Source organism: Strongylocentrotus purpuratus, unplaced genomic scaffold (assembly GCF_000002235.5).
Source record: "Strongylocentrotus purpuratus isolate Spur 01 unplaced genomic scaffold, Spur_5.0 spur5_scaffold_3, whole genome shotgun sequence".
NCBI lineage: Eukaryota > Metazoa > Echinodermata > Echinoidea > Camarodonta > Strongylocentrotidae > Strongylocentrotus > Strongylocentrotus purpuratus.
Window position 1 is genome coordinate 30,437,925 of NW_022145609.1, and position 288,358 is coordinate 30,726,282.

A 288,358-nucleotide genomic window follows, 5' to 3' on the forward strand; every position below is an offset into this window, starting at 1 on the left:
TATGTATGCACGAACAATACATGTAAAATCACACAATACACATCTGTAATCTACTTCAAATGATCATTGTGATGGGGTAATTGCAAGAGTTAGTATATGTGGTAAATTTGGTTGCCAGATTCTAATAATGATTATTGATTATCAGTTGATTGATAATCATCTGAAAAATCAACTGGTAAATCAACTGGTAAATCAACTGGTCTCAGTTAGCGTTGTTTCAATTTCCATATTAAAAACCAGTTGAATCTACTGGTTTCAACTGGTACCAGTTGACTTACTGGTTTTAACTGGTACCAGTTGCCTACTGGTTTCAACTGGAAATTCAACTGGTAAATCAACTGGTAATTGAACTGGTAAATCAACTGGTATTTCAACTGGTAAATCAACTGGTCTCAGTTAGCGTTGTTTCAATTTCCATATTAAAAACCAGTTGAATCTACTGGTTTCAACTGGTACCAGTTGACTTACTGGTTTTAACTGGTACCAGTTGCCTACTGGTTTCAACTGGAATTCCGACCTGGGTTGTCATCGCCTGAAACCAAAAAGGTGACCATTTGCTTTATAGTCCACATCGGAAACATTTCCCTTCTTCCGTCATTTTAGAGCAACAAATCATCAATTAACAGCTAGCAAACGGTGTACGATACGTACAGTGGATGCAATACTTACGTACGTACGTATACGCAACGTATAAGAAAGTGCGTTGCACTGTGTAGGTAGTACTTCTATCTACACAGTGCAACGAAATTTTCTTCTCCCATCAATGATGGACGAACTATCCTTTAATTCATATCATCATATATCCAACACTTGTAAGAAGTTCATACTAATGGTCTACATCAATTTGAAAGGGAAAAACTAATTAAGCTTCTAGGTATTCTTGAGTTCTCTTAATAAAAGAAAATAAGATATCGGATTCAAACTAAACTTTCTCTGAATGCTCATATTAAAGTTAACAAGTGATATCGTTTAAGTAGATGTTGAAAGAAATGTATAACAGCTGAGTGAACAAAGCAAGATCAGAAAATCGAGAAATCGAGTAAGTCGTCCAGACTGTGTGTTTAGCAATAACATACACGTACATGGTTTCAGTGCAAATGATTTCCAGCAAGTTTTTTATATTTTTTAAATTTTTTAATGGCACATTTTGCTAATGTAAACCACACATTTATCTCATGATAAACAGTTCATAACTAATAATATTTAAAGAGAAGGTTGAGTTCTGGGAAGAGGTGAAAAATAATTTGTGAGCGTTGTCATTGCATTATGCAAGTGTGGAAGAACATGATCAGATACAAAAAGAGTTCACTGAAAAGCATGGCTCTTCAAATGCCTTAATATTCTAAGTATGGCATGTAACATCATAAAAATCGGGACAAATTTTGACGCCACATGCTGGTGTAGTCCCATATATACATCTTTCTGTGTACAATGCTTGTAACTTTACCAAGACTGGGGCAAATTTCTTATTATTTTGATGATTCCAGAATCTGCAGTACATACCAATACTTATCAACCTTTTCTGATCGATTCCTAAACGTTTCTTTCACAATGCAATCGCATGACCAGAAATCAACTTCATCTTTAAGCTATAGTCTTTCTGGAAAAATTACATCGCCAGAACTCAAGGTCATCCTTGAGTCACATCAAACCATACCAGAACGCAAGGTCACCTTTGAGTCACACCTAACCATACCAGAACTCAAGGTCACCTTTGAGTCGCACCAAACCATACCAAAACTCAAGGTCACCTTTGAGCCGCACCAAACCATACCAAAACTCAAGGTCTCCTTTGAGCCGCACCAAAACCAAAAACCAGAACTCAAGGTAACATTTGAGTCGCACCAAACCATAACAGAACTCAAGGTCACCTTTGAGTCGCACCAAACCATACCAAAACTCAAGGTCACCTTTGAGCCGCACCAAAACCATACCAGAACTCAAGGTCACCTTTGAGTCGCACCAAACCATAACAGAACTCTAGGTCATCTTTGAGTCGCACTAAACTATACCAGAACTCAAGGTCAGCTTTGAGTCGCACCAAACCATACCAAAACTCAAGGTCACCTTTGAGCCGCACCAAAACCATACCAGAACTCAAGGTCACCTTTGAGTCGCACCAAACCATAACAGAACTCAAGGTCACCTTTGAGTCGCACCAAACTATACCAGAACTCAAGGTCACCCTAGAGTCGCATCAAACCATACCAGAACTTAAGGTCACCTTTGAGTCACACCAAACCATCTGCGCCAAAGTCATGGTATGCAAACAGGTGAGGGACAAGGCTATTGAAATTGCTTCGAAAATCTTTGCGATCGTTTTTATCTGTATTTTCTTTTGTTTCAAGATTAGGGATAGCCACATGAAATCATGCTGTGGATATCTTTGTGTGTCCTCCTGATGATGAATCAACATGGAGTAGCTGTTTTCTGATGGTGTAGGTACATTGTAAAAAAGAATTTGTTCATTGGTAATTTTTACGTATTTTTCCATGTAGAATTTACTTGAAAACATTAGTTTTGCCACTTACGCACTAAATTAAGTCTTGCTAACTCAAACTTTCAATTTAGTAGAACAAACGTGGAATATTTAAGTTAAATCAAATACATAAGAACTTTAAGTAATTTCAGCTTGTATTAATTCAGTAATTTTAACTCAAAATCAGAAATTATACGTATTACTCAAACAATTTATGTTGATTATTCTTATCTTTTTAAAGTAAGGACCGATGCAGTGCGTAAAAGAAATATTTACATAATTTATGAATATTCATTAAGACCAAATTAAACTCTTTTTTAAATAAAACAATTCTTTTTTTGTGGTTGAATGAAAATTTAAGGACTTTAAAACATTTACTAATTCATTTAACACGGCTACGCAAAGACAAGCCAATTTTTAATTGTTACCCAGTTCAAAACAAATCAAAACTTGATATTTCAGGAAATTGTCAACCAATTTTCCTTTTAAGATGCTACGATCAAGTATATATAAAATTTGGAGCCTTTCAATATGTATCGAATTGAAGCGTATGTAATAGTTTGTGATGGTGGTAGATATATGTATACGGTTAAATCTTAAAAAGAAGTAGTGTTAGTGATTAGTGATTAATCTTAAATAGAAGTAGTGAATGATTAGTGGATGTTACTAGTTAGATTAGATGGGTACCAAATCGTGCAATATGTAATCCTATCATAGCTTTTTTTTTAATTATCTAAAATGACTACAGTACTAAAATTATTTACGTTAATGTAACTCGATTTAACTGAATAAAAATTTATTCAGCAAAATAAGTAAATTCTACTTAAGATGCCGTAGGTAATATTTACTTAATAGAAATAAGGCAATTCTTTTCCTCAATTTTATTGAGTTATTTCGACTATTATTTTTTTTTACAGTGTATGGAAGGCCGTTGGTGACTTTATTCACATGCCCCAGACGTATGCAAAGTTCTACAGAATTTGATGTTGGCTGCAAAAGGGACATAGTATCTTTAAATCATGCTGTGGATATCCTTGTGTGTCCGCCTGATGAGTCAACATGGATTAGCTGTTTGCTGATGGTGTAGGGTACATTCTCATACGTGATATTTCCATTTCCACCTGCCGATATCAGTCCGCTATGATTCTCGACCTGGAGGTAAGAAGAAAGAGAGATAGAGGAGAGAGATCGAGAAAGAGAGAGAGAGAGAGATTAGACATAAAATTGATCGAAATTCTAGTGGCTCGTAACTGAATATATGAAAACTGGTCTTCTTTTGCTAAAAATCTTGTTTTAGTTTTCTTGTACCCTTTCCTAACTCGCCTGATTTTCATCGGATGCATCCGGACGCATCCGATGAAACGGCCAGTATGAAAGCAACAGAGGAGAAAAAGGCGATCAAAACAGCGATTAAAATGGTCAAAGGTCGCAGTCATACGCGCGCTTTATCGTAACCAGCTGTGTTTGTTGATTCATGGTTGAACATGCTGCATGCTAGCTAGATGGAGTGCGGGCTTAATAATAACGCAATAATTCTTCACTTCCGGCAAGGGCCCGCCACAGCGAGTGAATTTCACCGGCAGTATGAAAGCGACAGGGGGGAAATTATTACTGCGGTTTCACCTTTGTTTACATAAGGAAAATTCAATCGGTATTTTCATCGGTGTGACTCCGATAGAAGCGAGTTTGAAAGCAGTATAAGTATGATTTGGAAAAGATCTATAATATACTCTTTCTTCTAGGGATAGAATTTCTCCCAGGAAGCATTACATTTATTTATTTTTAAATTGAGAATTATTGTGCATAAAGAAGGGAAGTACCTCTGCGGGAGTTTGGATGACTCCTATCAGTCGTGCAAGATCTTCAAACATGGGCACAGTGCTCTCTTCAGGTGCCTTTGTGGTAGTTTGGATGACTTCTATCGGTCGTACGTGAAATTCAAACGAGCTAGATTCAACGAAAGAGAATGGGCTCTCTTCGGGTGGTTCGATCAGGGAACTCCAAGAAGGACTAGCTTCATAAATCTATTATGAAAGGGCAGCGGAAGATAAAGTGTATACCGGTACGAAGAAAGTACACTGAATGAATTGTTACTTTTACTCGTTTAGACCTGTTTCGACTGTTTATTCTACAACAAAATTTTTAACTATAAGCTAAGAAAGATAACCAACTGTCTTTTTCAAGACTATACCAACATTCCTTTTCAGGACTATGAACCCTCAAGAAAGATCACCGAGAGTCCTTTTCTCGACTCCTTATAATCATCCCTCTCTCTCACACATGGTGCACCCGCAAGCCTACTGTATATATAACAAAATCTTTGTTGATAATAAGCATTAGACTATATGAAACACAACGTATTGCCTATATTTTTTTCAAAAAACCGTGTTGTACTTCATCAAACTGTAATATCCAAATAGAACCATCCTGTCAAAATTCAGATGTGCAAATCACCGTATACGTATTGTTACAATAATATACTCTCTCTTCTAGGGGATATAATATTTGAGGGAGATTACCTCTGCGGTAGTTTGGATGACTTCTATTGGTGGTACATGAGATTCAAACGAAGAGTCAACGAAAGAGAATGCGCTCTCTTCGGGTGCCTTTGCGGTAGTTTGGATGACCTCTGACCTGGGTATTGAGCTATCAGTATCGGAGGAGAATATGCTCTGTCCAGGCTGTGGTACAAGTGAACTCAAAGAAGGACTATCTTCATAGATCTGCTGTGAAAGAATAGCGGAAGATAAAGTGTATTCAAGGAAAATTACACTGAATGAATTTTTACTTTTATTCCACATCGAAATCTTTTTGGATAATAATCATTAAATAATGAAACATTTCGTATTGTTTATAGAATTGTAAAAAAAAAAGTACTTATCTTGACTCATAACAATATAAAACCATCCTGTCTTAATTCAGATGTGAAAATCACCGACTACCAATAATGTTACGGGCAGATACTACAGAATTGAACAGCAGAATAGAACCTGTAATCTTTGCTGCCAGAAAAATTATAGGAGATGAATTTCATGATCTTTTCGAAAGCCCGTTAATGGAAACTTTAAGACAACAAATTATCAAGCCCTAATCACAGAATACGATCTACCAAACACAAACATTTAAACATGAGTAAATAAAAAAAAAAAAAAAAAAAAAAAAAGAACAACACGGTTTTCGGATTCGGCTATTGTTTTACTAAAAGAAAGATGACGCGTTTGGATCTGACGCGGGGATCGCATCCCTCTCCTGTTGTAGGAAGATTTACCTGTGGAACAGGAACGATTGGTTGTTCATTCTCTGTGGTAGTCGACACTTCATTTAAGCTGCTAAAACTATGACCTTGGTCACCACCCTCGCTATTCCAACTATCCACCACTTCTGGGCCAGACCTTGGGCTCTCAACTTCCACTGAGCCGAACGAGGACCATTGGCTGTCTTCTGGGATTACTACCTCTGGGATGGCTGCGGTGGTTGGGATGTAACTTGACAAAAACGAGTCAAAATCCTGTTTTGATTGTGAAGCAGGAGAGAAAAGTGAAAAACCGTTTTTGTTTTTTGTTTTGTCCAACGGCGGGAGGGGGGGGGGCGTAGTGAGAGCCTTTTTTTTCTTTTTTCAACACCCCCCGCCCCTTGAGCAAAACAAAGGTTAAAATTGTGGTTACCATCTTTTTGTTATCTTTTTTTTTGCCAGGGGTGGGGGCCCGTCTTTTTTATTTTTAAGGTAAAATTGTGGTTACCATCTTTAAAAAAAAAAAAGGTGGGTTGGGGAATGCAAGTCCGCAGGAAACACGATACCGAGCTTACTTACAGCCGAAATTGAATTGTGTTAAAGGAATCGTATTTTGAAAGAAACTGACTTGGATTGAGTTGGAATTGTAATTTATTAACAAACTAATGACCATAGTTAAACACAAATATCTGATAGCGCAACCCATTTTGGCATATTATGGAATAGAGTGTAATACATTCTTTAGGGACTTCAAGTTTGAGAGATTTTTTCCCCTACAAAATGGCTACTAAATATAGCAACCTTTATTACCTATACACACAGCTGGCCCCCTAAAAAATACTTCCTTGTTTAAGAAAATTCTCCTTTGATGATATAAATGGACTTTGTAGTATCTCATTGCACGCTCATATCATGAAATCGGTTCTAGGACGCCTACCCCCTGGACATCCACCCCCGGATAACCATCCCATTCAACTACCCCCTAGGGCAACTACCCCCTTGGGCAACCACCCTCTTGGACGACTACCCCTGGGACAACTACCCCCGGACAACTAACCCTCAGTAAACTACCCCTAGGACAACTACCCCCTAGGACAACTAACCCCCGGGCAACTACCCCCGGACAACGGGATCTCAGCAAAGTGTATTTATGCGGCCCGTTACCCGGGGCAACGGGCATCTTTTAAAAACCTATTAACCGGTAGGCGGGCATGGCTGAAATCACGACTCCAATTTCGACCAATCAGATGGCTAGATTTCTAAAGAGAGGTATATAGGGGATAATCAGTAATGTCAAAATGTGTAATTGCCCCGGCCTCCCCCCCCCCCCACCTACTAATCCCTCTAGAATGGGACGAAAGTCGATCTTACCCCAATTTGACGTGGACATGAGGCTGGGACCCGGCACCGGATCGTTTTCGATGATGGCCCAATGCAGTGTCTACCTCTCCTGGCAGGGGCCGGGTTGTCGCAGGTTCTGATCTGATTTCGAGTACTATATCCACATGTAGAGGAGCAGGGGGTAGAATCTCTCCACGCACTCCAGCCGCCGTGAACTGATGACAAAACCCGGAAACTAAAGGATCACTGGATTACTTAATTGATTTATTTATTTACTTCTAATCTTTTGTCCGGGTAGCCCATTCACCAACAACCAGGGGCGGCGATCCCGGGAGGGAGAACAAGAGGACACACACCCCCCTCAATGTTTTTAGAAGGGGATCGTCCCCCCCCCCCCGGAAAATTTGAAAAAGTGCTCCAATAAAATGTATAGGCTATGGAGGGCCCAAGAGTGCAGCGTTTAGACGAATCAAAAGGCAAAAATCTTCTAGCTCGATAGCTACGCTCCCTCGCAAAATATTCTTGAATACGAGTAAAATATTGTTTAAGAAATAAAGTGTGAAAAGAGTATATTGCTTGTTTTTATACTATAGTTTTGCAAAGGAATGTAATTTTTTAATACAAGAAAACTTCAAAAACCTATGAGGGGTAGCAACTTCCGTCACTTTCACCCCTCTCGTTTACTATGCTCCCTCGCACTGGCGTATTAATGGGGGAGGGGGCTTCGGGGGTAGTTGCCTCCCAAATAAAGTTAAAACGTGGTTTATTTAAAATTCGATACCAGTGATTTAACAAAATGTTGCTTTAATGGCATAGTTTTTGCCTGAGCTTTCGAGGCTCTGCCCTCTGGACCCTACCTGGTTGCTCATCTGACCGTAATGAAATGCCTAAAACACCTGAGATTTATGGGTCCCCGCCCCTTGACCCCCGACGGGGCTTTGCCCCTGTACCCCATGCCAATTTTCGCTCGCTTTGCTCTACACTATCGTAAATGCCCCCCCCCCTCACCACTTTAAAACCGTTCCGCGGGCCCTGCATGTAACATATAAGAGTGGGGGTGATGCAAATTCTTTTTCTGCCTCCCCCCCCCCCCCCCCCAAAAAAAAAGTTTTTGCTCATTACGCCACTTTTCTGGTCCCTCGCTTTTCGTCCCCCCGGAAATGAAAAGAAATCGCCGCCCCTGTCAACAAGACAGTGTAAGAGCACTATTTTTTTAATTTAATTTTTTTTTTTTTTTTTGGGGGGGGGGGGTTTAATTTTGTTAGGATATATTCAACGGCGACTCAGCCAACCGGTGAATAAGCAGGAGAAGAAACACTTTTTTTTCTCGAGCGATCTTTAAAAAAAAAAAGGAAAAAAAAATTGTTTTGGCCAGGGAGGGGGGGGGGGTCAGGCCCGTCAGGCCCCCTCCCACCCCCCCCCCCCCCCCGTCGATCCGCGCCTGGTCCACACTGTGGTCAGTGGCAGACAAAATCATAGAGTATGAACATCGGATCACAGTCTCACAGTGTTTTAGGGCTATGTGAACACACTATGTAAAAACAATCATAATATACCGTGTGTCACATTGTGATAGATTGTGGATATAGAGACAAAATAGAGAGAGCAACGAAAGTCTCTAAGAAACGTTTATTTGAAATACTTTCACATTGTTCGAAAGACTGTGGTATAGGCTCTTGACTCTCATAAAGGTCCTGGGGTCGATCCTCGTTCTTCGGTGCTTACACCCCTTGGATAGACCTATAAGGTGTTTTCCCTACATAATTGTCCCACTCTGCCCAAGTGTGAAAGGGTACCTGGCAATGCTCGGGCCCACATAAAGAACAGTGATAAGTGGCTACCATGAGTAAATATTAAAGACGTAATTCCCCTATAATTAATTTGTTACTTTGAATTGTGCAGTATGTCAGTACATGATGACAATTGTGACAAGCTAAATGGAGTCGCATGCACTTACATACATACTAAGCGTTGTAGCATAAGATATTGCTCATTACGCTTTACATCAATAATGGCAAACCGACAATAATGAACAGAATTTAGTTAGATTTTTTAAAAATCAGTCAAGAAAGGAGTGTGTCTTTAAATTTGTTTCTTACCAGAAGCGAGACTTGTTGCGCTGACAAGGAGAACACCTACAACACTCAAAGAGACTTTAGTCCTCTCCATTTTCACCATCGTGTCAGTCTAGCTTGTGAGAAATTAATTTATAAACTGATAAAACTATTAAAGCGTCTAACGTCAACCAATGAATGAGCCTCTCATCACCTCTGATTCTCCCTCTCTCTCTCTCTCTCTCTCTCTCTCTCTCTCTCTCACACCGGCCCACACACACTCTCAATAAACTTCCGTAAAATGTTGACGGAAATAGACGATGGGTCAATGATTTTTTTCCAATCAATACAACTAAAAAAAACCCGCATAGCCAGCTCATTACCAGTGATGGAACCAGGAAATGACATTTGGGGGGGGGGGGGGGGGGGTGGTGAGAAGCGCATGCCCCTAGTCAAAATACAATCCCTCCCCCATCCAACCTGATGACACATATCAGATTTTATTGTTGTTTAATAGAGATTTTCACACCTTATTTCAGTCTTGAAGATATCAATAGCCTTTTTCCTTACAGAGATTATGTCAGAGATTTTGGGGAACCACTCGTGTGCCCCTTCCTCGTTCAAAATGAAATATCGGATGCAAAATAAAAGTTCAAGAGGGGTTGTTGTGAAACGTGAAGTTATTATCCTCTTTCAAATTTATATTTTGAAGCTATTGGCTGTTATGAATCGCTACATAACCATATAAGGAGACTTTTCTGTAATTTTGTTCTTGTTACTCCAAGGTCTCATACCCCCCTCCCCCTTACATACAAACACACACACGCGCGCGAAAATATGATTACATAAATAGCATTTATAGTTAAAAAAAAATAAAACATAACTGCCGTTGTTATATGCTTATAGCATAGACAGGGGGGTGGGGTCATCCCCTCGGGCACCATGACCCCCTAGCCACGTCGCTGGTCACACAGCAAGACATTTTCAGTTTTGACTTCCTCATGCCATAATTTATTTAAAATTCCCCTGCCAGAAAAATCAAACTTAAAACTGACAATTGTTATATATGGTTTAGAGTGGCAGTGCGCCCTCTTGTGTTATGTACTGACTTGACAACCAGAATGAAGATTACTAGAATAAAGCACTAACCAGTTGAAGTTGTAAACTTTAAACAGACTTTATTGCCTATTATGTAGAGTCAAACAAAAGCTTAAAACATGGTGTCAGAAGTGTAGTGACCATGGACTCATTCCTGAAATCGGCGTACAGCCAGGAAGAATAATTTACAGGGTCGAACTGTTCACGTTCCGAGCAAGTTTGCAGCAACCGAGTACACGCGAAGTCGTCGTACAGTGGACAGATTAGCGAATGGTTCGTAGCATAGCATCCATAAACGCGACGTCGTTGAGCAGCGGTGAATATGACTTATGAACATTGTCGCAATAGACTTGACTCGTCAGTCGATGTAATGTGAACTATCAATAATAATTACGATGTTTAGTTATTTTGGTTGTTTTACGTGTGCATTGTTTGGAATGAAATGGTGTGGATTTATGGAAAGAGTGCATTAATATCAGAATTAATACTCGATAAGTCCAATCAGTCTGGTTCATTCAGTGGGTTTAGCAGTATAGTTTACTCCGTATTAGAATTTGCTGATTTGTTACTGTAAGTGTAATTGTATAGGCGGTAGAGATAACCATGTCTAACACTGAGGCAGTACAAGATCCTCCCCAGAGGGGAAGTGAAGAGTCAGAAGGAGTAAATGAAACTGGGACTAACCAGGGTCAGGACTTGAGTGATAACAATACTGATAATGATAGTGTTAGGACCAGAAATAGGCCGGGCAGTACAAGTAGAACAAATGTGCCACTCCCAAGACCTCTTTCGGTAAAAGGGGATATGAAGAAAAACTGGGGTATTTTCACCCAGATGTGGGACAGTTATGAGGTCATAACTGGGTTAGAACACGAAAGTAATAAAATTCGTGTGGCACATTTCATAACGGCACTAGGAACTGATGCATTGGAGATTCAACAAGGCCTCCCTTTCAGAAATGAGGAGGAAAGAAAGAGTTATAAATGCATAAGAAAACTCTGGTCTGAATATTGTGTCGGGCAAACAAACATTACTTTTGAAAGATATCAGTTCAATAAGTGTGTTCAGAATACTGATGAGTCAGTTGAGAATTATTATGTGAGGTTAAGGTCTCTTGCAAGTACTTGTGAGTTTGGTACTCTAACTGATGACCTCATCAGAGATCGAATCGTTCTAGGGATTAGAGACGATAATACAAGAAAACGTCTTTTGCAAGAGCCAAATCTTACTCTGTCTAGTTGTTTGGATATCTGCAGAGCTATGGAGTCGTCCAAAGCTCAGAGCAAAGCCATGCAGGAACCAGTATCTGCCTATGCAGTGTCCCATAAACCAAAGGTTTGGAAGCATAGTGGGGGTAAGGGCAAGAAGCTAGCTCCTAAATTGATTAATTGTGGTTTCTGTGGTAAGCAGCATGAAAAAGACAAATCAAAATGCCCAGCTTATGGCCAAAAGTGTAAGCTGTGCAAAAGAGAAAATCATTTCGCTGTGAAATGTAGACAGAATAAGAACAAGGCTCACAGAGTAGAGACAATTGAAGAGGATGAAGATTCTGAACAAGAGTGTGTATATGTTTCTCTGATAGGCACAGATGAAGCATTTCAGGTATCTGCTGATAGTAAGAGTCCAAATTATCAGAAAAAGATCATTGCAAAGTTTAGAATCAATGACGAAGACGAGATTGGTATGCAGGTTGATTGTGGAGCGACATGTAATGTTATCCATCTAGAAGATGTTCCATCTGGGACAGAGTTAACTAGTACAAATCAGGTTCTGATTGTGTATGGTCAAGGAACAGTACCAGTTGCAGGGAAATGCAAGTTGCATCTTAGGAATGTAAAGAATAACAAGAGGTACTTAGTTCCATTTGTTGTTGTGAAGGGCGAAGTCACAAGACCACTGTTGGGAGCTAGTACAGGCCAGCAGATGAAGTTGATCAAAGTACAGTATGAAAACATTGAAGTTGTTCATGCAGTAGCTAATGATGATATTCTGATCCCATACAAGGATGTATTTAAAGGGTTGGGTAACATGCCAGGAGTAGTTCATTTGACCTTAGAGGCTGAGGCAAAGCCAGTAGTGATGCCCCCTAGAAGGGTTCCTCTTTCAATTAAAGAAGATTTGAAAGAAGAGTTGTGTAGGCTTGAAAAGCTGCAGGTGATTGAGAAGGTAGAAGATCCTAGTGATTGGGTATCTAGTCTTGTAGTAGCTAGGAAACCAAGTGGTAAATTGAGAGTATGCATCGATCCACAACATCTTAATAGGTCGTTGAAGCGTGAGCATTACCCATTGTCAACGATTGATGATGTCCTACCACAGTTAGCGAATGTGAAAGTTTTCAGCAAGGCCGACTTAAAGGAAGGTTTTCTACAGTGTAAGTTGGACGCAGAATCATCCAAGCTTACAACATTTCAGACACCTTGGGGTAGATATAGGTTTCTTCGCTTACCCTTTGGTCTATCACCTTCGCCTGAGCTCTTTCAGAAGCGCCTAGATCAGTGCCTTGAAGGCCTACCAGGAGTATTCGTCATAGCAGATGACATTCTCATAACTGGACAGGGTGAGACACATGCAGAGGCCTGCATAGACCATGATCGTAACATGACTAGTTTCCTTCGCCGATGTCGCGAGCGAGACATCAAGCTGAATTCTAGCAAGCTTGAGTACAAATGTAAGGAGGTGCAGTTCATTGGTCACCGACTGACCAAGGAAGGTGTTCGGCCCGATCCTAGCAAAGTCGCAGCTCTCGTTGACATGCCACAGCCAGTAGATATACCTGGAATCCAGCGATTTGTGGGAATGGTTCAATACTTAGCAAAGTTCTTGCCATCATTGTCGGGGCTCAGTGAACCGTTACGTAGGTTGACCCACAAGGACACTCCCTGGAACTGGGGAGAAGAACAGTCTAGAGCGTTCATCGCGATCAAAGGACTTGTTACAGAAGCACCGGTTCTCCGATACTTTGATCAGCAGTTGCCGGTAGAGGGTCAAGGTGATGCCTCACAAAAGGGCCTGGGTTTCGTGTTGACTCAGAATGACCAACCGGTGACATACTCAAGTAGAGCGTTGACTGAGGCCGAAACTAGATATTCTCAGATCGAGAAGGAACTTCTTGCGCAAGTTTTCGGACTTGAACGAAACCATCAGTACGTGTACGGTAGAAAGGTGATCCTTTGGACAGACCACAAACCGCTAGTGACAATAACGCGTAAACCGTTGGCTTCTACACCAAAGAGACTGCAAAGATTACTATTGCGAATGCAACAGTACAATGTAGAGATCTTCTACAAGCCGGGTAGAGAGATGTACCTAGCAGACACCCTGTCGCGAGCATACTTACCGAACTCCGAGCAATCGCCGATAGAGAAAGAAGTTGAAAGCATTCACATGCTTGAGGACATAGCGGTGTCGCAGAAGACGTTAGCGCTCATCAGGATTGAAACGCAACAGGATGAAAGCCTACAAGCGGTAAAGGGACTGATCCTTGAGGGGTGGCCCGAAGACAAGTCTCGTCTGCCACCTGGGACTTCTCCATACTTTGACATCCGTGATGAACTAACGTATGATGAGGGTATAATCTTCCGCGGACAGCGTTGTGTAATTCCTGTCAAAGTGAGACCTCGTGTGAAACAGCGACTTCATAGCGCACACACAGGAATACAGGCCACACTCGCAAGGGCCAGAGAATGTGTATTTTGGCCAGGGATGACAAGCGATCTTACAGACTATCTCTCACACTGTGAAGTCTGTGCAACCTTTGCTCCGAAGCAAAGAAGTGAACCTCTGATCAATCATGACTTGCCGAAACGTCCGTGGCAGAAACTCGGTATAGACTTATTCGAGTTGAACAACAAGAACTATGTTTGTGTTGTGGACTATTTTTCAGACTACTTCGAAGTTCTTCCTCTGCCACACAAGAAAGATACCAGAGCAGTCGTCAGGCGACTAAAGAGCATTTTCGCATGTCACGGTATCCCAGAAACCATTATGTCGGACAATGGTCCCCCATTTAACTCTCAAGATTTCGCGACCTTCATGCAGGAGTATGAGATTGAGCACATCACGAGTTCCCCATATTATCCCAAGAGCAATGGGAAAGCGGAGAGTGCCGTCAAGATTGCGAAGGGTCTCTTACGTAAGACAACTGAAGCTCAAGAAGATTTTCAGCTAGCTCTTCTAAATTGGCGTAACACACCCACAGCAGGACTTGATAGCTCGCCAGCTCAACGCCTGTATGGTCGTCGCACTCGCACTCTTGTACCAACCGCGTCCAAGCTTCTGATTCCACGCACACAAAATAGAGTTGTCGCAAAGAAAGCGGAAAAGCAGAAGAAGCAAAAGCAGTACTACGATAAGAGCACGAAAGAGCTACCACCATTGAAACGCGGAGATATTGTTCGTGTTCAGCCGCAGTCTAACGCACAGAGTAAGCGATGGCACAAAGCGAGAGTAGAGAAACAAGTTGATTCCAGATCATATCTAGTCAGGTCAGAGAATGGCAATATAGTTCGACGAAACAGGAAGCACTTGCGCACATGTAGTAGCACATTCAGTGACCAGTCAGATATATTCTCCACGCCTACTAGTGTAACTCGCGAACAACCAGAGCCATCAACATCCGAAGCGAAGCGTAGCGACACAAATTCACCAGATCACGTAGCGAAGTCTCCTCGTCGCGAAGCAAATAATGATATTCGCGAACCCCAGCTCGCTGAAGAGACTCAAGAACCACCAAGACCAGCTCGCCGTAGTACCAGAGCTCGCCATCCACCAGCTTATATGAAAGATTTTGTTGTTTATCATTAAATAAACATTATGTGTAACTACTTTATATAGATGTAGACAGACAACTATATATTTGTTTCATTAAGAGAAAGTTAATTGTTTATACAGGAAAGTCACCTGTTAATTAACAAGAAAGAAAGTAAGTATGTTGTTTATATTGATTGGTTGATGTTGTTTAGACAAATCAAAACAAAAGTATTTGATTTTGGATCTATTTGAAATTTGATGAAGATGATACATAATCTAAGCCAGTGTTCCAAAGGACTAATCGAGAGAAAACAGAATTTAAGCTCATATGTATTGTCTCAAAAGAACAACAAAACCACTCAAGTGTAATTATGCATCCATGCTGAAGTTGATTTATTATGATACTATTTCTATAAACACAGATATTTCCAGAGGATTTATAATTAGATTTATGTGTACTGACATGGGCATTCATACATGCATTTCAGGCCGACAAACTAATATACAGGTATTAACTTCTTAAAGAAGGAAGGATGTTATATATGGTTTAGAGTGGCAGTGCGCCCTCTTGTGTTATGTACTGACTTGACTACCAGAATGAAGATTACTAGAATAAAGCACTAACCAGTTGAAGTTGTAAACTTTAAACAGACTTTATTGCCTATTATGTAGAGTCAAACAAAAGCTTAAAACAACAATATCCTTGAGAAAGGTTTCTGAGATCGAACCTGGCATCTCTAAAATAAAATTTCAAGGGGGAAATCCCCAAGTAGAAAATTCATTTGAAAATACAGGAAACAGTTAGTCTTCTGCTGAGAGCCAGACGGGCGTCTATATAGCCCTTAATACTCTGACTGGCATTCAATGAGATTCTGGCTCACGTATATGTCGCGGTAAATCTCCTCGGTTTATATATATAGATACTGCGGTGAACATAATAATATTATAGCCTTTGGGTCCCCTTTCGGTGCTACACTTATATTGTCAAGTCTGACACAGCTATAGAGCAAACAGTGATCTGAGAGCAGCATGGCAGTGGGATTACATTATAGTTTAATGAAAGTTCATATACTCGTTCATAGGATCATACAGACTCGCGAGAAATCAACTCATGTGAGGACCAGGTGCGCCGGAAGTAGTTTGGGATGGGGGGGGGGGGGGCTCGAGCCCAGCCACTTTGCAGACCATGACATAAAGGCTTCTAAATAAGCGTATTTTTCGCCCGACTGTCATTTGGGAATTTCTTATTTTCCAACAAACGCATAAAAAGGTAAGACTTACAAAAAATGGAGAAAAAATACCGGAAAATCATGTCACAACAGCAACATTTGTAAATCACTGGTATCGAATAAGAAATACACCCCCCCCCCATCAGTACGCCAGTGTTCAGGGGCTCATGTCTTCTCACCCCTATAACAACAACAAAAAACAGACACGCTTTCCAATTCTCGCATAAAAATGTCCACGATATGCGCGTATCGCTATTATAAAGACCTCCTTTGATAAATACTGTATAGGTGGCATGCGCAATGTTTAAACAAATTTAATTCCTGTGAACTTTCCTTTCCTTTGAAAGGAATTGTATATGTGATTTAATTCAGGTTTTTATTATAGTTTTGTTCTTTTGGGATAAAAATGCAAACCATGTTTACTCCTTTACTGCTTTTTTTTTTGGAGGGGGGGGGGGGGCGTTTTTTTCGGGGTAAAAATGCGTGTTGCCCCCCCCCCCCCCCCCACTTCCGGCGCCTATGGATCGGATCACAGTCTCACAGTGTTTTATGGCTATGTGAACACCCTATGTAAAAACATCATAATATACCGTGTGGCACATTGTGGTAAATTGTGGATATAGAGAAAAAATAAAGAGAGCAACGAAAGTCTCTAGAAGCGTTTATTTGAAATACTTTCACATTGTTCGGAATCACTCACTAGCAAAGAACTTTGTTGGAGGACTGTGGTATAGGCTCTTGGCTGATTGGCTCTCATACAAGAGGTCCTGGGTTCAATCCTCGTTTTTCGGTGCTTACACTCCTTGGATAGGCCTATAAGGTGTTTTGCCCAAATATTGTCCCACTCTGCCCAAGTGTGAAAGGGTACCTGGCAATGTTCGGGCCCACACGAAGAGCAATGATAAGTGGCTACCATGAGTAAACGTTAAAAACGTAATTCCCCTATAATTATTTTTTACTTTAAATTGTTCTTAATTGTATGTCAGTATAATGACAATTATGACAAGCTCAATGGAGTCGCATGCTCTTATACACTAAGTCTTGTAGCGCATAATCCATTAAGATATTGCTCACCACGCATTACATCAATACGTAATATAGGCCTTTAATGGCAAATCGACAATAATGAACAAATAGTTAGATTTAAAAAAAAATCAGTCAAGGAAGGAGTGTGTCTTTAGATTTGTTGCTTACCAGAAGCGAGACTTGTTGCGGAGACAAGGAGAACACCTACAACACTCAAAGAGACTTTACTCCTCTCCATTATTACCATCGTGTCAGTCTAGCTTGTGAGGAATTAATTTATAAACTGATAAAACTATTAAAGCGTCTAACGTCAACCAATGAATGAGCCTCTCATCACCTCTGATTCTCCCTCTCTCTCTCTCTCTCTCTCTCTCTCTCTCTCTCTCTCTTGCTCTCTCTCTCTTTCTCTCTCTCTCTCTCTCTCCCCTCTCTCTCTGTCACCCACACACACTCTCAATAAACTTCCGTAAAATGTTGACGGAAATCGACCTGAGATGGGTCAATGATTTTTTTCCAAGCAATACAACCAAAAAAACCACGTATAGCCAGCTCATTACCAGTGGTTGAACCAGGAAGTGACATTTTTTTTTTGGGGGGGGGGTGGTGAGAAGCGCATGCCCCTAGTCAAAATACATTCCCTCCCCCATCCAACCTGATGACACATATCAGATTTTGTTGTTGTTTATTAGAGATTTTCACACCTTATTTCAGTCTTGAAGATATCAATAGCCTTTTTCCTTACAGAGATTATGTCAGAGATTTTGGGGAACCACTCGTGTGCCCCTTCCTCGTTCAAAATAAAATATCGGATGCAAAATAACAAGTCAAGAGGGGTTGCTGTGAAACGTGAAGTTATTATCCTCTTTCAAATTTATATTTTGAAGCTATTGGCTGTTATGAATAGCTACTTGACCATAATATAACGTTACTTTTCGGTAATTTTGTCCTTGTTACTCCAAGGTCTCACAACCCCTCCCCCCCCCCCCCCCTACATACAAACACACACACACGCACGCGAAAATATGATTACATAAATAGCATTTATAGTATAACAAAAAACATAACTGTCGTTGTTATATGCTTATAGCATAGGCAGGGGGCGTCACCCCCTCGGGCACCATGACCCCTAGCCACGCCCCTGCTCACACAGCAAGACATTTTCAGTTTTGACTTCCTTATGCAATAATATATTTAAAATTCCCCTGCCAGATAAAATGACTTAAAAACAATATCCGTGAGAAACAGGCACGTAGCCAGAGTTTGATGTCGGGGGGGGGGGGCACATATATGTAATCGATAGAGGTAAAAAAAGGGGTCCAAAAAAGTTCAACCGATCTTGAAAATTTAGGGAGGGGCATGTGCCCCCCCCCCCCCCCCCGTGGCTACCTACCTGGTGAGAAATGCCTCTGAGAATCTGGCATCTATCAAATAAAATTTCAAGAGGATATCCCCAAGTAGAAAATTTATTTAAGAATACAGGGAACAGTTAATTAATCTGTGGAGAGCCATACGTTGCTAGGTGTCTAGCCCATATACTCTGACGTGGCAGTAAATGCCCTTCCGGCTCTCTTATAATTATGTCGAGGTAAATCTCCTCGGTTTAATGCGACTGCGGTGCACTATAGCCTTAGGGTGCAAATATACTTGTCAAGTTTGACAAAACTATGGGGCAAACCTTGATCTAAGAGCAGCATGGCAGTAGGATTACATACACAGTTTAATTAAAGTCTATATACTTGTTCATACGATCATGAAGACTTACGAGAATTCAACTCAAGGACGATTTCACTTATAGAAACTAGGTCCGGATTGCATAATATGCAATTGTAAAATCGATAAATCAAGTAAGTAGTCTAGACTGTGTGTTAAGCAATACATACATGTACATGGTTTCAGTGAAAAGGATTTCCAACAAGTTTTAGTAGTACATTTTGCGACATGTAAATCACATATTTATCTAATGACAAACAGTTCATAACTAGCTTAAGCTATAATCTTTCTTGAATGATTCCATCGCCAGAACTCAAGGTCACCTTTGAGTCACACCAAACCATACCAGGACTCAAGGTCACCTTTGAGTCGCACCAAACCATACCAGAACTTAAGGTCACCTTTGAGTCGCACCAAACCATACCAGAACTTAAGGTCACCTTTGAGTCGCACCAAACCATACCAGAACTCAAGGTCATCTTTGAGTCGCACCAAACCACCCCAGAACTCAAGGTCAACTTTGAGTCGCACCAAACCATTTGCAGCAAAGTCATGGAATGCAAACTGTTTCCTTTTCACAGAGTTGAAATGGTCACAAGTGTTATGTTACCTTCTTTGACTTTCTATGTTCATGTAATCAGCTCCTTTTTCATCTTTTAAGAGCCAGAAGGGCATTGATTCATATAATGATGTACTGTAATTCTGAGTTATTCCCCTTCATGCTCTAAACATACAGTTAACAACTAAATTGTACATAACCTTTAGCAAGTTTTGTAAGTATTCAAGTTTGGGAAAAATTGATTTGGCCTGATTTATGTTTCTTGATATTTTATTGTGACATATTAAAGCTTACATCTGGTAGCAATGTATTCCTTGAAACGCAGAGCGCGTGGCAGCTGCTCTGCTAAAGCCAGGGTAATTATGCTGCATTATTGTGGAGCGCTTAGAGACTTCTGATAAAGTAAGTGTTAGGCGCTATATAAGCACATATTACAATTATATCATTATTATCTAAAAGTATTTAACTTATTCAACCTGTCAACCAGTGTATCAGTACCTCACAAATCTCTTCCACATTCCTCACCCTTCTCCCTATATACAGTTATCAATCTCTTATCCACCCCTCCACTCTCTCTCTCTCTCTCTCTCTCTCTCTCTCCCTCTCTCCCCTCTCTCTCTCTCCCCCTCTCTCTCCCCTCTCTCTCTCCCCTCTCTCTCTCCCAATCTCTTCCCATTCCTCAGACTCACCATCTGCTCCTCTTTTTCTTTCCCCCGTCTGACCTTTCTCCCTATCTCTCCCCACCCCCTCTCTTTCTCTCCCCACCCTCTCTCTCTCTTTTCTTCTTCTTCTCTCTCTCTCTCTCTCTCTCCCCTCTCTCTCTCTCCCAATCTCTTCCCATTCCTCAGACTCGCCGTCTACTCCTCTTTTTCTTTCTCTCTCCTTCAGCTCCTATATCCCATTCTCTTACATCTCTACTCTCCTCCCCTCCCCCTCTCTCTCTCTCTCTCCCCAATCTCTTCCCATTCCTCAGACTCACCATCTGCTCCTCTTTTTCTTTCCCCCGTCTGACCTTTCTCCCTATCTCTCCCACCCCCTCTCTTTCTCTCCCCACCCTCTCTCTCTCTCTTTTTTCTTCTCTCTCTCTCTCTCTCTCTCTCTCTCTCCCTCTCATCATTCGAAGAATTTACATCATAATTAGAACGTCAAATTGATGAACATACACAATTTAAGCACATCACCCAACCGCATTCTTAATCACTTTTGGTATTCTTAATTCATATTAATCGTATCATCATCAAGAATGTTTTTTTGGAGTAGCTTACATATCGAAATATAATAGTATTTCAGAAATTTGTAGGAAATAGGGCCAGTGATTTCCTTTTCCTTTTTGAGGGGGGGGGGGGGGGCAGGAAAGATCCGAAGAGCCCAACATTAAAGGAGCAACGCGATTAAAGAGGGAAAGATCGAACACTGTATTCTACTATTCACATAAACAAATTGCATTTTTGCGAGGGAGTGCATCGACCGAGCGAGAAAATTTGCAACATCTTCTAACAAGCTTTTTTTTCTTCATTTTCATTTACATACTTAGATCGGATTATATAAATCATATCAATAATTGATACTCAGCTGATATATACTTTTTAGTGAACATACCGAACATAGTAATACATAAATTGTCGACATACAGTTTATATAATTATTTCAAAAAAACTTGTTTCTCTTATGTTTAAGTATTGTATGGTACATTAAAAATAGCATTTGCATGAACAAAAATCACATGTCATTCAATTATACATGTAGAAAGAAAGAAAAAAACTCTGACCAGGTTTTACAAAGTAAAGACAAAACATACACAGCGACAAAAGCTATGAAACAGAACTAACAGCAACAACAACAAAAACATATTAACAAGGAACAATTAAAATATAAAAAGAATAAAACAACAATAAAACAAAACAACCCGATTGCAGGTTGAAAATAAATCCAAGCTAACCTAGTGTTCAGTTAAACATAAAGCTCTCCGAATATCAATTATTGTAACCATGGGTTAAAATGGCATATTGGCTTGGTTTAGGGTATCGAATCTCCCCCACCAAAATTTCTGTTTACAACCCCGTCGATTGGGGGGGGGGGGTGCCTTTATATATCCATCCCTTTGCTATCGCTGTCATGATATTATGGTTTGTGAATGAGTTACAATGATAAAAAGCAAACACTAATATGTCTTCTCGACTTTAACCCCTATACAAACTTTCCCAGATCCCTCTACTATCTATACCATACTCCAATAACTACCATACTTTGTCTTTTTTTGGCCCGTCTTCTGGAGCGATTTCTCACTTCATCATTCATCTGTCGCACATAATTTATGTATAATTAATTATTTTCACTGAAAACTCTGATTTCAATAGGTTTTTAGATACAATTAGATTCTGAACAGTTGAATGTTTTTGACGAGAAACCTTTGTTTGAACAAAAATGTACTCATGTCATTGATTTAAAATTGAACCTAAAATAATGGCCAGTTTTAATACAATGCCAATATCATATACGCTAGCTAGCTAGGAAAAGGCATTTGTTTAAGCCTTCAGTTCCAATTTGATGGTAGTGATGATTATTCATTTATAAATTATGTGATCGCAAAGACTTTCCAGAAATTAATTCAAGGGCGATTTCAATTCCCTATTGTACATCCCCCTTAAATCATGTTCGAATAGCGTAATACATCATTGGAATGTTATAGCAAATTCAAATAGCCTAGTACACACTAAGAAAAAAAGGTGCAACTATGCACCTTTAGGGGTTCAAACCGATGCAACAATAGCAGCACCTTTAGGGGTTAAATCCTGCACCCTTTTTAAAGGTGCAATCCTGCACCCTTCAAAAGGGTGCCAGATTGAACCTTTTGGGGGAAATGTTAGTACCCTTTATGGTTCAATCCTGCACCTTTAGGGGTGCAAACCGATGCAACAATAGCAGCACCTTTAGGGGTTAAATCCTGCACCCTTTAGGAGGGTGCCAGAATGCACCTTTTAGGAGACATGTTAGTACCCTTAATGGTTCAATCCTGCTCCTTTAGGGGTGCAAACCGATGCAATAGCAGCACCTTATTAAAGGGGTTCAATCCTGCACCCTTTAAAAGGTGCAATCCTGCACCCATCATCGAGGAATACTCGTGACATTTGCTCGTACACACATACATATTAAACATGCATGATGTTTCTTGGTTAGTAATCATATAATCAATATATATATTGCTAAAACGTGAATGTAATTGTAACATGATCAGACAAAATAATCTATTGGTTAATGATTTCCGAAGGAAAATACAAATCACAAAATTGATGTGCATTGTCATTATTTGCTTAACAAATCATATGATAAATGTATTTTTATGTGAACACGTGGAAAGTAATCATGAATATGCATGCAATATGCAAACTTTTATTTTGCACCTTTTTGGGTTGTTAGGGTTCATTTTTGTGGGAAGGGTGCAAAATCTTATATTGCACCCTTTTTTGAACCCCTTTTCCTTCAATAGGGTTCATTTTTATGTAAAGGGTGCAAACTCTTATTTTGCACCCTTTTTTGCACCCTTTTTTCTTAGAGTGTAGATGGACCAGGCTTTTGAAATATATTCGAGTTGTTTTTTCGAAAGTGTTTTCGATCGATGTTTTCGATCTGCAATATTCCTGGTTGGATGAAAAGAGAGACAAAATTGGTGCATTTTAAAAGTTACCACTAAAATCGATCAACCAAAAAGCTTGCACAGATAATGGCGCGGAAAACCAATGCTTTTAAAGCCGCCGCGGTTTTTTACGTGTACAATAAACGGCAACTGCGCTCAACAAAGGATTTGCGCGTTTGCGATGAGCTCTGTTTAATGTGGAGCGTATTATACACTTTACATTTCACGTCATCATTAAAAAAAAAAAAATTTTAAACAAAAAAACAACGCCGTGGTTTTGCCGCGTCATCTGAACAAGCTTTAAAGGGATTGGGTGACTTTGTCTCAGATTCTGAAACAAAAACCTGGATTTAGCTCATGCTGCAATGATAATTATAAACCTTTAGGTCAGTCAGTTTAATGTTGTTATTATTATTATTATCTTTAATAAGTAGTTCGTTTAATTTTCTTATCTGTCTGTAAATATTACTATTTTAACTTATTAATTTTATACATGTCTGTAAGGGACCCCACTCGAAATAAGCTCTCGAGCTTTCGTGGGTTATCCTGTTCAAGCTGACTTATTTTTGATCTGTTATTATTGTATATTGTTGTATGTTGGAAGCTTGTCGAATAAAATCAATCAATCAATCAATTAATCAGGAACCCCATGACTTTTACAAGCCGATCGCATGTCTGATAATCAAGATATTTATGATTGGAAATCAAAATTCAAAAATTCGTTTTCCTAACGGTTTTCATAACACTACAGTGAGTCTATTGGGAAAAATGAGTATGGTAAAACCGGTCAATCAAAGATTTTAACTTTTTTGAGGCACTCCATGATCCTTTTGAAGCGCAATATTTTTTAGGGCTTCAATATTACACCATAATTATCACAGACACTGATAATACGTGGGGTCATATACTCAGATTTAACATTGTTAAACGATGCCTGTAAACACGAGTTCGGCTATTGTTTTACGGACAGAAAGATGACGCGTCTGGATCAGACGCGGGATCGCATTCCTCTCCTCCGTTGCCATGGTTACCTGGGGTTGTAGGACCATCTACCTGTGGATCAGCAAAAGAGCTTGATTGCTCATTCCCTGGGTTTGCAGGAGGATCTACCGGTGATTCATCAACAGAGCTTAAGGATGGCTCATTCTCTGGGGTAGTCGGTTCTTCCCACCCATCACTGGCCCAATTAGAACCATCATAATCATCACTGGACCAACTACCATCACCTGGCCCTTCTGACAGTACTGGGACAGGATCAGGATCAGCTACTGAGCTGACGGAGGACCATGGGCTGTCTTCTAGGTTCACTTCCTCTGGGGGCACTACCTCTGGGGTGGTTGAGGTGGTTGGGATGTAACCTGTATCAAAAAAGGACGAGCCATCACTCTGGTTTGATTGAGCAACAGGAGGGAAAAGACAGTGAAACATAGAATTAAAATAGTTATTGTCAGATTAAGGCATTTAAGGGTAGGGGAATGCAAGTCCGCAGAGAACATAATTATACCGATTTTTATTTCAAGCCGATATTGGAAAGTGGTAATGAAGGAATCGCATTTTGAAGAAAAAAACTGACTCGGATTGAATTGGAATGGCAAATTATTAACAAATTAATGACAATATAGTCAAACAAATATCTGATAGTGCAAACCATGTTGGCATATTAAACAATAGAAAAGCATTTCATCGATCAAATTTGAGTTTCCAACCTTTTTGCCGATGAACTTACATTGTATAAGATTCGGGCAAGAAACGCCTGTTTCTTAGTAATATTGCCAGTATTTCTTCCATAGGGGATAATCAGTAATGTCAAAATGTGTAATTGCCCCCCCCCCCCCCCCCCACCACCTCCTGGGACAAAAGTCGATCTTACCCCATCAAAAGGACACGCGGTTGGAACCCGGCACTGGATCGTTTTCGATGATTCCCCAATGCAGTCTTTTCCACTCCTGGTAGTGGAATCGGCAGGGGCCGGGTTGTCGCAGGTCCTGATCTGATTTCGGGTACTATATCCACACGTAGTGGAGCAGGAGGTAGAATCTCTCCACGCACTCCAGCCGCCGTGAACTGATGACAAAAAGCGGAAACTAATCAAAAAGGATCACTGGATGTCAAACATGCTCTGATCTCCCAGCCACACTCTATTTATTACGCTACATCGAAACCAATTGGGACGTTTTAGAGACAGAACTTATCTTAATTTCATCTTAAAATCAAAGAGACTTCAAGTGTGTATTTATGGAAAGCATACTGGCAGTGGACGGCCACTATTACCACGTCACATGCATGAGCAGATTACCTGCGCTATGCAGAGTATATATCTACAAGACAGTGCGGCATTGGTGCGGCATTGAGGTGGAGGTGTCTCCTCGACATTTTCAGAGGTGGGGAACTGTGTTCAGAAAATATAAAATCCCCCCCCCCCCCCGCGCTACCACCCCCCCCCCCCCCCACACACACCAGTGTATTTTCTTAGTTTTTGTGTTTAATTAAAGTTGTTTTATTATTTTGTTTATTTTTAGCATGCGATTTAAAGCTGCGGGATAAATTTTTCAAAAAATATTTCAAAACTATAAAGATTAATTTAATTTAATTTTAAAGATAGTGCAAAAAATATTTCAAAACTTTAAAGATTAATTAAATTTAACTTTAAAGTAAATGCGCCAAAGTAGCCTTTTAAATGGTTTGAATTTGTTGCTGTTTTTTTTTTAACGTACCTGGGCAGTCGGCCTTCTTGCATTTCTCACCCTCACTGCTAGTGCCCTCACAATAAGACCCACCGTGCAGGGGCTTGGGATTGTTGCAGCTCCTGGTCCGAAAACGATTGCCTCTTTTTCTACAGAATATGGCTGTGCATGCACCCCATTCTGTCCAATCACTCCAACCTCCATCGACTATGTACAAGCATAACAAATACGACGGTGGAAGTTAAACTCATGGAATAGATTTGTTTCTGCTGCTGCCCGACGGCCTAAAAGACCAACAGTGTCGTGGGCCTATACTGAAATGCTGTTCACCAGACCGACCTCGGCAGTCTCGTAGGCCGTTAGTCCAATGTGATGTCCTAAATTTTTCATAGGAAGAGGAGGGGGTGAAAAGGAGGGGGCGACGACACACGGAAACAGAGGGAGTGAAGTGAGGGGAATCTTTAAAAAAGAAACATGATTTTTTTAATTTTTTTTATTGTTATTGTTATCATCATTATCATTATTACAATTGTTACGATTAGGCCTGTTATTATCATCATCATCATCTTTATTGTCTTTATTAATTTTCAAAAAAAAAAAAAATCTTGTTCTCTAGTTCTGCACCTCGTAAGCCCGGCCGGCGCCTCATCCCTTCCCGTGACATTAGTCCCCTCTCAAAATAATGCCAGGACCCCCGCTATGGCTCTGACTTAAATGGTTCCCTTATGTCTGCACCCCCCCCCCCTTCCAGCTGAGGCATCTGAACTGTGTAAAGTTTTTACAAAGATTCTCAGAGGATTTGCAGACTTGTCTCCCCACCCACGAGAGAATCAGGGTCCGCCTCTAAATTATTGAAACATGATGAGGGTCAAGTCATCATTCGTATTTCTTATCGGCCATTAAACGCTATTTATTTATATGACTAAAATGTTTAAAACTTGACGTTCAAATTGCGGTGGTTGAGAGCACTAACTTTTTCTTCTTTTTTGACCCCCCCCCCCCAAAAAAAAGTGTAAATCGCGCGAACCAATACGGGGGTGGGGGGGGGCAAAAAGAATTAATATTTTTTAAACCAACAACCCCCCCTCCCTTGAGCAAAAAAAAAAAGATTGAGGGGGGTTTAACCCCAAAATCAACCCCCCCCCCCCACCCCTGCGTACGCGCCTGGCTAGTCTTGACGAAATAAACCTATAGATAGTTAGGAGGAATAATAATTTAGCCCCGGATTTATAGGGTTAAATTTGTAGACATTGGGATAATGGCATTAATATATTTGTCGGTAATCGTTGGCCTCTACACCCCCCCCCCCCTTCCCCACTGAAAAAGGTCTAGCGACGCCCCTGTCTGCGCTACACTGAGTATAGATCTATAGATCAATTAGTGTTTGGTGCGGCATTGAGGTGGAGGTGTCTCCTCGACATTTTCAGAGGTGGGGAATTTTCAGAAAATATAAAATTACTCCCCCCCCCCCCCGTCCCCATCCCTACCTTCCCCACTCGCACACACCGGTATTTTTCTCTTCGTTTTGGTGTTTAATTGTTCGTTGTGTTTGTTTGTTTTTAGCTTGCGATTTAAAGCTTCGGGATTACATTTTTCAAAACAAATATTTCAAAATTATAAAGATAAATCTAATTTAATTTTAAAGTGAATGCTCCAAAGTAGCCTTTTAAAGGCACACTGTCCTATTTATAGCTACTTGCTCCCTCTTTATAGAAGACTGGCTCGCTGGGTGGTCTAATCCCTTCTAGCTGAAGTAGTAAAGCATGCCTTTAAAGGTTTGAATTTAGTGTTGCTGTTTTTTGTTAACGTACCTGGGCAGTCGGCCTTCTTGCATTTCTCACTCTCACTGCTAGCGCCCTCACAATAAGACCCACCGTGCAGGGGTTCGGGGTTGCTGCAGCTCCTGTTCCGGAAACGATGACCTTTTTTTCTACACACCCTGGCCTGACATGCACCCCATTCTGTCCAATCACTCCAACCTCCATTGACTACAAGCATAAATAAAGACGACGGTGGAAGTTAAACGCAGGAATATTGTGTTTTTTTTAGCTGCAGCCCGACGGCCTAAGAGAACAACAGTGTCGTGGGCCTATACTAAAATGATATATTCACCAGACCGAGCTCGCCAGTCTCGTAGGCCGTCGGTCCACTGGGATGTCCCCAATTTTCGGATTACAGGAAGAGAAGGGGGCGATGAGGAGGGGGCGATGACAAACGGAAACAGAGGGAGTGAAGTGAGGGCAAACTGAAAATAGTAACACGATTGTTATTAACATCATTATCATCTTTATCATTATTGTTGTAACGATTATTATTACAGAAGGAAACACTTCTTCATTACCCTTATAGAATGATACTGTAGAGAATCAGAAAACGACTGGATAATAATAATAATACTTAAATCATCGATGATGTCTCTAAGCGCTTTACAGATATATTATAACCCGGTCATCGGATTCAGGCTTACCCGCACTCACACATAAATGGAAAAGAAACCGATATACTTTAATGTTATTGTAATATATTACCGTTGATCTCGCTCTAATCTTTCTTTCATGTACATATATATTTTCCTTCAACAGTAGGACACCTTGATTTATTTTGTATATTTATTAGATTAACTGCCGATTAATGCTTGTCGTTTAAAAAGTTGAAAGCCACACTCAATAAAGGTATATGATCAATACACACAAATAAAAACAAAATTATTCATACCCCTTGTAAATTTGATGTTACGTGTGTTTTTCGTTACTCAAGATTGATAGGTGGGCTGGTTGAACTAGGGAATTTGTTGAAAACTTAAATATGTAAGCTTCAATATGTCACAGTCATATAAACATAAATAGGAACAATACATTTTTCACATACTAAAAAAATTACAAAACTTGGTAAGGGTGTGAATAATTGTTGAGTTGTTATTTGTATATATATTATTAGTTTAAAACAATAGAAGATGAAATGAAAAATAGTACGCATTAATTTACAGAGGATATGCTATTATGCAAGCTACATAATCATGTCGTATATGATAGGGTTTAATCATGGAATTGGGCTACATTAATGTTTAAATTAATTATTTTAACACATTCAATGCAATTGTGAAAGCTATATGGCGTATAAAATGTGGCACTACGTGTGAACGTCGAATAGGCTCCATGAATGGTTGAAGAAATCAGAGTTCACTTTTCATTTGAAAAATGAAAGATCAAGCGCACGAGTTATGGAACTAAAGTGGCTCCGACATACTATTCTATTATGAACAAATCGCAGTTTAATCATAATGTATATTGGATGGACCCACTCTATTCGTCAAGTCAAAGAAAATACATATTACTACTCCAAGACCGATTCAGACATACAAACATGAATGTATCGAAAATAATATCGCTAGTGATATTCGTTTGTCTCGCAATGTGGTCAATAAGGGATCTAAAAGATCACGACGTTACGTGCGATGCTGCAACACTTCGTCAGGTGATAAAAATTAATGTAAGCAAACTTGTTTATACCAGTAAGAAACATTTGGTATATATTCACTGCAACTACCAATCGGTGCGGAATCACACACAAAAAAAAAAATCTTCAGGGAAAGAGGCAGAATTTTCAAAAACTACGTTATAGTCATAGGAAGAAATGGGGGTGGTAGGATCCCCTATAAAATTGTAAGACATTATTTCCCCCTACTAGCCGAGAAGAGGCGCGATAGCTCAGTCGGTAGAGCAGTGGTCTCGCGATCCGGTGACCCGGGTTCGAAACAAGTCGATGCGCTAGTGCCCTTTGGTAAGGCATTAATCCTTATTACCAGGTCCCTCGGGGAGGACCTAAAGCCGTCGGCCGTCTGTTTGCTTATTTACAAGCATTTATGCTTTCTTAGCAGTCAGGTAAAATAACCACCACAACAGGACTACTGCATGCCTTGATACAAATTTGTAACAGGGACGAAAATGTTCCTTGAGGATCCACTTTTCTTCCAACAACAACAACAACAAATGAATCATAGACAAAGAATACTTACTGCACGGCCTGATACATATGCTAGAAGTTACCATGGGTGTCCTGCCATGATATTGGACCACACCGTTCCGAACGGATCCGAACCCATCCCCGGGCTTGGGAAGCAGCAGCCTGGCGCAGCCGCTGTCCTCATCGGTGAAGACGAAATCCTGAATGATGACAATGGGTGATGACGATTAAAATTGGAAGAAAACCCAGTAAAAATAAAGCAAAAATCACAATTTTAGGATAATTCTTCAAATAATGGCTCATCAGTGGTACCGCGGTGGTAGCTTGTTCGAAAGGACCCGTGGTTTCGATCTTGATGCTCTAAAAACTCCTGAGTATACCTCTTCTTCCAAAGCTCGATACTTAGTGAGGGGGATAGAACCATTGCTCATGCAGGGCTTTCACTGTATATGCTATCCCCCGAGAGAGATTCATAAAAGCAGATCGAATGAAGTGTTCCAAAATAATCTTAAAACGTATTTGTTTGATGATCGGCCTATAATTACTTATTGTTTTTCATAATCGTACTCCAGTTGAGCTATTATTTTCATGCTTTAAAGTGATTTGTTTAATATTTTTGCACAAGTGCACTTTCTGAATTTAATCTCAAGTGGATTTGACACCATACAAATATCATCATCTTTATAATGTATTTTATGTCCTGCATCAAAAATGTATTGGCTTTTGATTGGTTAAGAGCTCGTCACATGACCAAACTATTTCAACTATTTTAAGGTTGCTCTGAAAAAGTACTATTTGGGAGTTGCCTTTTTTTTGTGTGTGTGATTTGATTTGTTTTTCTTCAAATCTTAATTTGATAATTTGTTTTTATTTTGTAATTCTTTTTTTATAATAAAAACTGTTATTTTTAAAATTTAAAATTTTCTAAATTTCAATTTAAAAAGATTTTTTTTAAATTGTATTGTTTTTTTTAAATAATTTTTTGATACAGGATATAAAAAATATATACCATGCCTTCTTTTCGAGATACTGGTTAAAACTATGGGCCTCGGTGACTCCAAAAGCAACTGATAGTACTATTGAAATCACCTCTTGCGCATAGTTTTAACCAGAAACTCTCAAGACAGTGTTTATTGGTAATAATATTATACAAATATACACTGCCTTGAGAGGTTCTGGTTAAAACTATGCGCAAGAGGTGACTCCAATAGTACTATTTGCTGAGGGGCGCAGCTCCAAAGCAAATGGTACTTTTGGAGTCACCGAGGCCGATAGTTTAACCAGAACCTCGAATAGAAGGCTTGGTATATGTTTTTTTACCTAAAAAGATTTAAAATATTTTGTTTTCATTAAATTTAAGATTTAAAAAAAAAAATTGATTCAATTCCAAAAAAAAATTCACATTTTTGTTTCAACTCCCAAATAGTAAACCAAAATAGTACTCTCATATAGTACTTTCTAAAAATAGGTCAAATATTTCTGGTCATGTGACGAGCTCATAACCAATCAAAAGCCAACAAATTTTTGATGCAGGATATAATACTAATTATACTCACGTTGCTGTCACCGGTATTGCGCAGACGATTGAATCTGACATTGAGAATACCTTCTTGGTAATGCATTTCTTGGAAAGTCAGTCCATCACTGTTGCTATCCTCCACGACGGCTCCTGTGTATCTACCGTTGAGCTGGTAGTCCTTAACCTGTATCATACCATTATAACCGTTTATCCATACAAGGATAGCATCAGAACCAATCTGGTAGGGAGTGGGCAATAATGATAATAAAAAAACATGTTAAAGCGGTACTGAACTGATTAACTTTTTGCCCTAACGTATAGTATTGCTCATTGCACAGCAACATCTGATGGTCAACTTACCAATGGCGCACAACCCAATACCTAATTCCACTTCACAGACAGAAGACTATTTTGCCGAAATGCTTCCAGTACAGTATTACTTTAACCAGAGCAAATTATAATAAAACATTATATATTACCCAGGGAAGCATCAGCAGCATTATTGCTGTACTGCCTGAGGGTACTGCATTTATTATTACCCCAGTCAGGCACCTCTTTCCGGATTTGTAATATAATTCCACCCATCTATAGGTTCTCAAAATATCATTATTATTTATTTGTTGAAACGACTTAACACATGAATGAATGGGGGCAGTGGCGAATCCAGGGGGAAAAACGTGTAAAAACACGTTAATTTTACCTTTTTTTTGTTGAGATGCCCCCCCCCCTGGCGCTCAAGGGGGGGGGGGGAGGTGCAAGTTTTCAAATTTTCGAGGGCCAAACTAAATAAATTAGTGCTCACTACCCCCCCCCCCCCCCCCCTCCCCCTCTCCCCCCCCCCCAACTGGGCGAATTATTGGCCGGCACGATCTTCAAATTTCAGCACACTAAATTTCAAATTGATTTCAAATTTGGGCCACCCCCCCCCCCCCTAAGGAATCCTGGATCCGCGCCTGAATGGGGGCCTGGGTTACTTGTGTAATTATCAAATACATCCAGAACTACGCACTCTTATACTAACCATAGCTCCGTTTCTAGAGAAACCGATTCCTGTCCACTCGTCCATTCCTATTGGTGTATTGATTGTGACGTCATAGCTGTCAGTATCTGGTACGTAATCAATGGTGACCCGCATGTCACAGCGAGGTCCATTGCAGATAACTGTCCCGTCAGGGACGCACCTATCCGAAATCACACTTGGATCGTCTGTAAAAGGTACTATGTTCCATTTGCAGGCCAAAACAAATGAAAGGTTAAATTTCAATGGCACTTGAAAGATAATACTAATTTAGAACTTCCCTAACAAAAGGGGGGCTTGAAAATGTCTTTAAGTGGGAAAATAACGACTACATATGGCTCCGAATAGTCTCATTGGACAATGCCCCCTATCGTCAGAGTCCAGCAGCCTAACATGTTAGCCTATGGACTTTTACCACAAAAACAAAATCGTTAAAAATTCATTTTTTGTTTAAACGAAAAGCACATCCACCCCAACGTACGTTGACACCAGCTCTTTCATTGGAACCCTCATGTCCCATTGACTTTTGAAAGTTTACCCACCGTAATTTGGTCAAAATAGGTCGCCAGCTCGCCATTGCCTGTATAACACATGCGCAACAAGTCGAACTTTGGACGCAATTTGACGCTCGATTGTAAGGTTATAAGTCAAGCACACGAAGGATAACAAGCATGAAGTATCATAGATCAGTTCTGACTGGTTCATTATGTCCATTTCAGCCAACCCCCCCCCCCCCCTCCACCGCAATTTTTCCATTTAGTATAGGCAAGCATTTTGCCGAGGTAAGCAAAAACATGAATATTCATGAACGCCATGGACTATTCGATTATTTACAGAGGGGTGCAGTTGTGCACCACATTAAACTCCCCTACTTTAAGTCAAGTATTTCATTGTATTATGTAGTTTGGTACGTTTATTTTACTAACTGTTTAATTATCAGATAATGATAGTTTAAAGATATGGAAAAGTTTCTTGTATTTTATATTGAGCAAAGCAATCTCACATACAAAATCACTATCAAGTGTCGTCTGATCCGCCGATTGCCGTCTGCTATATACGTTCAAGTCACATTTATCTGTGGACTGTGATGTAGACAATTTACTCGTCATTGTAGATTTATGATTAGCCATCTGTCATTATTAGTCTTTAATTGTTGACACACATACAATTACCACACACACACACACGAACACTCACTTCCCCTCCCCAACACACCATTTCCGCACACAGTAAGTTGTCTTGTCGACTTAAAAGCAATAGAGCCAGTAAGTAATAGTCTGATTTTTGTCAGACCATTGTACCGAATGGTTGTACGTTTTACGCTGCGCAAAGAGTCAATCAGTTTGATTTAAGCCATTACAAGAAGTGGGTTATTGATGTCGACAAATGCTCATTTCCCTTTACAGCTCATTTCATGTATGTTATTACCAAAGAAGAAAAAAGCCAGTCAGTCACTCAATAGTGTCTGACAGTGAAGTTTAGCAAGTAAACAGGTTTTCCTTGCATAATTTGAATATTAGGACACTGTTAACGTTCAAATGTCACAGATAGGACATAGGCCTACATGACATATTCATAATTCCTGCAAATTTCTACATAATTTGATGTTGGCTGCAAAAGGGACATAGTATCTTTAAGTGATTAAAGTGATTTGAATTGTATTTATCAAATATGCAGTCATCACTGATTTATTTCATCAAGACAAAAAAGAGAAAATAAAGATGTATACATTTCAACAACAAATTATTTAGAATTACGAGTATAATTCATTCGTTGATCTCACTCAATTCAGATTAATTTTCTGTCATACATTTTGCTAGGCTGAATATGACACCACTGTTATCAGATTTCATTATCAATACGAAATTTTCATCTGCATTGAGAAAAGCAAAATTTTGGTGAGATATTAATAATGTATTAAAGATTTGTCCTCTTTGTTTATCGTAGTTTTAGGTGAAACATCAGTGTATTTCGTCATCGATATTTCCTATCGACAGATAATCCATATTTTAAGATGATTGTAGCACCGATTTCTGTGATACAAATTTGTGAGGGATGCATAAAACAACGCAGAAAAGACCACCCCCCCCCCCCCAAAAAAAAAGGCAAACTGAAAAGGGTAACAAAACGAGGAAGAAATGAACAAAGGGAAATGATAACGGGAGAAAGAAGTCTAATCGTACTTGAGTTTCCTCGGTGAGACACGAACTTTCCATATTGGGAGCTTCGGATTCCCCATTAATGGTCATGATTAATCATGAAGACAAAGCAGAAAACAACGACAGCGAGACCACACAAAGGAGAAAACAGAATCCTCTATAACTAAGTGATTGTGACAATTTTTTATATTTCTATAATTTACAGACGATCATGACGTAATGTGAAAACAAGGTGGTAGGCCAAACAGAACGAACAAAGAAAGAGAGACCTGGAAAAGCAAATACACACAAAAGAACAGGGGCAAAACATAATAGACAAAAAATGAGATCAAAACTGCTAAAAAAGACAAAAGAATCAAGATGATTTTTTGTTAACACGATGTGTACTTTTTCCGTTTGGTATAAAATTCGTCTAGTGTAGGAAATGCAAGACTACCGTGCTTCCTTTATACGTAAGATGACAGGAGGAAATATTCAGCAGAACGTTGAATATGTCGGGGGAAAAGGTAGTTCCTGCTACAGAAGGAAACACTTCACTATTCATTACTGTAGAGAATCAGAAAACGACTTGATAATTGGAAAAAGAAACTTATATACTTTGATATTATTGTAATATATTACTGTTGATCTCGCCCTAATCTTTTTTTCATGTACACATATTTTTTCCTTCAACGAGAACACCTTTATTTATCTTTTATATTTCACAGATTTACGGCTGATTAATGATTGCCGCGATAGGGGAAGTCCACCTTAATGTTTAGTTGGTTTAAATAAAAGAAAAATGAGAGAAACAGAAAGAAAACGTTTTAGCAAAATCAGAAGAAATAAATAAGAAAGCAATGCTAAACCTACACACATTTATAGCATCCTTTTTATTCCTCAAATTGGATCTGTTTTCGCATTGTTTCTGCTAATAGTGACTGAAATCAACTTCAGATTAGGATGGACCCCCTTGCAATGGCGTAGCTACGCATGCGGTAGGGGGCAATGGGCACGTGCCCTCAATGAAATATTGCAACAACAACCACATTAAAAAAAAGAGGAGAGAAGAATAGAAAAAAATAGATAGTCATGGAAATGGGAAGGCAATGAGAAACACTTCTACACTTCCCCTCTCACTATGTTCTATCCATCTAATTATCTGGTTACGCTATGACATGAAGCACCAAAAAAGCCCCTTGATAGTGGGACCGTCGCCATTGCTTCAAGTTTCAAGTTTATTTGTTTCACATTTCACAAAAAAAGAATTCACATAAGTGAAAAAATTAGAACATAATATGAATATACTAAAAGTGTCACATTATATAATTTATTCTTTGAAAAGATGTCGAAATTAATTGTATTGAATAGTAGGTTGTACAGGGTGAAATGTGAGGAAACTATTGAAAAGCTCAGCTTGTAGATTATAGGTTCACATAAATAAAACTAACATTTGAAGGAAGTGGTTGCAATGGTGAAGGACGTAACAGTAATAATAGGTGGGCAAGAGTTTCCTGTTCTCAGTATTACCACTACCGTGAAATTGCATGGGAACAAGCTTTGTAGGTATAACTAACCCTCCGTTCAGACTACAACCATACATCGTATATCAATACTACTTTCGTATAGCCATTATTGATTAAAATGTTCCTAGTCTGAACGTCGTATACAGGAACGTATATAGTGAGACGCTAGTTTGAGTAGGCGTTTGGAACAGAAACTCGATACAGAATCAGGGTCTCGCCTGAACGTCGTATCGTACAAAAAGCGTGCCGTAACTGGGCGGGGCTTATCGTGAGCGCGCAGTCATCATTGGCTAGCTGTCATGACAATTTACGTCTACACAATAGTGTTTCTATACGACATTTATTCATACGATGTTTTTTTTTTTTAGTCTGTACACTCCTTTCGCCATACAGTGATTCTCTATACATGTACAACTTTTCTTTATACGAGTTTCGTATATATTTCCTGTAGTCTGAAAAGTCTATTATTTCAAATGGCAGTCTTATAATAATAATAATAATACTACTACTACTAATAATAATAATAACAACGGTACTTATAAAGCGCTTTCCACTGAAGTCTCCCCATGTACTTCATGATTCATGAGGGAAAAATGAAAAGAAGGATGAGAGGAGAGATGAGTGCAAGGGAGATTCAGGGGGGCTAATATTGAAGATATTATCTTGCTTTAATTTACCTGATGCAAGAATTTGATTTAAAGGACAATCCAACCTTTGTAATACGTATATGAAAGCAGACAAATAAGTGTCAGGTAAAGATTTCAGAGGTAAAAATGCCAGGGGTAAAAATACCAGAGGTAAAAAAGCCAAAGATAAAAATGTCAGAGATTGAAGGAAAAAAAAGGCCAGAGATAACTGCATGTCTGATGTAAAACATGACATTGTCAGAGGTAAACAAAATGACAGAGGTAAAAAATTCAGAGGTAAAAATATCAAAGCTAATAATGTCAGATGTAAAAATGCCAGAAATATGGCATATATGATAAAGAGTTAAAATGTTTTTCTAATTATATCACTGGAAGAAAACAGCTATAAAGGAATTACTAGTTGGAGTACCACAGGGTAGTGTTCTTGCTCCTGTCCTCTTATTATCATTTATCAATGATATATCTAAAGGTATAAATAATGTAGTATGCTCTATCTATGCTGACGATGTAGTTATCTATGTTACTGGTAAAAATATTCATAATATTACTATTAATTTACCAAATTCAGTGAATGTTTTAAATAGTTGTTATAATAGGAACCGTCTTAAGATAAATATAAGTAAAACCCAAACAATGCTTATTACGACTAAGTCATCAGCAGGCGCGCCGGAAGCAGTTTGGGATTGAAGGGCAAACATTCCAGGGGGCTCACCTTCCAGGGACAGTGACGTAATGACATAAAACGTTTGGAAGGGGGGGGGGGGGTCAGAAGAACAATCTGCATCACCACCACTCTTACACGTTACATGCAAGCCCCACGGAACGTTTTTCAAAGTGGAGTATTAACGATCAGGTAGAGCGTAAATTGGCGTGGGGTCCAGGGCCTGAGCCTCAGCAGGGGGTCAAGGGCTGAGCCCCCAGAAGCTCAGGGATTAAATTACGGTCAGATAAGCATATTTAGATACCTTATTTGTGACACTGGCATGTCACTAATTGGCGAAGGGTCCAGGGAGCAGAGCCCCCGGAAGCTCAGGGGTTTTAGGTATTTTATTACGGTTAGATGAGCATCCAGGTGCCCTCTTTAAGGCCATTGATATCGTCCAGGGGGCAGGCGCGGATCCAGGGGGGGGGCCGAGCGGGCCTTGGCCCCCCCCCCCCCGCAAAAAAAAAAAAAAAAAAAGAGAGAGAAGAAAGGAAAAGAAGGGAAAGGGAAAGAGGAGAGAAAGGGAAAGAAAGAAGAAGAAGAAGAAAAGAAAAGGGGGAAGAAGGAAATCGGGGGGGGGGGGCCGAAAGGGCCTTGCCTCCCAGGCTGTTGACCCCCCCCCCCCCCCCAATTAAAACAATAGGAGAGAAGGAAGGAAAGGGAAAGAATAAAGGAAAAGAGGAGATACTGGCGTACTAATAGGGGGGGGGGGGCTTCGGAGAAATCAAATTCAAACGTGGTTTATTTCTAATTCCATAACGGTGGATTACAAATAATGCTGAAATGACATAATTTCCCAGATTTGTCCTCATTTTTTTAGTAAATTATACGTTTGTATATGTGTTTTGTTGGAAAATGACAAATTCCTAAATTTACAGCCAGGCACGAAATATGATTCTTGAGATTCCTACATGTCAGGGCCCGAGGTACGGCAGGGATCGGGAGCCTCAAGCTCCCCCCCCCCCCCCCCCCCACTTTATTTAAAAAAGTATATTAAAGAGAAACAAATAGAATGAGAGCAAGAAAGAAAGAAAAGTTAACTGCCAGTGTTAAAAAATGAGGCATCAAAATATGCTCATCTGACCGTGATTAAATGCCTAAAACCCCTAAGCTTCCGGGGGCTCTGCCCCCTGGATTCCACCTAGGATGCTACGGCGGGCCCTTAGATGCTCATCTGACGGTAATTTATTGGCTAAAACCCCTCTTTTGGGGGGGATCCGCCCCCCAAATAGTGACCTGCCAGTGTCACAAAATAATAGGTATTAAAAAAAAAAATGATCATCTGACCTTAATTAAACGCCTAAACCCCTGAGCTTCCCCCCAAATCGGAAAAGGACGTAGGAAGTAAAAGGAGCAGACAAAGAACATCTTTGAAATTCAGACAAGGATTAAGAGTATAGAAAACGGTACAACGCATCGTCTTCTTTCTCTAATAATTAAATGAAACGTCAAAGCTTCGCGCAGGAGGGGAGGGGGGCTGAATTCAGACAAGGATTAAGAATCGAGAACGGTACAACGAATCGTCTTCTTTCTCTAATGATTTAATGAAACGTAAAAGCTTCCGCGCTTCGCGCGGGAGGGGAAACCTGAATTCAGACAAGGATTAAGAGTCGAGAACGCTACAACGAATCGTCTTCTTTCTCTCATAATGTTATGAAACTAAAAACCTTCCTCGCTTCGCGCGGGAGGGGGGGGGGGGGACTGAATTTAGACGAGGATTAAGAGTCGAGAACGGTACAACGAATCGTCTTCTTTCTGTAATGATTTAATGAAAAGCTTCCGCGCTTCGCGTGGGAGGGGAAACCTGAATTCAGACAAGGATTAAGAGTCGAGAACGCTACAACGAATCGTATTCTTTCTTTAAAAGTTTAATGAAACGTCAAAGCTTCCGCGCTTCGCGCAGGAGGGGGAGGGGGGACTGAATTTAGACGAGGATTAGGAGTCGAGAACGGTACAACGAATCGTCTTCTTTCTCCAATGATTTAATGAAACGTAAAAGCTTCCGCGCTTCGCGCGGGAGGGGGAAACCTGAATTCAGACAAGGATTAAGAGTCGAGAACGGTACAACGAATCGTCTTCTTTCTGTAATGATTTAATGAAAAGCTTCCGCGCTTAGCGCTGGAGGGGGGGGGGGGGGACCTGAATTCAGACGAGGATTAAGAGTCGAGAACTCTACAACGAATCGTATTCTTTCTTTAATAGTTTAATGAAACGTCAAAGCTTCCGCGCTTCGCGCAGGAGGGGGAGGGGGGGGGGGACTGAATTTAGACGAGGATTAAGAGTCAAGAACGGTACAACGAGTCGTCTTCTTTCTCTAATGATTTAATGAAACGTAAAAGCTTCCGCGCTTCGATCGGGAAGGGGGAACCTGAATTCAGACGAGGATTAAGAGTCGAGAACTCTACAACAAATCGTCTTCTTTCTCTAATAATTAATAAAACGTAAAATTTTCCGCGCTTCGCGCGGGAGGGGAAAACTAAATTCAGACGAGGATTAAGAGTCGAGAACGGTACAACGAATCGTCTTCTTTCTTCTTTAATAGTTTAATGAAACGTCAAAGCTTCCGAGCTTCGCGCAGGAGGGGGAGGGGGGGGGGACTGAATTTAGACAAGGATTAAGAGTCGAGAACTCTACAACGAATTGTCTTCTTTCTCTAATAATTTAACAAATCGTAAAATTTTTCGCGCTTCGCGCAGGAGGGGCAAAACTAAATTCAGACGAGGATTAAGAGTCGAGAACGGTACAACGAATCGTCTTCTTTCTTTAATAGTTTGATGAAACGTCAAAGCTTCCGCGCTTCGCGCAGGAAGGGGAGGGGGGGGGCTGAATTTAGACAAGGATTAAGAGTCGAGAACTCTCTAATGAATCGTCTTCTTTCTCTAATAATTTAATAAAAGGTAAAATTCGCGCGGAAGGGGAAAAACTAAATTCAGACGAGGATAAAGAGTCGAGAACGGTACAACGAATCGTCTTCTTTCTTTAATAGTTTAATGAAACGTCAAAGCTTCCGCGCTTCGCGCAGGAGGGGGAGGGGGGGGGGGGGACTGAATTTAGACAAGGATTAAGAGTCGAGAACTCTACAACGAATTGTCTTCTTTCTATAATAATTAAACAAATCGTAAAATTTTTCGCGCTTCGCGCGGGAGGGGCAAAACTAAATTCAGACGAAGATTTTGAGTCGAGAACGGTACTACGAATCGTCTTCTTTCTCTAATAATTTAATGAAACGTCAAAGCTTCCGCGTTTCGTGGAGGAGGGTGGGGAAAACTCGCCCCTCCCTGCACCGACCCCCCCCCCCCCGCATTACGTCGCTGTTGGTCACCATTACGTACCAATATTTGGCTCGTATAATTTCAAATTTGGGCCCCCCCCCCTAAGAAATCCTGGATCCGCGCCTGCCAGGGGGCAGAGCCCCCGGAAGCTCAGAGGTTTTAATATATATTTAACTCCGGTCTGATGAGCATCCAGGGGCCGCCTTAGGGCCCTTGTTGGGGTCCAGGGGCAGAGCCCCCAGAAGCTCAGGAGTTTTAGGTATTTAATTACGGTCAGATGAGCATCCAGGGGTCCGCATTAGGGCCCCTGGTGGGGTCCGGGGGCGGAGCCTCCGTAAGCGCTGGGGTTTTAGGCATTTAATTACGGTCAGATTAGCATATTTTGATAACTCATTTGTGACATTGGCAGGTCACTTATTTGTTCTCTCTCTCTCTCTTTCTTTCCCCCCCCCCCCCCCCCCCCAGCCCAGCCGTTTAGCAGACCATGACATAATGGCTTCTAAATAAGCATATTTTTCGCCCGAATGTAAAATTGGGAATTTCTAATTTTCCAACAAACGTATAAAAAGGTATGACTTACAATTTTTTCAAAGAAAAAATACCGGAAAATCAAGCAACTTTGTAAATCACTGGTATCGAATAACGACCACCTTTAAAAAAAAAAAATTGAATACATGTAGAGGCTAGACCTGGTGGGCTACATCTGGGCTCAAATAGATTGATGGCCCAACAAAAGTGGATTATTATAATGATAATTTGTAGGAAATATACCAGACTATATCTTATATGCCATGATCTAAATATTTCAATATTTTTTAAAATATATTTTTACTATCAAAATGTGTTAATAAACAGTTAAACATTTAATATAGTACTATGCCATTTTATATATAGGCCTACATGCGACAGGCGTATGGAAAATGGAAAGAGATGAAATGTTATATTTTTCCGACTCATTTTTGTATACATATTACAAAACATCCAACGTTGCCTGATATAATTGACAACATTGCCGAGTATGGTTTGGTTCATTATGTTTGGAAATTATTTATAAAGTCATGTTTCTATGTCATGAGTATTATCATCACTCACCTGTATCACATAATGAATTAGGTGCAAGTCTTGCGTTGGCTACCAACATTTCAAATATATTGGCATAGTAGTGAAAGTCCTCCCCGTCTGATCCACATAATGGTTCATTTATAAAGTCTGCAACAGGGTGGAAGTGAGAAAAAAAAATTAAATGAAAGCATCGCTTAAAGTAATATTATGCATGGTCAACATAGCATCACGACAAAAAGTGTTTAATCGGAGAATGTGTGCTTTAACCCTGGCTCGGAGGCTGGTTATGATTGGGATATTACCATCAACACATTATGTCGGCCGGGGGCGGGGGGGGGGGGGGGATAATTTTGCTTCTAAATTTAGTTGTGCTGAATCAGCCTTCTACCATCTGGAGGCCCTAACATGCATAATGGTCAGGCGCGGATCCGAGCGGGCCCTGCCCCCCCCCCCCGAAAAAAAAAAGGAGAGAGAGAGAGAGAGAGAGAGAGAGGAAAAGAAGGGAAAGGGAAAGAGGAGAGAAAGGGGAAAAAAGAAGAGGAAGAAGAAAAGAAAAGAGAGATGAAGTGAATCGGGGGGGGGCAAAAGGTCTTGCCTCCCAGGCTGTTGCCTACCCCACCCCCCCCCCACCCCCCTCCAATCAACCAATAAAAGAGAAGGAAGGAAAGGAAAATTTTAAAAAAGGAAAAGAGGAGATAAAGGGAAGAAAAAAGAGGAAGAAGAAAAGAAAAGAAGGGGGATATCAGTTGCAATTTTCCCGCCAACAAGTTGTGGATCGGGGGGGGGGGGGGGCAAAAGGCCCTTGCCTACCCCCCCCCCCCCCCCCGTCCCCGCTAAAAAAAAAAGAGAGAAGGGAAGGGAAAGGGAAAGAGGAGAGAAAGGGAAAGAAAAAGAAAGAGAATGAAGAAAGGTAAGGGATATCAGTTGCAATTTCCCTGCCAACAAGATGTAGATCGGGGGGGGGGGGGGGGGCACTGGCGTACTGATAGGGGAGGGGGGGGGGGGGGGGGGCTTTGGGGAAATAAAATTCAAAAGTGGTTTATTGCATTCATTCATCTACGTTCACCTCATAATCTTATATCCCTCCATTTTACAGTACATAAGCATTTAGATATATATCAAAGTACTTTAACAGGATACATGTCATGATACTATACGGAGGCGAATATTATTTTTATTTCGATATTCTGAAACCAATATGTATATTAAAAACATTAAGGAATAATGGTAATGCACTCATAAATGCATTCCGTGTATGTAAGTAAATAATCATTATGCATATAGAGTAGGTAAATATATAAAGTCTAAACAAACTTTGGACAATATAAGCTAGTAGGCCTACTTACCCGTAGAGGCCATTATCTCTTGAGAAGTAACTTTCACCCAAAACTCGTTGTACTCTAGAAGAAAGGTCGCCCTGAGGGAAAGACATAACATGCAAAAGGCAGGTCAACCTTTATTTAAAATCTACTAAAATCGAAAAATATTTAAATCTCAATCCGTACCCAACGAGATGAAAATTCATTTTAGTTATTTACGAATAGGTTAGTTATGTCCCTACATTTGTCTTTTCATCTGTCGTAATGTAGTTAACTCGATTTCTTTGATCTTATTTTTGTTTTGGGGTAACATAGATGAAAGTGAGTTGGCCTATACTACATTCATTTCATATTATGTGACATCACAAAGTGATTTCGTCCAAATCTATATACAAAATAAGTGGAGCAGCTGCACCCACTCCCCTTGATCGGAGGCCTAGAGAAAAAGAAAAATACCAAGATCAAATTGTCCATGATCTTCAAAAATTAACTTGTTTTGCTCGTTATATATTTTGACTTAATACTTTCGCCACTCGAATAAACTTGATTTCACAAATACCTGCCCATTATGAAAATACTTCTTTATCCCCGTCGCTACTGAAAACAACACTAAGAAACCCAGCCTGTCCTCCCCCTCTCTTCCCCCACAACTTCCCTTTCATGATTCCCGATCAGAATGCGTCATAAGCAAATAAAACAAAAACGATATTGTAAGATAAAAGACTTGAATAAATATATAGTTAAATGAATGAGTAAATAAATGGATCAATCAATCGTCAAATTAAAGAAAATAAACAATATTTTGAAAAATAATGAAATGAATGAATGATTTGATTAATATGCGAATAACTGAATATATAAATATATAGCTATATAGATATAGGCTATGTATAAATGAATATAAGATAAATGGATTTAAAAAAACCCATATTAATAGTAAATGAATGAATAAATGAATACATAAGTAAATAGATAAATACTAATGAATAAACATAATGAGTGCAATTTGTGTGTCCAAAATTGAAGTCTCCAATTTTCTTTCCGCCTCTATAATATTAGTTTAATTTAATTCCGCAAGTAAAAAGTGGTGTATTGACTCTTTTTCTTGAAACAATAGAAATAAATACATTAATTAATTAATTAATAAATGAGTAAAGGAATAAGTAAATAAATAAATGAAGGTATGAATGAATGAATAAATGAAGGTATGAATGAATAAATAAATGAACCCACGTAAAAATAACGTTCCCGACATCACTACTAGGAGCGGTCCAGGTAAAGGATGTTCCCGCCTCTTTGTGGGCGTAGCTTGTATGGGTAACGCTGTCTCCAGGGTCGGTGCATTGTAGAAGTTTGGTGTTAGTCGGTGGGTCGCTGAACGTGCCGACCAGGGTGTCGTCCGCCAACCGAGCCTGCAGGAGAATACCTCTGAATGATCTGCCGGTGACGGACACTAAATTAGGGAAAACAGAGTCCGGTCAATAATTATATAGCCAAATAGATAAATAGAACAGATACGTGAACGTAATTCATATGATAATAATTATGATAATAATCATTATTTTGTGTACCCATCAGGAGAAGCCTCATCAGCATCAAAGCTGTTCTTGCAGATGGTACGACAATTATGTTTACCCCCATGTTTCCATAAAACTCTCGACAGGTGAACAAAAACGTCTTCATTTCGTTCTGATCTCCGACAAGACAACAACAACAATAATACATTTGCCGAAAAAGCCAACATTCTGAGGGGGGGGGGGTGGGTAGCATACCGTGCTAGAACAGCACCACTTGAGCAATGCCCATATACTTATATAATCATTTGTTTGTATCGCCCAACCACTTAGTACATAAACATTATATTTAGCGTTTGAAAAGTGTCCAAGTTTTTAGGGTAAAAGGGAAATTCATGTGTGAAATCCATACCGTTGTAGGGATTTCCTACGGTGATTGCATTGTCGACATAATTGGTAGCTGTCTAGAGGCACATTTTTGGCTGTGCCTCTGAAGTTGAATATTGAATTTGTCATCGATTTCAATTGACAATTTTTTTTTTTACTTCTGTTTTTGTAATCGATGATGCTATAACACTCGCACCATTGCATATGAATGTACTTGGCATTGTTTTACAATTATATAAAGGAACACTGTGCTATATATTTCTACTAAATAATCGATATTTCATCGAAATTTCTCAATCGCTTAACGCATACCTGTGAGCACTTCAGATGGAGTGTACATGTTCTTGCTGACGCTGAGAGAATAGGGACTTGGCCCAGTTTGAGGCGGGATGATCACACTTGCGCTATACCGATGACCCGGTGTCAAGTTCACACAAGCATTGATGGGGGCGCCCGATGGATAAGCCATGACGAGAGGAAGGACAGCCAGGAATGCGAGAGACCAAAAGTATGACATCTTGGACTTGATACGTTACCGAAAAAGAACAAAAAACAATAAATTTATGCAATGTTGTGAAGACATTTTCACCAAAATTACATTTTTATAATACAGTTCCATCAGAATTAAAGCTGAAAATGTATTTTTAAAAAACATGAAAGTCTACAATGAAATATTATCATTAAAGGGATAGTAGAGGGTTAATCCCCCCCCTTGGTATTTTTTAATTTTTTTTTAATTAAAAAAAAAAATTATACCAATGGCTGACCTAAAAAAGTTGACCTTACCCCTCCCCCCCCCCCCCCCCCAACGGAGCAAAATGTCAAATGTTCAAATTTCGAGACCAAAAAAATAAAAGTGTCCTCTTTTCATTTAAATTGTATGTTCTTTTAAATTTGACTATCAGTTTTTCATTATCTCACAAAAAAATATTTTGTGAAGCGCCCTCTGCAACAGAACTCAACTATCCCTTGAAGTATTAAAAGGGGAGGGGTGTTTCGGATTTAATCATTCCAATGAAGCTATGTTGATTCTTATATTTTTTCTTCTTCTATATGCTACATGATTTGTATAAATCTTTTTGTAATCACTATTGAAAAAAAAAAATTAAAAACGGATCTTCAATTTGCAAGTGCTGAGCTTGCAACAATTTTTTACGTCTTCAGTTTTCCCATCAAACGAGAAAATGATAAACATATAAAGACGAATGAAAAGATGAATACAATCTTGGATTTCAAGGAAATGCAGTCACACTACAAGTGATGGCTCTATAGGATTTGTTCAAAAGAAAAGCGAGGTCGTTTTGTATTTCCTTATTATTGTTACCCTTTCCACTACATGACGTTGTTTCGTGACCACGCATATATTATAAGGTCGAATTGACTTTGAATTACATTTTTCTGTTCATTTACAACATGATAAGTAGTTCCCGAGCATAAAAAATAACCGATGAATAAAAAATACTACAAAACAAATAATGATAACAATAATATAATGGTGATTTGAAAATAATGATAATGATAATTTTTCTTCATCTTCATCTTCATAATAATGATAACACTAATCATCATCATCATCATCATCAACATATATAATAGTTGGTTCTTTTATAGCGGACACTCTTGCATGGCGCTTTAGGAGTGATGATATTTATATGAATGCTAAAAAAAACCGGGATGTCTAAAAAAAAAATAGAACGAGTTTGGCAACATCTTAAACATCACTCAATCATCATTATGAAATTTCGCGTTATCCTGTCTCTTCTGCATGTTACGGTAAACCTTTGCATTGACGTAACTGTAACTCATAATTTCTTGGAGAAATGACCACTTAAACATTTTAGATTCACATTTCATTCGTAAAATGTTGTGACTATGTATGTAATATATATATATATATATATATATAATATATATATATATATATATATATAATGATATATCAAAAGAAAGCATCCCAATAACAAAATGACTTGTTTACTATCTTCAAATTCATTATCATCATCATCGATTACGGGATGTAGGTGTTGGCCGCAGGGGCGGATCCAGCCGGTGGTGAGGAAAGGGGCCCAATTCGTGAGGAAACTAATCAACGACGACTCAGCCGACCGGCCAAATAATCGGGGGGGGGGGGGGGGGAGGCAGTGAGTGAGCACTAATATATATATATATATTTTTTTTTGGGGGGGGGGGCTGTAATTTGTTCTTCTCTTTTGTAAAGGTAAAATTAACGTTACCATTTTTTTTCAACCTAATTTTTTTTGGCCAGAGGAGGGGGACGCCCCCCTCCCCCTGGTTGGTCGGTAAATCCACGGTCACTATTCGTCTGGCATCGTCACTTGAGAAAGATATTTGTGCGCTTACGGGAGGAGTCAGGGAAGTCAAAATGCTTATTCAACCTGGCTTTGTCTATCAGCCATTTGAAATGTTCGGTTGTTTTTCTTTGCATTATATCTTTAGACAGGTTGTTCCAATCCTGGATGGTGTGTGTACTGAAGAATTCATTTCTTATGTCAAGTATAACGAATGTAAGTATGTTTTGTTGACAAAACATCAACAAATCGTCTTTTTTGTATTATATTATTGTCCTCTTACGGACCAAATATGAAGGGATTTAACCATGGCCACAACATTTCCGAAACGACAAACAAATTTAGAAAAACCTTTAAAGGGAAAAATTTGATGTCCACTTTGCCCTACATCGGGGGAGAACAAATATGAAGCAGAGAGACAAACTACGAACCCTATTACAGTTAGGTAATAGACGACTCCAACAGGGAAATGGTGTTCACTTCCTTTTTTAATGCGGATTCTAAAGTAAAATTTAATTTAAAAAACGATTCCACCACCTGATGTTTGATAATCTGTGCCCGAAGAGCCAAAATGTTATGCTTTATGGGCCCATCAGTGTTTTTAAATATATCTGAAGAATTATTTTGGCTAAAAAGTGTTCGTTGGTGTAGAAAACCTACTATGAACAATACAGTGACATAGTAAGACCCACCGAAGACCTCATGAGCCCTGAAGTTGCTCCAAAAGGTCTCGAAGAACTGCGTTAAAACTATTTGGGGGTTAATAGGATAACAGTTTATCTCTTTTTCTGTATCAAAATACAATGACACATTTTCGGTTTGTAAAGCTTTGATAGCCAAATATTTCTCAAATGTAACATAAATGATTCAAGAGCATTAAATTAAAGTTATGATATATATTTTCTGTCGACATACTTGTGTAATTGTGTAATACTATAGAGGTATTTGATGAACTATTTTAAAGTGCAAAAAGAGACTGGGAAATCTCCCTGCCTGCTTTCATATTTCTACAGATTAATTCCTATTTATAAGAAAAAAACAGGTAATATCATATGCAATAATTATTAATGTTATTTTAATAAATTTAATTTAATGAATGTAATTTTATGTTTTCAAGCCGGGTTTTACATCACGTATTCATGAAGATGATACATAACAATATTTAATAATTGTATTTTATCGAATTATTTTGTATATATACTTCATGTAAATGTTACAGTTTAATCATTTAATTTCAATTTTTTAATGATCGATAATAATTTTTCTCTTAATACATTATCAAAATGTCCTGCTCCGACTCTCAAACTGTATACCTGATCTTACACCCTTTGAATTTCTATTTATTTCATATCCAAGTATGCAAACCGAACTCAATATTATTATTGTTTTCATTATCTATGATTTATTTACTATGTACTGTTTATATCTGGATTCATTTAAAAGTGTTTAAGCATATAATTATATTTTTTATGTCTATGGAATTATTTTTACCTTGTAAATTCACTTGTATCAGCCTCCAGCTGTATTGTTGAATATTCGAATAAAACCTTATCAAATCAAAACACTAATAACATTAATTCGAATATTAACGTCACGAAATTTCTTGAATAGACATGCACGTAAAACGAACACGATAAACATTACAAAAAGTAATTATGACAGGGTATACATAATAGCACGACGGTATAACTACAATATCACAACATCCGTAAATGTGGTTATAATTATAAAGTAATTTGTGAGCGAATTTGTAATTTAATACCTAACACACAGATAATTTGTTTTTCTTTTGTTTCTTTTTTGTTGATCACCACAAATCTAAAGGCAAACAACAAAGAACAAACAAACAAACAAATGAGGAAACGAACAAAAAAGAACTAGTTCATAAATGTGAGTCCAAAATTAATCTGATTGACAATATTTCCACGTACTATCGATTTTACTCACCGATTGTTAGCTTCTTTGTGGATTATATAGGAAAGAAGAAGAACAGCGTTTGTAACTGGAGATCGCACTGGGTCCACCAAATAAATGAGCTAACCAGGAACAAACAGCTGTATAACTGGAAATTAGGTGACACAAAGTTCCGCGGGCTTGTGAGTCATTAGCAACATACTACAGGGGGCGTCAGGGTGTCCAAAATACCTCCCCCTAGAAAAGATGATTAAGTCTACTTTATTGGCTTGTCAGGTCGAGAGTTTTATGGAGACATGTCATCTGGCTTTGGGAGGAGATGTGACATTGTTTTCTTTTGAGTTTACTTGTTAAATAATTTTGAGATAAGCATGTCCGCCTCCAAATAATCGATCTGGCGCTGCCACTGCCCGTTATGGGTTGATGGATCAACGCTTGTACTTGGAGTTCGCTTGTCGAACAAATCGTAGGCCAACATATTGCATGACGAAGGGGAGTGGGGTGGGGTCCATGGATTTTTCCAATTATACATTTTTTCCCCATTAAATTGTATAATTAATATAGAAGGATTATGAAATCGTATACATAGCTAATTTGCACCATACCTCACATTTATGTAAACATGCTTTTATTCGATCAGTTTGGCACCCACACTTTTCCGGTAATGTTTATTTTTCTTCCCCAAAAGCGGAATCTCATAGCTTTAAAAGTATTAAACACAGTATCGGCACATGACGGGGAGATAGAGAGAGGATCAGAGAGAGAGAGAGAGAGAGAGAGAGAAAATTGGAAAAATCGCACCCCCCCCCCCTTGAGCGCCAGTGGAGAGGGCCCATCTCCAAAAAAAAGGTTAACATTTTTACGGGCCCAAAAACAAAATTAGTGCTCACTACCACCACCACCACCCCCACCCCCCCCCCCCCCCCCCCCCCCCCCCCCCCCCCCCCCGACTGAGCGAATTATCGCGGCCGGCTATTTCGCCGCTAAATATTTTCTCACGAATTGGGCTCCCTCCCCTGTCGCCGGCTGGATCCGCCCCTGGGGCTAGCTGGAAGCCGCTCTTTCGATCTGCTACAAATATGAACGAGATGTAGAAACTCGGCGACAATCTCATATGTTAGTTCATGTTTATTTCAAAATTAGATCGAACGAAAATCTAGTGTAAATGGCTACTTGCATGGCATTTACCGATGGGGGTAATAACAGGGCTCGTAGGAAGAGCAGTATTAATAACTGATGTGGCTACTCTTGGCGAATAACAAGCGCGTAGCCAGGATTTCATTTTAGGGGAGGCGGTAGTGAGCACGCGAAGCGTGCGAATCACTTAAAGAGCGCGCGTAGCGCGCTCCCTGGGGGGGGGGGGGGGGGGGGTGGGTGCAGGGAGGGGGGAGTTTGAAGCTTTGAAAGAAGACGATTCTTGTACCTTTCTCGACTCATAATTCTTGTCTGAATTTAGTCCGCCCCTCCTGCGCATAGCGTGGAAGCTTTGACCTATTATTAGACAAAGAAGACGATTCGTTGTACCTTTCTCGACCCTTAATCCTTATCTGTATTCAGTCCCCCTCCCGCGCAAAGCGCGGAAGTTTTGACGTTTCATAGAAAGAAGACGATTCGATGTACCGTTCTTGACTCTTAATCCTTATCTGAATTCAGTTTCCTCGGAAGTTTTGATGTTTCATTAAGGAGGTGGGTGCAGGGAGGGAGGAGTTTTGAAAGAAGACGATTCTTGTACATTTCTCGACTCCTAATCCTTGTCTGAATTCAGTCCGCCGATCCTGCGCATAGCGTGGAAGCTTTGACGTATTATTAGACAAAGAAGACTATTCGTTGTTCCGTTATCTACTCTTAATCCTTAATTTGAACTCAATTTCCTCCTTTACGCGCGAATTGCGGAAGTTTGAAATTTCATTAAATTATTAGAGAAAGAAGACGATTCGTTGTACCGTTCTCGACTCCTTTTCCCTTTTTCTTCCTACGTCCTCTCACTTTTTTTTCTTCTCTTTCTCTCTCTTTTTTTTTTGGCCGGCGTTTTTTTTTTTTTGGGGGGGGGGGGGGGGCGACCGCCCCCACCGCCCCCCTGGCTACGCGTCTGGCGAATAAGACCCAATTGTGATTAACTTTCTATTTATACAAATTTGAGTTTCATGTTCGCACATTCAACAGGTGTCTATTTATGCTATTGGAATTGCATTTGGTTGATTTTGAAAAGTCTTTTCAGATTCAGAAATTCAGATTCAGATTAATTATATTGGTCCATTTGGAAATTCAGTTTGTCGGCATAACATAAAGCACATGAACAATATACAATAGAAAATAATACACACAAATAAATAATTAAATGCACAGTAGCAATTTACAATGACGTAGTCAGATGGAAACACGGATATCTTTTTGAAAATAAATGGATTTACAAAATAATGTACGATTGCGTAGAATACGGAAATATTTTATTGTTATTTTGTATTATTATTATTTTAATATTATCATTATCATTATCATCATCAATATTATTATAATTGTTATCATTATTATTATTGTTACTATTATTATTATTTATTATTATCATCATTATTATCAATATTTTTTATTATCATTTAATTTTGTCACGGTAATATAGCTGATTTCTTTTTTTCTTTTCTTTTTTTGTTCTTCATAAATTAGACGGTATATAAATAAAACTTGGAATAACATTTTTAATATTGTTTTAAGACACGATCATGATTATTTTGTTTCAACCACACAAAAATGTGCGGAAATAGACCGTGGCAAAATGGCAATATATTAGATTAGATTGAAGTGTTTTCACGAGGTTCAGTCACCGATTCCCTAGCTGACAAAAATAGAATCGAGCACAGTGTACCAACAGGTCCACAATGACATAATGACACACGGTGGTTGCAGATGAAATCATATAATAGAGTTTGACCATAGGATCACAGTCTCACAGTGTTTGCAGAAGTTATGGTTATGTGAACACGCTATGTAAAAATATCATGCTTATATCTTGTCGTGACACATTGGGATAGATTGTGGTTATAGAGACAATTACAGAGAGCAATGAAAGGCTCTGCATTTATATGAAATACTTTCACATTGTTCGGAACCACTAGCAATTAAAGAACTTTTTGGAGGACTGTGGTATAGGCTCTTGACTCTCATACGAGAGGTCCTGCATGGGTTCGATCCTCGTTTTTCGATGCTTACAATCCTAGGATAGGCCTATGAAGGTGTTTTCCCTACATAATTGTCCCACTCTGCCCAAGTGTGAAAGGGTACCTGGCAATGCTCGGGCCCGCATAAAGAACAGTGATAAGTGGCTACCATGAGTAAATATTAAAGACGTAATTCCCCTTTAGTTAATTTTAAACTTTGAATTGTTCTTATCAGTATGTCAGTATGATGAAAATATTATAACAAGCTCAATGGAGTCGCATGCACTTCCTTCCCCCCAAATTTTTGTAGCGCATAATCCATTAAGATATTGCTCATTACTCTTTACATAAATACATAATATAGGCCTGTAATGGCAAACCCACAATAATGAAGAAATAGTTAGATTTAAAAAAAAAATCAGTCAAGAAAGGAGTGTGTCTTTAAATTTGTAGCTTACAAGAAGCGAGACTTGTTGCGCAGACAAGGAGAACACCTACAACACTCAAAGAGACTTTAGTCCTCTCCATTATTACCATCGTGTCAGCCTAGCTTGTGAGGAATTAATTTATAAACTGATAAAGCAGCACCTTTTTAAAACTATTAAAACGCCTAACTTTAGCCAATGAATGAGCCTCTCCTCACTTCTGATTCTCTCTCCCTCTCTCTCTCTCTCTCTCTTTCTCTCTTTCTATGTCTCTCTCTCTCTCTCTTTCACCACACACACTCTCAATATACTTCCGTTGACGGAAGTAGACCCGAGATGGGTCAATATTTTCTTCCAAGAAATACCAACAAAACGTGTATGATCTAGCCACTTCATTACCAGTAGCGGAACCAGGAGTTGGCATGGGGGAGGGGTGAGGGATTGAGGATGGGCACGCTCATGCCCCTTGTCAAAATTCAATTCAATTCAATTCATAGTTTATTCAACACTCTTCATGAAAACATTTAAAACATACAAATACAGAATGGAATAATAAAAAAACAAGAAAGTGATAACAAATTACAATGGCAATTTATAAGAGCATTTGGGATAGGCAGAAAGGAGGGATTCCTTATAAAGCCTACCCCTAACAACACACATATAGGTAAAAAAAGAAAAGAAAAATAAACAAGAACAAAAGAACAGAACAAAAAAACTAAAAACATAATAAAACATATATACTATCATGTACGATCAGAGTAAAAAAAAGTGTCAAACTTGCCCATGCTATTAATACTGATTATTAAAATACATTACCTCGCCCCCCCCCCATCCGACCTAATGACACATATCAGAATCTTTTGTTGTTTTTGTTTATCAGAGATTTTCACACCTTATTTCAGTCTTGAAGATATCAATATCCTTTTTTCTTACAGAGATTGTGTCAGAGATTTGGGGAAACCACTCTTGTGCCCCTTCCTCGTTCGAATTAGAAAATCCTTGATGCCAATGCTGTGAAACATGAAGTTATTATCCTCTTTTAAATACATTTTGAAGCAATTAAAGCCCCTCTGCATTACTTTGACCACTGAATACTTTTCGGTAATTTGTCCGTGTTACTCCAAGATCTTATTCCCCCCCCCTTACATACACACATGCACTTGAAAATATGATCACATAAATAACGTTTTAAAAGAGTTGGACATTCATAGTTTTAAAAAAGTTGAATCTAATTAACTGCCGTTGCTATGTGCTTGTGTTTAAAGCATAGCCTGGGGGCGTCACCCCCCGGCCATGGGGCACTATAACCCCTGCCCCTTGGTCACTCACACCAGTACAACAAGACATTTTCAATTTTTACTTCCTCATGCAATAGTGTTTTAAAAAATTCCACTGCCAGATAAATGGAATTTCAAACTGACAATATCCATGAAAAAGGCTTCTGAGAACCTGGCATCTATAAAATAAAATTTCAAGGGGGAAATCCCCAAGTAGAAAATTCATTTGAAAATAAAGGGAACAACTAGTCTTCTGTTGAGAGCCAGACGGGCGTCTTTAGGCTATATAGCCCATATACCCTTATGTCGCGGTAAATCTCCTCGGTTTACCGCGGCTGCGGTGCATAGCCTACGGGTACTACACTTAATTGTCAAGTCTGTCACAGCTATAGAGCAACCTTGATCTGAGAGCAGCTTCGCAGTAGGATTACATATGGTTTAGTGAAAGTTCAGACTTGCGAGAAATCAACTCAATAAGTAAGGACGATTTCAATCCCGGATTTCAATAAAGAATATCCGGATTACATACTACACAGGATGTCACCTTTCAATGGCCTTAGGTTGATTTTGTGTAAGTCTTTACGATCGTGTACATTTTAGATAAAAATGAAAAAAGATTGACCTATTGAGTGATCGAACTTCTAAACGAAAATGAATTTGCCGTTCAGAATTTTCTGTCCAAAAGAAAAAAAAAGCAGATCAATTGTTATTTTACAAATATATGATCAAAGAAAATACCCCCCCCCTCCCCCTCTCTTAATCTTTGCCAGTTTGACAAACTTTTAATAAAACCGTCTTAGGGAGGAAAAAAAAAAGTATGAAGAAAAAAAAGATGAGGAAAAGTTTGGTCTCATAATAAAAGAACACAGAAATGTAAACAAAATAACGCAGTTCTGTACATAAATAAGAAACACTGTTTATTCTTTGCCGTGTGGTGGCGCCTTAAACAAAAATAGTCGAGTGATAATAAAGTAAAACAATACACCAGTTTACAGTTGTATCAGTGCGCATGCGCAGACAGAGGTCAGAGGTTATTGGCCCAAAAATTGGGGCCAATAACCTCTGACCTCTGGTATGTATGCGTAAATTAAGATTGCGCCCATGCAAATGATGATATGCGCGCACAACGCAGCGCGCAGGCAGTGATATCATCATAATTTGCATGGGCGCAATCTTAATTTACGCATAAATACATGACCTCTAGGTCATTGGCCTTGTTTAAAATGGCGCACACAACTGTAAACTGGTGTATTTTCCGCTTCTGATATATCTTTGTCAAGTCAAGAAGGTAACTTCTTGGTCAAGTTAAGTTCGCCACAGGACAAATTAAGCCTAATTCCTGGTATGTATATTATCATTCATGCTGTTTTTGAAATTGATATAAATAATACCCGGCTATCACGTGAGCATTCTGCATGATTTGTACGTAAAATTGTTACGAATCGCTGGCATGTTTTGAACGGACTTTCAAATCGCGGCCATTTGTTTCACTCAGCAGCAGCACTCCAGCAGTACCGGGTAATTTGTATGTGTATTGTACGTGCACTGCACTGCGTGTCATGAATGTCGGTCTGTAGCACAGAATTCAGAACTGAAAAAATATTTGGTGTGTAGACTTTAGACCTAAATCTACTCGTAGAAATTTAACTGCTATTCTTCTTCAGGGTTACTGCCCAACACCCTGTTGTGTGGTGCGAGGTTGTTAATTGCTCAGTAACGTGGTTCCAGTATTCAACATCATAAACGAAGATATCCTTCCTTGTAAACGCAGACAAAATGCGTCCTTAAAAATAAGAATCGTCTGCATTTTTACGTAAGAAAATAACCCTAGTTCACCGGCAGCTTTTATGGGTTGTCCGTCTTCCCGAGGATTTATCGCTCATAATGTGAAAGTCTCTGTACAAAGTCAATATTCTAAAATGCATCAAGAAAATCAGACGTTGTTCAGAAACCTATCCAAAATTTGACCCGTAACCGGCGTGGAGATAGACCCTACCCCACTAAAACTTACCCAAAATGAAGTAAATATTCATCAAATGTTTAAATAAAGATCATGAGTTAAAAATCATTACGTTTATTACCTGTTCGTATCAATTTTCTTGTTACTTTTTCACAGGTTTCACGGCAAACCGCTGCACAATACAATTACGAATACAAGTGCAAACTGAATTACTGATGTTGGTTAGCGGGCGAGCACGCGCCTGTGTTATTTACCTTAATGAGGATCTGAGACATTAGCCCTACATCCAAAGTATGAAATGTCTGCGAAAATGTGGACGATCCTTATTTTTGAGGACGCATCAGTCCGCTTTTACGAAGACTATCCTTATTCTTGGACCAGCGCCGCGTCCCTACTGTTTATAATAGTTAATACGCACTCCCATTGGCCAATCCACTTTGTTTCGATTGGCTTCAAAACAAACATAGACTCTAGATCTATATCGAAATCTTATTTTTCCAAAAAAGAGATAAAACATTGGTTATTTGGTCTTGTTTATACATGTAGATCTAGTGTAGGTGTTTATTTTTGGGGTTTCAAAAAAGTTGAATTATAGTTATTATTAAAATAAAACAACAAAAACAATAAAATATATAAATTAAAAACAACAAAGAAACAGAAATTATCAAATCAATAGAAAACATAAGGAATAACCTGGCTCTTCCAATTTGTTTTTGCATAATATTACCCCAAATGGTCTGAAGAATATATGTAGTGAAAAGTAATGTTTAAATATGAAGAATAAATTATTAATTGGTAAAAATGTGAATGTTATTACCTTATTTGCATAAATTGCCACAAATGTACAAATGATAGTAATCTATACACTTCACTTGACATGCATGCAAAATTTTACGGCGATCAGCCGTTCAACGGCCAAGATCATAGGGGGAGGGGTCTTAGAAAGCTCCCCCCCCCCCCCCCCAGGCTATGCAGTTTTAAAATAGCCCGGGCTTTGGCCTCTGACCTCAGCCTCTATTTTTATTTTCTTTCAAAATGTTTTATGGTTGAGTGGTTCCCCTCTTTTAGAACATAACAATACATGTACTAGGAACAGAATATCAGATGCCTCCAAAAGCATGCCAGAACAGGTCTGAATGATATGAAGCTGTTCGCTGAAGAGTGCTCAATCATAGACAAGATAAACAAATGTTTGCTTCTTTTCACCAACACCCACGCAGTAATATGCTCAGTGCAACTATTGCAAAATATCACAAAATAAGCTTTGAATTTCCACGGTTCTAGACATGGAGATCAAAGGTCATTCCCTCAAATAAACAAACAAACAGGATTGCAAGTAAGGACTTGTACTATTATGTGACCATTCAGGTAACTTGTACAGGATGTGCTTTATTTAAAATCCACTAATGATGAATAGAAGGAAAATTGCTCACATAGCTCTGTCAGAATTTGAACAACCAGTCATTTTTAACACTTCACATTAGGAGCTGACTCCGGGTTAGATGACACACCTTTGAGCATTCTTGTTTGAGTTTGTATATTTACATTTGGAATCTGAAAGGTTTGAACCTGGAAATCATTTTAAAGTGACAATATTGGACCAAACATTTTATGTTGAATTTGTCCCCCCAATGGTGAGTAGATACATGTACATGTACATGTAGTTGGCCGTTCATAGGCTTGAATTTGTAGTAGATCGTAGTTATTACATTGTACCATGGCATAGTAAGAGAGATTTATATACATGTAATAGGTTGAATCGTGTTCTTCCAAATAGTTCCCTCCCATGTACCTGTATATACACAATTTCTATGAGAGGGAACTATTTTAGAGCTTCATGAAAGTTGAAACAACAGGCCTTTAATGAGCAACTTCCAGTGACGCAACTATCGCTCTAAAATAGCTATGTATGATATTTGCTTTTCATAGTTTGGATGTGGAACCATTTCAAAGTAGTATAGAATTGTAGCTCGTTCATTGTTAGGCCTACATGTACATGTACACATGCAGTTACTATCTTGATATACGTTGATTGTGTACTTATTTATTGTACAATGAAACTTTCCCTCGCGACCACCTGACTAGAATTAGAAAGACCACCTGCCAATAAAGACCACTTTCCTTGCCTCCCTTGAGTGGTCTTTATATACAGGTTTCATTGCAATTATACATTGTACAGGTATTTTTGAAGTTCTGTGGACTGCCAAGTGCCAATGTTTTATTGTTTACATGTACATTTACATGTAATAGTCCCAGCAATCTGGCAATTACAGATACATGAACAAGTCAGATAATTTATTTGTCCATTTATATTTAATGTAGTACAAAAACATGTAATTTACACAGTGTACGAGGAACAATAGTCCTTTGCAAAGCCTCGCTCATTATCTTGTGGCAAATGACTTCCTGCCAATGTTATTGACACCTTAAGAATAGGAAAGGAAGGCATATTAGTACAGAGGTGAATTCACTGAATTGTAAACTAAACACTTCATAGATAAATAGACAGCAGGAAGTAATGTATCAAAGATTTTAGAGCTTTTCATGTTAGTTTTAAAGATAAAGACCAGTTATGGTCATGCGATTGCATTGTGAAAGAAACGTTGTGGAATCGATCAGAAGAGGTTGATAATCTAGCATATAAGTATTGGTGTGTACTGCAAGGTTCTGGAATCATCAAAATGATAAGAAAGTTGGCCCAGTCTTGGTAAAGTTACAAGCACTGTACACAGAAAGATGTATATGGGACTACGCAGTACGCACACATGCGTTATATCTATCAGGTCTAAATAGATATAATAATTTACCAAATATATCAATTAGTAGGCGGTTTCTCGGCAAAATTTGTATGACCACGTATTAGTCAAAACATATTCTTTCACATGATTGGTAATAAGAGCTTCCATTTCATTTTTTGATAGGGGGGCGTTTCCAAAACTGGTCTTTACCTTTAATGCAGCCTTAGTTGTAGGGATTTGGGTTAGCTAAAATAAATGTACATGGAATCGTGGATGTTTTTTTCCATTCATGTAATATTGTAAATAAATACATGTTCATGTATATGTAGCCCTCTTTTAACATCTATGGTAGTAGACACATAAACACCAAGTCACATCAAAGTCTATGGAATTGAATAAATGCTGTCAAGCATGACACAATTAAAGAGTGTCTATTTTATGTTTAAGCAATACATCTGTTGACTGTGGTACTGTACTTTCCTGCTTGAATTCCTTCGAACAATAACTAAATTTACAGAGATAGCTATTAGTCTTGAGGTAATGTTAATACCGGTAATTGGATCATACATTTTTCATCTTATGGTCAAATAATCATGTAAGGTACAGGGGTGTATGCCTATTTTAGTGTTTTACATTCATATTTGAGTGATAGTGACATTAGTTTGTTCACTTTGTTGTCATGTTGGGGGAAAGAAACATGTAGCATACATCAAAGTAACTCCTCTGTGTGCTCTCTATTTTACAAATAGATCCCTTGACTGTTGCTGTTTCTGTACTCAAGCTGCACCGTGTCGCACCGGTCAGAATCATGGAACCTGAGTTTGAAAGAAGATTACTACGGCAGAAAAATGGACAGTCACCAATCGGCTCACCTACAACTCTGGTAAGAATTTCTACGTTCAAGCCATAAACCCAAATGAGCAGGCATTAGTAAACTTAGTTAATAAAATACTTTTCATCCATCTCTTTGCCAAGATGTTGATCTACATTTGCCACTTTCCACCCAGGTGTAAATGGGTACCTAAATGTACATGTACATGTACATTATATAATGTATGCTTGATCACAAGTTAATTTGGCAGCATAGCTGTAAATCAGGAATAATGTCCAAGCATCGTAGGTGACACAGTATTGACTGAAATGAGCACTGTATGTATAAGAAGCCATAATTTTCTTAGTTATTATAATCATTATTATTTTTATTATCATAATCATCATCATGACATGAAACTGAATCCATTCATCTTTTTAATTCACAGCCCATCTCGCCTGGCAAGGCAGCGTCTCCATCCAAGGACCGTTACAGCGATCGTTTCATCCCCAGCAGAGCAGGCAGCAACTGGCAGGTCGGGTTTGGCTCTATCCAGCAGGAGACAGATGAAACACAGCCGGCTGGTCGGAGGGGCAAGGAGGTCGGAGACTCTAGCAAAGGTGACAAGAATTTGAAGATATCATTGGCTGCCTGCACAGACCAGTGAAACATGTTTACAAGATATTTTATTTAACCATAACAATAAACACATACAACCAAGAATACAAAACACAGTATTATTTAAACATATTTGTGGCTTACACCCAGTGAATAAGATTGATTGATCGATCTGTGATTGAAAAAAAAAATACAGTATGGAATATAAAAAGGACCAAAAGAAAAGCAAATGCTTGTGAGCAATGGCCTTGAAAAATCATATATACTAGCCTAAAAACTGCCTTATTATTATCATCATCATTTGATTCCTTTCCATTTACATTTCACTATCAGAAGATCAACCATGTTTGTGCCTTCCTCTCCCTTCAATTCAATTCAATTTAATTTCGTTTTTTTTTTTAAATATACCAAATAAAAAGTCCAAAGACTAACAATACTTGGTTCACATTGTATCATATACAAATGCATTAAAAATAGTTGATTTTAAAATTCAGTAATAAGTTGAAGTACGAAAAAATATCACAAAAAAAAAAAGATTGTAAATTATAAAATGGTATATTAATAGCGATACTACAATATAAAGATATTGATTAAAATTGATAATTGATATATTTAATGTGAAGAATAAAAACCTTTTTCAAACCTTTTGTCTCTCAGACATGCTTGCCTACCACTGCCTGCTGAAGAATGAGCTGCTCGGAGCAAACATTGATAAGATCAAAGACCCACAGTGCGAGGACAGACGGATGGTCAGCCCACAGAAGGTCAAGCGCAATCTCTTCCAATACAATGTCCAAGCCAAGAGACCAAGCCTAGCCCAGGGAGAGGACTCCCCGCCATACTCGTTATCACCAATAGGAAATAAAAGGTGAGTCACGCCTTAGAGGTGTCGTGGACGAGTGGCTATGTCACCAGACTGTCGATCACAAGGTCTGCGGTTCAAGTCCCACCGCGGCACTAATGTCCTTTGGCAAGACATTGATCTACATTTGCCACTCTCCACCCAGGTGTTAAATGGGTACCCGGTAGGATGCGAAAGCTAATGTGCTTAGATTAGCAAGTTTGTGCTTGTAAAAATGACGCCTGGCTGGAATGCTCCCCAGGGAGTGGAGAATGTGCATACATTGTGTGCAGGTAAGCCTGAATCTGATGACTGGGGTAATAATGTAAATATCTGTAAAGCTCTTTGAGAGGGCCTTCGGTCCTGGAAAGCGCTATATAAGAACTAGCTATTACTATTATTACTATTCCTCTATAAGTTACTGCCACTTCTTCTATACTTTGTTTTCACAAGCAGTTTTTGTATGAATGTGCTATGTATTGGCTTGTACAAGTCGGGAGTATTTGGGCAATTTTGTCCCTAAAGCTACTGACATGGTCCACGTTGGTCTCCAACCATCCCCTGTGTTTTCTCATGTAAGCGAATACCCAAGAACAAATCTATCTTGTTGGAACTGGAGAAGAGATCTTCGAGAGAGAACAAAATGTAGGGTTGTTCACATATATATGCAGATGAGGCTCCATTAGCGTATTGTGCTAGTCTTTTTTTTGGTAGGAAATAAGAAAGCCTGAAAAAAAATCATTGAAGTAAATTAAATTTGCATTCTTGATGCAAGTTTGATTGAGCAGAGGAATTATGTGATCTTCTTGTGAAAATAGTGCTCATTAAATTTCTGCACTTTAATTTTGATGTATTTTTATTTATTTATTTATTTAATTCCCAGGCAAGATGATAACAATACCGGTACATAGAAAACATCACAAGGTTGACAAAATGATATAACATTAGCAGTATGATATTTAGCACCAGCCAATGCCTGGGGATCACCTAAAAGAATTTTTAAAATGTTGACGAGAAGCTCTCCACGTTGGCTGAATACCTACTTGTGTAATGTATGACAAGGTTTGGTGATTATTGTTTGATACACTCATCATGTCAAGGTATACAGGCCTGATAAAAACCTGGTTTCCCGATTTTTTTTTCCTTCCCAATTAAAAAAAAATTAAAAATTACCAGATTTTTTTATTTTTTCCCGATTTTATCCTTATTTTCCTGATTTTCCCCTTATTTTCTCTATTCTTCCCTATTTTCCCCTATTATTTCCCAATTTTACCCTATTATTTCCCAATTTTTCCCTATTATTTCCTGATTTTTCCATATTATTTCCTGATTTTTCTTACTCACAAGTGGGAAATGTAAGATGCCATTCCCCCCCCCCCCCTTAATCCTCTTTTCTTTTCTTTTTTTACTCAATGGGGGGTGTTGTTGAGGGGAGAATTTTTTAATTTTTTTTTTTTAAAGTGCTCACTATCACCCCTGGGTATAGAAGTTTGGACAGGTACCAAGAAGTTGTTCTAACCTTTGCTTTTTCTTCTCACTTTTCTCTGGATTTAATAGTCAAAAGCTGCTACGATCACCACGGAAACCAATGCGGAAGATCTCCAAGATTCCTTTCAAGGTTCTGGACGCACCGGAGCTTCAGGACGACTTCTACTTGAATCTTGTCGACTGGTCATCAGGGAATATACTCAGTGTGGGCTTAGGTACATGTGTGTATCTATGGAGTGCATGCAATAGTCAGGTAGGTACACAGAATTGAATGCATGGGACACTGTACAGAGCTGCAAACCAGTGCGATTTTATCGTATTTCGTATGATATTTAGAAGTACATGTAAGTACGATTTTGCCTCAATAAAATACGATTTTCAAATGGCAAATTGCCCACCCCCTGTAAATTATCCTACAAGCATCTCACATCGGCAATTTTCAATCTTCCTTAGTTCATCGAACACACCAGTCATGACAAAATCATGCATATTCAACCAATGGTCCATACAAAATTTTCTTCCTGTATGTAGGAACTTACCGTAAATCTCCGTGTATAAGGCGCACTTTTTTTGCTGCCGAAAAAATTTGAAAGTCGGGAGTGCCTTATACACCGGTACAGAAAAAAAAGTTTTATTTTTTTTTTTATTTATTTTTTTTTAGTTTCGATTTATGGCGCTATGCCTGGCAATGTCTCCCAGCTCTGTAATCAGTGTGTTGACTCAACACTCGGAAACTACAACAACACTCAAATTTGTCTGTCATCTTGGTTTGAAAATATTCTTTCTAATAGATTTCAATATGTAGTTTATAATAATAATTCCTCAAATATATTTTTCTATAACAAATGGTGTACCACAAGGTGCACCATTGGTACCATATGTACTCTTTTGTTTTTAATTTACATTAATGATCTTACACATTCTTCTAAAAACGACATTGTTACTATTATTTGTGACAAGTTCACAAGCACAAATCAGCGCCTTCAACTGCACCTCGATGTAAAATGAAGGTCCTTCCCCGCGTGGGTTTTCGGCAACAAAACAACAACCAAAAAAAAAAAACCCCAAAAAAAAATGATTTTTTTTTTTTTTTTTTTTTTTTTTTTTTTTTTCCCCCCCCCCCCCCAAAAAAAAAATAGGGGTGCGCCTTATACACAGGTGCGCCTTATACACGGAGATTTACGGTATGCAAATTTGCAACCCCCACCCCCCCCCCCCCCCCAAAAAAAAACAACAACAAAGTTTCGCAGTGAGAAAGAACTTATCAATCAAAAATAGGATTTTTTGGGGGGGAAAGAATAGGATTTTTGATCAGTTGGGGTTGGCAGTTCTGGACACAGGCTTTAGAAATGAGAAGAGAACATTGTGATTGTGAGTCTAGTATTGTATCTACAGTGCTGTAGAGTTAAAAGTAGCTGTGATATATAAATCAATCTTATAATTATCATTATTGTATTATAAAGTTCCTCCAAAAGTGCAATACTTGTTTTGTAATAATCAATTTAAATCAATGGCATATGAAGGTGGAAATGAAAATACTTGATATTGCATAATTATAACATTTTGTGTAAAATGTTTTTATATCCTGATTAATCTTCTATAATTCAGTTTTTGGCTGTGATAAATTTAATCTTTTCTAGATATCTTTTTGTATTATCATTCTTATTTGCATGTGTAGATGTCAAACTTTCGATTCAAATGAATTTCAAAACAAAACGCTAGTATAAATGAAAATCTTGAACAACAAATTGAAATACGTTGAATATGTTTTTTTTCTTAGGTAACACGGTTATGTGATCTATCAGGGGATGGAGACACAGTCACCTCTGTGTCTTGGAATGAGAGGGTAAGTCAAACACATTTCATCCTTGAAACTTCATGCTAGTCAATGTCATTTAGATACTACATGTAGGTCATAAGTCAATGATGATTTGAATAGGTCTTTGTTCTTTCTCCAAGCTCTCTATCCTCCTCTCCTCCTTGCCTATCCCTTTCTACCTTTCTCCCTTTCTTCTATTTATAATGTATGTTATGTATTTCTGTATTCGGGCGTACCCATTACAAGCTTTGCTTAGTGGGTTTGGCGCCTTCTTCCTTGTAATACAAGTTCTTTAATTATATATTGAATTGTATTGTTTGAACAGATGTCAAATATGTTGTCAAATTGAATGGAAGAAAATAAATGTTCATTTGAATTGAATTTTATTAGGTCATAACTCATAGACATGGGTTAATGATGATTTAAATAGGTCATAGGTCATTGACATTGACAAGTTTCTCTCTATCCAACCGTCACCACACTTGATTTGATTAAATTTTACTGGGATGACTTAAAATCAATAAAAAATTATCACAAACATAGAGAAGATGCATCAAATCAATTATTTTGTAATAGTAATAGTACAGGGGCAATTTAGATCATTTCAACCATTTAATCTTATTGTTGGGATGTATGTCACATTTAAAGTTAGTCTAAAATATGATTCTATTCATATATAGAGAGGGGTCAGTGACACAAAGACGTAACTCCATTTTGGCTATTTTTAGAAAAAGTGGTTTATGTGTCACTGGGCACTTGGGCCTTAAGGAGTTAAGTCTATGTTTCACTAGTCATTGACTTCAATGGGATGTTGGGTGGAGTTAAGTCTTTGTGTTTCCTGGAAAGCCCACATTTTTCCGAACATTTTGATATCAAATACTCATTTTGGCAAAATATGGAGTTAGGTCTTTGCGTCACTGAACCTTCGATATCTTGATCACAGGGCAACCTGGTAGCGGTAGGAACACACAAGGGTCTGGTACAGGTGTGGGACTATGCTGCCCAGAAGAAGCTACATGCATTGGATGGGCATGCAGCAAGAGTTGGTAAGTTACCATGACAACCATAGAATACAAGGATGATGCTAGCCCCACTTCAGTGCCCCTGCTGTTTGTGGCAACTAAAACGTTGATGTGTGTGTGGTTGGTACACAATGTATGGAATGGCAAGAAATTTTAAAATCAGAATGAAAGACTGTGAAGAGCGTTCTTGTCAAGATGATGTAATGAGAGAGAGAGAGAGAGAGAGAGAGAGAGGGGGGGGGGGGGGGGAGAGAGAGAGAGAGAGACAGTGAGAGAGAGAGAGAGAGAGAGACAGACAGTGTTGGAAACGGAAATGCTAGAGACTGGGTTCATTTGTTTTCAAATTATTCACATTTACATTCTTTGCTCAATTCTAAAGATACACCGCAACCATATTGCCATGAAAAGAGAGTAACGTCCTTCTTGTTCTGTAGTACACCCTGTGCGCACTCTGGGCCCTGTTTCATGAAACTTGATATCAATATCACGTTACAAGCTACTGTTATAAGCTACTGAAATTATGGCATCTGATTGGCTGAGAGCAAATTTGTCATAGAAATTGAGCATTTGTTATAGATAACAAGTTTTATGAAACAGACCCCTGTACTCTTTGTGTGTGATATTCAACTGTAGTTTACGTGATTCATTTGCAGGGGCACTGGCATGGAATGCAGACAGCTTATGTTCCGGCAGCAGAGATCGGATGATCCTGCAGAGAGATATCCGCGTGCCAGGGGTCATACGACGGCTCGGAGGTCACCGGCAGGAGGTGTGCGGTCTCAAATGGTCACCGGACCATCAACATCTAGCTTCAGGAGGCAACGATAATAGGGTAGGCGAAAGATACTCTAACTCTCTCTCTCTTTCTCTCTTATACTCTTCTTTCCATCTCTCTATTTATTCTCCCTCTCTCTCTCTCTTTCTGGCTATCACTGCCTAAGTCCTCTTGTTTTCCTTTCCTATCTCTCTGCCTCTCTATCTCTCTCTCGCTCTCTTACTTTCTGTCTTATGCAAGTGATATGACCTAATCTTTTACTGAGACCAAGTAATTTGGTGACAAACTTGTGAAAATGGTAAGATGGTGACATTGATTTACAGAAAATATCACAAGAAATGAGGTTTGACCTATTTTGGTATTTAGAAGTCTTCAGTTTTACCCCACAGATGTTTCAGAACTGAAATTATGATCACCTGATGATGCTAGAAGTTAAATACATTCCAACCTGCCTTAGTGGCAACCTCTAGACAGAAATGCTTGTTGAAGAACCTGTCTTCAGTGGCCACTCTCTGTATTTTCCATGGGTGGCCTTAATAAACAGGTTACATGTAGCCGCAAGCTTAACTCAGTTTTATCAACTCTTTTGTTTTGTTTTCCTAATTTCCTTCTCATCCAGCTGTTTGTATGGAACCACTCGAGCACCTCTCCAGTCCAGCAGTACACTGAACACAGTGCAGCGGTCAAGGCGATAGCCTGGTCACCTCACCAGCACGGTCTGCTAGCGTCAGGGGGCGGCACGGCTGACCGGTGCATCAGGTTCTGGAATACCCTCACAAGTCAGCCGCTGAACTATGTGGACACGGTCTCGCAAGTCTGCAATCTGGCCTGGTCTAAACATGATAATGAGCTGGTAAGGAACGAGAGATGTTAACTTTTGTTTTAATTTAAAGCGCCCCTCTGCACTAGTTTGGCATGGAGGGATTAGACCTCCCTGCAAGGTCCCTGTCAGGTGGTTATCTCATCAAATCAGTTCTCAATTAACATAAGAAAAAGGGCATAATGGGGGATCAACATTTACCACTTAGGCATTGTTGGCTGTATAGAGGGCGCAAGGAGCGATAAGTAGTGCAGTGGGGCTTTAAAGAAAGGAATGTTACCCCATGTTCAGATTACCTAAATTCACCTTTTTCCTAGCCTGAACATCATATCGTGAAATGCACGTTTTAGCATTTTTTCAAATGAAAAAAGTTAGAGTCTGAATCCTGGTCTCGTTGATGGAAATGTCCTCAATCAAGGCATTTATCTATACTAGTGCGACCTAGATGTTAATGAGTGGTCTTTCCTTGTTTGCAAATTTAATTTTTGTCACAGGGGTGCCAGTTTCAGTCTTCACGTTGTACATCACCTGTGGGACTCCCGAACATAACAGAGTCTCTTTTCTGGTTCATTGTGTGAAACCAACTGGTATTCCTCATGTCAGTGGTTTAAAGCCCATCTGCACTAGTTTGGCCAGGGGGATTAGACCTCCCTGAAAGGTCACTGGCAGGTGGTTATCTCATCAAATCAGTTCTCAATTAACATAAGAAAAAGGGGATCATGGGGGACCAACAGGCACCGATTAGGCATTGTTTGATATATAGAGGGCGCAAGTAGCTATAAGTAGTAGAGTGGGGCTTTAAAGTAGTGCTGGCAAAGCTGATAACGTTTTTGTTGACGTTTCTTTCATTTGACAGGTAAGCACACACGGCTACTCACAGAACCAGATCCTGGTGTGGAAGTACCCATCTTTAGTGCAAGTTGCCAAGCTTACAGGTCACACCTACAGAGTACTATATCTGGTAAGTTTTTTTTTCTTCATTCATTTTAGAAGACTGGCAGGGGATTAGATATATAAAGAAAGAAAGTTCTTTTTATCTATAAGTTCCCAGTAAAGCCAGAAACACTCTCTATTACAAACACACACAGAGTTCTGTCGATTGGAAAGATTTCTCCAGAATTCTGTCTATGACAGTTGAAATGGAGGGGGTGGGGGGGGGGCAGGGAGGGGTGTAAGGAATGCAAGAGAGGTTGAAACCAAAGTATATTTAAGAAAAGTAGAAAAGAGACCAAATAAAGGTGGTAAGGATAGTATTAATTTGAATTTTTCCTCATAAAGGAATGTGGCTAATGGCATGAAGATTACTATAGGTCATAGAATTGTAGATGAAATTCATCAGGGATAACAAATAACAAACTAAGTACATGTAGATAAGATACGTATTGAACCCCCCCCCCCCCTTAAAAGACTGGAACGTTCTCCAATTTATGAAATCGTACTCTACAAACTTGCCTATTATCTTGAGGAAATTCACTCTACCAGCCAATTCACAGTCAAGAATTAAAAAAGATTACTTTGAAGTTATGTGATCACTGATATGTTCTATGTTTCAGGCGGTATCTCCTGATGGGGAAGCGATCGTAACAGGAGCTGGAGACGAAACGTTACGCTTCTGGAATGTCTTTAGCAAGTCTAGATCAACCAAAGTAAGAAAGTGATTAGTATTTAGAAGTCATTGTTAGAATCCTTTTTGGTAGTTGTGAATGCTAATTTAGAAAACAGGTCAACAGTATTACATTTTATAAATGTAATGCTTCCTGGGAGAAATTTCAATTATTTAAACATATTTGTGGCTTACACCCAGTGCCATGGACCAGTGATGGCCTGGTGGTAGAGTCAATGCCCGCCGAGCAGTAAATGCAGGTTCAAGTCCACTGGTTCCAAGATTTTTTCTGACTTGTTTTTCAATATAGATCGATCAATCGATCTTATTTTACTGGGTGTAAGCCACAAATATGTTTAAATAATAGTATTACATTTGTGGGTGCCTCAGGGTCGGGCTCGATTGCTCTTGGTATGGTAGATATTTATGCATTTTAGATAAGTACACAAGAGTCATATTCATCTCCTATTGGAGGATCATTTTGATAATTCTCAATTTTTATCAGTTCTCAAGGTCTCATTAAAAAAAAAGATACCTATTATTTTTAGAAAACAAAGTCAATGTAAGCCGTCAAAATGCCATAATATTTGGTCTGTGACAATGCTTTAAAAGGGCAGTAGACACATTTTGATAATTCAAAACGTCTTACTTGAAATGTAATTATCTCTCTCTCTCTCTCTCCCCCTCTCTCTCTTTCTCCATTTCTCTCTCTCTCTCTCTCTCTCTCCCCCTCTCTCTCTTTCTCAATCTCTCTTTCCATCTCTCTCCAGGAATCTAAATCAGTACTCAACCTGTTCAATCACATTAGATGAGTGAGGGACTTGACAAACAAACAAACAAAGACTATTTGTTATACCTCTATAGACTACACTAATTGGACATTATACGAGATCATGGAGAAACCAAGCAACTTTGTGTAATCTTTGTTTGTATGAGCAAGCTGAACTCCATTTCACATCACACCACAAGGTATTGGACTGGAGTAGCACCATGCAAGGGCAAGGCCTGCTTGTGCTGTGGAATATCCTTATCATTGAGGAGAAGAACACAATGGTTGTTGGAGAGAGCAGATGATTGTTACGCCTCTTGCATTTCAACTGTTACACAAGTGTCACGGCAGACCCACGCCAGATATCTGACTGGGATAATAATATATATAATAATGATGGAGTCTTGTATAGCGCTCACGTCTGGCATATTGCCACTCCTGGCGCTCCATTATCATAACCCTGGTTTTAGCACGGCTGCTGTCACGGCGCTCAACCATTTCAAGTAAATAATTCCTGCCAGGTACCCATTTACCTCACCTGGGTGGAGTATGGCAATTGTTGATCAATGTCTTGCCAAAGGGCATTAGTGCTGAGACAGGGATTCGAACCCAGTACCTTGTGGTTCACAGTCCGGAGACTTATCCACTGGACCACAGCACCTCTAGGGATAGCACATAGCAACGGAACATGGGAATTCTTTCTCGAGGAGCTTCATGTAGTTTTAGGATTGAAAGTTACTGTTGGCGAAAGAGTTGATAATGAATAGCTCTCACATCACAGCTCTACAATCTACTGCGACCAAACCCATTGGCAGATAACAAATGGGGACAGCAAGTAGAAATGGCAAAACAATAATGTGGATTGCTTCATGACTGAGAGAAAAGTATGGTTGTAAGTGAAAGAATCGATGATCATCATAAAGTGAAGTTATTGAAATGCTTGAAACATAACAAAGTGCCAGATAACAGACTGGGACAAGACAAAAAATGTCTAGATTTCCTTAAGCAGAATACTATTAAGGTTCGAGAGAAAATGATGGTCGGTGGCTGAAGAAGTGAAGATCTCAAGCACTATCAACACCAGCACCGGCCTCTTGATATTCCACCGGTGCTCATCTTGGTCAAGTGTCTCCAACATCCAAGGGAGCTTGGCCTTGTGAAATGAACACCATGGTAGTAGCATTGTTGTAGACATGTGTTGAAAGCTTCAAATCAACTCAGGGGGGGGGGGGGGGGGGGTGTCAATCCAGGATATGAAATTCTGGAGAAATTAAAAAGGAACATGCATGGTAGATGCATAGCAAACACTGATATATAGAATCATGGAAATACTCTGTAATCTTTTAATGTCGGTTTGCACCGTAGAGAAAGGTGCTACATATTCTAGATATTTCACAGTTGATTATTGTAGGAAGTATTTAATTATTTACACTTCTGTTTTCATAAGTTGATTTAACCAATATAAGTCTTATACTGTTGTGCAGCCAATGTCTTCACAAACAACAGATCACAATCTTTTAATTACATCTTTGACTGAAATGTCAGAAATTTGTTAAAGGGATATTTCTTTTGCAAGTGGAACAAAACAAATGATGCCAAATTCTCTGAGTAATTCTGTCACACTATTTGAACCTGCAATGGATAACAACCAGTGGAAGCATAGCACCATACCTTGCCGTGGAGAAATGTAGCCCCAAAAGGGCATGCAGTTCCGTTTCAACTCCAAGGTTGATGATCATGAGATTAGTAATACTTGTTCCCCCAAAGAGGAAATAGGTATTTCTTATTTTGCTGCAGGTTTCTTAAAGGCCCACTGCACTACTTGTAGCTACTTGCGCCCTCTATATAACAAACAATGCCTAATCGGTGACCATTGGTCCCCCATGATCCTCTTTTTCTTATGTTAACTGAGAGCTGAGTTGATGAGATAACCACCTGTCCACTGACCTTGCAGGGTGCTCTAATCCCTCCTGTAAACTATGGCAGATAAGCTTTAAGTTCAGTCAATAACTTAAATGTGTGAAATATTGTGAATGTGCCTGCTTATAAAGGAAAGAATCAGGAAAAATAGAATGTTGGCATAACCATGGGTAATTAACAATTTTATGATTTGTTGGAGAAAAAAAAATTTAACCTCTTTGATGCAATGCACAAGTTTCTTTTTATTTTAATGATTTTAATTTTATTGTTTTAATTATGATGGTCTGGTAAGACAGCTTGCTAAGGTCATTTTATCCCACAGATGATGTCTTTAAACCCACAGATAATGTAATTACAGATTGTAATAATTAATTATGCTTTAAGATCAATGCTTTAGCTGATGAAAATGATTTTAATCTTTTTCTACCAATATTATATTTTACGTTTTTCAGTTTTAAGTTGCGAAATTAAATTTGATTACCCTGGAGACAGATCGTTATATATTTTACCACATTTCCACTGATCATGAATAATGACTATCTTTTCTTATTGGTTTTGATCTCTTTTTATATTGATTTTGAGAAAGTTAAAAGAAAAAAAAAAAGGTATGAAACCCTTCACTTGCAAAGACCCTGCTTTGAATGAAATGATGAAAATGACTTGCGTCCCCTTTTTTTATGACTACATGTCTTTTCTTTGGTTTAGCATTCTTAACCTATTTTGACCATTATTTTTGTTAACCCTTTTTTAATTTTCTGGCTGACATTCAAAAGTGTAAAGAAAAGGCTTTGTTTACATTATTATCATAATCATATCATTATTTATTGATTTCATTTTTTAAATTCTTGTGTGATTTTATGTTCTACATCATAGAAGAAAGTGACAAGAAATTATGTTGTTTATTCCTTGTAATTCATTACTGTGAGGTGACGCAATTACTCCGATGAATCAAATGAGCCATGGATCTCAACTCAAAACAAATTGCTGCACTACATGTGTATGTACATTACTGTAAATACAAAACAAATAAATCATGGGTCAAAGTTACAAGTATTATTTGCGCCTTATGTGTTTTATTTTTTTCTTTGTTGTGTTTCTGTTTTTATTTTTTCCCCTTCCCTTTTTCAGTATGAAGAGTGAATATCAAGTATGTGAGAAAGATCTTTGTTGTCATTTTTTCTTTCTCTCTCTCTCTTTCTTTCTTTCATTATCTCTCCCCTCTCTCTTGCTTTCTCTTTCTCTCTCTCCCCCTCCCCCAATTAACTCCCCCTTAGTTACTATGAAATGCAAGATTTAGACTAAGAAGGCATGAAAAGTATTTTTTTCACTTGCCTTCCTACTTATAAGTATATCAGTGTTGATATTTGTCCAATAAAACAATGGACAGAAGAGATACAGACATAAACATATTGATAGAAGGGAGAGACAGAGAGAGACAGACAGACAGAGAGAGAGAGAGAGGGATAGAGGAGGGAGGGAGGGAGGAGGGAGGGGATTGGGAAACGCGGTTTATAAATGAGGTCGTCTTGGCTTGATTTCCTCCATGACCGTCGCGGTTCTAGGTCTAGCGCCACCTAGTGACCAAAGTACAGTACACAAAGATTGCGTAAGAACTATTGCCGTGCGGACGTTGCTTTAGAGTTTTACTCACTACACCACGTCACCGTATATCGTGTGATCCGATGCCTGAAGTTTCGGCTGGAATCGAGAGAGAGCTTCGTAGATGCACAGCTCAGTTCAGTAGCGGCAAGAACTACAGTGCATTGCCAGTGTAATAATAAAAACTGGGCCGTTTCTTTGATGATTCTGTCCAGATTGTTTAGTCCATTGAAATCGTTCAACCGTGGTCTGGTTTGGGGTATTACCAAAGTAGCAAATATGAGCAACGACCAGTACCACCACAACCGGCCCTATCAAAAGAAGAATGAAGAGTTAAAAAGTCGTCTTGTGTGGGTTGATTTAGAGATGACTGGTCTTGATTTGGACACTTGTCACATCATTGAAATGGCTTGCCTGATAACAGATCAAGAGCTCAACGTTGTTGCGGAGGTAAAATGGCATCTAGGCCTACTAGGTCTACTTTGTACTACTACTAGGCCTACTAGACAAACTAAAGCAATTAATAATTGGTTCGATTTAAATATCATAGCATGCTTGTTGATGAATACACGTCCTTCCACGTATTTATGTATGTATTTATCATGTTTATACAAGCAAATTATGCCTAGACCAGTGACTAGACCGAAAGCTTCAGTCTCTGACGTCATCCATCGATTGATTCATCCATCAATTTCGATGAAGAAAATCGGGGAAAAAAGACCCTTAATTTCGCATAGGGTCTACATACAGTCCAGCTGGTATTAAAAAGTGCATGAGCCGATGTATTATTAGCCTAGATCTAGGCCCAATTTTTTCACAGGAGACTTCTGTCTCTGAAGAGAGGAGCCGACCCTACCCAAATAAGAGGCTAACGAACGAAAGAGACAGAAATTTTGGTCTACTATTTGGAATTGGATAGCCAAAAGCTTCAGTCTCTGATATCTAAAATTCGGTTCCGCTGAGATTACATCCGACTCCTCTGACTGCCTCTTGACAAATGTCAGTTTTATTAAAGAATATCTTGTATACCAGTAGGTTATTTCTCTCTAGTTCTCTACCATTTGGATTGCAATATATAATGCCATTTTTGTTTGCCTTCTGCTTGGTTTGGAACTTCTGAGGTTGAGCATGTATGGCAGCCGGCAGGCATGTTGTTGTTTGCCTTTTCATTTAATTTAAAAGTAAAAGTGTCAATGAAACAAATGAAGAAAAATGTATGGGATTCAGATGAAATAAAAAATAGAAACTCTTAGAAAACATCTGGTATAGTAGGTAGTAGACCCAGAAAAAGAATTTATATGCCTTATTATATAAAAAAAATTAAAGAAATTAATTCAATTTTTCACCTCTCCCAGGGACCCAACATCATCATTCACCAACCCGACGAGATCCTTGACAAGATGAACGATTGGTGCGTCCAGCATCATACAGCCTCTGGTCTGGTGGATGCCGTGAAGGCCAGTAAGATCACTCTCCAACAAGCAGAGTATGAGATGCTTTCATTCGTCAGGGAGTACACCTACCCCAAGCTCTGTCCTCTGGCGGGGAACAGCATCCATGTCGACAAGACGTTCTTGGTGAAGTACATGCCACAGTTCATGGACCACCTGCATTATAGGATCGTGGATGTCAGCACTGTTAAAGAGCTCTGCAGGTAGGCATATGATTGTCATTGTTGGTCAAACAGTTTTGAGCATCCAGTAACGCCTGGCTGGAATGCTCGCCATGGAGTGGAGATTGTGCACACAGTGTGTGCGGGCAAGTATTGAATCCAATGACCGGGGTAATAGTATATCTGTAGAGCGATTAGAGACATCATAGATGTATTAAGTGCTATATAAAAGCGGAATTATTATTTTATGATCAAGCTCTCAATTTAGAAATGCTAGTTATCTGTTCAATTACTGGAGAACTCACTTTGTTTTACTTCAAATGTAGGAAATGTACACTGCTCAAGCACAGAACTATTCAGATCACTGTTGCACAAAACTTATCATTGATGGTAACTTTGCCATCAGTGGTAACTACCATGGAAACCTTGATTTTGATTGGCTGTTGAGCCCTGTTACCATGGTAGTTGCCATTGATAGCAAAGTTACCATTAATAGTAAGTTTTATGCAATGGGCCCAGATCACACTGTAAATAGGTTCATCTTCTCTCTCTTTCTCTCTTCTCATTAGAGATTATTTATCCATGTTACAACAAATTTGCAAGGTCTTTATCTTTATTTCTTAAGATATCATACTGTAACAGAATAAGGTTATTAATCACTCATTTTCCAAATTGTGTTTGAAGGATTAGAGATGGGTATACTAAAATTTACTTTTCTTTATATGGTCAGTAACATGATCAGTAACAGGACATCGTTTAAATAATTGAAAGGTAGTGAATTGAATTTTTTGGAAGAAAATATAAAACAGGAATTAATACAATATTTAGAATTTCATGAAATTTTTTGATATTTTTTATTTTTATTTTTTAAATCCTAATCTTGAGTGCTTCAAGTATCTTGTATCTTTTACTTTCATTTTTATTATTAGGAGGTGGTATCGTGAGGAATACGAAGCCGGGAACCAGAAGAAAGGATCTCACAGAGCGATGGGAGACATCAAGGAGAGTTTAGAAGAGCTTCGCTATTACCGCAGGACCATCTTCAAGTAACGCCAATTAAGCCATTCCTACGATTGCAAACTGTTCATCAAGCAAGTCTGGCGCTCGGAGAAGACTCAGAGGTGGAGATCTCGAAATGCCATACCCTGTCTTCTCGGCAGGAGTTTGTTGACCTTTTTGTCCAGATTGATTGATCAAAGAATTACTGCTCAGAGCCAGAAACTCATTACGTACTCTGAACCCATCGTCTACTTTGACCCGGTCATTCCTGTAATCGGCCTATGAGAATAAGACAATGCACTAGCCAGTAGCTTAAAGGGATAGTTGAGATTTGGTGTAGAGGGCGCTACACATATTAATTTTGTTGTGAGATAATGAGAAACCAAGTGTCATATTCGAAAGAGCATACAATTTAAAAGACAGAATCATCTTTGTTTGGTTTTGGTTACTAAAATTCAGTTTGACCCAAACTGTACTTTCTATACCAAAACTCAACTACCCCTTTAAGTAAGATAATTTGAAACCAGAGGTAATACCCTTCTTCTCTCAACAGATAATGTGGCCTTGTCATGATCCCAGTGGATGGTATTATATGGAGGACTACTAGGACCCTGTTTCATGACACTTGTTATCAATAACATGTTACAATAACTATTATCTATAAGCTACTTAAATTATGGCATTTTATTAAATAAGAACAAATTTGTCATAGAAGTTCATCATTTGTTGTCGATAATCAGTTTTATGAAACAGGGCCCAGAGCAATTTTACAGGCTGAATATATATATATCAACATATTTATTGCCCTTAGTCTGTAGCCTTGCCGTGGAGCATTTGCCCTTGGTAATTTTCTTATCCTCGAGTCACCTTGAGGTCCGAGCACCAAGGGTTCGGTGAACCCATGAATGCACTTCTGCTTCTTGATAATCAATGGCTCCATAGTAACTTATTCTTTTAGGATCCGACTTTAAATTTCAAAACCTTTAGAGTCTGTCCATGCAGGCTTTTTGTTTAAATTTGAGTATTGGAAGGAGGGGTGGGAGTGGGGGGCTGATTCTAAATTGAGGTCCCATATTTACCATACCCCTGTTGTTATTCCACAGGATATTACAGGTGACAACTGAGAAATCATGCTCCCATCCCTCTTTTGGTTTGTTATTACTGCAATTACTTTACTTCCCTCCAGTTTATTGTGAGATGCTTTTTTTTTCTTGCATTTATATAATGATAATAATACGAAACATTTATATAGCCCTCCCATCCCTATAATTGCAAGCCCTAAAGATTGTAAAAAGGCTGGTGAGACAAAAAAGTATGTTTGTGTATTGGAGGGGGGGGGGGGGGGGGGAGGGGGTAAGGCTGCAAACAAAACAGTAAAATATGTAAATACTGTACATGTTTTCACAGTTGAAATTTTGATAACATAACCTTGGGTTCTGGTGATTTAATGGTGTTTAATTTGAATTGATTTTTAAAGTGCTTGTTTGATTGATTCTCCTCAGAACAATGGTGTATTCTTGGGTTAACTTGGCCATTTTGATCAGTGTCGTTTGGTCCGTTCCTTTCAAAGTATTCATATGGTTGCACCAGTTGTTAATGTGGTTTGTTCTGGTTGAAGATGTGAGTTTTTTGATGGTCAAGATGATGTTTAACTCTTTTTTTTGTTTTGTTGGGTTTTGGGTTTTTTCTTTTGTATTACTCTGTAATATTTTCTCCAGTTTATTTATTCAATAGATCTTTTTTTCTCCTTTGCATTTCTCAACATTTACTGCAAATTCAATAGGATTCTTTGACAATCTCCCATTCATGTTTTTTGTTTGTTGTTTATGTTGTTGTTGTTTATGTTGTTGTTGTTGTTTTTTTGGGGGGTTTCTTTTGTATTACTCTGCAATTATACCGTTTTTTTCCAGTTGATTTGTTAGATGTCTTTTTTTTCTTCGCATTTCTCAACATTTACTGTGAATTCAATAAGATTCTACGACAATCTTCCATTCATGACTACCAGAGTTCTAAATTCTCTGTCAATGTAATAACGGGTGATTATCCTGACCCATGAAAATATACCAAAACATTATTTTTTATTTTTGAAGTCTTCCACTGCATCTCAACAGTGTAAATGAGATTCATATATTCAAGTAGTTTGCTTGCCAAAGTGTAGTGCTATATAACATTTTTGAAGAACTTGCCATTTGGTCAAATAACGCTTTCACTTATAACTAAAGGAATTGTTTCAAAGGAATTACATACTAATATCAACATCCATACAATCTGCCTTTTTTCATACACTTTGACTGATTTATAATATATTCAAATATTTCAAGAATTCAAAATAAAACATGTACATTGAAAAGGAATTGGATTGGAGCTACCCCATATTAGCAGCTTGATCTTACCGGTCATTCTATCCTACACCTTCAAAGATTGCCTGAATGGTCCATGCAAACAAAAGAAACTAACCAAAGACTGAATGCATACCTGCCAACCCTTCCAAATTATCCAGAATATTATGATTTTCTGTATTTTTAGGATCTACAAATTTAAATTGTGAAAGACCAATTTTTTAAAAGCCAAATTTAGCTTCTTTAATCATGTGCGGCGATTTGAGAAAATTAGAAATTTCTATTTCTAATTTTCAAATGTTGGCAGGTATGTGGATGTTACATTCCTTACTTTCTGCTTGAGTTACATAACTGTTGATTGTGGAGGTGTCTTGGTACAGTGGTTCATTCACTTGACTCTCAATCTCAGAGTTGAGGGTTCAAATCCCAGTCTGGCACTCAAGTCCTTTGGCAAGACATTAATCCACATTTTGCCACTCTCCACCCGAATGTTAAATGGATACCCGGTAAGATGCCAAAGTGATTGTAGTTTGCTTACCATTGTGAGCATCTGTAAATTGGCGCCTGTCTGGAATGCTCCCAAGGGAGTGGAGAATGTGTGCGGCAAGCCTGAATTTGATGACTAGGGTAATAATAAACATGTACATTGTATCTGTTAAGTGCTTAAAGTCGTCATCACTGTATTAAGAGTTTTATAAATGCTGAATATTATTATTGTTATGGTGATGACGATTGGATAAAGGGTATTCATTATTTATTGGCCTATTTGCTCTATAAATCTTCCAAGTATGAAGTAAAAGATGCAAAAGCAGTCAAATAATAAATGTATTGAAACTGACATTTAAAAATCACTTCTGCCGAGTGTTCGACTCTTTTATTCAGTGGCCGAGCTAGTTTATAAGTTGAGTCTAAGTTTGAATGTCAGGTACTAAAAGCTGTTACTTGCAAGTTACATTTCCATCATCTAGATCTGTTATAATGCTTCCCCCCTCGTCATATTTCAACTCTCATTTCTTTGGGGATTTTTAAAAGCTTTTCAGAGGTAAATGATTTGAACCCCCTCCATGTCCATTAACTTTGTTTCTTGCTGGCCTCTCACTCTCTCATTCTCACTCTTAATTTTGGCAGAAATTACAACAAAATTCATTGATCTCACCATGATCCCAGCTTGTGGAAAAAAAGTGCAATGTGGCAAATTTAAACAAATTGGAAAATCACCACTTTACAACAAAATCTGCAGTGGGCTTTTCAGCATTTTAGGCATTATTTTTCTTATGGGCCCATTTTCATGTCTTTTCATTGATACCATGTATAAATAATCCTAGCATGCCAGAAAAAAATGTAATAGGGCAAAATTAAAGAAAAATTGAAAAAACACAAATTTTTGACAAAAACTGCAAGCGGTCAGCATTTATGGCCGAAAATACTTGTTTTTCTTCAAATTGGCAAATTTTCTTTGAGCTCGGGTTTAAATGACCCTAACATGCCCCGAAAAGTGAATTTCGAAATCACACATTTTTGACAATTTTTTGACAATTTTTTGACAATTTTTTGTTCCTTGGGAAGTTCAGAATATGGGGTTATTCATAGAAGAGCTCTCTCACCATCTTCTCTCTCTTTTTTTTCTTCTCTCTCTCACATTTTTTTTTCTCTCTCTCTCCCTCCACCCTCTCTCTCTCTCGCACTCTCTTTCTCTCTCTCTCTCTCACTTGCTCCCTCTTTCTCTCTCTCTCACACTCTCTTTCTTTCTCTCTCTCTCTCACTTGTTCCCTCTTTCTCTCTCACTCCACCCTCTCTCTCTCTCTCTCTCACACACTCTTTCTTTCTCTCTCTCTCTCACTTGTTCCCTCTTTCTCTCTCACTCCACCCTCTCTCTCTCTCTCTCTCTCACACACTCTTTCTTTCTCTCTCTCTCTCACTTGTTCCCTCTTTCTCTCTCACTCTCTTGCTCTATCTGTCACTCACTCTTGCCCTCCTCTCTCTACACACCTAACATCCTCTCTATCTTTCATTTCTATATTAATGAATTACATCAATTTAGTCTGTAAATAATACAAAGACAAAATTATATTTTTTCAATTATTTTTTAACAAAAGCAATATAAATGTATTACATCAAGGCTAATTGAACAGTGTTCACAACTGATGTTGACATCCTTTTTTTTTCCAAGATTGATTAAGTGAAGACATTGGTTTTTAACAAGTGTAATGAAAGAAGATTAAAAAGCAATGATCAACTTCTTAAAGTAAATGTACATACCACAGAACTATTTTAAAACACTTTAGTACAGAAATGTTTGGAATCTGGTACGTTAAAGCACTGTGTGGTATAGGCAATGGCATGAAGTATATAAAAACAAGAGTTTTTAAATTTGTTATAACAAATAGTGTGTAAAATTTGGTCCATTAAGATTAATACTTAAGTACTGAAATCATATAATAATATTGCATCGATATAAAACTCTACTATTACCCTATATTGCGACCCCTTTGTAACTTGTTATCTAAAGAAACAATTGACTGAGAAGCCGAAACAGCAATTTTTTCTACACTATCCTACCTCTCTTTTGAATAAATGCTCAGTAATCATTGTTTTCACATAACTTAGAAGGGGAAACTAATGGGTTAGATCATTCATTGCAGCTATCAAATAATCTATATATAACTTACTTGAGTTAAAAAAAAAAGGTATAAAAAGAACAAATGCCAAATATATCATTGACATTACATCGGGGGGGGGGGGGGGGGGGGGCGTTTCACAAAACTTGTCATCAGTGACAAATGACAGTTTTTGTTATAAGCTACTGAAATCTTTTCTTCTGATTGGTTATCAGCAGATTTGTCACTGATTTTTATCATTTGTCATTGAAAAAGGGCTTTGTGAAACAGGCCCCTGCATTGTTGCCTACACTCTAGAAATCCTCTGTCTAGCCTAATTTTTCAATTTAGTCCGAGTAAAATAGCTGAAAGACTCGATCAATTAAAAACTACCTGATCAAACTAATGCCAACCTACTTACAGGTATTTTTCAGACATTTTGCCCCTGCTTATAAATGTATAAAATATATTCAGGCGCATTTGAAGAATATGTTAAAAAGAACTCTACCTGGGATAAACAAGCAAAAAAGCCAACCACGCATTTTAATTGAATACATTGCTATTAACTAGTTGTATATACTTCTAAGCTGAAAAATTATAACAACCAGCACAAAACTCTGAAAGTGTATGACAGTGCATACATGTATATACATGTATCTTCAAAATATACATCTTGCAAGTACAGTTAATACTGCATAACTCAAAGGCGCACAAGTCAAATGGTAAAAACAAATCAATTTGTTTGACCAAACTATGCAAAACACGTTATTTACACCTCTTAAGTCAAATTTTGCATTATTAAGTCAGACTATTCTTTGAGGTCCCACCATACTGGACTTATGCAGGATTAACTGTAGTTTTTTCTGAGTAATAGAACATGTGAGGGTTTCCATCTAGCATAAGTTCTACATAAAGTCCAACTACATGTAGTACATGTATTCTATAAAAGGACCCATGTATAACTGATCAACTAGATATTTCCAAAACTCCATGTTCCCAATAAAAAAACTATTGTTTTTTTCACGATTAAAAACAGTTCAAAGTTCTATACAAAGGCAATGCAGAATGTGGAGGTGCCTGATATGTACATCTTAGACAGAGCTCGTCTTGAGCTAGATTTATACTTGCACCGTTGGAGACAGCCCAATGAATAAGAACGATCACCAAGTTAAAGTCACCACCTCTCTAGAAAGGCCACCTGTATAAAGTGACAACTTTGTCTGCTTTCCCCTTTAAAGTGACTCAGTAACATTGTTGAAGGTTGATGAAAGTTGAAAAAGCAGCCCCCGAAAAATTTCCCCAAAATTTGAAATGGAGCCCCCGAAATGAAAAAATATTTTTTTCCCTGACAACACTTTTGGTCTAATATTTATTTGATCCATTTGTATGTTTGCATGGGATACTGGGTGCTTTTTCACAGGACCTGATTATTCCTAAGTCTAAGACAAAATGATAATGGTCAGATATTAAAGGGGAAGTCCACCCTGAAATTAAGTTAGTTTTAATAGGAGTAGAAAAATGAAAGAAACAAGTCAGTGAAAGTTTGAGCAAATTCCGATTAAAAATAAGGAAGTTAGGATTTTTGAAGTTGTGATCAATCAAACACAAATTGGCAACTCTATGACGTATCATGCGAGCTCAACTTCCATTTGCTCAGTACTAAAAAAATCTAAAATTTTCATTTTCCCTCAAGAAAAATTTCAACCATACATGCACCCTAAATATAATAATTGCAAATATGTTTCTATACTCCCCCTGCAAGGAACAAATATATATTCCGTCATCAATAACGAAGAAAACATGATTTTATGGAATATTATGCACAAAGCAAATAAAGGAGAGCTTGTATAATAAGTCACAGAGTTGCCAATTTGTATTTGATTGATCACAACTTCAATAATTCATAACTTTCTTATTTTCATTCAGAATTTGATCAAACTTTCACTCACCTGATTTTCTTATTATTCTGCCTCTATCGAAACAAACTTATTTTGGGGGTGGACTTTCCCTTTAAGAGCCAGAAGGATGGGTCAGCACCCTTCTGGCTCCCAGCAGCCGGAATGAAAATTAGACTATGTGGAACTTGGACAGAATATAGATAAGACCAAATGGAAAACAGGAATGTTTGTATTTAGGCAAAACCATGCACGAAAAGCCTAATATGTGGAGTGTGTATTTAGACGAGCTAGATACAAAACAGAGTAACATTGGACCAAGCAGCACTAAGCCACATACAGCATTAAACACCGTCTGCACTAGTTTAGCCTGGGGGATTAGACCTCCGTGCAAGGTCACTGGCAGGTGGTTATCTCATTAAATCAGCTCTCATTTAACATAAGAAAAAGGAGAACATGGGGGACCAACAGGCACCGATTAGGCATTGTTTGCTATATAGAGGGCGGAAGTAGCTATAAGTAGTGCAGTGGGGCTTTAAAATCCATCTATATGACCTCACATTTGACCCCCCATATGTGATGTGGCTGCTTAGCGGAGAAGGTCGGCCTGGCGATGGCTGAGAAGGGATACGAGTTGAAGGAGATCTTGGGCATCTGGACCTTGAGGCGTTCCTGCTCCCGAGGCTGCATTACACCGAAGACATCCAAGCCTTTCAGGAATGAGATATCAATCAATGATCTGAGGAATGAAGATAGGATATTATTACTTATTATCTATATAAGGCTTCCAAGCGGTACAATAATCAGTGTATCCAATATCTTTAGCGCGGTACCCGGATGACTGACCAATATTGTTTTCTTATTGCTCAGTCATCCGGGGACTTCAACTATCGATATCAATATCATGGCGATATCACACAAAAAATAAAGCCATATTTACCGAGGTAAGTCAAATTTTGTTATTTTGCTAGTCAGACTAATAAAGATAATAATAATATTATTGTATGGCCTTGTTTTCGTGTGATACAAGAATATATTGCTCTCGCTAAGACAATATTAGACTCGTCCAATATTGTCATAGCTCGAGCAACATATACTTGTATCACACTCAAAGCCATCCAATATTATATAAGTATTGTATGTGTTTGAAAGGGGAAAACTTAACTCGTAATGTGCAACATAAACAATCTCCCTGTGCCACAATGTATTTATCATATAATTGATGTTCCAAATTTTTCATGACTATTTAACTGTTTCTAGTGCAAATTAATCCAAAGGGCTGCAATGTTTTCTCTTCACTGGTTTAAAATGTTTAAGGAAAGCTGGCTGCGTTTGCGTAAAATAAAAGAGATCTGCGCAAGCGATTTGAGATAGATGTGACAATTAACATAACTTTCCCAGAACATATAAGGTTTCCAAAATACGATCTGGATCCTAAATTAAAGGGAGTGTAGCTTGGCAAATACTGGTTCATACCATCCACGTCTTCTTTCGGACAACTGCACGTAAGCGAAACGAATTGATTAACGGTAGTCAGCAAATAAATGGTCAGCGTTCGCAAAACCGAAGTTATCCTCACGCTTTGGTTTTGCGTATGTCCCAAGCATGTGATTGCTGCGCTCGCGTCATCCGTAGTCGTACTATACCCAATTGGCCCAGAGTGAGGCCACGGGAAAGAAACATAGTCTCGTCAGGCTACACTCCCTTTAACATTACTCTCATCAGGCTACACTCTCTTTAACAATACTCTCGTCAGGCTACACTCCCTTTAACGATACTCTCGTCAGGCTACACTCCCTTTAACAATACTCTCCTCAGGCTACACTCCCTTTAACGATAGTCTCGTCAGGCTACACTCCCTTTAACGATAGTCTCGTCGGGCTACACTCCCTTTAACGATACTCGTCAGGCTACACTCCCTTTAACGATACTCTCGTCAGGCTACACTCCCTTTAACGATACTCTGTCAGGCTACACTCCCTTTAACGATAGTCTCGTCAGGCTACACTCCCTTTAAACGATACTCTCGTCAAGCTACACTCCCTTTAACGATAGTCTCGTCAGGCTACACTCCCTTTAAACGATACTCTCGTCAAGCTACACTCCCTTTAACGATACTCTCGTCAGGCTACACTCCCTTTAACGATACTCTCGTCAGGCTACACTCCCTTTAATGATACTCTCGTCAGGCTACACTCCCTTTTATGATACTCTCGTCAGGCTACACTCCCTTTAACGATACTCTCGTCAGGCTACACTCCCTTTAACAATACTCTACTTACACAAACGCGTAGAATGGGATGTCGTAGCAGCGACTGAGTGATATGTGTTCAAGGCATGGAAGGTTCTGTACTACTGCAGAGATGGCTTCGTAAGTCAGGGAGGTGCTGTCACTTAGATCTAACTGCTTCAAGTCGTGACATCTTGATACAAGGGTCACGACATCTGTGGGAGAAGGAAGGGAAAGAAAAATTCATTTACAATGAAACCTGTCTATAGAGACCGCCCAAGGGAGACAAGAAAAGTGGTCTTTATGGGCAGGTGGTCTTGATGTACAGGTTCCTTTAGTACATATTTCAATAAGAAACCTTTTTCAAGGAAAACAAAAAATGTAGTCTTTGTAGACAGATGATCTTTCTATATAAGTGGTCACTAAAGCAGGTTTGACTGTAATTGATAGAGGAGCTTCCCAGTACATCCTAATAGCAATGTGAGAAATCAGTTTGTTTGTTTATAAAGCTGTTACTTTGTACTGAAGCTTTTTTTGGATCAGGGTACAGTATTTTATTCCAGGGTAATAAATCTGTCTGCATCATTCTATAACTGGAGAATTCAAGGGCTTCTTTTCAAATAATCAAAATAATATCTAAGTTTTAAGAATTGGGGCTATGGGCCTGAGTAGTACGGGGCCAGCGTATCTATGGAATAATGCTTGAATAAACTTTAATTAGTTGGACTTAAAAAAGTCTTTTTCCTAATGATACAAATTCCAGAATATAATTCCCCATTATTGAAATTAGCCTGTAAGATACTAATCTCTGTTTTGTGAGGACATTTTTTGTTTCAGTTGACGATCGGAGTATGACGTCAGAAGCGATGTTTTTTTTTTGTTGAATTTTTGGTCTGCCGAGTGGGGGCGTAACAATTTAGCTGCAAATGATTCTCAATTTTGGGAAAAGTCATCCTTCTGATTGCGATCAATATTTAGTATTTCCAGACAAGCCCAATGTTGTGAGTATAATTTGAACATATGATGTTGATAATTGATAACTAGCCGTCAGTTTGAGTTGGGTGTTGGTTTATACAGTTCATAGTTTTCAGATAATTTGATGTATAAAATTTGTTATGAAAGTGATTTGTACGCACAGTAACTTTGTATGATGCATTACACGTGCAGTTACATAATACGGTTCATGTGTGTAGTGCTATGGGGATAGTCTGTTGTACAGACCGTGTTGTGTTATTTTAATATCATTTATATATAGGCAGTTGTATAAAGTGACAGAATGTAGATAAATTCTGGTAACTGTAGACATGTATATAAAGAGGAATTCAGTGTAATATGTAACTTCAGTAGACATGCATTAATCATACAACTAATTTGATGCAAGATTGTTTGTAAACAGTTTAAAATTGACATATTATTTATGATTGTTTAATTCTGATTAAATTTCAGGTTGAACCGCCTTTTATGAACGGTATCGCATCATGCTTGAAATTGTCGCTATTTATTGAGTGCAGTCAGTCCGATTGGTTGGTTATACGCTACATTAAGTTCAACAACAGTGCTTTAAGTCAACATGAGCGATATGTCCCATCAAGAGTCCGTCAAGCCCGGGGATTCAGCAAGCCAGACTGGCAAGAGCAGCACAAGCAGTACCTCCAGAGCTAGAGTCAAAGCAATGGTGAAGAGAGCGGCCTTGGCAGCCCAGGCAGCAGCTCTCAACGAACAACAAGCTCTTGAACTGGAGGAGTTTAAGCTGAAGCAGAGAAGGAGTAAGCTTGAGCTACAGACAAGACTCAGCATGGCAAAAGCTGAGGAAGAGGTTTTCTCCCAGCATGGAGAGAGCATGACTGCTGCTGTAGAAGATGTCTCCCAACAAAGAGGGGCCTTGACGACGGAGCCCAGCATGGCTACAGATTTAGAGAAGGCTGTCTACCAGCTGAGACAGCCTTCACAGGTGCAACCTAACAGGGCCAGCACTACAGACAAGGACTTCTCCCAGCGTGGAGAGAGCATGACTGCTGCTGCAGATAAAGATGTCTCTCAACGAAGAGGGGCCTTGACGACGGAGCCCAGCATGGCTACAGATTTAGAGAAGGGTGTCTACCAGCTGAGACGGCCCTCAGAGTTGCAACCCAACATGGTCAGCGCTACTGTAACAGACAAGGACTTCTCCCAGCATGGAGAGCCCTTGAAGTATGATACCACCACTAATCAGAGTGAAACCACAGAACAGAATGGCTCCATATTAACTGGGTCAGAAGCAAGTTACGGAATCGCCATAGGGGCCGGTATGCGATGTGTAGGTCCAGTGCATGTTCAGGCAGCAGATGGAGATAGATGTGTTCTTACCTACGCTCTACTGGACTCTGGTTCGACCACTTCCTTCTGCACAGAGAGCCTAGTAAGGAAAGTGTCATCACAGGGGGAAGAGCGCATACTTTCCATATCAACCTTGGACAATCCTGATGGAGGGATCCAGACTCAAGTTGTGAGTCGTATGGTCGACACAGGTCTCATGACAGAAAGAGTGAAGCTTCAGAAGGTTTCTACCAACAGGAAGACCGACTTACTGAGTGATGACATGGCCAGTATGCGAGACTTAGAAGGATGGCAGCACTTAGAGGGGCTGGATCTACCATTTGCCTGCGGACAAGAAGTGGGACTCCTGATAGGGCAAGATGCGCCATTTGCTCTGATGCCCTTAGAAGTTTGTAGAGGAAAGGGAGAAGATGAGCTGTTTGCCATACGTACTGTACTTGGATGGTCTTTGCATGGCCCTGCTGCTGCTATTCCAGACAATAAAGGAATGATGGTGAAGGACAGAAAGGCACTTGACATACAGAATGAAGGGAAGTGCAAAGAGATGGAACAGTACCAGTTTCACATACCCTTCAAGGAAAAACGACCTACATGTAGCTTGACAGACAACCGATGGGTAGCAGAATAAAGGTTGCGGAGTCTCAGAAGGAAGCTAGGTAGAGATCACGCTCTGCACTACAAGTACACTGAAGGTTATGCCGAGGAGGTGGAAGAGCAAGATTGTCAACCAGGTGATGTAACATGTCGATACCTCCCTCATCATCCAGGTTTACGATTTGGTACTGGTGGTCGACGAGCACTCACACCGCAACGTTTGGCCTTTGGGAAGAGTCCTTCAGACATGGCCAGAAGAGAAAGGCTTCGATCGACAGTGTGAAGTGAAGACCTGAACCAGCGTACTGCGGGGAGTCCAGTTACAAAGCTCTATTTAATTTGGAGGCAGATTCTTGGAGACATTTCTGTGTTTCTAAGATGAGGGGTCAAGCCTAGCGCTGTCCCGTGCCAATTGTAGAGGTATTTGTGTTTTGTGTTCTTAAAACCAGAAAGCGGAACTGACATCGATCCTTTTTTGCGTATTAGAGTGTCATTGATCAGTCAAGAAATTAAGGAATTTTTGTGCTTCAGCGTCAGGGACAAAGTGTCAACATTTGAGCAACTTTCAGAGAATTTTTAGAGACTTTTACAAGAAATTTGAGGAAAGTTCAGCGTTTCAGAAGAAGTTCTAAGCAAGAAAATATGTTGCAAGACAAAGTTGATATTTAGTCATAAGAGGAAATACATATTATTCTGATCCTTTAATAACTCAGAGAATGTCAAAGAACAAGATTTTTGAAGAAAATGGATTATACCATAATGCAAGACTGACATGGTGTAATTTATGTTATTATGATATTGGAAAGTAACGTTTTTGTTTTTCAACCTTCTAAACAAACTCATATTCATTAGAAATGGTAAATGTGCTTTTCCTTTATATTCATATGATGAATACATTCAAATCAGTTATACATGTTGATGATATGTCGTTTATTACTGTTTCCATGACAACCAAATTACATGGCGTTGGCTATTTGGTAGAATATGTAATACCAGAATCGATAATGTCATATATGCAGATTGTGTATAGAAAGATTGAAATGGTATATGCAGATGATGTATTTGTCTATGTAGGGACTTGGAAGTTTCGACTAGGAAAATTTATATTTTCTAGCAGATAATGTCTTGTGAAGTTATATTTGGATACAACAACATGACTCTATGTGTACTGGAATTGGTATGTGAATTCAATTCAGTTTTAAACAGTATCTGTGAAATCGTACATAGTGTTGATTACAGAATCAATATTTCCTTTTATTGGGTGACACATAACAAGATTTCTCTTTTAGTTTGTATGGGATTGAAAGAAGTGGTTGTAGTGGTAACAGTTGCCAACAGAGATTTTTTAGAGTGAAATTTTGGTTTTCATATTTTAATGTGGGAATTTATAAAGTTAATTTATTGAAGCATGTTATACATTGATACAGGTAGTATGGCAACCAACTTTGTTGTAAGTTTATTTGAAAAGGAAATTGTAGTCCTTTTTGGTGTTGTAACAAGGAAATCTAGACATGAACAACTTTTTTCTTTTTCGTTTGCAAAGAAAGTTGTTTGGTTGCTTAGGTGTTCATGAAAATTAATGTAAATTAGATTATTTGTTAATTGGTGTATGAAGGCATTCAGTATAGATAGCTATGTTTTAAATTTGGGATTCCTTTGGAATTTTGGATAAAGTATATACCTGTAAGTCCAGGTTGAGAATAAGAAGAGATTAGAGAAGTAAATGTTCAGTAAAATCTTCACATTTAGGGGCCGGAATGTAAGATACTAATCTCTGTTTTGTGAGGACATTTTTTGTTTCAGTTGACGATCGGAGTATGACGTCAGAAGCGATGTTTTTTTTTTGTTGAATTTTTGGTCTGCCGAGTGGGGGCGTAACAATTTAGCTGCAAATGATTCTCAATTTTGGGAAAAGTCATCCTTCTGATTGCGATCAATATTTAGTATTTCCAGACAAGCCCACTGTTGTGAGTATAATTTGAACATATGATGTTGATAATTGATAACTAGCCGTCAGTTTGAGTTGGGTGTTGGTTTATACAGTTCATAGTTTTCAGATAATTTGATGTATAAAATTTGTTATGAAAGTGATTTGTACGCACAGTAACTTTGTATGATGCATTACACGTGCAGTTACATAATACGGTTCATGTGTGTAGTGCTATGGGGATAGTCTGTTGTACAGACCGTGTTGTGTTATTTTAATATCATTTATATATAGGCAGTTGTATAAAATGACAGAATGTAGATAAATTCTGGTAACTGTAGACATGTATATAAAGAGGAATTCAGTGTAATATGTAACTTCAGTAGACATGCATTAATCATACAACTAATTTGATGCAAGATTGTTTGTAAACAGTTTAAAATTGACATATTATTTATGATTGTTTAATTCTGATTAAATTTCAGGTTGAACCGCCTTTTATGAACGGTATCGCATCATGCTTGAAATTGTCGCTATTTATTGAGTGCAGTCAGTCCGATTGGTTGGTTATACGCTACATAGCCCATGAAACCCTGTCATTATCAAGGGTTACTTCCGTTGATTTCGATAGGGTTCTCAACACTTCATAAAAACAGAATTATTGTTTTCATTTTCCTGATGAGAAAATCTAAAGTAAAAACCAAGCTCCATGATTTTCAATAACATATTTTTGCTTTTTTTCCATGACCAGATAAATAAGATTTTGGTATGGGTTATGGTATCTAAGCAGCACCCAAACTGTCAGTTAAAACAGGTAGGCTGTCATAGACACACACGCCCCACACCCAAGATCAGTTCCTATGACTTTCCATGACGATGGGAATTTTCATTTATCATTTTCCAAGACTTTCCAGGTTTTTTCCACGACCATATGAATCCTGTCAAGAATCATCAAAGGAATTAGTTTACACAACATGCAGTGTGGACAACTGACAAAATACCATAGACTAATTTCTTTAATTTGGGACGGTAAAGATCCCTGATTTCCCATTATTATTGTGATTTTTCTAAAAATTCCAGGACTTTAACAGACTCCAAGCATGAACACTCATTTTCCAGGTGCCCCTTAATTTTCAAGAGAGATCAAAGTACTTTTTCTTCTTTCTTAGAATTTACTATTATTATTATTATTATTATTATTTATTCGGCAATTCACACAAAATATAACAATGTAAATATAAGTAAACAAACATTAAGAGCATGTCAATTATAAATGCACAATCTTCCTGGTGGTCCTCTGAGTGCATCAGTTGGCTGCCGGGGAAGAGGAAAGCAAACTAAATCACTGTAACCGTAATGGTCCCTCTTCCAGACCAACTGGTGCACCCAGAAGACCTGCAAAATATAGCATGAAGGTAATTAAAATGTATAACATTTCGTAAACAAACCAGGTGACAAAAACAAAGCACAAGGAGGAAATCATATTAATATGTATGATGACACTAGGTCATGACACGATACTGAACATTAAAGGTAATACAAAGTTTTGGGAAATTTTGAAAAATTGGGTGGATAGTGATTCTTTACAATTTTGATATATTTTAACTATAGTTTAACTCTCCGGAGCTGACATATGCACAAACTAATTACTTCCATCACCATGGTTACCTTGGTTTTGTAGTTTCTCCCTGTATCCGCCGAGATTGAGATGTTTTAGTTGTGTCGGGAGAACGCTGATGACCTCCTTGAGATTCTCAGCACTCAGATTTAACCAAGAAATATTGAGACTCTGCAAACTGATCAGAAGAAGAAAAATATAAAAATAATAAAGACATTTATAAGGCGCAACATATCCACCCAGAGGGTGTGTTAGGGAGACTGTTTCACAATCTGGGAGCTGCTGAGGCAAATGCTTGATCTCCCCATGATTGTCTGGTATTTAGGGATGATCAGAGTTGATGTATTGGCAGAATGGAGACCAGAACGACCAGGCTTGCGAAAGGTGAGTAGAGAAGAGATGTACTGGATATGTAAGGGCAACTTGTTACAACAAACTATTTAGGAGTTTAAGTTGTGTCTGCAGAATACCATTGACCTCTTTGAAAGAAACCTGTACAGAAAATAATAATACAATGGATGAACCATGTGATAACAAACCCTGAGGGAGTTTTTAGTAATGTCTGGAGAACACCGAACTACCTTCTTGAGGATTAGCCTCAATGTTCAATAAAATGGGGCTCCACTGCATCTAGGTGTTGTGGTCGAGTGGTCGAGTGGATACGTCGCCGGACTGTCGATCACAAGGTCTGCGGTTCGAGTCCCGCCGCCACACTACTGTCCTTTGGCAAAACATTGATCTACATTTGCCACACTCCACCCAGGTGAAGTAAATGGGTACCTGGTACGAATTCCTTGAAACGCAGCGCGCGTAACAGCTGCACTGCTAAACCTAGGGTAATTATGCTGCATTATTGTAGAGCGCTTAGAGACTTCTGATAAAGTAAGTACTAGGCGCTATATAAGCAAATATAATTATTATTATTATTGTACAGGATTTGAAACTAAAATCTATTTCCGCCAATTGAACAACAGTGTGATAGAAACTGGTCTGAAGTCATTCTGAATTGTTTGTCATGTAATAAATGACTAGCAACATGTACATAAACTATAAAAAAAAAAAAAAAAAAAAAAAAAAAAACGATTTTCCTGACTGTGATATATTTTATGGAAATAAGTTGTTCTTGGGAACTGTAGGTGGTCACAGACCGATAAAATAATGCATTCTTAATAAGACAACATTGTAAAATGATCTGTGTGGCTGCACATTTAGGTCTATTTTCTCCTTTGAAGAAAATCTTCTCAAATAGATTGTTTTTTCTTTGCTAAATCTAAGTAACTCACCCTGGAGCCGATCTGATGAGTGTTGTCAAAGCTTCAGGTTTGGTCAGGTGACACATGGCAAGATCTAACACCTCAAGGGCAGTGCTGTGTTCCGCCAAGGTGAGAAGGGTGTCCCCGTCGAGCTGGCAGCTCTCCAGACTCAGCCTCGTGAGGGAGTGACATTGGGCGAGAATGGCTTGGATGTTGGCCGGGTCATCGTTGATGCAGGCAGAGAGATCCAAGGACTGGAGTTGCAGGGAGTTGGAGGGGGCAGGGTGCAATCTAGAGCTATAATCAGAAACACCACAAGGAAGTTTAAAAACAATCTAGAACTAATATAAAAATATTCAAATTCAGAGAAATATTTGCGAGGTCAGCATAGTGAACAGTAAATGTTCAAAATTCAACTTTTAAAGCACTTGAGGAACTTGATGAACACCCCTGTACTTTTCTCAATTCATTGAAGAATCTTGAAGATTGTATCTCTGTATAATATAAACATTATGCTTTCAAGAAGATCAAGGCTCTCCTAGGAATGATCACATTCTGGATTTTTTATCCTGCAGTAGATTGATTTTTTTTAAACCAGTAAAATAAAAACAACCTTACAAAAACTTGCTGGAAATCATCTTCAATAAAATCCACAACTCTCATTTGCACATAGTGACCTGTGTTAAGCACATGGTGTTGGGCCTACTTACCTGGATTTCCTTATCTTCCAATGCTCATTACTCAGCCACTATACCAGAATCTTTTGGCTCATGTTATTTATTTGTAATCTCAAACATTCAGTGTAAGTTTTGTTGGATTGATGGATTCTGTGAGAATTTATTTTCTATTACCAGAACTCAAGCTTATCTAGACAACTCATAAAATCAAATGTATGTTGTGAAATTCATCAAGAGTAATTTCACAAGAACAATGTTTCAGGATCAAACAAACAAAGAAATATACTCCTTTGTGCAATGACAGTTGCTAGTACTGTTGGCACATAGCACGCATTTGATCCAAGTTTGAATCACATGGCCCCCAATGTAAAAGTTCATGAACTTGGCCATATTTCAAATGACCTTTGACCCACTCCGGTCCGTACTTGATGCTTTTATATCTAAGTGAGACTAATGTACACGTTGTCATGCCATTTGATAGTTGGCAATCATTACCCAAGGCATGCAGACATACATATCAAGAAATGGCCCGATGGGTAAACCAACATCCTCCTGTGCTAGGGACATTATTAATAATATGACTTTCAAGATGACCTTGAGTGCCCTACCTGTCAAGGTCACCTGGCTCGTCCTCTTCCATTGCACTATCGTCAAGGTCAGCGTCAAAGACAGGTCCATTGATGGTACACCGGGAGAGTTTGGCATGGATGATGCCCCTTTCCAGGATCAATCCCAGAACCCCGGGCAGGAAGTTACGTGACGAGAGGTCAACCCTTTTCCAAAGCTCCTCGTCATAGCTGTGAATAAAAGGGGAGTTGAAACGAGGGGTCAAACACTTTTCGCTCTGAGCATCGGTTCCTTCAATAATTGCAGTACCTGATATGCTAAATCTAAGATAAAATACCTTAAAGTGTGGGAAAGCAATATTTTAAAACAAAAGCATGGATGCAGTGAAAAAAATACACGGGGGCTCGGGGCGAATTAGCCCCCGAAATGCCTAAAAGAGCCCCCAAAATCAGAAAAGAGCCCAAGTAAATTTGCATAGAGTTCAATGCAAAACAAATTTTAGAATGTTATTTTCATGCAGGCAAGGTTGAAAAGTAGCCCCCGAAAAATAAATATTAATTTTTTCCCTGCATGGATGCTTGTATGGACATAAAATTCTACACCGAAAGGCTACAAAAATGTTAGACTGAGAAACTAGTTGATCTATTTGAGAGTCAAAATTTCTTTCTTTTCAGAAGTTTCTACCGGTATTTGCTTTGTAAAAAATCACTATTCCAGCATTTTATTTGTGTTTTTTATTTCAAGTTTTAAGTCTGGTAAATGCTTATAGAGCTTAGCAGAGCTATCACTATGCACTCATACGTATGTTCTGTTGTTTTAGAATGTACAGATACGTTATTACTGTATCTCATAAAAGAGTCTAATCCTCTCCAAGGCCGTCTTGAAAACTGCAAATAAAACATAGCTCTACACATTCTTTACATTCTCAAATAACAAAAGAATATATTTATGACACTATGAACATGACAGACAAAGAAATCGGACAAAATATACAGTTCCTCAGGTAGACAAAGGAACATCCCTTCACTGCCATTATGTAAAAAGGTGAATATGCATGTGACACCTGTTCTACACATGTTTACATAATAACAGTGAATGGATGTTCTTTTGTCTACCTGAGGAGCTGTAAATTTTGTCCGCTTGCTTTGTCAGTCATGTTCATAGTGTGAGTGCATAGTCATAGCTCTGCTAAGCTATATTAGCATTTGCCAGATTTAAAACTTTCAACAGAGAGATTTAAATTCTCTAACATTGTTATATAATTTATGTTATTTGTAGTTATCTGTTTATGATATGTTGATGTATTGTTATATTTTATACAAATGTGAGTCGTAAGACGATTTTTATGCCTTCTCTTATTTTGTGCATGACAATAAAGAAATTCAATTCTGGCCGCTCTACACATTCCGATCCCCACTGAATATTCAAATCTTAACTTGAATATTCATGAGGGTATTGATGAAGACCACACCCACCTTAGTCGCCTCCACCTCCTACACACCTTGGCACTGTGTGTAAGACTTTTCTTTGGTAACCAGCGAAAGACTGACAGAATGACTTCGTCCGATAGAAACAAAAATGGATCTGTGAAACAAAAAATAAAAATATAATGTCTCTGTCAAAAAGTTGAGAGAATTTTAATTTTGATCGTAAATAATGCTTCAGAACCTCTCGATTTGTTGCCAATTATTTTAAAGCTTATTTTCATTTTAAAAATTCCTGACATCGAACGCAATATAGTCACTGGTCAGGCAAGAAAAATGAATGCAGTGTTTAAAAAATATAAGGAAACATAAGAAGTATAAGAATTTTTTGCTCTTTCTACTCTACATCAGGTATATTTTTAGGGTTCTGAATAAAAAGTTATTGAGCCGAACCACAAAATGTGTAATCAGAAAGAGTAAAATTTTAATATCAATATCTTGCTGTTCATCGATTAAAATAGATGTTTGGCTCAACCTTCATGTACATCAGCATTCAGTATGGTTATGAAGATGAGGTTCTAACAGTAATGCCTTCTTTAAATCTTCATAATAATAACAATAGTGGGTTCCTGTGTAGCACTCACGTCTGTCAGACATGATGCTCCTGGCGCTTCACAATCATTACCCCAGCTTTAGCATGGCTGCCATTATGGCACTCTAGATAGCTTTGTAAGGAATTAATCCCTGCTAGGTACCCATTTACATTACTTGGGTCGAGAAGGGCAAATATAGATTAAGGTTTTGCCAAAAGATGTTTGCGGTGCGTTAGGCATTCAAACCTTTTAGAAATTCTATTTTTATCTGAAGAAAATAGGTCATTAGAAAGATGAAGATGTATTCTACAGTAACGGGAGAAGAAAAATTAAGTTTAAAAGGGAAAAGGCGAAATACAGTAAACATGGATGAACCAAAGAAGACACACACCAGTACCCGACTGTCCTTTGTTTTTGAAGATGCGTCGTACACAGCTACAGTTCTGTCCGTTGTGGAGATGGTTTTGTGCTGATGCTCTAACAGCATTTGGACTGGGAGTGGTGTGTTCGATAACAGGCTTGATCACTACCGGGTCAGTCTGTAAGGCAAGAAATTATCGCGAAAAGTGTTGTTTATTGACTCAATATCATTCCTCCTTTTCCCTTATTCGCATATATGTCTACAGTTTCCTATTAATGTCTTGAGGTTATATATGGGTCCCACTCCCAGATGTTGCCTTTTTGAGAAAAAAAAAGTCTTTAACTTGATTTCCAACTTCTCTAGGACTCTTATTATTCTGGTTAAAAATAAACAATACATTTTCTGCAATTTTATCATTAAAAAAGTTAACAGTTAGAGCTTGGCAAAGAAATGTGCTTGAGCACTGTGCAGGGTATCAGCTAACAATAGCACTCTCAGGGATAGTCTTGGTTCGATCTGATCTAAGCTCTAGGAAGGGTAGAAAAGGAATACTAAAATCTTGAGTTGAGGTCAGTAACCTTATTAACATTTGGGACACATGTAGCTTGGACATGCCCTTTGAGAGTGGGCCTATATTTTTTTAGAAATAAATGGAGACACTGTGAAAGAGTTACCTTTTGGGATTGAAGACTTTTATTCTTTTGTTTCTGGGTACACTGTTTCGAATCCACCGTGTCTAGGTCCATCACTCCAAGATCTTCGTAGATTTCATGGGTCATGTTAGGGTCGAAGTCCCAAATGACACCTGCCCTATCATGACCTGGGTCATTCATTGTGATGTCATCCATTACTACTAGCGCAGAAGACATCGGTGTGGACTGTGAGGCGACAGTTGCTGCCTACAAAATGAAACATAATTATTACATCATGCATATGCATACTTACCCTACTGCTGAAATAATAGTTATTAATTATTAAAGAAAAGAAAAGAAATTATGGACTAGTTCAATGCGCATAATCATCAAAAATTAGACAAAATCCACACTGGGACCCAACCACTAATGGCACTATTTCATCAATTGAACAGTGTCGTGTTGGGATCGGTGTGTTAAGTTATTGAAGTATTTAGAGGTACATAAAATAAAGAGAAGCTGAGACTTTCTTTGAAGTGTAATATCCAAGAGTACAATTTATTATCTCTCTAAAAACGATGAGTCGCATAGTCCAGATTCACAAGTATATTTACAAGATATAGAGCAAAGTATAGGTACTAGCTTGGTGATGGTCTGAACTCTTCTCCCCTCAGAAAGCCAGAACATCCCCTAATTATACAGGAGGACACAAGGAATAGGAGGGTGTCATGATGTTCGATTAGACATGATATTGATATCGATGTAAACAATGTGATCGAGAGATAATGTAATGCATTGCATGTTGCAAGGTCAAGAGGTCAAATACGGCATGTTACATGTTCGTCAAGCCGGAGCGGAAAGGATACAATAAAGACTATGAGACTCGTAATACTTGTGTTGAATTCCATTTATTCTATATCCTGGTTAGGATATGACATTGGCGACGAGGATGAAAGTCATATAGGACAATTGTAGATCTGTTTGAGAAGGAAAATGGCGTTTGGAGGCGCAGATATCAAGGGACTTGGTCAGTTTGATCCGACCGGAGACGGCAGTGTTGTGAGTGAAAGATGGCAGCGCTGGTATGAGGAGTTTGATGCGTACGCAGATAGCCTCGGTGTGTTTGTCGACGGGGCAGAGCCGGCGCAGTTGACTCGACGTAGAGCCTTGATGATGTACTCGGCTGGAGCGGCTGTGCGGGAAGTTTTCAAGACCCTTGAGGATACTGGCACCAAGGCAGATTATGACAAGGCTGTGAACGCTTTGGAGAAGCATTTTGTTGTGCAGTCAAATTCTACCTTTCAGCGTCATGTTTTCAGACAGATTACTCAGCAGGCGGATGAGACTGTGTCGCAGATGGTGACACGGCTTAAGAAGGCAGCAGAAGGCTGTGCTTTCAGAGATGATTTGGAGAACCAGATTCGTGATCAGGTCGTTCAAGGGTTGCGGTCATCTAGACTGCGAAGGAAACTTTTGGAAAAGGGTACTGCACTCACCCTAACTGCAACCTTGGCGATAGCAGCGTCACTTGAGGCCGTGGAGGCCATGGATTCTCAATTCAGAAAACTGTCATCGGTGGAAGAGTTTCCTAGCTCTAGTTCCCAGGTCCGTCAGGTCAGTAATGAAACCCGTGAATGCTTTAATTGTGGGAGAACTGGGCACAGTTATAAGGACTCGACATGTCCAGCCAAGGGACGGATATGCCACACATGTGGGAAAAAGGGACACTTCGCCACAAAGTGCAGAGATGGTTCAGGGAAGAAGGAGCAGACAAGTGGACCAAGCTTTAAACCTAGAGGAAAATGGGGACAGAAAAGGCAAGGTCACAAAGTGCGACAAGTGGATGAATGCACATGTCACTGTCAGAATAAGCAAGGTGATGAACAGAACCATAGTGATGATAGTGAGAGAGGATATGCATTCGCTATTGATACTGACAAGTGTGAAAAGGTGCCTGTTGTGATTGGAGGAGTACCAGTTGATATCATAGTAGATTCTGGAAGCACTGCGAATATCATTGACAGAGCATTATGGGAGTTCCTGAAGACAGAGAAAATTACATGCTCATCCCGAAGGTGTAACAAAAAGCTCTATCCGTATACTTCTGTAGAGCCACTTCAGACCATTGGATGTTTTAAAGCTGTGGTCAAGGCAGGTGAGAGAAGTGTAGAAGCTGAATTTGTTGTCATTGCAGAGAAAGGCGAACCACTGATGAGTAGAAAAACGGCATTAGCCCTTGGTGTGCTACGGATCGGGATTGATGTGAACTCTGTGAAATCATATGTAGATATGAGAGAAGAATTCAAGCCAGTATTCCAAGGCGTTGGAATACTGCGTGATCGACAAATCAAGCTGAAAGTTGATCCCGAGATTAGACCTGTAGCCCAGCCAGTTCGAAGAACACCATTCGGTTTGAGAGACAGAGTGAAGGAGAAGATCCAGGAACTAGTCGAGCAAGACATTATAGAGCCTGTGGAAGAACCTACACCGTGGGTTAGTCCTGTAGTCATAGTACCCAAGCCTAATGGAGATATCCGGATATGCATTGACATGAGGCGGGTCAATGAAGCCATTGTGAGGGAGAGACATCCGATACCGACAGTGGATGAAATACTCCAAGAGTTGTCAACAAGCAAGGTGTTCTCAAAAATTGATCTAAAATGGGGATATCATCAGTTGGAGTTAGATCCTGAATCCCGAAAGTTGACCACGTTTGTAACACATTGCGGACTATACCGTTACAAGAGATTGTTATTCGGTGTGAATGCAGCACCTGAGATCTATCAGCACGAGATCCACAAAGTGCTTCAAGGACTACCTGGTGTTGCAAACATTTCTGATGACATCATCATTCATGGTGCCACGCAGGAAGAGCATGATGAGAGGCTTCGACAGACCTTGACACGATTGAAAGATGCAGGATTAACGGCCAATGCAGAAAAGTGCCTGTTTGGTGTGTCCGAGTTAGTATTCATGGGACACAAGTTGACAAAGGACGGCATCAACCCCACCAAGGCCAAGATTGAGGCTGTAGCAAACGCATGTGAGCCAAAGAATGCAAGTGAAGTACGAAGTTTCCTGGGCCTAGTGAACTTTTGTGCAAGGTTCATCCCAAACTTGGCAACGGTGGCGGAACCTCTTCGGAGGCTGACTAAGAAGGATCAGAAATTTGAGTTTGGCATGGAACAGAAGCAGGCTTTTCAAACACTGAAGGACAGTTTGAGTAGTGCCCATACTTTGGGTTACTTTGATCTAAAGGCCCCCACGCAAGTTATTGCAGATGCCAGTCCTGTGGGACTTGGAGCTGTGTTAGTGCAGAAGCAAGATGGTGAATACAGAATTATAGCCTATGCAAGCCGTTCTTTGACAGCAGTTGAGCAAAGGTATTCACAAACAGAGAGGGAGGCGTTGGGACTCGTATGGGCGTGTGAACACTTTCACGCGTATTTGTACTGGAACGAGTTTGAATTATTGACGGATCATAAGCCACTAGAAGCAATCTACTCACCCAGATCCAAACCATGTGCACGTATTGAACGATGGATGCTTCGACTTCAGCAGTACAGATACAGAGTAGTGTACATAGCTGGGAAGACGAACATCGCGGATTCGCTATCTAGGATGCTGGATGTGGATAAACTGAGAAGCTCTACATTGGAGGATGAAGCAGAGTCATTTGTTAGATTTGTTGCCACACACTCTACCCCGAGGGCAATGAGGACAAGAGAGATTGAGGAAGAATCTGACAAAGATCCAGAGTTGTTAGATTTGAGGGAAAGAATCCAGAAGGGCGATTGGAATACATGTCCATACAAGGTGTATTCAGCCATCAGGGACGAGCTGTGCATCATTGGGAGATGCGTACTGAGAGGGAGTCGACTTGTAATACCAACTCAGTTGAGACCAAGGATGATAGCGTTGGCTCATGAAGGTCATTTGGGAATTGTTGGCACGAAGCAAAATCTCCGATCGAAAGTGTGGTGGCCCGGCATGGAGAAGGAAGTTGAACGCTATGTAAAATCTTGTCATGGGTGCCAGATTGTAAGCAGACCCAGTCCACCTGAGCCAATACGAAGTACGCTCTTACCAGCTGGTCCATGGGAGGATGTCGCAGTAGATTTTTTGGGACCACTACCATCTGGTGAATCAATTCTAGTGATCATTGACTATTACAGTAGATATTACGAATATATTGTGATGCGATCTACAACAGCAGAGAAGACGGTGGCAGCTCTAGCAGGGATCTTTGCAAGACATGGTTTGCCACTAACGCTGTATTCTGACAATGGGCCTCAATTTATCTCGCAAGTCTTTGCAGACTATATGAGGCTGACAGGTGTACACCACCATAGGGTTACACCTAAGTGGCCTCAGGCAAATGGTGAGGTTGAGCGACAGAACCAATCCCTCGAGAAGAGAATGAGAATTGCTCATTCAGAAGGCAAAGACTGGAAGGAGGCGCTGTTGTCATATGTTGCAGCATACAGAGCTACACCACATAGCACAACAGGTAAAAGCCCAGCTGAGCTACTCTTCGGACGGAAGATCAGGACAAAGTTACCTGTTATCAGTGAATCTCTAAATGACCAAGAGATCAGAGACCAGGACGCTGAGAGCAAAGGTGCATCAAAACTGTATGCAGACTCTAAGAGGGGTGCCAAACCATCTGATGTGGTGCCAGGAGATGAAGTTCTGGTGAGGAGGGAAGTGTCTAGCAAAATGGACACACCATTTCTACCACACAACCATACACAGTTGTATCCAGAGAGGGCAACAAGCTGACCATTTGCTCACCAGAAGGTGTGATGTATGCTAGGAACACATCACATGTGAAGAAGTATCATCGACAGGGTATTCCGTCTGACATAGGAATACTGCAGCCGGAAGCTGAGACTACAGAGGCCCAGGTTCCACTCTACCATGGTGTTGGTGCTGAATTGATAACACCGCAGTCTGATGTCGAGACTACTAGTGATCAGAGCCAACATGAGGGGACTGAGCGTCAGATGGGAGTTCCGAAGACCGTACCATCACCGACCCGGACATCAATTTGGAGCAGACCAAAACGCCATCGTTTGAGGCCCAAGCGATTTTCTGATTATTTGTTGGAATGACGATTCCGTGGAAACAGCCATCTAGTATTGTGACGCGAAGTGTTCAACCAGTAAAAGTGACACAACAAAGTTTTTCAGTCATTTTAATGTTTGAGTGTTAAAATGTTTCACAAAGAGTTCAAGTGCTATTTTAGCAAGTACATAGGGTGTATGCCTGTACGCTGCCCTATATTTAATGGAATGTTCACTACATTAGGGTGTATGCCTGTACGCTGCCCTATAGTCAATGAAAAGTTCAGTAACCGGGTGTATGCTTGTACGCTGCCCTATTTGAAGAAGAAAAAAAAAGTTTGGGGTGAATGCTTGTACGCTGCCCTATTTGAAGAAAAAAAAAAGTAGTTTTGGGTGCATGCTTGTACGCTGCCCTGAGTTAAAGTGATTAATTAGTGAAATTTAAACCAAAAAAAAATGAGAGAAGAAAAGGGTGCAAGCTAGTGCCAAGAGAAACGTGGGGATTCATCTCAAAGCAAACTCTCAAGTTGTTAGCTGACTTTGAAGCTCAGTGAAAGACTAGCAGCTGAAGAAAGAACATTATAAGATTAATTATAATGAGAACTCTAAAATGTCTCATGACAGATCTGATCAACATCCAACCCAGAGATGAATATTGAGAACTCTAATGCATGCGTCTTATGAAAGACTCATATTATAAACAAACAGAGACTTTATAGTTAAAGCAGTTTGATATGTCAGTCAAGTAGTTAAATGGAGTGAGTTGATCATACACTGCATATATTGTAATGTCAAGTTGTTTGAAGATTCATTTCATGATGTGTATGATGAGAAATGTATAAGTTCTGAATTGGGAGTTCATTGTTTTAAAAACAAAAAACAATGTGTGTTTGGCTGAAGTTCAAGTTCAATAGTTCGAAGTTAAGTAATACACGAGTCGTTATTAGTATGAAAACAAACAAACGATATTTGGATATCGATTTGGTCAATGGAAAAGTCACATACATGTATTATATTGATACAAACAGTTCAAAACTTATTGCATGCTAAAACAAGTTTTGAAATCAGGGTTCATGTTTATTCATTGAAGTAAAATGGAAAAGATGTCTTTTAATCTGATAAGGGAGGGATGTCATGATGTTCGATTAGACATGATATTGATATCGATGTAAACAATGTGATCGAGAGATAATGTAATGCATTGCATGTTGCAAGGTCAAGAGGTCAAATACGGCATGTTACATGTTCGTCAAGCCGGAGCGGAAAGGATACAATAAAGACTATGAGACTCGTAATACTTGTGTTGAATTCCATTTATTCTATATCCTGGTTAGGATATGACAGAGGGTAGGTTACATTGTGTCAAAGGGACAAAGACAAGTCAATGCTAGCTAACACTGTTCTGGGAAAGGGTCTTATCAAACAAAGGGGGCTTTGGTTATTGGGAGAAAGACAGGAAGTCTTTTGTTTTGGAGGTTTAGGGGCACTTTAAAGATGTATACAATTTGAGGTTTATTTAGCTGGAATAAGTTATTAAACAAATGTCTTCGAAGGAGGTCTGGTATTTCGCAGGGTGGGTCTTATCTGTATTGGGGCATACTGAGTGATATTACATATTATTACTGAGGGGGTGTAGATTTGTAATACCTAATTTACATAACAACAGCTAAATTAAAATTTTTAATTTAACAAAAGTTCCATTGTTTTTCCCTGGCTGGTCACGAACATTACCCCAACTTCCCCAAGTTAGTTCATTTTCTCCATGACCTTAGAGTCTACTAAAATTAACTTGAACATTGTTTGACTTCAAACTCAAAGTTTGAGGCAATTCTTTTCTCTTGAAATACCTCATCACTCAATCATTCTGAATTTAACGCACAATTGCATACCAATATGTAGACAAATCTCAGTGAATGGAGGTGGAAAAAAAAGACATAACAATCTGAATCAAAGTTACACAGCATCATGATGCACCATTGATTGAACAGACATGAGCCAACCCCATGAGATAGTGGCCATAAAAGCTTTCACGCAATCAATCTGCATGCAGTGGAATGCAGTAGTGCTGCTGTGCCATGTTATTGATAATTCCATGGTAAATATTACTTCTATCTCTACATTATTACATTTACTAAACAAACAGAAACAAATCAAGATGAATGAGAGCTAGTGCATACATGGAGCTGGAGCCGAGGCAGTCGCATCACATGGCATTGCACCGGTCCGTACCCTTGACCGACCGGCTCGCAATAGCACTCCGCTGTCACACGCACGCAGCTAGCTAGCGCTAGCTTGCTCAGCTCATCTATGCTCAGCTCAGCACAGAAGAAAAGCACTTTGTTTTCAATTCAAGCTCTGTGCTCAGACTCTCCATCGTATATCTCTCATTTTGTATAAATCCAGATAGTCTACACTGGATTCGTTGTAATTCTTTCGTACTTACCAAACAAAACTGAAGAGATAAATTACTTCATTTCACGTCGAGCTTAAAAAGTGTCTTCTTTGTGTCTTTTGAGCTTTTTCGAGATCCAAGATGTAAACAAACTCGGCGTGCACGCTGACTATGCTGGCGCCGCGGTGGCCGAACTTCCCACCAAAATAATAGGCGGGATCGGGAGCCAATGAAAATTCAGTTTTAAGGTCCCATGAAATCAAAGCATTTCCCTTTTTTGTCATGTAGAAAATACTCATACCATTAATATGTTGTGATTTTAATTTTTTAACGATGCGAGATTGATTAGTTACAGTGATTTTCCTTAGTTAATTATATGATTTCCCACGCCACTAAGCACCGCCTCCAAAAATTGGCCCCTTCCACCGCTGCAACTGGGGAACTCCCTAGTCAGTCTTTATAAAAGGCTGCGTAATTTATAAGCTCTCTAGTTTGAATGCTTAACAAAACTATTAATAATTTTTTTTTTTAATAAAGCACACATTTCAATGTAATGTTCCGTGTAATCATTCGCTTTTCTTTTCTAAAATCAAGATCATCAATATCGAAAACTAATACTATATTCTATAATCACCCTACTGAATATAGGCTAGGCGATGTAAATCAACGTTGCAATCTAATACAACAATATTGCAAATTCGGGAGAAATAAATACTACAATGAAAGCACCATAAAATGCCATCTCATATCGTTCTCTGCAGTATTTGATGAGACGAGTTGTCAACGTCCTGTAGTGATCATGGCAGCTGCTTCACAAACAACCGATAGATATACGTTCTTTTACGGTGAAAAGAGTGCCCCTTTCAGTCAGTTTCGGGCAGCAAACTTTGAGGTTGATGGAGTGCAGTACACTTGTGCAGAGATGTACATGATGCATCAAAAAGCAGGTAGATCTTGATATATTCACGCATATTAAATGACATATGATTCATAAATCGTAGTATCCATTTGTTAGGGATAGGGCCAGGATAATGACTTAGAAATTATAATGCAGATTTATTCTACATTAAAACACATGAAGTTGTGAGTTCTAGTATCATTTTTTTGTTCCACTTAAAAATTGGATCGATGGATCTGTTCTCTATTTTTTGTAAACTAAAATAAAAGTAAAAGCAACTTACTTCTTAATCGTATTTCATGTGAATATTGCTGATGATTGCTCCATATTATTGATACATAAGAAAATGATGTTCATCTGAATTGGTTCCTTGTAAAGACCCTTCACCCTTATATTTATAGCATTGATGGTTGATGGTTGATCATTAATTTTTCGCCTGACTGCTAAGAAAGCATCCCTAAATGTTTGTAAGTGAGCAACCAGATGCAGAAGACAGACGGCTAATTTAAATCCTCTCTGAGTCCCGAGGGACATGGTAATAAGGTTTAATGCCTTACTAGAGGGCACAAGTACATTGACTTGATTTTGAAGTTGGGACCTCTCGAGAATATTGCTCTACCACTGAGCTATCTCGATCACCTCCTCCGATACAAGAGTCGACTTTACCAACAGAATGAAAAGCACTAATGTAAAAAAAACTAGGAAATTTGAGTTTGCAAAGGTGCCAATGATTTCCTAATGGTTTAATACCTTACTGTGCTTGGGAGAAGTGAAAAAAAGATTTTAAAACATTTACCGAAAACTATAACTTACAAGTTACAATTTTAGTCTTAGTTTTTACTCTTTGTTATTTTTTTTCAGTGTTGTTTGGGGACCATGAGATTGCAGAGCAGATTCTGTTAGGGACCAAGCCAATGGCAATCAAAGCTCTGGGCAGGAAGGTTAGGAACTTTGATGAAGAAGTTTGGAAACAGAACAGGAGACAGATTGTCAAGAAAGGAAACTTGGCTAAGGTAAAGACACTTGACAGAACTTTGATACTTGATGAGGAAGACAATTTATTGCAAGAGATTGTATCAGCTACTTGGTATTTGATAAGGAAATCCAATTGTAATTTACTAAAAAGTCTCATCAAATATGAAGAATTATTATCAAAGAATATTGATGGGGATTATTTTTTAATATATATACATGAACAAATTGCATAACTTTTGAGAGGGATGTATTTTTCTCAGACATTGATTATAGAATATAGACTTGCCTAATTAGAAAAGTAAGGGAAGTGAGGGAAGAGAGACACAAAAACTTATATTTAAACTGATAGGAGACAATTACCCTCTCATTTGGTATACTTTTCAAATTGATTTTTTTAGTTATGGTACATGGAATGCAAAATCAGAAACTTACCTGATATAAAAAGGGTTTCGTTTGTAATGTAGTCTTATATTTTATCGATAACCTGTTGAGAGCAAGTGCCGTACATCCAAACTTACCCCCCCCCCCTGTTCCTTCTCTCCAACAGTTCTCACAGAATCCAGATATCCGAGCCGAGCTGATGGCAACGCGAGGTACGACACTGGTGGAGGCAAGCCCTCGAGATAAGATCTGGGGTATTGGAATGGGAAAGGACAATCCACACGCTAAGAACAAGAGCAAATGGAGAGGTCAAAATCTCCTTGGGTACATTCTTACTGAGGTCAGGGAGGAACTTGAGAAGGAGGACCAGGACAAATAAAATCTTGAGCGGCACTCCCGATGCTGACTTTTGGAGAAGCTTGTTCACTCATAGTTAAATAGAAAATATAAGATAGAAGATAGAAGAGTGTCTTGCTGTAGAGCTTAAAGGGATCCGATACCTTTGTCTGAGATCCTTTGAAAAAATCCTTGATTTAGCTCATGCTGCAGTGATAATTATAAGCCTTTAGGTCAGTCAGGAACCCCATGACTTTTACAAGCCTGTCTGATTATCAAGATATTTATGATTGAAAATCAAAATCAAATTTTGCGTTTGCCAAACGGTTTTCATAACCCTGCAGTCTATTGGGGAAAACGAGTACCAGGTATGGTAAAACCGGTCACTCAAAGGTTTTTACTTTTTGAGGCACTTCTTGATAATTTTGAAGCGCAATTTTTTTAGGGCTTCACTATAACACCATATCACAGACACTGATAACACATAGGGCTGTGCATCTCAGATTTAACATGGTTAAATGATCCCTTTAAGGCCAAGTTGTATCGGATGTCATCTGCTAGTAGCTGCTCTGCCCTAACAGGGGCTGACCGACCCCCACATAACTTTGTGCATATAAGTGCACATAATCTATATCTCGAGATATGTTCCCAAGGTGTGCATGAACGGAATTCACTTAATAATCATGTCAAAAGCATTACAACTCGTACAAGGTTTAAATATTCATGTAAACAGTTAATGTTGTGAACTGAGTAGAAGCTTCTTCATCTCCTTCATCTTTCTCTGAATCTCTAAGCTTTTATTTTTGTTTCTATACTCTCTCTTTAACTCTCACTCTCTCTCTCTCTCTGTAACTCTTTAACTCTCTCTCTCTCTCAACTCTTTAACTCTTTGCGTCTATCCCTTTTCTTCTGTGAAAATGTTCTGCATATGTTGGAACTTGTATGTAATATATATGCTGCTGAGTGTTTTTTTATGTGAATACGGGTATGTACTGGGTGTATGTTTTTGCTTTTCATTACTATTGCCTGTTCATTATTTTGATTCAAATTTCATTGATATTCCTTATTTCTTTATATGTGTATATGTACAGAGCCCCTCCTCAGGAGCTATGTTTTCTTAGGGGTCCTTCCAGTGATTTTTGTGTATGTATTTATTATGTAATTATAATGTTTTTCATGGAAAATAAATTGAAATTGAATTGAATAGAATTAAATTGCATTTTAGCAGATATATGGAGATGTTGCTATAGCTTAAGATGTATTACATGTTATGTGTATAGTCCATGGGTCTTGATAGAAAAGTGTTGCTTTGATGATAAATGTATGGACATGTCGTTAATTCAGAAAACTCAGGAATTTAAGAAAACATGAATTTAGGTTTTTTATAATAAACAGGTTGTATACATTGATATACTGTGCATTCAGATTTGCTACTGCTGTTGTCTTTCAAAATAATTAAATAAGAGTTATTATCTTGGTTACTGTTGAAGGACTATATAGGTCTATTTTATTAAAGGGTTGTGTGAAATGATCGCAACTATACCTTTAAAAAATCAACCTAAGATAATCTCAATAGCCTTGTGTGTCACCTTTGGGAATGTGTGAAATATTACATTGACGTTTCGCATAATCCAAACAAGATTAAAGATAAAGACCAGTTCTGGTCATGCGATTGCATTGTGAAAGAAACGTTGTGGAATCGATCAGAAAAGGTTGATCATCTAGCATATAAGTATTGGTGTGTACTGCAAGGTTTTGGAATCATCAATATGATAAGAAATTTGGCCCAGTCTTGGTAAAGCTACAAGCACTGTACACAGAAAGATGTATATGGGACCACGCACACGCACATATGCGTTATATCTATCAGGTCCAAATAGATATAATAATTTACCAAATATATCAATAAGTAGGCGGTTTGTATCATCACGTATTAGTCAAAACATATTCTTCCACATGATTTCATTTTTTTGAGAGGGGGGCATTTCCAAAACTGGTCCTTACCTTTAAGATCATGGGATGTACAATAGGGTATTGGAATTGCCCTTGAGTTGATTTTTAGAAAATACATGTAGTTGGGATCGTGTTGTACCCAACAATAAAAAATATATATATTAACCTTGTCACTATGAAACAAACTTAACAAAATCAACAAGGGACATCAGGGACATCACACAATTGATGGCAACAGTCCAAATAATATATATTTCCTCTACATAGAACTCTGTTAGCATAGATTAGATTTGTTCCAATATAATTGGTAAAATATTCTTTTCATATTCATGAAGTTAAAATAAAATTCATACAACTGAGCTTTAATTTACTACTTAACACTGATAAACTTTATACTTGTTCATGAAAACTAATCCTAGCACATGATTTGAAAGTTGTACAAATGTCAATATCACACAGCAGCCTTTCTCCAATTTCCACTACAGTACATTATTGTTTGCAGGTGTATTCTAATTCCTGATAAATATCTTGTGTACACACTTACACATTAATATCAACAGTTATAAAGCAATATATCTTGTCATTCGTAATAATTAATTGAAAAGAAAGAAAAAAAGTTTTTAAAGTCTTTGCTTTGACTTTCAATGCAACAAAACGAAAAATAAAATCTCTATTTTAGGTCAATATTTTGGCCCTAGCTAAAGAACAGCACCACTCTGCTGTAATCACATAAAATATAATCAAGAAATGAGAGAGAGAGAGAGAGGAGAGAGGGAGGGGGAAGAGAAAGAAATACAGTTGGGCAGAGAGAGAGAGAGAGAGAGAGAGAGATAAAGAGAAAGGAAGATGGAGAGAGAACATGAAGGGAAACGGAGCAAGAGAGAAAGATAGTGATATGACAGTGTATTACAAATACAAAAAGAAACACAAATAAACTTGGTGATGAATAGATAGTGATAGCGCCACAGACAGCAGGAGTTACAGAGTTCTTCAATGAGAAAGCGATAGAGAAAAACAAATAGCAAAAGGAAAATCATGAATTAAAAAGCTTCCATAAGTGAAAAATATAAATTATATAAAGTAGTACCAAATGCAAAAAGTTGACAAAACCATTATTGCTCAGTGAAGATTTGCTCGTAGATAGCATTACTATTGAACACTGTTATCGCTGACTTGTGCTCTATCGACCACTGTCTAATACAATACTGTCATTTCTCACAAAAATACATTTACCTTTCTTAGTCATTATGTTAAGTACAATATTTCAGTGTACATCAAATGCAGTCAACAAACACTATTCTGTTTTGATAGATCTACATCTATGTGCAAAGTCCACACACAATATGCTGTTCACTACCGACAAAGCTTCAGATACATTGTAGTTTTGCCAAACATTCAAATTAAGCCGCTACTATGACTATCCATTCAATCTCACAAAACAGTGCTACAATATACATATACATTTACTGTCATCATAATTTTGTTTTCTTTCTCTTTGGAAATACATAATCCCACATCATACTACAACATAATAAATTTTCTTCCTCTTTCGAAATATAAATACAATTTGACATACTGAATCGAAATTTTCATATTCATAAGAACCATTCAGCATTGGTGCAAGATATTTTTATGCATGAAAGATATAGAACTATAAAGTTAAACAAATTATTGAAAAAAACATTTTTTGCAAGATACAATACACAGAATTCAATGTTATAGCGCTTAGAGACTTCGGTGGTAAGCGCTTTATAAGTAACGTTTTTATTATTATTATTATTATTATTAGACACCCTAAAGTTATCAGTTTCATCACGAATACTAAAACTTTCGAACAAGTTTTCAAATTTTGAGCAATATGTACATGTATATCACTTCTTTTCAAATGCCATCAAATAAATATATATATATGCATGTTAATGCGCTACACTTTTTGCAAAGAGTAGGGTGTAAACCCGGTGTTGGAGATTCACACCCTATGCATGTTAATACACTACACTTCTTGCAGAGAGTAGGGTGTTAACCCGGTGTTTGGTGTGCCTACAGATCTTTGTCACAGGCCCTTGCCTCTTCAAGATTAACAGAAGAAGAAGAAGAGGAAGAACTTCATATTTGACATATTTGTAATGTCTGATTTCACATGTATTTATTGTAATGTAATTTTTTTATCAATTTGTAAAAAGTCACACAATTCAGCCTTCGGGCTGCGAGATGATTTTCAATAAAACAAACCATTTACATATATCATAAAATCTGATGGAGCTGAAATAACTTGACAAGTATACTAGTACTGTGTCATGTAATTTACCCAACTGAATACTGATCTACATTTTATGCAAAGCATTATTAAACACAAATCACATAGGAAAGTGCATTACAGGAATTAATTTCTCCATTACAGAAAGCTCACCTAGTATATAAATAAACTCTACTCCGCCGTGATAAAAAAAACTCCCAAAAGTGCTACTTTACAGTTGCACAATACAAAAAAAGTACCAAAAAAAATCCTGGAAACAAGTGTGTCTTCAACAAAAATTTGAAGACAGCAACAGATAAGGCTTTTCTTATGTCTAGTGGAAGGTTAGGCCAAAGACTTGGAGGACGTAACTGATAGAGTTATTTTTTTTCTTCGTGTGAGGTAGCTTTAGAAGCAGCTTGTCCTGTATTCTTCGCAAGTTACGTGCATATGGATGCAATTTAACAAATAATTTGAGGCTTGACCTAGACTTAATATTATAACTTACATCACATAATAAACAACCTGTACCATCATGAACAGAAATTAACACATGTTTAAGATTCAAAAGACATTGGGATACAATTCCTATTTAGAAATGAATGAATGAATGAATACTAAAATCATTCCAGATTTAACACATGGTTAGAGTGAGAGAACTGAGATATTATTAAACTTTAATATAAACATGAAATAAATATGCTTGCATATATCTTCAAAGTAATTAATTGATAATGATAAAGTGAATATGAACTGAGTGTACTTGTCTAATACTATACTCGTTGAGGTAAAAGGATTTGATCGGAAATAGAGATTTTTCCAAAGTGTAAATTAGCTATAGTGTAAAAGACATACAGGATTCCAATCTCATGCTACATAACAAATATCCATGATTTTACTGATTAGTAATAAAAGCAGTAGTGTATTTGAACTTTAGAATGGTCATCATTTAGGACAATATTCCAATACAAACATACAGTCTGTTCAGAGCCAGAAGGGTGTTAACTCTGTGTTCCAAACATACGATATAATACATGTATTTTGTAGTTTATGGAGCTGAAGCAGGCTTTGTACACTTATTTTGAATTTCATGATTCATGATTTCAAGCACCGTGAGCACCAAAAAGGTGGACCTGTGCGCTACACAATTAGCCACTATTATTATTATAATCAAGTCAAAATACAATAATGTGCACATTACATGTAGCTCTTGGCCGCTATCATGCAACACACACACATATATCAATGAATACACTTCGTACATCAAGATGATACTGATAAAAACCTGTCATCTTAAAGGGACTTGGTAACATTGTTCAAATGAGAGAAAAGGGTGCTAAGGTAGTGACTTCAATGCTAGATGTACAATTTAAGATAATCTGAAAGTTTGAGTGAAAACAGACCATAATTAAAAATTAAAAATAAAGAAAAATTGATCTGATTGATTCCTAAAATCTCTGACTATATTATTATAATCTAATTAAATTTTAGGTGAATGTAAATTCTCACAAAGCAATGAATTGGCTCCATATACCATTCCAAATATTTAAGGGTTGAAAACATTTTAAAAGCCTTTTTTTTATGTCATATTTTGATGGAAAAAGGGTTGGGAAAATACAAAAATTGGTTGGGAGAATTTACTGTAAGAGGGGGTTGGACATTGGCGCCTTCAAAGAAAACCACATATATCTTTGTTTGAGAATTTTTTCAGGATTTTTTGCATGATAGAGGGTAAGTACAGTAGAAGGAAGATGATAAGTTACATTTCATACAAAAATTACACATTTTGTTCATCGACCTTTAACGTTTGCGTCACAAAGCTGGATCTTTCTACATACAGATCAGAAATATAGACAGTGCCATTGTTAAGTGCAGACAATCTCTTCTCACCCCAACTTGCTGTTTCATTTACAAATTAACTGGTTTTGTCTTTCTCTTAAAGCTGCCTACAATGTCACGGAAGGAGCTTAATCTAGCATTTTTTTTTAACCCGACTGCTAAGTAAGGGATGTGTATGCTTGTACATAAGCAACCAGGGGACCGACGGCTCTAAGTCATCTCCGAGGGACTTGGTAATGAGGATAAATGCCTTACCAAAGGGCACTCTCATATTGACTTGGTATTGAACCCGGGACCTCCTGGTTACAAGACCACTGCTCTACTTCTACTACTTTACTTTACTACAATTAGTTTGTTATTAAACACAACATATATATATATATATAGTTCATGAAATATTTTATTTTATAACAATTAATGCACCTTAATTGGATTAAAGCTATTATGATTATTAAACTAGAGGACTGGATTCTTTAGTGTTTAAGAAAAAAATCAAACAGACGCTCTGAAATCACAAGCTGCACAAGTTAACATCAATGTATTTTGATTTCGTTTAAGTAAATTAACTATTTCAGAATGTAAAGTTTGACTTACATCTCAAAAGCACCATAACAAAAGACAACAGAAAATAAAAATGTCACCAAATTTAATGAGTTCTTCTGAATTCTTTTTAGACTGGAAGCATTTTAATTCTTGTAATCAATAGTTGCTGACCCCGTAGAGAGTTGTGTCCATGATACTGTAGTTGAATATTTCAAATGATAAGCCAGCTGAGACACGACATAAACCCTTCTCTTGAGTAATGTCAGATGGGATCGATTGTATCTATACGTCACTCACTACTTGAACATGTGTATTGAAACTTCAGGCTATCTTCATATCCTCTATTTGGAGCGAGAAGGGCGTTAATTCTGTGTAAACTTATTTGAGTTAATGCCCTTCTGGCTCTCAACAGACCATATGTTTCAGAGTTATGAGTGTGCTTTGTAGAAACAGGAATTTTTGCACTGAATATGGTACGAGTGAACTATAGCAACACCATGCACATCAAAACCTGCACTTTGGTACTACAATATATAAATGCAGTACATATCAAGCTAGACCGAGGTATTGCTCTGTCTTCTCTCCAGCTGTACCTCGTTTGAGAGTATATTCAATCAGAGCCGCTTTGAAATTCTTGTTTGACCTCCAGATATAACCAAGGTGTGGATTCCATTCTGAGCCTGATGCACCAAGTCCTGTTCCTAATGATCAGGAACCTGGTCTTAGTCCAGCATTCTAGATTTCAGATGATAGCCTGTGAGGACCAGGTCTATTGCTTGAGGGCCTGGTCTAGGTCCAAGTCCTGTTCCTAACGATCAGGGACCTGGTCTTAGTCCAGCATTCTAGATTTAGATGATAGCCTGTTAGGACCAGGTCTATTGCTTGAGTGCCTGGTCTAGGTCCAACATCAGTTCCAGGAGACAGCCCATGGACCAGGCCTGGGTGGGGCAACTATCTCCGCAGGGGGCCCCGTTCTTATTGGTCAGCTCAGGCAGCCCTCGCCATGGCGACGACATGATCTCCTCGTGATGACGGATGAGAGTCTTGCGGATGAACTGCACGGTGCTTTCAAAGGTATCGGCTGGAGCATCGGGGAGGATTCGCGCAAAGTGGAGCTTGGCTCGTAGGAAATAGCCGAGGGGCCATACCCATTCCTAGAAGATAAAACATTGAGAAATATATTTAACATGTCAGCAAGAGCTGTGGAATAATAATACTGGCTTCATTTAAATTGTGCAGATATCCATCCCAAGAGATGGATGCTCAACGGGTATATACAGTATTATATACCTTACTTTAAGAATCTTTCCTAATCCTGTCATCTGATTGGTTGAAAGTGAAGTCCTGTTTTTAACAATTTGATCGCTAAATTTTCATGTTCCCCTGGAGCACCACTCTGCTTTTCCTGTTCTACTCGAGCACAGTTTGATGATAATTTTTAAATATGAGGACCCCATGATTGTTAAGTGAGTCAGTCTTGTATTCTTTGACTCTTTTTACGGTATATAAAAGACATATTGACTGCTTTAATATTCGAGGCATAGTTGTTTTGATAGGATCTCAGGGACGTTACATCTTGCTATGACCCCTCTGGTCATAGCAGGATGTAAAGCCCCCTTGAGCCTATAGAAACAACTATGCCTCTCATAGCAGTCAATATATCTATACTATTACCCTGGTGTTAGCGAAGCAGCTCTAAGGTGTTGAAAGCATTGAAGGAATTACTTTCTACACATTACCCTTTTACAACTCTTGGGTTAAGAGAGGTGAATGTAAATTGACGTCTCACCATAGTTCATAGTGCTGCAGCCGTCTCTAACCATAAACAATTTTTTTGTAAATGTTTTCTGATGATGCAAGTGTAATAAACCTTCACATTTCTGTATCTTATAACACAGAGCTCAGTGAGTATGCATAGGACCTTTTTGAGGAGCAGTTGCTGTTCATGTACAGTGAAACCTGTCTATAGAGACCATCCAAGGGAGACAACAAAAGTGGTCTTTATAGGCAAGTGGTCTTTAAAGGCAGGTGGTCTTTATGTACAGGTTTCTTTAGTACATGTTTCAATGAGAAACCAATTTCAAGGGAAACAAAAAATGTGGTCTTTGTAGACAGGTGGTCACTAAAGCAGGTTTGACTGTACAAGTAAAAAACAACAAGCAAGGTTTAGTGCCATGGTCACTTACTGGTCCCTGATGATAGTTCCAACCTCTGGCAGTCTTCTTGTTAGGACCATCATAGGAATTGTCATAGACTCCTTCATATGCCCAGTCACTGAAAACAAAGGGTATTATTCAAGTTTTACAACTTAAAGAATTTGATTCCACTGTGCATATGATCTGTATAACATATTTATTCTTTCTAGAACTAATAACGGAAGACGATGCATCTCATATGCTAACGATGAATTGAAACAGCTTTTGCTTTTATAGGTTTGTTATAATTGACCACACTTACATCGGTTAGTGCTAAAACATCACCTTTGCTACATCCACGTACATGATGAAATTCAGTAGTTGACGCATTGTATCTCAGTCCTATCATTATTGTAATCTTTACTACCACCATCACCACAAACAAAAACATGATCATATCATAAACACCATCATCATCATCACTGGGTCATTCCATAAAGTTGGAGCAAAAAATATGATGGTGTCCATGTAACGTAGTTATGAGATCTTCTACTAGACATGGAAGATGTAATCATTTGTGGAAGATTGTTATGCAATGAATATATATATAGTAGTGCCCTGCCATAATCGTTTCTGTTTCAGTTGCTTTTCTTCAAAATCTTTGCTTAGTACACATTTCTCTTTTTACCAGCGTTACATGGACACCATATGCATATAACATTACAAACTTTGGGTCCATAACATTGATTCACCGTGAAGCACGAGTACTTCTGTAAATAGTTGGCTATGCTTTTTATGTAAAACTCAATTTGAGCAAACATTGTTGCAGTTGACAGGAGACATAGTTTCTCACTTCTGGTATGTCACAAAAATTGCTCCAACTTTCTGGACGGACCCCACTATGACCACTGGCCTACTCACCTAGGGTCTAATGTCTTCATTCCTAGAGGACCTAGTAGTTCCTTCTGTACCAGGCTCAGAGCAGTCCATGCGTTACCGGGAGTGAACAACTCGGGGGCCTGTGAAAGTAAATGATTCATCATCACTGTTACTACAACAGTACTAGTGCCAGCATGAGCTCACAACATTGTCAAAGAATGCACTTACATGTAAAGAGAATGTTGAGTTCTAGGAAGAGGTGAAATATGTTTTGTGAGCCTTTTCATTGTTATTATGCAAGTGTGGAAGAATTTACATCAGAAAAGCATGGCTCTTCAAATGCCTTCATATTCTAAATACAGTCAAACCTGTCTATAGCGACCGCCTAAGCAAAACACAAAGAATGGTCTTTGTAGACAGGTTCCATTAATACATGTTTCAATGGGAAACTATTTTCAAGGGAAACAAAAAATTGTGGTCCTTGTAGACAGGTAGTCACTAAAGCAGGTTTGACCGAGTGTATAACATGCAAGCTTAAAAATAAGAACCAAATTTGTATGCCACATGTAATTGTGTAGTCCCATATACACCTGAGAGCAGCGCTTGTTACTTTTACCAAGACTGGACCAAATTTCTTATCATTTTGATGATTCCAGAACCTAGCAGTGCACACTAATACTTATATGCTACTTTATAAACTTTTTCTTTCACAATGCAATCGCATGACCAGAACTGAACTTTATCTTTAAACTCACCGCGACCATGGCGATAGGGAAGTTGGGTCTCAGCTGGAAGTCTCCCCAGAAGTGTGTTGCTCCCACGCTGTCCTTGTACATACCACGCCTGTTGATAAGCTTGTTGGACGTCTTGTCCGCATCGGAAGCAATCCAGAAATGCTTCTCAAAGTTGGCTTGCAGCTTGTGATCCCATTCCCAGTATGTCAGCTGAGCTTGCTTTCCTGAACATTCAGTGATAGAAATTATTATAACATAACAAATTTTTGAGCTACGGTATTCTAACTTATTTTAAACATTGTATACACAAGTAAAAGTGTGTATATCTATATCTATATCTATATATATATATATATATATATATATACATACATGTATAAGCAGAAGTATAAGCATCTTTATATGAATATAATAAATACTAAATGAATATGCTAACATGTTATGATTCTTAACAACCAGATTATTATTTAAACATATGTGTGGCTTACACCCAGTAATTTGAACCTCCATCTACAGCTTGCGACTCTACCACCAGGCCATCACTGGTCCATGGCACAGTCAAAATGAACTAGAAACAAATACCCAAGCTCTCCTGATTGGGTATTTGTTTCTAGTTCATCGTGACTGTGCCATGGACCAGCTGCCCGGCAAGCAGTAGATGCAGGTTCAAGTCCCGCTGGTTCCAAGACTTTTTCTGACTTGTTTTTCAATACAGATCGATCAATCAATGTTATTTACTGGGTGTAAGCCACAAATATATTTCAATAATTGAAATATCTCCCAGGAAGCATTACATTTTTTTTTAAAACCAGATTATTGTCACAAGTATTATTACTGATCATCATCTTCATGATATTCCTCACTGTAACAAAACTTTAACCTAATCATTACTTTCACCACTATTAACATCATTATCCATCTTTAGTAGTAATCACTTCCTCCTCCTCCTCTTTCTTCTTCTCTTTCCCCCTCACACTCTCCTCCTCCTCCTTCCCCCTCCCCCATGGTGATGATGATGATGATGATCATCATCATCATCATCACCACCACTACCACCATCATCACTTCTACAAACTCATAACCCACCTTCTATCCTTACAGTAACTCCATCATGAGGGAATTTCCCTTCTTTATGCAGTGCTGCTAGCCACCTCACTGCTGCCTTGCATAGACCTACTATCTCTACCGGTGATCCATCCCTACATAGAGTAAAACCAAACAACATCCATAACACATCAAATCCTTGGCATAGTCTAAATAAAATTTCTTTAAAATGGCCTTAAAATGTTTTAAATATCTCTAATGTAGTTCAAAACAAAAGGTTTGTATGGTATTCTTTTTGTTTAACTTTTAAAGAGATAAATGTTGGTAAGTTAGTCCAAGAGATTATGCAAGCAAGATCTTATGGTCAAGGACATTAGTGTGAAGTTAATGAAACTGCTCTGAAATTATACCATTAGTATTTATGACACCTTTAAATCGAAAGACATTCTTATTGAAAAACGGACATTGATATTTTTTTCTTCCCCATTAACTTATGACTTTTCCCACATAAATTAATATTTGTTCTTACATTTGATGATAAATTGATTTGCAATTTATAAAAAACTTCATGACCAAGACCTGGATCAGGCTTCTTCATTAAGATGATGGAATAAATGAATAAAATAAAATAAGATTATCAAATGTTAAAGCCCCACTGCACTAGTTTGGCCAGGAGGGATTATACCTCCCTGCATGGTCACTGACAAGTGGTTATCTCATCAAATCTCTCTCAATTAACAAGAGGATCATGGGGGACCAATGGTCACCGATTAGGCATTGTTTGCTATATAGAGGGCGCAAGTAGCTTCATGTATAAGTAGTATGGTGGGGCTTTAAAATGCTTCCTTACCTTGGTGTGGCAGGGAGCCCTCTATTGCCTCCAATCTCCGAGTCTCCGACCTTGTCCATCCATGTCCCACAATTCCACTCACTTCCTCCGAACGGGAAGCCGGTATTGTGATCTACACCATGCGTTACATTGAAGCCTACACACAAATAAAAATGAAAACGTTAATGGTTATCAGAGGAATATCTCACTTCTCTAAATTAACTTTTTGCTTTCTCTGATTCGGGAATGAATTCTATTTTCGATGAATGTAAAACCATCACCATCAACATCACCATCACCATCACTATCATCATCATCATCACCTATCAAACCACCACCCCCACCATCATCAGCATCACCACTATCATCATCATCAACATCATCATCACTTTCATCAACATCATCTCCATCACTATCATCCTCATCCTCATTATCACCATCATCATTATACTCTGTACCTTGGTCTGTCATGTTCCTGTCGAGCCCTTGCCCAGCATGTCTCTCTCTGTAGCTCACTCCCTCGGCATGTCTCTGCATTGCTTCTTGTATTACTTCACTTAGTGGTTGGTCCTGTAAAATCAAAAGAAACAGTTAAAGATAAAGTTGAGTTATGGTCATGCGATTGCATTGTGAAAGAAACGGTGTGGAATCAATAAAAAAAAGTTGATCATCTAGCATACAAGTATTGGTGTGTACTGCAAGGTCCTGGAGTCATCAAAATGATAAGAAATTTGGCCCAGTCTTGGCAAAGTAACAAGCACTGTGCACAGAACGATGCATATGGGACTACACAAACATATGGCATAAAAATGGGGCCTCATTTTTAAGCTGTTACTTGTCATATTTAGAATATGAAGGCATTTGAAGAGCTACAGGGTATGCTTTTAAGGGAACATTTTTTCTCCAATGTTCTTCCACACTTGCATAATAACAATGATAATGCTCACAAATTATTTTTCACCTCTCCCCAGAACCCAACCTTCTCTTTAAATCAATAAATAGCATTCAGATGATGAACGATGTAACAACATGACAAACGAATATAAGAAATTAGGGTAACTGGTTTACAGACATGCAAGCATCAGAGAACAGATTTGAAATAATGCCTGTAATATGCAGCTGATGACATGCTGTATTTATATTGGTAACTTTTCATTTTGTTCTTTCAGCTTTGGGTGATAAGGGAAAAATATATGTACAAAGTGACTAACCTAATCATCCTAAGTTATTTACATGAACCTACACTTCGGTATCTTATTACCCTAGTACAGAATCAGGCTAAAAAGATAACAGACCATTTTATAATAAGTAAAGGCTGAATATGATCCTAAATATCTAATAATGCCTCTGGTTAAACTTTCGGTGATGGAGGCATAAACGACTTTTAGACATGGAAACATGTAAGTTCCACTCTGCATTTTAGAAGGAAAAAAAATCCATCTCAAAATGTTGGAAGTGCAACAGGAAGAGCTTCTATTTAACCTTAAAAGAGATATTGCATGTGTATTATCATGGAAAGTATTGCTTGTGAACAAATGAGCAATGATAGCATTAATTTTCAAGAGCACATATTCAGTATTTGTCTCATTGGGTTTCCCAATTCATCTTAATGTTCCTATGAGTAGTGTGTGGACACAAACTGATTCGTACTGTAGATGTGTTGTGGTCTAGTGGATAAGTTGTCGGACTGTGGATCACAGGGTCCGGGGTTCAAGTCCCGCCGCAGCACCAATGTTCTTTGGCAAGACATTAATCTACATTTGCCAATCTCCACCCAGGTGTTAAATGGGTACGGGAGGAAGGAATTCCTTGAATGCTGTGAGTACCGAAATCGGTAGCCTAGCAGAGCCGGGGTAACATTGGAGCCCCTTGCAGGGTGGATATGTGCGCTATATAAATATCCAATATTATTATTATTATTATTATTCTGCGAAGAATAGAAGACTCTCCAAACTTACCGCAAAGCCGGGAGGATGCGGGTCAGCATCATCAGAGGGGAAGATCCTAGAGACAGGGGCTTCCAGGATAGAGATGCCATCTTTCACAGTCTTGGTATAGAGCTGGATGCAGTAGAGCCAGAACCAGACCGCATCCCGGCAGTTAAACCGGGCGTGGTCCCCGCCTCCAAGGAGGTTGGGGATGAGCCCATGACGTAGGGTGCCAGCGAAGGCAAGGATCAGGTGCCTGGGTGGAGGTAAGGTGAAGAGAGAGAGAGGCATTTGCATTTGTTGTTTTGAATGTGATGTGCATTGCAGGAAAAACAATTTCACCCTTTTTACATTTGCCACTCTCAACCCAGGTGTAGTAACCGGTACAACCAGGTAGAAATTATTTCCTTGAATGCTTGCAGTGCCATAAGCTTCTCTGTGCTAAAGCCAGGGTTAAAGAAAAGCCTTGAGGATCCCTTGGGATGGATATGAGAATGATATACTGTTTTCAATGTTACTTTTCACTATCATCATCATCATCATCATCTTAGCTACGATCACTACGATCCACTCACTTTGCCTCATCTGCTCTCCCTGTCACAAGCAGCAATCCTGGTAGAGCGAGGAACGTGTCCCTTCCCCAGCATCGCATGAAACCACTGGAGAAGTGAGGAAGCCCGGCCGACATGGTGGGGGAGCTCTGGATGTACTTCCCCGTCTCCTCGTCTAGAGCTGTCGGTACGCCCTCTAGGGACGGCGACATGACAGGCAGGGGTGAGGTCTTCACGATACCGCACATCTGAACCGAGCCAAGAGCAAGGAATCGCACAAAGGAAGATCCATCGGATACAAATCTATGTGGAAATTAACAAGAGATGATACATTATCAAATATCAATAGGTCATAGGTAACCCGACATTTACTCCTGTAACAATAGACCTAGGGGGCGTTTCATGAAACTTGTCATCAGCGACAAATGACAAGTTTTTGTTATAAGCTACTGGAATCCTTGCTTTTGATGGTTATCAGCAGATTTGTCACTGATTTATGTCATTTGTCACTGAAAAAAGTTTTGTGAAACGGGCCCCAGTTTGTAGTTAGCACACAGTTAAAATTAGCCCAAAATATTTATAACCTTTTAAACCTGGAGGAGTCCCACCTAGAGCATTCTAAAATAATCACTGCCAACATTATATTAGCATGACAAGAGTTGACTTCATCCAATTTCTCTGCATTCCAAATAAAAGCAGATACAAACACAGAGAGAGAGAAAGAAAGAGAGAGCGGAAGCCATATAAATGTAGACAAATAGACATATATAGGAAGAGAGAGAAAGAGGGGGGGGGGGAGGGAGAGACAAAAAAAGACTGTCTAAGATATAATCAGAGAGAAAGAATACGGATACAAAAGTTCAAAAGAAATTCAAGGACAGAGATGAGACGGTGAGGGATGAGACAAAATACAAAGGGAAACCAAGAGTCAAGGTCGATGGTTCATCTAGATAAAGAAGTTCATCCTTACAAGTTCATAGTCTTCCATGCCAAGTCCAGTATAACTGTGTAAGCTCCAACCATTATAGCATCGAAGTAACATGGTATGAGGTAGCGTGGGATCTGAGTGAGGGGTGCGAATGCTTTCTCAAACCATAAACCAAGCTGAAACAGAAAAAAAGCAATATAGAAATATTAGTGGTAACATCCAAAGTTATAAAGTACCATAGTATCATCCATGTGTGGTGCCAATACTCTCTGGAAACATAACCCACGTTGTAAACAGAAATTAATAGAGGAACAGGAAAGATGGCATCTCTGAAACAAGATACAGTATAATGCAGCATGGGTGAGCAGTGTGATTTTCTGTTAAATTTCCCAAATTTCTTTAAAAAATGGATACATTAAAGTGTATCAATCACCTTTAAAAAATGTGTACAGCTACAATGAATATCATTGTATTCAATATCATTGTATTCAATCTCAAATAAATGACGTCACGTTTCAGTTAATGCACTTTGTAATGTATTCCCCCTCCCCTTCCCTTCTCCTTCCTTTTTTCCCCGTATTGGTGTTAATGTTTTCTCTGCTTTCTTTTCTCAATAAGATAGTGTATATTTTTTAAGGGGTTGACGTTGAGGCTAATTGCCATTTTTGTTAACCTCACATTCCCATCAAATTTTGTTTGCTCCTATTTTTCTTGTCATCAATCTTTATCTGTACATCATGTTTGCATGTTTTAATGTTTTTATGGAGAATGAAAATAAATGAATTGAATTGAAAAAAATCAACCTAAAAAACTCTACATGGCATTCTATGGGTAAATGGATAAGGAGTTTGAAGAAAATTAATAATAACATCAAACCATGCCCGGGGAACCCCCAAATCAGATTTGGGCTCCATGCAGGTCATACTCTAAGCGAGCACATTTCTCTGTCAACCCTCATGATGACAAAATAACAAAATCAATCTACAAACGGCAAGTCAAATCTGCTACAATGTCAAAATATTTAAAAAATCTACATCATGAATCTACTCTATCAAAAAGCATTTTGAAATGTTTCCTACCAAACTAAGTTTTACCCGCATTATGTCTAGGGTATTGAGAACATTCTCTATGTTATTATTTTACCTGTTTTGTGGCGGGCTTTAGCTTGAGTCTGTTAGCTACATAGCCAGGCATCCAGTCACCTTGTCTCAGGTTTTCACACATGGGATGACCCAGGTCATTCTTAGTTCTGATATCTGCGAGCACCGCCATGAAACCTACAAAAGAAGGGATAGTTGAAATGAACTCTTTATTCACATCCACATGCAATTAAACTTGCCAACACGTATTTGTATTAAAAAAGAAATCTTGGCAGACATTCCTAGAAATACACAAAATGCAATGAATAGGTGTCACAGCTCAGAAGAGCAGTATTCTTGGAACAAACCAGGTGCTCTTGAGTCCTTGGATAATATCCTAAAAGTATGGATGAAGTCTTGAATATTCACATAAACACATACTGTCTCATTACTGTTTTAAAGGGATCCAGTAACTTTGTCTCAGATCCTTAAAAAATCCTTGATTTAGCTCATGCTGCAATCATAATTATAAACCTTTAGGGCATACATGAATCCCATGACATTAACAAGCTAATCGCCTGTCTGATATCAAGATATTTATGATTGAAAATCAAAATCAAATTTTGCGTTTTCCTAACGGTTTTCATATCGGGGAAAATGAATATTTTAAAACCAGTCACTCAAAGATTTTTTACTTTTTTGAGGAAATTCATGATCATTTTGAAGCAAAGTTTTTTAGGGCTTCATTATTACACCATATCACAAACACTGAAAGTATGTAGGGCCATGCATCTCAGATTTAACATTGTCAAACGATGCCTTTAACTAGACAAAATGCCTTTTAGATTGTACATGTACCTTGCAGGCCGCAGTAGACCAGCTTGCCATGATTGGGGATGTCATAGGTCGCTGACCCCTTCCCATCATCCCTCTCCTCGTTATCGCATCGGTAGAGGACATGGTTCATGTCCGTGAGGGAGAGCTTCTCTGCCAGGGTGTGGAAGCTGGAGTTGTTGTTGGCTCTCATAGGGCTGGTCCCACTGAGGGTTCTGACACGGTAGCCAAACTGAGCAATACAGGATCGCAGGGAAGAGAGGGCGGCTCGAGCAGAGGGGTGGGGTACAACTCTGTGAAAAGAACGATAGGATAGGGTTATTATTTATTGGCTCTCATAGGGCTGATCCCACTGAGGGTTCTGACACGGTAGCCAAACTGAGCGATGCAGGAGCACAGGGAAGAGAGGGCGGCTCGGGCAGAGGGGTGGGCACAACTCTGTGAAAAGAACGATAGGATAGGGTTATTATTTATTGGCTCTCATAGGGCTGATCCCACTGAGGGTTCTCACACGGTAGCCAAACTGAGCAATGCAGGACCCAAGGGAAGAGAGGGCGGCTCGAGCAGACGGGTGGGGCACAACTCTGTGAAAAGAATGATAAGATAGGATTATTCATAGCATGGTTCTTTCTCTTTGAAGTGAAAGGCTTTCACTTTCTTTATTTAGAAAATGAGAAGGGCTATGTGTTTATTACACTTTATAACGGAAAGAAGAGCACAACAATTGACCCTAAAAAGGCCGGGCTATTTGAGGTCTTATGGCAGGGGGTGGGGGGTTATGCCCCCACCCCCCAGGTGTTAAATGGGTACCCGGTAGGATGCAACTGTCATTGTTGGTCAAACAGTTTTTGAGCGTCAAGTAACGCCTGGCTGGAATGCTCCCCAGGGAGTGGAGATTGTGTACACATTGTGTGCGGGCAAGTATTGAATCCCATGACCGGGGTAATAGTATATCTGTAAAGCGCTTAGAAACATCATCGATTTATTAAGCGCTATATAAAAGCATAATTATTATTATTATTATTATTATTATTATTATACTCACTTGAATGCGATAACACTGCCAGGAGGGAAGTTAATGAAGTCTATTTCTTGAAGAGAAGCTTGAGCCTGGCTACCATGCTCCAGCAGCTCACACACCTCGCTGTTGAGTAGCGTTACATGGGTCTGCATCTGGACACTGTAGTTGGATAGACCAGTGATGTGTGAGGAGGAGGGCGGGGTACTCTCCGCATCCTGCTGGACGAGCCTCGCCTCCAGGATGATCTCTTCAACGGATCCTGACAGGATAAGAGATGGAATTACATTAAGCTATGAAGCAGCACCTTACTTATAACCCAAATATCTATATGTAGGAAAACCCCAGTATACATGGGGGAGGTACTTTTGTTTGATAGACCGGTGATGTGCGAGGAAGAGGGCGGGGTACTCTCCTCATCCCGTCGAACGAGCCTCACCTCAAGGATGATCTCTTCAACGGATCCTGACAGGACAGGAGAGAGGATGCCATATTCAGTTCAATTTATTTAATACTTTCATTAAATAATAATAATAATAATAGTACGCTCTTGTACAGTCCATAATACTTAGTCTATATGCGCTTCCAAAGAGCTTCAGAAATTATTACCCTAGCTTTAGCTCTGGCTACCGATATCGGCGCATAGTGCATTTCAAGGAATAATCCTACCAGGTACCCATTTACATCACCTGGGTTGAGTGTGGCAAATGTAGATCAATATCTTGCCAAAGGACATTAGAATGGCGGCGGGACTCGAACCGCGGACCTTGTGATCAACAGTCCGGTGACATATCCACTCGGCCACGACACCTCTACAAGATGCCAAATTCAGTTCACAAAAAGTAAGCAAACATATAAAAGTAATAAAATACCACCAATATATAACATGAAAATAACATTAGCGGAGAAGAAAGAACAGCAAGAACAAAAAAAAAATCTAAACTTTTACAGTAATGAAAGTATTTGGAGACAAGACGGGAAGGCTGGGCCTTATGTAAAAGTCTATTAGGGTAAGAAACAGCGCCTTACCAATAACCAATATATCTATATATATATAGGAATACCCCTGTATACATGGGGGAGGTACTTTTGGTGTATGCCTGTGTAGTGTGAGTTGTAAGAATGTTTTAACTCATCAGTTGCTGCTGAAATAGTTCCCCTGTGCCACGTTACTAAGGGCTTCAGAATTAAAACTGCTACTATTATAAGATTAAAGATAAAGGGAGTTCTGGTAATGCGATTGCATTGTGAAAGGAAATGCGTGGAATGGATCAGAAAAAGTTGGTCATGTAGCATGTAAGTATTGGTGTGTACTGCAAGGATCTGGAGTCATCAAAATCATAATAAATTTGGCCCAGTCTTGGTAAAGTAACAAGCACTGTACACAGAAAGATTTATTTTGGACACCACAAATGGTGTCGGAGCTACTATACCTTAATTTTCTTATCTTCCTAAGCTCAATACTCAGCCAGTATACATTTTCTTCAAAAATTGTTTGGCACATGACATTTATTTGTAATCTTGAACATTCAGTGTAAGCTTCGTTAGATTCTGTGAGATTTTTTTTTTTTTTTTACCAAAACTCAAATTTATCTTTAATCTGCACAAGTGTTCAAAGGGTTGTCGTGGAGCTATCAAGACTGGAAATGGGTCATCTTGCAAAGCCATTGTGTTGCACAACACAATCCTTCCATCAATTGGTGCCTAATGTTTTGCGCAAAAGTGCAGGTGTGGCAAACAAGCAACCATGCAGAGAGGTAAAGAAAGCAACTGAAGTGTTAAAGGGATCGTTTAACAATGTGAAATCTGAGATGCACGGGCCTACGCGTTATCAGTGACTGTGATATGGTGTCATACTGAAGCCCTAAAAAATTGCGCTTGATCAAGAAGTGCCTTAAAAAAGTAAAAACCTTAGAGTGACCGGTTATACCATACTCGTTTTCCCCAATAGTTTTATGAAAACCGTTTGGCAAACGCAAAATTTGATTTCGATTTTCAATCATAAATATCTTGATAATCGGACAGGCAATCAGCTTGTAAAAGTCATGGGGTTCCTGACGGGGGTTCAAGGATTTTTTTAAAGGATCTAAGACAAAGTTACCGGATCCCTTTAAAGAAGGAAAGCGGTCTTACCAGGTATACATAGCGGAGGTATATGTCCCGTGTAGCGTGCGTTATGAGGATGTTTGAAAGCTGTGCGGGCGACCAGGATGACAGAGAGGTGAGAAACGGGGCAGTGACGTGTTACGGCTACAATGTTCTCATCCACCTGATCTACATACACCTGAGAAGAGTAAGAAAAAGTGATTAGATTGTTTAACATGGAAATTGGTATAAAATAAAAGTCTTTCCTTGTTCCCCAAGCCTTCACTATTGATTTACCACAGACACAAGGATAACACCGGTTCTAGAACACAAGCTCTCGCAACATTTGCTCTGCAGCCAATTTCGTACATTTACAAAGAATTCTTAACTACAACCCTGGATCAACTACCAAACCGTAACCCTAACCCTAAACCTAACCTAAAACCCAATTGCAGCCCTAAGTCTGATGAACCAGGACTCTAAAAGACAACTGCACCTACCCTCCTTTAACCCAATCTTATCTGTGTGCAATCCGGACTGATCGAGGCACTCTATGCTCTGATAATACCACTGTAAGACCTCATGTCACCCCTTTTCCTCTTCTCCTATCTCACCTGTGTATAACCCTGATCCCCTAGTGGCTGATGCTTATTCTTAGCCACGATGACACCATCTTAAGACAAGTCCCCCACCCTACCCTAACCCAATCTTATCTGTGTGTAATCCTGACTGATCAAGGCACTCTTTGCTCGGATGATACCAATGTAAGACTACATGTCACCCTCCCTCCTCCTCTTCTCCTATCTCACCTGTGTATAACCCTGATCCCCTAGTGACTGATGCAGCTCATTCAACGCTCTTTTAGCCCTGATGATTCCATCTTAAGACAAGTCACCTACCCTACCCTAACCCAATCTTATCAGTGTGCAATCCTGACTGATCAAGGCACTCTTTGCTCGGATGATACCAATGTAAGACTACATGTCACCCTCCCTCTTCCTCTTCTCCTATCTCACCTGTGTATAACCCTGATCCCCTAGTGACTGATGCAGCTCATTCAACGCTCTTTTAGCCCTGATGATACCATCTTAAGACAAGTCACCTACCCTACCCTAACCCAATCTTATCAGTGTGCAATCCTGACTGATCAAGGCACTCTTTGCTCGGATGATACCACTGTAAGACTACATGTCACCCACCCTCCTCCTCTTCTCCAATCTCACCTGTGTATAACCCTGATCTCCTAGGGACTGATGAAGCTCATTCAAGGCTCTCTTAGCCCCGATGATACCTTTGTCAAAGTTCACCTCTGTCCCGTCCTTAGGTTTCTCGTTCCATGACGTGTAAAATCGCTTCTCATCCACAACATGGATCTGTGGAAAATGAAACGCAAAGAGTGCATGAAAATCTTCAGCTGTGTTTTATTTGAGTTAAAAAGTTCCTTGAAATGGCAAATTTTTATTGAAAAACAACAATTTTTTTAACCTTTCAATGTGTTGCCAATCTAAGGATTTTAAAGCTCATTTTCCTTTCAAAAATTGATAGCATCAAACGCAATAGGGCCATGCAATAAAATGGCTGCAGGTTGTGCAGAAACTTAGGCCCTTTCCACTCGTGCTTTAGGTATACTTTTCACGGCTCTGACTCAAAAGTTATTCAGCCAAACCACACAACGTGGAATGATTGTTGCGAGAGAGTTAACAATCCTTTAAAGAGAAAGTTGTGTTCTGGGGAGAGATGAAAAATAATGTGTGAGCGTTATCATTGTTATTATGCAAGTGTGGAAGAACGTCAGATAAGACATGTTCCCTGAAAGCATGGCTCTTCATATGCCTTCATAATCTAAAAATGACATGTAACAGCTTAAAAAAGAGGACCACATTTTTATGCCACATGCTTGTGTAGTCCCATATACATCTTTCTGTGTACAGTGCTTGTTACTTTTACCAAGACTGGGCCAAATTTCTTATAATTTTGATGATTCCAGAACCTTGCAGTACACTCCCATTCTTATAAGCTATATGATCAACTTTTTCTGATTGATTCCACACCGTTTCTTTCACAATTCAATCGCATGACCAGAACTCAACTTTACATTATAAGTGTTTGTAAGTTCCGAGTGATGTATTATCTGATTGTACCTGCTCATAGACCAGCTCATCATACCCTCTGGTGGATCCTATAGCACAGCAAGCCATCGATACCAGGGCAGCACTGGGTAAGAGATCATATACTGACCGCACCTGTCAAACAGCAAAGCAAGATCATGATAAGTATGTTAAATTCACAACTTTATAGGCATATTAATAAAATGTGTTTGTAAGAGATCACATACTGACCGTACATGTCAAACAGCAAAGCAAGATCATCATAAGTGTGTTAAATTCACAACATTATAGGCATATTCATAACATTTTGGTGTTTGCAAGAGATATCATAAACTGACCGTAAACGTCAAATAGCAAAGCAAGATCATCATAAGTGTGTTAAATTCACAACTTTATAGGCATATTCATAAAATTTGGGTTTTATTTCCTAGTTGAAAGAGGGGGACACTGCAAAGGGCTAGAGTTGCGTCAACAGTTGGGTCATTATAGAGTCACAAATATACCTGGAAGCATTGATTTGAAAACCAAATTAGGCAAAACAACAAAAATTGTTTAAAGGATGATGCATTTGCATGAAGAGAATTGAGACACTTTGATTTTGATTATCACTATTTGATGACTTACATGTAAGTTCTATAAAGGATTTTCATCATTATTGCTACGAACATGTATAGTTCTTTTGAAAGTGACAATATGTAATTAACGACTTAATTATTCATACCCTTACAAAGTTTTTATAATTTGTTAAGTATCTTAAAAAATGATTTGTCCCCATTTAAGTTTCTTGAGCATGAAAGCTTGCATCTAAAATTATTCGACATACAGTGTAGGCCCTAATTCAACCAGTCCACCTTCCATTCTTGAGTCACAAAAAACACAAGAAACAACAAATTTACAAGAGGTATGAATAATTCAAATGTTAATTTACATGTTAGTGTTTGTAAAATTTCACAACAAATCATAAACGTTCTTCTTTGGAAAGAGCTTTATGTTGGGCAGAGAGGAAGCTAAATATTTGTCAATTTGTTACCTGAACTGGAGATTGGTTGTCATGAGTTACATCCATGAATAGAGCATGAGCTATACTTGGCTGTAGAGGGCGCACTGCTGGTTGGAGGAACGAACCGACCGGTTCCCCTCCGTAACGGTAGACCAAACGCCCTTCCTCGTGTGAGTCGTATGCACTCATGGCCTCTGAGGTAAGAGAAGATATCACAATACTCGGTCAATCACAAGCAAAACGGAGGGACCTGTCAACCCTATGCCCAGGCTATTTTGACACTGCATAGCCGGGAGGGGGAAGGGGGGGGGGGGGGGGCTAATTTGGCCCCCTATAATCGCGGATGTGAAACGGCCATTCGCAGCGAAATTTGCATGCATTTCATGTGAAGTGTATGGATATGCAATTAAGGTCATACAATTCACATTTTCACCCATAAGTCATATATTCTTCATATTTAAACATCCGTTTTCACTACATATATTCTTGAGACCATTTGGAATAATAATACAACAACAAAATTTGGAAGAGCCAGATTATTCCTTATGTTATCTATTGTTTTGATCATTTCTATGGGGGGGGGGGGGTAACATGCTTTCGAGTAATAGCAATTTCAATTGCTTTTGGCCCCTCCCCCCAAAAAAACAAACAAACAAACAACAAAAAACAAAAAACTAAAAACAAAAAACAAAAAAAACAACACCTAAACTAAAAACAAGATCAAATAACCAATGTTTTATCTCGTTTTTGGAAAAATTACATTTCCTTAATATGTTTTGTACACAAATCATGAAAATGAATGATTTTCATTATCATCATCACCATCATTGTCATCATTGCATTAAATACAACAAACTCGATACAAACCTCGTATTAGTGAAGATATCCCTAATCTGTTGATGAACATGTTATCAATGTGTTCAGATGCAGTAAACAACTCAGCCATCACGTACAGGTCTGGTCGAATCTTACGTCCTTCATCTAAGAAATACTGCACACAAAAAAGTGGGAGAATGATACTTAAAGAAGTATATATAAAGTAAGCTTCTAATACATACACATGAATTCTATTTTCTTTTCTTTCTCTCCTCTTCATCTTCTCCTCTATTTCCTATTCTTCCATCTGAATCTCCATTTTTTTTCTCCATATTTTCCCTCCTTTCCATTTCACCATTTTCCCTTTGATTGTATAAATCTTTCCACTTGCTATTTATATCTATACGCTATGTATCCCTATTTTTTTTTTATTTTTTATTTTTTTTTTATTTTTTTTTATTTCTGTGTTTAAAAAGATACAAATTAAAACACAAATTCTATCCTCTTTCCTTTTTCTCTCCCTCTTCCTCTCCAACTTCATCTACCCTATCATCATCATCACCATGACAACCGCTTCAATGATCATCCTTACACAAGCGACGAGATATACAGTGAAAACTCTATAACAACATTGCTCACAAAACTGGTCAAGAAAAGCAGTCTTTACAGGCAGGTGATCTTTACATACAGGTTTTTTTAGTACAAGTATATTTTGTAAAGCACTTAGAGACATTGTATTAAGCGCTATATAAAAGCTAAATATCATTATTATTATTTACAAGTTTCAATGAGAAATGCTATTCAAGGCATGCATACAATGTGATCTTTCTACAACAGGTAGTCTTTCTACACAGGTGGTTGCTAAAGCAGGGCTCATCTACAGCTTACCTCTGCAACATGAATGGGAGTACTGTGGCAGTTATCGATACGGACACCATGAAACACAGACACCACCTTCTGCGTGTACTCCAGCATGTGTTGCCATAGATACGGGCAATCTTCCGGACCTTTTCCGTATCGTAGCTTGACGCTGTCACCCCAGTTGATGAGCTCTCGTCTCAGATATACCTAATTAACAAAAGCATGAAAAATTTGAAAACAAAACAGTATTAGCCTCTGATGAAAAAAAGAAAACATATACAACCCACATGACTGGGGGGGGGGGGGTGATTCACAAATATCCTAAAGTTGAACTTATCTCTAAGTTGGACTTAAAAATTATGGAAAGCTGGTTATATATATTTATAATTGGAAATCGAAATGTCATTTTTTTTGTTTTCCTAATGGTTTTATAACACTACAGTCTATTGGGGAAAATGAGTATGGTCAAACCGGTCACTCAAAGATTTTAACTTTTTTCAGGCACTTCACGATCATTTTGAAGCGCAATTTTTTGCCGGCTCCAATATTACACCATATCACAGACACTGATAACACGTAGGGCCATGCATCTAAGATCTAACAATGCCTTTAAGGAGCATGAATAATGGGGGTTTGAACCTTGGAGCCAGCTTCAGCAAAGTTCTTGAGAGGGTCATCCCCCATGACCCATCCATTGGACGCCATGAGTAGAGGGGCTTGGGCGGAGTCCATTAATGCTTCATCTGTTTGGACATTGGTGGCAGGTCCGGGGTGTTTGAAGTACCTGATTGGAGAGAGGAGAATGTCGTCAGATTTAGTAGATGTTTCAATTATTATCATTAACAATAGCAGCAGGAATTAATCATTGTCATCAACATCATCAAGGTTTTCCTTACCGAAAATGGGCTTGAGCCTGTTTTAGGTAGATAGGCCTTATTAGTCATTCTAAATCTTGTCAGAAACAACCTTAAATGAATTCCCATTGATCCTCATACTAGAGGAAAAGGTCAACATATTTGGCATCACCACAATTATTGGAACATGTAACAGCCATTATCATCGTCATCATCCAGGGGTGATAGTGAGCAATTAAAAAAAAAAAGTTTTTTTGTTTTCCCCTCAACCACGCCCCCCCCCCCCCCCCCCCCCCCCTTGAGTAAAAAAAAAGAAGAGGATTCGTGGGAAAAAATGGCATCTAACTACATTTCCCCCTTTCGAGTAAGAAAATTGGGAAAAAATTGGGAAAATTGGGGAAAATAGAGGAAAATAGAGAAAATAAGGGGAAAATCAAGAAAATCAGGAAAATCAGGATAAAATAGGGAAGAAAAAAAATCTGGTAAAAAAAATAATAATAATAAATCGGGAATTTTTAAAAAAAAAAATCAAGAAACCGATTTAATCAGGTTTTTATCAGGCCTGATCATCATCATCATCACCATCAGCATCATCATCATCATCATCACCATCAGCATCATCATCATCATCATCATCATCACCACCACCAAGTCCATCAACATGCAATTATTCATTCCTCATCTTCTTTATCGGCATGGCAATCACTATCAGTTTCTTAAGGCTTAGCTTAGAGGACCACAAAACTAGACATACTTACTCATTGACGAGAGGGTTTTTCTCGGTGACTTCCACCAGCTTAGGACCGCTAGGATCTATATGATGATAGCGGACGTTGGATATGAGATTCTCGATGGCTTGTCGTGTATCCTCGCCCATCACGTTGGCAGCCAAGCCGTTGAGACGTTCAAGATGCTTGTGGAGATCCTGGCAGCATTGCTGTATCCGAGCCTCTGGTTCGTCGACTCCAGGCCTGAGAAAGACACATATCCATGATATTCAACGTCACAGTACATGGAATAATAATAATAATAATAATAATAGCTAGTTCTTACACTATGCACCTGTTCTACACATTTTTACATAATAGCAGTGAAGGGATGTTCCTTTGTCTACCACAGCAATTGTTGAGGGTAGAATGAGGAATTGTATATTTTGTCCTCTTTTTTTTGTCCGTCATGTTCATAGTGTTATATAGTGCTTTTCAGGACCGAAGGCCCTCTCAAAGTGCTTAACAGATATATATATTTTTACCCCAGTCATCGGATTCAGGCTTACCTGCACACAATGTATGCACATTCTCCACTCCCTGAGGAGCATTCCAGCCAGGTGTTATGTTAACAAGCGCACACTTGCTAATCTAAGCACATTAGCTTTCACATCCTACCGGGTACCCATTTAACACCTGGGTGGAGGGTGGCAAATGCAGATCAATGTACTTGAAGATCAAAGACCTCATAAATCCAATTATACTGGAGTCAGTGGTCTAGTGCGACTCTTATGCCTAGGTCATACCAAAAACTTTTCTTGATATTTCAAATGCATGCGTTTGCCATGGTTTCTACCCTACAAGTATGAGTTCGATACCATCCTGATGTTGAGAAACTAAGAAACTGGAGTCTTTGGATGTTTAGTTGAAGTTGTTGCGGAGTTTAGGAAACCAACTCACTTCTGTATATTGAAGTTGTCCAAGGCTTTGTTCATATCGATAGTACTAGCTAATCTCCTGTATCCTTTATCCTGGATGATAGCCACCTCCCAAGGTTTACTCTCCATCTGGGGCGTGGCTTCTTTGGAAGCTAGTCAGTCAAAGGAAAAACAATCAAATGAAGAAAAGGGATTATACTGATGGTACAGTCAAACCTGTCTATAGCCACCACCCAAGGGAAACACAAAAAGGAGCCCTTGTAGAAAGGTGGTTTTTGGAGACAGGTTCCTTAAGTACATGTTTCAATGAGAAACCATTTTCAAGGGAAACAAAAAATGTGGTCCTTGTAGACAGGTGGTCACTAAAGTAGGTTGTAATTGCTATTTTATTATGCCCCTTGTCCTGGATAATAAAACACATATCAAGGTTTGCTCTAAAACTGGGGTCTAGTTTCTTTACAGGCAAAACAGCGGAGACGTTTAAAAAATATATGATATATCAACAGTAGTTGCTATTAAATCTCCTGGCTTACTCCCTATACTGGGTGCTGTCTCCTTGGGAGCTAGTCAAGATAGAAAGAATCAAAAACTGTTGAGTGTATAGATAGTATTTGCGGATCATCTGGTTTATTTTCCATCTAAGGGGGTGGCCACTTTGGAGACAAGTTGAGGGACAAAGAATAATTGTTCAAATCAATAGTACTTGCTATTGTCATGTATCCATGGTCTTGAATGATAGACAAGTCCTAGGGCTTTGCTTCCCATCTGACAGCTGATTTCCTTAGAGGCTAATTTCACACCTTACAATGTACTGAGATCAAACTTTTGATTTTACAATTCACTAGTTTCCTAAACCCATCCTTGAAATTTTATGGGAAATATATACACTATTTAGTGATACAGTGGAACCTCCGTATAAAGAGCTCAGATATAACAAGGTATCTGTTAGAACAAGGTGATTTCGCTGGTCCCAGCTCTTAATATTCTTATGTTTTTTTACCCTGATATAATAAGGTAATGTCCTTGGTCCCAAGGACCTCATTATAATGAGTTTCCACTGTAACAATACATAAAATGCATTTAGAAATGTCTTTCCATATCCCTACAGATTCTTCAAAACAAGCACACCTGATTAATGCTCAATACAGGGATGACTGGTACTGCAAAATTGAAAAATAGCTACGAAAACAGACATAACCAAAGCTTTCTGTCTTGCCCTCGAGAACCTTCACACATCTACACATGCTGGAAGCGGCCTATATTCAGCTCACTGTCCCTATTGTGTGCCGACAGAAAGAGTTTGTAAGGAAACTTGCGTTATTCTAGCTACATGTAACATCTACTTTCCGGCAGCCAATCACAGCATATTAACCTTTTGCGCGCTTGTTCCTTTAGCTTCCTCTTATATTTTCTGATTTCGGGTTTCTGTTCATTCTTGCGATTTACTCCGATAAGTGCAAGACAAAAAGCAATAGCGTGTCTGATTTTTTCTTTTTGCTATTTTTTAGATGTATGCTTACCTTTGCATCTTTCTTTGAATTCTTCAATGGTTTTCTCAAGATCTACTTGATAGAACTCTTGCAGCTTGTACTGAGGGAAGACTTCATGTGTCAGTATATGTCTTATTTTCTGCAAAAAGAAATCAAATTATATATTTAATGTGCATCTCGGTCATGATTAAAGCCCCTCTGCACTAGTTTGGCATGGAGGGATTAGACCTCCCTGCAAGGTCACTGACAGGTAGTTATCTCATTAAAACAGCTCTCAATTAACATAAGAGAAAGGGCATCATGGGGGATTAACGAGTACCGCTTAGGCATTTTTTGCTGTATAGAGGGCGCAAGTAGCTATAAGTAGTGCAGTGGGGCTTTAAGCAAACGTGTACAGTCTGATGGGTCATTAAATCAAGACACTCTTTTATCTTTCTGTCTATATCCATCCCCTCTTCTTTCTTACCTAATTTAACCCAATCTTATTCATAAAATACCTTTAGTTTATCCTTTCACTTCATACTTTCATATCCTCAACATCACATTTTCAACTAGGTTTTGTTCTACTCATCCCCTTCTTAATAATTCTTATATAGCACTTTTCAGGACCGATGGACCTCTCAAAGCGCTTTACAGATATATATATTATTACCCCGGTCATCGGATTCAGGCTTACCCGCACACAATGTATGCACATTCTCCACTCCCTGGGGAGCATTCCAGCCAGTCATCATTTCTACAAGCGCACACTTGCTAATCTAAGCACATTAGCTTTCGCATCCTACCGGGTACCCATTTAACACCTTCTATTCTTTCAATTTATAAAATGCTTTTAATACTTTCTTTCAATTTTCCTTCCTTTCTCATTGTCTCCTACTCCCTTCTTAAACTACTTTTCCTCCATATTGAAAGATAAATGTTGAATGTATCAGCATTATAACTTCAAAATCCTTACAAGCCATTGGATCAAGTTTTACCCGAATCCTTGTGACTCACTTACATGCAATTGTTCCTCATTGTCGATGATCTTTGGGACACCAATACCTTCCCACTTCCCCTTCATCACCTCCGAGCTGAAATGCGAGAAGATACGATCCATGACGTATGCCGGCCGAAGGTGCGGTGAGTTCTGGACGTTGTAAGCGCACTCTGGATGCTCCTTGACCCAGGGGCTGTCAAAGGAGGTGTGGTTCCAGACAACGTCGCATATGCTGAGGACGCCCCACTCCTGTTGCATCTTGGACACCAGACCTTGGACATCCGCAAGAGTGACCTTGTTACCGTTGCAATCGAGGGAGGGGTTGATGGCGTGCTGGTTGCGGATGGAGTAGGAGGAGTTGGACGCGCCAAGCTCCTGGATTGGCGTGAAGTGGATGACGTTGTAACCGGACTCATGGCTGACTCTCAGGCGATCCTCCCAGGTAGAGAATGGACCAAGGCTCTTGGTGAGTACTGTCTGTGCAGTGATGCAGTCCAGAGGAAGGATGTCTGTTTCTGAAGCAATGGTGAGGACAGGGTCTACCAAGAAGAACCCAGAGCCTTCCTCCTTGGTACTGTTGAAGAAATACCCCAAATAAAATTGTTCAGTAATAATTATAATAATAATAATCTTTTAATTCCACTCCAAATTTTATTGAGTTAAACCGAAAATGGAAATTCTTTTTGCCCAATTGATCATGAGCCACTGAGCAACGCCAGATCGACAATGCTCTTTCCTTTATTGTTGAACGCCAAACAAGGTAGCAGCAACTCCCGTCTGTTAACGTCTTTTGGTATGACCGGCCGTGGTTCGAACCCACGACCTCCCGGTTGTGTGGCGGACGCTCTACTGAATGAGCCAACACTCCAGTTTAATGAACATGTGAATCATATTGAATAGGGCAAACTATGCAATACAATGTCTCAGGGTACATGAATGTTTGTGGACTGGTACAAGATAGTTTTTTACACATAACCTTGAGTTATTTCAATCCCACATTCATAGTATTTGGGTGATAATAATAATAGTGGGTTATTGTATAGCGCTCATATCTGTCATACGTGACACTCCTGGTGCTCTCAATTATTAGCCTAACGTTTGAACGGCTGCCATACGGCGCTCTAGCATTTCAAGGAATCAATTCCTGCCAGGTACCCATTTACGTCACCTGGGTTGAGTATGGCAAATGTAGATCAATGTCTTGCCAAAGGACATTAGTGCCGCGGCGGGACTCGAACCGCAGACCTTGTGATCAACAGTCCGGTGACATATCCACTCGACCGCGACACCTGTTATCTATAGTGAAGTAGAACAGTAGTAGCTCACCTGTTATCGATAGTGAAGTAATACTGAAATGCTCCTGCAAGGCCCAGCTCCACCTTACAGAATCTCTCTGATGTATCACACTGCGATTGGGATGCCATCTCCCAACCGACTTGGTAGAACTCCTTACGGCTGAAGGGTTTCCCTGAACCTGTGGGGGGATGGTTGGTGAAGACGTTCACATTCCTTGCCTGTAGGGATGGGCCTAGCTGGAAGTGCAGTGTCCATCCTGTAGAATAAAGAGAGAAGTTTATCAATAAAAGAAAACCTAGGCTTGTAATCCATGCTGCCACCACCAGGGGGGCATTTCACAGAACTTGTCATCAGTGATGCTATAAGCTACTGAAATCCTCGTTTCTGATTGGTTATCAGCAGATTTGTCACTGATTTTTGTCATTTGTCATTGAAAAAATGCTTTGTGAAACGGGTCCCTGAAGTACTCCTTTCAGATTAAAGGGTCAGGAAAATGGTTGGTGAGAAGCGTAAAATTCTTCCTAAAGTTTTCTTCTCTAATATGTACTTTGTCTCCCCCCCCCCACCCCCGAGAAAAACATCGACAAGAATGATCTTACCTTTTTTAAGTCTGTAGAGAGTTGTGTTTTTATGTTCCCCCTCATTGAGGATCATCTTCCTGATCTGACTGGCCATGATGATCGTTGACCCCCGGGTTGAAAGGTCAATCTAGAGAAAGAAAAATACAATGATAAAGTTGAATATGGACAGGCCAGGTGATATCTTGCCTCATTACAGGCTCATTCAAATATGACTCAGCAAAAAAAAGGCATGCTTTTATTATCATGATGATATAATTTTTATAATTATATAAATCATTTTTATGATGATTGAAGTTCAATGCACTTTCACAATATAGAGTGTACGCAATGGCATACACACAGAGCTCAGTGAACATGCGCAGTCCTTTGCTGGGTGCAGTTGCTATTCATTTACACTTTAACAAAAATGTGGCGCTTTGGGGGGGAGGGGAGGGGGGGGGGGGTACTGCGCCATATCTGAACTTATTACAAAGACAAAATCAGCTGCTGTTGCTCATTATAAATTTGACTATGACTAATGGTAGTAATATACACTGTTGCGTACACTCGATATTGTCTGTCAGAGCCAAAAGGGTGTTAACACTGTTATAGAGACAGAGGGAACGCCCTTTTTGCTTCAAGCAGATGACTTGTGAGTGATATCTTCAAAGGTAAAGCTACCGTCACAAAGGTTCGTATGAATCTCTGTTTTTCCATCCGTCTTTCTGAATTTCCATTGTCTGAAATCGTTCGTACAGCGTTCATAGCAGTTCGTAATGGCATTTGTGAACGAGGCTTAAGAAGTGAATCTAACCGACAAGACAAAAATTAATATGAAAAAATTAAATTCTTTTCTACACATTGAATGTATCAGTCGACACCTGGATTAACTAGCACATTGTTTCCTAAGCATCTAAATCTATGCTTAATAATAATAATAATAATATTTAATTTTTATATAGCGCTTTAATGCTTATGTTCAGGCTTTACAAGATTATGCAGTGGCCACATCAGAGCTCATTTGATTTTAAAGGTACTACGCTGTGAAAAGGTTGGTTGTTTTTCCAAACACTTTGCCCAACGTTGTGCCAATAGTCAACACAACCATTTATTGGGCAATATTTTGCCCAGTGGTATTGGTAAACGTAATTGTACCCAACTTCACACATGCATAATTGTTTCGTATTTTGCCCAACAGCTGGTCAAGATTGTCCCAACAAGTGAGCTACCGTAGTCGGGCAGTTGAAGGGTCATACCTTTGCCCAAATTTTGGTCAAATATAGTGCCCAACAGAAGAATTACCAAAGTAAATTTACCCATTTTTTCACAGTGTAAGCTAGGTTCAAGTAATCTGCCATAGAGTACCAAAGTGCCGACGCCATATTCACTCGTTCTATACATCAGAGCCTGAGCATGAGGTTTATCCCACACTCATTCAAGCAACGAGAAGGAGCAGGGCAAATTCAGTGTTTGGCGCTAGTGTATGCAATTGTTTAGCGCAAAAAATGTTTGGAACCAGCAACCTTGACAGCTTGGCCAGTATGACGTCAAATTTCGGTACTCTATAGCTGTGAAAAATCAGTCTGAAAAGTAATGGGCAAACAAAACTACAATGCACAGGCCTTCTGGTTTGGAGAACAATTGTATTCAATTGATCAACATATTGTTATAATGATGGTGTCTAGACTCTAACATTCTAGTTATTCAGACTAAATCTTAGACCATGGGGCGAAATAGAATTCTCAAAATCAATTTTACTTTTTTGACAACGTATGTTTATATCCAATTTTTTAAATCATGAAATATTTCTCTAAATTTCAAGACAAATTTAATAAATGATGCAACTACTTAAATGACCATGATGAAATTTAATTCTAAAAGCCAAATGCACACTGAAATGTGTACATTGTAATAATCACTAGGCTCTTGATCTCCTACTAGATCTTATACTTTAAGCTCCGGAACTATCTTTTTTAGTACGTGAATTTCAAAAACTCAAGGACAACCATAATGCTCACATGATCATTACATCCCTGCATTTTAATCCCAAATCAGCTAGCAAAACACAACAAACAGCTAGTCCAGTGCTGCCACATTAATAACGAAATGTTAGAAAATCCAACATGCCTGCCACACACTTACAAGATTTTGACTAAGATCAGACTGTGAAAGGAATTATATGTACATGATGCATAACACCTTCAGATATGAAATTTGATATAATTTCCTGAATAAGATTCCTAAATGATAAAAATATTAAAACCACATTTTGAAGGTTATGAACTTTTCAAGCAAAGGATAGGTGGTAAATATCAAACCAATCCTGGGGGGGGGGGTGATACTAAGATTTGGTTTTGACAGGGGTGTGCCGCTCAAGCCTCGAAACCCCTACCCATTTCTAAGGGTCATTTGGGGGGATTTTTCTTTAAGTAAGACAATTTTTCACAATTTTTAAAAACCGGACCAAATCAGGGATATTTTGTTAAAAATGGAACCCATGTTTAGGGATTTTTCTTGAAAAAGTGACCCATTAAAGCAGCACCCCCCCCCCCCCTGCCCCACCGGGGACTAATCAAACAGGACTATCCCTGATTTGAAGCCAATTTGGCTTTCACTGAATGGAAGGCCTATAATAATGTATACCATATATTGTTTCAATTTTTCTATTCATATGAAGAGCATCATGGGGAACCCCAAAATAAAGATTTCACACTTCAGAAGTTTCATTCCCGATGACATTGCAATTTCTTAACAATCTGACGGCAGCTAGTATGATCATATAGTATGTGCAGTGGACTTTAGAGTCAATTTCTCATCATCAGAGCTGCCAACCTCCAGAACAGAAAATCAGTAATCACAAGGCTCAAAATCAGTAATTTTAGGTATAAATCAGTAATTTCCTATGCTGCGCTATGAATCTAAAAAAAACGGCACGCCAACACTGCGCGGACGCATGATTATCTGAAATTTTTGGTGACTAATTTACTCACACAAAGTTGTTAAATATTAAGTTTCAGGTCATCACAACAGTTTTCCATGAAAAATGGCTCCTATTAATAGAATACTTGATACTTTTCCGTCTTTCTCAGCGAGTGTTGGAGGCCGCCATACTTCACAGCACTCGTTAAGATAAATCATATTTAAAAAAAAAAAAAAAAAATTAAAAAAAAAAAAAAAAAAAAAAAATTAAAAAAAAAATTAAAAAAAAATCAAAAAAAAAAAAAATCCGTAATTTGAGACAACATTCCGTAATGGTCGTTAATTTCCGTACCAATTACGGGAAATCCGTACTAGTTGGCAGCTCTGCATCATCCATGTCCAGATCAACAATCTGTAGAGGAACAATGTACATGTAGACCAGCAAAGTTCATGGTCTAACAACGTTACATGGTCATGAATTGCATGACTCTGCATTAATAGCCAGCCATTGATTAAGATGGGTTTAGATTTCATATACATGTAGGTTAATTTAACTCCCAAGCAGAATGCTCTTTTTGTTTCTTGACATCTAGGTCTCATTGCACTGAGCATGAAAGTATTAGCATAATGATAAAAGTTAACAATGACAACAATATAATAAGAAATTACAAAAGTTAAACATTTGATTACAGTCCTGACCAAAAATCTAACACAAGCAGCAGGTGACGTGACAATTGAACCTCAAATAAATCTTATCATCTGGTGCATAGTCTCTACTCTTCTCCTTCTCTTCCCCTCCACCCTCCTCTTCCCTCCTCTACCCCTCCTACACCCCTCCTCCTTCCTTCCACTCCTCCTCTTCCCCTCCCCTCCACCTTCTTCCCTCCTCCCCCTTCCCTCCACCCCTCCCCTCCACCCTTCCCCTTCCTTCTACTCCTTCCCTCCACTCCACCTCCTCCCCTCCCCTCCACCTTCATCCCTCCTCCCCCTTCCCTCCACCCCTCCCCTTCACCCTTCCCCTTCCCCTTCCCTCCACTCCTCCCCTCCCCCTCCTACTGTTTTTGTGTTAATTAATAAACAAAGGCAACAATATTTCTCGTTTCTAAATAGTAAATACAGAGGGTCATTTCCAAATACGTTCACACCCGGCCTCCATACACGTACAGAGTAAATAACCTTTCCATACAGCGTGAATAGAGCTATTTAAAGTTGACGCAAATGCTCTTGCGCTCCAAGTAATTGGCATCTCAGTGGAAGGCAATTTAGCAAGATTCCTTGCTAAGTGGATTTTCTCGCCTTGTCACTCCTTGCATTCCGATGATGCGCTTTAAAAATAATTGCTATCAAACTACATTATATATAAATATATAAAGGCCTACAGAGGAACAGCCTTCATGTTACGCTATTCAATAAACAGTAGGTGTGCTATATGAATTTCAAATTTGTCAAAAATGGGTTATGTTATTTAACTACAAATTTTCTCACTAAAATAATACAGATTATTAAAGAAATTGATAATAACATCGTTAAGCAACTACTCAAGAAAACATGTTGGGTTTAGATTTAACAAACGGTTTAAGGAATTTTTCTTACAGAGAATATACATGTATATACCTGTATATTTAACTTCTACATATGACAGGCAGGCACCTACATAAATGTTAAGGAAATATTACAAAACTAGTCATCAAACAGCTATATATATTCAAGCAATTGAAGTCAAAGGTTACAACTGATCTTTGACAGTGATCATGATCATCAGACCTACTTATCTCTCACCTTGCCCTTGCATAGTCATCTCTATCTAATGGTGTCAGGGAAGATGTAATACATAGAGTGGTGAAGTGTGACGTCATCAAAAATCTAATTTTAGAATTTCTCAATTTTTTCTTCATTTTCCGAAAGAGCATCAAAAATAATGTCCAAATGTCGAAAACCAATTGAATATGTTAAGTATTGGCTGAGATATGACCATCTGAATAAATATACTCCCCATAGGAGCTCAGTGTTACATTATATGCTCTGGCTCCTAACCACTAGGAGCCAGAGCATATAACACTGAGTTCCCATAGGACATATATTTATTCAGATTGTCGCATCTCAGCCAATACTTAACATATTCAATTGGTTTTCGACATTTGGACATTATTTTTGATGCTCTTTCGGAAAATGAAGAAAAAATTGAGAAATTCTAAAAATAGATTTTTATGACGTCACAGCTTCTGTACTCTATAGAGCACACAGGTTTGTGCCCTAGTATTAAAGGTCTAGCTGGTAGCATTATAACTCCTCTATATGCACGTTGGATTAATACTTACAAATGGTGTGATCCAATAATTACATACTGGCTTAACATGTGTTATCTTTGCCCTCCTCAGATAAAATACTTACACCACCATGTGTGCCGAGCCTCTGAGACGACATGATCATTGATAAACTACTAGCTGTCAGAGGAGTAGTAAGTATTTGTTCAATGCTAAACGATTGATGCAACAGTCAGAGCCAAATGGAGCAATTAACAGACAAAAAACAACTCCATAGACATGCAGATGATGCTTAGAATGGTCCTCTTCTGTTTTTAGATTAGAATAAAAATTTTATCATGTGACGCTTCACAAATATACAGTACGGTATGCATGCAAAAACTGTGCAAACACTTATCTAACGTCACAGATCAATTTCCAATGTTTTCCCTGATTTACAAAGTACACACTATTCAATCACGATTCATGAACTATGGTGGCACAGATGTTCAAAGCATTCTTTTTGCCAGTTAAACATAATCAATGAAATCATATGAGTTAATTGTTTTAATTGCAGCATTCATCAACATCACATTGTTGGTTTGGTTAGAACCTTGCATGCCTTTGGTATGTCCAATTTGATCTGATGTGTTTAAAACCATGGATGTGCATGCAGATCCAATTTCACAATTATTCCACCCTCGATCCTAATCAAAACTTGTGAGTGACATACATGTATCCAACAGAAGGAGTCCAAGGCATTGATATAGGCCTGCATCTAACACTACAGGGCTTGTCCTAATATTACTATACAGTGCTTATAAATGTCATGGTCAACACAAGAACTTGACACGATTCCCTTCAAAGTCCAAAATGAAAGCATCCTCTTGACTCCAGTCTTACAATCTATCAAATCCAGTGAATAATATGGTTCCAACAGGCTAACACAGTTCAAAGAATAAACTAGTAGATAAATATAGGCCCCCATTCTCAGTTGAATCCACAGAAAATAGATCAGACCAAGGAGTCATATGATCAGACTGACTGCAGAACTGCATTCTAGCACTGTACCAGGAACAGGACAGAACACAGAGAGCTGGTTTTGTTTACTTCCCTCTCGATCACTGCATCCAGTCACCCCTGACTGACTGCAAACCTCTAGGGCCATAATAAATCTGCCAAGCATTGATCAGCTTGGCCTAAAATCCTTTTACACACTTGAACACCTGATTTACAACAACAAAACAACTCCACAAATCTGTTCAAAGCTTCTTACTTCACCAGTCATCTAGTCTGTAACATCAGACTTCTAAATTTTTAAGTCCTAAAAGTGAGATTCCAGCTAGGACTTTAAACTCTGTGTGCTGGACACTGTGCCAATGTCCTCCTGCATATATAGCTGTAAAGGTACACGTTGAAATAGTAAACTGCACTTCACTAAAAAGTTAGAAGGAACAGACAAAGTTTATCTGTACATGAATGGTCTATTGCTTCCATTGCCATGCAATGTGTGTGCCCTGCTACACTGTATATGTACATGTGTGGAGCAAAATTTTGGAGGAGTGACTGGGGGTGTGTCAGTTATTAGCCAATCGGATTGCTCCCTTCACTAACTCAGCTGGTATCCTGTATACACACAAATCAAACAATGCAAACTGTGCAATTGACTTCCAAACAATTAATCACTTGGTTATAGAGGGGTTGCTTGGGAATGACTCTGCACTAAAAGAGGGAAATGTGTTTCACCAGTAAATATATGGTCACACAATGATGGCTCTGTTTGTCCTATATTGGGTGAAAAGAAGGTAAAATGTTATACTTCCTGGTAGCTTTCCACGTAAACTATTACCCAAAAAACATAACAAGATTCCAAGGTCAATACTTTTAAGGATGTAATGTATACCCGGATCTAAAAGATCACACCAGTCTTCATGTATCAAGCAATGCCACACAACTACATGTACAGTGTACATATAAAAGCAAAAATTCAATTGTTATAACTTTGATTAACCAAAGCACTATTTTGGTGCAAGGCTACATGACATGTACTGTACATGTATTTTAAAGTCAATGTGTTCCCCATGCTAAAGCAATCATAATGCTGCTCACTAGCTTCACCCCTTCCCTCTCTCTAGTTTGTTTAGTTTATTTTTTTCCAAATATCATTTAACAGTAAATAAGACTATATGGGTAGAGTGATCATTGCTGTGTTCATTAAATAAAAATGTTATGGGGCCATTTTCTGTTTTTTTTTAAGACTCCGTCAGAAGTGAAAAATTAAATAGATGAATAACATACAATATATGTATCGACACTCGACAGAAGTTTATAAGCCATACCTGTAGATTACAATAATATCAATTACAGTTATTTCAGTGTCTGTCAGAGGAGTAACAGCTCTCTAAAAAAATCGACAGCTCTCAAAGCTTTGAAAACCAGCAGTTGTCACCCTAAAAACTAGCCATCAATTTGATGACATCATCTTATGTGGATCAAGTACACATATTCACAATGACTTTGCATTAAATACCGGTAAGCACCAATCATCTCGCCTACATGTATGTACAATGTAGCTGATATTAAAAGTAATGCTTGCATATTTGCATAATTTTATTAAATGACAATGTTCCACTGGCTGTCTGCCCTAACGGCAAAGAAGACGAGAGACTTCATGCATGGCTGATCTCAACGACACAGAGTTTGTTGTTTGTTGCTACAGCAGGCAGCCAGTGAAAATAATTTTTTTTAAAATAAAATTATGGAAATGCAAGCATTACTTTAAACAAAAAGACCTTTGTTATTCCTGGCTCATTTTTCCTGATTGAGGTGTCATATAAAAGGGCAGAAAATGAACTTTTTGGAAAAAATGATTTTCTCTTTGAAATTCAGATACTGTTTGCCAAATGACTTTTTGGTAACCTTTCTTCAAATTGTTTTTATCACTCGTGTGTGAAATATGCATCATAACGATCATATGAGTTGCATTGAAAGAATGAGGAGGATCTAAGCTTTACAAATATGTGTAATTTATTAGTTATAATTGTGATCAAGTTATGATAAAACATCGATAATTCTCGGTGTCATTTTTTCTGGGACGCACTGTATATGTAGCTTAATTCAAGATCAAGAATACAATACATGTATATTGACAAGCTTGCTTACAATGAGGCTATCTGTCACTGACCTCTACTGATAAGTGACATCATAGTTAGGAAAGGACAGTGATAGAGGAGAGACTGTTGCGATTAGCCTGGCTTCCAGGCCCTTGTTGCATAAAATTTACCATTGATGATAACTTTGCCACCAATGGTACATTAACTGCCATGAAAACCTTGATTTTGATTGGCTGTTGAGCCTTGTTACCATGGTAGTTGCCGTTGATGGCAAAGTTACCATCAATGGGGCCCAGAAGTGACCCCCTCCCCTTCCCCTTATTTGCCCCAACCCCTTTATGCCCATACTCCTTCCTCCCTAATGATGCATTAGTTTGAAACATACCTGCCAACCTTTGAAGACTAAAAATAGTAATCATTTTTTTACGAGGGACTGTGACGGAGCGGAGCGACAGAGCTTTTGGTATTTTCAACATATAGGAATGCCTTTTTCCTTCACTTTAAACTCATTTTTCAACACTTATGCAACCCCCTCCCCCATACAAAATATTTTAAACAACAAGGACTAAAAGCTCAAAATTCCCCTGATGAAATAGAACCTGGAGGTGAAAAATAAAGGGCTGTGCATAGGCATGTAATGAGGTACTCAAATACCCAATTTTGTTGTTGTCAACACCACCATACTACGGTAGAAGTATCCCAGGTCCGTCACCGAAAACTCAAGCGATTTACTTGGAGTTGCAGTTGAAGGCGCTGAAATCTGGACATTTGGTCCCACTTTCTGAGTGGTGAGTTGACAGTGATATTGAGCTGTGAAACTTTTTTTTACTCTTGGTACCATGCCGGTGCTCTCCCGGGCACGCTTAAGCATCGGACTGCACAGTGCCAGGTGAACGGGCAAAAAAAAAAAAAAAAAAATTAAAAAAATTAAAAATCGTAATTTTATGACAAAAAATCGTAATAATTACGCCAAAATCGAAGTAGTTGGCAGGTCTGTTGAAAGACTCATACATCTCCTCAATGGGTCTAGCCCCTCCCCTCTCCCCGCCCCCTCCACCCCCCCCCCCCCCCCCCCCCCCCCCCCCCTGTACCCGTCTTACATGTATCTATGCCACTGCATCACCTGTATACAAATGAACGACTGGCAGTGAAATGTTGGATAGTATTCCATCATAAAAATGGAGGGAGATTACCGGTAGCACAAAACCTCAAGAAAAGAATGCACAGTCTGAATGTCTCATCATCACTGGCTGATCTCAATAACTTTCATCTTATTTTGTGTTTTTGTACTTATTTTAGTTTCATTTAAATCTATTCATTCAATTATTTTAGTATCTAGATTCATTTATCATTTCCCTTTTATATTTAGTTACCTAACCTTTCATCCATGATTATTCATTTATTTATATATTTATTCATTTATTTTATTTTTCATTAATTTATTTCTCTATTTCCATTAATTCACTTATTCTTGTACCCTATTCATTCATTCAATTCAATTCATTCATTCTGTTGAAATGAAATAAATATGAATATGAATAATATGAATCACTTACTCCTTCCCTCACTCAATCATTCATTCCTTCATTTTTTTTTTTTTAATTTGATTTTTTTTTTTGTGACAGGTAGTATTTGAGGTTATAAGCTAATTTTAGAATTTGTTATTTGATTTGATTTGATTTGATTTATTGGTTTCTGAATCTTTTATTCTTTTTTTTCATCATACATTTTCATGAACATAATATGGTTTGATACAATATTTTAAGTGTATATACTTTTATACAGATAATAAACGAAATTAAACAAATATATTGAATGCATAATTAACATACATTAGATGCAGGAGGGCTACAGAAATAAGTAAAGTAGCTTGACGTGCCCGCAGCCCTCAACTTAGATACAACAATACAAAATAAAAATATAAAAGAGTGTGACTTGCAGAGAAGAAAAGGAAAGGGGAGAGAAGGAGCGTTGGTACTAATACAATAAATCTCATACATCTGCTGATTGAATGCAGGTTCATTCATGAATGGATAAACGATGCTACATGTAGGTCATGGACGATTACACATCATTGTTGAATATACAGTCAATGTTATAATCTAGAGACAACCAATACCACCTTGAAGTTCATATAAGAGGGAGAAAAACACACCCTCAGTCTGACGGCTAGGCTAGAGAAGTCAGAAGTGTCTTTCGCCAAAGTCTCAAATGTTAATGTATTTACAGCATAGCATGTACAGTAGCTATCCCTGCTATCAGTTACAATTCCCTGTACACTATGTACTACATGTCTAGGCAATGGGAAGGCAAACCACTTATGCATCAGGGTTTCATGGATTAGAAAGGCTATATAATAATGATTCATTTTCATTAGCATGGCCCTCGCGTACACAGATTTTAAAAAAAAAGTTTAAAAAAAAATCAAATTTTTACTTTTTTTTTTTTTTTTTTTGGGGGGGGGGGGGGGGGGGGGTCAAATTTTCCCTCGGGTCGCGCCACGCGTTTTTAATTTCTTGGCGAGAGGCCTGTTCATTAGTTTTACATGGTCATAAAATTTGTAGTTGAATTATCAACCCACATTACGTTGTCGAACAAAATGAAGACAAGATATACAAAAGTACATTGAAGTTGAAAAATGGTCAATGTTTAGCAGGGGGAACTATTTTCTGTAACTGTTTTCATAACAAAGTATGATTTCTATTCATACCACAATACAATCAGCTTAAAAATTGTAGACAAATCGTGATAATCAGATGAGTGTCATGAGGAAAGGATATACCATTGTCATCCTCTACATGTATAAAATCTTCCTACATGTACCGGTACCCATAATCATTTGGACAGATCTATACACACAATTTTTTTTTTAATTCTTCAAAAGTGTTCTGTGTGCAAGCAAAAACAAATCAGAACAAATTCAAACCCCCCCCCCCCAGGAAAGCATGTTTGCCAAGTCATGGGGGAGGGCAGTTGCAGTTCCTACCACCCCCCCCCCCTCCCACCCCACTGGTATACATGTACCTGCCAGTATCTTGCAATGTACATGTTTGTAATTATTATAGGGGGGGGGGAGGGGGGTTTCACACATTTGAACAAAGTCCATCAAAGTTACAAAATCTTTGCAATGAATTAATTTCCTTTTACACTTTGCACAGGTACATGGATATTGAAATATAGAGGGCGCTATCACATAATGCAGTATATATGCATCATTAATTTGCTTCTATTAATTGTCAGCTCTATTTCCTCAAGTAAATTCTTTGTACATACATGTACATGATTGCTCAGAACAAGATTAGTCATGTATCTTTTGATAGTCTTGTGAAAGTTCTCTTTTTGAGTCCTAACGTCTGATTGGCTCTTTTAACTGCAGAGTCAATATGTGTGTGAAAAGTCAGCTCATCATCTACCAAGACACCCAAATTCTTTTCTGCAACAGTTTCTTTAATTATTTGGATGTTTATGCGGTACAATGACTTGGTATTACCTTTTCCTACAGTTTGTGCATAACCTTAGTTTTTGCTGAGTTGAAGGTGAGTTGCCACGAATTGGCCCAGGCAGCTGCTTTATTCAAATAATCGCATGACACAGTTGCAGAATGACACACACACAAATCAGTAAATTAGAGCTAGTCTCACATTATTTTTAGAACAAGATGAGGTCTCTCACTAGTCACTGAGTGATTTCAAGTACGGTGTTCGGTGTTGGTGTTGGTGTTGAGAGCGTGGAAAGGCTGCTGAACCAAGCTCAACACCAGCCTCAACACCGAGTGACGTCCTACTCTACATGCACAAAATGTTGCGATAAAAGCATAATCCATTCAGAAATTCCAATAAATTACATCATATTGAATATCAAATGTAAATTCATATTATATAAAATACCATTTCTCTTGAAAAACAAATACAGCTCCCATGATTTACAGCTGTTTTGACTGTACGATGGATTTTACCTTGGCATGATCGCGAGATTCGTGCCAGTTGTCAGCATAGTTACCTGCAACACCAACACCAACACCAAACGTGAAATCATGAATTTCCCAATCCCTAGGGGCTGGTGTTGGTGAATGGGGAAATTGCACGTAAATCGTCAACACCAACCGCGATACTCGGTTCAGCAGATGACATTCAACACCAGCCCTCAACACAGACTACCGGAAATGCATCATATTTTCCAAGGTCAACCTCAACACCAGGGGCTCGTTCCTCGAAACCGTCATAAGTCTAACTTCTTGACTAAATCAGCGTTAGTGAGCTAGCTAGTTGTCCGCTACGTGTTTCACGGAGCCCTCTTTGCCAAGATCAACGACAACATCCTGACTAAGAAGTTATGACGCCTCTGACACCGTCATATCTGTCATAACTTTTATTGGGTAGACTATAGCTGGCAAAAAAGGACAATAAATCCTCCAACAATGATTTTTCCACACATTCATGTTATCTTTTTTTGTAAATTTGATAATCTTATGAAAATTTGCCATATTTTATATTTCAAGGTAAAGACCAGTATTGGAAACGCCCCAATTTCAAAAAATGAAATGGAAGCTCTTATTACCAATCATGTGAAAGAATATGTATTGACTAAATACATGATGATAAAAAATTTGCCAGGAAACCGCCTACTAATTGATATATTTGGTAAATTAGTTCATCTATTGGGATGTGAGAGATAAACGCAGTCCCATATACATCTTTCTGTGAACAGTGCTTGTAACTTTACGAAGACTGGGCTAAATTTCTTATCATTTTGATTATTCCAGAACTATGCTAGATGATCAACCTTTTCTGATCGATTCCACAGTGTTTCTTTCACAATGCAATCGCATGACCATAACTGGTCTTTATCTTTAAGGATTTTCCCACTCAACTAAACTGATTATACGCCATTATTTCCACATTGTAAAGTCCTCAAAGGAATGGGTTTTCTGCCATGGCAGGCAAACCATAGTCAGAAGTGTATTCTCTTGTGTTCAGACCCATATTAATTTCGAGATGAATTCTATCTCCAAATGTGTAAACTTAATAGTTTGAAACATGTGTTCTAATATTCGGAATGTTGGAGCGTCGTCATTTTGATATTGTGCAGACGCCTAAAACATTGGACAAAACTTTCATAACATCGCATTTTCCTAAGAAAAATTTTAAGGGTGCAATTTAATAAACTATCAAATGAAAATATCTGGGGGGTACCCAGCTCAAATACAAAATTGATTCACCGGTCATGAAATGAAATACTCATAATTATATTATACAAGTATAGTTCTATGTACTTCAAAATGTGTGTAGATTATATAATCTACACACATTTTGAAGTATCTTATTCCCTGATACCTATTACCATTTACATTTTCAATCTTATTTTATTCCCAATAAAATTCATCTGAATGATTGCAGTTATCCTTAAATTACTTGTTTCTTAATCCGGTGGAACTGCAACAAATGCTATGTCTTGGCTCCTCTTCTCGCCGATAGGCGATAGTATTGATTTCAAGAGATATCTAGCTAGAAATAGAAGCTTTTCGTGAAACGGTTTAGGAAGATCATCAGAGACATCTCCGTAGTTGGTGGATAAAGTTATGACCGTCTCGTCGTTGGTTTCGAGGAACGGGCCCCAGCATGACTTCAAATTCGGTGTTGTAGCTGGTGTTGGTGTTCTTACAACACCGAACTTGAAATCACTCAATGTTTATTCTTCAAAAAAAATGCATTCACAATAGAGGTCTAGGCTATCTTATTCTTAATTCTTATTAGACCGAAAGCTTCAGTCTCTCTAATCGTTGGTTGTTCCACTGAGACTACGTCTGGCTCCACTAGACCTCCGATTACAGAGACTGAAGTCTGGGGACCTCTTTCTGTGAGGCACTGTACGGAACAAATGGTTCGGTTCGACCGGACCGCGATGAATGAGATATGCAACGAGATTTTCACTCTTTACATCCTCATAACTGCTGCAATTATAACACAAATTAAAAATAACATATATATAGCTTATTTGACTTACGATAGCTTGCTCATTTAGATCCTAAATTAATGATTAATCCGAGAAAGTCTCGTCGTCAACATTATCCGTCTTGGTGTTAGTTGATGAATATTCATTTTTTCTTTTCGAACGTCCAATAGCTACCGTAGCTACGTACGAGTAAGCCCAGCTTGACCAACGAACTCCCACGAAACGAGTGCTCTGATTGGCCATTTGGCTATGTTTTGGTAGGTTGACCCGGAAATATTTTGGCCGCCGGGTCATATAGCCCTATGTTCCGAGTGCATGAACGTTCGGAGATACAAATTGGATAATTCATATAAGTAAGTCCGTAAATTATCAATTTAATATTGAGTTATCAAATTTTAATAACTGTAATTAGGACAAATGACATACCGACCTAATTTACATCTGATTTAGAAATCAGGAAATTAGATCTAAATAAAGAAAATCGGGGAGAAAATGTCGTGGACGAAAGTATGCACATATAGATCTAGGCCTATAGCCATCCCCACGGTACGAGATCTCTGGGTTGCCATCTCATCTGTATTGGGGAATGACAACAAATGTCAGTTTTATTAAAGAAATGACCCAAATCAGATGGTTATTGCTGTCTAAATTCTTATCTGACCGAGGTTAGTTTGAATAGACTACCGGTAGATCTAAAGACAAGTCTGAAGACAAAGTTTGAATAAAGACAAAGTCAAAGCATAAAAATGTATCTTTGAGACTTAATTTGCTCCAATCCATCCATTTATAGATCTACTATAAAAGACCTAAATTAGAATCTGCATAGAGGTCTAGATCTAGTAGTACAGACCAATGCAATGCAATGCACAGATCTAACATCGTCATCGTCTGCACTGCACGCGTGCATCTACGCCGACAGTGAGCCGGTTGCACACAGGCCATCATCGTACAGCGTACATCATGATTCATAATTCATGCACGTAGACTAATTGTAAGTGTAATTTGTTAAGTTAATGTGAAAAATAGCACATGCAAGTGTGAAAATGTATGACACATTGAATTACAACCTACCTGTCGAAAAGATGCTTGCGCTACAAAATCCTAGCTTTCTGGTCCAAAATCAGTCGATGTGTCTGCTTCTTTCGGGTGAAGCTTTTCTTCACACACCTAATCGGAGATGAAGGTAGCCCATCCAATGTGTAAAAATTGCCAATTTGATAAGTGTAAGGATCGCATTGTACACATACAACCGCTATACTACAAACACGCAATATATTCTTTGTGTATATCCGTCAGGCATTATCAGTGCAACGATGGCGGTCGGATATAATGAGAGTAGATGGTGGAGGGGGGGGGGGGGGGGGGCGGTAAAGCGCAGTACTTAGGGGCAAATCAAAGAGTTATACTAAGACCTCACCTCATGTATGTTAGATATTAAAAAGTTATTATCTTCTTTTGAATTGCAATATATCCCTGCACCATAATTATATGTCATGCATGAATGTTATTTGTCATATGTTATATATTTGAAAGGTGGTACACGATTCAAGCTCTATTTGCTTATGTTTCATCACCTTTGTGTGTTCTTTCTTCAAACTGTATATTAGTTGCAACGTGTCTATGATAAATCATTGTTATATTCTTTTTCATGAGAAGTCAATTCAAATGGATTGTAAAATTGAAATGATTTGTTATATTATTTTATATTCATTTTTCATGTGATGTTAACTTCAATGAATTGTGAAATTGTAAACATGCATGCATGCATAAATAAATAAATAAATAAATAAATAAATATGCCTTCTCTGGAAAAAGGGGCATTGACTCTTTAAATACCAAATCACAGAAACTATTCACCATTATGTCACCGTCATGTACATATTTTCTATGGATATAATTTTTCACGATCTCAACTTTTCACCACCCTAGCGCCATGTACATTGTCTATGGATAAAGTGGAATACTAACTCTTCACCACCCTACGCTAACGTTTCACCACCCTAGGGCCATGTACAGTGTATACGGATAAACTGGAATATTAATTTTTCACCACCCTACGCTAACTTTTCACCACCCTACCGTCATGTGTCTATGGATAAACTGGAATATTAACTCTTCACCACCCTACGCTAACTTTTCACCACCCTATAGCGCCATGTACATTGTCTATGGATAAACTGCAATATTAATTTTTCACCACCCTATTCTAACTTTTCACCACCCTATAGCGCAATGTACATTGTCTATGGATAAACTGGATAATTATTAACTCTTCACCACCCTACGCTAACTTTTCACCACCCTAGCGCCATGTACATTGTCTATGGATAAAGTGGAAGACTAACTCTTCACCACCCTACGCTAACGTTTCACCACCCTAGGGCCATGTACAGTGTATACGGATAAACTGGAATATTAATTTTTCACCACCCTACGCTAACTTTTCACCACCCTAGCGCCATGTGCATTGTCTATGGATAAACTGGAATATTAATTTTTCACCACCCTACGCTAACTTTTCACCACCCTAGCGCCATGTACATTGTCTATGGATAAACTGGAATATTCTTCACCACCCTACGCTAACTTTTCACCACCCTAGCGCCATGTACATTGTCTATGGATAAACTGGAATAATTATTAACTCTTCACCACCCTACGCTAACTTTTCACCACCCTACAGCGCCATGTACATTGTCTATGGATAAACTGGAATATTAATTTTTCACCACCCTACGCTAACTTTTCACCACCCTAGCGCCATGTGCATTGTCTATGGATAAACTGGAATATTAATTTTTCACCACCCTACGCTAACTTTTCACCACCCTAGCGCCATGTACATTGTCTATGGATAAACTGGAATATTCTTCACCACCCTACGCTAACTTTTCACCACCCTAGCGCCATGTACATTGTCTATGGATAAACTGGAATAATTATTAACTCTTCACCACCCTACGCTAACTTTTCACCACCCTACAGCGCCATGTACATTGTCTATGGATAAGCTGGAATATTAACTCTTCACCACCCTACGCTAACTTTTCACCACCCTAGCGTCATGTACATTGTCTATGGATGAGCTGGAATATTAACTCTTCACCACCCTACGCTAACTTTTCACCACCCTAGCGCCATGTACATTGTCTATGGATAAGCTGGAATATTAACTCTTCACCACCCTATGCTAACTTTACACCACCCTACCGTCAAGTGCATTATCTATGGATAAGCTGGAATATTAACTTTTCACCACCCTACGCTAACTTTTCACCACCCTATAGCGCCATGTACATTGTCTATGGATAAACTGCAATATTAATTTTTCACCACCCTATTCTAACTTTTCACCACCCTATAGCGCAATGTACATTGTCTATGGATAAACTGGAATAATTATTAACTCTTCACCACCCTACGCTAACTTTTCACCACCCTAGCGCCATGTACATTGTCTATGGATAAAGTGGAAGACTAACTCTTCACCACCCTACGCTAACGTTTCACCACCCTAGGGCCATGTACAACGTATACGGATAAACTGGAATATTAATTTTTCACCACCCTACGCTAACTTTTCACCACCCTAGCGCCATGTGCATTGTCTATGGATAAACTGGAATATTAATTTTTCACCACCCTACGCTAACTTTTCACCACCCTAGCGCCATGTACATTGTCTATGGATAAACTGGAATATTCTTCACCACCCTACGCTAACTTTTCACCACCCTAGCGCCATGTACATTGTCTATGGATAAACTGGAATAATCATCTCTTCACCACCCTACGCTAACTTTTCACCACCCTAGCGTCATGTACATTGTCTATGGATGAGCTGGAATATTAACTCTTCACCACCCTACGCTAACTTTTCACCACCCTAGCGCCATGTACATTGTCTATGGATAAGCTGGAATATTAACTCTTCACCACCCTATGCTAACTTTACACCACCCTACCGTCAAGTGCATTATCTATGGATAAGCTGGAATATTAACTTTTCACCACCCTACGCTAACTTTTCACCACCCTAGCGTCATGTACATTGTCTATGGATAAACTGGAATATTCTTCACCACCCTACGCTAACTTTTCACCACCCTAGCGTCATGTACATTGTGGATAAATGGTAATATTAACTCTTCACCACCCTACGCTAACTTTTCACCACCCTAGCGCCATGTACATTGTCTATGGATAAAGTGGAATACTAACTCTTCACCACCCTACGCTAACGTTTCACCACCCTAGGGCCATGTACAGTGTATACGGATAAACTGGAATATTAATTTTTCACCACCCTACGCTAACTTTTCACCACCCTAGCGTCATGTACATTGTCTATGGATAAACTGGAATATTAACTCTTCACCACCCTACGCTAACTTTTCACCACCCTATAGCGCCATGTACATTGTCTATGGATAAACTGCAATATTAATTTTTCACCACCCTATTCTAACTTTTCACCACCCTATAGCGCAATGTACATTGTCTATGGATAAACTGGAATAATTATTAACTCTTCACCACCCTACGCTAACTTTTCACCACCCTATAGCGCCATGTACATTGTCTATAAACTGGAATATTAACTCTTTACCGTGTTAGTTTGTGTTAGTTATGCCTATGCCTTCACGGTGACCATATGGTAGAAATACTCCCCAGCAGAGGCCGCCCTCCTTGGGGGGGGGGGGGGGGGAATAAGGGCACAGTGCCCCCCACTTTTTCAAGCACCCGAAAAGTGCCCCTTTTTACATAGGAATATTGCTCCTTTTACTCTGATAAGTGCCCCTTTTATTTTGACACGTGCCCCTTTTCCTTCGACAAGTTCCCATTTTCCATTGCAATAAGTTAGTGTCCATTTTCCATTCTCGTAAGTGCCCTCTTTAATCTATAGTACTAGGGTAGGTGTGGGGAATTGGAGACCCTTAAGCACATTTCCATAATTTACATAAACATGAAAAATGTTACACATACAGAAAGTTTTGTTTTTTCTTTAGTAACTTCTTCTCTTTATTGGGAAACAAAATTGTGATCATGATGTAACTGATTAATAAGATAACAATGATTTATGACGTCATCACCAAAGGTCTCTCATTACCAACATGCGTAGGTAATAAGGGACAGTTACAAATCAAGACATTTCAAATCAAGACATCAAGACAAAAATGGGATTGTTATAGTTAGTTCAAACACTTTTTGAAAGAGATACATGCAGCCAATGAACTTATTGTAATTTTGAAACGATTTTGTAAGAAGAAATTAATCCCATGTTATCAGCTTGTTATGCTTTATAATTCATTGATATTATAGTATATAACATATTGCAATTTAGTATGGGCCACCAGCGCCAAAATCAAAATCAACTCTATTTATTTATTGCAAAAGAAAGCCCTTCGTATTATGTACTGGTTCACCATTATTTATCTCACACAAGTCCAATATTTTACAAACTGAAAACCCTTACAGTATTCGACATAAATTCGCTACAATGTTTACTGATCATGTTTAAGTGTTTAAAAAATATGCTCCCCCTTTCATTTCAAAACTTTTACACTATGAAGAAAGCTATTCACTCTTACCCTACTCGTAATTCCTCAAATTTTCATCTAGTATACCCGAAATAAATCCATAAGACACCATGGTTCTGACCTATGGAACTTTCTCCCAGAATCTATTAAATCTTGTTGCTCCCTCTCAGGGCCGTAGCCAGAGTTTGATGTTTAGGGGGGGGGGGGAACACATACATGTAATTGATCGACGTTCTGGGGAGGGGTCTAACAAATTTCAATTTGGGGGGGGGCATGTACTTATAACCCTATCAGGATTGGGTTTTTTCCTCTTTATAAATGTAATTTTTCGCACTGCGACCTCACAAATCTTAACACTTTTCCTCGCTCGCAAATAAATGTTAAGACCATCACACCCAACTGCAAAGCATGATGCATTATGCAATATCTTGTATGGTGTATAAAGTGAAACAAATATTGAAATCATCCCTGATAATGTAAACACAATGTAGGGGTATATACCGAAGTCTAAACAATGTCTATTTTCTCTTTAAGATTTCCCTTTGTAGCCTAGGTGCCTTTTTTTCTTCAGAAAGTGTCCTTTTTTCTTGGTGCCCCCCCCCCCCTCTTTCGAAGTCGCTCGGCCGCCCCTTTTCCCAAGTGAGTGGAGACTACAAACTTGCGATTGATTGGAGGACTTACGATTGATTTGGATCAATCGTAACTCTATAAGACGGGGACAAGCTCTCATGAAATTCTCACAATGATACACATCTGAAGTTTGAAAACAATATTAAGACTGCGGACACCAGAATATTTTGAAAACTAATAAACATTTATTGAGAAATTACAGGAAATGCCAATACATACATGACTTTTTTTCCCCTTTCAATTCTATTTTCTCTTCTTCGTTCTCGTAGACATAGCCTCTACGGTAATACATGGCAACATTAGAATAAAGAATCAGTACTAGTACTATATAGATCAGGCGCGCCGGAAACAGTTTGGGATTGGGGGGGGGGGGGGGGTTGGGGGTGGCAAACATTCCAGGAGGCTCACCTTCCAGGGGCAGTGACGTAATGACAAAATACGTTCGGAAGGGGGGGGGGGCAGACGAAAAAATCTGCATCACCACCAGTCTTACATGTTACATGCAGCTCCCGCGGAACGTTTTTCAAAGTGGAGTATTAACGATCAGGTAGAGCGTAAATTGGCGTAGGGTCCAGGGCATGAGTCTCGGTAGGGGGGTCAAGGGGCTGAGCCCCCGGAAGCTCAGGGGTTTTAGGTATTAAATTACGGTTAGATGAGCATCCAGGGCCCGCCTTAGGGCCATTGACGTGTTCCAGGGAGAGGGGAGCCCCCAGAAGCCCAGAGGTTTTAATATTTAACTACGGTCAGATGAGCATCCAGGGGCCCGCCCTATAGTGGGTCCAGGGGGCAGAGCCCCCGGAAGCTCAGGGGTTTTAGGTATTTAATTACGATCAGATGAGCATCCACGGGCCCGCCTTAGGGCCCCTGGTGGGCTCCAGGGGGCAGAGCCCGCGGAAGCTCAGGGGCTTAGGTATTTAATTACGGTCAGATGAGCATCCAGGAGCCCGCCTTAGGGACATTGGTGGGGTCTAGGGGGCATAACCCCCGAAAGCTCGGGTTTTTAGGTATTTAATTACGGTCAGATGAGCATCCAAAGGACAGAGCCCCGGAAGCTCAGGGGTTTTAGGTATATTACGGTCAGATGAGCATCAAGGGGGCCGCCTTAATGCCATTGGTGGGGTTCGGGGCGGAGCCCCTTAAGCTCTGGGGTTTAAGGCATTTAATTACGGTCAGATGAGCATTTGTTATACCTTATTTGTGACATTGGCAGGTCACTTATTTTTTCTCTCCGTCTTTCTTTCTCTTTCTCTTTAACATACTTTTTCCAAAAGTGAGGTGGGGGGGGGGGGGGGGGGGCTCGAGCCCAGCCACTTTGCAGACCATGACATAAAGGCTTCTAAATAAGCGTATTTTTCGCTCGACTGTAATTTGGGAATTTCTTATCGTCCAACAAACGCATAAAAAGGTAAGACTTACAAAAAAAATGGAGAAAAAATAACGGAAAATCATGTCATAACAACAACATTTGTAAATCACTGGTATCGAATAAGAAATACACCCCCCCCCATCAGTACGCCAGCGTTCGGGGGCTCATGTCTTCTCACCCCTATAACAAAAAAACAGACACGCTTTCCCATTCTCGCACAATATGTCCATGATATGCGCTATTATAAAGACCTCCATTGATAAATACCGTATAGGTGGCATGCGCAATGTTTATGAAATTTAATTCCTGTGAACGTTTCTTTTCTTTGAATGGAATTGTATATGTGATTTAATTCAGGATTTGATTATGGTTATGTTCTTTTGGGTTAAAAATACAAACCATGTGTCCTCCTTTACTGTTTTTTTTTTTTCTTGGAGGGAGGGGGGCGTTTTTTGTGGGTGGGGGGGCAAAATGCGTTTTGTCCCCCCCCCCCCCCCCCCCCCCCCCCCTGCCCCCACTTCCGGCGCCTATGATATAGATGGTAATATCAAACTTATCTATTAGAGAAGAAGGTTGCGACGAAAGTGCGTCTCTTTGCTCATTTACCACTCTCCCTTGTGACTATGACATTCATAGTCAGCAACTGGGAAAGTATTACATTCAGATACTGTACAAGATTGTACATTAATTTCAATTTTGAAGAGATCATAATGATGACTGTTAGCCGACACAACAGCCTTTTTACCATTGCAAATCGGCCTGCATAATATGACGTACTGTCAAGTACATGATCAGGAAACGTATTAACATGTTAAAGTACAAACACTTTTCCCATAATTATACACGACGCAAATAAGATAAGACAATGTTTCAAACAAACAACATCAACAGAAGGAGCTTCCTTACATTCTATAGCATGTGTCAAATGTGCCTGTTGGTTATGGAAAAGGGATTAATGGTATTTGCCCATTTTATTGTATGTCTGTTTACGTTAATATACACAATCATGCATGTACGCTTTTAAACTCTCATACGAGTTTATTTTTCTTACTAGTATATTCAAAATGTTAATTAATTCGTTCAATAACGATTTATCACAATTAACTCCTCCCTCTCCATCTCATGTTTTACCACCGCCCTTGCAGACATTTAATATAGTGTTCTGTAGACCAAGACAACACAAACTTGTTAACAAATTCGTTGTTATTCACATTCTCTCTAGTATAATTATATGGGAGATAAATTCAATGTTGTACAGTCAGTTTACATCTCAAATGCAGCTGTGCACATATTTAAAACATTAGACATGGCAACCAAGTCACAATGAAAACCACATATTATTAAAAACATTTACGAGACCAGCTTTGCCTTCGTGCTTCATTATGTTGTCATCCCTTTGGAATCAATGTGGAATTGTGTGGAGGTCCTACATAAACAGCACAACAATTTCGCCGTTCATTTCCGATTCTCTTGAATTCATAACGACTGAAATAAGATCCATTCAAGTTGCAAACTTCCGATGAATCAACAGTTTCCCAGTTGCATGTACCTGCATAAGGTCTTGCGGTACCGCAAAATATTTCGGGAACAAGGTGTAATTGCGCATTTGCCAGGTATATTGAGGTTCATTTGTAAAATATATTCCACATATTACAGAATGTTACAATATATGTTTTCTCTACAGTTGTATTAGAAAAAGATATACAGGCTAGTACAATAGAATTTTAAATTCTTGACGATAATATTTTGGAGAGTGCAAGTTTTATAATTTGTTTGATAGTCTGTTAAATAAAGAGGACTGTTTCATTGTTAAAGTATCTCACCCGTCTACATATCAAGCACTATATATTTTTTTAAATTTATATAGGCGACAGAAGGGGATCGCAACTGTTTATTTCAGTTCATCCTCGTGAAGCAATTGCTTATACATAAACCCACCGATCGGAAATAATAAATCTCTTAAAGGTTTTATTTGAACCCCATGATCTCTTTTTCAGCCAACATGAAAGTCTGAAGAACTTTGCAGGAATTGTGAATATGTCCGTATGTCCTATCTGTCAGCAGTGTCCTATAGAATTCAAATTATGCAAGGAAACCTCTTTACTTTTAAGACTTGACCGTCAGACGCTATTGAATGAATGATTGACTTGCTTTGGTAATAAATAGAGCTGTAAGGGGTACATGAGCATTACATGCAGGCACGGATCCAGGATTTCTTAGGGGGGGGGGCAAATTTGAAATCATGCGAGCCAAATATTGGTACGTTATGGTGACCAGCAGTGACGTAATTGGGAGGGGGATGGGTGCAAGTAGGGCCGAGTTCCCCCCCTCCCTCCTCCGCAAAGCGCGGAAGCTTTGACATTTCAAAAAATTATTAGAGAAAGAAGACGATTCGTTGTACCGTTATCGACTCTTAATATTCGTCTAAATTCAGTTCCCCCCCCCCCTCATTTTACGTTTCATTAAATCATCAGAGAAAGAAGACGATTCGTTGTGCGTTCTCGACTCTTAATCCTTGTCTTAATTCAGTTCCCCCCTCCCGTGCGAAGCGCCGAAGCTTCAACGTTTCATTTAATTTTTTAGAGAAAGAAGACGATTCGTTGTACCGCTCTCGAAAATATTCTTCGTCTGAATTCAGTTTCCCCCCTCCCGCGCTCCCTCGCTACGCGTTTTTTGGGGGACCACCCCACCGCCCCCTGGCTACGCGCCTGCAGTCAGATGAACTTATGTTGATACCTTGTCTGCCCCCGGAAGTTCAGGGGTTTTAGGCATTTAATTACGGTCAGATGAGCATTATTTTGATACCTAATTGTGACATTTGCAGGTCACTAATTGGCTTGGGGTTCAGGGGGCGGAGCCCCCGGAAACTCAAGGGTTTTAGGTACTCAATTACGGTCAGATGAGTATCAAGGGGCCCGATTTGAGGCTTTTCGTTGGGGTCAGGGGGCATAGCCCCGGAAGCTCAGGGGTTTTAGGCGTTTAATTACTGTCAGATGAGCATCTAAGGGCCCGCCTTACGGCCCTAGGTGGAATCCAGGGGGCTGAGCCCTCGTGGTTTTAGGCATTTAATTTAATCATGGTCAGATGAGCATATTTTGATACATCATAATGTGACACTGGCAGTTAACTATTTTTTCTTTCTTGCTCTCTTTCTTTCTATTTCTCTTTAATATACTTTTTCAAAAAAAGTGGGGGGAGGGGGCTCGAGGATCCCGATCCCCGCCGTTCCGCGGGCCCTGACATGTAGGCATCTCAAGAAGCATTTTCTTGCCTGGCTGTAAATTTAGGAATTGTCATTTTCCAACAAACGCATACAAAAGTACAATTTACTTAAAAGTGATGAAAAATCTCGGAAAATTATGTCATTTCAGCATTATTTGTAAACCACCGTTATGTAATTAGAAATAAACCACGTTTGAATTTTATTTCCGCAAAGCCCCCCCCCCCCTCCCCTATCAGTACGCCAGTCCCCCCCCCCCCCCCCGATTTACACCTTGTTGACGAGAAAATTACAACTGATATCCCTTACCTTTCTTCATTCTCTTTTTGCTCTTTCCCTTTCTCTCCTCTTTCCCTTTCCCTTCCCTTCTCTCTCTTTTAAGTTTGCCTGGGGGGGGGGGGGCAAGGTCATTTTGGCCCCCACTCCGCTCCACACATTGTTGACTGATCTCTCCTTCTTTTCTCCCTTTTCTTTTCTTCTTCCTCTTTTTTGTTCCCTTTTAGCTCTCCTCTTTTCCTTTTCCTTCCTTCTCTTTTTTTAACGCGGGGACGGGGGGGGGGGGGGGAGGCAAGGGCCTTTTGCCTCCACCCCCCCCCCCGATCGGGAAAATTGCAACTGATATCCCCCTTCTTTTCTTTTCTTCTTCCTCTTTTTCCTTCCCTTTATCTCATCTTTTCCTTTTTTCTTTCCCTTTCCTTCCTTCTCTTTTATTTTTTGATTGGGGGAGGGGGCAGCAGCCTGGGAGGCAATTTTTTTTGCCCCGCCCCCGATCTCCTTCTTCCCTCTTTTCTTTTCTTCTTCCTCTTTTTTCCCCTTTTTCTCCTCTTTCCCTTTCCCTTCTTTTCCTTTTCTTTCTCTCCTTTTTTTTCGGGGGGGGGGGGGCAAGGCCCGCTCGCCCCCCCCCCCTGGATCCGCGCCTCTCTACATGTACTAAATGTACATTTGTCTATTATGTAAAAATCAGACTAATTAAACGAGCGTGCTCGCTAAATTCAATTCGACAACTAATGATCATTATTTTCTCACAAAAAGACATTTTCAAACCTTTTGGTTTTGAGGGAAGTTCTAAGTTATTATTATCATTCAAATTACGTTGGAATTTAACCTCGTCATTATTTTTGGCCTGCACATAGGACATAATACCCGTTTTAACTTCAATAAACTGTATTGTAATTGGATGGTGAAAAATTAATATTCCAGTTTATCCATAGTCAATGTACATGGCGCTATAGGGTGGTGAAAAGTTAGCGTAGGGTGGTGAAAAATTAAATATTCCAGTTTATCCATAGACACTGTACATGGCGCTATATGGTGAAAAGTTAGCGTAGGGTGGTGAAGAGTTAATATTCCAGCTTATCCATAGACAATGTACATGGCGCTAGGGTGGTGAAAAGTTAGCGTAGGGTGGTGAAGAGTTAATATTCCAGCTTATCCATAGACAATGTACATGACGGTAGGGTGGTGAAAAGTTAGCGTAGGGTGGTGAAGAGTTAATATTCCAGCTTATCCATAGACAATGTACATGGCGCTAGGGTGGTGAAAAGTTAGCGTAGGGTGGTGAAGAGTTAATATTCCAGCTTATCCATAGACAATGTACATGGCGCTAGGGTGGTGAAAAGTTAGCGTAGGGTGGTGAAGAGTTAATATTCCAGCTCATCCATAGACAATGTACATGACGGTAGGGTGGTGAAAAGTTAGCGTAGGGTGGTGAAAAATTAATATTCCAGGTTATCCATAGACAATGTACATGACGGTAGGTGGTGAAAAGTTAGCGTAGGGTGGTGAAGAGTTAATATTCCAGCTTATCCATAGACAATGTACATGGTGCTAGGGTGGTGAAAAGTTAGCGTAGGGTGGTGAAGAGTTAATATTCCAGTTTATCCATAGACAATGTACATGGCGCTAGGGTGGTGAAAAGTTAGCGTAGGGTGGTGAAGAGTTAATATTCCAGCTCATCCATAGACAATGTACATGACGGTAGGGTGGTGAAAAGTTAGCGTAGGGTGGTGAAAAATTAATATTCCAGGTTATCCATAGACAATGTACATGACGGTAGGTGGTGAAAAGTTAGCGTAGGGTGGTGAAGAGTTAATATTCCAGCTTATCCATAGACGATGTACATGGCGCTAGGGTGGTGAAAAGTTAGCATAGGGTGGTCAAGAGTTAATATTCCAGTTTATCCATAGACAATGTACATGACGGTAGGGTGGTGAAAAGTTAGCGTAGGGTGGTGAAAAATTAATATTCCAGCTTATCCATAGACAATGTACATGACGGTAGGGTGGTGAAAAGTTAGCGTAGGGTGGTGAAAAGTTAATATTCCACTTTATCCATAGACAATGTACATGACGCTAGGGTGGTGACAAGTTAGCGTAGGGTGGTGAAGAGTTAATATTCCAGCTTATCCATAGACAATGCACATGACGGTAGGGTGGTGAAAAGTTAGCGTAGGGTGGTCAAGAGTTAATTTTCCAGTTTATCCATAGACAATGTACATGACGGTAGGGTGGTGAAAAGTTAGCGTAGGGTGGTGAAAAATTAATATTCCAGTTTATCCATAGACAATGTACATGACGGTAGGGTGGTGAAAAGTTAGCGTAGGGTGGTGAAGAGTTAATATTCCAGCTTATCCATAGACAATGTACATGGCGCTAGGGTGGTGAAGAGTTAATATTCCAGCTTATCCATAGACAATGTACATGGCGCTAGGGTGGTGAAAAGTTAGCGTAGGGTGGTGAAGAGTTAATATTCCAGCTTATCCATAGACAATGTACATGGCGCTAGGGTGGTGAAAAGTTAGCGTAGGGTGGTGAAGAGTTAATATTCCAGCTCATCCATAGACAATGTACATGACGGTAGGGTGGTGAAAAGTTAGCGTAGGGTGGTGAAAAATTAATATTCCAGGTTATCCATAGACAATGTACATGACGGTAGGTGGTGAAAAGTTAGCGTAGGGTGGTGAAGAGTTAATATTCCAGCTTATCCATAGACAATGTACATGGTGCTAGGGTGGTGAAAAGTTAGCGTAGGGTGGTGAAGAGTTAATATTCCAGTTTATCCATAGACAATGTACATGACGGTAGGGTGGTGAAAAGTTAGCGTAGGGTGGTGAAAAATTAATATTCCAGCTTATCCATAGACAATGTACATGACGGTAGGGTGGTGAAAAGTTAGCGTAGGGTGGTGAAAAGTTAATATTCCACTTTATCCATAGACAATGCACATGACGGTAGGGTGGTGAAAAGTTAGCGTAGGGTGGTGAAAAATTAAATATTCCAGTTTATCCATAGACACTGTACATGGCGCTATATGGTGAAAAGTTAGCGTAGGGTGGTGAAGAGTTAATATTCCAGCTTATCCATAGACAATGCACATGACGGTAGGGTGGTGAAAAGTTAGCGTAGGGTGGTGAAAAATTAAATATTCCAGTTTATCCATAGACACTGTACATGGCGCTATATGGTGAAAAGTTAGCGTAGGGTGGTGAAGAGTTATTATTCCAACTTATCCATAGATAATGTACATGGCGTACGCTAGGGTGGTGAAAAGTTAGTGTCACTACATCAGGATGTAGTGAAGAAATGTGCATTTCTTATATAGTTTGAAGAGTCTTATTATGAGACTATACCAGTGTCTTAATATGCCTACCAGCATATCTTGGGGGCTATTGTTTACTTTAAGATTATACTACTAGTCACAGAGACAGGAAGTTCTTTGTTCTTCTCCACCTATGTTCTGGGAGAAGCAAACTCCAGTCATTCTGAATGTCGAAGTGATGCAGTAAGGTCCGAGTTACATAACATTGCAGCAGAAAGTTTTAGTTATTTTGTGGAACAAACTACAGGCCCAATTCGGTAAGAATACGATATCTATTTCTATATATGTTATTTGATATATACTAGAATGCTAGGATGTATCTTAATATAATCTAAGTTGAGTTTGGTAGAATTTTATAGGAGTTTCGTAAAGATGATGTTAGATGTTGTACCTAGCTTTTAGGAGTAGACAAAGAGATGAGTGTGTATAATGTATAGTGTAGAAAGCCGAGTTCTTTGTCTTTGTCAGCAGAAGTTACAGTACATTTAAGTGTTTCAAAGTAGCAAAGATTCTGCTACTATGTAGATGATAACTTGTTTATCATATATATAGTTCATGTCGAATTTAGAGCAAAACTAAGTGTTTAGGAAAGAAACAATTTTCTTTGTTAGTTATTTAGCACAGGAACTTAAGTGACGAACCGCATCTGAATGCGGCCCTGTTCACACTCATGTACCTTTGCTTGTGTGTACTGTTAATAGTTTACTGCATAGTTTCAATGCAGGGTGTGTTCACATAGATATTTAATCCAGTTTAACTTTAATCTTGTGTCATATATTAATGTGTAGTAATCAGTATCTTTAATTTAGCTATAGAGTTTTTACATGCTTACATGCTGAAACATTTATTCATTATTTGTTTGTTTGTTTATTATCATTACAGATTGTTATCTGAAGGTTTACCGGAGATAGTAATTAACCTGAAGGTTGTACCGAAGATATGAAAGTGAAGTTACGAGTTGCTGAATAAAACAGAAGTTGGTTGGACTTTAGCAAATTGTTTCCAGTGTTAATTTTCATCGGTGTGCCTTGTGAATAACAACAGTTGGATTTATTGTTAGACGAAACTCCTTCATATAAAGATTTATGAAGGCAGCCACAGTTAGCGTAGGGTGGTGAAGAGTTAATATTCCAGTTTATCCATAGACAATGTACATGACGCTAGGGTGGTGAAAAGTTAGCGTAGGGTGGTGAAGAGTTGATATTCCAGCTTATCCATAGACAATGTACATGACGGTATAGGGTGGTGAAAAGTCAGCGTAGGGTGGTGAAGAGTTAATATTCCACTTTTATCCATAATTGACAATTTACATATGACGCTAGGGTGGTGAAAAGTTGAGATCGTGAAAAATTATATCCATAGAAAATATGTACATGACGGTGACATAATGGTGAATAGTTTCTGTGATTTGGTATTTAAAGAGTCAATGCCCCCTTTCCCAGAGAAAAGGCATATATATGCATGACATGCTTATAATTATGGTGCGGGAATATATTGCAATTCGAAAGAAGATAATAACGTTTTAATTTCTAACATAAATGAGGTGAGGTCTTAGTATAATTCTTTGATTTGCCCCCAAGTACTGCGCTGTACCCCCCCCCCCCTCCATCATCTACTCTCACTATATCCGACCACCATGCCTATTTTAATTGGTAGCCAGCCATCGTTGCACTGATCATGCCTGATGGATACAATACACAAAGAATATATTGCGTGTGTGTAGTATAGCGGTTGTACGTGTACAATGCGATCCTTACACTTATCAAATTGGCATTTTTTACACATAAGATGGGCTACCTTCATCTCCGATTAGGTGTGTGAAGAAAAGCTTCACCCGCTTCTTTCATGCGCTCGGTATTCCCAGGGTCGCCACCACAGAAATTACCAGTCGGCCGGTACGTGCGGACGTACCGCCACCGGTGGCCGTAGGCATGACATGGGTTACGTGCGACGGCATACATTATGCATTACAGGCCAAGAACGACCCGGAAGTGCATATTTTTTTTTACACAACTGTTTAGCCACTTCAGTCAAATATACTGTGCAAACGACTAGAGACAGAGTCTAGCATTACCCTTAGCAGTTTTGTTGGATTGCTGGAGCTGCATGTACCGTGTGTACATATTCGTTATTTGTTTCGGGTTAAATCTATCCTCTCTTCTATTTCATTATGTATTTCTGTGTTCTCCTTCAATCTATCCTCTTTTCTTTTGGCATGTATTTCTTTTTTTTCTCTTCAATCCATATCCTTCTCCCTCGTTCTTTGTTTTTCCTTCAATCTATCCTAGCCACCAGGGGCGTAAATCCCGGGGGGGGGGGGGGCTGGGGGGGGGGCTGCATCCCCCCTGGCTTGAAGTAGGGGGATGGCCTGTACAATCATCCCCCTGAGATTACAAAAAAAAGAGAGAACAAAAAAAGGAAGAAGAAGAAGAAGGGGGGGGGGGGGGAATGTGATTGTTTCACTTTCAGCATAATGCATGAGAAATGAGTTGTTTTATTTAAATGTATGTATAACTGTATAGCCTACACGTATACAGTATGTCACGATCATTAAGAGTAGTTGCGCGACGTGCGCGAACAGGGGCGTACGCAGAATTTTTTCAAGGGGGGGGGGGGTTTAAAATCTGGCCCAAAATATTTTGCTCCCGAAAATTTGAAAATCGCGCCGGCCGAAAAGTCGCTCAGTGGGGGGGGGGGGGGGGGGGGGGGGGGGGGGGGGGTAAGCGGACACTTTTTTGTTTTGTTTTGGTAGTCCAAAAAAAAATCGCAACGACTCAGCCAACCGTAAAGTCGCTCAGTGGGGTTTATTTTTCGTTGGGGGGGGGGTAAGGTCACTTTACGTTAGCCGTGGGCATAATTTTTTAATTTTTTTAATTTTTTTTTTAATTTAAACAAAAAACCAAAACAAAACAAAAAGAAAACAAAGGGGGGGGGGTTAGTTTTTTTTAGGGGGTTTACACACATAAAAATACCAAAGGGGGGGGGTTTGAACCCCAAAACCACCCCCTGCGTACGCCCCTGTGCGCGAACAAGCACTTCATAAACTTCAGAATAATTTTTCGTTATTTTGCAAGGTATTATTATAGCCTAGACGTAAAGTGCGCCAGCGCGCGAGCGCTTAAAAAGTGCAATCACGTACAGTAGATGCCCGCCCCCCCCCCCACTCAGTGTTATTTAGGGTACGAGTATGCTCGTTCCTTCCCTTTGAAAGCACCCCCCCCCCTATCTCAGGACTGCCAACCGTTTCTGAATCCCCCTTTCGCCGGCTTTTTGCTGGCTTTTCCTGCATTGGAGACCCCCCCCCCCCCAATCCGGAACACTGCTAAATGTACCACTCCCCCCCCCCCAATTTCAGGTGAGCTCTAGTTGATCGAGGGGGGCTGGGGGGGGGGGGGGGCTGGGGGCCAATGTTTTTACTATTCAAAATGAAATAATCCTGAATGAGCTTTCAAACTAGTAGGAGTTTCAGGAATTCGATCCCGGGATTTGATCAATTTTTCTATGATATTCAAGATATTTTATAACCCCTTTTTTACATTTCTCAGGAGTCCAAGGAGAGAGAGAAAAAAACCCACCCCTTTTTAAAGAAATCCCCGGGTGAAAAGTCAAATACACCCCCCCCCCCCCCCCCCCCCCCCCCCCCCCCCCCCCCCCCCCCCCCCCCCCCCCCCCCCCCCCCCCCCCCCCCACCCCTCGGTACGGATTTACGCCCCTGCTAGCGACGATCTTCTCCTTCGTTATTTATTTCTTTTGTTCTCCTTTATTCTAACCTCTTCTCTTTTGTTTTATGTATTTCTTTGTTTCTCCTTCAATCTATCGATCCTTTTCTCCTTCGTCATCTCTTTGTTTCAGTATAACCTGATAGATTCCCTTTCTCCTTCTTTATTTATTTCTCTGTTTTTCCTTAGTCTAGATGATCCTCTTAGCTCTTCAATTATGTATTTCTATGTTCTTCCTTTGACTTATCCACTTCTCTTGCCTTGGCATTGTTTTTCCTTCTCCATATCCTCTCCACTATCCTTGTTTTTTCCATAGAGATATATACTACTTATTAAGTATATATCTCTATGGTTTTTTCCTTTCTATCATTTTCCCCTTCCTGGATGTACGTGCTTGCACATATAGTGCGCTGACGACTTAGACTCTTTCACCAGAGCACTTCTTGGAATTTTTCGCGAAAATGGCTAAACAGTTGTGTAAAAAAAATATGCGCTACCCGGAAATAGATCGAGACTACTCTCGGTGTGTCTCAATATTTTTGAAAACTTCATCTTTTGGCCTATGCGGTGTACCTACATGCCACGCCCCTCCCCACCCTTTTCTGTCCGATTTACGCCAGACTGCCCCCCCCCCAACAATTCATTCGTGATCTATTTTTTGTTCATTTATTTGATGTGTGTGTGTGTGTGTGTGTATGTTTGTTTGTTTAAAGTTATGTTTTGTTTGTGTTTTGGCGGTTTAGTTCTCCATTTCCATTTTTGTCTTGTTCACAAACTGTATAAACTTTTTTTAATTAATTAGGCATATATGCACAACCAAAGCCTTCATGTATATGGCATTCATACCATGCTCATACCAAGAAAATCTTTGGACAATATTTTTTTGTAGTCATTGGTCTACTTTTATTTTTGTTCTTCATTGTTTTGTCATTTCTTCTTCTATGTTCATATTATATCACTGCTGTATATTGGTAATACATGAATCAATTCCAAGTAATTGTTAGTGGACTTAGTAATTTGAAATATTATAGACATGGCCTACATTTTAATTCTGACCCACAAAATAAAGGCAACCTAAATGTGAAATGTTGTTTGAAACAAATAAAGCAAACATTTCGCAGGGGGGAAAATGGACCAAAAATGAATTAAAAAAGAAACTTTCATCCAGTACAACTGTACAAGCATATAGTGGTTTCAGAAGATCGAAGAGGATAATGACAAATGATATTCATAATCATGCAGTCACTTCAACCGTTTATTGGCAACAAATGAATCTTAATCATATGAACACTAAATGTTGGATGTGAATGTGCTCTATCTTTAAAAAAATTAATTAAAACAAATCATGCAGGAAGTCAAGTTTTTTGATCACTTTGATTGTATCAAGACTGCATTAAATGTTAGAGGAGATGTGCCATTATAACAGCCAAGCTTGCTTTCAGTAATGGGTTTAAATCCAAGATCGATGTTTGTGCCTTCATACAAAAACTGTTAAATATCTATCCGTTCTCTTTATGTAGGAGGGTGTGTCTTAGATTCTTTTTTAAACTGGTACTGGTATTTGTTGTGTATGACCAAAATAATTAGCCATGCCATTGGGTGAAATCATATTCTCTACCTGTGCTCTCTAGCCAACACAAAACAATACAAGCGATAATAGTAATACCAATAATAATTACTGGGTCTTTTTTATTCAGGGTAACCAAATCGGTATAGATATCACTGATCATGTGGGCCCCTCAACTATTACACTTTTACTATAAATTATTTCAAAGGAGAATCAAGCAGCTCTTTCTTGTCAAGAGCTACCAGGAAATTAATGTTGCAGGTCTGATTTTGTTTTTAATGGGTTTTATTTTGTATGTTTTTGTTAATAGATAAGACTCAAGTATTACCGGTAGGTTCAAATAACTAATTCAAGCTGAACACGTGTACATTTTTCGCCGTTTCTGAAACCAGTGGACTACAATGATATAAATCATTTGTCATACATGTTCATTGCATCAGGGTAGTATACCCAAAATTGTCAAACAGCACAATACCGAGTGAGTCAAAAAAAAGTTTACACCTAGAAAATTGCTAATTATTTTTAAAATCATCTATGAACAGTAAATTATTATACATCTTATGAAAGAGTGTTTTATCCCGAATCATTTGGTACCATTTTGTGTGGTATGTGTTCACGCTTGGATGAACAGGTGACATTGTTTGCGAGAGTGCAAAAATCGACTTGCGCCAAAATGATGCCTACAGTATATGTTGGGATTAGCGGAGTGAGAGAATGGATTGAATGTATCAAAATTGAAGTGCATTGCATAATGGATTTTGCAACGGGCAAAGTCACACACACCCACACACGCCCGCACAAATGTTCGTCGATATTTAATATTCGATATTTGATATGTGTGGCATGATTAATTTTGTTAGGGATGACACTCCACAACGACTGCTCTTCTTAATTTCATTGATAAAGTTTCTTATGCAATTGATTCTAGACAGTTCACAATTGGTTTATTTCTTGATTTAAGTAAAGCCTTTGATACTTTAGATCATGTAATTTTGTTACGTAAATTAGAGGCTTATGGTATTCGTGGAATTCTTTTGCAATTATTTAAAGATTATTTATCAAATCGTCAACAATTTGTTTCTATTCAAAATCAACAATCTTCATATTTGCCCATTCGTTGTGGAGTGCCCCAGGGTTCAATACTTGGTCCTTTACTTTTTTTAATTTATATTAATGATATTGTGAGTTCATCTGATTTGTTACATTTTATATTATTTGCAGACGATACCAGCGTGTTCATGTCTCATAATAATCTCCGTACGCTAGTTGATTCATTCAATTCTGAAATAAATAAATTAAGTGAATGGTTGATCAACAATAAACTAGTTTTGAATGTTGATAAAACCCAATATATTGTATTCACTAAACGACGTATTGAAGATAATTTTGCAATCAATTTTTATGGTCATCAAATTAATCGTACTTCTTGTGTGAAATTTTTAGGTGTTCATATCGATGAATCTTTGACATGGCATGAACACGTTGGTGTCGTATGCAATCGTGTTGCCAAAGCTGTTGGCATTATTTACCGTTTGAGACATTTTCCAAGACATATTTTAGTTATGTTATATTATGCATTGATTTTCTCCAATGTCAATTATTGTAATATTGCTTGGTCAAACAATCATGATTATTTTATTACTAAACTATTTGTTTTGCAGAAAAAAGCCATAAGAATAATTTCTAATTCACCATATCATGCTCATACTTTGCCAATGATCTTTTCCCAGTTAAATCTCCTAAATGTTTATGACATTAATAGATTGAATATTGCAATATTTATGTTTATGTGTTCTAGAGGCTTATTACCATCTCCAATTACATCAACATTTATTTTAAATAGTAACATACATAATTATAATACACGTAATGCTGTTGAATACCATCTGCCAAAAGTTAGAACTAATATTTCAAAGTTTACTATTTTTTATAAAGGTCCTCATCTATGGAGCACGATTCCAAACCATCTAAAGAATCAACCTTCCTTAAATAGTTTTAAACGTTCCTTCCGATTGTTTTTATCAAATTTGTACTCAACAACCTGAATATCATAGTATATATATATGTTATTTTTTTTGTATAATGTTTTCCTTTTCCGTTTTACTGTTTCTACCTGCTTTCTTTTTCTTCTTAATGTTATGTTAATTACGTACTTGTTTAGGGGTCAACGTTTAACAAGGCTAAATGCTCTTTTTTGTTGACCCCTCATTCGACATAAATTTTCTTTCTTAACTAGTTTCCTTGTTATTTTTATTGTATTCATATTATCTGTAATGTTACCCTTCTACATGTATTTATATATTTCTCTTTTTTTTTAATACTCTGTATGTATTGTATATGTTTTTTTTATGAAGAATGAAATAAATACCATACCATACCATACCATTTGGATCTGCAAAGACCGAATCAATACCAAAATCCCAATTGTTTTATTTAAACATCACACAGGCAACTTTGGCGCAAGTCGATGTTTGCACTCTGGCAAACAATGTGTTTATCCAAGCGTGAACACATACCACACAAAAATGGTACCAATTGATTTGGGATAAAACACTCTTTCATAAGACATATAACAATTTAATGTTCATCGATGATTTATTTTAATAATTAGTAATTTTCTAGGTGTAAACTTTTTTAGACTCACACTGTATGACGGCCATCTTTGAAAAAAATACTGGTACCCCAAAAATAGAAAAATAGTCAATTCCGGTAGTAATGCTCCTTTTTGAAAAAGTCTGGACGAGAAACTTGTTTTTTCTGTTATTTGGCCTAGAGTATTATATTATGTTGTAATAATACCCCTCATGTTAAAAAAAAAAAAAAAAAAAAAAAAAAAAAAAAAAAAAAACCTCTTTGTATGGAAAGATATCAACACTACATCATCTAAAAAACAGCCTGTCAGGAGCAGTTCTAGGATTTTATTGAGTGGTATTATGTAAGAGAGTGTACAGTAGAAATACTTATCATTGTTATTTATTATAGCTCAAACTCAAAGCCACATATTATAAAAGGAACACAAGAGTTCCTCCAGTTCTTGCAGCTCCAAAGTTAATTTAAGGGAAACAGTTTTTTTTCTAGTACTCTAAGGAAATACAAATCTTGACTGAAATCTTGAAAATCAGCTCAAGCCATTTGTACCCGAAGGCATTTGTACCCGATTGTACTTCCCATAAAAAGCATGTTTGTATTACATAATAAATCTTTTTAATATTCACACATTTCAAAATGTGACGTAAGAGGTCATAGCTAATTACCTTAAGTCGATTTTTAAAAAGTAGTTGCGATTGTGTAAAAGGTAAATTTTGACTTTGCAACTAGAAAACCCTCATTGCAACCAATTCCAGAATAATGACTAACACTTTGTAAATTATTTTAATTCAATTTAATTCAATTTTCAAGTGACCAAACAGAGTTGAAACAAAACATCATAGAGACAAAAGTTTCACTGATAAACTTTAATATCATTTATTACTTATTTTACCCACTAATCCAAAGATATAAACATATATAATAAACATGTTCTTAAATATTCTGAATCATAACGGCACAATGAGATTCATAGAGGATAAATTCTGTACAAAAATCTAAAGTGATTTATATAGACCAAAAGTGAAGACATTTCTTCTAAAAAACAGTGGAAAGAAATGAAAGACAAGAAAAAATGAGAAACTAGTTATCAAATCTAACTATATGTGTATGGTGTGATAAACACCAATAGCTATAGGTCACCCTGATACATTGTATCTCATTTGCAAAGTTTCATTTGAAAAAGAGAGAGCTTTCTTAGTTGTAGATCTTTGTGTCAACACGATTCATACCAGTTGTAAGCTCACAGACTACCGGTAGTTAATTTTTGCAAGTTTCAAGCTATGAATTCAAGAACTGGGGGGCATTTCACACAGCCTTTTTTCAATGACAAATAACAAAAATCAGTGACAAATCTGTTGATATCCAATCAGAAGCAAGGATTTCAGTAGCTTATAACACAAATTGTCATTTGTCACTGATGACAAGTTTTGTGAAACGCCCCCTGGTATACAGCCCTCATCCACATTCCTTATCGGACATAGATTCCAACACTAAATAAAGTGTGAAAATAAGGTGAATTTGTTGCATTTTGTTCATACAAGTATAAACTTATTTTCTTCAAATATGAAACAGATGTATAATTTCTAAACATCAATAATGGCACAATGTGATACCTGTATACAGCTGAAAGAAAATAAACCAATGCAGAACGGCTTACGTTTGAAGAACCACGGCCCTAGCTACAAAATACTCATTGTACCATCGCCACTTTTTAAAACTTTGTGTGAATGGGGGAAAAATGCAAGATTGAAACTTAAAGCTATGTTCCCATAAGTGAGGACTACAAAATGCAAAAGTGAATATAATTTTGCAACACAAACGGCATGTTAAACATTCAAAACACACGCACACCAAATAACAAAGGGAATATTAAGTGAAAATATTCAGGAGTGATGTACATTCATACAAAATAGACTTGGAATGCTTTTCGTTCAGTGCCAGAACAACAATGGCTGCATAATCATTCTGATTGGCAATTTGCCAAAAGAATAAACTAGTTTCATTGATTGAATATGAAAACCGTACTTGCAATATTTCATGCAGTGATCATAAGAAAATGTCGAGTTGAATTTGTTCACCTTTGATATTTTGATCACATTAAAGCGAAATATACTGGCTAAATACTAGGTATAAAGAACCCATTCTGGCAAGACATAATAATAATAATGATAATATTCATTGGATTTATATAGTGCCTTTTTCAGAGGGTACTTTGATGGGGAAATAGAAAAGTCTTTGGAAATTCTATATTAAGAGTGAATACTATTAAATAGTGAGCAAAAACCCCTTAAATAATTTAAAGTATAAAGCAATACAATACCCAAATTCTTTAAAACTTTAGGAATAAAAGTTAAGCAATGAAACAAATTTGAATAAAGTGATGTAATAAAAAAAAATTGCACCATTTATGAAACATTTAATTTTTTTATAAACTCATAGTACTGCTGTCACTGTGAATCTATAAACAAATAAATAAGTTATTTCCTGTCCCTATATTTGAGAGGAAAATAGAAAACCTTAAAGGGGAAGTTCAACTTGATATTGAGGTACCTCACAGAGTTGCCAATTTGTGTTTGATTGATCGCAACTTCACAAATTCATATCTATCTTATTTTCATGCAGAGTTTGCTCAAAATTTCACTGGCCTATTCCTCTACTTTTTCTCTGCTTCTATTAAAGGCACACTGCCATACTTGTAGCTACTTGCTCCCTCTATATAGAAAACTTCCCCAATCGGTGCCTGTTGGTCCCCCATGATCCTCTTTTTCTAAAATTATTCCATGCTCTGCTGTTCAGGCGCGAGGCCTGCTTTGAACACTCCAATTTTTTCAAAGTAAACGTTCTTGCCCAGTAGTGGTGACGGTCTTTAAAACCAACTTAATATCAAGGTGGACTTCCCCTTTAAATTAGCTTTGAATACTTTTGATTACCTCAGATATATCTAACCTCGTACCTATGTCAAATACTAAATTGATTTCAAACCGACCGCCTCGTGGCCATTGAGGCAATATATTATTTGGTTTGGTTTATTGTCAGTCCGATGTCCGGTGGTGTCATAGGTAGGTGGGACTGAGGAAAAGGCGTTTATCGAAATCATGAATACGTCATCAATTCCTGATGAATACATCAAATCATAGCTTCCCGTCGGTTACCATGAATGTTCTCATCAACGATGTCAAATTATTTATCCTACATAAAAATACACCCTGCTCAATATAGAAGGCTGACATTTGGTCCTCTGTCACAAGATAATTCATAATTTATACCAAAACTATCCACAAAAATATCATTTCATGCAATTTGAATTCATGTAGATGGTATACCCTCTGACTTTTAATAATACACTACCCAGTACGAAAAAGACAAAATAATTGGTTAAAACTGTTTCACCCTGTGTGATACATCTCCTCTTTACAGATTAAAAACATAACTAATATGTATACAAAGTGCCACAAAGTGTAATCACTTTTACAATCCACTATGTGATATTTTACCAAAAATGAATGAAGATTTGTTGGAACATCATTGAATAAGCATTTACAATTCCTAAAACCCTCAATTTCGAACTCAAGTATTTTGGGTTGTTTTTTTTTGGTGCAAAACAGATTGCTCAGTCAGTACCGTATATAAACATGCGTAATTTATCATTTGTATACATTGTATAAATTTCATGCATTGGTCTACCATTTTTAACCTACCGGAATTGTACAAAAAAGATTATTAAACAATATTACAGCTTATATAATATTAGTCTACACATATTTATATTTTTATAATTAAAATCCCTATACCTCCATGGGTACACTCGTCAAAGAGAAGAACAAAGATATTATAATAATTTTTGGTTGTTAATTTTAACTTGTTTCACAGAAATCTATTTTTTCAAAGACTCTTCACGATTTTCAAATGCTGTGAGAAATAGTGCATAAAAACAGTATATGGTAGCAGGGAGCAATTAAATGTATGCAAGAAAAGCTTTCATCTTCTTTTCTACCAACTTTAAAATTGATTACCAGTAAGCAAGATTTAATCCAGGAGACTTTCTCACTTATTCTTTAGTTTCTTGCTCGTTTCCTTTGCCTCCAGATCACTGGAGCGAAGAAAGGCGACAGAGAAGAGTCAGAACCCCTATTCAGTGACGGATTAAATCCTTTTAATCCAGAATGGATACACACACATAGGTTATTCCTTTCTTTTTAGAGCACCTTTCTTGAAAGGAGACTTGCTTCAAAATCGATAATGTGGGCATTGTCCCATCCAATTTTATGACCAGTACAAAGGTGTGTGGGGCAATGAGACGAGGTTATCTGGTGCCAGGGCTCATAATACGCAAGGGGCATGACTATTTTCAGGCAGCCATGCTTGCAAACGAGGAGGTGGCTACAGGATTAGTGAAGGGCATGTACTGCAACTGCTGAAGGAGATGGCTTATTTAATGCAAGGGCTTTTTTTTAATAGTGCTCTAATTCGCGCTGCAGTAGCTGTATCAGCTAGATATTGTAGTTTCTGTGAAACGACGAACAAAGCATTTTCTTATCTTTATCTTTACATTTCAAACCATGCATTTGAAGACTGGTAAGGGTTCAAGGGTCAGATAATCCACAAAGTGAGACTTAGAGAAAATGGGTTAACTTCTCAATGCCAATGAAGGTCAATGTACTCATGGAGGTTATAAACATTTCAATTAACTACATGTACAGTACATGCAAGTGCGTACATCACCTGATAGAACAGCCTTACACCATGATAGGTACCCTTCTCACCACACATCAATCAATTTTAAGATATAAACTACAATGTTATTAATTCAGTGAACAGATAAGGAATATCACTTGGTTAGACTTCTTTCTCTCTAATAAGCACCACGAGGTGCAATCAACATCATCCAAACACAACTCCGGCAGAGCTTAGGTTTTATTTCGTATTACAATACATAAAGTCTGTACAAGAAGATGCATGTTTTACCTTTTTTTTTTAAGGTACAATGTGCTACCAATGAAGGAAATAAATTCACTCTATATTATTAAATTACCGGTAGAGGTTTTAGTATTTTGAATCATAAAATTTTGCAGGGTTAAATAGCACCATTTTGATGGTGTCCTGAATGCTGTCTTGGTTGTCGTGCTCGTACAGGCTTGAAGATTTATCTCAGAAATCTGTGGGAACAAAAATTGGGGAAAATATGTCATTGGTTACATTGATTAGATTAAATTACACTCTTGGTTCTCACAGTGAAGTATCATTTCAATAAAATCTTTTAGGAATAATTGAAAACTGTTACCAGGTAATCATAATAGGTTCTGGCAAAGTTAAAGCCGACTAAATGTATATACATTACATGTATAATATTGAAAAATTTATGAAAACTGCATACCCTGAAAAATGCTAACACAGATATGTGTGGTCTATTGCACATCTATATATATATATACAGTGTATATATATATCTTAACATAAGAATCTTTCCTAATCCTGTCATCTGATTAGTTGAAAGTGAAGTCGTGTTTTTTACTATGCCCCGCAAAAATTATCTATGCCCGCAATATTTGAAGAATAATATAATCATTTTGTATGTGCTGTGAAATTTTCATGAGCTTTGAAGCTAAAATAAGGGAGATACATGAAGGTGAATTTTTGATGAAATTTGCTCCTCTCTTCGAACAGGGCCTCGATAGCCGTTACGAATTCAAAAGCTTTGCCGACTTTGGGGGTTTTTAATTGCACCCTAGCCCCTCGTCTGTATACACCAACAGAAAGCTCATGAGCCAAAGATTACAATAATATCAATTATATGCTATTTTTGTGTCTGTCGGAGGAGTAACAGCTCTCTGAAAAGTCCAAATCTAAAGCTTTGAAAATCAGAAAATGTTGACCTAAAAATCTTATGTGGAGTACCCATTTTCACAACGACTTTGCATGACTTAAGCATGGCTCAACACTTCAGCTTAATATAACCAAGTTGATGTGGTCTACGTGTTATGTCGTCACCGTAACAGCAGCAAATTGACCCCTGTTGACCTGTAATTTGGAAGGGTGTGGGAAATGAAATTTTACTTTGCTTTTGTGCAATACTGACAGGGAAAATATATTTGTTATTCATTTATATTTGTATTCTACGTTCATTGATATAAAGCTGTATTTTCATCTCATAGGGTCTTTACGCTATACTCACTATTGTTGAATACTGTACATGTAAGATACCAGGGGGGGGGGGGGGTGTTTTACTAAGGCTAAAATCAACTTTAAGTTGGACATAACTATGGCAGGCCATTCATGCCACTAGTTCCTCTAACCATTCCTGGCATGGGTTTCTCAAGGGACGTATAAATCATGGTCACAAATCTACATCTTTGTATAGTTCATTATTGAAGGTTTAAAAAAAAAAAATCATGATTGAGAAACCAAAAGTGAGAGCAACCAGTGGCATGAATGGCCTGCCATAGTTAAGTTCAACTTAAAGTCGATCTTAGTCTTTGTGAAACACTTCCCAGTTAATACAAAAAGGTGGGCCACATTTTAATTTCACCGGCCTTATCAAACCTCTCAGGTACGCTGATTATATGTACACTGACCTTGAAGTTGAGTATGATGCTGATTGACCTCTGACCTTTGACCTCTACAATTTCCATGCATTACACATCATCAAAGAGAAGTAGGCATCATGATCGATGTTGGCGCTTAAAGCGCTATAGTAGCTCAAGAATTCTTCTTGAGTCACCTGAAGTGATTTGACAAGGAATAGAAAATAGTATCATAATATTAAACAGTACTACTGCTACAACTATAACTACTGCTAGTAATTATAATAATAATTACAATATTAATGGTGATGAAAATATGGATAATAATAATAATAATACTAATAATAATGATATTCATAACGATATCCAGATTTATCATTATTATGTACAGTGTACATGTACATAGAGTACAAGTACACATGAAATGTATACCTGCGTAATAGAACCAGATGCTACCAAGAAGAAAAATCATAATATAAATCCTTGGGCCTTGGCCATGATCAAGGCATGTAATCTAATCAATTAAAATCTCATAACCTTTCCTACTCCTAACATCAGAGCAAGGACATCATCTATGACAACTGGGTCCAAAGTGAATACAAACTAAAAAGCATTGTCATTCATAATCAAACCTGGGGGGTGTTTCATAAAGCTGTTCGTAAAGTTACGCATGACTTTACGAACGACTTGAATATGAAGTGCCAGATAGGTGCCTAAAGTTTGTCCTGATAACCTTAATTAAATTATGGCAAAAAATATATTTTGCATCCAAAATGTTTGTTGTATTTAGAATGTTAAATCTACATCTGCACAGTTCAACTTTAGTTGATGCAGTTAAAAATGATTGAGCATCCCATTTGGCTTTTCATATATAAGTCATTTGTCAAGTCATGTGTAACTTAATTACAAACAGCTTTATGAAACACCCACCTGCATGCCTTCAAGCACCCCCCCCCCCCCCCATGCTTGCTCATGTAGGCATATAAAAAGCAACTCTTCAGGTATAGGGGTACCTACTGTATACATGTAGTGTATACACTATACAGTATGTTTATTGATGCAAGAATGAATAAATGCAGAGAAGCAGCAAACTAACAAACAATGGTCAAAGCATCACAATGACTACTGGATGATCTAATTCCCATTAACACAGGGACACTCTTTTCCTCTAGAAAACAGGGTAACTATCCTACGGCTGTTTCTTGGAAGTTTTTAAAGGGGAAGCCCACCAAAATATTTAATTGGTTTTAATAGAAGAAGAAAAATGAGAGGAACAGGTCAGTGAAAGGATAAGCAAAATCCAATTGAAAATAAGAAAGTTATGATATTTTTGAAGTTGTGATCAATTAAACACAAATTGGCAACTCTGTGACGTATATTGCGAGATCCCTTCCAATTTGCTCTGTATCAAGAGAAAATTCATAAATTTCTATTCTCCCTTAAGAAACTTTTTAATCATACATGCACCCTAAATATAATTATTGCAAATATGTTTTTGTACAACCCCTGTAAGAAAACAATCTATTCCATCATCAATAATTAGAGAAATGAAAGTTTATGGAAATTTCTATACAGAGCAAATTAGAGAGGACCTTGCAAGAAACATGTACCGGTATGTCACAGTGTTGCCAGTTTGTCTTTCACAGATGACAACTTTAAAAAGTTATAACTTCCCTACTTTTAATAGGATATTGCACAAACTTTCATCAATCTGTTTCCCTTGTTTTTGTGCTCTTATAATACATGGAACAGCTAATTATCAGGGTAGACTTCCCCGTTATCAATACTTATCAAGCACCTTCCACCATAACATGACATCAAAATGTTGTGATACTAGTAAAACTGTAACATTTGGAGCAACAGGGGGGCATTTCACAAAGCCTTTTTTCAATGACAAATAACAAAAATCAGTGACAAAGCTGTTGATAACAAATCAGCAGCAAGGATTTCAGTAGCTTATAACAAAAACTGTCACATGTCACTAAAGACAAGTTTTGTGAAACACCCCCAAGACCTACACTGCAAAAGTAAATGGTTACAAAGACACATTTCCGACCTTTTTTTAACCTTGGTTCAATGAAAGAGACCACACGTACATTGTAGCTTGAATAGGAAAAAGTTATTGCACACTTGGGTTGAAAAAATAAAAATAATTCCCAGCCTATGACCTCAACACCTTCTTGCATGCATGCATAATTTATAATTTGATTATCAAGGACAGATTCGGATGCAAACAGTACGCTCCATACATTGTATATACATGTAAATTGATTTGGAGTTGTTTGACTGACTGGTTAACTATTGTAACACGCTGTAGAATAAAACTGTCCTTAAGGCCAAAAAAAAAAAAAAAAACATGTTTAGCGTCCTGTTTTTTTGAAAAATAGGAAGGAGGGGGCCCCCCTTTTTTTTCTTTCAAAATGGCTGCTCGGTACATTTTCCCTGTCAGTCGGGCTATTATTCAAGATGGCCGCCAGCGCTCAAAATACACGGGGGCGGTGGGCGATTCACCCCCGTGAGCTACAAAATCGCCCCGTCAGGTTGCTCACGAGGGCGATCGCAAAATTAAAAATCGCCCCGGTGGAATTATAAAATAAAGATAATCTTTTCTGTTATAACTTTAACACAATATTGAGTTTCAATTTTCAAACCTTAAACCAATGAAATGAAACTAAGATTAGCGTGCAAGATTTCTCGTTTTATGAGTAGGCCTATTACCGATTCAGCTCTCAGTGCAGTGCCGTCAGCAGTGGTTATAGGCCTACTGCGCCGTTAGTAGCGGTTGTGTGCACGCTGCCGCGCCATGTCTGCTGGAGCTGGAAGCGATCGGGCAAAGGCAGAAACATGGTCATGGCCAGGAGAAGATTTTCGTTGTCAGCAAATAATGAACCTCCACCAGTAAATCAATATTAGGGACTTTTAGATTTGCACGATGAGAACGTGGACTGCAAAGTGTGACCTCCTTTTAAGACACTGCCAGTGCTTAAAAGGATGTGATTGCCAGTGCCTTAAAAGGACGCAACACGTCCACGTCCACGCAAATCTAAAAGTCCCTTTTGAGGAGAAGAGGAAGACCAAAATGTCGTGGAATGATATGGTAACATGGGCAGATCTACGGCGGGGGGGGGGGGGGGGGGGGTAGGGGGGGGGGTAGGGGGTTTAACCCCCTCCTCCTATCCCCCGGCCCCCTTGGGCTGCCAAGTGAAAATGTGATATCAAAGCGGGGGGGGGGGGGGGGATTCTGGAGAGAAGGACTACTAATCTATTTTATTTTTTTCAGGGGGCGGGGGGAAGTGAAGCGCCGTTTTAGCATGACTTTCTTTTTAACTCTTACTTTCACCTATCTCAGATAACCCTAAGTTTTTGGTTGCTGCTTTATGTGTAGTTGATAATGCATGATTAAAATAAAGAGAGAGAGAGAGAGAGAGAGAGAACCACCATCATTTTGCAATGGTTCAGGGTTCGTGTAATGTACTTTTGAAACCATTTCTTAGTGTCTCAACCCTAAAAAAATAGCAAAATTATTTTTGAGGAAAAGCATTATACTGAATTAAATAAAGAATAATAGCTTTATATTGGATCATACTAAGACCCCGTTCTCACTCACTTCGTTGGAGCGCTCTAACTAAGACCCGCTCCTCAGGAGCGGTTCTGGGTCTTATTAAGAGCGCTCCAGAGCGCTCTAACGTGCAATGTGAACGGAAAGCGTACTTTGAACGGAAGTGAGCTAGTGACCTTCGGTGCGAAACATGTAGTACGGTACATACGGATTGTATTCCGCGCGCGAAAAAATTGACCCGCCTACCTGAGCTGCCATAGCAACAAGACCACTTTGACTCGTGGAGCGGTTTGAGCCATAAAAACTGCTCGGAGTGTGTACGCTCGCAAACCGTTCCTCAAGACCCGTTCCTCTGGAGCGGTCTGGAGCGGTCTAACTAAGACCACTTTCAAAGTGAGTGAGAACGGGGTCTAATACTGATACGGGCTAAAGACAATGTGGTATTTGTATAGAGGTATTCCAAAATGACATTCTGATAATCAACATTTGTTCTGGTATCAATACGCATAATACAACTGATCTTTATGATTTCTTAATGTGACATAGCTTCTTCTCCCTCTGCAAACAAAACATAAAACAAGTTTATTTAATAAAAGGACCATGCGACAAATAATCATTGTGATTCAAATTGATGCAAGGATTTTTTGAATAAGCAATGCTTTTCACCAGAATCTTCTTTGTAAAAACGACTTTTACAAATCTCAGCCATGCAATTCTGCCACTGTGCTGTAAGATCACTTTGAGATTAGGAGAATGTAATGGGTATTTTAAATTGAATGGAACGTCTCAACTCAGTAAGCATGGCTGAGATTTGTAAAAGTTGTTTTTACAAAGAAGATTCGGGTGAATAGCAGTGCTTATTCAAACAAATATTCGCATCAATTTGAATCACAATCATTATTTGTCGCTTAATCCCTTTTAATGACCATGTTTTCTTTTTCGTTTGCAAGGGGAGAAGAAGATATGTCACGTTAAAGACATCATAAAGATCAGTGTTGTATGCGTATTATATACACAGGCCAGTAACAGCTATGTAGCTTGTAAATTTGTAAGAGGGAAAATGCTGATTGAAATGATAATGAATTGAGGAGTATCATACATTGTGTAGGTACCAATTCAATGGATATTTGTATAAAAAGAGCCCCCGTCAGTAATAAAAAGAGCCCCCGTGAGAAGGCTCACGGGGGCTCTTTTTTCGGGGGAAGAGCCCCCGTGGACAAAAAATTAATTTGAGCCCTGATGGCCGCCGACATTTTTTTAAAAAATTTTAAAATCAGAAAAAGATCCATTTTAGCAGTGTTTTTCATGTGTTTTTTTTCTTTAAAAAAAAAAAAAATTTTAAAAATTCAACAAAAAAAATTCCAAACAAAATAGGAGGCGGCCCCCAAAAAGGAAGCGGGCGGGGACGCTGAACATGTTTATTTTTTTACATGGCCTAATACACATTTTGTTAGGTTTCATTGAAAAAAGAAATGATGCTTTAAACTGTATAATAATTTGGACTAAACAACAATTATATTTTTCTCAAATACAAAAGTCTGTACCGTCCTTTCGGACAATAAAACAATATATCGTCGCCGTTTTCACGAACCGGCACAAGCCACCGAAATCCCTTCAAAATGTAGTTTTTATTTTTTTTGCATTTTTAGCATAAGTTATCAACAATCTTTCATCTCACCAAATTTCAGCATCCAAAACGCTTTAGTTTTTGAGATATCCATGGTTACACAAATGACAAAAACGACACACGAGCCAAAAAGCACGATTCATATTTTCACGAACCGGCACGCGCCGTTATAAGTCAATGGGCTGTGCCGGTTCGTGAAAATATCTTTGCGCTTACAAGACCTAGACGACGCGACACAGGCGGTTGTGCCGGTTCGTGAAAATAAAATACGCGCTAAGACAGCGCGAGCGCTTTTGTCTTGCGCGTAAAGTTACATAGGAAAAACGACACAGTGGCTTGTGCCGGTTCGTGAAAATATTTTTGCTACGTAAACAGCAAAATAATATTTTCACGAACCGGCACGAGAGTCCAAAGCTTCGTAATATTAATAGTAATTGTCATTATGCTTAACAAATGGAATGTATAGAAAATACAGAATATTTTCCTTTCATTGATATGTATTTTGTGATATAAAATTTGACATAAGGCATGTTTCTGGCGAATTCAAAATGGGCTAAACGTAAAACGCGTTTTTCTCAGAATGTACTTATTTCGTTGCGCGTTGGGCTGTGCCGGTTCGTGAAAACGGCGACGATATATCAAGAATAGTTACACAAATGAGAGGCAAGTTAGTATACTTGCTAACAAAACTGACAAATTCTATAAAAAATTGATAAATTTTGAGAGGATTTTGATCGTTTAATATGAGTATATTGAATTTCCTACATCTTTTTTAGTCATGATGTTGCATTCTTATTTAATTTTTTTTCTTTCCCTGATCTACATACATGTATGTTCTGTATATACAGTATAATCATCATATTATTGTTATCAATATGCTACGGTTTCAATAATCGCTTATTATGGTTGATATTCGTTATGTATATCTTATTCTGAACTATTATATGATATTCATTGGAACATGTGTTCAAATATGTTATTTGGAGATTGATTCTGGATAAAATGGCCTGTTGGAGGTTCCAAAAAGTGAAGAAAAAAAAATGTACATGTTTGTGGATTTCTTTCAATGATACATGGAGCAATGAATTGGACCTACCTAGGTGCAACTGAGACAATTCTGTACAGGTACACTGTACATGTACTGTACATGCACATGCATGAGCACTGGCATCTGGTACATCCTCACCCAAAACAATGAATAATAATGATAATGAACAAATCAATTCCATCACAATATGCCCACACGTCTTGGACGAAAGACAATGGCATGTTTTATGAGAATTTGCGTGACATAAAAATGATCATCCTACATGTAATAATAATAATCGCACATAAATAACTATACCTGTTTGAATGTTAATCGCGTCAAACTTGATTTAGTTCAGTCAGTGACAAGATTGGTATTAGTTCAGAAGTAAATAAAAGATGCACTTCCTAACTATTTATTTGTTTCCTACCCCAAAATTTAACAATTCATATCAAATACAAACATTTGATTTTGACTTCATTTAAGTTTTACTATAATTTGGTAAATTCTGATAAACTCAAGTATATTACCCTCAGCCATGAGTGTGCAACTGACGCTTTTTTCTCTCCATTCCACTCATTATTATTATCATTAGTATCATAAGTATTTGTCATTGTAACCCTCTGGTCTCTCCTCCCGGTATAACCAATTGGGGGTGTGCAGGTGGACCACTACACCAGGGTTTCCCCTACTCTTACAAAAATAGCGCAGTGGGTTCTTAATGTGCAAAGGCGGTGACTCTCCTCTACACGGGGCCTTCACTTTAAAGGCACACTGTCCTACTTGTAGCTACTTGCTCCCTCTATATAAAAACTTCCCAAATCGGTGCCTGTTGGTCCCCCATGATCCTCTTTTTCTTATTTTAAATGAGAGCTGAGTTAATGGGATAGCCACCTGTCACAGTGACCTCGCTGGCTCACTGGGTGGTCTAATCCCTTCTGACTGAAGTACCCCCTGTCCACACACAACATTTTCCGTGACTAATCATGATTAGCTATACCGTTTCGCGATAGTGATACCGTTTCGCGATAGTTTTACGACCAAAATTGTAGGTGCGGACGCTCACTAACGATACGTCGTATAACGAAACTAGTCTAACGAAACGCAGGTTTGGGCATCGTTTCGAACTGAAACTCGATAAAGAATCACGCCTAATCACGGAAAATGTTGTGTGTGGACAGGGGGAGTGTAACTAGTGTAACTAACTGGGCGGGGCTTAACGTGACCTCGAGCGAAATGAGACCAGACCTCTTATCACTATCGCGAAACTCTATAAAGAATCACGGAAAATGTTGTGTGTGGACAGGGGGCATTTTATACGATGATTCTTTAGTGACGACGTTTCTTGTGTGTGGACATCCTGGAATTTATACGATGATTCTTTATACGACGTATCGTTATAGAGTTTCGGGATAAATTGTTTTGTGTGTGGACACGCTGACAGTAAAGCCTCCCTTTAAGGTCGTATCTGAGGGACAGAGTGTTTTTCAATGTAACATAGCCTGCATCTATGACACAGGGGAGGGGCAAGTTAAAACACGATGCAGGCTTCAGTCATCCACCTGGGTTGGATATGACTCCACAATCTTTAGTTTGACAGGCAGACGTTTTACCAAATGAGCCAATCATTTAATTATGATGTCCTTCAGATGTGCTTAATACAGCATGTCAGAGAAAATGGTAACTATGTACACTCACATGTGTAGCTCTGCAGGCTAGGCTGTCTGTCCATGAAATTGGTAATCATCAATTAATATTAATTCATATAGTAACCATAAAACTTTGTAAGTGCACATGTATGCTTTTAACAGAGTAATATATAAAAGGCCACAGAGAGTACCTACCTAATAATTAAAGGCCTGCATCACTAATTAACTTAAAAGGATCAGGGCCCCAACATTAAAATCGACTAAAAATTAATCGTAATAATCTATTGTATCTCCAAACCTGCTGCAGTTAATTGTATCTTACCATGGGGTGTGTCTTCTAAACAGGGACAACAATATTTTAACAATTTCGGGGGCTACTTTTCAAGCTTGCTTGCATAAAAATAACACTCTTGAATTTTATTTTGCATTAAACTCTATGCAAACAAAAATGGGGGGGGGGGGAGGGCTCTTTATGACTTTTGGGGGCTCTTATGGGCATTTCGGGGGCAAATTCACCGAGAGCCCCTGTGTATTTTTTCCCTGTTTCTAAAATTAATCGTAAGTCACTATTTACGGTAAAGTCACTATTTACGGTAAAGTTACCATCGATAGAAAGAGATCAATACTTCTATTCACTTAATTTGGGGGATACATGTATCTAATCCATTAATCAATCATAACTCATTTTTATGTTACAGGGCCCGGGAAAGACGGCTAGTACTTTAACACATTACCAGTGGTCCTTATCATAAATGGGATTGGGTCCATATTGACATACGTGTACATGTACACTAGATGAAAAGAGACCTACATGTACAGTATGCATAATATTCAATTATGCAAATAATTGCCTAAGGGAATCAATAACGAACACTCTCCATGTACATGTAGGGCTAAATATAGGTCGAGTGGTCTGCAGGAATATGATGTCAACTGTTTTTAACATCCCATTTAGACAGGAGAAGACAGTATGAAAACTGCTTCAAAAATTGTGCTACAGTGTACTCGGGCAAAATAAAGCAAGATTCTCCATATTCGTAGATAAGGCGAAAAATTCCTGTGATGTCTTCAAACTGTACTGTGCAGTACATGTAAAGAGCTGAGGAATAAAAACCCTACATGTAGAATTAAGTCACCAGACATTTTCTCTATGGCATGTGCAGACCCTATTCCGCCAGCCACACAATGACTTTAATGCATTGTAGACTGTTGGAATGTACATTTACATGTACACTGTACATGTACAGTACTAGTAGTACCTATTTGTTACTAAACCCCTCAAGAAAAGTTTGCAAATCTTATGAGAACATCATATGAACCTCCTTTATAATAAACATACAATAACAAATAATATAACATAATGTAATATAATATAATAATGCCACAAAATATATATACTTAATTCAAATACACTGTAAGTCACATCATATTTTGATATATACATGTATCAAATGTATAGACTCAAAACACTAGAATGAAATACTACATCTTTTATAATACACATGTAAACAGAGTCTTATATTCTAGCGTTGTCGCAGAATATAATTTTCTCCTTAATATGTGGCTTGGCATCACTTGTATTGTATCCTTGGAAAGAAGTACAGTATCCTGCTGTATAGTGCTACATGTACATACTGTAGTATTAAAGCAAAGCATCCAAGCCTAATTGATGGAAATCAGTGATCATCGGGATAGGGACAGGTGATGGGTTGTCATAGTAACAAAAAGCACACTTTCTGAATAACGTAAATCCTGTACAAGATGAAGGCTACTGCCAATTTGTGTGTTAATAATGGTACAGATGTGACCAGGCACCATAAAACCACCAAAAAGCTGCATGGTGTGATTTTCAGTTAAAGCACTACCGGTATAAAAGGTGTTTTTGGTCAGGATGGTCAATTTAAGTATTTAACATTTCCAGGTAGACTTTATTTTCTTCTAGTTTATTTCAACATTTGGAAGCACCAAACAATCTCAAAGAGTTATTTTGGCAGTGTTTTGACTTTTGTAGTCCTATATTTTCTGACCTTGAGATTTTTGTTGTAATTTTGATTTATTTATGACAATGGCTACTGGTCGCATTTTGATTTCCAATAACTTTCAAATGAAGTAAGTAGTGTTGCATTGACACCTAGACATACTAAAGAGCAGGATGTGCTGGGTTATGGGACACTCTAATCATCCCGTCACCAGGGAAAAAAATACATGAAATGCCAAAGAGAGCCCCCCAAAATTTGCATAGAGTTCCATGCAAAACAAATTAAAGAGTGTTATTTTCATGCAAGCAAGCTTGAAAAGTAGCCCCCGAAATTTTTGGGAATTTTTTTTCCCTGCCCTTCACAGAAATTTCTGTAGAGATTTAATCCTCCTTTCGTCACCTTGCACAATACCTTGGGAGTCAGAGTGCTTAAATACTGTAAAAGTAGAAATATTTGTGGTACATTAATTTTCGCGGATTTCGCGCTAAGATCGGGCAAGCGCAAATTTTAGAACTCGCCAAAATATAAGCTTGACTTCTTATTCGTCTTTTTAATAGGCTGAATTGCATGCAACGCGAATTTAAGAACCCCTAAATATGTTTTGGGGTTGCTCAGTGCGAAAAATTAATCACGCAAAAATAACAGCATTTACAGTACACTACAAAATGTTATGAATAAATATTTTCTTCAGAAATAAAGAAATTTACAATTATTATCATTATTATTATTATTACTATTATTGTTATTAGTGTTACTATAATTGTTATTAGTATTATTATTACTATTATTATCATCATCAATATTATTATCATTGTCATCACCATCATCTTTATTGTTATTATTATTGTAATTATTATAATCATTATCACTACTACTACTACATTATCTTACCTACACCTAAACAGAGAGGTAATTGTTTTGCAAAATAAACACCTATAAATGACCATACACGTACCTTGCCATCAGCTTTATTGGGCTCCTCAAAACTTTTGAGGAATTCCTTGAAGACCTGGTCCTCATCCCACTCCCCGTTCTTGTACTTGGGATGCTCCGTTACCTTGTAAACTCCCTTGAGATCCGCCACTGTGAGAGCCCCATCACCGGTCTTGTCTGCCTTTGCAAAAGCCTGTTTTACCAATGCGACTCTAGCTTCATTCATGGGTGGCTGCAATTTTAAAAGAGTTATTTTAGTATCAAACTATATTAAAAAACACTGCATTAAAGTCCTCATTCAGATATCAGGCTGGTAAAACCACAGCATTTTTTTTCAAAAAGATGATGTAAAGTATAACAAGCGTATCTTATAACACAGAGCTCATTGAATACATGCTAGACCGTTGTTGTCTGTACTTTATTTATTTACATATTTAGAAGGGGAAAAAGGCGTTTTTTTTTGTGACAGTGGCTTTTTTGCGGAGGTTCACCGCGTCATATCTTAAAGAGCCTCAAATAAATCACATTTCTTTATAATAATGCAGCAATGTTTACAATGTTAATACTGTGTGGCTTAATACAGGGAGTCATAGTAATCATACAGACACTTTTAAAACAATAATTGAGGGACCATGAAATGATTAACCTATCGTATGTGGCTTCCTACATGTTTATTTAGCTCAAAGGCCTAAAGATATATTTCCTGATTGGCTATTATTGGCTATTATATGCAGATATGTTGTGGTCTAGTGAATAGCCCTCCGGACAGCGAACCACAAGGTACACGATTCAGATACGTGACACAGGAGAACAGTATGAATACTGATAAGGCTACCCTGGGTAAACAAGACATATTATTATCATCATCATCATTATTACAACAGTAATGTCTTTTGGCAAGACATCTACAGTGTATATTTGCCACAATCCACCCAGGTGGAGTGTTTATCAGGTAGGATCTATTATTTGAATGCACTCAGCGCTACTGTTGCTGGAGCTAATGGCAGGGTTATACATTTTAAAGTCCTTTGGAAGAACACAGAGATGTTACATCATGTTTGTAGTCAACAAGAATGGAATAAGATCATTATCATTACTCATCTTCTTTTTCTTCTCATTATTATTATTATGAATAATAAGAATTAACATAATTATATCACTAATACCATTTTAAAGAACACCTCCCTGGGATACCAGAAGGTGCTAATATTACATTACTTTGTATATCAACTTGCAAACCTGTTATGGTCCTCCTCCCCCCCCCCCCCCCTTTCCCATAGTACTGTGCCATATTCCCCTTAGTTTGGACATGGAGATATAAGAAGAGATCTCCATGGTTTGGACTTTAGACCACAGGTAAACAAATTTCACCGGGAGGGGTGAATCCAATACTCACTCTGACATTGACGAGAAACTCATCAAAGTTCAGTGTCCCGCTACCGTCCGTGTCAAACGCAAGGAAGACTTCTTTAGCAGTCTCCGTAGATATATCCACGTTAAAGTCCTGCATGCCCTCCAAGAATTCTTCTAGGTTAAGAGATTTGCTGCCGTCATCATCCATGATCCGGAAAGATCTGGATCAGGAATGATTTACAACATTTCTTGAATTTATGATACATTTGGGTTTATCAAAGTTTGCACACATTTTATGAAATTTTAGGAATGTTATATACGTGTATACATGTATATCGGTATCTCAAAAAAAAAGCAGTAAGATTTCAAAAATCTGTCTACTACCAATCTACAGAAGAACCAAAAATTACCTAGTCAAAATATACTGAAACTAGCAGGACCCGCGGAAATCCGCGGGATTCTAGAGGGGGGCGGGGGGTGTAAATAGATATATAGAGACTGTCTAAATTAAAACCACCGAGAACTTTATTTGCCATTCAGGCCATTAAAAAAATATACATGTTTAGCGTCCCCGCCCGCTTCCTTTTTGGGGGCCACCTCCTATATTTTTTTTATTTTTTTTAAACAGCTTCCCCGCCCGCTTCCTTTTTGGGGGCCGCCTCCTATTTTTTTTTTTTTTTTTTTTTTTCTTTTTTTTTTCATTTTTTTCATTTTTTTTTTTTCCTTCATTTTTTGATAGAAAAAAAACAGCGTCCCCACCCGCTTCCTTTCTGGGGGCCGCCTCTCCTATTTTTTTTTTTTTTTTGAATTTTTTTTTTTTTTTGAGAGAAAAAAAACATGAAAAGCACTGCTAAAATGTATTTCTGATCTTAAAAAAGAAAAGAAAAAAATTGTCGGCTGCCATCTTGAAAAATAGCCTGAATGTCAGGGAAAATGTACGGAGTAGCCATTTTGAAAGAAAAAAAAAAAAAAAAAAAAAAAAGGGCCTCCTCCTTCCCATTTTTCAGAAAAAACAGGACGCTAAACATGTTTTTTTTTAAATTTGGCCTTATATATAAAAAAAAAAAAAAACGATCCAACTGTACCGGTATTTATTCTTCAAGCCACTGGAATTGCGTAGAGTTCTGTAGTGTGGCGTACCGACTACGCAGAAATTAGGCTGCGTATTAATGGGAAAATAGTCCCTGCGTAGGTTATGCGTAGGCTGGAGTACAGGTTTGCTTATATGGTTGCTTACTGTGTGGAAAGCTTTTACTGCTTTGACGATCTGGTGTAGGGTAGCATAGTGTTGCGTAAAAAGGCGTACTTTCTGCGTCAAGTTTCTACGCTGAAAGTACGCGAAAAAAATTAAACATGTTGACTTGTTTTCGTTCATCTTGCGTACCCCTTTCTGTCCCTCAGCATATAGTAACGTAGGCCAGCGTAGTTGGTAGCAACACTACGCAACTCTACGTATTGACCCCACGCCAATTAGTGACCCGCAAGTGTCACAAATAAAGTATTAAAAATATGCTCATCTGACCCTAATTAAACGCCTAAAACCCCCGAGCTTTCGGGGGTTTATGGCCCCTTGAAACCCGTGGACCCCACGCCTATATTGTATATACACTCAACTCGCTGCGATCTGATCTCTCCCCCCCCCCCCCCAACTTTGAAGAACGTAACCCCCGAGCTTTTGGGGGTTTATGGCCCCTTGAAACAAATATACACTCAACTCAGGGTTTCAGGTTTCCTTCTTCATAATTGTCTATTTAAAAAAACAACATTTTTCTAGTTCAATAACTAAGTTTTCATGCATTGATTTGATGCAAGAACTGTAACATAATAGACCCTAGATTGTGATTATTTCTGACCATAAATTTCGATAATTATTTTTCAAAGTAAAATTTTCACAAGAAAATCAGACAGTCGTTTAAAAACGTAGACATTAGTAATACTTTTACTAATTCTAAGCTCAGGTTTCGTAAATCTATTCACGAAACTATATTGAAATCGCGGCAATAATGATGCAAACCAACAGATAACAATTTCAAAGTGTCAAATCTCTTCGACTCGAGCTCAGCTCAGCTGTACTCACACACATAACACTCCAGCGTAACTCCATGAAGCTCGAACACCGGCGCCGCAGGCCTCGGACGCCTGCGGTGCCCGGTGCCGGTGTTGGAGATTCCTGGAGTTACTGCACTGTGATGTGTGGTGACTGAAGTTAGCTTGCGACTGAATTGTCAGTCCAATGGTTTTCTTGTCAAAACTTCCCTTTAGAAAATGATAATCAAAATTGAGTATACATGGCCGTAATAATCACAAAATAAGCTTTGATTTCATACCTTCATTCACGAAAACTATATAAAAATCGCGGCAATCATGATGGAAATAGGTCTCTAAGTTTGGACGTCGACGGGAAGCCCCGTGTATCTCTTGTGCAGCTACTACATGCAAAGCACATCCTAGCTACAACAAAGCACATCCTATAGAAAGATGCTTTACTCTCGGTAATCCCGCCCTTTGCATAGAGCATTTAATACGCAACTTAATGTGAGTGGATAGTCATCGGTCGTGTGTCTACGGATGTAATGTTGAATATCCATGAGGTATCTCTGTCGTCACGCATATCCTGCATTATGCATATCGCGTCTGTTTTCGCCCTGGACGTCGACACGGAGGGGGACCTCGGGCGGAGTATAGCTAATTCCACAGAGTAGACTCTCCCGCGGACGATGGCACCGGGCACGGGTACCCGGAGGGGAGGGTTCAGGAGGAGATAGCCGCACCAACTTCGGTCGGCGATCTCATTAAAAAACAATAGAAAACAAAGGCTCGCCGAGACGTCGCGCCCCCCGCGGAGTCTTAGCGTATTACTTATATAGATATTGAAAAAGGTTAGCAATTTTTCACTCGTTCTGAAAATTATGAACTCACCGACAAGAGTCACAAAATCTTCCCTTTGAGAGAAGATGTCATCAAAATTCTAAGTAAAAAGTGATATTTGCCTTTCAATTTATGCAATTAATTGAATTACATTACCCTAGAGTTTGATGGATGCTTTTTTTTAAATAAATAAAAAGTTTGTCTCTATGTCTAGGTTCATGTCATGACACTGTGGTCTTTACCAGAGTAACAGTAAATATACCGCTAAACTCGACTGCTGCCGAAATATCGGAAATGGACACAGCCTCACTCATAGCAACATTACTATACTTGATTGGTTGAGCACGCTATTGTTCTCGTGACCCGTGTGCTTCGGCAAATAGACCTTGTCCGTTATTGATCAAATTATTTGACTGCCCGTCCACCCGTGGAGTATAAAACACGCTTGCTTACAACACATTTTATCACCTGACGAAGTGTTGCAGCGGATAAGGCTGCGACGGGTAGTCAAATGCACGAGTACCCGCACGTTTGACAACTACTCGGGTACGATTTCTCGTACCCGAATATTCGGCCGCAAAAAAAAAAAAAAAAAAAAAAATTGTCCAGGCCGACCCTTACCCGTGCCAGAGAGAGCAGCGGCCGCTGGCATGGTACCGTCTGTACAAATGTTTCCCAACTCAAGCACTGTCACACTCACCACTCAGAAAATGGGACCAAAATTTATGTCCAGATTTCTGTTTGGACTCGGAGGACAATAGATTATTCTGCCATCTTTTGTTTTTAAAACAGCATTGTTCACTGTTATTATTATTATTAAATCGGCGCCTTCAACTGCAACTCGAAGTTAAATTGCATGTGTTTTCGGCGATACTGGGCTATTGCACCAGAGGTATGGTGGTGGCAAAAAAAAATTTAAAATTTAAAAAAAAGAAAAAAATTTAAAAAAATTAAAAATTAAAAAAAAACATGGCGTCCGAATATTTGAGTATTCGCTTGTAAGCCTGGGAGTGTACTCGGGTACCTCATTACACTGTTGTGCACAGCCTTAGCAGCGGCACACAAAAAAGTAATGATCTTTTAGATCCCTTGTTGACCATACATTGCAAGACAAACGAATGTCACTAGCGATATTATTTTCGATATTACTATAGGGGTCTAGGTCTACTTTGTTTGCAATAAAAAATGAAGGAAAAATTGTGCACGTCATTACGAACTCGTAGCTCGTGCACAGTTTTTCCTTCATTATTTCATAATCATTTTGCCTAGAAGGGATGAGATTTAGATGACGTCATGCGCAGCGAGAGTTTAAAGTACGGCTGCAAGATTTTTAACATGGTAACATGGTAAAATCCCTTTAAAATACATTGCTATTAGCATATCACACACATACAATAACATGCCAGAGTCACTGGCAAACCACATTTGCAATAGAAAAATGTATCCTTAAAGGTAAAGACCAGTATTGGCAACGCCCCAATTTCAAAAAATGAAATGGAAGCTCTCATTACCAATCATGTGAAAGAATATGTTTTGACTAATACATGATGATAAAAAATTTGCCGGGAAACCGCCTACTAATTCATATATTTGGTAAATTTATTTCTCTCATGGTCTGGTGAGAGAGATAGGGTAGTCCCATATACATCTTTCTGTGTATAGTGCTTGTAACTTTACGAAGAATGGGCCAAATTTCTTATCATTTTGATGATTCCAGAACCTTGCAGATGCTAGATGCTAGATGATCAACCTTTTCTGATCGATTCCACAACGTTTCTTTCACAATGCAATCGCATGACCATTACTGGTCTTTACCTTTAAATACCACATTTTAGCGATGTAATCATCGGTCCCACTACCTGAATCTGAAAAATTCTTACGCGTGCATGTAAGGAATATGGGTACCATAAAATGAGCTGTAACTTTAGACCCTATTTCAAGTATTTATCAGATTTAGAGTCAGATTTTTTGAGTATCGCAAGCTCAAAAGTTTCTCACTGCATGTATCCTACCATTGCAGTCGGATACTCAAAATCAAAATCAGTCAAAATCGAAATCCACGTCTTGCAAGATTTTCAACATGGATTTCGATTTTGACCCATAATTTCCTAAAAAGGGACCATTAAATGGATTATTTCAGTCAAGTTGGTAAGTGGAACCGATTTATTATAGCCTAGGCCTAATTTACAACATGCACAAGGTAAAATGACATTTGGGGGGATTTTCGGGGCATAAAAATATGGCCATAAATGGCCATGGTGTTAGCAAGGGAATGCGTATAGGTCGGCCTACAGCCTTTTCACACACAGCTAAAATTCTATAAACATGACTACATGTAGTATAAACGTGTTTCGAACGTGTTTAAACTAATCACGAGCCTTTCACACACAGAAATTTCGGTGCGATCGTTAATTGTTTCGTGATTAACTACTGCTCGTTAAATGCGCAGTAGTGCCATTGCGCATTGAAGGTCATGTCATGTCAATCAAAGCGCACGCTCCATCCAGTTTAAACACGTTTAAACAAGAATTTCCTTTCACACACAAAATGTCAAGCTCTCTAGATACGAACTTCGTATCTGCAGCCTGCTTTTAGGGGCGTATGGATCGCGACTTCGTATCTATCCCAACATCGTATAGTCTAAACGATGTTCACACTGGGAAATTTTGTCTAGATTCTATATAGATCTAGATCTAAACATGTTTAAAATTTTACGATGATTCTAATCATCACTAGATACGATGAATTTTAGCTGTGTGTGAAAAGGCTGCTAGTCGGCTTCCGTCTCTAAAGAGAGAGCCGACCCAATTAAGACTAAGAGGCTAACGAACGCAAGAGACGGAAAATTTGGTCTAATATAGACCTAGGGCCTAGATCTAGCTAACTTAGATCTAGTAGGGCTGTTCGATCTGTCTCTAAATTAAAGAGAGAGCCGACCCTACCCAAATCAGAGGCTAACGAACGATATGGGTATAAACATAGATCTAGTCAGCCCGTCCAGCAACCGGCCCTAGCTATGGCATGCCAGGCTTAGGCAGCTAGCAGAGCTAGCTCCCTCCCCCGACGGCCGACCATACCACGATTTAGAGGGTGTGGTCTCTCAGTCTCAAGTCAAGGTCTAGGCTCAACATGCTCAGCTCAAGCGAGTATCTGACGATGTCCGAAAGCTCGCAGGTTGTTTAAAAACTGGTCTAGATCTAGAGGTCTAGAGGGGTCTAGATTTACTCACCTTCCAAGGCCCTTAATTGAAGCAGGTCCTCTCTTCAACAGTGCTGCCCTCAGCTTTATAACACTTGGATCCTCAGACATTTTTCGGCAGATTTTAAGAACAACAATATCAAAAGTTAGAGTACCTGGTGGGATCATCAACAACAAATTCAAAATGGTTAATGTCGATATTGATACGCGTCGATCGATTGATATAGCGATAGCGTTAGCATACAGCGCATGCGCAAGCAGCGAATTTTGATGCACGCGTACAGTACGTACGCGCGCACGTAATGATGGAATATAAAGTTGACGATAGCTTCAACTCTGCCTTCAAATACCTATGAGTCAAAGCAACTTTCCGTTTGGTGGTGTTCATGGACTTGGTGTAATTCTGACTACGAAAAGAAATATTCAATTTTGTGTCAATTATTAGGGTAATTATTAAACAGATTAAATCCGAAACAGTATTTTGGTTAAAGATCAGCGAGAAGGCATTGGTTTTCCTTTTATAGGCTACATGGTGCTGTTTCCTCCTTAAAATTCTAAATATTGCAATGAGTCTATGTTTGATGATATTGCTTCTGATTTTCTCATGTTGAAAAATGTAGGGCCATGCATTATGGTTCAAGGCATGGCCACACAGAGAAATTTTTCCTGTTGGGGGCGGGGAGGAATTGCAAAGAATTTTTGACAATTTATTGCATTTTCTTCGTTTTGGGGGATTTGTGGGGGCGGCCGCGTTCCCTAGCAAACACTGCGTACAGTCATGATTCAGGGGCTAAGCAATGGCCTCGTTACTGTGAGGCCCCAGGATAAAAATCGTGTCGATCAGCTATATAAGTGCCCTTATGTGAGGCATTAATCCTCATTACTGTTAATTATGATTTAAGGACGTAGGTTCCCTAGCTGATTAGCATAGTAGCACACATATGATTTAGCAGTCACGCAAAAGAAACACTCGCAAATCAATATTCAATAAAATCTGAGAATGTATGCCATTATCTAGATCTATTAGAAATAAATAATTTTTTAAAATCCTTCCCTAAACTGGGGTAAAAATAATTATTCCACCATTATGACCAACAGTGTATATGGATGCCCCTGTGGATGAATTATAAACACTGACAATGTTAGCCCCTAAAACACTTCTGCTTTCGAGCAAATTGAATAATCAAAATTTACTGGTGCTCCCGGTAAATTATAATTTTTTTTAAATAGCGCCTAAGGTCATTCCATGGTGGCTGTGACCATGACAATCTCAGAATATGCTGTTCTAGTATATAATTTCCAAACGGAAATAGCAAATCGGTCGATTGTAGTCAAGAAACATTGTTTAAAAGCTAAAGTAATATCACTCTTGAGAGGGCGCTATACAACATAAAGAGTTTATTATTTACTTTAGACTTGATTTCAACGGCGACAACGATCATTGAATATTGTAAAATCGCATATGCTTCCAATGTTCATTTGAACCAAATTAATGACCCCATACCAAAACTTTGTAATACCTTTAAATTGAATACATCTACATCAATAGATGCCAATGACTCTGATACATAATCTGTTCAGGCTGTATAACATGAAATGAAATAAAACTTTAAACTTTGATTTTTGAAATGTTCAATCACAGTATGTTTGTTCTTACAGAGGCCTGCCACAAGAATGGACACGGAAACCGAAGATGTAAAAAAAAAAAAGGTGTAAATTTCAAGTTCATACTTACTTTCACAGAAAATATATACATGCTAGTAAAATCCGATATATACAAGTAAATCAGTATAGCTGGTATTCAAGTCTTCATGGCTAGCACCAAGTCAAAATGAAGAATGAGAAAAGGAGGTACATCTCGAATCTATAGTCAGATACATATTTTGGATAACAATTTGGAACTTAAATGATCGTGTCTACAGGTTAAGATATTACTTACATTTATAGATTATCAAAAAAACAAAGTGACACATTAGTAGCAAAGTGTTCATGTAACTTGAAACAAGAGGCAGTCATCATTACTGGAAACGAGGCCACATTCATAACACTGAGCCGCAGTGCACTTTCATATGTCCTTTATTTACATAGAACAATTGTTTTTTACCTCCCCTTATGTACACTTAAATCTTGCTTCTTCAATTTCTTCAATTTTCCAACAGAAAATCTATAATTTATTAATACCGTTATTAATCTTGTTTATCTTATATCTTAATTTTAGTCTCAGGAATCTCAGCAGGAAGGAAAGAGAAAGAGGAAGAAGGGGAAAAAAGCTGCGAAAAAAGAGACAGATGAGGTCAATTTACTTTCCCTCAACAAAACTATGGCAGCAAACGAGAATCGAAGGTGGAGGTACTTGAAGAGATTCTCACTACCCTTCAAGGAATTCATGGGTGCCTGCAGATATTGACTGCCACTCCCCAATCTACAGCTGCAGATATCCTAACCCGAATGCATGCTGATCAGTAGACATTATAATGTCCTGTCCTGCTACAGGCATTAATATATCACATGCTCAAAGTGTATATTACGAAAGAAATCTGCAAATATATATAAATAAAGAATGTTCAACATTTTGAACCCATTTTATTGTGTGTTTAGTATCTCCTTAATTTGGAATAATACTTAAATCTTAAAACTTAAAATCTCTTATTTTCAAGTTTAATATGGTTTAACATTATATCTTCATAACATGTTCATATTCATTATACAAACATGTATTACCTTTTTTTCATTGAACCTTTGAAGATAATATTTACAGTATATAAAAGACAAATAGTTTACATACAAATCCCATTGCCACCTTCAATGTTCAAGTAAATCAAAATAAGACATGGATATGTTCAATACGTAGACTCTGGGTCATATACCATCCTCAATAAGCAATGCATTTCTAAGTACTTTAAAAATAGAAAAGCAATGTCTCTGGATATAGCAGATTTCAAGTAAAGCATCTGGCCACTAGTTGAGCTCGTGCTGCAATAGGGACTTTTAGATGTGCGTGGACTGATACGTGTGGCGTCCATTCAAGGCAGTGCATTACAAGGACGTCGATCGTAGCAATCCCCATTGTCTTCATGCGAATCTAAAAGTCCCTATTCCCTCATTGTTGACAGGACCATCAAAGTCATCAACACCAACATCAGGAAGCTCATGGTCTCGTCCAAGATAGGGTTCTTTCCAGTCCTTTGATAACCGGTACAACACGGTGCACGCAATGATGATCTGGCATGCCTTCTTTGGTTTTACTCTTAGGCCTCTTCTCAGACAAGGGAATTTCTTCTTGATCTGTCCATTAGTCTGTTCAACAACTACTCGTCCTCTCATGTGAGCCCTGTATTGCAAAAAATGAAAAAATAACCAATAATTATATTCGTATGATATCGGATACACTATCAAATAATTTTCCATAATTGACATAATATTTTTTAAATAGATTGTTGATATTTATGTGGCAGCACTGCAGGATCTCTTCCATTTGAATTTACTATGCCATAATTTTTCAGAAAACTCTACATTGTAACATATTACATCAATCAAAACAAGTCGTTGATGGAGGAAGGCAATGCAACTACATTCATCTATTTTTTTAATGAAGAAGATGTACTACATAACACTGCAGTATAGCAGTGGTAATAATTAAGCAGGCCAAGGGTCATATACATGTAATATGAATCACATTGTATAAATCAAAAATAATCTTATACACGAACATAGACCTACAAACATGTATAATATATGGCTGTAGGACAAGCGACCCCTGACAACTCCCCCCCCCCGCCAATTACCAGCGTGACAATTACCCCCTATAAAATTACCCCCCCCCCCTCCCACCAGTAAAACCACTTCCCAAGGACAATGACCCCCTATCAAATGAAGAAAAAAAACCCTACCCTGGAAAATCACTTCCCAAGGACAATTACCCCCTATGAAAAAGAAAAAAAAAACCCTACCCAGGAAAACCACTTCCCAAGGACAATTACCCCCCCCCTCCCAGAGGAAAATTACCCCCTATGAAATGAAAAAAGGGGACAATTACCCCACAAAACGTCTGCTTTTATCAAAACGAAATAATCCCTTAAAAAAGTACCATGGTAACCATGCCTTTTTAAAATGGTTATCATGGTACCAAAACAATGAAATACATGGTGGATGGTAATTTGGTACTTTTTTGAAGGGATTATCAGGGTAGGCTTCCAAGGGAGCTAGGGTTGTCCGGGGGGGGGGGGGGGATAGATTTTGGGAGGGGATGGGTAATTTTTCAGCGAGGGGAATTTGACTTTGTGGTGATTTTCAAGGGGTGGCGGTGTGGTTTCCTTGACTTGATTTGATTTGATTTATTGGTTTCTGCATCTTTTTTTCTTTTCTTTTTTTCATCATACATTTTCATTAACATAATATGGTTTGATATTTTAAGTGTATAATTTTATACAGATAATAAACGAAATTAAAAATATATATATTGAATGCATTATTAAGTAAATTAGATGCAGGAGGGCTACAGAAATAAGCAAAGTAGCTTGACGGGGGGGGGGGGGGGGTCCTGGTGATTGTCCAGAGGGTAATAGGGTCTACGGTATGTATGTATTTTTTTTTTATTCCAACGGTTAAAGTATATGATTTAGGCCTAATTCAATTTAGTAACATAGATTCACCTATTGTAGGTACGTTCAGCATGTGTTTGGGGGTTGCGGAAAGGGGTCATGAGCCATGATCGTTGGGGGTAGCCCGAGTCACTGAGGAGAACTCCCTCCAATTCTTCACGCTGGAAATCCTGCCCAACATATAGGAATTCTCCAATACTCTGCAGTCATGGACAGACCCCGGCCAGCATGCACTGACGTTGATTATGTTGTAAGTGACAAATTGCACATTGATGCTATGCCACCCCTTTCTATTGACGTACGCATACTCGGTTGTCTTTAGTGGACTGCCGTCAAGCCATACATGAGTACAGTCGATGACTCCGACGACCATCGGGAAGCCACTCAACTCCAAAAATTCCATTTGCTTGCCTCCATGTTACTACCTGTTCTTTCAAACTAGCAAGCACCTTTGTCACACGATTAATTATTCTACAAACAGTTGAAATTGAAACACCATGATCTTTCAGTACACTGGAATAAAAATCTGAGGTTGCGTAAAAGTTTAAAGCAACGAAAATCTGCAACCTCGCATCAATAGAATGACTCCTCTGAGTCAACGGCGCAATTCTCTCCTCCAACAAGTCAATAACTCTCATCACACCCTGTCGCGTAAACATATAATATTTGTGCATCTTTTTATCGTTTAATGTATCCAATGGATTAGTCCTATCCCTAAAAACACGCTCTCTATTAAGTGCTCTCGCGTTATTTATGTAAAGAAGGCGAGCCATGATTAAAATACCTTGCAAAACAACCGAAATCCTCCATACACCGTACCGGTGTACAAAAACTTATAAAATTTTTCGCGCCAGTATTTGACCTTGAGACAGGAAGTTACGTTTTTGAACACATCGCAGCTCTGCGAGCACCCTTTGAGCATGCTTTGAGCATCCGCTAAGCTGCGATAAGTTTAATAGCGACGGGTTAACCCGTCGCAGGCGCTTAGTGAAATCCAAAAGCAACTCATCGTCCATGTGCGATGGGTTCGGTGAGGTTGCGATGGGTTCAAGCCCTTGCGCAGGGTTAGCGATGCATTGCGCGCGTTAGTGAAATCCTCCCCAGGGATGAGTTCAATATTTGTTTTTTCTCTTTATGTCCAAGATACTGTTTGAGCATCATGTACTTTGCAGTTGGGTGTGATGGTATGAATATTTATTTGCGAGCGAGCGAAGCCAGACAATTTTTGAGATTTTGTGAGGTTGCAGTGCCAAAAAATTTCATCTCATAAAGCGGAAAAAAACAATCCTGATGGGGTTTTAGGCACAATCTAATCATGAAAGACTGAAAAGATCTTTAATAATTAAGAAACATAATTTTATCAACTTAAAATACGAGCGAGCGTAGCGAGCCAGATTTGCGTGAAATTAAAGAAAAAGTTGCTTAGCCTATGCCACATCAACTTCCGGGTACAACTTTCTGAAAACAGCAGGAAACTAACTGAAGGGTCGAGCCATTAAATATCCAGGGTGAGTAGGAAGTTTTCAGAATAAAGACCCTCCCCCCCCCCCCCACATGTAAACACAAATTGTCTACATGGACATTCAAACATTGGAAATTAAAAAAGAGAAAAATCACCCTGGTTAAATCCCAGGGGGGGGGGGGGATGAAGGAAAAAAAATCAACCCCCAATAAAACCCTAATCCAACTTCCTACTCCCCCCAGGGGATGATTTCACTAATATTGCCTAGCGATTAATCGCCTAACCCATCGTTCGAACTCTAGGCTACTCATCGCAGTTACGAAGAGTAGAGTCAGAGGATTTCACTAAACCCGTCGCAGCAGCGATGCAGTTTTAATCTATAAAACTTCTTGAACGAGGATGAGTTCATAATCATGATTTATTTTTAGATTTTAGTCCGCGACTTTGGTGTGCAATAATTATTGATGATCTTCGGGTGATATCTGAGATTTTACCCACCAAATGGAAGGACCCCCCCCCCCCCCTGGATATCTATTAGAGTGTCCCTTATAGACACAACTTTTAACTTTTAAAGCCAAAACCCTAAACATGGGTTGCGTTTTGAATGGAAGTCCCTAATAATGGGTACCATTTTCTGACACTCAGTTGAATGACCCTTAAAAATGGGTTTGGGTTTAGACGCTTCAGCCGTACACCCCCGCTCAAACCAAATCTGGGTATATCGGACAGGCTAGGGATATCAGTTACGCCACATATTATATACCTATATCGCCCCTCATTCATTTTTTTGTTGTTGCTATTTTGCTCTCTGCTTCTGAATCCTGCTTCCAGCCATGGGGAGATTTTGGAGGGTCAAAAGTGCACACTACTCCCATTTTTCATGTCTTAGCCTATGGAGACGACAAATTGCTTATGAATAAACATTGCCCTCCAATATCGTCCTTCATATTGGACGAAACTCCCATAATGCATCCAATGTAAAACCTATGGAATGCCAAAGGTTACAATTTAGCTGCCCCTCTAGTCCTCTTGTGTATGTATATGATCGAATCTCTTTGCAAACTCAAGTAAAATGCGCCCTCTTTGGCTTTCGGTTCCAAGTTTCAGCCACAAACCAACCTCACTGTTTTTGTCATCATAATACAAAAATAAATGAAAAAACCCTATAATTACTCCTAATGACGTTTTTCTTCTATTTCTACAGATTAAGAGTTTTCTGTTCGCGTTTTGGGCGAATAAATTCTGACTATTAAAGAAAAATAATCTAACATTTTGATCGCTTCTTATTTTGATCACAAAGTCTTCTCAGGGGACCGTCCGCTTTCGATACGGTTGCAAAAAGTAAGAGCAACTTGTAATCTTTCATGAAAATCTTATACGTACTTTACTATATAAACATAAATTTGTATTCACCATTTTGTCTGAATTTGTTGGTTCTTTTTCACTATTACTATAATATCGTCAGTTCACCTCTTCTAAAAGAATTAAAATAAGTAGAGTAGCACATAGCAAAGTAACGATATGTTACACTGTTTCTCATGATAAATTTTACAATTTAAAGTTTGTTTTACGAGTTTTACATGGGTAAGATGTTTAAAATATGCATGTGTTATATTTCCAATAGCCAATTTTGTATACAGTGATTAATGTAATAACGCATTTTCATTATTATTTACTGCCATGAACTCCCTATCCATTAAAAAGAAACCAACAAACAAACAAAAAGACACCAGTGGATGATTTATCTATCCAAGTTACATGTTCTAAATTTAGTGAGGACGCGAAGCGGGCTACCAAAAAGATTTTGGTAGAAATTTTTAAAATTTTATTATGGCAATGCACTAAACAATTTTTTTTAATAGATGCAAAAAAAACCATCTCAAAGCCCAAATTTGAGATAACGATTTCAAAAATATTGGATATTTCATTTATTTGTCGGGAAGAGTGGGGGAGCACCTTTAAAGGAGTAGGTTGGTACCATGGAAGTACTTTATCATTCCAATGTAATTCCTTCGATGCTATATCTACTCTAAGATAATGTTATTATCATCATCATCATCATCATTATTGCATTAGGCTTATTCAGGCGGATGGTGTGTGTGTGTGTGTGTGTGGGGGGGGGGGGTTATCTCTCAAACCCCCATAGCCTCTCTTTTGGACGATTTTGATATCGCATGTCAGATTTTGCACCAATTTCTAAACCTCTTAGGCCGATATGAATTGGGGATATGCAATAATATACAACCTTGCAATGTCTTAATACGGTGCATTTTTGCATCACATGCAAAGAGCGTTACCAACGTCAGGTATAGTAATCGTTAAATAGGAGAGTAACTAAACGTCCACCGTTAGATCATTTTGTCTCTTTGACTATGATTACGGTATGTTTCTTCCAAATGAAATAATATTTTGTTGCGAGAGAGAGAGAGAGAGAGAGATGGAGGGGGGGGGGGGGGTACTTGCTCTTCAACATAGCCAAGTAGGGCCAGGCGCGCCGGAAGCATTTTGGGATGGGGGGGGGGGGGGCAAACCTTCCAGGGGGACTCACCTTCAAGGGGGCAGTGACGTAATGAGCAAAAACGTTTGGAAGGGGAGGGGGCAGAAGAAAAATCTGCATCACCACCACTCTTACACGTTACATGCAGGCCCCGCGGAAAGTTTTTCAAAGTGGAGTATTAACGATCAGGTAGAACGTAAATTGCCGTGGGGTCCAGGGCCGGAGCCTCGGCAGGGGGTCAAGGGGCTGAGCCCCCGTAAGCTCAGGGTTTTTAGGCATTAAAATACGGTCAGATGAGCATCCAGGGGCCCTCTTTAAGCCATTGATGTGGTCCAGGGGGCAGAGCCCCGGAAGCTCAGAGGTTTTAGTGTTTGACTACGGTCAGATGAGCATCCAGGGGCCCGCCTTAGGACCCTTGGTGGGGTCCAAGGGGCAGAGCCCCCGGTTGCTCAGGGGTTTTAGGTATTTAATTACGGTCAGATGAGCATCCAGGGGACCGCCTTATGGCTCTTCCTGGGGTCCGAGGGCAGAGCCCCATTAAGCTCTGTGGTTGCAGGCATTTAATTACGGTCAAATGAACTTCCAGGGGACCGCCTTAGGGCCCTTGGTGGGGTCCGGGAGCGGAGCCCCCTTAAGCTCTGGGGTTTTAGGCATTTAATTACAATCAGATGAGCATATTATTTTGATACCTCATTTGTGACATTGGCAGGTCACTTATTTTTTTACTCTCTCTCTTTCTTTCTTTTTCTCTGTAACATGCTCTTTCAAAAAGTGAGGGGGGGGGGGGGACTCGAGCCCCCGAGCCCAGTCGTTTTACAGACCATGACATAAAGGCTTCTAAATTTTAAAAGCATATTTTTCGCCCGACTGTAAATTTGGGATTTCTAATTTTCCAACAAACGCAAAAAAGTATGACTTACAAAAAAATAGAGAAAAAATACCGGAAAATCATGTCATTTTAGCAACATTTGTAAATCACTGGTATCGAATAAGAAATACCCCCCCCCCCCCGCCCATCAGTACACCAGTGTTCAGGGGCTCATGTCTTCTAACCCTATAACAAAAAACACACGCTTTCCCATTCTCTCGCAATATGTCCACGATATGCGCGTATCGCTATTATAAAAACCTCCATTGATAAATATAGGTGGGATGCGCAATGTTTAGGAAATGTTATTCCTGTCAACTTTCCTTTTCTTTGAATTGAATTTTAATTCAGGTTTATATCATTACTATTTTATTAAAATACAAACCATCTATACTCTTTTACTTTTTTTTTTTTTTAAAGGGGGGGGGGGGGCGTTTTTTTTTTTTTTTTTTTTTTTTTTTGGGGGGGGGGGGAGGGGGGGGGCAAAAATGCCCCCTAACCCTAACCCTAACCCTAACCCTAACCCTAACCCTAACCCTAACCCTAACCCTAACCCTAAACCATGCTCTGCTGTTCAGGCGCGAGGCCTGCTTTGAACACTCCAATTTTTTCAAAGTAAACGTTCCGGCCCCTCTGCCCCCCCCCCCCCACTTCCAGCGCCTATGAATAGGGCCAAGGGGCCATGCTCCATCTCGTTCATCCGCTAAAAACGGTAATCCAAGAAACTTGAGGGAGAAGACCTTAATCCTACCACAGCTCCAGAAGTTTGGAAGTGCTTTTGTATCTCACCCCCCGGCCCCCGCCCACCATGTTTAACATGTATGTCTACGCCACGCCAGCGCCTATAAGGCCTAAAATAAAAACTTGTTGTATTGCCCTTTTTTTTTAAACTTTTTTTTTATGTTGTCCTCTTTGGGCCGATATTTTTCAAATTTGAATGTTTTTTTTTTCTTTTTTTTTCCCCGCCTTCTTTTGCCAGTGACTGATATTTCTCAATTTTTAATGCTACAGTACATGTGTTTCAGCGTCATCATTTCTTTGATATCTTTTTTACCTCATAATTATCCATGGTTTGCACGAGTGAGAATTCTGGAATAATTTGATTTTTTGCATTTATATCCCACTTAAGCAACAAAATACATATTGTTGTATTCATTGATAAAAATAAATCTAAAAAACGGTAAAAAAATTAAAATGCCGACCGTAGATTTTCAGATTCTTGGGTCGGTCGCAAAGGGCAATACAACAAGTTTTTATTTTAGGCCTAATATTAAAAACGAAACAAAGTAAAACAAGATGAGACAGATTACTGTACAGTCCCCACTTCTCACAAACAAAATACGTAAACTTCAGCTTATCTACAATGTGTCAAATCCATTATATATACATATAATATAATATATTACATATGAATTCGGCCTCGACTTGTATCAGCGTACAGGATCAGAGAAAAAATTGACAAAGGAAAAGAGGAAACGTAGAAGCATTATTACACAAGCTGACTGTTTACAATGAAAGAAAGAAGAACACACTTTCCTTCAAAGATTGAAATTTGGAATGCAGAAACATTGGTATTTGTTTATGAAATTTGTTGAGACGCTTTTAATATACTTCAACCTATAAAAAAAAAAACATGTATTCCATCACAGTACCGTATTTACAAATGTTCTTATTATTTCTGACTTCGGGTTTATGTTTATTCTTTGCGTCTAATCCGATGAGGGCAAGATGAAAAGCTTTAGTATGTCTGTTTTCGTTGCTATTTACAAATATCTATAAATCGAAAGACTTCACTATTTTCAAGATATATTTTTGATACATTTCACCTTAGGAGTCTATACTACTCAAAGTATTTCGAATTATTTTTTTGTTTCGGTCAGAGGCATGCAATTTCTTGTTTCTCAATCTTGCAAGTGAGCATCGAGAGAAATTTTGAATCATTCATAGAAATGTTATTTCATCAACATATACTAAACTGGAAAATAATCCCAAATTGTCTCTTGCTTCTGTGTTCAAAGTGGTCTCAGTGTATCTTTAGCCCGCCCTGCTTGCACTTATAACTTCCGATACGGAATTTCTAACGACTCCACTTTTCCTCTCTTATTTTATTCAGTTAGTGTTTTTGTGTTTTTCTTGTCGTCCTGGGCTCTGTAACTATTATAAAGAGTTGCGGTTGATTGAAATCAATCACAACTTAAATTTAATCGCAACTGTGTAGTTAGTAGTACTATTGATTCGAATTAATCGCAACTCTTTATAAAACGGGGCCCATGCCATTCACATGTTTATCCTTTTCTACATCGTCGCCGATTCGAAATTTTCATACATGATTCATTTCCTGACTGTTCTAGTAGTAATATATAGTATATATAACTTGCTGATGACCATTCTATCTAAGCATACTACATGTACAATTAAAGTTCCACCTTTATCCATGCATGTTGACAATTTCTAAACATTCTTAAAAAGAAAAGGATAGTGTAACGATGCATAACGCAAGTGTGTCATGGTCTAAACAGGAAGACCAATGCCCGTAACACACGTGGTGTCATTTTGAATGCCACATGAAGCCCATTAAAGGAAATACAAAATATGGGGGTATATTTCAACAGAATTGGATTATGAAATTTGAAATTTGCATTAACATTGTAAAAACCTAGTGTTAAAATGAGCAACTTTGACAAGATTAGGCTCTAAAATGCTAAGGATTTCGAGAAATTAAAATATCAATTTATCGGTGCTCCCGATAAATTTCTAAAAGCGCCTACGGCCATACAATGGTAGCTGCGACCATGAAAATCTCGAAATATGCGGTTATATAATTTGCAAACGGAAATAGAAAATTGGTCAATTTTAGTCAAGAAACATTGTTTTAAAGCTAAAGTAATATCAATCTTGAAGGGACCTTTACCAGGACTTTTACAACATAAAGAGTTTATTGTTCACAATTTCTTCACTTTAGACTCGATTTCAACCGCGACAACGATCATTAAATATTGTACGATCGCATATGCTTCCAATATGTTCATTTGAACCAAGTTCATGACCCCATTCCAAAACTTTGTATTACCTTTAAACTTATAAAGATTATTAGTCCATAACCAGTAATTCAATGCAATGCTTGCATTGTTCATTTGGCATTCACTTAAGTAAGATTCTCAAGTCGCTGACGCAATATAACGTCAGCAAATGCTGCATCGTGCCGCATCGTGTGCATCAGAGTAGATTAAAAGCAATTAAATGAGTATCTCTCTATTATCTACTTGATTAAACTTCATAGAAAGGTTACGCTAGTTCACGTCGCATAGGTGTTGTGTGCAAAAATATAGAGTCTGTCTTGAGAGCAGAATGCGATCTCCCCGGACAAGAACTGCTGAAGATGATCAGGGAAAGTGTAGTTAGTCTCCTGTTTCGGCAACTTATACTCCGAGATGAGCGTCTCGATGTGCGTCAATTCCCGCGTGTAGCGATCTATGGTGACGTAGCCGTCTTTGTTGCTCACCCAGGCTACGATGAGTGTTTGATCAAGACACACTGCAGGGTAAGCACACACGTCTCCTTCCTTGCTGATAGATTTCTTTGGTCGACCGGTGTCATCGGTCATATCGAGGGTTAAGATGAAGTCGGTCCTTCCTTTGACCACCATCAGCTTGTCGACTTTGAGATGGAAGAGTTGGATGGGGAGATGGTTGGTGCATTCCAGCTCTCGAAGAGCCTTCCCACCTTCAGGTAAGAACTCCTGGATCTTCATTGCCTTGGTGTACCCTACGAATATGTGATCGTAGCCATTGACTGTGACCGAGCCATCGCCTCCTTTCTCCTTGCTTAATGTCTTGAACGGCTTCACGTCCAGTTTCTCCAGTTTCAACTCCATGAGCATGTAGGTGGTCAGGTGGTTTTTCTTGTCAAGTATGGCGAAACGACTTTCGGTCATGACAGCCATGTCCTGGATTGTAACGCCATTGAGGTTGGTCATCTGCTGGTGACCATCAGGAGTGCAAATGGCAACACCTCCTTTTCGGAAACCCACTGCCATCCTTCCATCTTGCATGGTTGCCATGGTTTTCATACTGGCCTTGATCAGGGGCACATCATGCATGACAATCCATGGCTCATCACTTTCTACAAGGTCCAGTTCTGTTAAGCCCCTTATAGACTTTCTCTTGAATCGCGGCACTGCCGTATCTTTCTGTACTTTACTTTCCTCGGACTCACCGATCTTACAGTTCTCAAGCATTTCCTGAAACTGTTTGCAGCATATTCCGTGCGCCGTTAATTCAGCATGAGATAACCGAACACCTACCGCTTTCTGAACCGATTCCAGCACAGTGTCAATGATATTGATCTGTGCATCATTGTCAGTCTTTCTACCCTCGAGTAGTTCATTGATTGCTTGTTCCCTCTGCTCATAAAACCTGACACGCGAATCCCTTTCTTGTTCTAAGATTTGTACCTTTTCCTTGAAGTCCTCATCGACCTTCGCAATAGAGTCTCGAGCCACTTCCGCCGTCGATGTTTGGCGTTCCTCGATGAATTTCCCAAAAGATATCATCCAGTCTTTCGTTTTGTTTGCCTTCGTCACCAACTTGGTAATCTCTTCGTCTTGGGTGACCTCCTGATCGCGAGCATTGATTGTAGTGTGCTCCACATGCTTATTGATGACGCAATAGTAACAGACGTACGTCCTGCAGTCAGAACAGAAGAAATCTTTGGCATCGGGATTATGCTTGATACAGGAGCTACTAGTTTTGCGCCTGGTGGCGGAAGTGCCTTCGGACCTACGCCGAGATGAAGACGAAACACGTCTTTCTGTCTGACATCCTACTTCAATACCACTGCTAGGAGGCCTCGAGTACTCTTTCAACTGTTCATCTACCACCTGTTCTGTTTGACATCCTCGTTCTTCGATGCTATCATGTACTTTCTGCACCGTCATCGGATCAATTATTGCAATGGGTTTGGCGTCATCCATCCTTCTGCACTGTCCGTATAAGGTATCTTCCATGCCGAGATGATTTGGAAGGGTGTACGAAGCCGTTGTCTCTTCCTTAAGTGCCGACTCTTGGGACATGACGTGTGCTATCTAGCTGGCTTGCTTAAGGATCACCCAAGACTTGGATTGACAGCAATATACCTATGGAAAAGGAAAACAGAGACGCAAATAATGAATAAACATTCCTCATTACAATCTGAAGAAAGATGTTACTGAATACTTTTCGTCAATATCTTATAATGGTTATGAATTCAACTAATTTTCTAATATTCTACAAGCCGTTATCAAGCCTAAAAGGCTTTCTAAAAGACTACTATCGCATGTCATCATGTAAAAAAAAATGGATCATCAAGGGTCTGAGGGCATTACGTGTACCACGTACAATACTTTTTGTTTCCTATTTTATTATTATTTTCTGACTGAGTAGAATGACCGATTCGAGAATGTGATCCAGTCAAGAAGACACATCAAAGGTAGATATTTTGCATCTTATGCCCACTGCATACGAGGCCTTATTTCCAATGATTTAAAGATAAGATTCCACTCCGATCTATAGTATATGGCACTTTACGGACAACACTATATATTTACACAGTAGGCTTGCGGGTGCACCATGTGAGAGAGAGAGAGAGGATTGAGACGTCCTAAAAAGGACTCTGACTCGGTAATCTTTCTTGGGGGTGTGTAGTCCTGAAAAGGTCTGTTTGTTATCTTTTTTTCAGGACTCCTCAATCCTCTCTCTCTCTCTCTCACATGGTGCACCCGCAAGCCTACTGTATATCTACATCACCATGCAAGCCGACACTTACAAGCAACACAACATATTATGTTTACTACAGACTGTTCATTTTATATTCACTTAAAGATTAAGCTTGAGTTCTAGTAGTGATAGAAAATAAATTCTCACAGAAACCATCAACACTGAATGTTCAAGATTACAAATAAATGGCATGTGCCAAACGATTTTGGTAGAAAATGTATAGGGGCTGAGTAATGAGCGTAGAAAGATAATGTAATCAAGGTACTAGTAGCCCCGATACCATGTGCTTAATACAGGTCACTATGGGCAAATGAGAGTTGTGGTCTTTATTGAAGATGATTTGCAGCAAGTTTTGTTTTACTGGTTAAAATAATCAATCTACTGCAGGATTAACAATCCAGAATTAATTATAGCCATGTTCTGTCGACATACGATTCACATACCAGAGCTCAAGATTAGCTTTATACTTTGTGCTATGTCACGTTCACATGACACGACTCGTCAAAAACGATGCCAGCTGATGACGCAGTGTCACGGCAGCCATTAACGCAGTCATACGTCAGGCATTAATGTAGTCTTACTTCAGACATTAGCGCAGTCTTACGTCAGACATTAATGCAGTCATACGTCAGACATTAACGCCTCGTGAGAAGCGGATTATTATGTTGCCAGCCATCTTCACTCTCATCTAAAATTGCAAACATTTAGATGATTTTATTCTTTAATTGGCGGAACGGCTAGAAGGCAAACTTATGAAAGTTGGAAGGTCAGCGAAGCTCTGACTTTATGTTATATGCGAGGCGTTCACGTCAGACGTATGACTGTGTTAATGTCTGACGTAAAACTGCGTTATTTCACTGGACTTAGCATATTTTACTGTAAATTAACAAGTGCTTTGTTCACACACCATTCCAGCAATTCATGACACTCCTTGTAGTTACTTGCCTCACCTACCATCCCAGTATAGCTTCCTGAGTGAGCTGCCAAAGGGATTACCCAACCAAGTACCAAGTATATTGTTATCATCAGGACGTGTAAAAGAAAAAAAATATTGAAGGATTCCACAGCTTAATTCTCAAATTGCCTCAAATTTTGATCAGTCATGTTCACTGATAGGATGCAAACAAAGATAGGATGTTTTGACAATTAGTATAAGGAAATCCGTTAGGGAGACAAGCACGGAAGTTTAGGAAGTGGCAGGTTTCTTTGGTCTATCAGCGGGGAATTTGAGGGAATTTGATGAGCTACTAAATAACCTAAAAGCTCCCAGTTGGGGCTTAAGTGGACGACTTTCGCTTACCCATTTCCCATGTATTGTGAAAAGTTTTTATTGATGACAATGGTGATGATGATGAATGATAACATTAATAACTTGATTTTGATGGTGATGATGATAATAACAACAGTAGTAATAATGCTAGTAGTAATAGTAGAAGTAGTAGTAGTAGTAGTAGTAGTAGTAGTAGTAGTATTAGCAGGCGCGTACGCAGGGGGGGGGGGGGGTGGGGTGGGGTGAAAATGGATGTGAAAAAATGAATAATCCTAACCCACTGAGCGAAATATCGCTCGGCGCGATTTCCAAATTTTCAAACACCCTCATTAAAAAAATCCTGCGTACGCCACTGAGTAGTAGTAGTGATAATAATGATAATAAAAATAGTAATAAGTTTAATTATAATAATAATGATAACAATAATAATAATGATGATAACAATAATAATAATATCGGTTATGAAATAATGATAAATTAATTTCAATAGTAGCAAAATGTGATATTTAGGGGCACAAACAAGATGTAGGACCTTATTATCCTTAAGTAAATAATTAAATATTGGAGGGAAGAGCAAAAGTAAATACTAAATATAATAAGCAAAACAGAAATCACAGTAGATTACTTCTTTAAAAATGTAAAGGTAAGTAACGTCTGACAATCCCGGCATTCTATCCCTCGGTTAACAAAAGGGGTATTATTTACCGACGGCGTAAAATCCTATATGGCATTGTATGTCGTCTGAATTCCCTGATTTCAGGGACACTTTACTGATGGCGGAGACACCTTCCATTGAACTCGAAATTTCCATACAAACACATCATTTTTTTTTGTATTTGGCATTCAAGAGAGACGAGAGAGACGAGGGAGACGAGAGAAAGAGAGAGCGAGAGAGAGAGAGAGAGAGAGAGAAGAGAGAAATAGTGTGAGGGAGGGGGAGGGGGGTGGGGAGGGAGTGAAGAGAAAACGATATAGGACCCCATTCCACCTCTTGCCCTTTTCATATGTGTAATATTCAGAGATTTTCATCTCACTTCAATCCTTCCGCCCCTTCTCTCCCTCCCTAAGAAAATCCTGAGCCTGCCCCTGCAGTTTGTCTGTATCGGCCCGAACTTTGAATCAACATTAAGTTGCTTTGATATTCACAAAAATGTCTAGTCTAGTGTAACTCTAGAAGTACGGCTATTCACAACAAGAACAATGATTTCAGAAAACCGTTAAAGCGCGCGGGGAAAAATTAGCTTCGTTCGGTCTGTTTGGGGATTTCCAATGCTTTTCATGAAGCTTTTTCTTATAAAGCTTGTCAACTCGGGGATTGTGCTTCGAGTACAAAATGGACATTTAGGATGAGGATAACGAAGTGTTTATATAGCTCGTGGACCCGTTTTGAATAAACTTCTAAGCTCTCAATTTTGATACTGCAGAACGAGTTCTAAAAAATCAATCTAGAAATAATATTGATTAAGTACATTCCTTTCAGAAATCGGTTCGGGGACATTCAATTTCATATCACATATTTGTCGCATCTCCTATGAAATGGAAAATAAATATGTTCTCATATATTTCTGTCAATTCATTTACCAGTTGGTCACCAGTAGCCCATGATTCGTTTAATCTATGCATGGCATTCCCACAGTAATAGCAACAGAATTAAAGTACACTATATATCGGATTCTCCCAAATATATGTTTTACCTTGCATTTCATTTCTATTTAGAACCAATACAATACAAGAAGCCATACAATGTAGATTAAACTCCAAAAAGTGAAATCTTTCAAAGTTTCATCCTTGTGAAGCTTTTATCAGTATACGCTGTGACCATGTTCAATGCTGTGACACAATCTATTTATTTATACTCTTATCAAAATTAGTGAGGTCGCCTCCGCTTTGTCTGTCCTTTTTCTTCCTCTTTCATAGACTGTGGTTTTAAATGTATCAAATCATAATGCTAGTGATTAAGACCTAACTGTCGCAAATAATTATGACATCCTAACAGTGGTCCTTGAAAAGTATTCAACTTTCTAACAAGAATGTTTAGAGATATCAGGGGTGTTTAAGCTGTAGGAGTCATAATTTTGAGAATAGTAGCCTAGCAATTAGAGTATATCGCATAAAAAACAAACATTAGAGGATGGGTATCATAAAAAAAAATATATGTTAGGGTTGTACACCCCCGCCCCCTTAAAAAACCTTTCTCTGAACAATTAATATTTCATGTAGAAAAGAATCGAAGCAACACTTTGAAAATTCGACACCCGAAGTTGAAAAACGAAAACATAATATTTTGACTACTCACCAAGGAAAGGTCTTCCAGAATGACTTCATACCGTCAATTCGGTCATGTGAATCTAATGTTCCTATTCATCCTATTATGGATTCTTTGCCCTCGTGCACAATATGTATGATTTGGGTATAATAGGTTGGAAAGGGTGCAGTGCTTATAACTGGCAATTGGTATATTATTAGTTCAGATTATGGACGATAGAATTGTCCATATGTGATATACAGATCTCTGATAAGATGTTTAAAGGCATCGTTTTAAATCTGAGATGCATGACCCTACGTGTTATTAGTGTCTGTGATATGGAGTAATATTGAAGCCCGAAACAAAACGCGCTCCAAATTGATCATGAAGTGCCTACAAAAAGGTAAAAATCTTTAAGTGACTGGTTTTACCATACTCATTTTTCCCAATAGACTGTAATGTTATAAAAAACCGTTAGGAAAACGATTTAAAAAAAAAGATTTCAATCATTCTAATCATAAATATCTTGATAATCAGACAGGCTATCGGCTTGTAATTCCTGACTGACCTAAAAGTTTATAATTAAGATTGCCGCAGCATGAGCTAAATCTGAGGCAATATTAAAGCCCTAACCCAGTACGTAATTTTTATGATTTCAACATGAAAAGTTGATAAACGACGGCCTGCATGTTGACTGCAGTGGTATTTCATTTGATATTATGGGCAAACGTATTTTCCCTTTCAAGTTTGTAATACAGACCTCTGAATTGAAACTAACGCTCCTTCCGTATAGAAGCAATATATAGTTCAACGTACTCTCTGCGAATGAAGATAATTTCAGGTTGGCGGGTATTATTGCTGGTGTGTGGTGCATGTGGTAAACTTTGTAAGTTTCAGAAAGGCCAATTATGTACAGACAACACTACCATACTGGCGATATACATACATACATACGATGTTTATATATAAGATCGGAAGATATCATGTATCAACACGGTTTAGGAACTATACAATTATTGACATCAATGGTCCAGTTAACTTCTCCGCATAAAGATTGGAAGCCATTCAAGATATTCTCAACTGTAATATACCACGGCTACATCAATGTACGGTTGAGCAAGTTTTACAACACACAATATAACACAAACTACGGGAAACTCACCAGTTAGGATAGAGAAATAGGCCTCATTCAGCTTACGGTAATTGAACGCATTGGATAGATCCAGCAATAACGTCTCTTCTTCCAACAATAGTTTTAACTCTTACAGTCACAGAGGAATCGCGTGTCGAATGTGTGAAGAGCAACGCCGAGTGTGGATCCACAAATCGTGGCTGTTATTACAGCGAATAACAAAACGGACTATTCGGAGACTCAATATGACTTCCTCGTATATTTCTCTACACCTATGACGGTCTGGATATTATACCAAGAACCGGTGCAGCTATAGTGCTGCCAATGTCAATGCAAACTTTTTGTGCCCGGGCAAATAAATACAATTGCGGTTTCTCACTATCTTGGTGAAGTTGGCAAATACACAATAAGGGCTCACGCAGGTGAAATTCAGCCCCCCCCCCACCCCGCTCCCAAACTAACTTTATTCAATTTCCTCACAAAGCTCGATCGTCGTCTGACAAAGACAATTTTTACATTTTGAGAAACGCTCAATCTATATATTTCACATATTAAAGACAGCATGGTGAGCAGTGATGTGATATATAGGAGGCGTGGAGGGGGGGGGGGGGGGGGGGGGGGGGGGGGGGGGGGGTTGGGGGGCACATGCCCTCATGCAGTCTCATGTCGAGAAATAACAGGTTTAATAAGGTGTAAAGAGAGGCAGATCGAGTCAGAGAAGCGAGGGGATTTAAGGTACTATGTCCCATTTGCAGCAAGCCAAACAAATGAAAAGGTTAAATTCCAACAGCATTTAAGAGACAATACTAAATTAGAACTTCCCTCAAAACAAAAGGGCTTGAAAATGTCTTTAAGAGGTAAAATAACGACCATCAGTTTTCGAATCGAATTTAGTGATTGCAATCACTGAAGTATTAAATAGTCTGATGTTTAGACCCTTGCGTGAAATGGTCGTACGTTTTGTGCCACGCAAAGATTCAATCTGTATAATTTTGCGCCATTACAAGAATTGGGTTATTGATGTAGGCAAATGCTCATGTACCCTTTACTGCTCATTTTATGTATGTTATGACCAAGGAAAAAAGGGGGCAGGGGGCATAGTCCCCCTACTTTGACAAGTATCACAAAAGAGCCCCTTTTACTTTGACAAGTGCCCCTTTTCACCTTTGATAAATGCCCCTGTTATTTTGTCATGTGCCTCTTTTCCTTCGACAAGTTCCCATTTTCCTGTGTAATATCTGTACATTTTTAATCTTTAGTAAATGCCCCTTCACTTCTGATAATTTTCCCTATTAAAATCTGAAAGATGCCCCTTTTATGTTGACAATAATATTGCTCCTTTTTCTTTTCCTTTTCACACGTGCCACTTTTCATTTTTATAAGTGCCCCTTTTTAGGTGCGATGAGTGCCCCTTTTCACCTCTGATAATTTCCCTTTTTTTTACAATGGATACGTGTCCTTTTCCCTTTCATATAAGGGCACTTTCACCTTTTTATGAATGCCCCTTTCCACCTCTGATAAATGCCCCTATCAAAATTTGATTGGTGCCCCTTTTTCCGTCGACAAATGCCCATTTCCCACTCTCATAAGTGCCTGTTTCATCTCCGGTGAGTGCTCCTTTTGATGTACAGGTGCAAGAAGAGCCCGATTTTTACCTTTGATAATTACCCTTTATACTTTGACACGTGCCCTTTTCTTTTTCTGATAAGTGTCTTTATCCCTTTTGGTGTGTGTCCCCTTTTCATTTCATCATCAAACATGCTCCTTATTTGAGGCGACTAATTAGAGCAATTTCCCCCAAAGATAGCTCACTTAGCTCACTCGCATTTATAGTTAATATAAATATGTAACTTATCAAAGGTCTTTTTTAGTTATCCATGATGAGAATGTGCTTATAACCCCATCAGGATTGGGGTGTTCCTCTTTATAAGGTATAAATTTTCGCACTGCGAAGTCGTCATCATCATCAACTTCAGGTGGCGCTGTAAAGCGCTGCTGTGGTCTTCACGAGAGCACGCCATGCAACTCTCTTACCTGCCATTGTGTTGCACCTTTCATTCCTTGTCCAGACACTTTCTTGATATTGTAACGAATTTAAATATGTCTGTATCGTGTGCATAGTTCATTACTATTTCGCTATATATTATAGCTTGCTGTGCTAGTCAAACTGAGTAGAGTTACGATGTTGGTTTTCGTCCTCGAGTAATTCTGGAATTTCTATTGCGTAAGCCCAGGGCCACGCTCGTCTAGAGAGTCTGCCCTCGTCTTACATAACGGCAAGGACAGACACTCAGTCGCGTGCGACCCTAGACTGACCCTAAGCGGAGGCCAGACTTTGTCCTCAGTTTGAGGACAGACTCTGCCCTTTAGCTCGAGGTCGGGTTGTATCCTTACTGGAAGGTTGTCCGGCTAGAAAACAGTATAAATATAGCTTCCTTTATAAAGCCAGGGAGATCTAAAATCGAGAGACAGACTTCTTCTTGAGACTTCTCCTCGGGACTCCTTTCTGCCGCTTTCCAAATCTGCAGGCGTTCTGATAATTCACTGTACATGACTGTATTTAGTGCCAGTTTAGAGAGGGCACGATTTCTACCGAGCTGTCATTATTGAAAGTAATAAACGACGAATAGAACTGAAATTCACGATCGACCTACTCCATTTCTTCTGTCGCATTTGTTTTGCATACACGTATGAGTGAAAGAGATACTGAGCGAGAACTAAGAAGAGACAATTGAGAGTTCGAGAACGAGAGCAGTCTGTATTAAACAGTTGTAATAAATTTCGTTACAATATCATCAGTCCAAGGTATTGATGGACGACCTCTAACCCGTTTTCCTCCGACTGCTTCTTGCAGTATTTGCTTCTTAACACCTTCAGATCTCCTAACAATGTGCCCAAAATAGTTAAGTTTTCTTTCCATGATTTCCCTTTCTGATGGTCAAGTCTGACCTACTCTTTCCCAGGACCCACACATTTGTCTTTTTATCTTTCCATGACACCTGCAACAGCCTCCTGTAGCACCACATTTCAAAGGCACCAATTCTCTTTCTGTCATTCGTCATGGCCCAGGACTCACTTCCGTAAGTCGCAATAGAGAAAGAAGTTGCTGCGTTCGAATGCGTTCTCTTCATTATTTTGCCTGCGAAGTCACAAATGTTAAAAATGTTGCTTCGCTCCCTCGCAATTGAAAATCCGTATAGACTTACTGGCCCGAATTCACAACAGTGGTACAGAGAGATTTTGTACCATGGGTGTGGTTTTATGTTATACTTTGTGTATATACCTTCCTCGCCCCCCCCCCCCCCTCTCTTAGCTGTTACATAATATGGATTGTCAAGGGAAAGTTTATTTAGGTAGATTTTTTATAATTTAAGTTGCAAACATTTTTTTTCTGGTGGTGATTAGTATTTTTTAAATAAGCATCCCTTCACTACAATGTAATTGGAATTGATATACACATATATATGTATATACATAATACATACAGTTGATAATTATGTAATACACCATAGTGCAGTGACATTGCCCTTCGGTTGGTGTATCGAAAGTACTTGCGCCCATTTGTTTCAACACAAAGAAAGATTAAAACTTTCAAATGTTCGAAAATGTATGACTCAGGAGAGCCCTTTCTCTTTAGAGGACATACATTAATATACTACCCATAATATATTTTGAGAAGTGCCCCTAGGGAGAGGGCAATAAGGGAGTTTACAGATAGCACATGGTACAAATGACACCCAAATATCCACAGATCTTTTACACATGGAGAAGTTCCACTTTGAGCATCTTAGAATAATAACTGCCAAAGTCCTAGATGTGCTTCATGAATACCTTTTGTTTGACCTCTTGAAAAGATTACTTCCACCTGCGTATCATAGAATGTACCGTTGGTGCATATTAATGAATAATGTTACATAACTTTCATGAGCGCATATCCAGTATTCATCTCTGTGGGTTTTACCATTTTGGTACAAATGACCTTTATCTGCCAATGCGCAGATTTTATCTGTAAACTCCCTTATTAGGAGAAAAACAGAAGCTAACGATATTGTTTTCCACGACGAACGGGAGAGTTATCCGCGACTACGTCACAATCCACTGACCTTAGTGATCGATCCCACATTTCAAACAATAATAGTTTATGTGAAAATGAAGATTATGTTAGAGAGTTAAAAAAGAAAATTTGTCAATTAAAAAACGAACTACAAACTAAAATAAAAGACAAAAGGTTGTTATGGGATTTAAAAAAAATGAAAATTCGGAGCTTTACACAAAAATTTTCAAAAAAATTGGCTGATCAAAGAAGAACAATAAGAACAGATTTAGAAAAAGAAATACAATGTTTAGAACAACAATTGACGGAAAGCACTAATGCAGATATTTTAGAATAATTGGAAAATACAAAAAAGAAATTAATGGAAGTTTATAGCTATGTAAATGAAGGAATTAGGATTCGATCACGAGCCTCGTGGTACGAAAGCGGAGAAAGGGATTCGCGTTATTTCAATTAATTAATGCAAAATAACAAAAGAAAGAGTACTATTAAAAAAATTAAAACCTCAGATGGTGCTATTTGCTGCGATGAAAAAAGGATAACTGAAGAAATCCGGAAGTTTTACAGTATGTTGTACAGTAAAGTAGAGTACGAGTGCTCGGATAATTGTTATAATAGTTTCTTTCAAGGTTTACCGAAATTGACTGAAAAATCTCGAGAATACTGTGAAGGATCTATAAGTAATAAAGAATGCCTAGAAATCTTAAAAGAATTAAAACAGAACAAATCACCTGGAAATGACGGTTTTTCTTCAGAATTTTATCGTACCTTTTGGCCGGATATTGGAGATTTAGTTAAAGATGCCTTGAATGAAGCATATAGATTAGGAGAATTAGCATCGTCTCAAAAACAAGCTGTAATTACGTTAATCGCTAAAGATGGGAAAGATCCCTTTCTACTGAAAAATTATAGACCCATTTCCCTTCTTAATGTCGATTATAAAATTTTAACAAAAATTTTGGCTAAGCGAATCAAGAAAGTATTAAATGAGATCATTATGGGAGATCAGGTGGGCTACATGAAAGGGAGGAATATTGGTGAGGCCATTCGCATTATAGATGATATTATTTTTCATACATCCCGTTACAATTTATCTGGGTTTTTTTTTAGCTATAGACTTCGAAAAAGCTTTTGACTTAATTTCACATCAATTTCTTCAAAAAGTTCTGTCGTCATTTGGTTTCGGTCCATCCTTTCAAAAGTGGGTTAAAGTTTTATACACGAACACTGTAAGTTGTGTATTAAATGAAGGAGGGTCCACTGGTTATTTCAAAGTAGAAAGGGGAGTAAGACAGGGAGACCCTCTTTCTCCGTACCTCTTTATCTTGTGTATTGAAGTAATGGCACACAAATTACGAATAGATAATTTGGTGGAGGGAATTAATTTTGGAGATAAGGAAACTAAACTAGTAACTTATGCGGATGATATGACAATTTTTGTTCGCAATAAAAAATCAATTAATAGGTTAAAAGTAATATTTGCAGATTTCGAAAAAATTTCTGGACTGAAAATAAACAACGACAAGACTAAAATATTAAGGTTAGGTTTATGTCAACGTTTAGATTGTGATTTTGCTTTTGGCGAAATAGTTGACTTTCTTAAGGTTTTAGGGATTTTCTTTTCTCTCGATGAACACAAGAAAGAAGATCTAAATTATAAAGAAATCTTAAGTAAAATAAAAACACTCTTAAATTTTTGGAAGCAAAGGGATTTAACACTTATGGGTAAGATTCAACTATTGAAGGTGCACATTTATTCTAAAGTTCTTTATCGGGCGTCACTTACTCCTGTTCCAAAATGGGTTTATGATTCACTGGATGAATTAACTTTTGATTTCATATGGAAAGGAAAAACAAATAAAATCAATAGAAACACCATGTTCTTAGACTATAAGCAAGGGGGGTTAAAGATGTTAAATTTTTCTGCACAAGTTAAATCGCAGCGAATTATGTGGATTCAAAAACTTCTAAACAAAGATGAAGACATGAAATGGAAACAATATTTTAACTTTGTCACTGAACACGTGGGTGGAGATTTGATATTTTCATGTGACTATATACCAAGTTTATTAAAAGTGACAGCTCCACAATTTTATATGGATTTATTAGAAGATTGGGTGAATACGAGACATATAAGGAGTATAGACATTGGTGATGTGGTAATTTTTAATAATAAACTTATTCGATATAAAGGAAGTTGTATATACGATGAGGTTGTATGACAAAGGAATTTACAAATTAAAACATATTCTGGAAAACGATGGTAAACTAAAATGTGACAGGCATTTTATCGATTTAGGTGTTGAAGTAAATGAAATTGAAAAGATCAAGCACTTTTATGCCTGTTTACCAGTTTGTTGGAAAAATAATTTTAGAAAGGGAGAAGAAAAAAATAATTCTGGAACTGATTTCACTTTGGGGAAGAAAACAACTAATATAGCTGATCTAAAATCAAAACAAATTTATGTACAATTAATAAAGAAAGATGATTTTAAACCTTTGGTTTTTGAGAGAATTGGAAGGAACTATGGTTTTTCCTGTAAGGAAATAGAAAACATCTTTTTAAGACTAAGACAGTGTACACTTAACAGTCGATTAAGAGAGTTTCAGTTCAAACTTATACATAATATCTTATATACAAACCATCACCTCTTCCGTTTTGGTCTTGTCTCGACTAAGTTATGCTCATTTTGCGAAAAAGATGAAGAAACATATAAACATTTATTTTATACTTGTGAATTTGCACAATCAGTGTGGGGAAGGTGCACGAGATTTTTAGACTTTGAAATACATAACTGTAGTTTGGAGGAAATTTTGTATGGGAAAGAGGAGAGAAATAAAGGAAAATATCAATTAATGAATCATGTTTTAATTCTTGTTAAATATCTGATTTATAGAAATAGAGAACTTAAAAAACCACCCTCTTTTAATGAAATAAAGAATAGTATAATAGGGGATAAAGTAGAAGAAAGGAAATTGGCAGCAATGAGGGGAACTCTCACTATTCATTTTTCTAAATGGGAAAACCTGAGTATTAGACAAACAATTGGAACCCAGAGCCAGTCGTCCACCGGTTAAGAGGGGGGGGGGGGGGGGGGAGGGGGATAAGGGAGAGGTCGGGTAGGGTAGGGTTAACAAAAAGAGAAAACTTTTCTCTCAGGACAACAGTATAAAAGAAGTATAAGTTGCTACATTGTTAAAACAAAAAAATTGGATTATACAACTGCATATGTTTTCTTTGAAAATATGAATTTTTGTGTCGAATATGATGTATAGAAACTAACTATGTAAGTTTCCTTTGAAGCCGTTTGTAAGACAAAAATTTATACTGATTTATAATGTCATCACATTTGCAGTGAGCGTTACATAATATGATGTTTGTAATTTGTAATTTGTTTCAAGAGAGAAAAGAATAAAAACTGACCATAAAAAAAAAAAAAGGAAGCTATCAATTGCTGAGAAGAAGTATCTAAGTGAATTTTCCTATGTCATCCACTCTTCACAAAAAAAAAAAAAAAAAAAAAAAAAAAAAACATTCATAGTTTTTGTATTATTAGACCTATTCTTTTTATCGGGTTTTCTGCTTGCATACAAATGAACTTTTAACAAGGGTTTGGATGACCCTTTAAAGACCGTCTACACTTTGGCCAGTTTGGCCAGGGGGTTACACCTCCCTGCAATGTCACTGACAGGTGGTTATCTCACCAAATCAGCTCTAAATTAACATAAGAGGAAAAAGGAAAAAGGGGATCATGGGGGACCAACAGGCACCGATTAGGCATTGTTTGCTATAAGAGGGCGCAAGTAGCTATAAGTAGTGCAGTGGGCCTTTACGATGTGCCTTTCCGCATGGAGAATGTAGCCAGGCTATCCAACCTGTCACAGTCTCCTGATTGCGGGATATCGCAGGAGACAGACAGCCCATGAAACGACAGCGTCGGTCGGGCTCGGGAACCCTTGGAAAAGATGTAAGAAGGCCCTTGAGACTGACATTGTCGATGTATAATGGGCCGCAGGTTGTATGATAGTGATATGATAGTGGTGGTTATTTACCTGACTGCTAAGAAAGCATAAATGCTTGTTAGTAAGCAACCAGACGGCCGACGGCTTTAGGTCCTCTCCGAGGGACCTAGTAATGAGGATTGTATGCCTTACCAAAAGGCACTAGCACATCGACTTGGTTTCGAACCCGGGTCACCTGATTACGGGACCACTGCTCTATCACGCCGCCTGTTGTTGGCGTTAACATAGTCACCCGCGAAAACTCAAATGTTGATCCCAAATGTGAGTAATTATGTTATTGGCTTTTAACACACATCTCTCTCTCTCTCTCTCTCTCTCTTTCTCTCTTTCTCTTTCTCTCTCTTTTTCTCTCTCTCTCTCTCTCTTTCTTCTGTCTGTCTGTCTGTCTCTCTCTCTGTCTTACCCTTTCTCGCTATATCCTTTCTTTTAAAACTAAAGCAATAACACGGTAGGTGATTTTTGTTACGCAGGTAGAAGAACCTTTTATTCTGTAAAAGAAAAATTGTAATCGTACATCAAGTATGGCAGGTAAAAGGATACAAACAAAGTAAATGATCTAAACAGAAATATGTTTGTTGCAGTAGTGAATACTTTTACTAAGATAGGGCATGTTCAAGATAGAAGAGTTCTGTGGATATATTAATATTATTTAATAAAAATAATGTCTAAATTGGAATATTAGATTAAGAACGAAAGACTTATGACGTATGTGCGTATGTATATGTAAATAAACAAGGAAATACATGCACACAATGATTACCTACAAACGGTATAGTTTAATTACGGGAAAGGTTGATTCTGGGTGTTGAAGGTAAAATGACTTCGTTTTATTTCTGTAAACTCTAAAAGCGTTAAGCAGAATTAACCAATCATATTGGGTTAACAGTCCCACATTGTCCATATCTGTGTGCAGTACGTGTTTTCAAGGATTTTCAGTAATTTTCAACAAGACTGAGTATTTAAAACAATCATTCTCATGATTTTAAATACAAAGTTACTGTGGTTTGTATACATGTGTAATATAAAATCAACCTTTCCTTTTAATTTGGAGATGACTTCTTTGGCGATGGAATCACATAGGCCTACTCAACTTTTCTTCATACTTGAAGCTAAAAACGTTTGTGTATAACATACTATGACCGAAGCACTTTCATACGCTTGTACTGTCCATTTTGAAAATTGATTTTCATGACGTATATACTATAAAGCCATTAAAAGGTCGACGAAAATATAAAATGTAACATCAAATTTGTACTGAAAATAATATGGGGACAAATCTCCGGAACGGTTTTCTATCATTTAATTGAACTTGAAATGTATGATATAACAGATCCCATAAAATGAAAGACAAGCATTTAAGTAAAAATTAAAATTAAAATTCAAATGTATACATTGTAAAATAATAAACATCATAACGGTAGCATTCAGAACAAATTTCCCCTCAATACCTTAAATTTGTAAAGTAAGTACGATATATATAATAAACGTAAAATGATAAAATATGAAAATTTGCATCTCTAAATTCTAGAAGAAGCTTAACGTAAAGTACGTACAGAATCTAATGAGATTGACTCGTTAAAAAATTATGATATAAGTAACTTTCTGGGTATGCGAATATCAAACCACTTTTCCACACATGAATAAAAACACAATAATGTCAATCATTCATCTTGTACATAATCTCTTGATTAATACGAAAAAGACGGCGAATGCCGAACAAAAAACAAAAGAAAAATCAAACAAAATGAGTGGTGTAGCGTGGGCCCGGGCATTTGGGGGCACTTGTCATCGGAGGGGGGGGGGCGACACCGGTCTTACTACAGGGATGAAATATGAAGGACCATGTTTAGTGTGGATGTCACTAATTTCTTCGCCTTTTACGGTTCCTGGAAGCTGCCCCATCTCCCTTTCTGCTGCTCCCCCCCCCTTGTCGGGTGGGGGGGGGGGGGGGCAGCGCATGTCTAATGTAGCTACGCAAAGAAAATTCAACATCAGCCAATTGCTCTCGAAAGATGTATGTACAGAAATACAGAAAAGCTTTCAAAATGTAAAGATTACCCGCCCCCGCTTTTTGTTAGCATGGAACGATAGGCCTACACCAAACCAATTGGTCTAGAAAATCTTTAACCTTTATCGGTTGCTTTTAAATATCTGCAGCATAATGAAAACAACATCAAAAACAAATTGAAAAAAAACCAAAAACAACAACAATAGTGATAATGATAACAATAATGATAATAACAATCCCCGGGAGTACCGTCTCTGTTTAGTTGCATTTTAGGTACATTTTTTAAGACCGACACGGTTCCATCGATTTCAATGTGTTTGACTGTTACAATGAACTTTAAATCTAAATGCATTGCATTCAAATCCTTTTTTCCCCTCAATATTTAACATTTTACATAAACAACGACACATTAATTATATTTATAGCCAATATCAAACTTAACACTATACTTATATTAAAGCATGTGCAACGTATACCGATACTTACCGCACAACGCTGCGTGCTAACAGTAGAAACCTCACTGTGTTCCCAACTTCCCATCAGCAGTAGATTCCAAGTTACAAGTTACTGTTATAAGCTACTGAAATCATTGCATCTGATTGGCTGAGATCAAATTTGTCATAGAAATTCTGCAGTTGTTATAGATAACAAGTTTTATGAAACGGGCCCCAGTATTTCTATTATACTTCTGTGGCGACGGGTCTGCGCACCGGTCTCATTAGGGACTTTTAGATTTGCGTAGACTGATACGTGTGACGTCCATTCAAGACAGTGCATTAAAAGGACGTCGACCGTAGCAATCCCCATTGTCTTCGTGCGAATCTAAAAGTCCCTAATTTGTCTTCTTCTTCAAGCGGACACCTAATCGCTAGCGCTAAATAGTACTGTGTCAAAGGACTCCAACTCCGATTCTTCAGAAATAGGGACCGACTGAGCATCCGTTTTTAAGATAGATCATTTTGCACTATATTTTATTTTATTTTATTTATTTATCAATTTTTAATTAATTTGTTTATTTATAAATTTGTTCACTTATTTGTAGATTTATTCATCTTTTTATTCAACCATTCATTTATCCACCCATCCATTCATTAATTTGTTAATTAATCAATTTAATAGGTATGTATTTATTTATTTATCACTTATTTATTGATCATTTTATGTATGTGTTAAGTTTTGAGGGTTAGTGAAGTAAGGGGGAGGCGCTCCAGGTTGCCCTGGATACTGCTCTGGATATGCTGCCGCACCAGAAGGTCCATTAATCGCGTCCATGATAGTCTCGTATTCAGACTCGAGCTGCTTCTTATCAGTATTGCCCGGCATAGCACCTGACTGACCAGGATAGTAGGGGACTGTCTGGTTTACAGAGCTGGTGGCATGATTGCCCGGCATAGCACCTGACTGACCAGGATAGTAGGGGACTGTCTGGTTAACATAGCTGGTGGCATGATTGCCCGGCATAGCACCTGCCTGAGCAGGATAGTTGGCATGAGGCATTGTGACTACGCCAGGCTGGGCTCCTGCAGTGTAAACAGCAGTCATAGATAGGGCAGCAGACCGAACGGGGGCGGCGACAGAAGGCCTTTGTGGTTTGCGTTTCGTCCTGTGCAAAGATAAAAACGATCGATGAGTCTTTAATTAGCCCCCTCATATCACATTTACCACAATATTGATTTTTTATCTAATTCCGTAAATACTTTGCATTTTTTAATAAATTTTCTTCTCACTTAGTTGTTTTTTCCGATATAGTGGGGTATGTATAAGTAAGTAAGTATAAACCAACGATTCTTGATGACATTAAGTACACTTCCCAACCATTCCTTAAATTTATCATGCAGCTATGGAACAAATATAACAGAACCGCCGAAAAAAAATCTGATTTTCAAAAGAAAGAATTTACTCGGAAAGGAAATGAAATATGTTTTTGAAAGAATAATATAACTTTCGAACGACGGTGTAAGTTTTGCATGATAATTTCTGCTAATAATCTCCATTATACAGCGCGTCCCCCCCCAAAAAAACGAAACCGAGAATTATCGATGTTTTATCATAACTGAATCATAATTATAATTAATAAATGATACATATTTGTAAAGCTTAGATCCTTCTCTTTCATTTGAAGTAACTTATATGATGCATATTTCACGCATAAGCGATTAAAAGCAATTTGAAGATAGGGTACCAAAAAGGCATTCGGCGGATGGTATCTGAATTTCAAAGAGAAAATCACATTTCCAGAAAGTTCATTTTCTGCCCTTTTATATGACACCTCTATCAGCAAAAATGAGCCAGGAAAAACAAAGTTCTGTTTGTTTAAAGTAATGCTTGCATTTCCATAACGAATTCGTTTCACTGGCTGCCTGCTCTAGCAACAAACAGAGTTGACAAAAGACTTAACCCCATTTCGTTGACGATCATCCATGCACAAAAAAGACGAAATACTTCATGCATGGCTGATCATCAACGAAACGGAGTTAAGTCTGTTATCAACTCTGTTTATTGCTACAGCATATGAGTTGCATCAAATGAAAGAGGAGGATCTAAGCTTTACAAATATGTTTCATTTATTAATTATGATTGTGATTAAGTTATAATAAAATATCGATAATTCTCGGTTTCGTTTTTCTGGGACGCACTGTATAGATAATGCAATGTCTGTTTAACACAGAAAAAAGGTCCGATAATTACCAGTAGACACATGTACATATAAACAACAGCACCACTAAGAGCGATACTCCACCGCCAATCCCCGCGTATATTGCTATAGGTTGATCTGAAACGAGAACAGAAATAAATTCCCTTTAAAGACAAAACACACATATACAATTCATATCCTCTACTCCTAAAGCCTTGTTCAGATCACATCTAGTTAAAGTTCGGACATGCAGCGGTAAATCGAGACTTTAAAAACAATTACGAGGTAAAGTTTAAAGGGAGTGTAGCCTGACAAGACTACGTGTCTTTTCCGTGGCCTGACTCGGGACCAATCGCGTATACTGCGGACGACGCGACCGCAGCAATCATGTGCGTGCAATATACGCGAAACCGAAGCGTGAGGAGAACTTCGGTCTGTTTTGCGAACGCTGACCACGTAGAGATTTAACCACTGACTACCGATAATCAAGTCCATTCGTTTACGTGCAGTTGACCAAAAGAAGACGTAGATGGCGCTAACCAATATTTGCCAAGCTACACTCCCTTTAATACACTTCACATACCCTATCTTATAAGTAACATACAGCCGCAGGCGCGTACGCAGGATTTTTTCAAGGGGGGGGTTTTAACATTTATAAATCGGTCCGAAAATTTCGCAACGACTCAGCCAGCCGCTGAATAAGCGGGGGGGGGGGGGGGGGGGGGGGGGGGGGGGTAAGAGGACACATTTTTTTTTTTTTTTGGTCCCAAAAAAATCGCAACGACTCAGCCGACCGCTGAATAAGCGGGGGGGGGGGGGGGGGGGGGGGGTAAGAGGACACTTTTTTTTTTTTTTTTTGGTCTCGAAATTTGGAAATTTGACATTTTGCTCCGTTGGGGGGGGGTAAGGTCACCTTTTTTAGGTCGGCCATGGGAATAATTTTTTTTTTTTTTTTTTTTTTTTTAATAATTAAAAAAAAAAAAAAAAAAAAAAAAAAAAAAAAAAATCCAAAAGGGGGGGGTTTTAGGTTTTTTTAGGGGGGTTTACACACAAAAAATTTCCAAAGGGGGGGGGTTTAACCCCCCAAACCCCCCCCCCCTGCGTACGCGTCTGTACAGCCGCCCCCCCCCCACTCCGGGGTCGGAATGACCGCATGCGTGTTACCGAAATGTCCGGTAAAGGGGTACTTTACACGCACAAAAGTCCGGCTTGTATACACAAACAAGACTTTACACACCGGACTTAACGGGTGTTTTCAAAAGGAGGGAACACGCATAAGCGTACCCTAAATAACACTGAGTGGGGGGGGGGGGGCGGGCATACAGCTCAGTGAAATGCGTGTAGGACTTTTGTTGCGCGCAGTGGCCAGTCACCAACGCGTTAGTTTTTAGGCGATTTACCACGTCATAATTATCTGAACTAGCCTTATCAAAAAACCACATGTTCAGTGCATGTCAGAAAGTATGACATATCGTGGATAGATTTTCATGAAAGATTGTTCACCTGTGATCTCAAATTTGTTTCTTAGTAAAGAGTAACTTGCACTCTGTCTTATAATACTTTATTCAGAATTGTGCTACCACACTGACTGAGCATCATGGTTTCCAGACGAAAAAGATATAAAAGGGGTTTTACACTAATTGGATTGCTTTTTATTATTATTTTCAATCGACTGAGGAATCATGAGATTTAATAGAAAATGTTATGTTTAAAAAAAAAATGTGATGCTTCCTGGGAGAAACGTCAATTGTATAAACACATTTTTGGCTAACATCCAGTAAATTACAGATCGAGCACTGATGCGATCTCTATTTACTGGGTGAAGTGGGTGTTACCCAAAAATGTGTTTATTGTCATCAAGTTTATCCAGAACAATACGTATCAGGTAACAAATGCTGGTTTCATAACCTCAAATACTATACCTAATTCCATGTCCCCCAAATTGGCAGGAAAGAGGTTTCAGGAACTTTTTCTTATTGTTAAGATGCTGACAAAAGAAAAAGCATAAACAACATTCCACGCCTATTTAAGCTATTAATAAAAGACAAATGATATTGTCCGGATTTTATTCATTTTAACGTGTTTGTCAAGGAAGGTTTCACAAAATTGTTTTCCACAAAAAGAGCAGTCTCGTAGATTTTCTCTATTTCTCAATGTGGCCGACTTACGACACCAACGTCAGGGTTCAAATCCCTACCGAGTCATAAATGTGGAAGACATTATTTTACGATTTCTATTCTTCACCCAGGAGAAGTAATCAAGGTCCCTGGTGGGAAGAAGTTCATCGAAATTAATGCTTGACGTCTTAAATTCAGATGGTAGCCAGGCGATGAGGCCGGGGTATAAACACGATTGCAGGGCCCTCTCGAAGAACAGTATTATTACTGATGAGGATACTCTTGGTATACAGGACCATAGTCTTACATCATCATCTTCTTTTTCTCTTTTGTCGTTATCTTGTTCTTGTTTTTCTTCCTCTTCTTCTGCTTCTTCTATTTCGTCCTCCTCCTTTTCTTCGTCTTCTCCTTCTTCTGCTTCTCCTTCTTTCTTTTTGTATTATTATAGTGATGATGGTGATGATTGTTATTATTATGGTTATTATTATTATTGTTATCAGTATCACAATTATCATCATTATTGATAGTGTTGTTGTTGTGACCATTATCTTTTTAAAGAGCTAAAGAATACCTGAAGACTGACTGGAGCAGTCGATTGGCTCTTCGTCCCAGTTTCCTGTAAAAGCGTTACAAATCCACTCAGCTTGGTCATTGCCATTGTCACACGTAACAGTCACAGTTGTACTAGCCGTGTAGCTATCGCTGGGGTTGACGAAAGATGCCATCAGCGGGGGGTTCGGGAGAGTACATGTGACTCCTAAAAGTAAAAACAAAATAAAATCAACAATACCAACAACACAAACCCACAAAAAGAAGAACAACGACACACAAACAGAAATTTGGGCCAATTGTTATTATTATGGTTATTATTATTATTGTTATCAGTACCACAATTATCATCATTATTGATAGTGTTGTTGTTGTGACCATTATCTTTTTAAAGAGCTAAAGAATACCTGAAGACTGATCGGAGCAGTCGATTGGCTCTTCGTCCCAGTTTCCTGTAAAAGCGTTACAAATCCACTCAGCTTGGTCATTGCCATTGTCACACGTAACAGTCACAGTTGCACTAGCCGTGTAGCTATCGTTGGGGTTGACGAAAGATGCCATCAGCGGGGGGTTCGGGAGAGTACATGTGACTCCTACAAGTAAAAACAAAATAAAATCAACAATACCAACAACACAAACCCACAAAAAGAAGAACAACGACACACAAACAGAAATTTGGGCCATTTAAATTGCGTAAAACGACAGCTGAACAATGCACCATATTATTTTCCAGTTTTTTAATATTTTGTGCCTTAAAGGTAAAGACTAGTATTGGAAATGCCCCAATTTCAAAAAATGAAATGGAAGCTCTCATTACCAATCATGTGAAAGAATATGTTTTGACTAATAATTGATGATAAAAAATTTGCCGGGAAACCGCCTACTAATTCATATATTTGGTAAATTTGTTTCTCTCATGGTCTGTGAGAGATATAGGGTAGTCCCATATACATCTTTCTGTGTATAGTGCTTGTAACTTTACGTAGAATGGGCCAAATTTCTGATCATTTTAATTATTCCAGAACCTTGCAGATGCTAGATGCTAGATGATCAACCTTTTCTGATCGATTCCACAACGTTTCTTTCACAATGCAATCGCATGACCATAACTGGTCTTTACCTTTAACGATAATGTATTTTGTCTAATAATCTATGGGGAAATCTAAGGTTCGTTTTCCATGTGTTACCGAATCATTGAAGAATAGTATACTTTAAAAAATTTGATAGAATTCAGAGCTTGAATTAGATGAAATGTCAAGTTCTATGAGTATGACACTTTAATATCTACTATTCCTTGATAAGCAACCAGGGAAGCAGGGGCTATCCCTGTGGAACCTGTATAGTTAACGAGGAACATTCATTGCCTTCTAAAAAGGATCATCTCTCGGTTGGCTCTAGGCTCTCTCTCTCTCTCGGTTATCTCCTGAATATGGTCTTTAAGATTTGCTCGTCGACATAGTGGACTGCTACGTGTGACGTCCTTTTAAGGCAATGGCAGTGCCGTAAAAGGACATCACAGTGCCTTAAAAGAACGTTACACGTAGCAGTCCACTATGTCGACGTGCAAATCTAAAAGTCCCTATTGTCTCTCGAACGTCTATCGATTGTCGCACAGAGCAAACGGGGCTGAAATTCGTGCAAGTGTCAGGGTAGCTTAACTCTAATGAAGGTAGGTTGTTCATAGTTAAGCCAAATTGTAAATATGTAAATACAGCATTTACTTACTTGTAAGGCAGTTCAAGCCTTTCCAACCCGCTATACAAATGCACTCGGACGACTGACATCGACTGTTAACGGGGCAAGACTCGTTAACTGGGCACGTTAAGTCTAAAAATGAATCAATTAAAATAATTTCATGCGAGCAGCGTTATTGAAATATTAAAGGGAGTGAGATTTAGAGAAAACAGACAGCATCCTTGTTTAAGGCTCTTCAGGTAAACAGTTCCGCTTTCAAAGCTCCGTTGTCAAAGGACTTAGTGGTATATAGCTTCCAGATTTGTAGATTTAAAAGAAAAAACATAATCTAATTGTTTTTTTATACACTAGTAATACGCAAAGGCTCAGATCAATTACAGTTCAGATTTTCCAATCGAAGAACAAATATATTCAACTTTGATTTCTCAATATTATTAACTGTTTTTCTATTGCCACACTTTTATCTTTCTTTTGCAGTCTACTGTGCCTCATTTCCTGCTCCCTCTATCTTTTCTTCAAAGCTGGATATTATTGACTATATGCTTATAGAAAATTGCGCAATATCAATTTACTTTCATCATTATCGTTATTATTATCATTACCATCTTTGTTGTTAATATTTCAATAATCTATTATCAATGCAATCAGTTAAGAGTAAGACAGGGAGAACTCTAACAGAACAATCAGAAGTAAAGAAAAGATGGAAAGAAAACTACGACGAATTATATAATGAACACAATCCAAAAAACGACACAGTAGCAAACAGTCTACCCACCAGCTCTTCAGATAAGCCAGATCTAAACATACTGAAGGAGGAAATTATAAGTGCAATAAAAAAAAAAACTTAGTTAGGATAAGGCAACAGGATTCGATACAGTCACTTCCGAAGAAATCAAAGCAGCTTGAGAAACGGGAACAGACAGCTATCTCTTCAACTAAATATGGGAATCTGAGAAATTACCGGAGGACTGGGGAAGAGCAATAATAACCCCAATTTATAGGAGGAAAGACAAACTAGATTGCGGGGACTTACAGGGGTATCAGTCTGCTGTACCATGCAGGAAAGGTACTGACCATTTTCCTACAAAGAAGAAATTTCAGGAGAACGGAATAAATTTTCTCTGAATTCCAGGCAGGATTCAGACCAGGCAGGGCTACGACAGACCAAATATTCACTATGAGACAAATAGCTGAACGATACCTGGAAAAGAACAGAAGCCTGTACTGCTGCTTTATCGACTTTTAGAAGGCTTTTGATTCCGTATGGCAGAAAGGCCTGTGGAAGGCGATTGGATGTTTTGGCTATCCTACCAAGCTGATACGACTGCTACAAGCACTGTATGACCAGTCCCAGAGTGCGGTCAGAGTAAATGGAGAGCTGACAGAGTGGTTCAAGACAACCGTTGGAGTCAGGCAGGGGTGTGTAATCTCCCCAACAACTTTTCAATATGCTCCTCGAGCTAGTTATGATCATGGCAATGGATGAAGTCCAAATAGGCCCACAATTCAAGGAACCTGTACAAAAAACCTACGTTTTGCAGACGAAATCGTATTAATAGCAGAGACCCCAGAGGAACTGCAGACACTTGTGGATAAGGTCTACAAGGCAAGCTGTGACCTTGGTATCAAGGTGAACAAGTTATTATCAAAAGGAAGTGCAACGTCAACATTGACATAACCAGCGACAGACTAAAATAGGTGGAAGATTGTGTGTACCTGGGGAAACAATAGCAGAAAACGGCTCAAGTTCGAGTGACATTAAGAATCGAATCAGGAAAGCACGGGCAGCTTTCCAAAGACTAAATAACATCTGGACATAAAAAAGCATTGGTAGCCACAAAAGATGCAACTGTATCAAACACTTTATCCTCTCAATACTGCTTTATGGGACAGAATCCTGGACAGTAAGAAAAGAAGATGGCAAAAGGCTTCAGGTGTTTGAAATGGCATGCCTCCGTTGCATAATGGGGATGACAAGACTAGACAAGATCCGAAACACACACATCAAAGAATCCATCAACCTCGATCAAGATGTTCCGGACAAAGTCTCTACTAAAAGATTCAAATATTTTGGCCACGTCCTAAGAATGAAACCCACAAGATACTCTAAAATTGCTGTTGAAGGAAACATCACAGGAAATCGACCAAGAGGCCGTCTACCAAAAAGATGGCTTGACTGCATCTCAGAGGACTGCAAAGCAAGATCCTTAACAAGACTAACAGATGCATCAAAAACTGGCTGCAGACAGAAATACCTGGCATATCATCACCATACGGAAGCCATCACGAGGTCACCTTCCGACATGGACGGCATAAGTCAAGTACGTCAATCTATTATAATTTTTATATTATCATTATTATTATCATTATTATTATCATTATTAGGAGTAGTAGTAATGGTATTAGTAGTACATGTAGTAGAAGTAATAGTAGTAGTAGTAGTATGATTAATATTTTACTATTTATCATTATTGTTTCTGTTTTTAAATTCTTGAATGACAAACAAAGACAACATAGTTTTACTTCAGTTCCTGAATATAATTAGACATAAATAATTGAAATAATCGAACTTGTACTCATAATAACTGTGATCGTAGTTTTCTTCTTGAATCTTTGATTTTTTCTTACCGGCATAAATCTTGACATGGGTAGGCGCTCCTGCTGAAAATCCAGTAATATCCCTGATTTCCTCAACTCCAAGGTCTGCCTCATGGAGACCTCTAGATGCGAAGTCTGTGAAGTAGATGGAGGTGAAATAGAGAGAGATGCCAAAGACCACTAAATGACCACTCTCAGCGGAAACGTGATCTCTCCGATCAGATAGATCATCAAGATCAATCGACTCGATCAAATCATAGTAGCTCTCCGTCCAGTACAGACGCTGTTCTGCAGAAGACGAGTTGAAGAGAAATAGTCTGAGAGTTAAAAGATAATCAGGAGCGGCTTAATCACTGATGATAACAAAAACCGTCCCTCCTCCCCCCATGTTGTTAAGTACTCCCAAAGTGCCCCCTTTTTTATATCTAATAAGTGCCCCTTCTCATCAGTGCCCTCCTTTTTTTTTTTACTGCTGATAAGTTCGCCTATTCAAATAAAAAAATTGCCGCTTTTACTTTGACAAATGCCACTTTTGCCTTTTAATAAATGCCCATTTCCCCTTCTAATGACTGCCCCTTTTCATCTGCAATGAGCGCCTATTATAGGTAGGAGAGGTGTCCCTTTTTAATTCTGATAACCACTCCTTTTACTTTGACACGTTTCCATTGTCCTTCCTAATAAATACCCTTTCCCCTTCTTTAATTGACCCTTTTTCCTTTCTAATAAGTGCCCCTTTCAAATACGATAAAATCCCCTTGTTACTTTTGATAAGTGTCCCTTTTCCTTTCTATATAACTGCACTTAGGGAAGTGTCTGCTTTCTCCCATGTCTAATGAAAGGCAGTAGTGGGGAGGGGGGGGGGGGCATGGGGTATGATGCCCCAAATTTCAACGAACTGCTCTAGGCTTCTAGCTATTGTAGAATACAATCGTGGTCGTTCTCAACGCTATCAAATGTCCCTTCTCTAGATTAGTCATTTTAATTTAAAAATTGTGCCTCTTTTACACTAATCGTTTGCCCCTTTAAACTACCATGACATATTCTACTCAACTGCTAAAAGAGGCTTCTCTCAATCTCTCATCTTTCATACGGCATGCCCTTTTTGCACTTCATGACATACCAACCTAATCAATTGCATTTTGTTCAAGAATTTAAAAGTTCAAACAATGAATGTAACTGCACTTTCAATACCAAATGCCACTAATGTTTAAATAGTGGCATTCTTTCCGGACATGCTATGACAAGATGTTTTCATCACCCTTCATTTACCCCGAAACAACGGATTTCTCATTGCCTCCTTAACATATGCCCCTAATTTAAAGCGACTGAGAGCAATTTTTTCGAGTTTTTACGCTCGCTTGAATTTATATTTTTTGCTTTTTTTGACGATCATGTGTTACACTTTTGAACATGAAGTGGTACCACCGGGGATATTTCTTGTACCTTGGGAATCAAGCGCCAGGCCCCTAGGTTCTCTCAATCGTGCTGTAATCAACTGTGTTCGGTCCGATCCATCTTTATTTGACATCTCAATCTTTCCAGTTGATATACCTTCGTCAGTCCAGTACAATTTCCTTTTACCATAAGAAAAATAAGGAAAAAAAAAACATAATTTTGCCCGTATCTGAAAAATGTGTATGTGAATTATATGTATATACATGTCATTGTATAGATATAAGAAAGGATTCATATCAGAGATACGTAACTTTTGAGTTGAATCCACTCCAAAAGCAGTGGTTGAATAATTCCTTGTCGATTGGATTCTATTTCGAGAGCATAGTATATACTTTTTTTTATTTCTCCAAATGTGTAATACAAAGAATAACATACAATTGAATAAAATAAAGGTGAGTGATTAAAATCAATTTGAAGAGAGGGGACCAAAAAGTCATTTGGCGGCTGGACGGTGTCTGAATTTCAAAGAGAAAATCACATTTCTAGGAAGTTCAGTTTTTACCCATTCATATGACACCTCAATCAGGAAAATGAGCAAGGAATAACAAAGTTCTGTTTATTCAAAGTGATGTTTGTATTTCCGTAATTTGATTAAAAAAATTATTTTTCACTGGGTGCCTGCCGTAGCAACAAGCAGCATTGACAAAAGACTTAACTCTGTTTCTTTGACAATCAACCACGCATGAAGTCTTTCGTCTATGGCTGATCGTCAACGACAAGGAGCCAATTCCGTTTGTTGCTACGGCAGGCACCCAGTGAAAACGAATTTTTTAAATAAAATTGTGGAAATGCAAACATCACTTTGAACAAACAGGACTTTTGTATTCTTTGCTCATTTTTCCTGATTGAGGTGTCATATGAAAGGGCAGAAACTGAACTTTCTGCAAATGTGATTTTCTCTTTGAAATTCAGATACCGTCCGCCAAATGACATTTTGGTTTCCTCTCTTCAAATTGATTTTAATCACTAATGCGTCAGATATGTATCATATGAGTTGCATCCGATGAAAGAGGAGGATCTAGGAGGAGGCTTTACAAAAATGTGTCATTTATTAATTATAGTTGTGAATAAGTTATGATAAAACATCGCTAATTCTTGGCTTCTTTTTTCTGGGACGCACTGTATATTCGGCATTTCAGAAAAAAAAGTTCATACAACAGATAAAATAAATAACAAAACAGACTGATCATGATACAAAGCAGGTGTAGAGATGATGACAAGGCAGACGTGGCTGACTGGGACAAGAAAAGTTGAACTTAATGACCATGACCCTCAGGTCTTCTGTCCCATACTACATTTTATATATATATTTGTATACATACAAATATACATTATATATATACATGTTGTATTAACATGACATCTATATAAAACCCTAAACGGTACATTAACAGGACATCATAAAAATTAACCCTAACCCTAACCCTAAATTCAAAACAATATGACTAATAAAAATAATGACTAATGATTAAACCTAATGTTTCCTGGGAGGCCTTTAAGTTTCCTCGGCTTGCAATCGTACGTAGAGGGCAGTAATTCTATGGTTCAATCTTTAACAGGACATGAACATATATATATATATATAAATACGGTGTCGCGATGTGTGTGTTTGATTTGCGAGTGTGTGTGTGTGTGTGTGTGCGCGCGCGCGTGTGTGTGTGTGTGTGTGTGCGTGTGTGCGTGTGTGTGTGTGTGTGTGTGTGTGTGACAGAGACAGAGACAGACACACAGGCAGAAAAGAAAAAAATAGCTGTCTATGAGAGAAAGAGAGATGACACGTTTTTTCATTTACACTCACCCTCTTTTTTGAGACAACGTGATTCCCCATGGGCGATGAAGACCCGTACTGATAATGGTTCGTCGGTTAGACCCGAGTACGCTAGCACTCACTATTTGTTTCAACAGATTATCAGTCCAAAACATCCTGTTCGCCATTAAATCTAGGACGATTCCTTGCGGGTCTGAATGGATAAATTAGAATGTAAAAAAAAAAAAAAAAAATACTTTTACAGAGATGAAAACAAAAAATTGTGCTGGACTGTATTTGACCAAAACGATTTCATTAAAGGGGCCAGAAAAAAATCTGATTGATCTTGGTTTGCAGCACAATGATGCACAAACCCCAGGGTGGATAGCACGATGACTGACGATACGCAAACGTCACTGTCCAGATTTCATTTGCGCCATATTAAGTATGGAAATTAGGATGCCATTACTCAGATTGATAGAACAAATCTAAATGATTTTTGAAATGGCATATATATCATTAGAAAAAGCCTAAAGACATAACAAAAAATATATAAAAATAATATAAAACACAACAAGAATAGAGCTAGAATGAATAAACCTTATTTAATACATGATTAGATAAACAATAAATGAAGAAATATTTAACAAATCAACGAACAAATATAATAAATAAATATATGGATATATACATAAATAGTCAAATAAATACATGAACGAATGAATATATATTATATCTAAGCCACACTCACATCCAATGCCTTCAACCAAGATTTCCTGGTTCGAACCATCAAGTGAAGCTCGATTGATTGTACTCGCGTCCTCATCACTCCAGTAAATCTTGTCGGTCCGGTAATCGTAGTCAATACCTGTAGGAGCTTCAACCCCGCTCAGTGGGATTTCGCGGATGTCCTCGCCGTGGAAGTCGAAGCCACTGTTCTCGCCCACAAAGATCTTGCTATCGACCACGTCCGTTATAAAGATTTTGTCAGCTGAGTGGAGAATATGAGTGATAACAACAACAACAAGAACAGTTATAATAATGATAGAAACTATAATTATAATGATGATGATGATTAAACTAATAATAATGATAATATTCAGAAGAATGATAATATTAATATTAATAATAATGATATGATCATGTGAATGATAATGTGAATAATAATAACAACAACATTAAAAATGACAATGATCATCAACCTAAAGATAATGATGGTGCATCTAATGATAATGGTACACTTTTACAAAGCGCACTTATGTGACTTTAAAGGCAAATTGTATTCACTCGTACGAGCTTTCCAACATTAACAAAATACTGATATGTAATAGGAAAGAGACATATCATGAGAAGTTATTATTAAGATGGTAGACAAAAATTACTGATCCAGAGGCCATAAGGGGAATACAGAACAACAAAGTGCAAACATAAGGATACGTGAGAGAGAGAGAGAGAGAGAGAGAGAGAGAGTGCGAGCAAGAGAGAGAAGGATAGAGAGAGGGCGCTCTCCAGCAGCAGTGAGCTTTTAATTTTGTCAGTTCTTTACATTTTGTTTTAGCTTACTTTTCACTACTTACTACTTTATTTTTGTTTGTATTGTTAACTTCTTATTCAGTGAAGATATAGTTATTTGATAGTTTAACCTATGTAACTCATTAATGTATTCTTTATTGCCATTTTATTATGTATACTTGATTTAAATTGTATGTTGAACTTGTACACAAGACAGGTGTCGACAGTCTTCGGACTGTTTGTTCTGGGGTTTTGATGTGATTTGATTTGATTTCAATAAATACTATACAAATGTGAGATATATATACGTATATATATATATATAGAGAGATATATATAGAGAGTCTTATAAGTCTATCATTCTTACTTATTAATCCTTACAGTAAAATCTCTTATGATTATTAGCAACTCTGACCATTAACACGTTTCCTTCAAATGAAGAATAAAAATAAAAATATTAGAATAAAAGAAGTAGAAAATAAGGAGATACTTATTTTGTTTGGAGGCAACAGTTACCAGCCTTTCACCTTGTCACATTCCCTAATCGGGTAACTTTCTCATTCATATGTTCTTTATTCAGAAGGAGTGAAAATTAATGAAGAAGACATGCATTATAACTACATGCGAAATTGATTGTCATTGTTGAAATAAATTGTTTAGAATAAATCGGAAGCGAAGTTCATCTCTTCTTTCATTCATTCATTCAAATCATTATCACCATCGTCATCATCATCATCATCCTTATCATCATCATCACCATCATCATCATCATCTTCATCATCATCATCATCCTCATCTGCATCACCATCATCGAAATTTGTATTTTCAATTACCTATCCGTTTCTGCTTAATAAATGTGTTAATATATTTCATGAGTTTTGTCTGGGGCTGTCGTATGATCAGGCAATTTGCTTACAATGACAGTCTATCTTCCGCAAATAATTTTATAATGTTTTATCATGTTTGAGGAAATTTAGTATCTATGACAGTTTATCATTTCGTTTTTGAAAATAACAATTATATATATATATATATTTGCTTAATTTATGATTCATTGTCAGAAAAATACTTATTGTACCTTGTATTATTATTGTTATCGAAAAACTGTATGTTTACATGAATGCAGAAGAAAATCAAATCAAATCAAAAATAAAATATAAGTTTTGGCTGTGTGGATTTTTCCTAAGACGTCTTATTGTTAATTCGAATCAAATCCGAAGAGTATTTGGATTGCCACTGACCGACTTAAACATAATTTAAAGAGAGTCACGTGTGATATTTCTTCGAGGGCCTCTAGAGCAGAGTAAACTTGAATTCTATTATGTAAATAATATATAATAATATTGGATTCTTATATAGCGCACGTATCGACCTTGCAAAGGTCCTCAAGGCGCTCCAACATTACCCGGCTATGCTAGGCTGCCGATTTCGACGCTCACAGCATTTTAAGGAATTCCTTCATACCGGTACCCATTTAACACCTGGGCGGGGAGTGGCAAATGTAGATCAATGTCCATTTTACTGGTCTGTATATACTTATTTTTATATGAATTCACATGTTGACCTTAATAAACTTCAGGGTTTGAAATTTAATCCATTTGAAACAGATTTCATGAGAACATCTGGGAATGAACTTTCTGATTGTGATTCTAATTCTATAAATACTGTTGTAAATCCATGTAAATATGTATTTGCTGATGATTTTTGTAGTAATTTCTCATGTAAACATTCACATTTTTCAATGCTACATTTAAATGCAAGGAGCTTAAAGAAAAATTTTGATGAATTTCAAATACTATTATCTTCTCTTTCTTATGAATTTAGTATTATTGGTATATCTGAAACGTGGTTTAGTAATAGTACAGAGTTGTCATTATTTAAGTTGAATAATTATAATCTTCTACAATCATATAGGGCCACACGTAGAGGTGGTGGAATTGCCCTTTATGTTAAAAAAGATTTAAATGTAACACTGCGATTCGACATTTCTTTTAATACACCTGCATATGAGATTATTTTTATTGAAATTCAAGGAAAAACGAAGCCAATTACCAATGGTTTTGTATATCGACCTCCAAATACTAATATAAATTGCTTTTATGATAAAATGAATGACATTCTAGTAAAACTGGAAAGTGAGCAAAGAGATGTTTATATTATGGGTGGTTTCAATATTGATTTACTGAACTATAATACACATTGCAAAACAACTGATTTTCTAGATTTAATGTTTTCTTTTAATATGTATCCTTTAATTTCAAAACCCACTCGTATTACACCTTATAAAGCATCATTAATAGATACTATATTTACTAATACAATTCATAAAAGTAAATATTCAGGACTCATTTATTCCGATCTCTCTGATCATTTCCCAATATATTGTTTATGTAAAGATAAAGAAAACTATTTTGTTCCAACTCACAATAAGAATTATAAGAAAAGATTAGTCGATGACAGAGGAATATTTATGTTCAAGGAGAAACTTGGTACAACTGATTGGCACACAGTATATGATAACAATGATGTAAATGTATGTTATGACTATTTTATTGACAAGTTTCGTACGTTATATGATGCATGTTTTCCTGTATGTACTTCAACATCACGCAAATTTAGTTATAAAGTACAATTTAAGAAACCCTGGATAACTAATGGTATTTTGAGATCAATTAAGCGTAAACATAGAATGTATAAAGTTGCAGTTCATACATTAAATACAAGGGGAAAAAAAATATATAATGATTATAAAAACAGGTTAACTTCTACAATTAGAGCTTCAAAAGCTGAATATTATTCTAGGTTATTCTATTCAGTCAAAGGTGACATGGTTAAAAAGTGGCGAGAAATTAATAATTTACTTGGAAGAAACAAAAATAGTTCATTACCACAGAAAAGGTTTTATGAGAATTCATCTTTCCATTCTTCAAAAGATAAAGCGCAGGCTTTCAACTCTCTTTTTATCAACATGGCTAAAAAACTTTCAGCGTCAATTCCAAATTCATCTAAATCATTTAACGACTTTTTGACTGCACCATGCATGTCCTCTTTGTTTCTGAATCCAACCTCCTCTCATGAAATAATTAGTCTCTGTCATGAACTCAAAATGTCTTAACTTCGGTGTTAAAAAAATGTATACACTTTTTTGTGGACCCATTGTGCAATATCTATCATAAATCTCTTGTCTCAGGAATATTTCCTAACAAACTTAAAGTGGCCAAAGTTATTCCGTTACACAAAAAAGGACCAGTAAGTAATATAGAAAATTACAGGCCAATTGCACTGTTGTCAACTTATTTCAAAATTACTCGAAAAGATTATGTTTAAAAGACTTTATACATTTTTGTTAAAAAATAATTCCATAGCTTCAGAGCAATTTGGTTTCCGGAAAAATCATTCCACGTCTTTAAGCATATTAAACATTACAAATTATATAGCGCGCGCATTTGATGAAGGGAAATTTTGTTGTGGAGTGTTTATGGATCTCTCCAAAGCATTTGATACCATCGACTATCACATCCTGCTTAAAAAATTGAATTATTATGGTATAAGAGGTGTTCCTCTAGAATGGTTTAGGAGTTATTTATTAGAAAGAAAACAGTATGTGATGGCCGATGGTACATAATCTGATTGTTTATGTATTAATACGAGTGTCCCACAGGGATCTGTGCTTGGGCCACTGTTATTTTTGTTGTACATTAATGATATTTTAAATTCCTCAAGTATTTTAAAATTTTCATTATTTGCTGATGACACTGCTGTTATTTCTTCTCATAAAGATATTAATTTACTAATTAGTAATATAGATTATGAATTAAGGAAAATAAGTGAGTGGTATATTTGTAATAAGTTGTTTCTTAATGCTGAAAAAACCCACTATGTAATTTTTCATTCTAAACAAAAAAGGATTCCTAGTCATGTTGCCCCGGTGCGTATTAAAGATGATGTTCTTAAGAAAACTGATATTGTTGAATTTTTAGGTATCAAACTTCATGAATCACTTGACTGGTGCCACCATATTACCCATATTTGTTCAAAAATTTCAAGAGGGGTTGGTATCATGTCATTCTTTAAAAAGACGTTGCCGAAACATATATTATTAACTATTTACAACAGTATTGTTTTACCACATATCAACTACTGTAATATTATTTGGGGTAATACTTACAAGACTCATTTATATAAAATTCATATTCTTCAGAAACGTGCTGTTCGTATAATTTCTAATTCTAACTATATGACTTCAAGTGCTCCTTTGTTTTATGATTTGAAATGTTTGCCAGTCTTTGACCTCATAAAATTAAACAATTTAGTCTTCATGTTCAATTCTCATAAACAAGAGCTCCCATCAATATTTAATAACATGTTTAAAACAAATTCTTTTTACCATTCTTACGAAACCAGTTATAAATCAAACTATCATTACGCCTTTGTACGTACTTCCTTGACCCAACATACTTTAAGATTCCAGGGTATTCATGATTGGAATTCCTTACCTTATAATTTAAAAAGTAGTTCAACCCTATCAAAGTTTAAATATTCATGTAAACAGTTTTTGTTTAAACAAATCAAGTGCACTGAGTAGATTTTTCTGTACAATGTTCTGCCTGCGGTGTGTGTTGGTGTGTCTGTGTGCATGTGAATGAATGAGGGTGGGTGTATGTTTGTTTTGATAAGTTTTACAATATTTGTTATAATAATTTGCTTGTATCATTACTTTTGTACAGGGCCCCATTCTCACAAGCTTTGCTTTTCTTGGGGTCCTTCCGATTTTGTTGTTAATACGTTATGTATTTTATTTTGAATTTTAATGGAAAATAAATGAAATGAAATGAAAATATATATATATATATATATATCAGGTTGAAAAGAAAATGTATTAAGAAAGCACATATTTTTGGATATTGAGATGTGTATCTACCTCAGGTTTGTATAGGTTAAAGAATCATAAGATGTAAAGTGAATTACGAGCTTGGACATCCCGATGCATGGTGAGAGTTTGTTTGTTTTTCTCATTCGGGATATAACGTGCCAATGTTAGCATAGAGATATGCTGGGAAAAACCGAATACGCCATGGCTGAAAAGGATACACTTTGTAAGTAAAATATTGGGGGATAAAGCTACGATAGTTCAGGACCTAATCCTAGTGAATTGAGTTATGTGTGAGACTAAATAAAGGAAGCTAGAGAAGTATGTATTTGTTAAATATCACGAACATTGGGAGTATATCCAGTCTAATGAACATTATAATATTCCGCTTATATAGCGCTTAATACAATTTCTTTAAGCGCTTTACAGATAACTATTACCCCGGTCAATGGATTCAGTGCTTGCCCGCACACACTGTGTGTAAAATCACCACTCCCTGGGCCCTGGGGAGTATTCCAGCCAGGCGTTACTTGACGCTCATAAAATGTTTGACCAACAATGACGGTCTCATCCTACCGGGTACCCATTTAACACCTGGATGGAGAGTAGCAAGTGTAGGTTAATATCTTGCCAAAGGATATTAGTGCCATGTCGGGATACGAAACACTGAGAGACAAGTCTTTTTTTGCTTGACATCTCCCCCTGGTGCAGCACATGGACTTTGGTCTCGTTTACTTATTTTCTACAGGTTCCTATGGGTGCCCTTTCTTTCCTTTTCAAAAAGTCTTATTCACTTGTGTAAGTTCATACTCATGGGGGTTAGGGTTAGATTACAAATAATGGCAGATTGTGAGGTATGTAAGGTAATACCTGAACATGGTAATAATAATAATAATAATAATAATAGTGGAGTCTTGTAGAGCTAGCGCTCATGTTTGGCACATTGCCACTCCTGGGGCTCCAAATATGCAAGTATGCTATGCTGTATAGATATACTATGAACATGTTAGTTGATTTTTATTACAGCAACAATAACTATAACTAGAAATTTAATTCGTCACGAAGACGAATAAGGTGGTCTGTCTAAGTCTTATGATAGAATTGAGAATGGGAGAAGTTATATAGACATGTAAACAATGATGATCATGATGACCATGATGATGATCATGATAGTAAAGGTGATGATGATGATGATAATGATAATGTTATATAATGATAAAAACGATAATGATGATGATGAGCATAAGCATGATCCTGACATTTGATTGAAAAAATAAGGAAATATTTAGATAGCAAATAGTCTCAGCTACAACATATTAAAATTTGGGAGAAAACTGTTGAATAACAACTGAGATACTGGTCAAAACGCCTTGTTATGCAGATTCATGTTTTGAAAAAAGTGACCTCCCATAGACATAACACGCAAATATGACAAATTATGCATTGTCGCTATTAATGGAATATTTAACTATGATGACGTCATCGAAATGAAAAATGAATGGCATATTTTTGATAGAGAATTATCTCAGCTACAACATATCAAAATCTGAAAGAAAATCGATCACAGATAAGTGAGATAATCTCAATTAAACAATGACAAAAATGACGTCATCAACAAAAAACATTTTTTTGAGTTTAGATGCCAATATGATGACTTTGTTTCACTTTGTACGAGTCAGGGTGGTATGAAATCATATCTACAACTCATGCTTTTTCTAACCATGATATAAAAATTGGGGGTCGATGGACTATCTGAAGAGCTATTTCGATTTTTAAAATGGCATGTTTTTGATGAAATTTGCATTATATTGCCTATAGCAGCACGCGCGGATTTTGAACTTTGACGCACGCTCACGGCCTTATGAAATATGAAGAGTGACTGAAATTAATGTAAGTTGTCAATTACGTTAAGAGAAATCCAAATCATGTAAACATTTTGAGTTTGACCTTTTCCACGCGCTGTGAGCGCGCGCAACGCGCGCGGGGACACTTACGGACGGAAAATTTTGAAATGCTTAAAATGACCTGATTCGTACTCTCCTTTAATAGTTAGGTGATTTTGACCATTTTAAAATTTTGACGCGCACATACGCGCGCATCATGACCTTCATGTGACCTTTGATGACATGACCTGTTGACCCTTGACCTGAAGTATATGTGATATAAATATGAATGACCTTTGCTGATGCATCATGAAGATATGATGGATAATGTGATTTCACAAAATGGCGCCTGGATGACGTCACGATAACTTGATGACCTTGAAAATGTTCTAGTCACGTGTCATGACAATGACCTATGACTGTGCCAAAATTGAATCAAATTGACTAAACCAAACTTGAAGTTATCGTGGGCACAAAAAACGGGAAGAAATAAAAATAAAGAATAATAATAATAATAATAACTAGAAATTTAATTCGTCACGAAGACGAATAAGGTGGTCTGTCTAAGTCTTATGATAGATTTGAGAATGGGAGAAGTTATATAGACATGTAAACAATGATGATCATGATGAACATGATGATGATCATGATAGTAAAGGTGATGATGATCATGATAATGAAAATGTTATATGATGATAAAAACGATAATGTTAATGATGATGATGATAATGATCATAATCATGGTGATGTTGATGATCATCATCTTCAGACCATGATGATGATGATGATGATAATGATCATGATCACGGTGATGTTGATGATCATCATCTTCAGACCATGATGATGATGATGATGGTCACATTGATGATGATGATGATAATGATGATATTGATGATGATGATGACGATGATGAGTATGAACATGATCCTGACATCTGATTGAAAAATGAGGAAATATTTAGATAGCAAATAGTCTCAGCTACAACATACTAAAATTTGGGAGAAAACTGTTGAATAATAACCGAGATACTGGTCAAAACACATTGTCATGCAGATGCATGTTTTGAAAAAAGTAACCTCCCATAGACATAACACGCAAATATGACAAATTATGCATTGTCGCCTTTAATCGAATATTTTACTATGATGACGTCATCTAAATGTTAAATAAATGAAATATTTCTGATAGAAAATTATCTCAGCTACAACATATCAAAATCTGGGAGAAAATCGATTACCGAGAAGTGAGATAATCTCAATTAAACAAAGACAAAAATGACGTCATCAACAAAATACATTTGTTTGAGTTTAGATGCCAATATGATGACTTTATTTCACTTTGTACGAGTCAGGGTGGTATGAAATCATATCTCCAACTCATGCTTTCTCTAACCATGATATAAAAATTGGGGGTCAATGGACTATCTGAAGAGCTATTTCGATTTTTAAAATGGCATGTTTTTGATCAAATTTGCACTATATTGCCCATAGCAGTACGCGCGGATTTTGAACTTTGACGCACGCTCACGGCCTTATGAAATATGAAGAGTGACTGAAATTAATGTAAATTGTCAATTACGTTAAGAGGAATCCAAATCATGTAAACAATTTGAATTTGACCTTTTCCGCGCGTTATGAGCGCGCGCAACGCGCGCGGTGACACTTACGGACGGAAAATTTTGAAATGCTTAAAATGACCTGATTCGTACTCTCGTTTAATAGTTAAGTGATTTTGAGCATTTTAAAATTTTGACGCGCGCGTACGTGCGCGTAATGACCTTTATGTAACCTTTGATGACATGCCTTGTTGACCCTTGACCTGAGGTATATGTGATATGAATATGAATGACCTTTGCTTATGCATCATGAAGATATGATGGATAACGTGATTTCACAAAATGGCGCCTGGATGACGTCACGATGACCTGATGACCTTGAAAAGGTTACTGTCACGTCTCATGACAATGACCTATGACTGTGTCGAAATTGAAAGAAATTAACACAACCGATCTTGAATTAACCGATAAACAAAAAACGGGAAGAAATAAAAATAAATAATAATAATAACTAGAGTTTAATTCGTCACGAAGACGAATAAGGTGGTCTGTCTAAGTCTTATGATAGATTTGAGAATGGGAGAAGTTATATAGACATGTAAACAATGATGATCATGATGAACATGGTGATGATCATGATAGTAAAGGTGATGATGATGATGATAATGATAATGTTATATGACGATAAAAACGATAATGTTAATGATAATGATAATGATCATGATCATCATGATGATCATCATCATCTTCAGACCATGGTGATGATAAAAACGATAATGATAATGATGATGATGAGCATAAGCATGATCCTGACAACTGATTGAAAAAATGAGGAAATATTGAGATAGCAAATAGTCTCAGCTACAACATACTAACATTTGGGAGAAAACTGTTGAATAACAACCGAGATACTGGTCAAAACACCTTGTCATGCAGATTCATGTTTTGAAAAAAGTGACCTCCCATAGACATAACACGCAAATATAACAAATTATGCATTGTCGTCTTTAATCGAATATTTAAGTATGATGACGTCATTTAAATAAAAAATAAATGTAATATTTGTGATAGAGAATTATCTCAGCTACAACATATCGAAATCTGGGAGAAAATCGATTACTGATAACCGAGATAATCTCAATTAAACAAAGACAAAAATGACGTCATCAACAAAATACATTTTCTTTAGTTTAGATGCAAATATGAAGATTTTGTTTCACTTTGTACGAGTCAGGGTGGTATGAAATCATATCTCCAACTCATGCTCTTTCCAACCATGATATAAAAATTGGGGGTCGACGGACTATCTGAAGAGCTATTTCGATTTATAAAGTAGCATGTTTTTGATCAAATTTACATTATATTGCCCATAGCAGCACGCGCGGAATTTGAACTTTGACGCGCGCTCACGGCCTTATGAAAGGTCAAGAGTGACTGAAATTAACGTAAATTGTCATTTACGGTAAGAGGAATCTAATTTATGTAAACAAATTGAATTTGACCTTTTCCGCGCGTTGTGAGCGCGCGCACCGCGCGCGGGGACAAGTACGGACGGAAAATTTTGAAATGCTTCAAATGACCTGATTCGTACTCTCCTTTAGTAGATAAGTGATTTTGAGCAATTTAAAATTTTGACGCGCACATTCGCGCGCGTCATGACCTTTATGTGACCTTTAATGACATGACTTGTTGACCCTTGACCTGAAGTATATGTGATATGAATATGAATGACCTTTGCTGATGCATCATGAAGATATGATGGATAATGTGATTTCACAAAATGGCGCCTGGATGACGTCACGATGACCTGATGACCTTGAAAAGGTTACTGTCACGTCTCATGACAATGACCTATGACTGTGTCAAAATTGAAAGAAATTAACACAACCGATCTTGAGTTAACTGATGAACAAAAAACGGGGAGAAATAAAAATAAATAATAACTAGAAATTTAATTCGTCACGAAGACGAATAAGGTGGTCTGTCTAAGTCTTATGATAGAATTGAGAATGGGAGAAGTTATAAAGACATGTAAACAATGATGATCATGATGACCATGATGATGATCATGATAGTAAAGGTGATGATGATGATAATGATAATGTTATATGATGATAAAAACGATAATGTTAATGATGATGATGAGCACAAGCATGATCCTGACATCTGATTGAAAAAATAAGGAAATATTTAAATAGCAAATAGTCTCAGCTACAACATACTAAAATTTGGGAGAAAACTGTTGAATAACAACCGAGATACTGGTCAAAACACCTTGTCATGCAGATTCATGTTTTGAAAAAAGTGACCTCCCATAGACATAACACGCAAATATGACAAATTATGCATTGTCGCCTTTAATGGAATATTTAACTATGATGACGTCATTGAAATGAAAAATGAATGATATATTTTGATAGAGAATTAGCTCAGCTACAACATATTAAATTCTGGGAGAAAATCGATGACCGATAAGTGAGATAATCTCAATTAAACAAAGACAAAAATGACGTCATCAAAAAATACATTTTGTTGAGTTTAGATGTCAATATGAAGACTTTGTTACACTTTGTACGAGTCAGGGTGGTATGAAATCATATCTCCAACTCATGCTCTTTCCAACCATGATATAAAAATTGGGGGTCGACGGACTATCTGAAGAGCTATCTCGATTTATAAAGTAGCATGTTTTTGATCAAATTTACATTATATTGCCCATAGCAGCACGCGCGGAATTTGAACTTTGACGCGCGCTCACGGCCTTATGAAAGGTCAAGAGTGACTGAAATTAATGTAAATTGTCATTTACGGTAAGAGGAATCTAAATCATTTAAACAAATTGAATTTGACCTTTTCCGCGCGTTGTGAGCGCGCGCACCGCGCGCGGGGACAAGTACGGACGGAAATTTTTGAAATGCTTAAAATGACCTGATTCGTACTCTCGTTTAATAGTTAAGTGATTTTGAGCATTTTAAAATTTTGACGCGCGCGTACGTGAGCATCATGACCTTTATGTGACCTTTGATGAGATGACTTGTTGACCCTTGACCTGAAGTATATGTGATATGAATATGAATGACCTTTGCTTAGGCATCATGAAGATATGATGGATAACGTGATTTCACAAAATGGCGCCTGGATGACGTCACGATGACCTGATGACCTTGAAAAGGTTACTGTCACGTCTCATGACAATGACCTATGACTGTGTCAAAATTGAAAGAAATTAACACAACCGATCTTGAGTTAACCGATGAACAAAAAACGGGGAGAAATAAAAATAAATAATAATAATAATAAATAAATAAACTAGAAATTTAATTCGTCATGGGGACGAATTAGGTGGTCTGTCTTCATGTCTTATGATAGATTATAATATTTACTATAATGAAAAAGGGAAAAGTTATATAGACATGTAAACAATGATGATCATCATGATGATCATGATGATGATCTTGGTAGTAATAGTGATGACGATGATGATGATCATGATGATCATGATGATGTTGATGATTATCATCAACAGACTACGATGACAGACTGAAAAAAATGAGAGAACATTTAGATAGTATATAGTCTCAGCTACAACATACTCAAAAATCAACAAAAACCAAGCCGAAATAACGGCGATATTGCTCGCAAAAGACAAGAATGTAGAATCAAGATTTGAGAAAAAGTCATCTTCCATAGGGATTACACACAAAAAGTAATGGATGTAGTGATAATAGGGTAATAATAAAGTAAATATGGTTGTTTATTACATTATTTGCGATTGTACGTGTTTTAATATTCAAAGGAGATGGTAGAGTGAAAGGTCAAAAAGAAAAAAAAGTGAAGAAAAAAAATTGTTGGAGACGCCCGGACTCGAACCAGGGACCTCGAGGTCGGAAGTCAAGTGCGTTACCGATATACCAAAACATTTCCCTTAGAGATTACACGTAAACGGAAGATGGAATTATCAAATCCCACTTTGTAAGTGAAATATGAGCATGATCCCGGCATCTGATCGAAAAATAAAGGGCACAGCTTATTTTCTCAGCTACAACATACTCAAAGCTCAGCGTAAACAAAGATAAAACGACGGAGATATGGGTCTGATTGTGACGTCACAATAGAGTTCGTGTATGGTGCGCACTTTGTTATACGCGTAATATACATTGTCATTGTCACCAGCAGCTGGTGCGCGATGTTATTTACAACTGGCTCGATTATTTCTCACGAGTTTGACACGCAAAAAATTGTGGGGTCAACTTGCATCCTAAAGAGCTATAATATATTTTGTATAGGCATGTTTTTGACCATATATGCTATGTATTACAAGAGCTCGCACGCACAGACATTTACCTTAAACGGACGCTCATTTCCTTATTAATGGTCATAAAGAGATAAACATAGTATCGAATTAATCGGAAAAAAATGGGAAATACTATGATAGACAAAAAATGACTATTTAAGGTTGCGTTCGACCATTACGAACAAAAACGTGCGCGCAAATTTTTGCGCGCGGAAAGGTGTGCGCACGCAAAATTCTCGAAATGCTTGAAATGGCCTAAAACGTACTCTAATTTGATCAAAAAGTGATTATGAGCATTTTTTGTTTTTGCGCGCACCGACGCGCGGACGGACGCGTACGTGCGCGTTTTTTGACCTAAGTTGACCAGACGGATATTGACCATAATCGTCATAAATATGAATGAGAAATGATTTACGGTTATGAAGATATGATCATGAGTTGATTCTCAGAGCACTTCACAAAATGGCGCCTAGATGACGTCATGATATTTTGATGAACTTGAAAATGTTCCTGTCACGTCTTAAGATGATGACCTATAACTGTATTAAATTTGAAAGAAATTGGACGGTTCAATTTTGAGTAATCGTGCACACAAAAAAGTGGTCACAAATTTATTTTAATTGAATTGTGTTTTTGTACAAATTCAATTAAAATACTAGAATTTAATTCGTCACGAAGACGAATAAGGTGGTCTGTCTAAGTTTTATGATAGATTTGAGAATGGGAGAAGTTATATAGACATGTAAACAATGATGATCATGATGAACATGGTGATGATCATGATAGTAAAGGTGATGATGATGATGATAATGATAATGTTGTATGACGATAAAAACGACAAAGTTAATGATGATGATGAGCAAAAGCATAATCCTGACAACTGATTAAAAAAATTGAGGAAATATTTAGATAGCAAATAGTCTCAGCTACAACATACTAAAATTTGGGAGAAAACTATTGAATAACAATCGAGATCCTGGTTAAAACACCTTGTCATGCAGATTCATGTTTTGAAAAAAGTGACCTCCCATAGACATAACACGTAAATATGACAAATTATGCATTGTCACCTTTAATCGAATATTTAACTATGATGACGTCATCTAAATGAAAAATAAATGGCATATTTCTGATAGAGAATTATCTCAGCTACAACATAACAAAATCTGGGAGAAGATCGATCACTGATAAGTGAGATAATCTCAAATAAACAAAGACAAGAATGACGTCATCAACAAAATACATTTGTTTGAGTTTAGATGCCAATATGATGACTTTATTTCACTTTGTACGAGTCAGGGTGGTATGAAATCATATCTCCAACTCATGCTTTCTCCAACCATGATATAAAAATTGGGGGTCAATGGACTATCTGAAGAGCTATTTCGATTTTTAAAATGGCATGTTTTTGATCAAATTTGCACTATATTGCCCATAGCAGTACGCGCGGATTTTGAGCTTTGACGCACGCTCACGGCCTTATGAAATATGAAGAGTGACTGAAATTAATGTAAATTGTCAATTACGTTAAGAGGAATCAAAATCATGTAAACATTTTGAATTTGACCTTTTCCGCGCGCTGTGAGCGCGCACACCGCGCGCGGGGACACTTACGGTCGGAAAATTTTGAAATGCTTAAAATGACCTGATTCGTACTCTCGTTTAATAGTTTAGTAATTTTGAGCAATTTTAAATTTTGACGCGCACATACGCGCGCGTCATGACCTTTATGTGACCTTTGATGACATGACCTGTTGACCCTTGACCTAAAGTATATGTGATATGAATATGAATGACCTTTGCTGATGCATCATGAAGATATGATGGATAACGTGATTTCACAAAATGGCGCCTGGATGACGTCACGATAACCTAATGACCTTAAAAATGTTTCTGTCACGTCTCATGATAATGACCTATGATTGTGCCAAAATTGAATCAAATTGACATAACCAATCTTACGTTATCCGACACACAAAAAAGTGAAGAAATAAATAAAAATAAATAAATAATAATAATAATAATAATAAAGAAGAAAGAAAATTCTGACGAAATCAATAGGTGGTCTGTTTATAACAGACCACCTAACTAGAAATTTAATTCGTCACGAAGACGAATAAGGTGGTCTGTCTAAGTCTTATGATAGATTTGAGAATGGGAGAAGTTATATAGACATGTAAACAATGTTAATGATTATGATGATAATGATCATGATCATGATGATGTTGATGATGATCATCTTCAGACCATGATGATGATGATGGTGACATTGATGATAATGATGATGATGATATTGATGATGATGATGATGATGAGCATGCATGAGCATGATCCTGACATCTGATTGAAAAAAAATTTAGTATTTAGATAGCAAATAGTCCCAGCTACAACATACTAAAATTTGGGAGAAAACTGTTGAATAATAACCGAGATACTGGTCAAAACACATTGTCATGCAGATACATGTTTTGACAAAAGTGACCTCCCATAGACGTAACACGCAAATATGACAAATTACGCACTGTCGCCTTTTATCGAATATTTCAGTATGATGACGTCATCTAAATGAAAAATTAATGGCAAATTTCTGATAGAGAATTACCTCAGCTACAACATATCAAAATCTGGGAGAAAATCGATTACAGATAAGTGAGATAATCTCAATTAAACAAAGACAAAAATGACGTCATCAAAAAAATACATTTTGTTGAGTTTAGATGTCAATATGAAGACTTTGTTACACTTTGTACGAGTCAGGGTGGTATGAAATCATATCTCCAACTCATGCTTTCTCCAACCATGATATAAAAATTGGGGGTCAATGGACTATCTGAAGAGCTATTTCGATTTTTAAAATGGCATGTTTTTGATCAAATTTGCATTATATTGCCCATAGCAGCACACGCGGATTTTGAACTTTGACGCACGCTCACGGCCTTATGAAATATGAAGAGTGACTGAAATTAATATTAATTGTTAATTACGTTAACAGGAATCCAAATCATGTAAACATTTTGAATTTGACCTTTTCCGCGCGCCGTGAGCGCGCACACCGCGCGCGGGGACACGAACGGACGGAAAATTTTGAAATGCTTCAAATGACCTGATTCGTACTCTCCTTTAATAGTTAAGTGATTTTGAGCATTTTAAAATTTTGACGCGCGCGTACGTGCGCGTCATGACCTTTATGTGACCTTTGATGTCTTGACCTGTTGACCCTTGACCTGAAGTATATGTGATATGAATATGAATGAACTTTGCTGATGTTTCATGAAGATATGATGGAAAATGTGATTTCACAAAATGGCGCCTGGATGACGTCACGATGACTTGATGACCTTGAAAATGTTCCTGTCACGTCTCATGATAATGACCTATGACTGTGCCAAAATTGAATCAAATTGACTTAACCGAACTTGAGTTATCCTAGGAACAAAAAACGGGAAGAAATAAAAATAAATAATAATAATAATAAATAAATAAAGAAAATTCTGACGAAATCAATAGGTGGTCTGTTGATAACAGACCACCTAATAAAGAAAGAAAATTCTGACGAAAACAATAGGTGATCTGTCGTTGACAGACCACCTAACTAGAATTTAATTCGTCACGAAGACGAATAAGGTGGTCTGTCTATGTCTTATGACAGATTTGAGAATGGGAGAAGTTATATAGACATGTAAACAATGATGATCATGATGAACTTGATGATGATCATGATAGTAAAGGTGATGATGATAATGATAATGTTATATGATGATAAAAACGATAATGTTAATGATAATGATGACCATGAGCATGATCCTGACATCTGATTGAAAAAAATGAGGAAATATTTAAATAGCAAATAGTTTCAGCTACAACATACTAAAATTTGGATGAAAACTGTTAAATAACAACCGAGATACTGGTCAAAACACATTGTCATGCAGATTCATGTTTTGAAAAAAGTGACCTCCCATAGACATAACACGCAAATATGACAAATTATGCATTGTCGCCTTTAATGGAATATTTAACTATGATGACGTCATCCATATGAAAAGTGAATGACATATTTTTGATAGAGAATAATCTCAGCTACAACATATTAAATTATGGGAGAAAATCGATAACCGATAAGTGAGATAATCTCAATTAAACAAAGACAAAAATGACGTCATCAACAAAATACATTTGTTTGAGTTTAGATGCCAATATGATGACTTTGTTTCACTTTGTACGAGTCAGGGTGGTATGAAATCATATCTACAACTCATGCTTGTTCCAACCATGATATAAAAATTGGGGGTCGATGGACTATCTGAAGAGGTATTTCGATTTTTAAAATGGCATGTTTTTGATGAAATTTGCATTATATTGCCTTTAGCAGCACGCGCGGATTTTGAACTTTGACGCACGCTCACGGCCTTATGAAATATGAAGAGTGACTGAAATTAATGTAAATTGTCAATTACGTTAAGAGAAATCCAAATCATGTAAACATTTTGAATTTGACTTTTTCCGCGCGTCATGAGCGCGCGCAACGCGCGCGGGGACATGTACGGAAGGACATTTTTGAAATGCTTAAAATGACCTGATTCGTACTCTCGTTCAATAGTTAAGTGATTTTGAGCTTTTTAAAATTTTGACGCACAGGTACGCGCGCGTCATGACCTTTATGTGACTTTTGATGACATGACCTGTTGACCCTTGACCTAAAGTATATGTGATATGAATATGAATGACCTTTGCTTAGGCATCATGAAGATATGATGGATAACGTGATTTCACAAAATGGCGCCTGGATGACGTCACGATGACCTGATGACCTTGAAAAGGTTACTGTCACGTCTCATGACAATGACCTATGACTGTGTCAAAATTAAAAGAAATTAACACAACCGATCTTGAGTTAACCGATGAACAAAAAACGGGGAGAAATAAAAATAAATAATAATAAATAAATAAATAAAGAAAGAAAATTCTGACGAAAACAATAGGTGATCTGTCGTTGACAGACCACCTAACTAGAAATTTAATTCGTCACGAAGACGAATAAGGTGGTCTGTCTAAGTCTTATGATAGATTTGAGAATGGGAGAAGTTATATAGACATGTAAACAATGATGATCATGATGAACATGATAATGATCATGATAGTAAAGGTGATGATCATGATAATGAAAATGTTATATGATGATAAAAACGATAATGTTAATGATGATGATGATAATGATCATGATCATGGTGATGTTGATGATCATCATCTTCAGGCCATGATGATGATGATGATGATAATGATCATGATTATGGTGATGTTGATGATCATCATCTTCAGACCATGATGATGATGGTGACATTGATGATGATGATGATAATGATGATATTGATGATGATGATGATGACGATGATGAGTATGAACATGATCCTGACATCTGATTGAAAAAATGAGGAAATAATTAGATAGCAAATAGTCTCAGCTACAACATACTAAAATGTGGGAGAAAACTGTTGAATAATAACCGAGATACTGGTCAAAACACATTGTCATGCAGATGCATGTTTTGAAAAAAGTGACCTCCCTTAGACATAACACGCAAATATGACAAATTATGCATTGTCGCCTTTAATCGAATATTTTACTATGATGACGTCAGATAAATGAAAAATAAATGACATATTTCTGATAGAGAATTATCTCAGCTACAACATATCAAAATCTGGGAGAAAATTGATCACCGATAAGTGAGATAATCTCAAATAAACAAAGACAAAAATGACGTCATCAACAAAATACATTTGTTTGAGTTTAGATGCCAATATGATGACTTTATTTCACTTTGTACGAGTCAGGGTGGTATGAAATCATATCTCCAACTCATGCTTTCTCCAACCATGATATAAAAATTGGGGGTCAATGGACTATCTGAAGAGCTATTTCGATTTTTAAAATGGCATGTTTTTGATCAAATTTGCATTATATTGCCCATAGCAGTACGCGCGGATTTTGATCTTTGACGCACGCTCACGGCCGCATGAAAGATCAAGGGTGACTGAAATTAATGTAAATTGTTATTTACGGTAAGAGGAATCTAAATCATGTAAACAAATTGAATTTGATCTTTTCCGCGCGCTATGAGCGCGCGCAACGCGCGAGGGGACACGTACGGACGGAAAATTTCTAAATGCTTAAAATGACCTGATTCGTACTCTCCTTTAATAGTTAAGTGATTTTGAGCTTCTTAAAATTTTGACGCACACGTACGCGCGCGTCATGACCTTTATGTGACCTTTGATGACATGACCTGTTGACCCTTGACCTAAAGTATATGTGATATGAATATGAATGACCTTTGCTTATGCATCATGAAGATATGATGGATAACGTGATTTCACAAAATGGCGCCTGGATGATGTCACGATAACCTTATGACCTTGAAAATGTTCCTGTCACGTCTCATTACAATGACCTATAATTGTGCCGAATTGTAATGAAATTAAGTAAACCAAACTTGAGTTATCCGGGGCACAAAAAACGGGAAGAAATAAAAATAAACTAGAATTTAATTCGTCACGAAGACGAATAAGGTGGTCTGTCTAAGTCTTATGATAGATTTGAGAATGGGACAAGTTATATAGACATGTAAACAATGATGATCATGATGAACATGGTGATGATCATGATAGTAAAGGTGATGATGATGATAATGATAATGTTATATGACGATAAAAACGATAAAGTTAATGATGATGAGCAAAAGCATGATTCTGACAACTGATTAAAAAAATTGAGGAAATATTTAGATAGCAAATAGTCTCAGCTACAACATACTAAAATTTGGAAGAAAACTATTGAATAACAATCGAGATCCTGGTCAAAACACCTTGTCATGCAGATTCATGTTTTGAAAAAAGTGACCTCCCGTAGACATAACACGTAAATATGACAAATTATGCATAGTCACCTTTAATCGAATATTTAACTATGATGACGTCATCTAAATGAACAATAAATGATATATTTTGATAGAAAAATATCTCAGCTACAACATTTAGACATCTGGGAGAAGATCAATCACCGATAAGTGAGATAATCCTAAATAAACAAAGACAAAAATGACGTCATCAACAAAATACATTTGTTTGAGTTTGGATGCCAATATGATGACTTTATTTCACTTTGTACGAGTCAGGGTGGTATGAAATCATATCTCCAACTCATGCTTTCTCCAACCATGATATAAAAATTGGGGGTCAATGGACTATCTGAAGAGCTATTTCGATTTATAAAGTAGCATGTTTTTGATCAAATTTACATTATATTGCCCATAGCAGCACGCGCGGAATTTGAACTTTGACGCGTGCTCACGGTTTTATGAAAGGTCAAGAGTGACTGAAATTAATGTAAATTGTCATTTACGGTAAGAGGTATCTAAATCATGTACACAAATTAAATTTGACCTTTTCCGCGCGTTGTGAGCGCGCGCACCGCGCGCGGGGACAAGTACGGACGGAGAATTTTGAAATGCTTAAAATGACCTAATTCGTACTCTCGTTTAATAGTTAAGTGATTTTGAGCATTTTAAAATTTTGACGCGCGCGTACGTGCGCGTCATGACCTTTATGTGACCTTTGATGACATGACTTGTTGACCCTTGACCTGAAGTATATGTGATATGAATATGAATGACCTTTGCTCATGCATCATGAAGATATGATGGATAACGTGATTTCACAAAATGGCGCCTGGATGACGTCACGATGACCTGATGACCTTGAAAAGGTTACTGTCACGTCTCATGACAATGACCTATGACTGTGTCAAAATTGAAAGAAATTAACACAACCGATCTTGAGTTAACCGATGAACAAAAAACGGGGAGAAATAAAAATAAATAATAATAATAATAATAATAAACTAGAAATTTAATTCGTCATGGGGACGCATTAGGTGGTCTGTCTTCAAGTCTTATGAGAGATTATAATATTTACTATATTGAGAAAGGGAGAAGTTATATAGACATGTAAACAATGATGATAATCATGATGATCATGATGATGATGATCTTGATAGTAGTGGTGATGACGATGATGATGATGATGATGTTGATGATTATCATCAACAGACCACGATGACATCAGAATGAACAAAATTAGAGAAGATTTAGATAGCGTATAGTCTCAGCTACAACATACTCAAAAATCGACAAAAACCAAGCCGAAATAACGGCGATATTGCTCGCAAAAGACAAGAATGTAGAATCCAGATTTGAGAAAAAGTCATCTCCCAAAAGGATTACACGTCAAAAGTAATGGATCTAGTGATAATAGGGTAATAATAAAGTAAATATGGTTGTTTATTACATTATTTGCGATTGTACGTGTTTTAATATTCAAAGGAGATGGTAGAGTGAAAGGTCAAAAAGAAAAAAAAGTGAAGAAAAAAAATTGTTGGAGACGCCCGGACTCGAACCAGGGACCTCGAGGTCGGAAGTCAAGTGCGTTACCGATATACCAAAACATTTCCCATAGAGATTACACGTAAACGGAAAATGGAATTATCAAATCCCACTTTGTAAGTGAAATATGAGCATGATCCCGGCATCTGATCGAAAAATAAAGGGCACACTTGTGATAGCTTATTGTCTCAGCTACAACATATTCAAAGCTCAGCGTAAACAAAGATAAAACGACGGAGATATTGCTCCCGAAAGACAAGATTGTAGAATCCAGTTTTGAGAAAAAGTCATGTCCCATAGAGAATACACGCAAAATATGAAAAATTGACATGCCTCCTTTAATCGCAAAAACACGCCATGATGCCTTTGTCAAAATGAAATATCGTGGTAACTGCATTTGTAGAGAATATTCTCAGGTAGAACATATCAAAATTTGAAAGAAAATTGATCAATATTTACAGAGATACAATCAATTTTCCAAAAATCTGCTGACGTCATAATATGAAAATGAAAATTTTGAGTTGGGAGGCCATTATGATGACGTCATGAGTTAATTGAGGGTCAAATGAGACATGAAATCATATCTCCAATTCATACTCTATCAAAATATGGAGAACAAAATTGGGTTCACCTTGCATCCTAAAGCGCTACATTGAATTTTGTATAGGCATGTTTTTGCCCATGTATGCTATGTATTACAAGAGCTCGCACGCACGAAAATTATCTTAAACGGACGCTCATTCCGTTATTAATGGTCAGAAAAAGGTGAACAAGGTATCAAAATGCTTGAAAAAATGTGCCAAATATGATGACAGGGAAAAATTGGCGATTCTATGTTGGAAAATACCAGTACGCGCGAAAACGCGCGCGCATGCGCGTGTGCGCGTTTTTTTTTGCAAAATGCTTAAAATGGCCTGAAACGTATGCAAAATGAATTTGATATGATTTTGAGCATTTTGAAATTTTGTGCGCGAACTGACACGCGGACGTACGCATGCGCGCGCGTTTTTTGACCTTAAATTGACCGGACGGATATTGACCTCAATCATGATAAATATGAATGAGAAATGCTTTTCCGTTATGAAGATATGATCATGAGTAAAAAGTACCCCAAAAAACACAAAATGGCGCCTGGATGACGTCATGAAGATTTGATGACCTTGAAAATGTTACTGTCACGTCTCATGACAATGACCTATGACTGTGTTAAAATTGAAGGAAATTGATTGAACCGATCTTGAGTTATCCTGTGAACAAAAAAAGGGGTAAAATAAATAAAAATAAAGAAATAATAATAATAACTAGAAATTTAATTCGTCATGGGGACGAATTAGGTGGTCTGTCTTCAAGTCTTATGATGTATTATAATATTTACTATATTGAGAAAGGGAGAAGTTATATAGACATGTAAACAATGATGATCATGATCATGATGATGATCTTGATAGTAATGGGGATGACGATGATGATGATGATCATGATCATGATGATGTTGATGATTATCATCAACAGACCACGATGACAGACTGAAAAAAATGAGAGAACATTTAGATAGTATATAGTCTCAGCTACAACATACTCACAAATCAACAAAAATCAAGCCGAAATAACGGCGATATTGCTCGCAAAAGACAAGAATGTAGAATCCAGATTTGAGAAAAAGTCATCTCCTATAAGGATTACACGCAAAAAGTAATGGATCTAGTGATAATAGGGTAATAATAAAGTAAATATGGTTGTTTATTACATTATTTGCGATTGTACGTGTTTTAATATTCAAAGGAGATGGTAGAGTGAATGGTCAAAAAGAAAAAAAAGTGAAGAAAAAAAAATTGTTGGAGACGCCCGGACTCGAACCAGGGACCTCGAGGTCGGAAGTCAAGTGCGTTACCGATATACCAAAACATTTCCCATAGAGATTACACGTAAACGGAAAATGGAATGCACAAATCCCACTTTGTAATTGAAATATGAGCATGATCCCGGCATCTGATCGAAAAATAAAGGGCACACTTGTGATAGCTTATTGTCTCAGCTACAACATACTCAAAGTTCAGCGTAAACAAAGCTAAAACGACGGAGATATTGCTCGCAAAAGACAGGATGTAGAATCCAGTTTTGAGAAAAAGTCATGTCCCATAGAGAATACACGCAAAATGTGAAAAATTGACATGCCTCCTTTAATCGCAAAAATACGCCATGATGCCTTTGTCAAAATGAAATATCCTGGTTACTGCATTTGTAGAGAATTGTCTCAGCTAGATCATATCAAAATTTGAAAGAAAATTGATCAATATTGACTGAGATACAGTGTATTTTCCAGAAATCTGCTGACGTCATAATATCCAAATTGAAATTTTGAGTTGGGAGGCCATTATGATGACGTCATGAGTTAATTGAGGGTCAAATGAGACATGAAATCATATTTCCAATTCATACTCTATCAAAATATGGAGAAAAAAATTGGGTTCAACTTGCATCCTAAAGCGCTACAATGGATTTTGTATAGGCATGTTTTTGCCCATGTATGCTATGTATTACGAGAGCTCGCACGCACGGACATTATCTTAAACGGACGCTCATTCCGTTATTACTGGTCAGAAAAATGTGAACAAGGTATCAAAATGCTTGAAAAAATGTGTCAAACATGATGACAGAAAAAATTCAGCGATTCTATGTTGCAAAATATCAGTACGCGCGAAAACGCGCGCCCATCCGCGTGTGCGCGTTTTTTTGCAAAATGCTTGAAATGGCCTGAAACGTATGCAAAATTAATTTGAGACGATTTGGAGCATTTTTATTTTTTGCGCGCGCGCTGACGCGCGGACGTACGCATGCGCCTGCGTTTTTTGACCTGAAATTGACCGGACGGATATTGACCTTAATCATGATGAATATGAATGAGAAATGCCTTTCCGTTATGAAGATATGATCATGAGTAAAAAGTACCAAAAAAAACACAAAATGGCGCCTGGATGACGTCATGAAAAATTGATGACCTTGAAAATGTTCCTGTCACGTCTCATGACAATGGCCTATGACTGTGCCAAAATTGAAGGAAATTGATTGAACCGATCTTGAGTTATCCTGTGAACAAAAAAGTGTGAAGAAATAAATAAAAATAAAGAATAATAATAAATAAATAAAGAAAGAAAGAAAATTCTGACGAAAACAATAGGTGATCTGTCGTTGACAGACCACCTAATAAGAAAGAAAATTCTGACGAAAACAATAGGTGATCTGTCGTTGACAGACCACCTAATAAATAAATAAATAAAGAAAGAAAATTCTGACGAAAACAATAGGTGATCTGTTTTCAACAGACCACCTAATAAATAAATAAATAAATAAATAAAGAAAGAAAATTCTGACGAAAACAATAGGTGATCTGTTTTCAACAGACCACCTAATAATAAATAAAGAAAGAAAATTCTGACGAAAACAATAGGTGGTCTGTTGACAATAGACCACCTAATAATAATAAATAAATAAATAAAGAAAATTCTGACGAAATCAATAGGTGGTCTGTTGATAACAGACCACCTAATAATAAAGAAAATTCTGACGAAATCAATAGGTGGTCTGTTGATAACAGACCACCTAATAAGTGTCTGTTTTGAACCAAAAACATGCATAACAGAAAAAGGGAAAGAGTAAACAACTGAACATAGTCAATACTATATGTTTACCGGCATCCATGCTTTACATGCCTAAATGCTTGTAATATCTTGCTATGTACGTTTGATAGGTTTTAACCCCAAGGTCAAATGTGTTTACCTTAAAAACCAGGTATTATTTCTGATTGTGCGGGAAGTACTTTCTAAAGCAAAAATTTTGTGCACTGTATATTTGTTCATATCACTGTGGTTGGATAATACAAATAGAGCATTGGTCCGAATCGTCACAATTCAAGTACAACTCTGGGTTACTCACTAGCGCAGACATATGCATGTTGCCCATAAAGGCGGAAGCGTTTTTCTTTACCTATTTTTATGAAATGATTGTGACGATTTTATTTAATCTTAATAGATGCGTTTATACCTTCTCAAAACATTACTGCTCAATCTAAAGAGTACAAGAGATTGATTAATAAAGTTTTGAGAAGATAAATAAACTTATCTATTTATTAAACCATATTATCTTGCGGAAAATAAGAGTCATTTCATAAAAAAGAGTTAAAGAAGATTATTGTAATATTATGGGCAATAGTGTGTTTTTATCATTATTTAAGATTGCGTCAAACACATCATGATAATACATGGAGAGCAACATTATATCCTAATTAGTGAATGAATAAGGACAAATTATGTGTAATTCTTGATCAAAACAGAAAGATGAGTTTGGTATTGTTCTTGCAATTGGAATTTATCGTATAATAATGATATACTCATGGTCTCGTCAAGATAATCTTCTACCTCGGGGTATCATATTTTCTATTTAGATTCCGGTCTATTTATACATTCATAAATTGATTTGTCGTTTTATTTCCATCCATCCATAACATATCAACGGATAAGAAAACGAACGTAGTGTAAGCACATATAAACAATGTACATATGAAACAAAAGTAAAGTTAAGTTTTGGGAAAAAATGGAAAGATAAAACACAGATAATCTTCTATCTCGGGGTATCATATTTTCTTTTTAGATTCCGGTCTATTTATACATTCATAAATTGATTTGTCGTTTTATTTCCATCCATCCATAACATATCAACGGATAAGAAAACGAACGTAGTGTAAGCACATATAAACAATGTACATATGAAACAAAAGTAAAGTTAAGTTTTGGGAAAAAATAGAAAGATAAAACACAGATAATCTTCTATCTCGGGGTATCATATTTTCTATTTAGATTCCGGTCTATTTATACATTCATAAATTGAATTGTCGTTTTATTTCCATCCATCCATAACATATCAACGGATAAGAAAACGAACGTAGTGTAAGCACATATAAACAATGTACATATGAAACAAAAGTAAAGTTAAGTTTTGGGAAAAAATAGAAAGATAAAACACAGTTTTTGGTACCCTTCTATGCGGAAATAGAAAGAAATTTGCCATCTGTCTGGTTTCTATCTTGATTATTGAATGTTTAATGACATGGTACATGCGGGAGCGGTGTGTAACGAGTGAGCTCTCCAGCCAACGCCCATTATTTTATTTTCCACACTGCTTTTAGAATGATTTGACCGGTCTAATAATCTTGTGACTGGAATAACGCGTTGTTGGTCTCAAATTCAAATATATATGTGAGTATTCCAGCCATTTCGTGTCAATTTGGACCCTAGAAATCTAAATTAGCCAACGCCCATTAATTTTGTGCGTACACTGAGGTACAAGTTGCCGGACATGATGACTCGCACCAAAGCGTCTAAAGTCGCTGCTGCCACGTCGGGAGGCGATGACTCGCCAGAGGAGTGCGAGTCCCAGCCCACCCTTTGGGACCTTCAGAATAACATTCTTGACTTCAAGAACTTCTTATCTAGTAAACTAGACAAAATATCTGCTGATATTACTGGCATCAACAAAAGGTTTGATGACCTTGAAACCAGTGTGGACTTCAATTCGGCAAAAATTTTGGAAATTGAGAATCAAAAATGGCCTAAACTAGAAAACTCTGTTCAACAAAGAATCCAATCCTTGGAAAACAAAATCCTCTCGTTGGAAATACACGATAGGAAGTCTAATTTACTGTTCTACGGCCTACAACAAAACGAAGGGGAAATCATCTACGACGTATTGAAAGCGGCTTTCGTCTCTCTTGGAATAGAGGACCGCATAGCATCTAGCATCACCATAGCGAACGCTCACCGTCTACCGCGACGAGAGTCGGGAGCCCGAGCCGCCCGGCAAGCTCCTGTCCTCATCATAGCACGGTTTTGTTTTATGCGCGAAAGAAATAACATCTTAGCGGCATTCGAAGACCAACATAGAAAGCGCATGAAGACCCCCGCTGTGACCGGCCACGCCCAAACGCGTCTAACTGTTAGGACCGACCTACCGCCTTCGATGAAGACCCGCCGCTGGATCCTCGCGAACGAAGCATACAAGTTACGGAAAGAGAAGGGACTAGCGACAAGAATCTTTGTCAAGGGAACCAATGTCCATTTACAATGGAAAGAGAAAGGTGCGACTACATGGAATGACTACAGAGATTAAGATCGATTAAAAAAATGTAAGCCTAACCAATCTCTATTACCTTTTATCTTTTACTTCATGATCTAAGTCCCCTTAAAAAGATTCATGTTGAATCTCCCAAATCAGAGTTAGGTATCTGTCTTCATTTTCTGGATTGCGTACGTATTGATTCAACCATGTGTCGTTTATCTGGATCCTTTATAGTCACATCGTTCATCAGGTTTGGACAGGCTATCTGGATCCCAGCTTGAGTCTTCATGAAAATCTTGAAAATGATTAGATTTTCCCTTTAATTAGTTGTCTGAGTTAACGTTTCATTATTGTTCATATTAAGTCATTCATTGTTGCGACAAATGCCACGAGCGGAAGCTTTCCCAAACGCTTCTTATATACTCTCAGCAGATGAAAAATCTAGGTAGAAAACACCACCCATAATATTTATCACCGAATTAATTTCCTGTATTTTTGTATTGCTTTTTCGACTTTACATCATGTTTAGATACGAAGCCTGAATTAAACAAAATGGCTGCTGTAATATAACTTCACAATAAATTCCAGAATTGTTTGCATGTGTAGGTCAATGAAGGTCAATTAATCCCAGAACCTACTGTAATAGCAAAGTTGACTTGAAAATGCAAATCATTTATTTCTTCATCGTGACTCCGCTATTTGCATGTGATACCATTCATTTACGCATACTATTCATACAAAAACTAATTAATGTTGGCAACGATGAATAGATGTCATGCCTCGGCGGACTCACTATAGAATTTAAAATCCATCCTTAGTATCACTATGAACATGACTGACAATGAAAGCGAACAAAATATACAGTTCCTCGGGTAGACAAAGGAACGTCCCTTCACTGCTATTATGTAAAAATGTGTAGAACAGGTGTCACATGCATATTCACCTTTTTACATAATAGCAGTGAAGGGATGTTCCTTTGTCTACCTGAGGAGCTGTATATTTTGTCCGCTCTCTTTGTCGTAATGTTCATAGTGTATGCAGGCCTTTGGATATTTCCTTTGCATACACATTCTACTGATTAAGACACGCATGCAAGTTACTTGTTACAGACTTCGCATATTTTTGATAGAAGGACATTTAAATAATGGAAAGATATTATGTAATACGTCGCTTTATTCTATCATGTTAAATTGTGTCTATTTTCATGTATAATTATGTACACTTTTGGCCCCTTAACTCCACAAAATAATGGGGCTGTTTTTAGGATAAGTCTTTGGAATTGAACAAGTGAGCCTCAAATATAGGCGTACCCCCAAATTTAGATCAAAATCTAATGACATGCAGGCTCGAAAAAGATTGCAAGCTCATGATAATGGTCAAAAATATCAATTTATTCGGTTTGGCCAATTTATCGTGATTTTCAATTTTATCTGGAGGTTGTTTTTTTGTTTTGTTTTGTGTTTTTTTTGCTCTTGATCGGACAGTGTTCGAATAATAATGAACAAAGTTCTGTTATGAGTAAATAATGGGAGTTAAATACATTTTTCGGTCCCTGAGTTGACAGTTTTAGTCGACTGATTGTAAGCTAAGTGTTTAAAATTGGGAAAATAGGCCTACCTGTATTCTTAAGTTCATGTTCCCGATTGACCTTTTACAGGTTTACGGGCTAGTAGGCTATATGTTTTCTTTTCTTTTTCGTTCCGATTGGTCAATGATCAATCAATCTCAGAATAAAACATTGTTCTGAATGTTCACTTGAGTTAAAAAAAAATAGCCCCAAATCATTGGCTTGCTTTATTGATTGAATCTTTGAATTATCCGTTTGAAAAATATTTAAGGTTATGGTTCTTGTACAAAATTTTGAACCGGATTTGTTTTTCACCGCTATATAGCAATCTTTCTGGTGTAGGAGGATCATTTCGACTCTCGGATGTTACATATATTTTTTGCATTATTGTTATTATACTCTTAAGAAAAAGAGAAAGGAAAGAAGGAAGGAGGAAAAAGAATATAGAATCATAGTACACCACCTTATATATGTTATGTTACTGTGTCTCATTAATGAAATTTATACCATAATTTCTTTTGTTGGGATCTTCGATATAGTTTTGAAATGGAAATTTTAAGGGGATTTTTAAGGAACTTTTATATTACTGAAAGCTTTATTGTTCCTCAACCCCATTGTTTTCAACATACCCACTTATCTAAATTTAGTAGGTTATTGGCAAATGAGCTCTTGATTGAGTGGGTCCTTATTTGCATTTTCTTCTGGTTCGTCCTTCTTTTCCTTTCAGTACATAAAAGCAATGTGTACTTTATTGTATATTACTATCAGTTTTATCTAACAATAACATTTAATTTGATTTGGTATTTTTGTTGGTTTAAATTTTATTGTAACCAGCTCAGTGTTTATTCAATTGAGTATAGCGTGATCGATCAATCATGCTTTCCAGCTAAGTTATTGAAAGAGCAGCTATACCTTTACTCCTGTTATTTCAAATCACATTTTAAATTCCTGTTTCTTTCGACCACCCCTAAATGTTTATGTACACATAACAGCAACATTAATCGAGATTTGTAACCATAATCGGCCTGGCTTCTCTAATCATAGCATTATATCGCGTGTGTTTATTTTATGTAAAGCCTCGGTCACAAATGCCATTACGAACTGCTACGAACGCCGTACGAACGATTTTCAGACAATGGAAATTCGGGAAGACAATGGAAAAACAGGGAGATTCGTACGAAATTATTGTTCGTACGAACCTTTGTGACCGTAGCATAACCAGCTGATGATTCATACTATTATTGAGTAATGTCATTCGTCAATCATGCCCTCTTTGTTTAATTAAAATATTGGAAGAACATTCCTTCTACCACTGGTATTTCTAAAGCACATGTTGATGTATGTTGTACTTACCCATTTGACCATGATATCCAAATTCTTCGTTTATTTCTGAATTTACAATGTCAAAATACAATTATGTTTACGACAGGCTTGGCTCCTCTAACCATGCCATTGCATTTTTTCTTAGTATTTTAACTCTGAAGTAACACGCCAATGGTTCATACAATTGTTCTTCAAGTCAATCATGCTGTCTTTATTTTAGTTACACTGTCTAAAGAGCCATGATTTTCTTGCTGGTATTTCACAGCATGTTCTTACTCAAATTGCAACACGTGTATTCTTTTGATGATAATGACATTCCTTATTCAATAATTTGCGGTTTAAATTGTGTTTTTATCACGATGACCCACCTGCATGGCATCTCCAACAAATACTTTATTTCCATTGTATATGTTGTATTTTCAACTAACAAATCGGCTCGGGTAATCAGGTAATGCATTTCGATTATACAGATCACATATATATTTCCCGCTATCCTTTTGTTTCTTGTTATGTTACTCGAATTTGTTATTCTATTCAATAAATAACATTGTAAATGAGTTTGTGTCACACTGTTTTACTTGTCGTATCCAGACACAACATATAACAGCTGTTCTTTAACTTCGTTGTAACCAATTGATGGGCCATGCAATCGGATAATACAATCATTCAATCGTTTATTTTTTCTTCTCTGTTATAAAATTCTTCAAAAGGACCATGCATATTATGTGGTACCAAGTGCGCCGGGGGGCTCCGGGCGGACGATGGTTGGGGGGAGGGGTATGTCATTGAACAATACTTATGCCCCTCTGCACGTGGTCCGCGCGGGGTGCTCCCATATGCCTGATGTTTCAATTCAAGTGTTAATTTTCTTGTACATCCTTTTCTCGATTTTTGAATTATTCGTTTATTGAAATACCGCCAATGCAATTGAGTTTTGTCACCACGATTGATTGGCCTCATCAACCATAGTATTACATTATTTTTTCTGTATTAAATTCCAACCCGTGCATGATTCTCGCAACATTTTTAATTGTAATACAATACTTAGTCCATTGTTTTCCTTGTTTAATTACAATATCTGAAAAGAACCATGCTTCTAATTCTTGATAATTCTTTTCACATGTAACGCAAGCTGTTTATCAATCTTTTCTTGTCATATAACTTCATTTGGAGACCTTTTTTTCTCCAACACATCATCTGCTTATTTTATATTTTAAGGATTATTCATCGTTATTTGATTTTTTTTTCTCATTCGCAATTATTATTGTCATAGGGCCTTATGGCTGATCGTTTGCTTTTTCCTGTATCATGATATGCCCCTGCATGTATCGATTGCCTTTTAATGTTCGTAATGCCGACAGAGTTTCATTTTATGTTTTTGTTCTTATATTTGAACTTCATGTGTCTGTTCTCCTCTCCTTGTTTCTTGTGTTTATTCCATCTCTTCTAATCGTGTTTATTCTTTCAGCAACAGCAATCTTCTTTGTTCTGTACAGTTTATGCATATGTCTTGTTCATTTCTTCTTTCTCCTTGCTGCCTTTGGATGCTCTATTTTTCTCTTCGTTTCCCCATCTCTCCTTGACAGCGCCAAAATTTATCATGTATTTTATTTCCTCATATCGTCAATTATTCATGTTCGGATACTGATTCTGAATTCATGATGGCAGGTTCACCTGATAAGCAGCAATTCCCTTTCCATACGGTGAATGATGATGATTTCTTTTATTTACACAGACCTATTCGACTTGAGGATGAAGCTAACACTCCTGCTAATTCATTTGATATTTCTGTTATGGACAATATCAACTCTTCACTTGAAGAACTAGAATTCGACTTTGGTTTTGATGATCCTGCTCAACGTAACGTTTCTAAATATGTAACTGTTAATCAGTTTCGTAATGTAGTGAAAGAATTTCGTAATGATACGTTCTCCTTGCTTCATTTGAATATTAGAAGTTTAAATAGGCACTTCGATGATCTACTTTCGCTTCTTGATAAGCCCTCTCAAAAACCATTATCCCTAATTGGTCTTACTGAAACCTGGTTAACTTGTGATTCCAATCACCCATACTCTATTGATAACTACGATTTTATTCATAAAAATAGGCAAGAAAGACTGGGTGGCGGCGTTGCTTTATATATCCTTAAAAAACTGAATTATACCGTTCTAGATAATCTCTCAACATGCAATAATATTATAGAATCCCTTTTTATTGAAATCGTGATTCCCGGTAATAAGAACATAATAGTCGGCGTGATATATCGACCCCCGAGTTCGAATGCACACGAATTTTTATTGTATTTATCTGACACATTACAAAACGCCAGTTTCAACAATAAAGATTGTTTTTTGATGGGCGACTTTAATATAGACCTGTTAAAGCACTTACATAGCAATGTTTCTCAAGAATTTTTCGAAACAATTTTGTCTGCTTCTTTCTTACCACTTATTTCCAAGCCAACTCGTGTTGCAAATACATCTGCTACTTTAATTGATAATATTTTTTCTAATGTTACTCCACATTTTGATTCTTACATTATTCTTTCGGACATATCTGACCATTACCCCATTGTGACTCACTACACGGTTTCAAAGCCATTTAACAACAATGGTCCTTACCCAAGTAGACGTAAAATAACTGTAGAGAATTTAGCTCGCCTTGGCGTTAATCTCGAAAATACTGATTGGTATAGTGTTTATTCCGAAAATAAAATTAATTGTTCTTATGAAATGTTCTCTAGTATATTAAACAACCAATTAGATACTAACATACCGAAGCAAAAAGTCAAACATGGTTATAAGAAAACGCCCAAACTCCCTTGGATTTCTAAGTCTATATTGCGATCAATAAATCGGAAGAATAACCTTTATTATAAATATAAAATAAAAGGCACTGAGCAATCAAGGAGAAAATATACATCATATAAAACATTTTGACTCGGATTATTCGATTAGAAAAGAGAAATTACTTTGTAAATCGTTTGAAACTTTTCAAAAATGATACGCAAAACACTTGGAAGGTAATCAAACAAGCAATGAACCAAGTTAATAATAAATCTGAGGTAAATAAGATCAAATTTGATAATGAGATTGTTGAAGACCCAAAAGATATAGTTAATATTTTTAATACTTATTTTTCTTTAATAGGTGATAATCTCGCTAAAAACATACCGCCTTCAAACACAAATTTTGTGGAGTTTTTAGGCCCTCACAATCCAAATTCTATTTTCTTTGTTCCAACTAATAGGCAAGAAATTATGAAAATTGTTTCTAGTCTGAAAGATAAGAAAAGTTCAGGGTATGATGGAATCAATAATGTCATACTAAAATCCATTATTCCTTTTATTGCAGATCCATTGGTTCACATCTTTAATATATCACTTTTACATGGTAAATTTCCTAATTCTATGAAAATAGCCAAAATTATTCCGTTATTTAAAAAGGGTGATAAATTGGATATGGGTAACTACCGCCCGATTTCTTTATTATCTTCATTTTCTAAAGTTTTGGAAAGAATAATCTATATCCGGATGATGTCCTTTTTGAAAAAATATGATGTATTTTCAAACTTCCAATTTGGTTTCAGAGAAAAGCATAGCACCGTTCATGCTTTAATGTCTTTTGTTGAGAAGGTTGCCCACGCAATTGATACATCGTCACACACTGTAGGTATATTCCTGGACTTCTCCAAGGCATTCGACACGACCAATCACGAAATTTTACTTTACAAACTATCTCACTATGGTGTACGTGGAAAGGCCTTGGAGTGGTTCAGGAGTTACCTCTCTAACAGAAAGCAATATGTACACTTAAACGATCATGCATCTGAATTATGCAATATTAGTTGTGGTGTCCCACAAGGTAGTCTGCTAGGCCCGCTACTCTTTATTCTTTATATAAATGACTTTTGTAAATCGTCTAACTCCCTGTCGTTTATTTTATTTGCAGATGATACTAATTTATTTTTTTCACACAAAAATCCAAACGTCCTGGTTGATAAAATCAATGCCGAGTTATTCAATATATTGCAATGGATACAAGCAAATAAATTGTCACTTAATCTCCAGAAAACAAACTACATGCTATTTAGTAACTCTTTGGATTCATTACCCTCTGACATTATTTTTGACAATACCCCTTTGAAACATGTCCCTCTTACCAAATTCTTGGGTATAACAGTCGATGATAAACTTTCTTGGAAACCACACATTGATAATATTTGTAAAATCATTTCGCGCAATATTGGTGTTATCAATAGACTAAAATTGTACTTACCACAATCAGCATTATTTATGCTGTATTCTTCATTGATCTTGCCATATTTGAATTACAGTCTTCTAGTTTGGGGCAATACACATCATACATTGTTGGAAAGAGTTCTATTGCTGCAAAAGAGAGTTATTCGTATTATCTGTAATGCCCTCATACGTTCCCATACGGATCCTCTGTTTTTTGAAAATAACATCTTAAAAATTAAGGATTTGTACTTATTTCAGCTCGGTCAATTTATGTTTAATTACAATAAAGGTATACTGCCCTCTGTGTTTAATGATATGTTTCTTAAAAACCATGCTGTTCATAGATATCCCACTCGACAATCCGATGAGTTTCACTTACCTCTTTTGAGAACATGTTCTGCACAGAACACGTTCATTTTTGAAGGCCCTAAATTTTGGAATACTTTGCATAACGATTTGAAAACTTCCCCTTCACTAATTGCTTTTAAAAAAAAGTTAAAATTTTCCTTATTACAATCTTATAATATTTAGAAATTTATTGTGATAGAACATCTCCTTCCTCCTGTTTTCTTTCCCTCCTTTCTTCAGCCCATCTCAAAACAAAAAACTACTTGCCATCATGTTCTTGCTCTTTTTGTTTCAGCTATCTCAAGGATTTTGTGCGCTCCCTATTTCGTGCTCGATCTCTACAACTTTTCTTTTCTCTCACTTTCCTTCCCTCCAAACGCAGCCCGCATTTTTTCCTTTTTTCCCCCTTTTTTTTCTTCTTTTTTCTGTTCTTTCTTCGTCATGTAATTTGTTACGTCTTCCTGTTTACAGTAATTACGTGTTTTAATAAATGTTCTCTGTTGGCCACTATTCTTTTTTCATTGATTATGTATTCAATATTTTATTCACACTCATTATTATCTGAGGGGTCCACAATTTACAAGCTTTGCTTTTCAGTGGACCTCTCCATTTCCTTAAAATATAAATGCAATTAAATTTTAAAATTCATTTTTTGTCTTCCTAAAATGTATAAATTATTATTAAGATTTGTTTATTACCAATGTAACTATGTTTTGTATACATTTTACATTGTATTCGTTATTATGTATTGTATTTTGTTGGAAATGAAAAAATAAAAATGGAAATGAAAAATGAAATAACTAATTATTACATGTTTTTAAAATCATTCGGTTTCAACTGAAGACTTTGAAATAATTATATGAATATTTAAAGAATACATGGATTTGTTTTTAAAAGAGTTGAATCTGTCTTTAAGAAAAATGAAATCATCACCACTGTATTTAACTTCATCTCGACAGAAAAACCAATTCAATTGGTTTTTCAACTTCTGTTTTCCAATCTAAGATTTTCACAGTAAGTTGAAGTATAAAAATAGTAAAATGAAATCAATTCAAAGAAATACAAGAAGAAATGTAAATTGTAATTTTGGTCAGAAAGCCCTCGAGACCGGCAACGTCGGTCTCGTGGGTCGTTGTTCTCATGAAGTTACTCGAATGCCAAAAAGATGGACATATAGACCAGTACGTAATTAGCTTATGGTTCAAATAAACCCAAATATCCACAGATCTCTTAAAACATGGAAAAATCAGACTTTGTGCATTATAGAATAATCACTGCCAAAGTCATGGAGGTGCTTCATGAATACCCTTTAATACTGCCACATGTGTTCCAAATTATGTACAGTCGGTGCAGTAATACATATGATATAACTGTCATACTGTCAGGACGTATCCAGTATTCGTCTCAGTAGGTTTTACAATTTTGTAGAACTGACCTATAGTGCCCATGCGCAGATTACGCAATGGCTTTTTTCAATCAGCTTGGTCTGTAGTTGTTGAATATGTTGGTAATGATACAAATTAAATGTACTGGTAAATTGAAAACTTACTGCATTGAATGAAGAGGAAACACTGAGACACAACAGTAAACCCGAGGCAAAATATAGCAAGCCCGGCCATGTTTGATGGAGAAGTACAGAGCCAGTCTAGAAGAGATGGGAAAATATAATGAGACTATTATTTTTTCCATATTATTTCATATGTGTCATATTGCTGTCCTGTCATCATCATTATCACCACCATCATCATCATCATCATCATTAATATTATTAGCAGTAGTGGTAGTAGTAGTAGTAGTAGTAGTAGTAGTAGAAGTAGTAGTAGTAGTAGTAATAGTAGTACTAGAAGTAGTAGTAATATCATAGAAGTACTAGTTGTTTTGTTGTTTTTGTTGTTGTATTACTATAATGCTATTACAAATTTAAAAGAAAAAGTATAACATATATCGGGAGAATAGTGCAAAGAATGTATGCAATAAAAAGGTAGAATAAGTACATATAAGAAGAATATTAGCAATGAGCACGTAATCATGTGGAAATATATATCAATACATTATCAAATGTTGGGGTTCCTTCTAATTGACATTGAAATTGAAAACAAGTCCGAAAAAGAGCATGTCATATTTTTCTACTGTGTGCAAGCCAACTTTTTGTTAACAACTATTGAAACTTCTCCCATTACATGGAGCCTGAGCTATTGTCCTATATGCTGTCTGATGAATATCAATAATTCAGAATGAATATGGAGTGCTGAGGTTCTTTTTTCCTGACTGACTGAGCCATGGACCAGTGATAGCTTGGTGTTCACTGCCCTACAAGCAGTAAATGGCAGGTTCAAATGCTGCTAGCTCCAAGATTTTATCGAAATTGACAACAATAAGGTCAAAAACATAATATCGGTGCAATGTATAGACCTTCAAACAACCACATTGAGTCATGTTATGACAGTTTAGAAATATCCTTGAATAAACTATCTCAACAATTAAGGAAGTATACTTAATAGGCGATTTTAATGTACACATATTGCTTTCCACAGAAGACAAAAGTGTTTCAACTCTTCTTAATTTATTCTCTTTCCATGCAGTAGATCCACCAATCAATAAAACAATTAGAATAAACGCATCTTTTGCTATTTTAACCGACAATATATTCACAAATGCTTTAAACAAAAGCTTTAACAATGGCTATATTCGAAAATATCATTCAGATCATATAACAACGATCACATTTCATTTAATACAAAACTTTTTTTTTAAACGAGGATGTAGAAAATGTAATGCATCGAAACATAAATTATGTCAATATGCAACACTACTTAAAGGCATCGTTTAACAATGTTAAATCTTAGAAGCTCGGCCTTATGTGTTATCATTATCAGTGTCTGTGATATGGTGTAATATTGAAGCCCTAAAAAAAGATTTCGCTTCAAAATTATCAAGAAGTGACTCCAAAAAGTAAAAATCTTTGAGTGACCGGTTTTACCATACTCGTTTTCCCCAGTAGACTGTAGTGTTATGAAAACCGTTAGGAAAACGCAAAAATATATCGATTTCCAATTATAAATATCTTGATAATCAGACAGGCGATCGGCTTGTAAAAAATCATGGAGTTCCTGACTGACCTAAAGGTTTATAATTATCATTGCAGCATCAGGTAAATCCAGGATTTTGTTTCAGAATCTGCGACAAAGTTACCCAATCCCTTTAAAGAAAAGCGTCATAAATAATGACATATATCAAGAATAGAAATAAAAATAACAAATTATGTATTCGCATTCCATCGGCTCGAAACCTTGGTAATTGTTATTTTTAGATACCGCAATGTGTGAACCAACGTCATATGAAATTCGCACAAAAACATTATTCACAATAACTAGAATAGGTTAAAGGCAATATTAAATCAACATGGAATGTAATAGATGAAATTATTGGGAAGAAAATAAATCACTCAAACACCACAAAATCTAATGAAAGTGGCCGTGAAATCTTTTTCACTGCCATCCCCAACATCATTTTTGTATAAAGGAAACATTTAGTTTTTATAAAGGATTACCAAGCTTAGCTTATGTGGCAATCCTTCTTTAAGATTATGGTATGTTAGTATTACAATGTAAGTATTTAACGCCGATGATGTTATAGTTATAGAATCTGTTCATTATCATGATTTATGTTGTAATTATTTTGTAACTTTGGAAAAGGACCATGGAGAAAAAAAGATAAATCAAATCAAATCAAATTCAAAATAACGGTGATCAATCATGATAACAGAACAACACAAAATATTGGTATCCTCGCATGCACCCATAAGACATTAGTTCTGTTATTGTAAACACAGAATATGACACGAAATATGCCTCTAATGTTTTAGCGGCAAATTTTATCTTTTGTTTGAATATCAAATCATATTAGAACAATATGATATTTACATAATATTGGATGGCTTTGAGTGTGATACAAGAATATATTGACAATATTGAATGAGTCAGAGACGAGTCCAATATTGCCAAAGTGAGAGCAATTTATTCTAGTATCACACGAAAAAAGGCATATAATATTATTATTATTATCTATATCAGACTGACTAGCAAAATAAAACAAATGACTTACCTCGGTAAAAATAGCTTTTTTGTGTGTGTATGTTCGTGTGTGATATCGATTGTTGAAGTTCCCAGATGCCTGAGCAATACGAAAACAATATTGGTCAGTCATCTGGGTACTGCGCTACAGATATTGAATACATTGATTTGTTGTACCACTTGGTAGCCTTATATAGATAATAATGGTTGATATCCCAGTGCTAAGTAAAATTACATTTTCTACAAATCACAATCAATTTCATCGTTTTGAAATACTTTTCTCTAATAACCAAAGTTTATAAATACACCACTGCAGACTTTTAATTTAAATCCAAATGCATACATATTATAATCAAAGATAAAATTGAGCTATGGTCATGAAAAGGCGCTGCGAGAGAAACTATCTGGAAGCAATAGGGAAATAGGCTGATTATATTCCTACGTATAACACTTGATGTTATGAAGTTTTGGAATGGTAAAAATGAAAACAAATTGACTTAGTCTTCCTGAAGATCATACACACTGCATACAAAAATGGGTACAAGTTAGTGCACACAAATATTTGTTGCAAACGTTTCAGCTATCGCTTGTGTAGTGGTACGGGCCCATTACACTTGTAATGTTCCAATCATGAGAGCATTTTAAAGGCAACTCTTTTCACGAGACATTCCTCCCGTGATATTTTTCCAAACTAACATGAGGAGAATGAGTTATTAAGCTATTTTTTCACCTTGACCAGAGCTCAACTTCCCTTAAAGCTTACTTTAATTCAATGATTTGCAACTGATTCAGGCAGATTTATAAAGAGGACTTACCAACTGATCCGATCTAGAGAGCAGCATGGAACCCAAATGAAGCAGGTGTATGACCTGTGCATACGGGTCTTGCGAAGAGAAGCGCATCGAATGCTTTACAAAAAAGGGGTGGTTCCGCCCTGTCAAATATGAGTCAGCATTATGAAAGGGGGTGGAAATTTTTAAGCAAAAACGGGAATTTTCCATTCAACACAAGTTTGCTAAAACAAAACAAAGAAAGAAATACAGAACGATAAAATTCGAGAAATGTGCTTTTTTTAAATATTTTTTTTTAGAGTTGGTGTTGATTTAACAATTTCTATTTGTTCTGTTTTTTGTGTTTTTGTTTGTTTCCACTCTCAATGTGTGCCGCTGATAATTTTATCCATGTCAAGAAAACTGCATCCATATGATTTACACTGTCCCCGTATGTGTGGGCGGAGGAGGGAACGGACGAACGGCACTTTGATCTAATCCAAGGCTGAAATATTGTTTGAGCAAACCAATTTTCGCGAGTTTTTTATTCCGAATTTAACTGATGCTCACTCAAACGTAAAATATCTAAATACTTTTAATGCCATCCAGTTGAATAATCCTAAACCCATAATTTCATGAGAAAAAAGTCTTTGCTTTTTTTTTGATACACACTGTAGATGTGTCTGTAAAATGAGTTGGACACGAGGCGTCATTTTCAATTAAAAGATCGAGCATGCGATATTTATCTACTGGTTGCAAGCTAAATAATTATTTACAACAATTTAAATATTACTTTAATAAAATTTACTAAAAACAACAGGAAGCGACGTCATCCTGATACAAATTAACGGTGATCGATTTCAGGAAAACAAACCAACACAAAGTAATTGTATACTTGCATGCACCAATAAGATAATAACTCCTTTATTTTAAGAGCGAAATGTGACTGTGTAGACCTACGTCAAACCAATGACGCCTGTGTGCAATAAACATTACAGTAGTCCAGAATCTGGCCGGTTCTTCATATTATATTCCCTATTATGTATCTCTCTTTAGTCTGTTGAAGAAATCTATTCATCTGATTGGTCGATATTGGATTCGTGATTTTAGCCATGCCCGCCTACCGGTCAATATGCTCGCAAGCCCGCCTAACGGGCCGCATAAATAATTTTTTTCAGAGATCCCCATTGGTTAACGTGTAAATAGTTTCTTTGTGCGAGCACGGATACCATACAGTGCTTTTAGTCTGCGATTCCCGAATGGTCGTAACATTCATGCAACTTTCCAGCGAAGATTTACAGATAGTGTCTCAGATTTTCTGTGATTTTTTTTACCAGTCTTTAATCAAGAAAATTCTTTGTAGATGTGTTTGTGAATTCGATATATAAAAGATATATCGACTGCTTTAATATTCGAATCATAGCTGTTTCTATATTGGCTCTCGGGGACGCCCCGGTGGCGAATTTTTTTTCCGTACTCGAGAGGGCAAATACCCCATGTGCGCATGCGCGTGGACTTGTGATTTCTCTGCTACTTCCCATACGAAATGTACATGTATTCGCATCTACTGTGCACGATTCGCGTTCTACGAGTAAACGATGGCATAGTAGTCTTCAAACACAGACTCTGATTTGCCAGTTTGACAAATCAATATGCGTATGTGTCGCGATGTGCTTATTCAAGTCTGTGTAGTTGTATGATTCAGACCCAGTAGTGCATATGGAAATACATTGCAACTTGTATAGAATGGTATAGTAGTCTGCAAGCACAGACGCTAATCTGACAGTTTGACAACATACTAGTAGTGTGCTGAGAAGTACTTTATTCAAGTCGCCAACTTGTATAGAATGGTATAGTAGTCTGCAAGCACAGACGCTAATCTGACAGTTTGACAACATACTAGTAGTGTGCTGAGAAGTACTTTATTCAAGTCTGCGTAGATGTATGATTCAGACCCTACTGGTGCGTGCGTTAGAAATGCATCTCAATGTGTAGAGTGTAGTATAGTAGTCTGCAAGGACATAATAATATATTGTGTATTGATGAGTAGTGATTTTATGCAAGTTTGTGTAGTTTAATGATTCCAGACCCCATGGTAGGCCTATGTATTGTGCCACTGCTCTCTCACACTCTTTCTCTCTCTCTCTCTCTCTCTCTCCATATCGATTAGCGTCTGTGCTTGCAGACTACTATACCATGCTATTCAATTTGGGATGCATTTCTGTAAGCACTAAAATGTCTGAATCATACAACTACTCAGACTTGAATACTAGTACTATTGCTACGCACGATATATGCGTAATTGTTTTGTCAAACTGGCAAATCAGAGTCTGTGTTTGAAGACTACTATGCCATCGTTTACTCGTAGAACGCGAATCGTGCACAGTAGATGCGAATACATGTACATTTCGTATGGGAAGTAGCAGAGAAATCACAAGTCCACGCGCATGCGCACATGGGGTATTTGCCCTCTCGAGTACGGAAAAAAAATTCGCCGGTGCACCTCGGGGTCATAGCAGGACGTAACTTCCACTTGAGCCTATAGAAACAGCGATTCCTCTCATAGCAGTCTATTTACTGATTCAAGCCGCCAAAGATGGCGTAATCAACGAAATCATATATACGCTCACCAGTCCAGCCAAAACCTGGTCGGTCGGCCGGTTCTTCAGATTATATTCCCTACAATTGATTTACACCGCCAAAGATGACGTGATCAACAAAACCATACACACGCTCACCAGCCTTATTTGTAATGATCACGCCATCTTCGGCTGGCAGCAAGTAAGTCGGGAGAGGTCGCAGTATTGTGTTGGTGTGGTTGAGATCAAAATTAAGTAGGCCAGATTCTGGACTAACATTAAAGTGGTTTGAGCACTTGACTATAGATAGGAAAGTCGTGGGTTCGAGCTTCTGCATGGTACTAATGTCCTTCGGCAAAAAAAGTAAATTAATTTGCCTCTCTCCACCCAGGTTTAGTTTTAAAAGAAATATATTTCTTTTTTATATAATGCTTTGGAAAAACCCCGGAATTTAATGGATAAGTGGTGAGAAGGAATACCTTGATTGATGTGTGTATCACAAATTTCTCACCTAGCTATTAAGCAGGCGTAGTATTGACGCACCTCAAACACCTTGAGCATATTGCAGCCGTGTCTGGTGGAAATGAGCGCTATACAAACAGCCGATATATAATTTATGTGTTGACTTTCCAAAAATGAACCTAGGGCAATTTAAGTACCCATGTCAACCACCAAGTGATTTATTCGAACATTACAACATAAAGAAAGGGATTTGCATACGGGTAATAAAACTGTGATTGTGTTGAACTCTGGCCGTCAGTGAACATGCTAGGACAATAGTGTGCAACCTTGGCTGTTTCTTTTCCATTACGACATCATTATAATTTTAGGTTACCCGAAGGGATTTTACCGTGATTTGAATTCATTGTTTTTTTTCTCCAAATAACATCCCTAACAAAATTAATCAGGCGACGCATATTAAATATCAAAGAACATTTGTGCATGTGTGTGTGTGTGTGTGTGTGTGACTTTGCTCATGCAAAAAGCATATGCCGCATGCATTTCATTTGATACATTCATTCCATTGTCTCACTTTAATACTTTTGCGCAAGTCGATTTTTGAACTCTCGCAAACAATGCCTCCCGACATCCAAGCGTGAACACATACCACACAAAAATGATACCAAACGAATTAGGATATGTAACACTCTTTAAAAACATGTATGATAACATTTCGTTCATAGCTGACTTTTAAAATAAATGACAATTTTTTTTTTAGTGTAAACTTTTTTTTTTTACTCCCACGGTTTATTCACAAATGCTTTAAATAAATAGTTTAACAACGGCCTTTCTAATCAGAAATATCGGACCATTTACCAATATTCACGATCCATTACAAAACGCATTTGAAAAACAAGGATGCTGAACACTGAATGCATCGAAATTAAAATGTTATCAATGTTAAAAAATAGCCTCATAAATTAAGAATGGGAAAAGGATTATGAAATAAAAGATGTGGAACATCAAAAATAGGAAACCATTCCAGAAAGGCAATAAATGGGATAATAAAGGAAAAATGACATATATCAAGAAAAGAAATCAACTTTATAAATGATATTTATTCGCAGTCCATCGGCTCGAAACCTATAAAAAATAATACTGCAATGTGTTACCCACCGTTATGAGAAATTCAGGCAAAACAAATTATTCGCAACAAGTATAAAAAGTTAAGGGCAAGACTGAAAAGAACTTTGATAAGTTACATAACTATAACATATATAACTACGAGCGAGCTTTGAAATCGCTTGAAATTAGGGGCACGTTTAATGATGAGAAGAAAAAGGGACACTTATCGAAAGGGTTAAGACACTTATTAGAAAAGAAACGGAGCACGTGTAAACAAAAAGGCTAATTATCAGGGGTGAAAATGGGGCACTTCTTACACCTAAAAAAATAGGCACGCACGAGGGATGATAAGGGGTTTTATGAGAATGGGAAATGGGCATTTGTCGACGGAAAAGAGGCACTCATCAGATTTTGATAGGGGCATTTACGAGAAGTGAAAGGGGGCATTTAAGAAACAGGGATAGGTTCCTTATTAGAAACGAAAACGGGGCACTGACCAATACATAAAAAGAGGCACTTATGACAATGAAAAAGGGGCATTAATGATAAAGGGAAATGTGCATTTGTTGAAAAGAAAGGGGCACCGATCAGATTCTAATAGGGGCATTTATCGGAGTTGAAAGGGGACTTTCATGAAAAGGGGGAAGTTGATCTTATTAAAAAGAAAAAGAGGCACATGTTAAAATTAACGGGGCACTTGTCAAAGATGAAAAGGGAAAG

General features: G+C 37.9%; 8 protein-coding genes and 2 long non-coding RNA genes across 17 annotated transcripts; 5 read left to right on the forward strand and 5 right to left on the reverse strand.

The window, feature by feature from the left end:
- Positions 1 to 3,335: 3,335 nt before the first annotated feature.
- On the reverse strand, positions 3,336 to 49,187 carry LOC100890012. Of its 5 annotated transcripts, none has more exons than XM_030996216.1 (14): positions 49,120 to 49,187; positions 45,176 to 45,386; positions 44,196 to 44,415; positions 42,990 to 43,060; positions 41,674 to 41,790; positions 32,299 to 32,495; positions 31,315 to 31,515; positions 29,811 to 29,958; positions 27,607 to 27,783; positions 7,083 to 7,267; positions 5,748 to 5,987; positions 4,999 to 5,202; positions 4,300 to 4,503; positions 3,336 to 3,631 (listed from the first exon to the last, which is right to left on the reverse strand). In XM_030996216.1, exons 2-14 carry the CDS (start codon positions 45,378 to 45,380, stop codon positions 3,497 to 3,499), a joined length of 2,304 nt encoding a protein of 767 aa, XP_030852076.1. In that variant the 5' UTR covers positions 45,381 to 45,386; positions 49,120 to 49,187; the 3' UTR covers positions 3,336 to 3,496. The 5 variants fall into 5 exon arrangements, with proteins under 5 accessions (XP_030852076.1, XP_030852075.1, XP_030852077.1 ...); XM_030996215.1 differs by having other exon boundaries at positions 4,999 to 5,205; XM_030996217.1 differs by lacking the exons at positions 3,336 to 3,631; positions 4,300 to 4,503; positions 4,999 to 5,202; positions 5,748 to 5,987; positions 7,083 to 7,267 and adding exons at positions 23,899 to 24,497; positions 24,982 to 25,175; positions 25,826 to 26,002.
- A 6,023-nt stretch (positions 49,188 to 55,210) lies between these two features.
- LOC574828 (fizzy-related protein homolog) lies at positions 55,211 to 70,054 on the forward strand. 2 transcript variants are annotated; one of them, XM_030995697.1, is made up of 12 exons: positions 55,211 to 55,282; positions 59,388 to 59,521; positions 59,898 to 60,069; positions 60,725 to 60,935; positions 62,466 to 62,649; positions 64,177 to 64,242; positions 65,159 to 65,261; positions 65,891 to 66,069; positions 66,632 to 66,865; positions 67,689 to 67,793; positions 68,386 to 68,478; positions 69,206 to 70,054. In XM_030995697.1, the coding sequence occupies exons 2-12, from the start codon at positions 59,447 to 59,449 to the stop codon at positions 69,245 to 69,247; spliced, it is 1,464 nt and encodes a 487-aa protein (XP_030851557.1). In that variant the 5' UTR covers positions 55,211 to 55,282; positions 59,388 to 59,446; the 3' UTR covers positions 69,248 to 70,054. The 2 variants fall into 2 exon arrangements, with proteins under 2 accessions (XP_030851557.1, XP_030851558.1); XM_030995698.1 differs by lacking the exon at positions 55,211 to 55,282 and adding an exon at positions 57,385 to 57,534.
- A 2,576-nt stretch (positions 70,055 to 72,630) lies between these two features.
- Positions 72,631 to 78,524, forward strand: LOC574901 (oligoribonuclease, mitochondrial). Its single transcript, XM_775303.5, has 3 exons — positions 72,631 to 73,173; positions 74,079 to 74,377; positions 75,265 to 78,524. Exons 1-3 carry the CDS (start codon positions 72,925 to 72,927, stop codon positions 75,383 to 75,385), a joined length of 669 nt encoding a protein of 222 aa, XP_780396.3. The 5' UTR covers positions 72,631 to 72,924; the 3' UTR covers positions 75,386 to 78,524.
- Positions 78,525 to 82,395: 3,871 nt separating this feature from the next.
- LOC574970 (S-phase kinase-associated protein 2) lies at positions 82,396 to 103,721 on the reverse strand. The gene is made up of 9 exons (XM_030996847.1): positions 103,601 to 103,721; positions 96,400 to 96,624; positions 95,756 to 95,903; positions 94,823 to 94,931; positions 93,389 to 93,577; positions 92,134 to 92,400; positions 90,901 to 91,028; positions 84,448 to 84,610; positions 82,396 to 82,904 (listed from the first exon to the last, which is right to left on the reverse strand). The coding sequence occupies exons 1-9, from the start codon at positions 103,625 to 103,627 to the stop codon at positions 82,712 to 82,714; spliced, it is 1,449 nt and encodes a 482-aa protein (XP_030852707.1). The 5' UTR covers positions 103,628 to 103,721; the 3' UTR covers positions 82,396 to 82,711.
- Positions 85,192 to 88,032, forward strand: LOC115928852. Its single transcript, XM_030996848.1, has 2 exons — positions 85,192 to 85,396; positions 85,842 to 88,032. The coding sequence occupies exon 2, from the start codon at positions 85,966 to 85,968 to the stop codon at positions 87,337 to 87,339; it is 1,374 nt and encodes a 457-aa protein (XP_030852708.1). The 5' UTR covers positions 85,192 to 85,396; positions 85,842 to 85,965; the 3' UTR covers positions 87,340 to 88,032.
- Positions 103,722 to 104,495: 774 nt separating the features above from the next.
- Positions 104,496 to 106,587, forward strand: LOC588539 (N-glycosidase YbiA). The gene is made up of 3 exons (XM_788219.4): positions 104,496 to 104,762; positions 105,575 to 105,726; positions 106,236 to 106,587. Exons 1-3 carry the CDS (start codon positions 104,615 to 104,617, stop codon positions 106,446 to 106,448), a joined length of 513 nt encoding a protein of 170 aa, XP_793312.2. The 5' UTR covers positions 104,496 to 104,614; the 3' UTR covers positions 106,449 to 106,587.
- A 4,088-nt stretch (positions 106,588 to 110,675) lies between these two features.
- On the reverse strand, positions 110,676 to 169,122 carry LOC592988 (glycogen debranching enzyme). Of its 3 annotated transcripts, XM_030995571.1 has the most exons (28): positions 169,044 to 169,122; positions 153,928 to 153,989; positions 138,669 to 138,777; positions 138,100 to 138,325; positions 136,795 to 137,347; positions 135,825 to 135,933; positions 134,327 to 134,456; positions 133,418 to 133,630; positions 132,445 to 132,589; positions 131,833 to 132,012; positions 130,996 to 131,119; positions 130,159 to 130,322; positions 129,162 to 129,263; positions 128,244 to 128,393; positions 127,069 to 127,219; positions 124,963 to 125,197; positions 123,942 to 124,210; positions 123,148 to 123,281; positions 122,047 to 122,180; positions 121,101 to 121,379; positions 120,556 to 120,781; positions 119,056 to 119,167; positions 118,619 to 118,754; positions 117,811 to 117,923; positions 116,746 to 116,948; positions 116,033 to 116,130; positions 115,163 to 115,250; positions 110,676 to 114,130 (listed from the first exon to the last, which is right to left on the reverse strand). In XM_030995571.1, the coding sequence occupies exons 3-28, from the start codon at positions 138,742 to 138,744 to the stop codon at positions 113,852 to 113,854; spliced, it is 4,629 nt and encodes a 1,542-aa protein (XP_030851431.1). In that variant the 5' UTR covers positions 138,745 to 138,777; positions 153,928 to 153,989; positions 169,044 to 169,122; the 3' UTR covers positions 110,676 to 113,851. The 3 variants fall into 3 exon arrangements, with proteins under 3 accessions (XP_030851431.1, XP_030851432.1, XP_030851430.1); XM_030995572.1 differs by lacking the exon at positions 169,044 to 169,122 and having other exon boundaries at positions 153,928 to 154,003; XM_030995570.1 differs by lacking the exons at positions 153,928 to 153,989; positions 169,044 to 169,122 and adding an exon at positions 143,940 to 145,257.
- Positions 167,241 to 168,200, forward strand: LOC115928429. Its single transcript, XR_004066051.1, has 2 exons — positions 167,241 to 167,466; positions 168,092 to 168,200. It is a non-coding gene; the product is annotated as an uncharacterized LOC115928429 (long non-coding RNA).
- Positions 169,123 to 200,799: 31,677 nt separating the features above from the next.
- On the reverse strand, positions 200,800 to 209,863 carry LOC115928698. Its single transcript, XR_004066187.1, has 3 exons — positions 209,788 to 209,863; positions 207,035 to 207,036; positions 200,800 to 200,812 (listed from the first exon to the last, which is right to left on the reverse strand). It is a non-coding gene; the product is annotated as an uncharacterized LOC115928698 (long non-coding RNA).
- Positions 209,864 to 210,800: 937 nt separating this feature from the next.
- On the reverse strand, positions 210,801 to 220,043 carry LOC105438187. The gene is made up of 2 exons (XM_011665698.2): positions 219,657 to 220,043; positions 210,801 to 214,360 (listed from the first exon to the last, which is right to left on the reverse strand). The coding sequence occupies exon 2, from the start codon at positions 214,295 to 214,297 to the stop codon at positions 212,522 to 212,524; it is 1,776 nt and encodes a 591-aa protein (XP_011664000.2). The 5' UTR covers positions 214,298 to 214,360; positions 219,657 to 220,043; the 3' UTR covers positions 210,801 to 212,521.
- Positions 220,044 to 288,358: the final 68,315 nt, after the last annotated feature.

Bases quoted from the DNA above. Each gene is read 5' to 3' on its own strand.
- LOC100890012 (XM_030996215.1), bottom strand. From the start codon at position 45,380: ATGTCATACTTTTGGTCTCTCGCATTCCTGGCTGTCCTTCCTCTCGTC. The intron at 43,061-44,195 runs GTGGGTTCATTT...TCTTTCCCTCAG, and splicing joins GTCGGGAACGTTATTTTTAC to GGCGACCTTTCTTCTAGAGT. The intron at 27,784-29,810 runs GTAAGTATTCTT...TTATGCTTGTAG, and splicing joins CATATGTATCAGGCCGTGCA to TCAATGGAGGTTGGAGTGAT.
- LOC574828 (XM_030995697.1), top strand. From the start codon at position 59,447: ATGGAACCTGAGTTTGAAAGAAGATTACTACGGCAGAAAAATGGACAG. The intron at 59,522-59,897 runs GTAAGAATTTCT...TTTAATTCACAG, and splicing joins TCGGCTCACCTACAACTCTG to CCCATCTCGCCTGGCAAGGC. The intron at 60,936-62,465 runs GTGAGTCACGCC...TGGATTTAATAG, and splicing joins TCACCAATAGGAAATAAAAG to TCAAAAGCTGCTACGATCAC.
- LOC574901 (XM_775303.5), top strand. From the start codon at position 72,925: ATGATTCTGTCCAGATTGTTTAGTCCATTGAAATCGTTCAACCGTGGT. The intron at 73,174-74,078 runs GTAAAATGGCAT...CACCTCTCCCAG, and splicing joins AGCTCAACGTTGTTGCGGAG to GGACCCAACATCATCATTCA. The intron at 74,378-75,264 runs GTAGGCATATGA...TTTTATTATTAG, and splicing joins ACTGTTAAAGAGCTCTGCAG to GAGGTGGTATCGTGAGGAAT.
- LOC115928852 (XM_030996848.1), top strand. From the start codon at position 85,966: ATGAGCGATATGTCCCATCAAGAGTCCGTCAAGCCCGGGGATTCAGCA.
- LOC574970 (XM_030996847.1), bottom strand. From the start codon at position 103,627: ATGCGACTGCCTCGGCTCCAGCTCCAT. The intron at 95,904-96,399 runs GTAACTCTTTCA...CTTGCCTTACAG, and splicing joins AAAGTCTTCAATCCCAAAAG to ACTGACCCGGTAGTGATCAA. The intron at 93,578-94,822 runs GTGGGTGTGGTC...TTTTATTCACAG, and splicing joins AGGAGGTGGAGGCGACTAAG to CTATGACGAGGAGCTTTGGA.
- LOC588539 (XM_788219.4), top strand. From the start codon at position 104,615: ATGGCAGCTGCTTCACAAACAACCGATAGATATACGTTCTTTTACGGT. The intron at 104,763-105,574 runs GTAGATCTTGAT...ATTTTTTTTCAG, and splicing joins CATGATGCATCAAAAAGCAG to TGTTGTTTGGGGACCATGAG. The intron at 105,727-106,235 runs GTAAAGACACTT...TCTCTCCAACAG, and splicing joins AGAAAGGAAACTTGGCTAAG to TTCTCACAGAATCCAGATAT.
- LOC592988 (XM_030995570.1), bottom strand. From the start codon at position 143,978: ATGATCATGTCGTCTCAGAGGCTCGGCACACATGGTGGT. The intron at 138,326-138,668 runs GTAAGATCATTC...TTTATTCTACAG, and splicing joins TCTCTACAGACTTAAAAAAG to GATGGACACTGCACTTCCAG. The intron at 124,211-124,962 runs GTGAGTATAATA...TTCTTTTCACAG, and splicing joins GGCAGTGTTATCGCATTCAA to AGTTGTACCCCACCCCTCTG.
- LOC105438187 (XM_011665698.2), bottom strand. From the start codon at position 214,297: ATGTCCCAAGAGTCGGCACTTAAGGAAGAGACAACGGCTTCGTACACC.